The sequence below is a fragment of the Manis pentadactyla genome, chromosome 6, assembly GCF_030020395.1.
Source record: "Manis pentadactyla isolate mManPen7 chromosome 6, mManPen7.hap1, whole genome shotgun sequence".
Taxonomy (NCBI): Eukaryota; Metazoa; Chordata; class Mammalia; order Pholidota; family Manidae; genus Manis; species Manis pentadactyla.
The window spans coordinates 132325712-132547203 of NC_080024.1; the positions used below are offsets into that span (position 1 = coordinate 132325712).

Genomic DNA, 221492 nt, shown 5'->3' on the forward strand with positions numbered 1-221492 from the left:
GCCAGCAGGAATGCTGCCATGACTCACTTGGGCTCACCGTGGTGTCTCCAAGCAAGACATTGGAATTTGTAAGCTGTTTACCACTCCAGGGCTTGAATTCATCCTTTTTCACCAAGTCTCAAGGACAGGGATGCTTCAGATGGGGGCTTTCCAAACTTTAACATGCATGCAAACCCCCTGGGTATCCCTTGGGGATCTGGTTAAAATGCAGATTCTGATTCCAAAGGTCAGGGTGGCTCTGAGATCTTTCCTTTCTAATTAAGTTCCCAGGATGTCAATGCTGCTTGTCTGTGGAACAGACTTTGTAGACTCAAGAACGTTAACAAGAGTGAATGAAATTAACCTTCCCCTCTCCTTTGTGAGTGAGGATGGGCATATCCACCATCTGTTATTCAGTTAGCAAGCATTTACTGAGCCTATGAACTGGGATAATGAATGGCAGCATTGGCAGAAATAAAGAAGTCAAGGGTAGGAACTATTTTAAAGAAAATATTAATAAAGGTTACCTTTGCTTCAATGCCTATTGTGTGCCAGGATTTTCTTTAATCCTTATATCTGGCAAGGTAGGTATTACTAATCTCCATTAATTTCATAAATGGAATTAAGGCTTGGAAAGGTGAAGTCATTTTCCCCAGGGTATTATAATAGGTAGGAACTTGAACATGGCCTTCCAAACTCCAAAATCCATCTGATTCCTTTATGACACACTTTCTTGTTTTGAAGGGAAAGGAATTAGAGTCCGGTGATCCTCAACATTGCCCGCATGTTGGAAGCATCAAGAGGACTTCTCAAACCAATTACATAAGCCTCTCTGAGAGAAGGAACCACTATCAGCATTTTTAAAAAGCCCTCCAGGTAATACCGAAGTGCAAACAAGGGTCAGAATTGCTAAGTTAGTCCAGCTCCTCTTCTAATTCCGTGAGCCAACTGAGGTGATGGGCGAAGTGCCAGCCTCATCAGAGCTCGTACAGCTCCATTCCTCCTCTGGGACTTCTCCCAGATAAACATAAAATGATATCGTAGGATGGGAGCAGTAACAGGATGGAGGTGCTTGCCAAAGGAAAATAGGTAGAGAAGGGCAGAGACTTTCAGCCACCATTAGAGGTGCTGCACATTGAGGAGCTGAGGGGAAGAATCAGAGAGACAGAAAAGCTCACTGAATTGAAAGCTTTGGAATTAGAACACCTTGTTCATCTATGAACCCTCCTGTACTTAGCATACCTTAGACAACGGGTTAGAGTGAATGGGTGGAAGGAAGATAGTGTGAGCCCAAAGGACAAGAAAGTTTAGAAGCGAGGTTGAATAGAGAAATGGGGAGCCACACTGGGATAGAGGAAAGGGGTGATGATAGGAGGAAGGACTGTGCATAGCAGAAGGCAACCAGCACAAAAGTGCATGGGCGCCATTAGGAAACCATGTTTTATGATGCTATTTTTAAGATTAGGATTGTTATTTTTCTCTTTTGGGGGCTATCATTAATCTACAATTACATGAGCAACATTATGGTTACTAGACTCCCCCCATCATCAAGCCCCCCCACATACCCCATTACAGTCACTGTCCATCAGCATAGTAAGATGCTATAGAATCACTACTTGTCTTTTCTGTGTTGTACAGCCCTCCCCGTGCCCCCCCTTACATTATGTATGCTAATAATGCTCCTTTTCTCCCCTTGTCCTTCCCTTCCCACCCACCCTCCCCAGTCCCTTTCCCTTTGGTAACTGTTAGTTCACTCTTGGGTTCTGTGACTCTGCTGCTGTTTTGTTCCTTCAGTTTTTTTCTTTGTTCTTATACTCCACATATGAGTGAAATCATTTGGTACTTGTCTTTCTCCACCTGGCTTATTTCACTGAGCATTATACCCTCTAGCTCCATCCATGTGGTTGCAAATGGTAGGATTTGTTTTCTTCTCATGGCTGAATAATATTCCATTGTGTATATGTACCACATCTTCTTTATCCATTCATCTACTGATGGACACTTAGGTTGCTTCCATATCTTGGCTATTGTAAATAGTGCTGTGATAAACATAGGGGTGCATATGTCTTTTTCAAACTGGGCTGCTGCATTCTTAGGGTAAATTGGATTAGGATTATTTTTCAATAATAAGATGGAATGCACCAAGTGGAAAAAACAAATGGAGCAATCTGTTTAAAGCAAAACAAAACAAAACAAAACCACCTCAGACTTTTCTAGAGACTTCAGTACATCACCTCTCGCCATAATGGAGATGAAAGTCTGAGGCTGCCCACCAGCAACTCAAATAGAAATCTCAGATGCTGACTGAGCAAAGTCTGGGTCCTCCACTCACCCCTAAAGCTCCCTTTAGGTAACTATTCTCCCTTCAAGGCTGTAATGGATTTTAATTTAAAGCAAGTTTCTCCCTTTAAAATGTTAGGGATAAGAAGCTATTGAGAAATTGGTTGTGAGACTTACATGGCAGCTGACTCTCTCTCTCAAGTTTCCATAAAGCCCAGATTCTGCAACAATGTGCGTCAGGAGGAGCCCAAATTCCCAAGTGGCGTGGGGCATTAAGAGTCCATGTGGGGATATTCTTTGCTCATCACTTCTCAGTGTTGGTTTGCATTTCTTACGGGATTGTTTCCTGCACTCAACAGCATTTAATTCATTGTGAATGTCACATATGGATTTGATTTTGAGCCGACAGACCCTTGTCTTCAAAGATGACACACCCTGAGCTGTGTCCTACGTGTTCTCCTGTAAGGAGGGAGGACTTTCCCTCATCCATCTGCCCTCCCCTGACCCACTTTGTGACCCTCACTGACACTTTGGGTATGGCTGGCATTTGGGGGCTAAAGGGTTAATCGACCTATTCAGGACTCAATTCTGTGACTTCACTCATATCAGCACATCCCAACCAGCACAAGCCCCGTGGTATAACTAAATATCAGCCTTGGTCCAAGTTCTGAGAGAAAATAAACAACAACCTGAGCCAAGAAGGAAAAGGGCCACACAGGTGGGGGAAGGGGACACAGCAAAGGAAAAGCTGTCCTTCCTCATCTCCACCCTACTTCTTCCACATTTCTATTTCACCAAGACCCAGAACTGAAACCTGTTGGGAGAAGGCATTACCATTTTTACATCTTAGTTTTAAATAAGAAATTGGAATATTTTTTTTCAAACAGCTATATAAAGAGAATAATGGGGCTGTAATGCTTAGTTGGTTTTTTTTAAGTTCTAACAAAAGATGCGTCATAAAATATATAATGCCTCCTCCACTGGGTTTAATTTTGGTTTTGAATAAAGCAGGGAATCGGCTTCATTCTTTAACAACAGCAGGCAATGTCAGAGGTACACGGGAATTCTCCTCCATGGCTGTTGTAGCAACCCTACACGACTGCATTTCTTACACCAACACTATTATAGTGAGGATTGCTAAGGCTCTGGTATGAATCTGTGGCCAGATAAATCACAATAGCTCAATTAATAGCTCAAGAAGTTGAGGATGGAATGTGGTCCAGCTTCAAGCCAATTGACCAAACAGGTAGTTGAATAGTTTGGTCTCCAGGTCCCTCTGCTTTTGGCCCTGCCCCCGCCGTGGCAGATGCCACCAGTAGGGAAAGAAGAGGTAAGGAGAACGGGAGGAGGGGTGAGGGCCAGGAGACTGAATTCCTCTCTAACTCTTGGCTGTCAATCGGTGTAAGGCAGGGGGATAGTAATAAGAGCATTTCTGAAAACTACAAAGGGTCCTTTAAATTGGGCTGCAGCTGACAATCCAGTTGGGGCAAGTGCGGAGCCTGGGCCAGCTGCCACCTCCTCAGGTCCAGGGCGCAGCCTCCCTTCGGCACATCACTATGTCCCTTGAAGCTTCTTGGCATATTGGCTCTCTCCATGATGCCCCCTGTGAGTAACCTCCATCCCGGGTGACTGGCTGGGAGTAGCCTCGGTCCATCCCACTCAACCTCTGGTGGCTGATGTCCTTGCCAGGTCCCTTGGCCCAGAGAGCTCTCACCTGCAGTAGGGGTGCCAGGCCATCCCATCTTCTCTTCCCAACCCTGTTATAAAATAAAGCTGGGCCCCCTAAGCTTGTGGCCAGTATCAACATATCTTAACCACAAGGACACAAGCTAACAAGTTGTAACATGCTCTTCAGAGAGGGTCAGGGAAACAGGGTCAAGCCAGTCCCCAACACTCATTTTTTTACAACACTACAATCCCTCCCTCAAGCTGGTCTACAGAGGTTGAAAAGGTTCTCCTTTTCCCCTTATCCTATTGTTCCTCATTGGGATTAAAACAATTGTTTTAATCCTGAAAAAATGAAGACACCAGCAGGACCATTGCTAGCCCATGTGGCCCCTCTGTGCAAAGGCACCCTGCACCCCATTCCTCAAGACATTTTACAGCCATCTGCAAGAATTTGTTGCAATAACTACATAAATGTCTAGGATGTTAATGGTGCCCCCTTAGATATAGTGTGTTTGTGCAGTACACAACCTACACACCCTTACACACTGGCTATGAGCACCAGAGACCTATGTACTGGGCCTTACACTGGCCTGAGTTTAATTTAAAAGCTGGAATGATGATGCATGGAAAGAAGGCATCTGATAAAAATCATAGGTAGGGTTAGACTCCCTTGCCTTTCTGCTGTATACAGGAGGAACAACCAGCTAGTAAATGAAACTGAATAATTGCATGACTGCATTTAAGAGATAAATTGTAGGTGCCTCAGTGCTTCCTGCATCACTCATCCCCATGGTCTCCTGGCAAGTGCAGGGGGTGAAGGTTTGAGAGAGACATTTGTGCTGCGCACCTGCCTGCCTCTTGGCTCCACATCTAGGGAATGCTTACCACAAAGTGTGCCCTCCAAGGGGTGCTCTGGGTCAGTGGGAATTTTGTCTCTCATCTGGTGCCTTTTGTCTGACTGTTTACCAAACCAAAACATGCAACTCAGAACACACTGCAGAGGAACGTTCTGTCCTGGACTTTCCAGCTTTGCTTCTCTCTTTGTGGGGGGTGGAAGGATCAGAAGAGAAGAATGAGACTGTTTTCTCCTTGGCGCTTTCTCTGCCATTTAGAAAAGCTCTGCTTACGATGCAGAAGAGCCTCTGCAGGAGCCCTCTGCAGCAGCCCTTGCCCATAGAATCCCCAAGTGTGGGCACTGCCCCATTACACTTATTGTGCAAATTATTTGTAAAGTTAAACTGCCTATAAGTAAATCAACATCAATGGCAATCAAAAATGAAATAGCATTGGAATAATTTCTGGGTCAAACAATACTTACTTGGAAATACCTGCAAATGCAAGATGTTGCAGAAAAAAATATTTAATAAATCATGTTATTATCCACACTTTTGTTCCCCTCCTTTACCATTTCTTCATCTAGTTCTTATCTCCTCTGACATATACTTTATTAACTTCCTCAAAACCTTTCTGGAAAGAAAGAGATCTGTTATAAACAAAAAGAGCTATTAGATTCCAATCTTGTCGTCCAGTATCTTCCAGGCCAGGTGGGACTATGCAGCATAAAATTTATTTATTTTTTTAATAAAAGACAATTCCAGAGACATTGCAGGGCTGGGGGATATGGTCTCTTGTCCAGTGAGGATTATGGACATAAATTGCTTTACATTCCCAGGAGTATGGACAGAAGTCCACTGGGAAATCCAAATTGAGGAGGAAAGAAACGTGGGTGTGAATGTTTGGGTAGAGTGGGTAAGGAGAGAGGAGAGAATGTTCCAGGGGCAGAAACTCTATGGAGAAACTCAAAAAGGGAAGAAAGTTCTACATATGTTCAGCTGTGATTGAGCCAGACACAGGGGCGACAGATGAGTCAAAGAACCAGGGGAGTAGGACTGGGGAGGACTCAGGGGAGGCGGGGAAAGGAAAACAATGTCAGGGCTGAAGTGCTCAGCAAATGGTACTCTGCAAATGGTACCAGGAAGTGCTGGAGGAAGAACTGAGAAACAGCCATTGAATCATGCAGTAAGCGTTGTTTAAAACAGCTAAGAAGCCATGCATGCGCTTGTCATCAGATGCCTGATTGCACCTATGATCTCCCGTTCAGGGATTCCCTCCAAAGCCACAGCAACTAGGCCAAAGCACCCTGGCATCTTGGGGTCTCACGGTACAAAAACTCGGTGAGCCTCATCAGCCACCCACCCAGCCCAGGGTTCTTGCTGAATAGTTGTTTCCGGGCTCCCAACTACCCCCTCTCTGATGTTGAAGCCAGGAAGAAGCTTTTACCTTGGTTCCAGCTGGAAGGGGGGACCCTTCTGGGAGCCGTCAAGAACCAACCATCCCTGACTGAGAGGGGCAGACAGCCGAATGGTGGCACCTCCACGTGTCAGGTAAAGAGCTTTTCATACGTTATTGCCAGATTTCATCACAACCTTATAATGGAAGTAAACTTACCCCCAATTTACAGGGAGAGATCTGAGGTTCAGAGACGGTAACATCCATAAGGTGAAACAGCCAGCGAAGGACAAAGCAAAGAACAAAACTCAGGTCTGTCTGACTCAGAATCCTACCTGCACCACCTTGTTCATACCACATAGCCAGGCTGTATTTTGTGAGCAAAGCTTCAGGTGTGTCTTTACAAGGATGGGGAGAGGCCAGGGGGTGGTGCAAGGAGGAGGTGGGTCATCCCCTCAGCCCCTGACCAGGCCCACCCACTGAGGCAGGCGGCCGCCTGGGTGCTGTGTGGAGGTGTGTTCAGGATGAAGTCTATAAATATATGTTGACAGTTGAGCTCCCTAAGTTAATCAGTGAATTAATGAAAGGCAAACAATGGGCGTAAGTTGGAAACATTGGATGGTGCTCAAGCACATCAAAGAACCAACTTTAGTGTTAGACATGGGACAAGTTATCTAAATTTTGTGAGCCTTACCTTCCTCATCTGGAAAATAGGGATAATGGCATTTACCTCTGTTAACAAATCTCTCCGTACAACAGGGAAATTGAGAACTTACTGCTAAAAAAATGTTTGCAAACAGGGAGGCACAGCTCTTGGCTATGAACCAAAAACACACCACAAGGAAACAAGGAGAAGGGGTTGTTATTAGAGCAAAAGTTTCTACTCAGATCCCCACACAGGTCCGTTATTTAAATGAGGGACGCAAGCCTGTGTAGTCCTGATTGGCTGATGCAAGCTGAAGCTGATTGGTTGATTTCCCAGCTCGGCAGCCGTGGCAGGACCACCTCAGGGACTGGCACCGCTTCGGAGAATAGACTTCATTTTGTGACTCCTCCAAGGACACAGAATACGTGGGTAGCCTCTGGCCGATATGTGACTGTCCAATTCCATTTCATTTGGGCCTCAGTTAGCCTGACAGCATCCATAGTGTTTTCTGAGACAGCTGGATTTAGGGAAAAGCAGAACTCACTTGTTTTTTTATTTTCACACCTCATAGGATTTTCGTGATGGTTAAATGACTGAAGTATATAAAGTGCTTAGCATAGTGCCCAGCACATAGAGTGAATGCTCAGCTGTTTGTGTAATTCTTATCATTATTATTACTGCGGGGGATTATATCCCATTGGCACAAGGAACTCACGGAAACACGAGTGTGATTCCTTTGATTCCCATACCAGGCGCTCAGTCTGTTCTGTTGTGATTCTTATTTCTCCTTCAAGTTAACCCTAGGAGTTTATTTTCTCCTTATTTTACCAGGAAAAAAAGTGCTGGAGGGAGATTTGCCTGAACTTGAATACTGTAATCATGCACATGGAAATATGGTCGGTCTCTCTCCCAGGCCCCAGACACACACACCCTGAGCTGCAGGGGGCCCCAGAAGGAAGGGGTCGCCAAGAGGACAAGGAGCCCTGTGGTTCGGCGGGTGTCCAGTGGGGGGAGCCAGAGAGTCACCATGCCTTGCTGACCGTGGACAAGAGCTATCAGCTCAGCCAGGCGGGCAGGAGGCCCATCTGAGAGGCCGTGACAATCTGCCCAGCTTTCGGCCGGCTGTGCTTGGTTGTCTGTCTTTCTTTCTTTCTTTCTTTTTTTTAATTCTGTGCTCCTAGAAGTGCACCTGAGTTAGTTAAGATTTCTTCCATCAAAGAACAAGCCACAAAATAGAAATTCAAGAACAAAGGGTTAGAAATGGATCCTTCACTCGAATTTTCTATTCCTTTGTTACGGAATGCTTGCCTCCTGACTTTTAAAGGACGGGCAGAGTTGGTCCTGGGATTCTCATCTGGAAAGAACATTCCAGGGAAACATTTATATTTTGTGTCTTCCTCACTGTGGGGAAAGGGCAGGTTGGTTTCCAGAAAGCAGTCGGTGTGCCCCTGTGCTCCGCACCCTCCACCACGTCCTGCAGCTCCTGGCTGGATTCTCACGCCGGTGCAGAGGCTGTGTGTCAAGGCTAAGAGAAAACCCCGCCCCGTCGCTAGGCACCAGAGGCCACTGTGGAGCAATTTACCCCTTGGCTTTTAGTTTTTAGTGACACTGTGTTGACTCTTTCCAGTTACAAGTCTTCCCCAAAATATTGCAGGGAGAGGGTAGGAGCTAAAGGAAACCCCACGGCGAGGAAAAGCATGACCTCATGTGATGATTGCTGGGCAATACTTCAGGACAGCAGCGTGCAGAGGAGGCAAAGCTGTTGGTACCCTCTCGAGAACAGAGAGGGAGGGAGAAAGGGAGAGAGAGAGGAAGAGGGGAAGGGAGGGAGGGGAAGAGAGACAGACAGACAGACGTGAGGCGCAGGCTGGGGACCAGTTCTTCGCCTGCTTTGGCACTGGGGTCTGGGGTGGGAGGAGAAAGCCAGTGCAGATATGCAGAGTGGGGTTCTGAGTTCGGTGCCTCCCTCCCAGCACTATCTCCTCCTATGCACCCTCCCTTTTAATAGGGCTCAGCAAGGTTTTATCAGCCAGTGCCTTCTGCCACCAGGAGCCAGCAGCAGTGTGAGTACCCTCCTCATTTATATTCATTTCCAACTGCTCGTTGTTAGGGGTTTGTCTTCTTAGTCCTCTCTCATTTTTGCTCCTTTCTCCTTTTCTTTTTTTTAAATGGAGAAATATGGTTCAGCCAGTCAGAACTGAGTAGAAGCAGCAATTCAGAGTTCGTAGACTAAAAAACAATTTACCAGAGCCACAGGCTTCTTCCCGGGAGTTTGAAAGCAATGTCTTTGCTCATGATTTCTGAAACAGGGCTTGAGCAGCATCAGAACTCACTGTGGGTGAGGGGTTGCTCAAGGAGTCCACTTGATGTGCTAAATGCCTCTGAGTTCATCAATGCTGCCTAGGAGTTTCAAGTTATGTTCTTGAAATAAGTAAAGGTGGAGATATATCAATATGACTAAAAAATAAAAAGTGGGGTACTGGGAATGGCCCTTTCCAATTATGAATTATGGTTTTATAGACCTGTCTGCATGTGCTGTGCTGTCATGCCGAAGGGAATGTCTTTGATTTCCATCAGGAGAACCAGTTGGCCACACCGAAGCCACAAATTAGGCAGCTTCCTTTCAGCTCCACGCTCTGGTGTGGAATTCAGACCTCAGGGCTCCTAGGTGTGGTGGGTTCCAAGGAGAGAGTGTTTTAATCAGGAGACAGGAACAGCTGACAACATTTTCTTTGTTTCTGATTACATGTTTAAAGAAAACTGAACACCTTCCACCACTTACAGTCAGAAAAGACCCGAAATAAAGATTTTTGTAAGTACCAAATAAATGTTAATGGTGAAAGTCTGCTTATTATATTTGAGCATGAATGTTTAAGTGCTTTCTTCTATATCTATATCCAAATTTTGTATTACTTTTAAAAGTGATCCTTGAGTCATAAAAACGTGGAGACTTTCAGTGTCTCCAACTGCACAAATTTCTAATAGATGCTGACAGTGGAATGAGTTTTATTTTGTACGATAAAATAGGGAATATTGGTTGAATTGAAATTTTGATATTGCCTTCTGTTAGAAAGATGAGTACTACTTCTCTCTGTTAGTGATCAGGGCTATGAAAAGTGCTTTCTGCCTTTTGCTGGATCTGCTTCCAGAGTATTTTGGGGATGTTAACTTCAGACCAGAAAGGCCTTATGGATGTGTCAGTGATACCAGAGAGGAGGCTCACTTGTGAGGCACAGGTACATGTTTATTTGTCAGAAGAGGCACTGTGCCCAGCCAGAACACGGGGTGAAGCTGGGATGGCAGGGCGCTTTACTGCTGTTCACCTCCAGCCTCAAGGTTATTTCAAGGCAGCCATGAGGACAGGCTGTGTCTACCACATCCCCGAGCCCTAATCCCCGCTGCAGAACCCCAGCATTCCGAGGCTGCTCCTTCACTGTTGCTTGACTTGAATGGAACCTTGGGTGGCATTAATGTGCCTGGTTCCAGACTGAAAGACAAAGAACCAGCAGGGCTTATCGGTTTCATAAGACTGTCTCTGCTGAGTGACCTTGGATGGTCCCCACTCGGGACCTCAGTTTTCTCTTCTATAAAATGGCTTGAACTATGTGCCCTCTAAAACCCCACCTCTCAAATGTTTCTGTCTCTTGGCTCCAGGAAAATGTTGTGTGTGATTTTGTTGGTGGGGGAAAGGCAGGAACCACGCAGGGGCAGAAGGGTAAACGCCCAGGCTAAGGAAATGTGAGAAGCCCTGCTTGTCTCTTTCTTGCTTGCTTTTCTTTTTTTTTTTTTAACAGTGTATAAGATGAGAGTCCTACCACTGACTTTCTTAATTCTGTTCTTTGTCAAACAAAAACATACATAATGCAACCTTCAGGCACATTTGTCTGGTACTTAATTAACCAGGTAGTTTATGGATAAACACACACACACACACACACACATGATTTTTTTCTTAAGACAAGTCAGTAATATTTCTCACAACTGTGGATTTTCAAATCAAGCTAGTAAAAGAAAGTAAAAATTAAATAAAAGGGGGAGAAAAAAAGAAATACCATACATACAATTTATCCGGGACTTCTAAAGAAAAAATGATTTCCTTGGATACAATGAAAGTTTAAATTTTAAAAAAAGTTTACAAAAAGCAGCCACAGGTGTTGAATTCCACTAAGAATTGTTTATTGACAAGGGGATGTCCAATATTTAGCAATTTTCATTCAGACACAAGAAAAAAGTGCTGTTAGCAGTCTCTTAGCCTGGGCTTTTGTTGGGCACTGGAAGTGTGGCTGGTGCCTCATTACAGAACACGGAGCCCACATCGTGCCTCGACTTCTAACTTGTGACGAACAGGATGACGGAAATGGTTGCCTTGGTGTTGGTCCCCAAGAGGACCAGAACATGGAGCCCACATCGTGCCTCGACTTCTAACTTGTGACGAACAGGATGACGGAAATGGTTGCCTTGGTGTTGGTCCCCAAGAGGGCCCTAGCAGTTGGCCCGGCATCCGCCCCAGGCCCTTTGAAACAGGCTCTGCCAGCCTCCTGCTAGTGGAGAAACAGCAGCAGCACAAAGTCCGTGTGGGGGTCTCCACGCAGATGGTCTCCACCACTTTTTCCTCTGCTTTAAAATGAACATTCTCTGTCTGGAGTCAGCTCATTGTCTCCCTTTGCTGATGGAGCTCTGGATGGAGAAGTCTGCCTTCTCCTCTGGAGGTCTCTGTCTGGGGCCACATCTCCCCTCCCCAGGAACCCACTGGATGTGCTCCCCGCCCCCACTTCATCTCGAATTTCACGGGCTCCCCAGAGCCAGGGCTAGTCCTGCTGCTGATTCACGTATTTTTGCCCTTTGTCATGTATGGAGAGAAAGGAAGGATGAATGGACAGACTTTGATTGGAGGCGCTGATGACGCCCGTCCTGGTCCACTTTGGACAGACCCTTTTGGAAATAAAGCTGGTGAGGCAGCGCACAGAGGCGTCCCCCTGCTAACCCTGGCCCTGGCCGGCGGGCCGCCAGAACAGGTATGCCTCCCTCGTGCAGCCTCCGTCTCTGGGAACCTCAGCGCCCGCGCGCCAAGCTCTGCTGTGTCTTTTCTGCACAGAGCCTGGGAAGTAGGGTCCTCACGCTCTGCAGGGCGGTACGGCTTAGGCTGAGCTGGATGCCCGGGTCTGGGTCCAGAAAGTCACACGGCACTCATCTCGGTTTAGACACCAGCCATTGAGCTGCAGAATTTTGATAACCATGGAAAAGCTTGGAAAAAGTAGTCTGGGTTTTTAACTTATCCTGCTTCAATCTTATGAGAGTTTCTTCCTTTTATTTTCTTTTACTGTCTTTTTAGTTGACATTTAACAGCTAACTTAGTAAATTTGAGAAGTTTGAGCAATAGTAGAGGTCCCTGCCCCACAGCCTTGCATCCCCTTCAGGATCAGGATGTATGGATTCTTAAAGTTCCCTTAAGAAATGCAAAGAGTCTGGTGGAATAAAATTCTAGGGCAAACTACAAGTCGCTGGCTTCTCAGAACCAGTTCTCACACCTGAGTTCCAGAGCAAGAAGCCAGGGCTCTCAGGGGCTCCAAAAGTATACAGCAGTTCCCCCCAAAAGGCTCCTGGCTGGTTGGCAATGGCATCAACCGTCTGCTCTGCTCATGAGAAGACCCCTCTCTCTCGGATTTGGTAGCCCTACAAGCCATCCCAGTATGTGGATACTGGAGAAGGCAAATCACAATAAGCTTTCTTTATGTTGGGCTGTTGGTTCAGGAAAAAATAGTTCAGTCTTTATTTAACTTTGGGTGGCTCAGCAGGGAACTCAGGCCATTCAGGTTCTCAGTCATGTTTGGCGCATGATAATATCAGGTTTTCTATCTGTATCTCCAAAATCTCTGAGGTGTTGGTATATTTTTAAAGCCTCTAAAATAAATAAATATAATGCTGGAAATTTTGAGAACATGATTTGTTCACCCTGGAATGTCCCAGATACCTAATGGTTTCTGTAGTTGACGGAAAACACCCCTATAATGTTTTCATTCCATGCTGCCCCTGTGGGACCTCATCTACTCAGTTATAGAAACTCAAGACAGTTGTATTCGAGCTTCATGTTGCCTGAGCTGAAGCTTGATGCCTCTCATAAGTCGGTAGGGCTTTGAAAATGGGTCACCTAGCTGAGGAAGGGGCTTGCTGAGCAATATTTTCAATTATGAGATTTAAAGGAAATATATGAAAATAAATAATAGCCATCACTTAGGTTATGAAATAAAAGGTGATTTTTCATAATCACTTAATAATTTGAACAGTTTTACATGTTTAACTATGGGGCCAGCTGTTCTCCATATAAACTTAGTTTGGGTTCCTGGCCTCCAGCAGTTTTCAATATAAGAATTTCTTAATACAGAGGTTCACTGGCAGTCTCAATAAATGCTAGTGATAACACTATTTTGCCAAGACAAAATGAGCTTGGTCTATCTAGAATTCCTCACATCAATAGCTTCTAATTTTTGTAATGATTAATGGTTGGCCATTGTCTAAAAGCAGGATGGTTAGCTGGGCAGTGAAATAATCCAATCAAAGTGTAACTGTTACTCAATAAAAAAATCAGTCTCCCACATTGATTTCAATACTGGGATTAGTAGAAGGCAAAACTCAAGTTAGGATTGCAAAAAATCAAAACTATAAAGGCATAGCTTTATCATCTGTTAATAGCTTTATTATCTGTTAAAGGTTATGGCAAATGAAACAAGGATGGGGCCCAGAATAGCCGTGAGAACCCCTTAGTCACAGCCCAGCCTCAGGAGAAGACAAGCTGGTTTATCTGTGTGGGTTTTGGGTATTTCCTTGGTCATGTCTTACGTGCCTGTGGTTTCCATGCTCCACATGTATGCCCTCCGGAGTCTGATGGGGTTGTTGCTTCCCGGCTTCACACTTACCTGGCTGTGCCCTCAGCTTTTCTCGCACTGTCAAGGTGTCTTCCTCCCCTTACCTACCTCTGGGCTTACATCACTGATATTCTTCTTTGGTATCTACCATCAGCACCAGGAAACCTTCATTTGTGTCTGCAGGATGCCATTTGGGTAATGTTGGTGCCTTCCTCTTACACATCTGCCATGAGAAGTGAAGGGTCTCATAGTGAACACAAGTCACGGTTATATTGTTAGTAGTTTCCCGAGGCGTACTTACTATACTCATGCCCTGTACATCCTTATGTGTGCAATTCTTAGATTACAACTCTGGCTTTCAAAAGCTTGGTCCACTTCCATCTTTCCCAGTTGCTATACCTTTGTGGAATATTATTCTTGCCTGTTTTTAAACATTTAAAAAACAAATTCCAAAAATAAAGAAAATCTGAGGCCATTGCTTGATGTGAGGACATAGTCAAACCATCTCTGACTTAGAGAGTGTGTATGAGGAAGTTTTCTTAGACTGTGTCAAAACAGAAGCTTTTAAAAACAAAACCATTTTTTGTAAGGTAAAAATTTAATAAAAAACACTGCTTGTCTTAGAAAGTAGCTGATTGGTCAGCATTAGTGCATCCATTTTGTGACCTAATGTCTGTCTCCTTTAATTGGAAGCATGAAGTTTAAGTACTTGATCTTAGCTCTTTCTATATTATTGTTTAATTTGTTATCTTATAATTAACAATTTTTCAGTCTTTTCCACTAGACTTTTTGAATGCAAAATGTAGGTGCTCAACAAATATTTGTTGAACTAGAAACTGAGCCTTATGAAATTAAAGACCAGAACCTTCTCATGGTAGCATTAGACACAGTGATGACAAAGTTCGTATAGGATTTGGGTTTGGGTAATAATCTCTGTGACAATATTTCAAGAGGGAAATGGTGCTTTCTTAGTCCTGTGGGTCCAGAGGAAGCGCTTTTAAACTCTTCCTCTATGGCTACTGTGACCAAACCCAGTCTGAAGCTCTCTGCACTAGGATATTCATGAGCTCTGTTCTTTCCGCAAGGAGTCAGAGGAAGAGACAGCCATGGAGGACAGCCCCACTATGGTTAAGCTGGACCAGGGTGAGAATCAGGTTTCACCATGTCGAGGGAGAAGGTGCTTCCCCAAGGCACTCGGCTATGTGACCGGGGATATGAGAGAATTTGCCAACTGGATTAAAGGTATTTATGTTTCCATCCCTTGGAGGGATGGGAGAAGTGGCTTTGGGGAAAAGGGCTTGCTGGTTCTGCTCATTTCTTTAGTTATATTCTTCTACCATCAATCTATCTCTTTACTCTCTGTTTTTTAACTTCTTATCTCCTAACCTGCAAAGCTCTTCAAATTTCTTTTATGGAGATAGTGGTCATGACCTGGGCCCTGCTTATATTAAAGGAAGGCACCTGAGTCTGTCTTGTAATTTCAGTACTTAAAAGCTGAAATTTTACTATTGGAAATTCATTCCTTTGGCTTAAAAGTATATTCCTCTGAACATTGTGAATAAGTGCATTGGATGCTTTCTGAAGCTGAGGTTCTGGGAAGGACAGTGTGGGTTGAGCATAAAGAGAAACTGGGTGCTTTCAAGGATCTGGGTGCCACTGAAGGGGAAAGGGTTCAGTGGGTAAAAGCTCCAAGGAGTATCAAAAATTAGTTTCCCCTTCATCAGAAGGTGAGCCTTGGACTTGGAAAGGAGCACCATTTGCCTGGCTGCCTCCTTAGCCCAGCAAATCTCATCTCTTCCAGACAAACCACAGGTGCTCCAGTTCGTCGACTGGGTTCTTCGTGGCCTATCCCAAGTGGTGTTCGTCAGCAACCCTATCAGCGGAATCCTGATTCTGGTGGGACTCCTGGTCCAGAACCCCTGGTGGGCTCTCAGTGGCTGTGTGGGAACAGTGGTGTCCACCCTGACGGCTCTGTTGCTCAGTCAGGACAGGTAGGCACAGCTGTCCGGGCCTGCTCTAGGCGCTTCTGAGAACATGGGAGCCAGCCGGTGACTTTGGGCCGCACTGATAAAGCCCCTCCCTTGCCAAAAGAAACCACCTTTACTCCGCAGTACTCTGTATTTGCCTTTAGTCAGAGGTCAGGGAATCATTTATAGCCTTTATCTCTTCTTTAATCGTTCATTTAATCATTCTTCTTTAATGATTGATCAAGTATTTATCCACAGCATTTTGTTGGGGCAAAAATAGGTATGAGTTCATGACTAGGTCTTAGTGGCTTAAAAACCCCACTGATCCTATTATATCTGGTTTCCAGGCTTAGTTTAGCAAATGTATTCTTCATAGACAGTGCAACGGTTAGCTGAGCTTCTAGAATGATGAACAGCCATAAATTCCAAGTTATCAAGTTATGACTTAGGAAGTGTTAGTATGTCGTCTGAACTATGTGTTAGATTAAAAACAGTGTGTACTTTAGAAATTGACCTGTCATTGAAGAAGTGATGAGCTGACTCCCAGCAGAGGACTGGACGGCTCCTGACTAGTCATTCCTTTAGGAGCGATGCATAATCACCAGTAGATGGCCATTATGCAGCTAAGCTCATGTAACACTGTAAATTGCCCTAAGGAGCTTCTCAAGAAAGAGTCAGAAAATTCTCCACTTTCCCAACAGGTCTGAGGAGTTTGAGTTCTCTGTAGAGGGTGATTTTGTTTCTTAGGTTAAATCCTATTCCAATACACATCAAGAAACAGTCTGTCCAGTTTGGAGGTATGGTCCAATGTGTGCCATGTCAAATATTCCTTCACTGTTTTGCTCCCATGAAAGTTGATCCATTTTCCTTATCAGGTATTATTTAGAAAACAAGTCATGCTTACATGTGATAGTTTTTTCAAATCTCTTTTACTTTCCTCAGTCCTAAAGGACCATATTAAAATGGCAATCCTCTGTTTTAAGTGAATACATCTTCCTGTTGCTTTAACATTGGCATTCCACAGCTTGTAGACATTGCCATTAATTTTTTGTTGACCAAACTCAGGCTTTAAATTCAAAGTCAGTTGTAGAGAAGACAAGTTTTTGCATAGCTCTCCACTGTCATGTATAGTCCCAGTTTTGGAGGGCAGTATCACTTCCTGGACGAACCCAGTATAAATCACATCCTCTTCCACATGTCCCAGAGGATTAGTTAAGGGAAACAAAGCACTTTGGAGCAGGCAGACCCCCCCTCCAATGCTCTCACCCAGGTGAATGTCACGTGACATCGCCTTGCTGTTGCCCTGGTGACTCCTGCACCAGTTAAGGCTCTCCCACCACTCGGTGCCCCCTGCAGTGTGGCTTACTGCCTGCATCGCCTCCCACTCAGCCCTGCACTCAACCTCACCCACTCACTTCACCATCTTCACACCCCAGACCCCCTCAGACTTCATCCTTGAATGTTGGCCCTTCGTGGTACCAGATGTTGCCACCTCTCAGAGCCCTGGAGGGTTGGGCTTGTCAGCCTTGGGGCTTATTCTGTGGAAATCATTCTGCTGCTCACATGGGGCTATGGTTCCCAATAATGAAATGAGAACCATTTTGGCCAGGAGTAGAACCCTACCCATAAGACAAACTTCAGAATTAAGGTTAAGTGTTGAGAAGCTAAAAGGGATGCAAGAAAGAATTAGATACAAAATATGCACATAATTAAATGCAAAGTAAAACAAAAGTAATTGTTTTACTTTGCAATAACTTGAAGTGTGCATTTGGAGACAACAAAATGGAACTCCAGGAAGATTAAAATGTATGCTGTGTTGGAAGATTAATGTTCATAAGGTCACAGACACTATGAAAGTGAATTTACATTTCAATAGTCTTACATCTCTCACCAAGACAATCGCACTTAGGAAATAGTTTCATGTAAAAGTTCTGTTCAAGTCAGAGGACTTTAATGATTTAAAAGAAATAACAACTTTCAAAGGAAAGGCCTAAAGGAAGCAGAACGGGTAGCCTTGCTGATTTCCCCTTTCCTGCCCTAGATGCTGGAATTCTACCATAAACTATGATGCCTCTGCCGGGCGTTGTCCCATATGCACATCTGTATTTTGCCTCTGTATATCTTATTCTTTCATGTTTTTACTAGTATTTGGTGTCTATAGACTTTGAATTAAATTTCTCAGAATAATCTCATTCTTTAATGTAAGTAAGATCTGTAAGTTACAAGTCTCATTTATGTGCAAATCCGTGCTGTGCCTCTTGCCCACAGGTCCGCGATCGCAGCGGGGCTCCAGGGCTACAATGCCACCCTGGTGGGTATACTCATGGCTGTGCTTTCAGACAAGGGAAACTACTTCTGGTGGCTGCTACTCCCTGTATCTGCTATGTCCATGACTTGGTGAGTCGTATCTGGTTTTCAAAATGCCTTTAAAAAAAATTATTGCAGGAGGAGGGAATGGGGAGTTATGTTTTAATGGGTATAGAGTTCCAGTTTTTGCAAGACGAAAAATATTCTGTGAACAGATGGCCGTGATGGTTGTACAATAATGTCAGTGTACTTAATGACACTGAACCACACACTTTAAAATGGTTAAAATTGTAAGTTTTATGTTATGTAATGCAGTTTTTAGAAAAATAATTTTTTTAAATTTAGATTCAAGTTATGTCTATTGGAAACAGAAAGCATTAAAATACATGGATGCATAGGGCCCTCCACACACACCTCACCACTCCCTGCCACAAGATTCTGCGGCAATTGAAATGGGGTGTTGCCTGAGAATTTGCAGTTTGAAAGGCTCCCAGGGGGTTCTAAATTACAATCAAAGTGCTTTGAGAACCACTCCCTGCAACAGCAGGTCCGCAAGCCTGCACATTCACCGAATTACCTGTGGTTGCCTCTCGTGGGGAGGGAGGAGCGTACGCTCACATAGTGTGCACAGGGAGCTGTAACCATGTAGACAGTGTTATATTTCGTATGTCTTACATACTTCACAACTATCTTTAAAACCTGGATTTTATAACTCACTGTGAGAAACCCCAGAGTATAGTTTTCCCAAAGCCAAATAAGCTAAGAATTGATTGTGGACTTTATGCAAGCATTATTCTTGAACAGGATTTATCCCAGGTGTGCTTGGGGTTTTTATCCTGGGAGAAGTTTGCCAGCCCAGCACCTCAGGAACATACCTGCCGATGAGCAAAGCAATTCGGCCTGTCAGCCTGGCTCTTCACACCATATTCTTCATTATGTTCTGTTGTTGTTTCTAGTCCAGTTTTCTCAAGCGCATTGAACTCCATCTTCCACAAATGGGACCTCCCTGTCTTCACTCTGCCCTTCAACATGGCACTGTCAATGTACATTTCGGCCACAGGGCATTACAATCCGTTCTTTCCAGCCAAATTGTTCACACCTGTAACGTCGGGTCCCAATGTCACCTGGACTGACCTCAACGCTCTACAGGTGAGATACACTGTCTTCTCACATCTGCACCCACCTGGCTCTGGAAGATGCCCAGGGTCCTTGTGGGTAATTGTTCATGGCATCAGAACCTTCTAGAGACTCCAACTTCTGCTTTCATCTTGCCATCTAATGCATATGTTCTACTACAAAGTTTTGGGCTCTAAGGGCTTTTTAAAGTCACTATTTGGTCAAAGCTAACTTTTCCCCTCTTTTCTTAAAATCTGCAGTGCTAAATCTACAGTCCAGATCCATTAGAAATCAGACACCCTGTTTCCAACTTGGTCCTTGGGTGGGTGGGTATGATGGGGGCCAGCCTCCAGCCCAGGGTTAAGCCCTCCATGACCTGCCTCCTCCAATCAAATGAACTTACTGTTAGATACCATTACAGAACCTCTTTATTCTGTTTTTCTCATGGTAGATCTCAGAATACATACAATAATTCAAGTTTCTCACGTTTTGGTAGGCATCAGAATCATTGTTTTTTAGATACCAAAAGCTCCATCTTACACTCCCTAAATCATAATCTCTGGGGGTTTAGCCTAGGAAACTGTATTAACAAGCTCCTCAAATAATAGTGATGTGGGCCAGTTTGAGGACTGTCATAGGACATATGCTATGTACCTCTTTACAGATGCGCATAAAGAAAGCACCATTTTTTAAAACCTGGCTAAACCAAGTCAAATTCCAACTCTTCCTGTTTGTGTTTATTTAATAAATCTTTTTAAGGTTTCTTGATTATTCAAAATAAGAGAACATTTGAAATCAGAAGAACACCAAAGAAGCCTTACCTCTTTTTGATGTGCAGAAGACTGGCTTCCCCACCGTCAGGCTGTGGACCCCCTTTTGTGATCCTCTTTGCTGAGTGAGCAAAACATGAGGAGCTCAAAGAAACTCTTCTTCAGCTACTTGACCAGAAAATGAATGGGAGCACTTGGAAGGAACTCAGATGGAAAACCAAAAATGTATTACAACTACCCATGAAAAATAATGTTGTAAAATAATATTAATTGATCTACCTAAAACCTCACTGACCAGTTTAGCTATTAGCCCCTGTAGCTATTTCAATTTAAATGCAAAATTAATTACAATTAAATTAATTTAAAATTTAGTTCCTTACCTCCCTAGCCACATTTCAGGTGCTCAATAGCCACCTGTATTGGACAGCGCAGATACAGAATATTCCATCATCATGGAAAGGTTTACTGGGTGGTGCTGAGCTGGGAGAGTGGGGTCTCATTCTTCTCACCCTGAACTACTACCCCAGCATCGGCACATTTATCCCCGATCTCATGCCCCTGTCGTTGGCTACCTGGGGGATAGCTCTGCTGTCCTGTTCTAACATAAAATCCTAAGCAGTCTTTGCCTGTGTCAAGTTCCCTGTTCTAGAAGAAACAGGAAATGCTCTTGTGTAGACGTGAAGATCCAGCAGGGCTGGAAGAATTGAGGGCCCATCTTAGAATATAATCAAACCCACAGTACGGTCCTGTGCCCTGAGCAGACACCAAACCAATGTTTGCAGCCAGCATTAGACACAGCCTAATGCATGAAGGGGAAGGACATCTCCTCCTGCCAAAACGGGGCCTCCCTGTATCAGAGGCACTGCCTCCCTTGCCAAAAGGTACACCTATGACCTAGAGAAGCAGGGAGTGGGGGAGACGGGAGGTGGGGAAGGCATCTTTCCGTAAATGGCTTGGTCAAAAGGGAACACAGCTAATGCCATCCTGGCCACACCAATGGTGTTGTTATGAAAGAATTATCATTTGCTGGCATGAATCAAACCCTGTACCTTTCTGAGAACTGCCATTCTGTGAACACATTAGCTGAATTCAAGCTTCAGCCAGAAAGTAGAATTCTGATGTTTACATGCATTCTTGTGTTTTGAGAACTGACAGTTGTTGATAATTGGAATAAGCTAAGGGTATCTTGGCTTAAATTGATAATGTTTTTGTTAACAACAGAAGTGTAAGTATGGTCTTGGTTCATGAGCTTACTGATAATTGCTTCTGATTTGTGGGTAACATAACTCGATTTCAGGTCTCTGGCCTTAGCATTAACCACCAAGTTGTGTGGGAATAATGATATTTCTGCTGACCCTAGGGAGGCATTGATGTACTAGCCTCAGAGCTGATGGACAGTTGAAAGCCACAGAAGTGTGAGCTGTGGTCTCTGCCATCCTCACCAGGCGGTGCAGCCAACCTCACCGTGAGGGTAGTGACACCGCCCTGTGCTTATCAGCAACCAAAGCTGAGTGTCGGGGCAAAGGCAGCGCCCGGGGGTGAAGGGGTCTCGAGAAGGCTCAGCCTGCACCAGAGAAGGGCTGGGTGCCTCTGAGGATAAAGCAGAAGAACAAAGGAGATTTATCTGTAAAGAGAAGATTTTAAAAATTAGTAACACTGACCATGAAGATAAGATACGCTCAATCTAACATGACTTTGTGGGTGTCCTGTGCGTTTCTGGTCAGTTCTTTCAACAGCCTCATTTTCTAAATCATTTTTGCAGTTACTGAAATCCCTACCTGTGGGTATTGGTCAGATGTTTGGCTGTGACAATCCATGGACAGGGGGCATCTTCCTCTGTGCCATCCTACTCTTCTCCCCACTCATGTGCCTTCATGCTGCCATCGGGTCCTTGCTGGGCATAGCAGCTGGTAAGCAAAACCCTCATCTCCAAAGACAGAGCACTCCTCTGCCCCCGGCATGGTCTCAGGCATCTTCTGTACTCCAGGCCTTTCTGCTTCCAGGGGACCAGCGGGAGCTGCTTCCCCCATCCCCAGACTCCTTCCAGAGCATCTGGACTTCAGTCCACAGCCCTGACCCATCCTGTCTTACCTAATAGGACTCAGTCTTTCAGCTCCGTTTGAGGACATCTACTCTGGACTCTGGGGTTTCAACAGCTCTCTGGCCTGTATTGCCATTGGGGGAATGTTCATGGCGCTCACCTGGCAAACCCACCTCCTGGCTCTCGCCTGCTGTGAGTATCCCGGGCCTCTGGGGGAAAGGTTGCTTGAGATCGAAGACAAACTGTAAAAAAGGACTGTGTGAGAAACTAGGACTGGGGCTCCAGTCAGGACCTCTGCCCTCTGAGTGTGTGACATCCCCTCCTGGGAAAAGTAGAGTCTCCCTGGTGCTTGTGCGAACCAGGTCTCACTGGTCACCGAGTGAAGTCTCATTAGTTATTGTGAAGACAGCACATCCAGTTGAGTCATAGTAACCATTTTACAGATATGTTGGGGCATAGAACCTGGACTTGTCCTGTGTTTTCATGCTAATCGTTTGACCCAAGAAACTAATAGGAAATAATTCAGGCTAAATAGAGAGCCATTCCCCTTGGCAAATCAGTAGGATTACACGTGAACCTTTGAGAAGCAAATTAACCCAGCTGTTCTCAAACCTGGGTGTGCATCGGCCTCACCTGGAAGACTTATTAAGACAAAGAAATCGCTGGGCCCCACCTCTGGCCCCTGATTCATCCCTAGAGGTAGGGGAGGGTCTGCCCAGGTCTGGATGGCACTGACGCTCTCGGTCTGTGGACCACATTTTGAGAGCTGCTGTGCTAACCCTTTCTGACCCCCATGCTCTAGCCAGACTCAGCCTCTCACAGCTAAAAGGGGTTCTAGGCATCTCCACACCATCAACTCGTGGGGTTCTGAGGCCGGAGAGATAAAGTGATGTGCTGAAGGGCATCCAGTTAGGGCTGAATGCAGACCCAGAACCCGCATTTGCTGACAGCTCCATAGTTACACCCACTGTACTACTCTGCTTCCCTTTAGCAGCCTTCAGGCCTTTGGGTAAAAACAGATCTTAATGTGATTTGGATTTGAAAAGCTAATGGGTTTCTCAGGCCATTGTAAGGGGAGGCTTTTTCACCCAGAGCCTGTGGTGTCTAATTCAATACAAGTAAAAGTATCTAAGAGCATGTGCTAGAGTGAAGGGGATGACTCTCCCTGGAGACAAAGGGGTGGTGGAATAATGGAATGGGCAGAATTATTTCTAATCTTATGGAAATATTTGTCTAGAGTCAGTTTATCACCAGAATAATCAATCCAGGGTATCCAGGCTGCTATTAAATGGTGGACCATATAAATATATACACACGTATATACACAGTGGAATACTTCTCAGCCATAGAAATGAAGAATATTCTGCCATATGCAACAACATGAATGGACCTGGGGGTATCATGCTAACTGAAATAAGTGATACAGAGAAAGACAAATACTATATGATCTCACATGTATAATCTAAAAAGCAAACAGAAAAACCCAGACTCATAGATACAGAGAACACATTGGTGTTTGCCAGAGAGGAAGAAGGTTGAGGAAATGCGGAGTAAAATGGGTGAAGGGGATCAAGAAACACAAGCTTCCACTTATAAAATGAAGACATCATAAGGATGTGATGCACAGCACGGTCACTATAGTCAGCAGTGTGTTGACCTTGTGTGGAAACAAATGGTAACCAGACTTACCAAGGTGAGCATTTCAAAATGTATGCAAAGGTTGAATTACTATGTTATACAAATGAAACTAATATAATATTGTGTGTCAATTATACTTCCAGTAAAACCAAAAAAAAATTTTTTTAATAAAATAAAACAGCAGGTCACGGGTCAGACAGAATTTAGAATGGATTCCTGCACTGGGCAGGAGGTGGAGTAGGACCAAGAATTTCTAAGGCCTCATTCAGTGGTCATTTTCTGATCCTGTAGCAAGGTTAACAAAACTCTGCTTGCTGTAGTATTGCCATTCACAAGCCATTTTGTCAATTTCTTTATAAGCTGCACAGCTATTTCACCTAATAGCCCTGTCAAAACTTTTTGCTCATTTTCCCATATGTGTTCACAAACTTCAGGCAAAGAAAACTACAGACAGATTGTGTGGCCACCTGGGCTCAGTGAGGTTAGTATCTTTATTCTGAGATGAGTCTGAGGTTTCAGACCTTTATTTGGGGTGAATACCTTTATTTTTCTGTATTGGTAGTAGGAGAAGATACATATTAAACACTCATGATACAACACAGACAACACAAGGAAGAGCTAGGGTATTAAAAGCATCAGGTCAGAGGTGGTTCCTGAGCAAAGAGTGTTACAGGCGAGGGCAGAAGCCAGTGAGTGAGGGAGAGCCCATGGGAGTCCAGGGGGTGGTTGGAGCGGAACAAGGAGACACCCATGGCACAGCACCCCCTGTGGAGATGGCACAGCTCAGGGTCATTGGGAAGCACCTCCTGGAGAAGACTTTTCTACAAGTCCTAAAAATTGAGAAGAGATATTCTAGCTGGCAGAGAGGGAGTTCCGGGCCAGCACAAGGACACCTGAACATGTCCTACAGCTCAAACAAGAGCTGTTTCCAGTCCAAGAACTGTTGATGAGGCTTGGCAGACCACGGAAAGGGATGAAGCCAAAGATGTGTGCACGTGAGCCTCTCCAAAACAGGGATACCTTCCTTACTTTCTCTCTTACAGGCTCATTGCTCAAGATGAAACACAAAAGTTCCACCCATATCGGGGAGTATGAAGCAGAAGGTGAAAATACTCCATTCTACTCCCTAGATATAACTTTTTTGCCTCCTCTTTTGAGGACCCTGTGACTACATTGGGTCCACATAAATAATCCAGGATAATTTCAAGATCTTTAATTTAATCACAGCTGCAAGTCCCTTGAGACATCTTCACAGGTTCTGGGAATGAGGATGTGGATGTCTTTGGGGCCGTTTTTCTGCCTATCTCTCCTACCTTCCTGTAGCTAGATCAGATTTTCTTTCCTGGTGTAGCATAACAGTTAAGGCAGTATATATTGAACTACTCAAAAGTCCAGACTCTGATACCAAAATCCCAGCTCTGGCAATTTGAATTTCAAAAGATGCCAAGTTCACTTCCACAAAGGCCAAACCAATTTCCCCAGCCCTCACCGGTGGGTGAGAGTGCCTGTTCCATCCACACTGGGTACCATCTGTCTTTTTCCTCTCTAGACATAGCTTTGAGACAGACTCCCAGCCCCCCTTATAAAGCAAACCTCCCATGTAAAACACCAAAGCAAATTTTAACTTCCCACATCACCCTGCCACTGCCAAACAAAAGACTAACCTTATCAGCCAATGTAAATAAATAACAGACATTTATCACAGAGCTGCTCTTTTATTAGTTCAACGGCTTTATCAGGAAGAGGACTCGAGAAAATCTGGCAGAGCCAGGCAATGCTGCCTGCCCCGCCTCTAAACCGGAAACTGCGTGGCCCGGGGATTCCTCTGCTGCGTTGTTTTATGAATGCAAACTGTAGGCACATTTGTATTTCTTTTTCATGGCTGGGTGGTCATAGGAGGACAGGGTGGTCTGTTGGGATGCACATTGTCTATGAAGAGCTGAAATCCATGCAGCCTTCCCTTCTGCACTCAAGGGCCTTTTCTCTCCCTCGGCTCCCCAGAACCCTGCCACTTACCAAGCGTTGTTCTCTGCTCTTTCTCTGCAGCCCTGTTCACTGCCTACCTCGCGGTCAGCATGTCCAACCTGATGGCTGTGGTGAGTTTGCTGTCATCTCACTTTCTCATCAGCATGTTCGGTCAGTTTTCAGTGATAAGGAAACCCCCCTGAAGTCCACGTGGGGAGTGCCCTGGGGCAGGTTCATGACTGTGAGAGCCACCACTCTCCCATCTCCTGGACCTGCCCATCCTCACTCAACTTCCTGCATCACAGTAAATTTTAGTCCAAACTACAACCTACAACTGCCAGGCTTGCTAAAAATATCAGATTGCTTGATTTAAAGAAGTGGAACTTAGGCTGTATAACATATTATCAAGTTCATACTCTGAGTGTCAAGTTGACTTTCCCCCTTAAGGATATCGTGTCTTCCGAAGGACCTTTTCTTTCACTCAAACAGAAAGCCAGGACTATGTAGTAGTTGAGAAGTCAGGAAATGGAGGAAAGGATAATTGGCCAAAGACCCAGATGGTTATTTTTCTTTTTTTTAATCAAGTCAATAACATCTCATATACCTTGTCTTTTTTTAAATCCCCACTGATTAATCAGAATATTCAGACCCATGTCCTGACTGAATATTTAACAGGCAAAATCCTTGCCCAAAAGTGCCTCCTGCTACTCTTTCTCCTTCCTTTTAGCACTGCCCTGCCCATTGACCTTCTCCTTCCCATCCCCTCAGGACTCAGTATCCCCAACTGTTTGAGGGTCCTCCATTTCCCCCTGTCCTGAATTTTTTTCTCTCTTCTTCACCCTCCATGGCAGATGATACAGGGCTAGTTTCTGACACCTCATTCCATGCTGATGTGGTCATGGCTGCTAATGGGTCATACAATCAAAAGCACATAGAGTTTATCTCGGAAGGTTTCCTCTGAAAACATAATATCTTTATGGCAGAAGGCCAGAGCCCCACTACAGGCATCATGGGGAGAACATTAGAACAGGTAGGGCCCTTCCCATCCCAACAAAGGTTCACAGACATTGGTCCATGGGCCAGGATTGGGCAGGCTACAAAACAGCATCAGTGAGGGAGATTTTGAAAAATACGGATCCTGAAGCCCTGTGCCTAGGATGTTGTATGATGCTTACGCATGTACATTTGTTTCAACTCTTCCAGAGGATTCTGATGTGCAGTCGGTTTTGAGCACCATTGCACCCCAGGGGTCCATGCACAGGGCCAGGCCTAACCAAGTACATGGTGTGTGCTCAGAATTGCACAAGTTGCCATGGACAGCACAGAGGGACTTACCCTCAAGAAGCTTAGAGTCTGTTTGAGAGATGGAATGAAAAGAAGTAAAGCAAATAGAGTCCACTACCTAGTCTGGGTGGAAGTCAAGAGGAGAGAGGTCGCCATGGGCTGAGCTAATCAAAAAATGCGTATGTGATGAATGGTCAGGAGCCATTGGTGGTTTGCTAAGTGTCATTTCTATGTGCCAGGCATCATCTTTGCACAGATGGTGTAGGAAGTCTGAATGTAGGACAGGAAAGGAAAGATATATAAGACAGAGATATAACTGACCATTAGGGATCTCACTGCTAAATGGCCTGAGATCTTAGACTTTGCCTCTGTGGGCATAAGCAGAGTCCAGAGCAATGCCCTAGTGATGTGTCCCCCTGGGCTGAGTAAGAACAGAGTGAAGGGTGGTATGCTGTGCAAGCAGCTCCGCGACAGGATCTCCAGTGAGTGTGTGGCTTCTCTCTTCTTCCTCAGGCCGGGTTGCCGTCTTGCACATGGCCCTTCTGCTTGGCCACACTGCTGTTCCTCTTGCTGGCCACGAATAACCCCAATATCTACCGGATGCCCCTCAGTAAAGTCACTTATCCTGAAGAAAACCGCATCTTCCACCTGCAAGCCAAGAAAAAAGGAATGGTGGAAAGCCCTTTGTGAGAGCAGCTCCCGTCCACAGCCATGGTCGCGAGTCATTTCTGACTGACTGCCAGGGTCTCAGCAAACTATTATTTTTCACTAGTAACAACTTTTGTACTAACCCCTCAGCGATCTGTCCTTATGCTCATTTTGTATTTTTCTTTTAGATTCCAGAAACGTCCTCAAACATGTGAGTGACATGTCCAGATGACATGCTCCATCTATGAACTGTAATCTCTAATGGGGCCTTGGCACTAAGACTGTGATATATTGTAAAGCCAAAAATGCTCCAATAGAAGAGGCAGTCAGACCAGAACAAACTATTGATACTTACTGATATTCCTGGTGTTTAGTTGGCTACATGATGTTAACAATATTAAAAATTAAGCTCTGTAAACCAACTAAGCCTTAAGTGAATGGAATTCACAGTCACAGAATCAAAATCAATGCAGAATTCTCAGATAAGCAGTTTGACTTGTTTAAAATCAATGCAAGTTACACACAACAGGCACAGCCAGCACTGTAAGGGTGCCACTGATCACAGCACCGGCTCACGGGCTCCTCAGCAGGCCTGCCTCAGTGCCGTCCATGTCTGTGCCATTCTCTTACAGATGGTAGTGTTTTTTTCAGGCTGACGGAGATTCAGGAGAAAAGGATTCTATCAAGCCAAATTATTCCATAGTGTCACTTTTCTTGGATGTTACAAAGAATTTGTTAATGTAGAGTTTATTATCTCTTATGAATGGATTTGTTTTCAGTGAGGTAAAATAAGGGGAAGCTCCTGGCTTAACCAATTCCTAGATATTAAAGAAAAGTTATATTTTTATAAAATACTCAGCATAGTTATTTTTACTTGAATCCTCAAATTAATTCTGTAAATGCCACAAATGCACAGAATCAAACCATTAACACCTGAGGGTCCTAGAAAGCCATGTCTTCAGTTCATTAGAGGATGTCTTAGATGTTATAAAGACTAACAGTTAAGGTCAGATTGCTTCTAGGTATTAAGAAGTTGTTGAATTTCTTACTTTAAGAACAAATTCGTTATTTTCTGAACACTCACAATATTCTCACTCAGAAACCAACGATATTTGAACTACCAAAAGGAAATACAGGTAAAGGATTCTCCTGGGGTTTCTATTTGTTTGTTGTTAATTAACAAGTTACCAGTCCTACAAAGATCCTGTAACCAAACATGCTGAAGATGGTGATGGAAAGTTATGTTCATGACCTTCCACTTCAGAATGTCTCCATTCAGGATTTTTGCAGTTTCAGGAAGTGACACTGTGGGACCCTAAAGCCTAAAGGTTTTCTCCTCTTGGGTTTGTGGTGCTCTGTGTAAAATACATAGTCTTATGAATGAATAAATAGAAGAAGGGAAGTAAGCCTACAAATATTTTAGGGAGCAGTTCACATCTTCCTTTACTCAGGAAAACGTTGTTCCAATTTTGAAAACCCTGTGACTAAAGCCTTTTGAAACCATGAATTTGCAGCTGTCATAGAGTCGTGTGTATTCCTGTGGAAAAACTAAAACTTCAGTGTTTGAACTGAAATCTCCCTCATTAGGGAATTTGTGAAATAAGAGTTGAGTGCGGGTAGAGAGGGAGACAGAACAGCAAGACAACTCAAGGCTTACCAGGCGGAAAGAGCCTGGGCCGGCTGAACCCGGGGCCTCCAAATGGCTCTTCAGAATGGAGCCTAGGGGGCTAATTACACCTGCTCTCCTGCACTCACACAGACTTGTAAATAGGAACATTTAAAAGCCTTTGTACGTTGTCTAATTTAAATGGCATTAGTTTTCTCAAGCTATTTTTGTTACTAAGTATTATTCTAAAATTGAGTATTTTATTTGTTTTCTTAGCAAGCACTGGTATTCTTTCCTATTGTCTGTATAACAAATCTCCATGTAAGAATACAAATAAATTATACTCACAGCTCAGTTTTGTGTAAATTTTGTTTAGAAGTCATATATGCCTTATAACTGCTTATATTTTGAAGAGCTAAAATCCTTATTCCTTTCTTGGTAATAGCACCAGATGTAGTTAGGCAAACTGTGTTCAGTTTCAGTTTATGAGCCCATCCCCTTGGGTATCCTCTCAGCTACCCGTTGTTCTCCCCCGTCAGGAACGAGAATGGATTACTGACTGTTACAGATGTTCAGGTCATGCTCCTAACACTCTGAGGCGAATACCCCAAGAGCAGCTCCCTGCATTCCCAGACGGCCCTGGGCCACGGCCTGCCCAAGGGATCAGCCTTCTAGCACAGCTACTTCTCTGAACGCCATCTCCTGTGGGTGCAGCTCCCCTGCTGGTCTCTGCCATCTGAAGCACTTCTCTTCCACCTCCTCTCATCCACAGTTAGCATATTTGAAAGGAAACATGAAATTTATTCCAAGTTTCAAAAACAACCCAAACAGGAAAAAAAAGAGGCCACAATGGACTGGCCCCACTGGAGCACCTTCTGTCAAAACAAAATCACTTCTACTTATTGTTTCAAGATAATAAATTTATAAGAGTGATCTGGTCATTAAATGTCCCCTGTGGTCTTCTGAGGTAGAAAACAGAGAAAAGGTTTTAAGGCTCTTCTGCTAAAGACCCCAAACACTATATACCTTTAGGAGTTACAGGTTCCAATATCCTTGTTACCCATGTCACCTGATTAGCGTGAAATATGTTGAAATGGAAGGTTAAAGTTCTATGGCAGATCAGGAACTTCCAAAGGGGGCTTTTCTTACAGACAGCTTTGCAATATTATTTTTGAGGTTGTTAAGTTACAGAACAAGGTTTTATGCGTATGAATGTTGTCAGCCTTCCCTCTTATCTAACAACTTCCTTCCAAAAGGCTTTAGTCTTTAGAGTTAAATCTCCTTCCTGAACCTGCCTCCACAACTCCCCAGATCATTAGAAAGCTTGTAGCTTCAAGATTACAGTTCCATTTGCTAAAACAATCAACAGTGCAGATCCTGAAAGAATGTGAACAAACAAGTCTAAAGAAAAGACTTTTAAAGAAGTGAATGTAAGTCCTGTAATAGTCTGCTTTCACACCTCTTAAAATTGAATTATAAAATACATGTAATAGATTAGAGCAGACATCTGTAACGTTATCTAAAAGAAAAGAGAGCTCCCAGGTCTGACCTTAACCTTACTAAGTATTAACCAAGTAGGTGTTAGCATAGCTAAAGCAAGCTTACACCTGATGGGGTAACAAGTCAACCACTCCAGCTCAGGAGATGGAGGCAAACATAGGCAGAGGGTCTTCAGCACTGGGGATGGCGGCCCAGGAATAGGTGTCAACAGAGATCTCTGTGGTGGAAATAGGTGCACTGGGGTATCATGGTTTAGCAAATTTGATCATTAAGCTCAATCAAATAATGCCCCTCGCGTAATCCTGTTCTCACATGCTATTTGGCATTCCCGTGTATATTTGCCTTCTAGGGGAAAAACGTGCTTGTCCACACTCATGAGTTTTTGATCCTTGAGTTTTCTCATTTTAATTAATAATTTAATTTTGATACACAGACTTTTAAAGTTTTACTTGCCTGCGTATTTCACCATAAGCCAGTCACCCCATGGTGTTCCAACAGAGTTAAATTTCCGAGGCTACCAAGGCTGGGGAGTGGGGTAGTCAGAGAAGGCCTCCCTGATGTTGTGATGTTTAGGCTGAGGGAACCTTGTGGATAAAGCCCTTGGGACAAGAAGGAGATTGGTGCTTTCAAAGAGAGAAGATAGATGTGGCTGGAATATAGTGAGTGAAAAGGCACGGGAGTGGATTCAGGAAATAAAAGGCCACTCCAGTAGTGCAGGACAGATGGAGAGAAGTTTATGGGCGTGAGAAAGGAGGTGGAGTCCACAGCACTTGGTGATGGGTTGATGTGGGAGGTGAGGGAGAGGAGGTGTCAAGGATGACTTCTTGGTTTCTAGCTTGGGCAACAAGCTGGACAGTGGTGCCCCACAGTGAGACAAGAGCACTGAAAAGTCACGTCTCTTCTCATGCTACACATTCTTCCCGGCCAGTTTTCTGGAGCTTCGATCCAGACCCTATGTGCAACTGTCTATAGGGACTGTTCCAAAAGCACCTCCTCAATTTCAACACATCCAGGACAAAACTCATTTTCTTCAACTATTCTGCTCGCACTCTGGTGTTGACTCATGGGGAAAGGTGGCACCCTTGAGCCAACCTACAAGCCAGAAACAGTGAGCCATCCTTGACTTCATTCTCTCATCTCTAGGCAATAACTGAGTTCTAGAGATTCCACCTCGATAGCTCCCCAGTCATTCAGTAATTGGTGAATATTTATTGAATGACAATTTATTACATAACGGGAATGGGGACTGTGGTAATGAACCAGAGGTCATGAACTCTGACCTCACAAGAACTTTATGAGATGAACTGACAAATAAATATGTAGATGGAGTAGTGTGGTAACAAGGATGAGCAAGAGGTAGCCAGGCAACAGGGTAGAAGAAGTATTCCAGTAACTTCTTCCTTCTTAGAAACAGAAGACAAACATATATTGTTAAATACCAAGTATCTATACCAGTTAATGCTTTTGGCAGCAAGTAACAGAATACCTGTCTAAAAGGGGTTTAAGCAACAGTAGTTTCATTCCTAAAAGTAGGAAGTTCTGCTCCAGGTTTGGTGCAGCTGCTCAACAACGTTGTCAAGGATGCAGTTTCTTTCCATCCCCCTCCTAATTCTCAGCATCCTCAGAAGACTCCAATTTATCCTCAAGCTTGCTTCATGGTCCCAAAAGTGCCGCCTTGGTGACAAACATCACAACCACATCAGGAAAAAAGGGATAATCAGAGTGCAAGAGAGTATCTCTCTTGTGTCTCTCTTTTTATCAGGGAGGAAAATCCTTCTTAGAAGTTCTCCCAAAATACTTTCACTTGTGACTTTTTGGAAGAACTGGGTCACATGCAAAGGAGTTTGGGTATTCCTAGATGCAAAGGAGTCTGGGAAAGCATTTATCTGGCATTGTCATCTACTGTAGCAAGTGAGCTCTGCCATACTGCAGCAAAAGCAGGAAGAATCACTATTGGACGGCAGCCAACAGTGCCTGTGGTGTTATACACATATATCTGCCACAGTGGTATATGGGAACTGCGTACCCACAGTGCACTGGAGGAAGCCATGTGGTGGTGGACAAGACTGTCTACTGTGAGATTCACAAAGAGGTTTGGGGCAGAGACCTAGAACAAAACCTTTTACACAGAGTTATGTTGTGGAATACTCACTGGAATATTCCCAGAGTACTTTAGGATACCCCAGCTGCGCACAAGGTTTTGTAGCCTCTGACTAACAAGATGCTAAGCAAAGGGTGACACAGCCAATGATAATGATCAGAGCAAGGAGAGATTAGGGTCAATTCATGTTCTAATTAGCTTTCTTGACCTACCAGTTAAAGCCTCTAAATCATTCCATGGTAGAAGGCCCCACTGGAAACAGTTGAGTTTCAATCCATTTGCAGCTTAATGAAGCACTGAAAACAAGTGTCTGACATTTGCTACTTCGCGGTTCCCAATAAGCAATGAGGAAGTGAGTTTCCTGTTTGGGCTGGGTCCACTGGATCCTAGCCCATAGAAGCTTTGAATTATATCGCAGTGACATGCAAGGACTTGAAAGGGAAGAAATGACACACAGAGGAAAATTGGCACAATGCCAGGAGACCTGGCTACAATGGGGCTGGGATATGAGTCAGTGGCTCAAGAGCAGGTGCACGCTGGGGCCCAAGAGCACACACGGGCTGGCCATAGGAGTGACCAATCCAACCAGGAGGTCTTTCGACGCTCTGAGACCCTATGTTGGCATCTCAACAAGAGGCCTGATCTGTGGTAACAACTGATCATATGCAGCACTCGAAAAAAAGCTAGCCCAGCTTGACGTGTGCTCTATGCATAAAGCATACCCTAGATTTCAAACTTATAAGACCAAAAAAATGTTAGATATATCAACAATTTTTATATTGATTAAATGTTAAGATTACAACACTTTGTATACATTGGGTTAAATAAAATGTTATGAAATTAATTTCACCTTTAAAATACCATTTTGAATGTGGCCACCAGAGAATTTAAAGTCACATATATGACTTACATTTGTGGCTCACATCGTATTTCCACTGGACAGTGCCAGACTAGACACAGGGCTCCTCATGGTTTACAAAGACTCATGGCAGCTCTGACGGCCCTAAGCTGTTGGAACTCAAACCTCTGGAGAATTCATTCTTCCCTTAGAAAGAATGAATGGGAAGAAGCCTTTCTTCTGTTGCATTGTGGAAACAGAGCTAGCTAATCTTGGGGTCTTTATCTCAAACCCGTGAGTTCAAAGATTGCAAATGTCAATTTCCGGTAAAACTTTAAACCTTTCCAAGAATACCCTCTACACCTTGGGAGGTATCTTCTTTTTTTTTTTAATAATCATAACATGGCTAGAGAGAGAGAAGACTGATATTCTTGTGTGTGGTATAAAGTTATTCTGAAGGCAGTACCTGAAGAGGAGCCTCAGAACACTCAGAGCTAGGGCAGCACCATTGGAATAAATGGGTTGCCTCCCAATTTGCCCAAGTGAAGGTTGCAGTTACCAGTTGTACAAGTACTCATCAGTCACAAGCAGTGAAAAAAGCAAAGTACCTGGTTATAAGGCAATAGGGAATAGTGAGGACTGTGGTAAATCAAAGATTGCACTGCCACCAAAGCATTCACATTCAGATATTTTTTAACACTATGCTAAGCAAATAAGGCTCATTTAGGTTTCTTCCATGGGCTCCATTTTGCAAATTCTATTCCCAGGCATCTCTTATAAATGCTCCATAATTTCTCAACCAAAGGCATTTATCAGATGCATAAGAGTCTTTGAAAAACTACCATTCTTCCTATGCCTTCCTGGACCTGCTGAGTCTTTAAAGGCTCTACAGATGATTCTAATGTGCTCTCCTACATAAAAGCAACTACAGGTTCAGAAAACTCAGAGACTCAAGGAAGTTGGAGTAATTGAGGATGGCTTCTTGGAAGAGGTGCTATTCACACATTCCCTCCCTGGCTCTCCTGGATTTGGTTTTGGAAGCTCACTTGGATCCCCTGACTACCACCCTTTCCGGTACCACTACTAGGTCCAAACAAATGATGCTCTCACCAGGACACCATATTTTTACTACATGTTCACAGTGTAGACACTGTATCCTGAAGGTGGTTAGGGAGACAAGGAAGTGCCTGTGGCAGAGAATCTATTTTTTTTAATACCCAAAACTTATCTATGTTGTCCAGTCAGCCTATAATAGCCATTATTTCCCATCTCACTCCACCCTGTGCCGTGGTCAAGGCGATGGCACCTTACCCACCCTCACGTGTCATCACTCCTTTCACCTGTAAGGATGACCTAGAAATAGCTAACCAGATTTTATACAAAAAAAGCTAAAAGAAGAAGGCTGACATTGTGGTGCCCCAGGCCCTGCTCCTTCCATTCTCCCTGCCTCCACCTTCCCCCATGTGAGGAAGGCTTAAGCTTCTCTTCTCCTGGGAACCTCCTTCAATGTCCACACTTGTCCTACTTATCTTGCCTCTGACCTTCATGCTCCTCATGGGAAGTATCCTGCAACCCACAGTCCTGCTCCTCACTGTGCAGTGCAGGGCCCTCAAAGGCTCCCCGACACAGGTACCCTGCAGCATCCTTGGATCTGATTGCTCAGTACCCTTGCCAGACCAGTTAAAGTTTTTGAATGTCAGCCTGGTATATATTTGGTCAAACAATCCAATGTAGACAGACTTTGTACGCCTAATGCTGATTGTAATTTAATGCAAAGCATTATTTCGGGACTCGGTGTTAGGTACATGAGGAGTGTGCCTGTGCCTGTGATCAGAATCAGCACAGTCACACCTGGACCAGATCAGGCCAACACTTGTACGATCTGAGAGCTACCAAGGCCTTAAGATGCCTTTACCAGCAGCCCCCAATGCAGCCTAAAATTTATCCTTTGAATTCTCAGTAAAAAAGCCTTATACTGTGACAGGAGCAACTCATTAAGATCTCAGGTATTAAAAACCTGGTGGAATTAGTTTATCTGGCCTCTTCCCACCTGATAGTCAGCAAGAGAAAATCCTATAGAAAAGGGATTCTAGGATGATTAGTGTTGATGGGCAAATCCCAGGAGGGCAGTCATCCAGAACAGGGCAGTAGTCATGCAAAGGGAAGGAAAAAGGAGGAGGAGGGGCATAGAGAGGAAATCAAAGACAATGATGTGTGATTAAAACAAGTTCCCTGCCAAGCATCACAGTGAAGAGAGAAGCCAGTAGGCACAGACCAGGGAGTCCAGGCACCGGGTGCTGTGCCATCAGGGCAGTCTGTGGTCCGTGTGGACTAAGAAGCAGTTTCCTCTTCCGTGCCATTTAGAATGTGGTTACTTCCTCTTCCCATAAGCTTGCCTACCCTAATTGTTATTGTTTTTATCTTCCCAACAAACTTCCCACCATCTTCTGGGAACAGCACCTCCCTTTCCTTAAGGGATCTGCTTCTTTCCCATCCATGGGGTTCTCTTGGGGCTGCCAGCCTCAATACCCTACTCCCAGGCATAATGGAGTCAAGTGGCTCAGACCTGGCTAATCATAGTACTCCAATCCCCTGGCCAGTGGGATTGGTGCAGGAGACAGCCACTTGACCCAAACTGAACCAATTAGATCCTGCCCTGCAGGAATTTGAAATCTGTGCAAACATCCCAAGATAGAAGGAAATTGGAGCTGGAATTGACAACAGTGGTTTGAAGAAAGGCCGCAAAACACTCAGAGCCATCCTGGTTTCTTCTCCGACCCCACCCCTCAAGGCCAGGTTACCATCACTTTCACATCGTGAATCATCCCTCTATTTTTCCAGTAAACTCAGTTGGCACTTAAATGAGTCAGACTCTATTCCTGCAACCAACAACCAAAACTGATCCAGAATATTGCAAGTGACACACATGGCAGGTGGAACAGGCTGAGTCAAGATAGGGTGGCGAGCTAGCAAAGGACCTCCCCACTCCATCCCTGAGAATCTGATAGCCTTTGCTACAAGGGGTAAAACAATTAGCTGGTGTATATTGTGATCCAAACCGTGGCCCCATGGCTAAAGCTTTAGAAAAGGCTTAGCAGGCAAACATCAGGATATTGGAGTGCCCTGGCTACTTTCTTGGGCTTACATTAAAGCAGGACACATGGGCACATTGAGATTCTTGTCCTGCCTTTAGCAAATGCAACAAAGCCCTCGGAGTTGAAAAACTGTGCACTCTGTCTGTGCAGGTTATTAAGCTATGGTCTCCCAGCTCCAAATGCACCCTTCTATACTCTGTGATGCCAGGATTCTGCAACCCACATTCCTTGTCTGCCTGTTGGCTTCTGCTAATAGGGTGAACTGGAGAGATACTAGGAGGCAGGATAAGGGAAAGGATTTGCTGCTTTCAGCAGTAGTTTCCAGTGTCTTGTCTCTCTCTCTTGTAACCTGACTCACCATGCCCCCTCGGAGGTCCCAGCCCCTCCATGGTACCAGCGTGGAGGCCCCTTCTCAGCTGAGTCTGTCCTTGCACTAAAATTAACATCCCAACTAGGAAGCAGCTACCTGGGAGGAGGAAGGGAAATAGGGACATCTGATCCCCAGGCCCTTCCCAAATACATTACATTATAAATTCACTCCTTGCCAAAATATATTAGCAATCCCGGGCCATGGTTAAGCGTTACTTACTAAGAGCAGCCTGGGGACAGAAGAAGTGCTGGGTTTCAACCCAGGTAAGAAAGGCCCCATCCTGATCCCCTATGCTTTAAAGTGTCCCAATCTGACCTTCCTCTGGCCATTCTCTTCCCTAAAGGACAAGGCCCGTGGGTTCCAGGGGACATGTCCCCCTGGAGCCTGGGACGCCCTTCTAGACCATGTCAGGCACCTAAGATCACAAAGTATCCCACCCAAATAGCCCAGAACCTGCTTCCTGGGCTCATGAATGGTCCCTTCCTTGAGCCATTCTTCTGACTGGCCCCTGTGCCTCCAGGTTACATATCCCCTGGCACATACTGCTACTAAGAAACAGTTCACAGAGGTCAGGGAGAGCAGAGCTTGGAGGTGCGCACTGAGTGGCCCCTATACGTGCATGAGGCCCTGTTGTGCAGGACCAGGCCGAAGGGGAAGAAAAGGTGGGTTAGGTGGGTGGGCCATGGAACTCTTTTTGTGCTCTTGCCCCAGCCCCATAAATATTAGGGGAGAGCCTGGCAGGAAGCAAATCATCTCTGGTCCAAGGATCTGAGGCAAAACCAGACAAAGCCATTAAACTGAGGTCTGGAGAGATGAGCTAAGGGACAAAACAGCAAGGCAGGGTCCAGAAGAGAACATGGTTTAGCAATCAGTCACACGCCCCCAGGGATTACCAGTGAGAGTTTTAGTGCCAGAGACACTCTAGGCTGGACAAGGAGGAGCTTATGATGGGAACCCTAAGGTGAACCCAGGCCCCAAAGCCCAGGCCAGGAGGGAGTGGGCCTCAAGGCCCAGCCCCAGCAGGAAAATCCTGCCCAGTGCCCCTCAGGTGGGGCCAACGTGATCTCTGGTATTGGCTCCAGTGAGCAGAGCACAGGGAAGCCACAGTGGCTGACCAAGGACTCACCCATGGTCAGAGCAGTGTGACAACAATGTGTCTGCCCACTTACTCACTGCTTCGGACCCGCCAGGACACTCCACCCTCTGGGCCATGGCTGTCATCTCCTGTCCTCCTTCCCCCTTTCTCAATGGAGGTTTTTATTGCTACCCTTTCCTTCCCCCATTATAGTTACATACTGGGTGTGCTGGGGATCACTTTTTTATCCCTTTGCGAGGTTGGGAGGAGCACTTACAGATCTGAGGGGGAAAGGGTACTCAGCACACTTCGGTTGTCTCCTAGGGGATAGAAGGTACGAGCAACATGCTGTTTTCTTAACCAGGGACATTTTTGAAATTGTGTATATGGGAAGACAGTGGGGTGTGATCTGGGCAGCAAAATAACTGTTGCCTTTGTCTAGCTATGTGTACCTCCCACCCCTGACACATCTGGTCACAAACCTTGAACTCCTGACTGTAGAGGGAGGCCCATAAGCCAGGTAAAAACACTCACCATACGGCACCAGCTCAAGATGGTTGTATGAAGCAGCTGCCTATCTCAATTCTTCTGGCTGGAACTGATGGGAAATAACTCTTTTCTTTCTTAGTAACACAAGAAAATGTGAGCCCAAGGCTAATAATGGTCATGTTCCCCACTGTGTGGAGAAAGACCATCTGGAGTAGGAGAGAACAGGGAAGCAGGCAGAAAGAGAGAGACTGTGTGTTCTAGAAGGCTGGAGTCTCTGGTTCCAGTCCCTGAAGTCCCCATAATACTCCCTGATTCCTGGGCATCTTCCTTACCTTTTGATTCTGTGAGCTTCCTCATCTTTGCTGCTTAAGCTAGTATAAAAAGTGTAACTGTCTCTTTCACCTAAGAGTCCCAACTAATCTACCAACCCTGAACATTTAAGTTGAACTTTCTTAAACCATGGCCCTTTATAGTACTTTTTCATTCTGTTTGTGTATCCTTATGAACCAAATAAATTTTATTGAGCTTTATTTTCAATAGTTTGTATTTCAAAAGAAAAACAGGCAACTGAATCAATTAGAATTAAGTTTGACATAGACTTAACTTGCATAGAGTTAAGTTGCAAGTGACATGGACTCAAAATAACAGTAACTTAATCTAGGGGGATATTTTTCTCTCCTGTATGGAAAAGATGGGATGTAAGCTGTCCATGGCTGTGCTCCACCAAGTACTCAGGGATCCAGGCTCCTTCTATCATTCCCAAGGGTACCTCCTGGTCTCAGATAACTGTTCTAGATAAGTGGTTCTTAATGAAGGGCATTTTTTCCCTCAGAGAGCAATAGGCAATGTCTGGAGACATTTTCGATTGTCATAACCCAGGGTGGGGGAGAGGTGCCAGTGGCATCTATAGAGTAGAGTCCAGAGATGCTGCTAAATGTCCTTACAGCAGCATGTCTTATAATATTATCTAAGCCCAAAATATCCCAAAGAAATAATGAAACCATAAGTGTGTTGAGATTGAGAAACCCTGCTCTAAATCCAGCCATCACACCTGTGATTCAAGCAGTAAGCAGACAGAAGCAGCAGGAAAAAGGCAAGTACCAATTATGTTTATAGTAAAGTTTCTAGAAGCTGCCACACAATACCACTTAGATCGCATTCACCAGAACTTATCACATGGCCACACATAGCTGCAAGAGGAGCTCGAAAATGTAGTCTTTATTCTTATCACCATGTGCTCATTAAAAATTGGGGGCCAACTGGGATTAAAGATGGCAGCGTGAGAGGTGAGGCAGGGGCTTCCTCCTAGAACCACTTACAGTACAAAAATATAATTAATGCAACTAGTCCTGAAGGAGCAATGGGAAGAAGGGCTACGCCAGACTGCATACACCTGGGGAAAAAAACAAATCTCATGGAACAGGGTAACATACCAAAGCCGTGGTCTGGCAGAATGCAAGCCCTTCCCCAACCCCAGCTCATGGGCAGGAGGAAGAGAAATGGAGCGGGAAGGGAGTGGAGGCCTGGGACTGCTGAACACCTAGCTCTGGAGATCTGCTCTGGGAACATGAACCTACATTTCATCATGCTCTCGTGATTAGTGGTGTAGGAAAGATAAGACAGGCAGAATACCTGGAGACACTGAGATTCAGGCTGCTTGTGGAAAGATGGGATCAATATCCGGCTGCTCTGGGACAAAGGAAGGGCGGGCAGTCTGAGAGACTTCCTAACAGCGAGAAGACTATAAAGGAGCAAGGATTGCAAAGAGCTTACTGATCAGGAGAAAGGACAGGTAGACAAAATTATCCAGGTGCACTCTGCCCAGCAGGTTGGAAGCTTTCAAGATCTTCAGGTGCTCCAGCCGCCTGGTTGGCTATGCAGCTCCATGATACAAAGGCTGCTGGGCTGTCCTCCCGGCAAGCCCCATCTGGCTCGCAAAACAGTGAGCCCTATCCTGGCATTGGGCCAGCCAGAGGGAGGCACTGCCTGCAGCAACTTAAAACACAAAGCATAGAGGCTTATACCTGTGAGCTCAGCCCACTGGTTCAGGCAGTGGAGACAGGCATAGCAGCTGGGAAGCAGAAAACAGCTCTTTCCCCGCTCCAGGCACCAACACTACTCCCCTGAGAATCCCAATATCTCTCCAGGGGCTGAGCAGCTCCAGGGAGTAGAGCTTCTGGGCACCAGAGGGCGCCACACACAAAGAAGAAATGTCAAAGGAACCAGGTTCAAAGAAAAATTATGAATACACCAGAGAAAGATTCAAATGAAATTGACCTCATGAATCTTCCTGAAAGAGATTCCGAAATAAAAATCATTAACATGCACATGGAGGTACAGAAAAATATTCAAGAACTCAGGAATGAATTCGGGTTGGAGATCCAATCATTATGGAACACAGTATCAGAAATGAAACATACAATGGAAGTTTTTAAAGCAGACTAGATATGGTGGAGGAGATGTTAAATGAAATAGAAATTAGAGAAGAGCAAGACAAAGAGGCTGAGGCACAGACAGAAAAAAGGATCTCTAAGAATGAAAGAATATTGGGAGAACTGTGTGACCACTTAAAATGGAACAATATTTGCATTATAGGACTACCAGAAGAAGAAGAGAGAGAAAAAGGGACAGAAAGTGTCTTTGAGGAGGTAATTGCTGAAAACTTCCCCAGTCTGGGTAAGGAGATAGTATCTCAGGCCATGGAGATCCACAGATCTCCCAACACAAGGGACCCAAGGAGGACAACACCAAGACGTATAGTAATTTAAATGGCAAAGATCAAGGATAAGGACAGACTATTAAAAGCAGCCAGAGAGAGAAATAAGATCACATACAAAGGAAAGCCCATTAGGCTATCATCAGACTTCTCAACAGAAACCTTATGGGCCAGACAGGAGTGGCATGATGTATTTAATGCAATGAGGCAGAAGGGCCTTGAACCAAGATTACTTTATCCAGCAAGATTATCATTTAAATTTGAAGGAGGGATTAAACAATTCCCAGATAAGCAAAAGCTGAGAGAATTTACCTCCCACAAACCATCTCTATAGTGTATTTTGGAGGGACTGCTATAGATGGAAGTGTTCCTAAGGTTTAATAGCTGTCACCAGAGATAATAAAATCACAGTAAAGAAAGTAGAACAGCTAATTACTAAGCAAATGCCAAATAAAATTAACTATACCCAAAGTCAATCAAGGGATAGACAAAAAGTACAGAATATGATACCTAATATATAAAGAATGGAGGAGGAAGAAAAAGGAGGAGAAAAGAAAAGAACCTTTAGATTGTGTTTGTAATAGCATATTAAGTGAGTTAAGTTAGACTCTTAGATGGTAAGGAAGTTAACCTTGAACCTTTGGTAACCATGAATCTAAAGTCTGTGACGGCAACAAGTCCATACCTATCGATAATCACCTTAAAATGCAAATGGACTGAATGCACCAATCAAAAGACATAGAGTCACTGAATGGATAAAAAAAAAAACAAGACCCATCTATATGCTGCCTACAAGAGACTCACTTTAAACCCAAAGACATACACAGACTAAAAGTGAAGGGATGGAAAAAAGATATTTCATGCAACTAACAGAGAGAAAAAAGCAGGAGTTGCAATACTTGTATCAGTCAAAATAGACTTCAAAACAAAGAAAGTAACAAGAGACAAAGAAGGACATTACATAATGATAAAAGGGTCAATCCAACAAGAAGATATGACCATTATAAATATCTATACTCCCAACACAGATCACCTACATATGTGAAACAAATACTAACTGAATTAAAAGGGGAAATAGAATGCAATGCACTCATTCTAGGAAACTTCAACACTCCACTCACTCCAAAGGACAGATCACCCAGATAGAAAATAAGTAAGGAGACAGAGGCACTGAATGACACATTAGAACAGATGGACCTAACAGACATCTACAGAACTCTACACCCAAAAGCAGCAGAATACACATTCTTTTCAAGTGCACATGGAACATTTTCAAGAATAGATCATATACTAGGCCACAAAAAGAGCCTCTGTAAATTCAAAAAGATTGAAATTGTACCAATCAGTATCTCAGTCCACAAAGGTATGAAACTAAAAATAAATTACACAAAGAAAACAAAAAATCCCACAAACACATGGAGACTTCACAACATGCTTCTAAATGACCAATGGACCAATGACCAAATACAAACAGAGATCAAGCAATATATGGAGACAAATGACAACAATAATTTAACACCACAAAATCTGTGGGATACAGCCAAGGCCATGCTAAGAGGAAAGTATATTGTAATACAGGCCTACCTCAGGAAAGAAGAACAATCCCATATAAGCAGTCTAAACTCACAATTATCGAAACTAGAAAAAGAAGAATAAAGGAGGCCCAAAGTCAGTAGAAGGATGGACATAATAAAGATTAGAGCAGAAATAAATAAAATTGAGAAGAATAAAACAATAGAAACAGTCAAAGAAAGCAAGAGCTGGTTCTTTGAGAAGATAAACAGAATAGATAAACCCCTAGCCAGACATATCAAGAAAAAAGAGAGTCTACACATATAAATAGAATCAGAAATGAGAACAGAAAAATCACTACAGACACCACAGAAATAAAAAGAATTATTAGAGAATACTATGAAAAATTATATGCTAACAAACTGGATAACCTAGAAGAAATGGACAACATTCTAGAAAAATACAACCTTGCAAAGCTGACCCAGAAAGAAACAGAAAATCCGAACAGACCAATTACAGGCAATGAAATTGAATTGGTAATCAAAAAACTACCTAAGAACAAAACACCTGGACCAGATGGCTTCACCGCTGAATTTTATCAAACATTTAGTGAAGACCTAATACCCATTCTCCTTAAAGTTTTCCAAAAAGTAGAAAAAGAGGGAATACTCCCAAACTCATTCTATGAGGCCAGTATCACTCCAAAACCAAAAGCAGGCAAAGATACCACCAAAAAAGAAAATTACAGACCAATATCCCTGATGAACATAGATGCAAAAATACTCAACAAAATATTAGCAGACCGAATTCAAAAATACACCAAAAAGATCATCCATCATGATCAAGTAGGATTTATTCCAGGGATGCAAGGATAGTACAACATTTGAAAATCCATTAGCATCATCCGCCACATCAACAAAAAGAAGGACAAAAACCACACGATCATCTCTATAGATGCTGAAAAGCATTTGACAAAATTCAATATCCATTCATGATAAAAAATCTCAACAAAATGGGTGTAGAGGGCAAGTACCTCAACATAACAAAGGCCATATATGACAAATCCACAGCCAACATTATACTTAACAGAGAGAAGCTGAATGCTTTTCCCCTAAGATCAGGAACAAGAGAAGGATGCCCACTCTCCCGTTTCATTCAACATAGTACTGGAGGTCCTAGCCACAGCAACCAAACAACCTAAAGAAATAAAAGGCATCCAGATAGGTAAGGAAGAAGTCAAACTGTCACTGCTTGCAGATGACATGACATTGTACATAAAAAACCCTAAAGAATCCATTCCAAAACTTCTAGAACTAATATCTCAATTCAGCAAAGTTGCAGGATACAAAATTAATACATAGAAATCTGTTGCATTTCTATACACTAACAATGAACTAGCAGAGAGAGAAATCAGGAAAACAATTCCATTCACAATTGCATCAAAAAGAATAAAATACCTAGGAATAAACCTAACCAAGGAAGTGAAAGACCTATACTCTGAAAACTACAAGACACTCATGAGAGAAATTAAAGAAGATATGAATAAATGGAAACACATCCCATGCTCATGGATAGGAAGAATTAATATTGTCAAAATAGCATCCTGCCTAAAGCAATCTATAGATTCAATGCAATTCCTATCAAAATACCAGCATCATTGTTCAACGAACTAGAGAAAATCATTCTAAAATTCATATAGAACCACAAAAGACCTCCAATAGCCAAAGCAATCCTGAGAAGGAAGAATAAAGCTGGGGGGATTACGCTCCCCAACTTCAAGCTCTACTACAAAGCCACAGTAATCAAGACAATTTGGTACTGGCACAAGAACAGAGCCACAGACCAGTGGAACAGACTAGAGAGCCCTGATATAAACCCAACCATATATGGTCAATTAATATACGATAAAGGAGCCATGGACATACAATGGGGAAATGACAGCCTCTTCAACAACTGGTGTTGGCAAAACCGGACAGCTACATGCAAGAGAATGAAACTGGATTATTGTTTAACCCCATACACAAAAGTAAACTCAAAATGGATCAAAGACCTGAATGTAAGTCATGAAACCATAAAACTCTTAGAAGAAAACATAGGCAAAAATCTCCTGAATATAAGCATGAGCAACTTCTCCCTGAACCCATCTCCTCGAGCAAGGGAAACAAAAGCAAAAATGAACATATGGGACTACATCAAACTAAAAAGCTTCTGTACGGCAAAGGACACCATCAACAGAACAAAAAGGCATCCAACGGTATGGGAGAATATATTTGTAAATGACATATCTGACAAGGGGTTAACATCCAAAGTATATAAAGAACTTACAGGCCTCAACACTCAAAAACCAAATAACCCGATTAAAAAATGGGCAGAGGATATGAAGAGACAGTTCTCCAAAGAAGAAATTCAGATGACCAACAGACATATGAAAAGATGCTCTACATCATTAATCATCAGGGAAATGCAAATTGAAACCACAATGAGATATCACCTCACACCAGTAAGGATGGCCAGCATCAAAAAAACTAAGAACAACAAATCTTGACGAGGATGCGGAGAAAGGGGAACCCTCCTACACTGCTGGTGGGAATGTAAGCTAGTTCAACCATTGTGGAAAACAATATGGAGGTTCCTCAAAAAACTGAAAATAGAAATACCATTTGACCTGGGAATCCCACTCCTAGGAATTTACCCAAAGAATACAACTTCTCAGATTCAAAAAGACATATGCACCCCTATGTTTATCACTGTACTATTTACAACAGCCAAGATATGGAAGCAACCTAAGTGTCCATCAGTCGATGAATGGATAAAGAAGAGGTGGTACATATACACAATGGAATACTATTCAGCCATAAGAAAGAAACAAATCCTACCATTTGCAACAACATGGATGGAGCTAGAGGATATTATGCTCAGTAAAATAAGCCAGGTGGAGAAAGACAAGTGCTAAATGATTTTCCTCATTTGTGGAGTATAACAACAAAGCAAAACTGAAGGAACAAAACAGCAGCAGACTCACAGACTCCAAGAAGGAACTAGTGGTTACCAAAGGGGAGGGGTGTGGGAGGGCGGGTGGGGAGGGAGGGAGATAGGGATTGAGGGGTATTATGATCAGCACACATGGTGTGTGGGGGGTCATTGGGAAGACAGTGAGGCACAGAGAAGACAAATAGTGACTCTGTAGCACCTTACTACACTGATGGACAGTGACTACAACAGGGTATGGGGAGGTTCTTAATAATATGGGTGAATGTAGTAACCACATTGTTTTTTCATGTGAAATCCTCATAAGAGTGTATATCAATAATACCTTAAAAAAATTTTTTTTTTAATTGGGGGCCAACTATCAGCCTTTAACAGTAATTATATTGGACGATTTTTTTCAAATCACATTTTCCTCCCTCCCTCTTGCGGACTTTCCCATGAATGGCCTACAGAAAACTATCATCCATTCATCCTCTGCTGAGGAATGGGTATTTTCCTCACCCCTACTTTGAGAATTGCTGTCAAATAAAGAAAGAATGTCACGTTGGACCATTAACTCAAAACCAGTTGAAATTTCCTTGTGCTTCACTGATTTCACTCAATAAACATTTACTGAGGGCCTGTGATGTGCTATGCACTTTGCTGGAGGCAGGCTGGCTCCATTGATAGGACCCCTATCATACACAGGCATGGGGCCAAATAGGCCTCCGTTTGCTAGAACAATCACCCTCAGAGGATTGGCGACAGAGTATAGAGAAGCCCTCTCTGCATCTTCCCCCATCACCAAGCAAACTATGCCAGCTCTGTGGCCCAGGATAGCATGGTTCATTGAAGAATCATACCTACAAAGGCTTAGAAACAATGCACCTAATATTCTGAGTGGTGTCTACTTAAATAGACAGCAAATAAAGAGCAAATTAAAGACCTACAGGTTTCTGCCTCTTGAGTTCCTGCATTCTCATATCTCATTGCCATCTGAACAATCAAAGTACCACAAGGTCCCAAGTTTGACAGACCAAGAACTTAAAGATACTTACAGAGTATAGTAAGAGTACAGTTTCAGAGAAGGCTTATCAAAGAAGACAAAACAAGTCTATGTCCCAAAGGCTTATGAGCTTTTTGTCACCGAAGAGCTGGAGGAGTTGGCAGGTTCTAGTCAGGAGAACCAACACACAACAAGGCCTAGAAGTAAGATGTCCAACCAACGGCATGAACTGCAAGCACTTCAGTGTATCTGGAGCCTAGTGGGAAGTAGTGAGAGTAAGTCCAATTGTGTGTAGACAGTGGGCTGGAGCAGAGCCGTACTCCAGCTAGGGAGACCAGTTAGAAAGCTAGTGATCCAGTAAAAGCAATCCGGTAATGCGGTAATCCAGGAAAGAGATGATGGAGGTCTACCCGAGAGAATGGCATTGGAGTGGATAGGATTCTGAAACACTCTGGGAGACAGAATTAGGACGTGGTGATTCATGTCACATGGAGAGTAAGACAAAGGGCCTAGTCAAGGATGATCATATTGGGCAACAGAGATGGTGATGACAGTCACTGAAAGGTGCAACACAGGTTGCAAAGGCTGAGGCAGGGGAAGCCAAGGAGAGGCTCCCAGGAGGCAGTGGGCCGCAGTGGTCTGGGACTTTGGAAAACGAATTGCACTGCAGATGAAAACTCAAACCCTGAGTCAATGGAATGACCTGGGAGAGCACTGGGCGTGAGTAGATGAACACGGGACCCCAGAGAAAATCAGCCTCTAATCTGCAACAGAAGAAAGAGCATGAGAGAGGCTGGGAAGGAGTAGCATGAGAGGCAGGAGGAAAACCAGGAGAGTGGGTACTGCAGAATCCAAAGGAAGAAAAGATTTCAAGAAACATGGAGTACTAATAGCGGCTAAGGCTTCCAAAACGTTGTCTGTGAGATTCCAGAACAAGGAGACCCCTGATGACCTCAGGAGGCCGAGCTTGGCTTGATGGGAGCAAAGGCTGGGAAGTCTTGGATTTAGAAGAAAATAGCAAGTAGGATGTGGAGATAGTCAGTTGGAGAACCTTTGCTAATCTGTAAAGAGTTTAAAAAGAGGACAGCAACCAGAAAGGGATGGAGGATGGGGTGAGAGGGGGGTTATCTTAAATGTGGAGGACACTAGGGATAATTTAAATGACTTTAATTCTGTTGAGTACTAATACATGACTCATTTGAACCTCAAAATAACCCCATGCAGATGTTTCCCCACTCTACAGATGTGAAAACTGAAACATAGGATAAACGACTATTAGCAGTACAAGGGAAATCAGTGGGAGGGTTTGGAAGAGGAGACACAGTCATTCCTTCTCTCCCTGCACTCCATCCTACTGGAGAAAGGGAGGAAAGGAGAGAACGAAGGAAAAGAGGATCAGCAAGGAAGACTTACACTCCCTAAGTCTCTGTTAAGTGCAGGAACTGTTACACATTTTATGTATTTTATCTCCTTTAATCAAATCTCACCAACCCTCTAAGGTGGGCAGTTATAGTTTCATTGTACCAATAATGAGGGCCCTGAGGTTGAAGACGATTACACCTTTGCCAGGTCATACAGCCAGTAAGTGACAGCATCTGGACTTGAACTCGGGTCTGCAGATAGTGGGGTGTTGTTCGCCCTCACCTCAGGCCCTGGAGCCCTCTCCTCCAGCAGCTGCTACCTGGCCTCCACGCCCCACATTGGGCTGCCCCTGAGCATTGCTCTCATTCCAGCCTGCGCTTCACAAGCCCCACATAGCCCCATGTCTCACACCAGGCTGAGCAACCCCACAGCAGGGCAAGGCAACATGCCCAGAGGAAGAGAAGCTGGAGAAAAACATGCCAGGTCCTTCCTTTTTATTCAATAAGTAATTTAAAGGATGACTTTTATATTAAAAACAAACATGGAGACATTGTTAAGTAGAACACAAAAATCACATGAATCTCTGAAATAAACCATGAGACTTCCATGAAATGCCTTGCTTACAATTGCTGCTTTTGGCTCCAACCAGCTCCTGTTTAGAATATTTCAGAGGAAAACTATGAGAAGCAACTGACAAACAGGATAAAGGGCTTAGGGTGGAATTTCAGAACTTGCAGTTTGCTGCACTCACCTTCCAGGCTTAACTAACCCACTGCTCCCCAGAGAACCTTATTTGTTACCCCTTCCCAGTCCCTTCAGCTTTCCTCGTCTCCCTCCCCTCCCTTGCAGCCTGCAATGCCTGACTTCTATTCATTCATGTGAACCACACTATCTATGAAGTCCTCTAAAGATCACAGTATCTCCCCTCTGCTAAACTCCTAGGTTAAGCCAGCACTTGCCACAGCTACCGTGTACTATTATATTATCCCTCTGTGGTGCAGGGCTTGTCTCACTAATCTGCTTAAGAATATGGACTGCACCTGCTACGTCTTTGTGCCCCCACACATGGAGCAAGGTATTATTCCCAGAGAAATAAAAACCATGGCAAAACCAACAGATTTAACGAGCACTCATATGCACAATCTCATCTGAACCACATAATAAACCCATAAGGAAGTTTTCCTATTCTACCAATGTGACAACTGACATTTAGAGAAGCCATGTGATTCTTGCAAGGCCATGCAGGTGGGAAGAGACGGTGCCATCCTCATTCCAGAGTCTGAGCTCTCTACCACCTTAAGTAGGTGCTCAACAAATGTTTATTGGTCTTTTCTTTTTCTTTTAAAATGGTATCAGAGGACCACTGCATGATCTTCACAGACTCCATGTGGAGCGGAAGATCGTCCAGCAGAGCCCCACCCTCATCTCTGATCCATAGAATCATTAGATACAGTAAAATGGTCATTGATTTAAGTCACAAAGTTTTGGAGTAGTTTGTTAGGTGGCAACAGAAAGCTGGGACACCCTCACTAGGTCTGAAACAGACTCCTCATTGGCACTTAGCAATTTTTATATTCTTATCAGTGCACATCAGGCAGTTTATGGTGAATGCCCTTTCCCAACATCCAGTGCTCTTCAAGGTCCTCTGCCACACCCAAAGGGCCCCTGCAGATCTCCCCCAGACCTCCCACCTCCAAGATGCCCCAAACCCCAGAGTGCTTCTGTTCCATCCTCTGATCTCCCTTCCCCACCCTCCCATCATTCTTCCCCTCTTCCCATTAAGATGTGCACATATGTGTTTGTATTTTTTTTTTAAATTTAGTAACCGCATAGAAACTCCAGGGTGAAGACTAGAAAGAGACAGATTAGACACAACATCTTTCGGGGAGGCTTGGGAATAGGGAACCTGAACATTCAGCAGTCTCCTTGGTGTTTCTTCTCCATCTTAAGCCCACAGCCTCCTACATGAACCAGGAGAAGACCACTGATTATATGCCAGATTTAAGAAGATGCCTACTCCCATGCCTCTCCCCCAGCAGTAGGTTCTCATTAGTACTTGCTACCTTGTAAATCTAAAAATGAGTTGACATTTCATTTCCTTTGGAGCTATGGTATTACATATTTCCTTGTCTTTTCAGGGTAAATAAAACATTAGTAAATGTATTTTCCATAGCCTCTCATAAACATCAGTCCCCTGCTGGGAATCCTCTCTTTTGCTCACCACATCCCACACTTCTCTTACAGCCTTCCTCTGATTATTAACTAAAAACCCATTGAAACAGAGATTTCCTTCAGCTTTGACTAACTGGGATTTCAATAAGCCATTAACCATGTCTAAACAGGCCTTCTTAGCAAAAAAGATCACCCTGGAAGATAAATGTCACTCTCCTATTTTGTGGCTGCCCATAGAACCCTGGATAGCTTCCTGTTTCCCACAAGATTTGGACTTCATGGACCCACCCAGGGCATGCACCATTTCCCTGATGGCTCTGAGGGAGGCCGAAAAGCCAGGGTCCACAGATTTGCATTTCTCAGTCTTTGTCCCACATCTCAGGCGTCACATCCTGCAGCCTCCCCAGGGTGGCTGGTCTACACATAAAGGTAAGACTGTATCTGCTAGAGGAGAGGAAGTTTCACATGCCAATGTACACCTGCCACCCACGTGAACCGCCCCCCTCCACCTTCCTCATGCCATTCCTCATCTCTTCCCTCCTACTCCACTGCCACCTGGAAAGGCCTATCTCCTGTCCACCCGGCAAGGCTACCTACCCCTCCAAAGTCCTCCCAAGCTCCATCCCCTCTCTGAGGTCTCTGCTGACTACTTAAGTGACCTTTTCCAACACTCACACTGCAGTGGCAGCATGTGTTCAGTTCGTGTCATCCCTGGAGCCACCTCCAAACCGGGGGAGGAGAATGGTTTGTGAACTCTGCCTGTGGGATTGGTCTCCCCAGCGTGATCTTTTAAGTTCAGGGAGGGCAGAAAGTGAAATTTCCCACAATGCCTAGCAAAAGGCAATGTAAATGACAGACCCATGCTAACTACTTACTAAACAAAGAGTAAGAACGGGACCTCCTTCAGTCATTTGTCATTTACATAGTTACTATCGTTAAGCCTGTAAGAGACTGCAGAGAACAGGACAGACCCAGGAGTTGCAAGACTGGATGAACTCACCAAGCATAAGGAACCCCGCCTGGGAAGGCAAATGTACTTGTCTGAGGGACCCCCAGCTTGAGACCCCCCCGCCGGGAGAGCGGAACTCTGGGCTGCGGGCAGCAGGGAAGGGTTCGCCCGGCGCCCTGGGCTGGGGGGCAGGAAACGGGGAAAGGAGGGCGGCACCGGGCTGCAGGAAGCCCCCTGCCCAGGAGGCGACGTCCCGCTTCCGTCTCCAGCACATCTTACCCGCTGCAAGGTCGCTTGTGCGATAGACTCAAGTTCCCCAGGGCTTGCGGTCGACGCTTCTCTGCGCGGAACCGGCGCAGGCCCGACGGCGCCAGGAAGCAGCGCGAGGCCGGGGCGGGAGGGGGCGGCGGCCCGGCCGCCGGGGGCCACGTCACTCGGGCGGCGAGGAGCGCGGACCCCGCGCTCCCTGGCCAGGTGCTCACCGTCTGCAAAGTGGGGTGTTCTGGCTGAGATGGGCCGTGCCCACTGGAGTATCGGGAGCCTCCCGCCTTGGTACTTAGCTGAAAACCCGCTGTTAAAGATGCGCTCCCTAGGTTAAACCGTTACCTTCTTTAGGGACTTTCTTTAAAAGGGAATTTTAGTGAAATTGGAACTACCAATTTCTTTCCATTACAGATGGCTGAAAGCGGAGCATTGGGAGGAAAGGGCAGAGAAGGAAGAAGGGAGGTAAGGCCGTTTCAGATCTAGGAAAGGGGGAACTCCGCTGGGAGAGGGTGGGGCAGAACAAATAAGGTCGCCAGGCCAGTTTCCTTACTTGACTGTGTGACCTTGTTTAATGCACTTCCCTTTAGGTCTCAGCTTATTCATCTAGAAGAAAAAAGTCTGGACTGGACACTGGTTCACAAAGTGTCCCCAGACCAGCACCATCAGCACCACCAGGGAACCTACCAGAAATGCAATTCTGAGCCCTCCTAGACCTGCTACATCAGAATCCCAGTGGTGAGCCTAGCCATCTGTGTTTTAACAAGCTCAAGTTTGAGAACTGCTGGACAAGATGGTCTGGAGAGTCCCTTGAAAAGAAGAAAGTTTTACTTCGTAGAGTGGTGTGTAAAGGCCTCACAAGGCCCTCCCACATCTCGCCCTCAGTGCCCATCTCCTGAGACAACAAGGCCTTCTCATATGAATAAACTGCTAGAAATGTTCTCAAGGAAACTTGCTCTTTAAAACTCTGTGCCTTTACATATGCTGTTCCTTTTCCTGAAATTGCCTTTTTCCTCCATTACCTCTCTAGCTCCTTTTTGTCCTTCAAGACCTCTTTTGGTTGTCAGCTCTTCAAGGAAGACCTCCTAATACCTCCCTTCTCCCATCCGGTGTCTCCCCTCTGTGCTTTTTTAGCACGTTATAAATATCTGCTATATCACTTGCCACCTTTGTCTGGTCCCCCAACAGACTGAGCTAGGTGTGGGCAGAAACTGTTTTATTTCTGCACACTTAGTGCCTGACACAATGCCAGTCACACAGTATCTCCTCAGTAAACCTCTTTGTGCATGAGCAAGTGAATGGATGACTTGAATCCTGGTGTCAGCTAAGTGAGGACTCAGATAATGACTTTCTTTTTTATTAATCCCTAATCATTGATAGTTTAATGTTCTACATGTTATAAATACCCAATGGTGGGTTGATATCAATGTTTACTACCATTAGTAATTCTTTATAGCATATTACAAAATCCAAGTGATTTCAGACCTCCTAGCCTGTTTGAGCCTCCCAGCAATCTTGTGAATTAGGTTAGAGCAGATGTTGTTTTAATCATTTTAATAGCTGAGGAAACAACTCAGATATGAAACGGCTTTACATGGTTGCCTCTTTTTGTACAAATTATTTATTTAGTGATTCCTCTGTGCAGGGCATTGTGATAGACACAAAGACATGATCCTTGTCCTCCAGAAACTTATATTCTAGGAAAAATAAAACTTACCCTCCAAATAAGCCACAATAGAAACAGTGTGTAATAAATCCAATCTTCAGCGAGCCAGTCCATTAAGGTTCTCGGCGTTCGGTGGACAGAGGAGTCCTGAGTCAGGAACTAGGGGAGACGTCACTGTGCAGACATCGCATGAAAAGTGCTCTGAAGAGGATTTGAATATATGTGAGAAGAGGACTTTCCAGGAGAAGGGACTAAGGCAATAGGTGGGGACAGGGGCCCTCAGCATCGTCAGGAGCAGTGAACAGATGGGGTAGCTGTAGCTATAGCCACAATCTTATGAAGTAGAACCATGGAAGTCAAAGATCTAACTGGTGGGACCACCATGTGTGCCACTGAAGGAGAACTTGATGGCATCTGTCATTTGCTTGGTTACTTTTCATTATGTCTTGGACATTACGTTGGAAAAATTACCTGCAGAAATAATTTGAGACCAGGGATGATACCTTCCAGACAAGATTCTTACTTGCTCTTCCAGGCCCCTAGGGACACTGGCAATCCAAGATCAGTTTAACCCAAATTCAAGAATTCAGATTCTTTAGGCCACCCATATGATTCAGCTAGGCTGCACTCTGTGAGAGGAAGGTTTGCTTCTGGCTTACCTGAGTCTATGGTACAGCCCTTTGGACGCCCAAATCTAAGTGCCAAGAAGTTTGCAAGGACCTCTGCCCTGGCAAAGAAAGTAACCAATAGAGTCCAATTTTTTTATCCCTAGCCACTTGGGATTTTCAAAAGAAAGCTCATTTCTCATCCCCCTCTCTCTCTATCAGCTAATGCACCCTGGTCAGAAGTAGCCCTAAAGGCCAAGCTCACCTCTCTGGAAGATCCTCTTCCAAATTTTGGCTAGATAATTTCTCACTATCATATTAGCTATTGGATGTTTTTTGGGGAAAAAATGTAAATGTTTTCTTCAGATTGTTTTAGTTGTTTTCAGAAGGAAGGTAGGTCTGGATTACCTGTTCTGCCTCAATGAGAAGCAGAAGTCTGATACAGGGTCTGGATAAAGATATGAGGATCAGAATATTTGAACAGTGGACGGACATGAACAGAGAAATCAATCAAAGAGTGGGGCATAGGATTGTTTAAGGGGGTTGTTGCAGGGGTCAGCAGAGAGGGAAGAACAGAAGAAAAAGATTATTTTGATTGGTTAATTTCTTCCCCTTGCACCAGCCAGCATAAAGAATCAAAGGATTTATTGGGTTAATGCTCAAATAGGTACTTCTAATCCTAGTTAAACCCATTGGATTTTTAAAACAGGCAGCATTATCTAACTTATTTAATTGCTTCCTTGTTGGGAAGCCTTCAATTCCAACTGCCAACTCTGTCAAGAAGAAAGGGAAACCTGAGCCACGGATGGATTAACCCCACTCCAGGAGCATTGTTGGGGTTCCTGCTCTCAGAGAGCCACGTGTGCCATGCTAGGGCAGGGGCTCAGCATAGGGAATCAAGGCTGCACTGCTGAAGCAGAGCGCCATCGAGGTGTGGGGCCTGGGGGGTGGCCCTCTGGCGGCCTGCCTTCCAGGTTAGAGGTGCTAGAACGTTTGCTGGGGAGAGGGGTACCATGCTGCTTGGCCAGCAAGGTACCTCCTTTCCCCTTGCTCTTTCCTATGTGGAGGCTAGAGTAGCTAAATACTCACTTGCCCAGTCTGCCTGCAGCTTAGCGGGGTCCTGTGATACAGTTCTGGCCACTGAGGTGTAATCAGAAGTTTGGTGAGAGGGTTCTGGGAAAGCTTTAGCGTCCCTGATAAAAGAGACAGATGGGGCTGGCACTGATTCCAGACTTGAACGTGGGTGTGTTGCCTGGAGCTAGAGCAGCCATCTTGTGAGAAGACGCACAGCAAGGGGAGAACCAGAAACTAAGGCCCAGCCTTGACATTTCTTACATTAGAAAAAGAAACCACTATTCATTCAAGCTGTTGTGATTAGGTTTTCTATAATTTGCAAATGAAGCACTCTTAATTGATCTAGGGAGATTTCCAAACCCAAGATTCAATATCAGAAAGAAATCATCTCATTTTAGAATGAAAACATCAAACAAGGCACATGTTAATTGGATCTTCTATGAGTCTAGCACTGAGCTAGTTGGCATTGTAGAAATCACCAAGGTAGCAGACATTGAAGGAATTCACACCTCATTGGAGATATAGTTAATGCAAATGAAATTTCATTATCAAATCTTAGAAAATCGAGGAGGAGCCAAGATGGCAGCGTGAGTAGAGCAGCGGAAATCTCCTCCCAAAACCACATATATCTATGAAAATATAACAAAGACAACTCTTCCTAGAATAAAGACCAGAGGACACAAGACAACATCCAGACCACATCCACACCTGCGAGAACCCAGCACCTGGCAAAGGGGCTAAGATACAAGCCCCAGCCCGGCGGGACCCGAGCGCCCCTCCCCCCAGATCCCGGCAGAAGGAGAGGAGGCAGAGCGGGAGGGAGAGGGAGCCCAGGACTGCTGAACACCCAGCCCCAGCCATCCGGGCCAGAGCGCAGACACAGTGCGTGCACAGGGCCCTGGATACTAGGGAAACAGGGCAGCAAGAACGGTGAGCGGGTACTGGAGGCCAGTGCCGGAGGACAGAAGAAAAATGAGTGGCCATTTTTGTTGTTGTTGTTGTTGTTGTTTTATTTTGGCAAGTGCTTTTTGGAAGTCTTAAAAGGACAGAGACCCCAATACTAGGGAAACAGGGCAGCAAGACCGGCAAGCGGGTAGCGGAGGCCGGCGATGGAGAACAAAAGAAAAGCAAGTGGCCTTTTTTTTTTTTTTTTTTGTGGTTGTTGTTTTGTTTTGGCAGGTGCTTTTTGGAAGTCTTAAAGGGGCAGGGCAGGACACTTAGTCCAGAGGTAGGGAATCCAGGGATCTCTCGGCACCCTAACCCATGGGCTGCAGGGAGGCCCCTTACGGAGATAAATAGCCTCCCGGCCGCTTCCCCTCAAACGGGACTCCACCATTTTGGAGCAGCAGCCCGAGCCAGGCCACGCCAACAGCAACAGCAGAGATAAACTCCATAGCAGCCAGGCAGGAAGCAGAAGCCCTGTCTGCGCACAGACACCCAGCACAAGCCACTAGAGGTCGCTGTTCTCCCAGGAGAGGAAGGCCACAAACCAACAAGAAGGGAAGTTCTTCCAGCCATCACTCGTCCCAGCTCTGCAAACTATTCCTATCACCGTGAAAAGGCAAAGCTACAGGCAGACAAAGATCACAGAGACAACACCGGAGAAGGAGACAGACCTAACCAGTCTTCCTGAGAAAGAATTCAAAATAAAAATCATAAACATGCTGACAGAGATGCAGAGAAATATGCAAGAGAAATGGGATGAAGTCCGGAGGGAGATCACAGATGCCAGAAAGGAGATTATAGAAATGAAACAAACTCTGGAAGGATTTATAAGCAGAATGGATAAGATGCAAGAGGCCATTGATGGAATAGAAACCAGAGAACAGGAACGCATAGAAGCTGACATACAGAGAGAGAAAAGGATCTCCAGGAATGAAACAATATTAAGAGAATTGTGTGACCAATCCAAAAGAAACAATATCCATATTATAGGGGTACCAGAAGAAGAAGAGAGAGGAAAATGGATGGAAAGTATCTTGGAAGAAATAATTGTTGAAAACTTCCCCAAACTGGGGGAGGAAATAATCGGACAGACCACGGAAATACACAGAACCCCCAACACAAAGGATCCAATGAGGACAACACCAAGACACATAATAATTAAAATGGCAAAGATCAAGGACAAAGAAAGAGCTTTAAAGGCAGCTAGAGAGAAAAAGGTCACCTATAAAGGAAAACCCATCAGGCTAACATCAGACTTCTCAACAGAAACCCTACAGGCCAGAAGAGAATGGCATGATATATTTAATGCAATGAAACAGAAGGGCCTTGAACCAAGGATACTGTATCCAGCACGACTATCATTTAAATATGATGGCGGGATTAAACAATTCCCAGACAAGCAAAAGCTGAGGGAATTTGCTTCCCACAAACCACCTCTACAGGGCATCTTACAGGGACTGCTCTAGATGGGAGCACTCCTAGAAAGAGCACAGCACAAAACACCCAATGTATGAAGAATCAAGGAGGAGGAATAAGAAGGGAGAGAAGAAAAGACTCTCCAGACAGTGTATATAACAGCTCAATAAGTGAGCTAAGTTAGGCAGTAAGATACTAAAGAGGCTAACATTGAACCTTTGGTAATCACGAATTTAAAGCCTGCAATGGCAATAAGTACGTATCTTTCAATAGTCACCCTAAATGTAAATGGACTTAGTGCACCAATCAAAAGACACAGAGTAATAGAATGGATAAAAAAGCAAGAACCATCTATATGCTGCTTACAAGAAACTCACCTCAAACCCAAAGACATGTACAACTAAAAGTCAAGGGATGGAAAAACATATTTCAGGCAAACAACAGTGAGAAGAAAGCAGGGGTTGCAATACTAATCTCAGACAAAATAGACTTCAAAACAAAGAAAGTAACAAGAGATAAAGAAGGACACTACATAATGATAAAGGGCTCAGTCCAACAAGAGGATATAACCATTCTAAATATATATACACCCAACACAGGAGCACCAGCATATGTGAAACAAATACTAACAGAACTACAAAAGGAAATAGACTGCAATGCATTCATTTTAGGAGACTTCAACACACCACTCACCCCAAAGGATAGATCCACCGGGCAGAAAATAAGTAAGGACACGGAAGAACTGAACAACACAGTAGAACAGATGGACCTAATAGACATCTATAGAACTCTACATCCAAAAGCAACAGGATATACATGCTTCTCAAGTGCACATGGAACATTTTCCAGAATAGACCACATACTAGCCCACAAAAAGAGCCTCAGCAAAATCCAAAATATTGAAATTCTGCCAACCAATTTTTCAGACCACAAAGGAATAAAACTAGAAATAAATTCTACAAAGAAAACAAAAAGGCTCACAAAGACATGAGGCTTAACAACATGCTCCTAAATAATCAATGGATCAACGAACAAATTAAAATAGAGATCAAGGAATATATAGAAACAAATGACAACAACAACACAAAGCCCCAACTTCTGTGGGACGCAGCAAAAGCAGACTTAAGAGGAAAACATATAGCGATCCAGGCACACTTGAAGAAGCAAGAACAATCCCAAATGAATAGTCTAACATCACAATTATCAAAATTGGTAAAAGAAGAACAAATGAGGCCTAAAGTCAGCAGAAGGAGGGACATAATAAAGATCAGAGAAGAAATAAACAAAATTGAGAAGAATAAAACAAAAGCAAAAATCAATGAAACCAAGAGCTGGTTCTTTGAGAAAATAAACAAAATAGATAAGCCTCTAGCTAAACTTATTAAGAGAAAAAGAGAATCAACACAAATCAACAGAATCAGAAATGAGAATGGAAAAATCACGACAGACTCCACAGAAATACAAAGAATTATTAAAGACTACTATGAAAACCTATATGCCAACAAGCTGGAAAACCTAGAAGAAATGGACAACTTCCTAGAAAAATACAACCTTCTAAGACTGACCAAGGAAGAAACACAAAAGTTAAACAAACAATTACGAGCAAAGAAATTGAAACAGTAATCAAAAAACTACCCAAGAACAAAACCCCCGGGCCAGACGGATTTACCTCAGAATTTTATCAGACACACAGAGAAGACATAATACCCATTCTCCTTAAAGTTTTCCAAAAAATAGAAGAGGAGGGAGAACGGTGAGAAGCTGAAAGCTTTTCCTCTGAGATCAGGAACTAGACAGGGATGCCCACTCTCCCCACTGTTATTTAACATAGTACTGGAGGTCCTAGCCACGGCAATCAGACAAAACAAAGAAATACAAGGAATCCAGATTGGTAAAGAAGAAGTCAAACTGTCACTATTTGCAGATGACATGATATTGTACATAAAAAACCCTAAAGACTCCACCCCAAAACTACTAGAACTGATATCGGAATACAGCAAAGTTGCAGGATACAAAATTAACACACAGAAATCTGTAGCTTTCCTATACACTAACAATGAACCAATAGAAAGAGAAATCAGGAAAACAATTCCATTCACAATTGCATCAAAAAGAATAAAATACCTAGGTATAAATCTAATCAAAGAAGTAGAAGTAAATGACCTATACTCTGAAAACTACAAGTCACTCTTAAGAGAAATTAAAGGGGACACTAACAAATGGAAACTCATCCCATGCTTGTGGCTAGGAAGAATTAATATCGTCAAAATGGCCATCCTGCCCAAAGCAATATACAGATTTGATGCAATCCCTATGAAACTACCAGCAACATTCTTCAATGAACTGGAACAAATAATTCAAAAATTCATATGGAAACACCAAAGACCCCGAATAGCCAAAGCAATCCTGAGAAAGAAGAATAAAGTAGGGGGGATCTCACTCCCCAACTTCAAGCTCTACTATAAAGCCATAGTAATCAAGACAATTTGGTACTGGCACAAGAACAGAGCCACAGACCAGTGGAACAGACTAGAGACTCCAGACATTAACCCAAACATAAATGGTCAATTAATATTTGACAAAGGAGCCATGGACATACAATGGCGAAATGACAGTCTCTTCAACAGATGGTGCTGGCAAAACTGGACAGCTACATGTAGGAGAATGAAACTGGACCATTGTCTAACCCCATATACAAAAGTAAAATCAAAATGGATCAAAGACCTGAATGTAAGTCATGAAACCATTAAACTCATGGAAAAAAAATATAGTCAAAAACCTCTTAGACATAAACATGAGTGACCTCTTCTTGAACATATCTCCCCAGGCAAGGAAAACAACAGCAAAAATGAACAAGTGGGACTATATTAAGCTGAAAAGCTTCTGTACAGCAAAAGACACCATCAATAGAACAAAAAAGAACCCTACAGTATGGGAGAATATATTTGTAAATGACAGATCCGATAAAGGCTTGACATCCAAAATATATAAAGAGCTCACACGCCTCAACAAACAAAAAACAAATAATCCAATTAAAAAATGGGCAGAGGAACTGAACAGACAGTTCTCCAAAACAGAAATACAGATGGCCAACAGACACATGAAAAGATGCTCCACATCACTAATTATCAGAGAAATGCAAATTAAAACTACAATGAGGTATCACCTCACACCAGTAAGGATGGCTGCCATCCAAAAGACAAACAACAACAAATGTTGGCGAGGCTGTGGAGAAAGGGGAACCCTCCTACACTGCTGGTGGGAATGTAAATTAGTTCAACCATTGTGGAAAACAGTATGGAGGTTCATCAAAATGCTCAAAACAGACCTACCATTTGACCCAGGAATTCCACTTCTAGGAATTTACCCTAAGAACACAGCAATCAAGTTTGAGAAAGACAGATGCACCCCTATGTTTATCGCAGCAGTATTTACAATAGCCAAGAATTGGAAGCAACCTAAATGTCCTTCAGTAGATGAATGGATAAAGAAGATGTGGTACATATACACAATGGAATACTACTCAGCCATAAGAAGAGGGCAAATCCTACCATTTGCAGCAACATAGATGGAGCTGGAGGGTATTATGCTCAGTGAAATAAACCAAGCGGAGAAAGAGAAATACCAAATGATTTCACTCATCTGTGGAGTATAAGAACTAAGGAAAAACTGAAGGAACAAAACAGCAGTGCCATTACAGAACCCAAGAATGGACTAACAGGTACCAAAGGGAAAGGAACTGGGGAGGATGGGTGGGTAGGGAGGGATAATGGGAGGGGAAGAAGAAGGGGGGTATTAAGATCAGCATGCATGGGGGGGTGGGAGAAAGGGGAGGGCTGTACAACACAGAGAAGACAAGTAGTGATTCTACAACATTTTGCTATGCTTATGGACAGTGACTGTAAAGGGGTTTATTGGGGGGACCTGGTATAGGGGAGAGCCTAGTAAACAATATTCTTCATGTAAGTATAGATTAAAGATAACAAAAAAAAAAAAGAAAGAAAGAAAAGGGGGATTACTCCCTGATAGGATAAAACTAACTGTAAATCAACGATTAATGCATGCTGTAAATATCCTTAATTTTTATCACTTAAAGGGTGTCAGATGATCAGCTATGGAGGTACATTTTTCTGATAATATTCCTTTCTCTTAAAAAAAAAAAAAGCAGTTCCTGTGTGGTGACCTCCAATGAGTTCTACACAATGGTATAAAGGGCAGATCAAAGTGTGGGCAAAGGGTCTGTTTGTGTTTATACAGAGGATCAAAGCCTAATTTGGCTACCCCGAAAATGAACTAAGATACGATATGAAGAAGAACTTCCAACATCAGCACTCTCTGGAAGAGTCATACCAGAAGATGATCATCAAAAAACCTCAACAAAGATCCAGGCGATGCTGCAGTTGTAGCTGCATTCATCCCACCGGTTCCTCGACTTGCCATGGGAATGAAGAAGGAGATATCTAAGCTGGCCTGTGCATACAGTAAAACAACAAATTTGACTGGATCTAAACTGTTGGAACTCAACCAAGAATTAGGAGAAGTGCAAGTTGTAGCACTCCAAAATCTTACGACTACAGACTATCTACTGTTAAAAGAACTTATGGGATGTGAACAGTCCCCAAGAGTGGGTTGTTTTAATTTGTCTGATTTCTCTCAGACTGTTCAAGTACAGTTGGACAATATCCATCATATTATAGATAAGTTTTCACAAATGCCTAGGGTGCCTAACTGGTTTTCTTGGTTTCACTGGAGATGGCTGGTAATTATAGGTCTGCTTTGGTTATGTAACTGTATTCCTATTATGTTAATGTGTGTATGCAATTTAATTAGTAGTTTAAAACCTATACATGCTGAAGTTACTCTACAAGAAGATATGTCAAAGAAATAATCAATCTTCCCATGTTTTCTTCCGCCTGCTACTTCTATAGCTTTTCTTCTTCCTTCCTAATTACAACCCTTAAATAGAATTCATGCCTCAAATCGAATTTACCGAGTATTATAATTCTTCCAAGTGGTAAAGTTACCTCAAGACAAATGCTGGGCATAGAAGCTACAGGGCATAAATATGCAAAGAAATAAAAAGCTAACCATTTCAAACAATAAGGCTTCTCTCTCACTTACCAACTTTACATTTCCCTGTATGGCCCCGGAAGATGACTGGTTAGCCAGAGACGGGTAAGATTCCTCAAGGGAGGAACAACCTAAGACAGGCACAGTCACAGGGGGCCATCAGGTGAGAAATTGGGGATCAACAGAGGTGAGGCTTAGAACCTCACCCCCCCTGTTTTGAGAGAAATCTTCCTCATCAGTAGATGTTTTATTGCCCTTGTCTAGCTTGGATTAACACTTAGTCTACAGGCACACACCTGATCATCTACATTTGCTCTCTTACGGCACTAAACTATGTTTTCTACCTTTATCTTGCATCTACCTACCACTTCAGTATTTTATTAAAAATAATAATAATAATAAGGGAGAAATGTGGGATTCACATATAAATCAAGTATAAAAATCAAACGAATATTCATATTTGACCTGATTGTTTATAGTTCATAATGCATGATCAAAACCGAAAGTTTCTGTGATGACTGCCCTTGTACTGTTCACCATGTAAGAACTTATTCACTATGTAAGAATTTGTTCACCATGTAAGAACTTGTTCGTTTTGCTTCAGAAGATTGGAGACTGACGAGAATTAGGCTTGGGGTGGGTTAATGATTGTGCATTGAGCATTGAGTCCCCTATACAGAATTTTATTGTTGTTAACAACCATTTGATCAATAAATATGAGAGATGCCCTCTCAAAAAAAAACTCTGGAATTAGAAAAAAAAAATCTTAGAAAATCCTTCAAGATAATATAATCATTTCTGACTTTTTTTTTTTTCTCCTTGGCTCCCTCCTAACAAAACACCATATAAGACTTCAATGTATAAAACATAAAATCTGCTTGGCCTTAAGGAGAATTGGTATCTAGAAACCTCCCTATTGGCCCCTCCATACCTTTTATGATACATGGTTGAAAATGTCTGATCCAGTACTACATTTAATTTGACTGTAGAGTAAACTGGGGTCTCCCTGGCAGGATGAAAGCAACCTGTTCTTGGAGATGGAGTAGGTTTGCCACGTGCCAGTGAATGAAATTATATCTTCAGGACTGCCTTCTCACAGAGATCAAAAGTGGGAAGTAGAAGATTACATGTTAAATTGCATTGCAGCAGCAATGATGGGTACAAGATACCAAAGAAAGGAGAAATCTACATGTGCATAAGTAGCCAAAGCAAGCTTCATGGAGGAGGTAGGACTCAAGCGAGGTGGTAAAACACGGATAAACTCAAAATGGATCAATGGTTCCATTGCCTCCCAGAGTTATTCAGCAATGTCTAGAGACATTAGCCCCATTGCTCAGATGAGCAATATCATGTCTAAAAGGTAAAGTAGCTTGTTCAGAGTCATATACCTAAGTGCCAGAAATAGTATTTAAATCCAGATCTGTTCCACCCCAAGGACTGTGGCCATAACACTCCTAAGCAAGAGGAATGACCAGAGAGTATAAACATATGCACACCTCTCGAAATCTGTTCACCTGAGTAGGCCAGGACTTTCAGTGAGGGTAAATAGACAGAAGTGCACTCACACTAGAAATACACACAAATTCCAGTTGGAAGGCCTGGAATTTCCCCCCTAAATAGACATCATAAACCCAGAGGCAGTAAACTGGATGATGGATAAGGCACAGGCCTGTACAAGAAGTCATGTTCTGCTAAAGTCATCATACCTGCTAAGGCATTGACTTGCCTTTCCGACAATTTTAAGTTAGAAAGAGAGACAATAACAAGAGGAAGTGGTATGGATTCTCAGTACTTACGTCTGGGCAAAGAGGACTAGCCAAGGCCGTGAAACTGGCAGGATCTCTGGGGGACAGTGACTTTTTGCCTACTGTGGAAAGTAGATTTTAAAATGCCATGGGAACATAGATATGTGTAGAAAAAAAGAAGACCACATACAAAAATATTAACAATATTTTTCTTTGGATGCAGGGCTTACATTATTTTATTATTTTGCATTATGTTGCTTTTCTCTTTTGGCCATTTCTGGATTTTCAGATTCTTTATACTAAACATATGCTACTTTTATAATTTGATACATAGTATATATAATACATCTTTTTTATACATACATATATATATATATGTTTTTGAATCAGTAACAAATCCAGAAATGGAAGGAGGAGCTTTAACAGTTTGGACTGAAACTCTGTGAGTAGTGTAGAAATATCCGAAGTCCAGATGAACGGGATATATGAAAACTGCTAAGGACTCCAGATAATCCAGTAAAGTGGCTCAGAGGAAGCAGAAAGCAGAGGAAGACCACAGCCTGGAGAGTTAGGGAATAATGTTAAGGAATAACAAGGAGAAAGCAGAATCCATCAGCACCTCTTACTGCACACATCTTCTCTACCAAAGAAAATGGTCTTTGAGTTGGAAAAGGCCAAATAGACGCCACAAAGAGAGAATCAGTCACACTCCCCTCCCCCCTCAGGAAAGAGAAGATCTCCTCCCCACCCCCACCCCGTGTCTACAGACCACCCCAGGCTCTGAACACACTTCAGTCCTCAGAGCCCAAATCAATCACCGTTTCCAGGAATGTGGGTTCCAACAGTTAGCCAGGTGCAAGTCAGGAGACCACGCCTGTGGTCAAGTACTGGGGCTGATATCCCCAGGCAGACACACTGCCTAGGCCCATATACTCATAATAGAAGAGTAACAGAAAGCTCCCGCATACTCTACCTGAATTCCAGGCTCAAATATTTTGCACACTATTATTTTTAAATAAACGTCCAAAGTGTCATCAAAGCCACCAACAATATTTGATAAATTATAGAAACAGATCACATACTAAAAGGAGACATGTGTTTCCTTAAGGAGAAAAAGTAACCCTCCAGCAAATACCCAACATAGAGCCTAAGTGCCCCCCCACACTTTCATGCAAAGCTCTTCCTTTCCAGGGAAGCAAATTCGGATTAATGGCTGTCATCGTTTAGTGCTCTTCATTAAGACCCACCAAGGCCATTGTGCCGCTTCCAAGCAATCGGTTGCACATGTTTAGTTAGGGAGGATAGCGTGAAGCTTCTGCAAATCTACTGCTCAATATTCCTTTTGTTTAGAAACCACACTGGCTTCATTTCTACAAATAAATTGAGGAAAAACTTGTCCATTAGTGTTCCAAATAAAAGTAAAAGAAGGCTGTGTTTAGATGTCATCTTTGGACCTTTATTTCTGCCCTAAGGGACATCATAAAAAAAATTCAAAACATTCTCACCCCGCCCCCAGGAAGGGTTAGTCCAGGGGCAATGCTGGCTTCAGGTCAGTCCCTGGACAAGCCATTGCCCTCTCCGTCGCTGTAGAGTGAGCTCTTTTCATACCCAAGAGCATTCTGATTGCTTGCAACACCCCTGGAAGGGGGGCGGGCAGGGCTGCAGCATCAGGCATTATAACAGGGACTAAAGCCTTGTTGTAAGTGAAATGCCTTGACCAGCCTGATTCCTGGCTTCCCAAAATTCCTATTCATAACAAGCAAAGAATGAAAAAAAGGACTTGCCCAGAAGTGTGGATATAGAGAAACTATTCTCCTCCATTGCTGGCAGAAATGTAAAGTATAACTATTTTAGATAGCCATCTAGTGCTATCACTAAAATTAAAAAAGCATATGCCGTTTGACCTGACAATCCCACTTCTGGAAACCCACTCTATAGAAATAAAATCACTAGAACATATGTAGGAGCATTGTTATTGCAATATTGTTCATACTGGGGAAAAAATGGAAACAAATGAAATTGCCATTTATAGGGGAATAGCTTAATAAATTTTGGTGCAACCATACCATGGAATACTATGCCATTATTTAAAAGAATGAATTAGACATATGAGAGGTGGTTTAAAGGGATCTCAAGGAAGCATGTCTGAGAAAGAAAAGCAAGCACAATTGATGCCGGGGTTCTTGTTCATGAAGCCAAAGAATGAGCTTCACAAACACTCAAGGTAGGAAAGCAAGGTGCAGGCTTTTATTTAGAGAGAAAGTGGAAGGACAGAGCTCCTGGAGGGGCCAAGAGAGTCCGGGGTGGTGCATTGTCTAGGAGGTTTTAAAGGGAGATGAGGATTTTTCAAGAACATGAAAAAAAGTTTAGGGGTGTGGACTTATTAAATGGTCCCAGAATATTTAGAATTAACTTAACACAAGCAACTTCCTGCTCTGATGATTTCTCCCTGGGATACCAGCATCTTGGTCTGGAGGTCATATGAAACAAGGCCACCTGCTCAGCCCCCAAGGTGGGCTGGGGCATTGTTTGCTAAGGAGTAAATTAAGAATTTCTAACGTCTTAACTTCTTGGGTATTAAAATGCAATCTTATCTTTAAGGTGGAATCCTTCTTGCCTTTTACTGTGTTGTTTATGGCTGGGCCTGCATGCTAAATTAGTTGCCCAGTTTGCAAAATCACTTCATCAGATCTGAAGGAGGAAAGACAGCACATAGGCCTGGGCCTTTTAGTATGTTAAAGTGAATCCCACACATGATTATAAATGATTAGCGTAATAAAAACATGTGCTACTCTTCTTTATCTGGGGTATATTAACTGATCTCACTGAACAATGACTCTAGAGCTTACTGTTTAACACGGAGTTTTGGTAGGGGGTTTCCTTGCATGTAGTTACATTGCTCTGACTGCAAATATCCTGCCTTGATTTTTCTGGAGGCCCTCTACTCTGACTACACCCACGGTCCCTGTCTCACAATCATGTGGTAATAACTTGATCCCTTTTAGTAAATTAATCACCAAAAAAAGCCCTCTATATAAACGTTTGTGTTCATATGTGTATCTATGTGCATATATATATACATGTACATATTCACTTATACATACATTATATATATGCACACATGTATATGGCATTCCATAACATGAAGAAATATGACAGGGTAAACTGTAACCCTTGTATTAAATTGAATGGGGTTTTTTCATTTTTGAAGCAGGAGAGCAGCTGCACTGCCTCCTTTCAGAGAAGTCCAGTCCTAGGGCCCTGCAGCCTGGATCTTAGAATTGGGACAGAAGTAACAGTTTTGGAAAGACTTCACCTGCATGAAAATTATGACAAGATCTGGCAAATTAACAGGTGTGAGATATCCCCTCAAACCTGTTAAAATGATTATCAAAAAGACAAGAGATAGCCAGGGTTGGTGAGGATGTGGAGAAAAGAGAGCCTTCAGCACTGGTGGTGGGAACGTGAACTGGTGCAGCCACTGTGTGAAACATCATGCAGGTTCCTCAAAAAGTTAAAAATAGAATTACCATATGATCTAGCAATTCCACTTCTGAGTATTTATCCAAAGCAAATGAAACCACTGTCTCATAGAGATATCTGCACCCCCATGTTCATTGCAGCATTATTTCCAATAGCCAAGACATGGAAACAACCTAACTGTCCACTGACAGATGAATGGACAAATAAAATGTGAAAATACATATCCAGTATATTGGCAAATGTGACATAAAGATATAGACATGATGGAATATCATTCAGCCACAAAAAAAGGAAATCCTGCCATTTGCGACAAGATGGATGAAACTTGAAGGCATTATGTTAAGTGAAATAAGTCAGACAGAAAGACGAATGCGTATGATCTCACTTACATGTGGAATCTAAAAAAAGCCAAACTAATAGAAACAGAGAGTAGACTGGTAGTTGCCAGAGGTGGTGGGCAGACAAAATGGGTGAAGGTGGTCGAAGGGTAGAAATCCAGTCATTAAGATAAGTAAGTTCTGAGGATGTAATGGACAGCATGGTGACTATTGTGAACAATATCTATGTGTTATATAATCACAAATTGCTAAGAGAGTGGATTTGAAAAGTTCTCATCACACACACACAAAAAAGATAACTATGTCAGGTGATGGATGTGTTATCATTTTGCATACACACATATGTAAAATCACTACATTGTACACCTTAAACTTACACAATGTTATATGTCAAATATATCTCAAAGTTGGAAAATAAAAAGAATTACGACAAGATCTGTCCTTCCAGGGACACAGCCTTTAGCAGACACCCCTCAGCCACCTGCTGGCCTAGATCCCAGTGACAGGGGACCCTGGTGGCCCAAACCAAGAGCAAACCCAAAATCAAAGCAACTCCAGCCAGGCTCACCCCTAACTCCCAAGCCCTTAGAAAGCCTGGCCTAGCTCTAGCCACAAGTTCTCCCCTTTTCTTTGAGCCCCCTGGTGTAGGGTAAGAGTGTGGGTGCTCATGGCTACACAATCTAGGCCAACACCTCCCTCTGCCTCTCACCACCTGTGCCCTTAGGAAAATTCCTTACCTTCTCTGAGCCTCTGCTCTTCATCCACGAAAAGGGAGTGTCACTATCCCTCAGGGGTGTTGTGGGGACTCTATTATGTACACAAAACAATCAGAGCAAAATCAGCATACTAAGGAGTTGTTGATTCTCTAGTGACAGTTAATATTGTCATTATTTGGGGGACAGGCTTAGGGGACTAGCCAGGAGAGGTAGATGAGGATGTGTAACTTCCTTGTGATCAAAACAACATGAGGGTTTTTCTAACTTGCAAATTATGTCTCAAAATAACCGGAATGTCTCTTAAGTGCTGGTGGAACTGTGAACAGATACAAATGCCAGGACAATAATGAGGTGGAGTATAGTGACTGAGTTCAAATAGGCCTGAAGCTCTAAAGGTTCACAGAAGGAATGGAAGGTGGGAAAGGCTCAGCCTGCCCTGGGTGAAGGGAAACTGGTCCTTCTGGTCGTCCTACTCCTGGAAATCTGTCCCAAAGTCTTGTATACCTACATGTGCATTTCAGATTTATTTATAATAACTTAAAAGTGGAAACACATTGCATATTCCAAAAATAGGCCAGTTATATTAAGCAAAATAGGCATATACTTTCAACAGGATGTTTGCAGTGACTTTAAATGACGCTTAGAATACTAATGTCATAGGAAGATCCTATTGGCACATATAGGGTTACATTTTAAAGGCAGTATAGAAAAAAGAGTATACACTATTGGATCTCAACTATTTTAAAAAATGGCTGTAAAAAGAAAGGACTGAAAGGGAATATGCTAAACTGTTACCAGTGGGTAGTGAGTTTAGGGACAAGATCCTTCAATGTCTTATCATTTTCTCTATTTTTCTGTTTCTACAATCAGCTTGCAGCATGTGCCGGCTGGGGAGGAATACTCAAAATTAAAAAGGAAAAACAAAGCTGGTAAGACATTTCATTGAGCACTAGTTGCACGTTTGCTGTTGGTAGGCCTGTCTCTTGACAAACGGCTTGCCGCACCCTGGCACCAATGTTGGGTTTTGGCCTCCTGCGCTGCCTTTTTCTTCCTGGGGGAAAGATGTGTTGCTCACGCCTGGGATCAGTAGTGACTTCTGACTTCCAGAGTAGGGAGGTCTCAGGGCTGTGGACAGGTGCAACTGCCAGCTGAGGCCAGACAGAGAACGCTCCGAGCTCCCGGCTGCGATCAGGGAAGAGGGGAGGGCTGACAGTTCTTTGGAAGTGGGGGGAATCAGTGGTGGGGAATCAGGTGAAAACTTTAAAAACAGGGAGTGAATGGACTCCAAAGCATTGTCCTCCTACTTTTGAGGGAGGGTGCTCTTGAACACAATCTTGACAGTTAATAAATGGAAGACTGCAAGCAAAGGGCCTATCCAACTGTGGGCGGCACAGTGTAGGGTAAAGGGGTCACTGCTGAGCTGAGCAGAATCTGCAGCATAGAATGGGTAACATTTGCCCTACACACCCTCCACCATCCCTTTCAACTTTCTTCCCTTCCTTTAACTGTCCCCCACCACCTCCCACTTAGAACCCCACCTCCAGGAGGCAAGAAGCAGGGTGAAGGACCCACTGCTTCCCCTCCCAAGGCTGCTGCAGCTGAAGTGGGGCTCAGCCCAGTGAGAAGAAGCTCAGGGGATGGTTTTTCAGGTACCACCCCCAGTGAGGACTTTGCTGTGTGTTGTTTTTTTTTCACTGTAATATAGTTGATACAATATTATGTTAGTTTCAAATGTACAACAATGATTTGATGATTATATCATTACTAAATGCCCGTTACAGGAAGTGTAGTTACCATCTGTCACCATACAAAGGTACTGCAATACGACGGGCTATACTTCTGCCCCCAGGGAGGACTTTGGTACCCATGCCCTCTGAGCACTCCTGGGAGATGAGGACAGTGCCCACTGCAGGGAGAACTGAGCCTTATCACCCTCACTGCGGGGTTCTCTGGGTCCTGCCTGCTCCCTCCCACGCTGTGGTGGACCTGGTGGACAGGTTATCAGGGAGAGTGAGGATGCCTTCGGCCTCTGGCACTTCACCCTCCAGTGTCCATGCCTCCTGTCCCCAACCACTCCTGTTTTGGTTCCCTTTTCCATAATCTCCCTCTGATGAGTGTTGATAAGGTGAAGATTCCCTGAGATTTGTAGCACCAGAAGCATCCTTCAGGCACATCTAATCCACCGCCATAGTTTTATAGAGGAGAAAAGGGAAATTATTTTATGAATCCCTTCCAGCTGCCCCGAAGCTCTTAAACCACGGCAGCCCAAAGTATAATAAGTGCTGCCACTAATCTGTGAGGCTCAGGTCATCCCCAACTACCCCCAACTATCCGAGCCCCACCCTGGTGCCCATGGAAAGGAGGGGGTGACTAAGCAGGGCCCAGTGTGTTTGCTGTCTCTAACCTCTCCCTGTGCTCCCAGTGCCTCCCCTGACCTTCCACCCCAGCTCTACTCTGCATGACAGAATGACTTATACAAATTGCATTTATTTGCTCATTTCTAATCACATCCTAGGATCTCATGCCCTCTTGATGGTAAATAAAAGGGAACAGAAGATGCCTCTAGTCACCTGGAAAATCAAGTTCAGACTTTCACAATTCATACCAATTAGCTCTAAATCTAGTCAAGTCAGAACCAAGCCTTAGCAGATGGCCTGCCCGCTTGGCCATTTCCCCTAGTGTTTTCAGGCCCAGTGAGTCACTCTTAAAGTCTGGCTTAGCCCATGATGAGTCAGTATCTCCTGTCTGCATACATGGTCATTACTTTCTCTTCAAAAAAAAAAAGACCCTTGTCCATAAGCGGACTGGGCATTGCAATTTGTAAAGCATTGACAAAAACTCTCCTCCAAAAGATATCATCAGCCTTACATAGTGTCCGAAAACTCACCATTCAAGACATTTCTCAGAGCCATGAGCCTTTATAGAATATGTGATGAGGCCAGAATAGCATCTTACTAAGTGACAGACTATTTCGGTGGTTAAGAATCCAGTTTCTGGACTGAGTTCCCCTTCTGGTATGGATGAGTAAGCGCATACTGTACCACCTTCCTGAAGGTAAGGTGACAACTATAAATTCTGGACCGAAAAAAAACAACCTACCTGTAGGCCCTGGGGAATATAGAAAAGCTACAGATTCTAGAAGGAAGTTGATACTTGGAAAAAGGAAATAGTCTTGTTTTTATGACTCTCAGTCTGGGGACAAGCTGCAGTCAGTATCCTGAGCAGTGGCTAAAACTAATAGAAAACCCAGTCTTTCTGTCCTGAAGAACCAAGGAACAGAGTTTGGGGCAACCACAGCTTCTGGAAAGTGGGGAAAATCCTGGAAAGGAGAGAGACAGAGACAAGAAGTCTTCTTAACTTTCATGTGTAAACTATGCCCAACCTCCTCCCTGACTCCAGATCACCCATATATAGGAGAGATTTTTGAACAGCCCACCTAAGGATAAAACAATTGAACTGAGGTTTGAGATATCACTCCAAAAATGAAGTGTGCAGTTTGAGCCAAGTTAGTTACTTGCCAAACCAAAAAGTCAAACTCTTAAAAGGAATACAACAGGTCCAATCTCTGTAATATAACAATCACAATACCTGGGGAACAATCCAGAATCTCTAGACATACAAGGAATGAAGAAAATGTGACCTATTCTCAAGAGAAAAGACAACCGATAAAACCAAGCTCAAGGTGATACATATGTTAAATGAGCAGAAAATGAAATTAAGCCAGCAATTTTGATATGCTAAATGATGTAAAGGAAAGCAATGACAATATAGTACATCTAAGCAGATAAATAAAAACTACTTTAAAAAATAATTGAACCAAATTCTGTAACTGAAAAATGCAACATCTAAAATTTAAAAATTAATTGGATGGGCTTAACAGCAAAATGGGGAAAATAGAAGAAACAGTCAGTGAATCTAAAGAGAGAGCAACAAAAATATCCAATCTGAAGAAAAGAGAGAAAAATGACAGAGCCTATAAGATAATATCAGAAGGGCTAATATACATGCAATTGGAGTTCTAGAAGAAGAGAGATGAAATGGGGTAGAAAAATTATATGAAGAAATAATGGCAAAAAAAAATCACCAAATTTGGTCAAAGACATAAATTTACACATCCACCAAGCTTTTTCCATTCAATAATATACTTAAAGAATCTTCCTTAATTACCACATATAGACCTACCTACTCTGTTTAATAGATTCAAAGCATCCAATTATATAAATACCTAAATATTCAAATAGCCTCTGCTGATGGCTATATAGGTTGTTTACTACAATAAAATAAAGCTGTAAGAAAGATTCTAGTATGTATATTTTTCCCAGTTTATGTAAGAATGTCTAGAAAAATTGGAGTAGAATTGCTGGATGAGAGGATTATACACATTTGCAATCTTAATTATATCAATTGTCTTTCAAAAGGATGACTGGTTGATCTATCTGTATTACTGAGAGCCCATTTCTCTTCCCTCAGCAATGCAAAATTTTAACCTACTTTAAAAAGTTTGCTAGTCTGCCAACAGGCACATGAAATGATGCTCTACATTGCTAATCATCAGGGAAATGCTAATTAAAACCACAATGAGATATCACTTCACACCAGTTAGGATAGCCAACACCCAAAAGACGAGAAACAATGAATTCTGGTGAGGATGAGGAGAAAGGGGAACCCTCCTACACTATTGGTGGGAATGTAAATTAGTTCAGCCATTGTGAAAAGCAATATGGAGGTTCCTCAAAAAACTAAAAGTAGAAATTCCATTTGACCCAGGAATTCCACTCCTAGAAATTTACCCAAAGAAAACCAGATCACAAATTCAAAGACATATGCACCCCTAGGTTTTTTGCAGCACTATTTATAATAGCTAAGATATGGAAGCAATCTAAGTGTCCATCGGTAGATGAATGGATAAAGAAGATGTGGTACATATGCACAGTGGAATATTATTCAGCCATAAGAAGAAAACAAATCCTACCATTTGCAACAACATGGATGGAGCTAGAGGGTATTACGCTCAGTGAAATAAGCCAGGCAAAGAAAGACAAGTACTGAATGATTTCATACTCATTTGTGGAGTATAACAACAAAGCAAAACTGAAGGAACAAAACAGCAGCAGACTCACAGACTCCAAGAAGGGACTGGCGGTTACCAAAGGTAAGGGGTTGGAAGGATGGATGGATGGGGAGGGAGAAGGGTATTAAGGGGCATTATAATTAACACTCACAATATAGGTAGGTCACCGGGAATGCAGTATAGCACAGAAAAGACAGGTAATGACTGTATAGCATCTTACTATGCTGATGGACAGTGATTGCAGTGGGGTGGGGGGGGGACTTGATAATATGGGTGAGTGTTGAAACCACAATATTGCTCATGTGAAACCTTTGTAAGATTGTATATCAATGATACCTTAATAAAAAAAGTTTGCCAATCTGATAGGTGAAACATGGTATTTCACTGTTGACTTAATTTGCTATTATTAAATTACCATTAAGTTTGTCAGCCATTTTTATTTCTTTTCTAGGAACTATCTTATATCTTATTAATGTATGAGACAAAAGAAACTAGTCTTTATGATATGTGCTACAAATGTTTTCCCTCACTTTGTCATTTGCCTTTTGACTTTAATTTTTTTCATAAAAATTTTTTCCATTTTTAATAGTCAACTTTAAAGTAAAATTCTTAAGAGGTCAAATTTATCAAAATTTCATTTTCTGGTCTCTGGGTTTTTACCAAACTTAGATCTCCACTTCATGATCCATTTTGAAACCCATGCTTGCTTCTAGCATTCTTATGATTTCAATTTTTACCTGTAAGTATTTGTGCTATTTATAATATAGATTAAGTAATAAGGGTGATAACCAACTTATTTTTTATCCAAATGACTAACTGGTTTTCCCATCATCAATTATTAAAGAATCCATTTCTCTCCAATGATTTGAAATGCCATTGTATTATATATGCTATGTTCCTTCTGCTTTACAAACTGTTTATGAACTCTGCTTTGTTTCATTGATCTGCAACTTTTCTCCAAGGCAGGGCAGTTTTTGAAAAACAGAGGAGGAGAAATGTCTGGAGCTTTGAGTTCAAAGGCAGGGAGAAAACACAGCTGTGGGGAGCACAGGGTGCTATCCAAGCAGCTGGGAATGGAGACCAGAAGGAGGGGTGAAGATCTGGGGAGCACTGAGCATGCAGAAAAGAGAGAGATGTCTAAACCACATAATGGTATTTTTAAAGGCAATTGTGTTGCTTCCAGAAACAACTAAAACCAATAATGAACACTTGTCCAGGTCCTCAGAGGACCTGCTTTAATTAACAGAAGATGAATTTGTTAAGTAGTTCACCAAATGTTTCAAAAGTGCTTGAAATCATTTTGACCTCTCATAGGTAACTATATTTCGATACGATCTTCCATCTAACTCTTGACCTCACATTGGTTTTTTATCAGAACCTGAATCTGTGCAGACTCCAGATATTCCACACCAGTGGAACCCCCAAATAAAAAAATGGTATTGTTCCCTTTGGAAGACTGAGTTCTTAACTATAAGCCAGGTACTAGTGGTCATCCCTGCTAAACCTCGCCCATTGACCTGGCAGCAAGAGCACAAGGAGGACGTATTATCCACATTTTATGTAGAAAATAAGTGTTTGCCCCAAATCACACTGTAGTTAGTGACCAAGCTGAGACTCCTCTGCAGCACCATCTGGCGCAGAAGCAGTGCCCTTACCAGGACACACCACCACCTTCCCCAGGTGATTGAAAAGGTAGTGGGGAAGATGACAAAAACTTGGTTTTCCAGAGAAGAGGAAATGGAAAGAAGGCTTGGAAAGGAATGACCAGTCTCCATCTTCATTCAGAACTAGCAAGAAGACGTGGCCTCATTTTCCCTAAGAGAGAATGACAGGAAATCCTGGGCTTTCTTTCCCTCTTCCCAGCCTAAGTGTGCTGGAGCTAGTAGCCCACTGGCCAGCGCCCCTGCTCAAACTCCTCCTGTCACGTCTCAGAGATTGCCCTCCTCTCTGGAAGCCTCTGGTCAGAGACGTGATTTGACCTCCTCAGCTTCCTGGCCACCCAAGCCTTGAGCTGGCCCTGACCCTGGGGCCTCCTGAGCTGAAGTATCATCTAATCCAGCTGGGGGTGGGCATGGAATCAGCAGGTGAAAGGGATGAGAAATTAATATCAGCCTGTAACCCTGCACCCTCCAGCTGGACATTCCTGCAGCTTCCTTCCACCTGATTAAACCTGAGTAAGAGTATCAGGTGGCAGAGAGGGGCCCTAAAGCACCCCAGAAATAATCCTGGTTTCATGTTCCAACCATTTCCTGCATTCTCCCAGATATTCACACAATGTGACCTCATAGGCTTGTGCAGGTTGGCCACTTCACAACCTTGTGGGGCATATAAATCACAATGAGCCTGACTCACATACTTTCACTGTTTCCTCAACTATGAAGACTCTCCGAGGCCTGTACACCCACATCCCAATCCTCTCAGATGGTGACTCCCAGGAAAACTGAGGCAAAGGAATTTAGAAGGACAGGGCAAAATTCTGCCTTAACTACCTGGGGATAACAACACCTTCCCTGCCTTCACTTTCCACCCCCACCTCCCCCAGATTCATAAGTAGATCCTAAAGCCTTTGAGACATTCTGCAACAAAGTTCATAGTGCAGCATGTTTCTGAAGGAGTGACTGAATGTCTGGTTTTATCAGGTTGGTCTCAATTTATGACTATTGTACCGGAGGTCCCAACAGTTTAGCATTGTCCCATTTTGAAAAGTAATTTATATTGCCATCCTACTTATAAGCCACAAATGGGCCAGCCCACAGAGACTGGAAGACGGCAGCATCAGCTTATTATCCAACAACACAAACAGGAACACGAAGAACCATCTGAGCAGCCACTATGTTATATCTATCTATCTATATATATATATGCATGCATTTGTGTGTTATTTTTATATATGTATCCATATCTATATAATATATAGGTATTGTGTGTATATATATCCATATTCATATACCTGCCAGCCTCTACACTAAGAGCTCTATGGACTCTGTATCTATTTTTCTATATTTGTGAGCCCTTATTTCATACGGATACCTTCCATTCCAATCCAGTGTTGCAAGGTCTGTTCTAGCCCTGCCATTTTCTTAATTGTAACTTTTCCTCAGCAGAGAGTAGTCTGGCTCTCATTATCTACATCATATCTACATGCTTGCTCAATTCATGTGTATAGGTAGTTTCAGAATCGCTAACTCATATCCTTACGAGAAAGAAATTTACTAACTGGAGTCCTGTACCTATATAGGGACAATTCTTTGTCTTTAGCCCAAGTGCTCATTTAAAACACTGTTTTCCAAAGCTGCTTAGGCCAGTTCTGTATTCTCACTAATGGACTCAGTTATTCTTTCGTGATACATTTAGATGTTTTATTACCATTTGTATTTCATTGTGGGTTCTCCTAGTTAATCATTTGCTTAATAATGCTGGTATTTCCTATTTATGCTGCTTGGTAATAAAAGTATTGTCAGCAATGACTACACCTCAGAGATGACTGTTCTTCCATCAATAATCACCACTTTAAATCTGTATGGCTGCTGTAAATTAGCTTCATCAGAATGAAATCCCATCCTGGCACACTGAAAATGTGGGGAGGGAAGCAGGGATGGAGGACAGACACGAGGAGGGAGGAGGATGAGAGCCGAGGAGGGAGGAATGGAGGGTGGGAAACGAGGAGGGAGGGGGGAAGAGAGACTAGGAGGGAGGAAGGTTACAGAAAAGCAGCAGTTCTGTCCAAGGGACCAGTGCCACAGGGAGGGTCCTGCATCTTCTCCATCCACTTCTCTGTTTCCTGTCCTGGAAAATTATCCAAGCAGTTCCCCTCTTGGTGTTCCACATGACTAAACCCCACGGGTCTCATCTAATCATACTTGGGGCTGCCTGGCTGCCTCTCCCCAGTTCCTCCAGCAGCTACAGAGCCCAGCAGGGGTGTAGAACTGGACACATCGCCCACCCCTTTCTCCTTCCTTCCCCCACACCCACACCAAGGACGGTTCTCCCTAGCGGCCTGACCGACTGTGGGGCTGGCCTGGGGTCTCCAGACGCTCACCACATGGAAGGGCCCATCCGACTCGTGGCCTGCTTAGTGTGCACCATCCTGATGGGTGAGTTCCCACTGTTCTCTCTGGCCTGTGCTCAGAACAGAATAGATGCTCACGAAATCTTAGGTGCAGCCTTCTCTCCTTGAACTTGGGGCAGCTGGGTTTACCCAGAGCTCCAGGCATGTGGAGGAGCAAAACCTGCACTCTGGGAGGCTGTGGTCCCGTTTGGGTCTGGTTCTGATGGTAACAGCAAGTGCCTACAGAGCTCTTACTAAGTGCTAGGCATTTTAACTAGTAACTCATATAAACCTCATAACTTTATGAGACAGGAATTATTTGTCCCTTTTCACAGATGAGAGGACTTAGGCACAGAGAGGTTCTGTGAGGGGGTTGGGGGGAGGAAATGGATGCTTGGCTCTAGACTGGACCACCCCCACCCCAACCCCATGCTATCCATTGTCCCCAGCACAGAGCTCTGTGGTGGGGGCTAATAGGGAAGGGGCTTTCTTTTCTCAGATTGACCTAACTCAACCATCTTTCTGGGGTGATTTAGGATTGGGTCCCACTTTCAGGGTGGGGGCTGGAGAAGGTAACCCTGCCCAGACCTGGGGCAGATAGGAAAGCTGTTCAGAACATGAGTGTTGACATCAGGTGAGGCTTTGAATCCTGGCTGTGCTACTTACTAGCTGTGTGGCCCTGGGTGGGTTGCCAACCTCTCTGAGCCTTGGTGAAGTGGTGTCCTTGCCACCTCAGGAGGTGTTGTGAAGGATAAATTAGATCATGGATGAGCGACCCCAGCTCCGTCCTGGTGCTCAGTGTCTGTGCAACAAATGGCAGTGGAACATTGCTGAAGTCACATAGCTTTGAGGGAGGTTGGGTTTGGGGTTTTTTGTTTGTTTTGGCTGGGTTTATTTCCTCCTGCTAAGGGTCAGCTGCTATGAATCTGTAAAAGACAAAAAGATAGAGGAAGCATGAGCAGTCACATGTTCAAGAACAGAGCCCAGACCACACAAGTGCTCCAGCCATGCGCTGAGATTACCCAGGGAGGCTAAGCCACACATGTGCGCCGTCTCAGGGAGAAGACAGCTTTGCTTCTCATACCAGCAGTTGCTTCACTGCTACAACCAAAAGGGCCATCAACTAGAGTGAGCAGGTCCCGATTTCTGACACCCTCTGCTGTGAGCCTCTCAGCTCTTCTCCTGCGAGCCTGGCCATGTGGCAGCGGCCCCAGGCAAGAGGCCAGAAGACCAGGCTGGGCTCAGCGGCGATGAAGGGGCACCAGGGGCTTCGTGAGCAGGGTGTCCACAGATCACAGTCCTGTCCCCGACCACGTCTCTGAGTGTGTGGCCTGGGCAGGCCCTTGGCAAAAGGGAAGCAGGAGGAATTTGTCCCAGGAAACCCCCCCTTTCACTTTCTGCAGCCTGCTGCCTGGTGCTGGTGCCCCCCACCAATTGCCTCCCCAGCGGTCTCCTCACATTCTCCCATGTCTTTCTTTTCTGTTTCCCCCAGGTCTGCTTTTTGAGAGCTGGAGATGCCAGGGAACAAGGGCAGGGGGAGAACAGGTGTCTGGGAGCTCTGACCACCTGGGTGACCTTGGACAAGTCTTCCGTTGGTCCACAACTGTCTGATAAGACATGTAGCAAGCGCAGTAGCCGTCAGCCTCAAGGACTTTGGTGCACTTTGACAGGCAGTTCATTTACTCTTCACCACAACCTTGCTGTTTTAAGGAGAATTGGGAGGTCAGGTGACTTTCCTGGGGTGTCACAGTCTGGAAGTGAGCTTAAGTCTTCTGAGGGCACCCTTTACACCACCCACCTGCAGTAGATGCTGGGCCTTGGGCAAAGCTTGGTGCTCAGAGGAATTTACTTTACTCTGAACCGATCGGTTTGCAGAAAAGCAGGTCCAGGAGGAAACGAGAGGGTTTAATGCACAGGATGCTTCCTCTGCCCCTGGGGGCACCGCGGTCAGCAGCTCAGATTGAGAAGTCGTCCCCAGGGAGGAGGGGAGTGGAGAGGGGCAGAGTCCGCTGAGGAGGCCGGGGGAGCACGGGCCGAGGCAGGCTAAATCTGAAGTCTGAACAGCAGTACCCTTGGCAGGCACTAGCCCCAGGGAGGGTCAGCCTGTGGCTCTGCACTATCAGTTCAGGAGATGGGGGGCAGGTCCAGTTCCACAACCAAGTGGCCTGAGAGGCAAAGGTTAAAGAGGAAGTGAGGAAACCCTGAGGGCAGAAGAACGGCCAGGCCTTTCACTCCCAGCACCCTGCCCTTCATCCCTTCTTTAGAACCTTCTGGGTCTGGGTCACACTGAAGGACAGAATTCCTGTGTCCTCCCCCTCCTCTCCTCTGCACCCCTTTTACACTTTTTCTCCACTGATAACCTATCTGGACAACATGCAGGCACAGAGAGCTGGTGGGAGCAACCTCGGGGGCGGGAGGGAATTGGCGGAAAGGCATGTGTCCACACACCCAACTGATGAGGTTTGCTGGCCAAGGGAATGTCTCTCCTCACTCCCAAAGTGCTTTCTCCTGACCCTCCAGTGCCACCATGTCTGAGAGGCCACCACTGGAGTTACTGCCTGAGAATACCGTTGTTAACACGCCCTTGCCCCAAGGAGGTAGTCCCCTTACAGACAGCTGCGCTCATCAGCTTGGCCGCCTGTCGACTGGTAATGTGGGCCGTCACGGTGTGGGGGCGCAGCTGTCCCTCTGGGTGGCACAGTCTATCTGTGGTGACTGCCCACCTGGCACCTTCCTTCCCATCCTCAATGTCCACAACTTGGTTCCTCCAGAAAACTCCCATAAAGCCCCCGCTGCCAGCAGACCTAATTCTCATTAAAGTGCCATTCTGGGAGGCCACCCCCACTGGCCATTACCCCACCACGGCCACCGCTGGCTCACTTTCCTGTCTATGAACCACAGAACCACAGTCTGGGATAAAACCAGTAAACATTTTTATCTACGGTTAACATGAGCGCAATTGCACAGAACACACTGCTTATGACTCCCCGAGAGGCCCCTGCTTCTCTCCTCACTGGGGAACCTGGGACATCTTTGGTCAGCTGTGCCCAAAACCAAGGTTTCTTTTTCTGATCCCTCCCAGATGCTGCTTCTGCCATGCAGGTCCCGCAGATGTGCTTCTGTCTCCTGCGAGTTCTCTTCCCACTATCGCACCACGGGCACAGGGCTTCAGGAAAGGGGGTCCAGGGTAAATCAACTACCCCTTAGCTGAGACATGATTATGGTGACACGGGAGCTGGTTGCCCAGTGCCACAGCGCCAGCCCTTCCCTGCTGCACACCAGTCATCACGAGGAGGCCTCAGCAATGTGAAGAATTTACTGAACGGCTGCAGGGGACCATCAAGGCTTACAGGCATCTTCCCAAGTAGCTGCGCGTGCTGGATAGCTAGTGGCTTATTTTTAAGTACCTAAAAATCTTTTCATTTATTTTAGATAGATATATTTCTAAAGTGCTTTATAGACTTGTCATTTTTATCTAATTTTCAGACATAGACTTCTAGATTTAAAAGTCATCTTAACAAAGATCTAGAGACCTCATTTCATAGATGAACCCACTGAGGCCAGAGAGCTATGGGAACTTGCCTTAGGTCACAAAGTCAGCGATACCCACTCTGAGGGGTGCACCTCTCATGGCAATGGAGCTTCCCAAGGTGACTCAGGTCACTGCTGTGAACTCCTAGTCTGCTGCAGTGCGGTGATGCCTCAAGGCCCACTGGGCTTACTCCTTCTCTAAACGGTCCCATGGTGCCGTACTTTTATAACCTCTGACCTGAGCCAACTCTTCCTTATTTCTCCTGAGCCCTTCCTCCCTGGCTGATGTCAGCCATCATTACTTGCTGCTTTCAGTGGGCCTACAAACAGAAAACACTTTCCAGCCTTTTAGTTTGTATTTCACTAGGCTGGAAAACTAATCAAACTTGTTAGGATTGTGCATAAACAAAAAGTAAACAGTGGCTGAGCAATGGCCAGACTGTAAACACACTGAGAAGGGCTACTAACAGTCGCTGTGACTGCATCCCCTCACCCTGCACAGTGTCAAGTTCATGATAGACCCTCAATAAATACCTACTGACTGAATAAATACATGATTAAATGACTAGGTATCAGGTGAGTTAAGGGTGAGGACTGAGCTTTTATATTTCATGTGGTTTAAGATGTAATGGGGCCGTTCAGGGTACTGCCACATCACATCAACTTACATGCCCAGAGCACCACCACACCATTGGTTAGCCCTCTCCACCCTACTTCCTTCTATTCACACTCCCCCTGCAGGGATGGGGAAACAAGGAAATCAACATGCATTGAACATTTGCTATGTCAAGCACTGTGCTGGGTGATCTACATATGTGACTTCATGCAATCCTGGGCCCCATTTTGCAGCAGAGGAGCCTGAGACCTGGGACGTTAAGCAACTCGCCCAAAGATCACCTGTAGGTAAAGGAGCCTAACAGCACCAGGCACAGACTGAATGCGCTATGAGTTTGATGAAAGAATGACCACAAGGGAGAGTGTCACCCAGGCCCAGCTGTGCCAAAGCTGGAACCCTTTCCACCATGGCCTGTGGCCCACCGTTGAGAGGAGGTATTATGAACAACAGGAAGAATGTGGGTCTTCTCTTGACCCCTGGATGATGACAGATTCAAGGCAGAGAGATGAAAAACTCTACAATAAAGGGCCATGGCTCCAGTGCAGGAGCTGTCCCTCCCCAAGAGACAAGCGTGGGTCGCCAAAGGGAATGGTAAATGTCACAGGACGCTGGGGAACTGGGTGGCTGCCAGAGCCAGGGCATTTGCTCCCACAGCAGTTCCTGGTGGGCCTTCCCACCCTCACCTGGAGCCCTGGGTACACTCACCCAAAGGTCTCTGTGTGAGAGCCTGGCCACTGGCTGCCTCGTGAAATGCCCCCCAGCAGGTAAACAGGAAACACAGACCTCCCCCTAAAGGGAGCCAAGATCGCAGTGCTTGGTGAAAGGGCCTCTGCGTTCCCTGTCTGCTGCAAGAACAAACCCCCCAGAAAGTGGGGGCGGGGCAGGGAGGTCTGGCCTGCCATTTGCAGCATACTTCAGAATGTTTCCAAACCTGGCTGTGGCACCCTCAAGCAACACAGTGTACAGGACAAAGAAGAACCTGAGTCAAGGGAAGCCGAGGCTCTGCTTCTGGTTAGTCAGATGACCTGCCAAGTCCCTCGGCCCCCAGACTCCCGGGTCCCCCTTCTCTAGAAAGGGGCTATTGACAGTACCTCATGGGATTGTAGTGCCCATGAAATAAGGTGCTCCCACTGAGTCCCCAGAGTACTGGCCTCCTTATCCTATCATGCCCTGCGACCTCAATGCTGATATCATACCTCCGTGGTTTTGCCCTCCTCTCTCCTTTGCCTAGAATGCCTTCAGCCTACACAAAGACCTGGTAAAATCCCACTCCTTTCTCAAGGCTCTGCTGCAAGGGCATCTTCTCACTCCTGGGTCCTCCAATCAATCCCTTCCTGCCTACTGTCTCCACACCGCTTCCTCCAGCCCACACCCCCTCCCCTGCCACCTGAAGACATTCCCTCTGCCCTCTCATAGCAATTCAATCCAACATCAATTACTCTGTGGCAGGCATCATGCTGGCCGATAACAACACAAATGGGACCACACACAAGTGATCCCTGACCTCCCAGAGCACCTGGGTGCTCAGGCAAGACCCAGTTAAACGGTCAGTGCTCACAGAGGAAGTACCTTTCTGCCAGCCTTGGCACCAGACCCAGGCTTGGGGCTCAAGAAAGGCCTCCCACTATAGGACAACTCAGTGGAGACCCAGGGATGACTAGGAGGGAGCTGGTGAGTGAAATGTGCCAAGGATCATGTTCAAACAGAGGGAACACTGTTCGTGTCCTTCACTGGAGCACCTGGCAGGCTGTGGAGTAATTATGTGTTCACAGATGTGTCTGCCTTTCAGAGCTGTGAGCTCCAGCAGGCCGATAAGGTATCCTATTGATCTTTGTGACCCTGGCTCCTCTCCCAGTGCCTGGCTCAGAGTGGGGACATGTCTGATGCATGTTTACTAACTGATGAATGCACAATAGCAAAAGTTTCTGGGCAATCAGTGCCCATCCCTGTGGTGCCCACGAGGTGCAGAGGTCAGAGGAGCTGAGGTTGCAGAGGGTGCAAAGTGCAAGAAGACTGAGTCAGGGATAGAGCCTCAAGAGTGGGGAGGCACTTTCTGCAGTTAGAAGTACTGACTGAACCAGTAAAACCTTCAGAAAGGGTTTCTGAAATTTGGAGCTAGGCCCTTTGATGATTAACAACTGAGCAAACAAGCTCTTACTAGGGATCAATGTCAGGTCCTCCACTTGGGTTCAAAAGTGTAATTGCATTGTCAAGAAGAAAATAGATTTGGTTTAGAAGCAGATTGTGTGAAAAGTGGTTTTACTTGACTGCAAGTTCAACACAAATCCAAAGTGTGGTTTTGTACAAGGCACAGCTCACACAACCCATTCGTACCCAGCTCCACCAGTCCAGCACACCTAGAGGCCTCCCTCAGGATACAGCTACAGGGAGCATGCCAAGCAGGTGGTGAGCACGCAGAGGGGCAGGTGGGGGACTGGATCTCCCACCAGAGAAGAGAAGACTTAATGGGGCCAGGATAGCCACGACAGGATCCTGGCAGGGCCACCATGGGGAGGGGCTGGCATGTTCCAAAGAGCAAGGGCAGTCACGTGGCTGGTGCCTGACATTGGTTCTGTGCTTGAGGGATATCCTGACATGTCAATTATTCACAGATGAAATGGGCTTTCTGGAGGATGATCTGCCAGCTGCGGGCTGGGGGGATTCCTGCCCAGTGATGAGTCAGGTTACCCTATAAAGCAAAGAGCACTAGACCTGAAGTCAGCAAGGCTGGGTTTCTCCCTCCTTCTGCCTGTGTGACTCCATGCCTTCATTTTCTCGTCTGTAACAGTATCTGCCCTGCCTTTATCCCCACTGTTTTGAGGGTCATGTGATACAATACATGTGGAAACTATGTCAATTGCAAAGTTCTTCCGAAATACAAGGGCTGCTCTATTATTCCCTTTAAAGATCCCTTTTGTGAACTGCCACCAGGGCACTAGCTGGGCAGACCTAAGAGCCTGTACCCCCTCTTTGGGTAGGCACCACCCCTCACTGATCCTCTGAGGCCCAGCTCTGACACCCATCCACCACCCCTTCCCCAGAGCAACACAAATATGCAACAGTAAGGGCTGTGGTTATCCAGCCGTCTTCGCGCGGGAGGCAGAGCACAGCTTCCAGACCTTAGCTCTACCGTACTTCAGAGGCTCACAGCATAGGAGGGAGGAAACCGAGTCCAAGGGCTTGCACAGAACAACGCAGGCATGTCCGCCCACCGCTCCTGCTCTCAGCTCCCTGTCTGGACACTTTGGGAGGCCTTTGGCAAGCCCACACTTGGGTTGACCTGGATTTTAGAGGAATCTTATCTGCCAGCTCAACGCATTAAGTTCAAAACACACCATTCCTTGGCAAGGCCTCAGTTTCCCCTGTAAATGGCAGCATTGGTCTCCTTGGATGAGGCCCAGGGTTCTAAACCTTTGGTGCACTAACGTTCTGGCTGTGAAATCAGGCAGTCCTGAGTGTGAACACTGCCTCATCCTCGCTCTGTGAACTCCAGCAATTACTCAATTTCTCTGGGCCTCAGTTTATTAACATGTAACCTGGGGATAACTGTGCTTACCTCTAGGATCATCTGTGAGAACTAAAAGGGACACTACCGGGAGCTTGCTCAACACAGAGGTGCACAGTAAGTGCTTTTGCTATTACCACCATTGTGGGGGTCTTGGGACTGTACTGTAACCACAGGATCCCGGGGCTTTTCTGCAGCAGGGCAGGTTGCTGAGAGGAATATGGGGTCAGCGGGCCCGTCGGTGAGGTGGGACCTCCACACGTCAGGCAAATGTTCCCAGGGAAGTGGGGAGAGGGTCCAGCACCTCGGGAGTCATGGGAGTCAGGTCTTAGGAGATGCCCCCGTTGTCGTGGGGTGAGTTTCCCTAACGGGCGCTTCCTGAGTCCGGGGGCTTCCCGGATCCCAGGGCAGGTCCTCCGAAGACGCGGGCATGGGTGCCCGCGGCCCCCTGGGCGCGGCGTTGCTCACTTGCTCGGCCGCCGCCCGCAGGTGAGCCGGCGCAGCGCTGGTCCATGCACGTGCCGGCCGAGGTGAGCGCGGCGGCGGGCGAGGCGGCCGTGCTGCCCTGCACCTTCACGCACCCGCACCGCCACTACGACGGGCCGCTCACGGCCATCTGGCGCGCGGGCGAGCCGTACGCGGGCCCGCAGGTGTTCCGGTGCGCGGCGGCGCGGGGCAGCGAGCTCTGCCAGACGGCGCTCAGTCTGCACGGCCGCTTCCGGCTGCTGGGCAACCCGCGCCGCAACGACCTCTCGCTGCGCGTGGAGCGCCTCGCCCTGGCCGACGACGGCCGCTACTTCTGCCGTGTCGAGTTCGCCGGCAACGTCCACGACCGCTACGAGAGCCGCCACGGTGTCCGGCTCCGCGTGACCGGTGAGCGCGGCGCAGGGGCTCCGGCTACGGGGCGCGGGCGGCCGGGGCGGGCGCAGTGCCTTCGTCCCTCCCCACTTCCTGCCCCTGTCCCGAGGGCTCACGAAGTGCCGGCTCTGTGCCCTCCGCTGAGATAGGGAAGGGGACAATCCACAAGCCCTCCCACCTGGCGATGGCTAAGAACCACCTGGGAACTTATTAAAAATGCAGAATCCTGTGCCCAGGAAGGGCTGGGCGGGGCCCGCGAATGGGCATTGTAATGAAGCTCCTAGAGAGTCAACGTCCCCAGCGGCTCGCAGTCCAGAGGGAGAGAAATACAAGTAAACGATAATTCTAAATAAGCCGAGGGCTGCAATGGATTGTGGGCGACGTTGACTGAAGGGGACCCACAGCACGCTGGGGGGTGCCCAGGGGGCCCACCAAGTGCCCAGTACTTTGCTAGACCCTGAGGAATAAAGATGTGGGAGCCACGGTCTCGGTCCCTAGTGGTTCTCAACACTGGCTGCACAACCCAGTCACCTGGGGAGCTTTTAAAAATCCTGGACTCTCTGCTGTGGGGATCGTGGAGTTCTGGGTTCGAGTGTGACTCTGCCAAGAACTTCTCTGAGTGCATTTCAGTGTCTTCCCAGGGTCCCCACCTCCTTGCCACAGTCCTAGCATTCAGTGATTCAGTCTCAACTCTAGATCTGGGGGAGATTGTCTGGGAGCGGAAGGCACCCTTAAAATCACACTAGCACGGTCCTCAATGATACAGCATTAATACCGAACTTGTAGTAAGCACTTGCTATGGGCCAAACCATAGTCCAACACTCCACATGTATTATCAACTTGCCAAATTTTCTCATCAGCCCCACAGGTAAGTGATCCACATTTTACGCATGGAGAAAGTGAGGCACAGCGCTGCAGAATAACTTGCGCAAGACACACTTGTATCAGGACCCAGTGCCTGCTAGCCTGGTGCCCGAGTGGTACTCCCTGGGAGGGTAACTCTTTGCCCACCGCTGCTCTGATCACAATTTGCTTTCTCTCTTGCCCCCTTGGTCACGGCGCGCAGCCGCCCCGAGAATCATCAATATCTCGGTGCTGCCGGGTCCTGCGCACGCCTTCCGCGCGCTCTGCACCGCCGAAGGGGAGCCACCGCCCACCCTCGGCTGGTCCGGCCCTCTGGGCAACCAATCAGCTACCCTGTCGGGCCTGGGTCAGGGTCACAGCCATCAGGTAACCGCAGAGCTGCCAGCTCTGGTCCACGACGGCCGCTACACGTGCACTGCTTCCAACAGCCTGGGCCACGCAGAGGCCAGCGTCTACTTGTTCCGTTTTCACGGCGCGTCTGGGGCTCCAGCGATCGCCTTGCTGCTCAGCGCACTCGGCCTCAAGGCGCTGCTGCTGCTCTGCGTTCTGGCCGCCCACGCCGCAGCCCACCGCCGCCTAGGTGGGTGCAATTCAGGTCAGGGTGGGCACGAGGGTCAGGCAGGGGGCTCTCCTCTTAGGTAACCAGACTAATCACCTGGAGGTGGGAACCAGTGTGAGCCCATTTTACATTAAGGAAGCCGAGGCCAGAGAAGTTAAAGAACTTGCCTCTGGCCTAGCCTAGAGTCACAGCGATAGTGACCCCAACTCAGGAGTCGGGTCCTTTACCGGCACCCTAGAAATGACTCCTCCCTAATGACTCTGACGACTCTGACCACCCGCAGGCTTTCCCATATAGCACCATTCCCGTATGTTACAACAAGCATCTTGAAGACCTACTATGTGCTGTGCTAGGAATACAAAGGTGTGTAAGCCATGGTTCCGTGCCCTTGAGTGGGTGCTAAGGAGTAAGCAAGTGGTTGCAGTCCTCAGTGAGAAATGCTGTCCCTGCCAAAGCCCAGAGTATGGTCAGCCTTGTGCTGGTGGCTCAGCTGGATGGGGGCCAGGAGGGAAGGCTTCACACAAGTGAGGGCTAAATCCCAAACTATAAGCAGGCGTGAGCTAGGAAAACAAGGAGCTAATGGTATTCCTAGCAGAGGAATGACATCTAAAAGGTGCAAGCATGAAGTAGGAGGGTGTCTTGGGAGAACAGCAGGCCCCAGCACACTGCTCCTGTTGAGCTGATGGGAAATTTGCTCTGGGCCCGAAAAGGGCTTCCCGGAGCCTCTCGGACCCCCCAGGGCAGTGGGACCAGCCTCAGACTCTCCTGGGGTGAAATCCCAATCTGTCACTTGTTTTGCTATGGCCACTGTGTTTGCTATGGCCATGCTGACTTCCTTGCAAGTTTTCCAAATGTGAGCATTCTGGGCCTCAGCGTCCTCAGAAAGACGTGTTTTTCTGTGGACTGCTTCTCACTTCACCTTCTCATGAACTCCCAGTCATCTTCTGGGTCACTCCCCCACCTGCTAGCATGCTGTCTGTTGCATGTATCCCTCAGACCACTTCCACAGTGGGGGCGCGTGAGGGGCGGGGCCTGTACCCGGAGGCTACCATGGAGATTTCATGCCTCCTCTCTCTCTGTTCTTCACACAGAGAGCCCAATCACCCAGGACACCGCACCACGGTAAGTGAACTACTCTGCCCCCACCCCACCCCACCTGCTGTAGTCCCCATTGGCCAAGGGGTGCAGGCCTCTGAGGGCTGCTGGCATGAGGAGAAAAACAGGCAAAGGGTCAGGGCTGGGGGCGTGGCCCAGACGAACTTCTAGGCCTGCCCAAAGCCCTCCCTCCTTCAGTCCACCAAGCCTGTTTAGGGCCGGATCAGGCCATGCTGACCTGCTCTCCCCACCCTTACCCCACCCTACTCCAGCATGTACCGTCTGGGCCTCTCACTGGCATCCCTCCCAGACCAGCCTGGTGTCACGGTGTGAGAGGGTCATTTTTCGGTCTTACCTGCACCCCTAGCTGTGGTTCCTCTAGGCTGTGTTCCCTCTTGCAGAGCCCAGCACTCCACACAGGCAGACCCTCACAGAAGCCACCTGGGGTATTCGTTCTCCCAGGCACTCTGCTGAAGGCTTTACAAACAAAACGTGCTCAGAGGTCCTGAGGGTTTAGGTGAGGGGCTCAGGGCCCAGCTAGGAAGTGCTGACCCTCCTGGCCATGTTCCCCTCCTCTCAGTATGTCTGTCCAAGTGAAGGTCTGTGTTGAAGAAGAAAGAATTCAATTCATAGACCCTGGGTGGCCTGCTGGGATGCTGGGTGAGGGTGGTGGTTGGGGCAGCAGAGTCATTCAGGACCCATTAGACAAACCCAGACACTCCCATAATTCCACTTGCCTGTGCCCTGAGGGCTGGACCAGCCCCTCTCTCCAGCTGCCTGCTCATCTAACCCCCACATTCTGGGAAACATGTGCAATGTGCCTTTTCTTGCTAATTTACTACCCCACTAAGGCATCTCAATCAGAAAGCTGTCATTCAAACCTACTGTGTACCAGACACTGTTGTAGGTGCTAAAGAAACAACAAGAATCTTTGGCCTCAAAGAACTCACATTGTAATGTGGAGAATTTTAATAAACACATAAACAAGATCAGCTTAGATTTTAAAATAAGAGCTGTGGAGGAAGCGGCCACGGCAATGAAGTAGCACCGTCGGGGAGGAAGGTGGCCATGGGCTGCGGCTACTTTAGATGAGGATGTTGTCTCTAAGGACACAACGTGGAGGGGACCTGAGACCAGAGCCCAAAGGGGCGGGCTGGAGTGGTGGGGCAATTCAGAAGGAAAAGGGAAGTCAGAAGGTTCAAGGGAGACCTGGGAAGGAGATGGAGAGGACAGGGAGGCTGTGGGACTCATTTGAAAGCAATGGGAAGTCACTGAATCGTTACAAGCAGACAAGTGACCCCACTCAAACGTGAGCAGGAGCCAGGAATCTCGTGAGGCTTTCCACCACAGCTGAGGCCGCTTGGGTGCTCAGGCAGCAGTGGTGGAGGTGGGGAATGGGGAAGGCAGAAGGCAGGCCTGACCAGGGGGCTGGCTGCACACGACATATGAAGAGGAAGCTAGGATGGCCAGGTTTGGAGCCATCACCTTGGGCGCCACTTACTGAGATGAAGATGGGATGGGATAGGGGGCTACTGGTCAGGATCATGTAAACACTGTGGACAGTAACTTTGAGATGCCCGTTAAGACATCCCAGCGGAGAAGTCAGAGCAGTTGGAGCTCAGGAAGACAGGCCTGGGCATATCCCTGCTCTGGAGGGCAGGGACGTGGAGATGGTTTTTGAAGGCAGAGAGGAGAAATACTCTGGAGCCCCCTCCCTGTTCCACAGATCCTGCAGCTGCCCTGCCTCCAACCTCCCAGCTAATGTCCAAGCCCTGTTGGCTGCAGGCCCCACCTCCCCTCTCGTCTCTCCTTCCTACCCACTGCTGGGGTATGGTTTGGGCAGTCAGGGTCCCCCTTTCTGTATTGGGTGGTCAGCCAACTTTCTTATGTCTGCAGGCCCCAGGCTCAGGAGTCCAATTATGAAAATTTGAGCCAGATGAGCCCCCGGGGCCCAGCAGCACCCATGTGCTCACCACGAGGAAGTACTCGGCTACCGGCATCCACTTGTGCACCATGAGGAGCGAAGAACAGCATCAGGATTGGCTGGGACAGCCCTTCCTGGCTCCTGGACACCTTGGCAGCCCCCAACTAGGCAAATCCCATAAGGAGGCCAGGACTCTACTCACAGTGGTCTCCTCCATGGACATCTGTCTCAGAGCCCCCATATTTATGTCAATGGGGCCAACATTTTTAAAGTGTGTGTGTGTACACATGCACACATAAGCTCCAACGTGAGACTTCCAGAAAAACTCCTCTCACCCTTTCTTGCTGAGACCACCATAGTGATGCAGGCAGGAGGCTCTGGAGGCCCGGGCTCCATCGCAGCTATCACCCACGTGCTGTGTTGACCAGGGCACTTTTTTCACCTCTTTGGGACTCAGCTCATCCACTGTTGAACACAGACAGTAATATTCTTCCATCCTTGCTGGTAGGGCCATCAAAATCAGAGAAATTATGAATATGAAGGGACTTTGGGAAGTACAAAGCCATCTACAGACATGAGGGGTGTTACCGGCTCCTCCTTGCAAGGCAGCCTTGGGATATGCAAATGGCTCTTGGAAACTGTGGTGGCCACACAGGCCTTGCTGAGAATGAGGATTCTAGACAGCAAGTCTGGGTGTGCAAACCTGTGGTCCCAGGAACCTCCAATTGGCAGTGAGGAGTCTAGTGTCCCTATTCCTGGGGCCCCTCTGTGTTGTCCAATACTTTTTGCCCACCTCTCACTCCATCAGCTGCTCTGCATTACCTTTGCTGGGACCCCTGGGAAAAGAAAACAAAACACCCATCATCTCAAAGCATCTGGAATCCATTGTTGCCAAGGACTGAAAGCTGGGAGGCCTGAGGGGCACTCTCGGTTGCAGGGTCCCATGGATAGAGCAGCTGCAGCACTGACCTCTGTCTGGGACCTGCATCCTCCCAGGATGTGCAAAGTCCAAAAGCGCCAATAATTTCATCCCATTTGCCTGAGTTCTGCATTCATCGGGTGCTGCTTTCCCTATTCACGCATCAGTGCAAACATGTTTTAGCCCCTGCAGTCTCTGGGGTCAGGGAGAGGAGGAGGGGGTGTGTCTGACACCCAGAAAAGCTGGCAGAGAAAAGGGCAACCGATATCAGGGACTGAAGAGGCCAGGGGAACAAACTCTTTCCTTCAGAACTTTCCCCAGAGCTGGAGTGGTAACCTACAGTAAGTTCAGGGTCCTCTCTGATGCTTTTCTACAGAGATGGCCTGAAGGTTGAGGAATCTTCACAAGTTAGTAAGTAGGGCACTGGGTTCTGTGAGGTTCCCCTCCTCACCAGAGCAAGGGGGTGATGGATCCATCCAGAAGACTGATCTGTCAAAGATCACAGAGGAGTTGGTATTTGTAACTCCATATATGGGGATACTTCGGGGCACCTCCACAGAGTCCTGTTCACCAGGGCAGAAGTGAAGGGCACAGGAGTGGTATGTCTTGGAACATCTGCCTGGTCTTTGAGGCCAGTTCCTCAGCCAAGAATACAGTGATAGGAATTACTAATTTGTTTGTTTTGTGCTGGGAATTGGGCCCGGTGTTTGGGGATACAGAAATGACCGAGGCATGTGTTTCAGTCAGGCTGTGCTAGGTTGTGCTGTAGTAACAAACAAATCCTAAATTCACAGTGGCTGAAGACAAGCAGGGTTTATTCTCACGAAAGCTACATGCCCATCACATACTGGCAGGGGAGCTTTGCACATTGTTTTTACTCAGGGACTCAGGCTCCCAGGGATCCACCATCCCTCATGTTGTGCATTGCTGGGTTGGAGATAAAAATAAAGCTCTAGCCCTCCCAATTGTGGTCATAGTTCACTGGCCAGAATTAGCCACATGTCCAACCACCCTTAAGGGCCTGGGCAGTGCAACCTTATGCTGTACCTGGGAGGAAGAAATCAAGAAGCATTTGGGAACAGCCCTGATAACTCCACTGTAGAACTCTCCCAGAATTCTCACGCTAGTGCGCCCACAGCCCAGTAAGTGGAATAAGATGTGAAAGTAACAGTAGGAAGTGCTGTGGGAAAACACAAAAAAGAATGGGCAGCCCAGTTTTGGGAAGGGTTTCTGGAGGAGAGGACATAGAAATGGTGCACACTGGCCATGCAAATGGGGAAGAATGTTAGTTGGAGATATGAAAGTATGTCATTCTAAACAGAAGGGACAGTCTTAAAAAGGCCAGGTCGGACACAGGGTGATGTCCAAGCAGTTCAAAGTTGCTGGAGTTAGGGGGCAGCAGTAGGCTTCCACCTGGTGAAGAACTGCTGCCTCCAACAGGTATGCGAGTAGCAGAGGGAGGCAGGGTGCCCAAGGGGCCAAGCCCAGGGTTGGCTCTGGTACTGTTTCCCATGGCTGCTGCACCTACTCCAGACCTGGGGCTAGGGTTTCCCCCATAGCACCTTGGGCTCTCAGAGCAGGGTTTCCCCAGAGGGTGCTGAGGGTTGCCTGCATCAAGAACACATGGGGACCTTGCTCAGATCCCATCCTGAGCACCACCTGGACCTCCTGAATCACAGGCTGTGAGTGCAGGGATGGAATTTTAAACTAACTCTCCAGATGATTTTGCCCCTAACTTTGTATTATAGTCGTTTTCAAACACACAAGCACAAAACTGAAAAAAATTAAGATGATCAACAAGATACCCACCACCCACATTCAACAGTTACTAACATTTTGCCATATTTGCTTCATGTGTGTGTGTTTGGCTGAACTATTTGAGAGTAAACTGCAGGAACCAGTCCTTCACTCCTGAATACCTCAGCTGTGTCTACTAAGAGCAAAGCCTTCTCCTCCACAACCTCAATGCCATCATCACGTTTGAGAAAAATGTGAACAATTATTCAATAATACCATCTTACAGCCCACATTCATATTTCCCCAACTGTTCTCAAATGCCTTTTCTGGCTTGTTTTTAATCAGGCTCCAGTTTACTCCAGGTGATTCTTAAGCAAGCTGAAGTTTGAGACCCCTGTGGGATGCCCAGCTCATAAGGTGCCAGAGTACAACCCCTGGCCCTTTCAAGGTGTGTCTTACAAATGTTAATGCAATCAAACGCTAAGGCAGGGCTCCTGGGCATTTCAGTGCTGTGACCAAGTTAGGGTTACACTGTCACCCTCAACCCCCGCCATCTGGGCCCTCCCAGAGGCACTCCCACCCCAACCCTGGAATTCAGGCCTTGGAAACTTGGTGCAGCTTCCTGTCCCTCCTCCTACCAAGGTCACAACTGCGTTATAGACCCACAGGGATCTCCTAGGTTCTCCTGCACTCCCTGGGGCCACCAGTGGCCTCCTGTCTATGCCGATTCTTAAACCAAGCTTTACATTCTCTTTGAAACTAGACACCTTGGCTATTGTGTTGAAGTGTAACAGAATATAGGTTCTATCCATTACAAGCCTTCTAATGTCACAGTTTTCTTAGTGTAATTTCTGCATGAAAAGACCTGCCAACCAGTCTGCCCAAAGCGGGACGTGTCCACCGTGTGTAAACTGAACTTGAGTCCAGTTTATTTGCAGAATTTTACTTAGCAAATTCTCATTTCTCCCTTTTTCTCATCACATAAAAACTTGTCTTCTGTATAAGCAAGTAAAATGCTAAACCTCCAACCCCTGAACAAGTGAATATTGCACATTTAATGACCCAACTAGGCTGTGGTTATAAGGCCGCTCAAGATGTGGAAAGGAAAACAGTTGAACACAAGCAGCACTTGTCACATAGGTGATTTTAAGCCACTGAAAGGAAAATAAATTCCAACCTTCAATACTCAGTGAGAGATACTATATTTGTATATCAACAAAGAAAAGTTATAATACACAACATTTCTTAGTGATTTTATTATCCCAAAGTAAGGTCAGTAGTTTATTTTTTTCAAGTAATTGTCATCAGAGTATGACAACAATGTCCAGATTGAAGGAAACTTCAACAGTATCTTCCCAGGACACACGATGCCTCTATTAAGTGTGAGGATCATCAGGGACCAGAACAAGGGCAGTAATAGCACCTGGCTGCCAGCCAAGAATTTTATCCAGTATGACTCAGAGGCAAACAGAAGATCACAGCAAAGGATTCTTTTTTTAAAAGCAACATTTTCCCAACATTATACTCTATTTTCCTTAATAAGACAAGTTAGCTGAGCAGAAAAAAAATTCAGCTACCACCTCAAAGTAAGCTGTAAGGTTGGTCCAAAATGAAGAGCAGTTTTGGAAAGTACAAAGCACCCTCCGTAGACCTCTCATGCTGACAGGTGATGCGAACAGCCTTTGGCAGCAACCGATGTTAAGTCGCCAAGGTGTGGAGTTTGAACTTGTCACTAATTGAACGTGCCAGCCATAGGGCACAGCTGCTGAGAGCTGGTACTGCCCAAGTGCCCAGGGGAAGTGAACTTAGCTGTTTGGCCCAGCCTCGTGTGACCAAGCCCCAGGGCAGGGGACCAGACCAGGGGACATGACGTGAGGTGGCACGTTCTTGGTGTCTGCAGGTGAGGGCCACCTGAAGGCTGTGCCCTTGCTGAGTCCTGGCCCTGCTAAATCTGGCCACAGCCTTTTTAGAATAACACGGGCTTGTTGGGGCACTTTTCCTGAAGGGCAGCCCTGGTAGATATCATCGGGGAAGAGGACCAGTTAAAAAAGCACTGGGCAGTTAGCTTGTAGCGGACTGGGGGAGGGCAGAGATGTGACGAGGTGTGACAATGTCCAAAAGTCTGTTGCAAGGGACAGGTGAGCAGCACCAGCCCGGGCTGTCCCAGCAGAACTGTGACAAGTGTTACCAAGAGGCCAGTTTTGGCTCAGTATAAAGCGGAACTACAAGCAGAGCCCCCCAGCGGTTCTGGTGAAGGGTAGTGGCCATGGGCAGAAGGCAAAGGAGAGGCAGGGGAGCAGGGCTGGGGATCCCTGCAGGTGAGAGATGGGACTCCATGAGCTTTAATGTCCCTGCTGACCTTAATGCAGTGACCTACATTTGTTTCATGCTCGAGAAAAATCACTAATTTTAGGATTAAAAATCCAATAGAAAACTGTGCATCACCTTCATTCAAAAAGAAGAGGCATGAACACTTGCCAGCCGTTGACTGGTACAACGTGGACTGATTTTGCTGCTTGATCAAAATTATCAGTGGCGTTGGCACTTGGTTAAAGTGAGGTTAAGCTGCTCTGGGGGTTTTCATTTTCTGGACTAGGCTTCCCCACTTCAAAGAACTGAGAGACTCAGGCCATCAGAGAAGCAGACGTGAAGCCATGAGATGGTCGTGCCTGGGGGCCCAGGCCCTGGGCATGCCCTGGAGCTTTGGGAACGTGCAGGGCGGGGTCCTGGCTCCTCTGTCAGAGTGAGCAGACACATGAGCACGACCGACCTCCCTCAGCGCCGTGACTCCCAGCTTTCCGCCATGCTCACCTGAAGGGTTAGGCGGAAGAGCCAGAAAGCAGGAGGATCTCGTGTGCCTCTTGATCGGTCCTTGCGTGCTGTGGGAGATGAGTACAGAAAAGGTGCTTTTCATAGAGACCAGGATGCTGCTAGCCATCACTCTGTGAACCAGGTGCCATGGGCAGCCCTGTGCAGAGGGTCTGCACTAGTTCGCCTTCAACACTGCTCTGCACAGACAAGGCCTGGGTCTTGCTTGATCCAGAGACCTACACACAGCACAGGGGCTGTTCCTGGAACTGGCCCTGTGCTCTCCGGAGATCACCTGTTTCTGCCAGCAAAGGCTTGTCATTCCTGAAAGCCAGCAGGCTGGTCTACTCGTTCCCAAGGGCTATAGCAGTGCTGTCATCTTCTAAACTATTCTCAGTGTCTTCAAAGCACTTTTTTGTTAATCACAAAAGACTTAAAGAGGAAGCAGTTTCACTGACCATCTCTAATAATCAAGTTACAGTGTCAAATAATACAACGACATCAGGCATAAAAATCTTCATCAATTTTAACTGGAAGACTTTACAAGCTAGTGTGAAAGCCCTAAAAATGGGATTCTTACCAACTGCAACTAAAGATTGATTTTATTTTTTATAATTTGTACAGACCAGGTACATTATAAATATTATAAACTTTTAAAAGTGAACAGGTCATAATGTTCTTTAAAATGTACATACTCTCACTCAAAAATTTCACATTCTAGGACATCAATAATTACCCTCCTCAAACAAAACAGCACACAAGCCATTTCCTGTCATAAAATCTTTTTGCCAAGCCAGCCATTACACTATCCATAGCTTCCAAACTTTTCTTTTACACAGCATGGGGAAGATGAATGATTTTGAAAAGAGAAGCAAAAACAAAGCCAGCTCTGAGATGTCCCCTCAGAGATGGACACTCTGTGGCCCACAAAACTTGGAGGCTGAACAGCGATGACCTTTATCAGAGCATGTCTATGAGGCAGCAATGTTCCATCCATCCAAAGAAGTTCAAAATCAAAACAGCTCCTACATATTTCCAGATGGGGGGAAGTACTCCAAAAGGATATTCAAAAAGAGATTAGCACTGTGATAACCTATATCCTCATCCCCGATAAACGCTCTGGTGACTGTTCAGACATTTTTAGGCAAATATCCTCGGGCTATAGGAAAGCCATACAAAAGCAATACACAAGCTGGACAAACAAAATCAATTTTGAGTCAAGAGAGTTGTGACTATGATGATGAAAGTCAAACTGCTCTCTCTGCAGGGAAGTGACAGGAGCAAGAAGACGGCAGGAGAGCAGGGCAACGTCAGACAGGCTCTGGTAACGAAGGAGCTGTCAGCACCAGAAGGCACGTGGCTACTGAAAAAAGCCAAATGTTGTTTAGTCTCCTGACCCGACCCAGTTTCCACAGACAAGTATTTCAGCAGGTTTGCACCTTCATTTGAATTTAAATATGGAGTAAAGCCAGAAGGAAACAGAGAATCAGGCTCTTGGTCTCTGTCTCTCAATTTTTCCCTCAAGCCCTCCCTTCCTCTCTCTCCCCAACTCAACAGCAGGGCCTTGGACATTAAACCTGGTGTTTCTCAAGAGTTGCAATTGTGGGAGTCTACAGGGGCTCAGTAAGGGCTGTTAATGGTGAAATGGACTGGGGTAGATATAACAGAAACGTGTGTCAACAGTGAACAGGAGAGTAACCCTGACTACACTGCACATGTGGGCCAACAAACCCATCTGTGCACAGTATGCTCACACAGACCACCAGCATGCGCTCAAGGCCACCAGAGTGTGCTCAGACGACCAGCATGCGCTCACAGACCACCAGCGTGTGCTCACACAGACCACCAGTGTGCGCTCAAGGCCACCAGCGTGCGCTCAGACGACCAGCATGCGCTCACAGACCACGAGCGTGCACTCACACAGATCACCAGCATGTGCTCACACAGATCACCAGCATGCCACCCGATTTAGATGGATGGCTCCTCCGTGAGCACACACAGCTGGATGGATGGAAATGGACTTGTCATCACACCATCTCTGCTGTCCACTGTCATCAGGATTAGGTGATCACATTTTAGTCAATGAATCACTTTAATTCAGCATTCTTATCTCCCTTCTAAAAGAAGTAAGACAATATTTTTAAGCTGGTCTATTTCCTCACATTTAGGAAACGCAATTATCAAAGTGTGTTTTACTTTGAAGGAACACAAATGGTGTTCAACAGTGAGGGTTCTACATGATTCCCAAAGTATTTAGATCTGACACAGGAGTCTTGACATTTAAAAAAACAGAAGACAGAATTGGAGGCATACAAAAGAACCCCATCTAGAGTCTTGTGAGACATTCAGCAGCTTTGAGTGGCTCTGAAACCAAATGAGGGTAAGTTTCTCCTGTTGGATGAACATAAAAACTAGTATGTCCCCAGAAGTTTTAAGAGCTAAGAAAACACACACGTACACACACATACACATGTGCACATGAACGACAGAATTATCTAGTGCTCCTCAACCTGCATCTCAGTCAACTAATTCATTGGCTAAACTGAGCTCTGCAGTGAAACTGAATAAAGTTACTTGTGCAAAAGCAAAGTTAAAATGTAAACATAAACAGCAACAGGGTTTTTCAAGAGCCTTAGTGTTACTATCGTATGTTGTCCAAATAATGCACTTCTGGATAGAGACAGTTAACAAGAAGAGCCAGGAAGCTTTTCCCATCTTGCAGGCAATGGCCAGGATGCTTTATAAACTGTGTGGCTTGCGATATCTGATCCTGGTATTCAACATACTGTTTACTTGATGTCAAGGATTCAAGAGCATTCAGAGCCTAAAACACATGGAAGACAAAAGGGTTATCCATCCAGATACATATAACACGACTGCCAGAGGTATAGCAAACCTGCCATTATCATCTGATATAACCGTGAGCCTCTGGGGAAGCCTACAGAACTGGAACTAGATGTCCCAAAGGCAGGTACTGATTAACCACAAGCAGAAGGCAGCCAGCAACCTGAGATTTTCCAGCTCTTGCTGCCTTCCACATCCAGCCTTCCCGCTCCCGGCCAGTGCTATTTCCCAACCCTCCCCTGCAGAGCCGCTACTGTGGCCTGGCTGCTCTTCCGGCCTTGTCCTCCTTCCCCCAGTGCCAGCAGGGAGCCCTCCCCACCACATCATCTGCTGCCTTTTCCTGGGTCCCCTACTGGAAATCACAGGCACAAGCAAACCTAACTTGCTATTAGCTTTGTTCTTAGGTTACAAAATAATGTCATATTAAACTGTCTAACTGTATGAAATTCAAAAGAAACCGGTGACTAAGTGCTGCTGAAGATAAGCAATAAGGTCATTCAGTCAGTCAGCAAGCATGAAGTACAGATCAGGTTCTTCTGGTTTCTGCCCAACAGAAACAATAATGTTCCTATGCCTCTCCTCAGTAGTAAATAAAGAAAAACATGCTTAAATGACATAATGTTAATTTCTCCTTCCTTCATAGTGGGAGAAGAGAAAAAGACTATATTTGGAGAAAACAAAAATGAGAACAATGGTTCTTGGATGTGGGGAGTCTTGTTTCCCAAGTATACATGCTCACCACTCTCAGGGTCTGAAAGTGAACTGTGAAGCCCTGAATCCTTCCCCTTAATGGGGACCACCACACAGAGAAAATAACAAGAATCAATGGGGACAGGCAGGGAGCCATCACTTTCACTCAGGAATGCTTGATCCTTGCTCTTACAGACCCAGAAAGCACCCTGCGTACGGCTGGTAGACATTACAAAGCTCAACAGAAGAGCCAATGGGTCTAAGCATTCACCATTTCCAGGGACAGCACTGCAGAGCGGCAAGTATGGATCCTGGCCCCAGCACTTACAAGGCTCGCTCCCTCTCTGTCTCTCTCTCTCTCTCGGTCTCTCTCTCTCTCTCTCTCTGTCTCTCTCTGTCTATCTCTCTCTCTCTCCATTTCCTCATCCACAAAACCAGGATGATAAAAAGCTCCTGTGACATGGTTGTTATGAGGATTACATGAGTTAAAACTTTAACTCATCAACAGCGTGAGTTGAAACAGAACAGTGCCTGGCCTGTAGTAAGCACTGAAGGATGCTGGCCATCATTTTATATTTATTATATGCCTTTATACCAGGCCAGCCTGTTTACAAGTGAAAATAGTTATTGGAATGGGACCACTGCCATGTGGCCTTCCACATTTTTAGAATAAACTATAATTTTCCACAGCTGTCAACCTCCAGACTCACAAAACAGGAGCTATGTTTTTGGCTCCAAGTTAAGGCTCAGCTAACCTCCAGCATTCTCCACTGCGTCCATATCTTCTGTGCCCAGCCCCCAGCACGTGGCAGTCATGATGAAGTCATGTTCATCAGAGCCAAATCTGATCCCAGACTGGCTCCCTATGGTCCTGCTGCTTCTACAATGGTGGCAGTAGGGCTCTAGACAAGTGCCTACAAAAATACGTTTAAAATCTAAGGCAGGCACATGCAGCAACCATTTTCCAGCAAGCAGAACACACTGAAGGGTATACTGTGCTACTGTAGATCCTTATGTATAAAGACTACAGCTGCCATCTCCTGATCTCCTGGGGAAGGAGGCCAGGTGGAAAACTTCTACCCCTTAACTATAAAGCTGTTTTCACTGACCTGCTGAGCTTTTGGAGTCAGATATAATTCAGCGCCAGGCTTCAAACGGATCTGATCCTCGGTAGGAACCTGAATGGAAAGGAAGGCAGCCATTCCTCGAGCAACCACTCGGAACCTTACACATGAGGGAGACAAGTAAATGACTATTAAAATAAGCATTTTAAAATACCACCAGATTCTCTACTACGAAACAAGATAAACACATCTCTGGACCTAATGTTGTTAGTCTCTTCAGGAAAATCTTAAAAGATAATCAAGAAGGAACCTTAATCTTCCCTTCCATTATCACTGCCCAAACAATGAAAGCATAATTCAGACTCAAGAATGAAAATGTTAGCAAAGATGTAGAATAACTGGAACTCTAAGGCACTGTGGTGGGAATGTAAAAAATGGTGTGGGCACTTTGGAAAATAGTGTGGCAGTTCCTCAGTAAGTTAAACAGAGTAACCACATGACCCAGCAATTCTACTTCTGGGTACTCAAAAGAACTGAAAACAGGTGTTCTAACAAATCTTGTAAACATATTTTATAGCAGCTGTTCACAATAACTAAAAAGTGGAAACAACCAAATATTGACCAACTGATGAATGAATAAACAAAGAATGGTATAGCTATACAATGGAATATTATTTAGCCATAAAAAGGAATGAACTATTGATACCTGCTGCAACGTGGATAAACCCTGAAACTTCATGCCAAGTGAAAGAAGCCAGACACAAGAGGCCACATATTATATATTCCACTTACATGCAGTGTTCACAACAGATAAAACACATAAAGTCAGAAAGTCAATCAGTGGTTACCAGACACTTAGGGGAGAGAGGAATAGGGACTGACTACTTATTGAGTATAGGATTTCCTTTTGGGGTGATGGAAATGTTCTGCAACTAGACAGTAGTGATGGTTACAACATCATGAATGTACTAAATGCCACTGAATCGTACATTTTAAAGGGACTACCATGACAAATTTTATGTTATGCATATTTTGCCACAATTTAAGTGAATCAAAATCACATGGTCCTGCCAGTCTACCATCAACAAAGAAGCATGACATCTAACTAGTTTGGATTGGATGGTTCCCTAACCTGCAACAACAGAACAGGCTGTTCCACAAGAATGCCAAGTCAGAATGGTATAAGGACTCTTCTTCAACACTGAGAAGGGCTTTAAAAGAAATCCATTATGCAAATAAGTATTATGAAATAAAATGGAAGGCTAGTGGCACATTCTTTCATGCCTTGGAATTTTTAGCCACAAAAACCTAGTCTTGCTTCTCATTATCTTTCCTTCTTATCAGTTAATTAAACTAATCTTGACTTCACAGCTCTAGTAGGCTGAGTCCCTCATGGGCCCTGGACTGCCCTGATAAACTGGGGCATTTGACCTGACCTTGCACACCATCCTTTGCTCAAAGCTAAAACAAAATCAGTAATGTGGTCAGGTTACACGGTCAAAATACAAGAGATTCAACTAAGAAAACGTTCTTTGAACATAAAAACAAAGTTGTTTTAATAGGAGAAGGAATAAATATGTTTTTAAATAAATAAAAAATAAAGAGGCACTGATTAATTTTTTTCTCTTAGCCTTTGGGGAAACCTAGCCCCTAAGTCAAAAAACCTACTAAAGTATCACAATAGCTACGGAGGTACAGACACTGAGGCCGATTTATAGGAGCAGCAGCAGGTGCTTCCTTACCTGTTAGATAAGGGCGACTTCCGGCCCAACCCAATTGCTCCCAGAATCCCAGAGCTGAGTCTCTCCTCGGCCAGCAGGCTCTGCCTGCTCTGAAGCATGAGCAGAATTCGAATGACAGACTCCATCAAGACAGAGTCATTCTGCTCCGTCTGAATCAGGGACAGCTGCAAGGCCTGGTGCCACCACACAAACAGCTTTGCCTCTTCCTGCACAGAGCTAGGGGGCAGCCCAGGAAGAAAAGACAATCAGAAGTGTCTTCTTTCCACTGCCATTTAACTGAAAGCCCACATTTGACTTTTAAGTATAGAGGGCATTTACTACTTTAAAAGCTTAGGCTGATGTGTACTAATGTTAATAAAGCCATGAGACTGTGTAAGCTGCCCATTCACTGAGCACTACTCATGCTGGGCACGATGGTATGGGCTTCACTTCTTTCACCTAATCCTCCTAACAACCCCATAAGGTACACACTGTTACCCCTACTCTAACTGATAAGAAACCAAAGGTTGCTGCTTCAAAATGGCTGCTTTAAGAAATAAAAACACTGTTCAGATAATTAGCCCAGGCAAGTAAAAATCTTTCTGAAACAAGTGTCACTGTATCTCATAACCTTGTTTATTACTCATGTATCAGTTGGTTCTGTGCACTTAAAAGAACACTTACTTAAAACCCTAAATTCCAAGTTATCCAAATACAAGTGAGTTTGACACAGCAGCTGGAGGGCCAACTCACCTTGGATACGCCTGTTCCAACCACTTGCTCAAGATGAGCAACACTTTCATTTCGTTCCTAAGAGTCTGTTCACTATTTAAACACTGAAGCAAGTAGACATGAAGAGTCAAGTAACTGCCCAGGGACAGGCACTCCTGCAGAAACTCTTCTATGGTGAGCTCAGGAACTTGAAGGGACACCAGAATGGGGCCCCATCCTGAATTCTGGCTGAGGGAGCCTAAGAAATGAGCAACAAGAGGAGACAGCAAAATAAAAGCAAGAATCAAATTATTTAAGTACTTTAATGAATCTTTTCAAGCTTCATGTCAAGAAAACATTGCCCAGATTGACCCTAGAAGCCACAAAAGTGAAACGTGCCTTGCAGTTTAAGACTGGGAAGTCCACATGTTAAATGCCTGCCCTCTGTTTAGCCACTGTGGAAAGTTAAGAAGTCAGAATTCAGGGCAGCACTTTTATAAATCATCTTACTCCTCATAACAATCACATGTAGGCAGACATTGCCTGTCCCAGTCATCTAACAGTTTTAACTTCATCTAAATATCGTTTTTAAGTATGTTATGAATACTGATGCTTTTTCAAGAAAATTATTATTATTCTCTCCATCTGAAGTATTTTTGCTTATCAAAGCTTAGTTTGACTCATCTGGGTGGAAATCCTTGAAAATGTTTCACAACCTACAAAGAGCACTTTAATTTTAGTAACAGAATGATTTTTGAAGCAGGAATGTTACCCTAGCAGTTCTCAATTCTTTGTGGGGAAATAAGGGTGAGGTAACATGGTGACATGCACAGCAACTTCCATGGGGGACATGGGGACATGGGGACATGGGTTGTTCCCAGGGTATCAAGAAGGGGCACAGGGAGGTTTTGGGCACTTCCTGGCATTCTCAGTCCAATACCCTTTGCTCCTTCCCACTGCATGCACTATGATGTGCATCCAGGTATCAGAATTAAAAGTGCTGTTCTGAGCAACTCTTAGTCAAACCAGGTGGTTTCCATCATGAGAGATTAGAGGTAGGGAATAAGAAACATTACAGAAGGTGAGGGTGGAGGGAGTTACCTCTTAATAAAAGTTTAAAAGATGTGACAGGAAGCCATAGAAGGACTCCTATGAAAGATCATTTTAAGTGCCAAATTAGGGAAAATTAATTAGAAGGTCTTACTAGATTCTAGTTTATAGCATTTGTTTGAGGACCATAACTAGGCCTGTAACATATACAATTTGTCTCATAAAAGTTTGGTCTCATACTCATACTCCAGAACTAATGTAAAATGAATAGAGGTTTCTGACACTGAAACATGACTATAGTAAAGACATGGGCCATCGGTTCCGGTGCTAAACTGAAGATCTTTATGAGAAAAACAAAAGATATTGTGAAACATCAACACCTCTTACAAATAAATTAGGGTGGTATAATGCCTCACTGGAAGGGTCTGGAAAGCTCTCCCTTCTGACAAAGCTTTAACGTACCCTGGAAAGGACAGACCTAATGAGAGCCTTTTACCTTCTTTGAAGTAGGCAGTGATGCAGGCTTCTGTAGTCTCGGCCATGTGTCGGACAGAAGCCAGGCTCCGGCAGGCTGCTGTTAAAAGGGGCAGCACCACCAGCCCGTGCACTTTCTGCCCAATCCAGGCCCGGATACTGCCCTGGAGGAACTCTGCCGTTGGAATAGTTGCATTGTTCATCATCATTAGGACTTCCCTAAAGAGACTGCTGAGGGCCATGTGGCGGGTCTGGCTGTCCACATCTAAAGAGGAACACAGACACATGCCAGTGAAAGGTGGAAGAATGGCAGCATGAATACAATCAATGGAACAATAGTGCTTCAATCTTTAGCTGCTTTAAGGGCAAATTTTACAAGTCTAAGGACTGATCTCAGGGACCAGAAAGAAGATTCTGGATGGTGGTTAGCTTTCAAGGATAGGATGTTGCACATCAGTACTTAGTAAGAGCAAAGGAGGAAACTACTGCAGGATCTTAGGTTACAGCAGTGTGGCCGAGCAGCACTTGCCCAAGTGGACGTACCAAGCTGGTGTGAAAGAGTAACTTATTTATCAGAACATGCTTAACTAGTCTTTATTTTCCAAACTTTTCTCATGCAGGAAACCAAAAACATAGATCTCAGGTGTCATTTGATAAACAGATTAGAAACAGTTCCTCCACCCCCACCACTGCCAAAGCTATTGATATTCTAGAGGTATTTGAAAGGAATAAAGGCTAATACTTAAAACGAAATACAAAAGTAAGGAAAGGAAAAACCTTTTAAAGGATTTTTAAAAGGGCTCTTAACAGTAGCTCTTTTGTTTCTTTGCTTTTTAAATAAGAAAAGAACAGACTAGTAATATACATGGGTCTTGCCAACAAATTAAGAGATGAAAAGAGCAGAGAATGCAAGACAAAGAGCAAATTCATGTTAAAAGAGAACCACAAATGAGTTGGTTACTGAGGTAGATTCCTTCTTCATATCCAAAAATAGAAAATATATTTCACTGAGATTTTGTGGAGAAAACTATTCAACAGGCACAGTTTTTGCCAACTACTCACTGTTCTTAAGTTAGATTTTAAAAATATATTTTTAATGGAATAGAATTGGGACTTCTAACACAAGGCTCCAGTATCTATGTCAGTGGGAGCAAGGAAGTCTTACTCAATTTTACTCATCACAGCAATCAAACCAAACTCACCCACTTGCACAATGTCAGACACACCCTAACAATGTTACTGTAAGACCTATTTATTATCGAGCAAGGACTTGTTTTTAAAAATTTAAGAAAAATATTAACAGTATATGTTACACGTGAATTTTTTTCATGTATTTTTTTGTGTGTGTGTGTGAGGGCATCTCTCATATTTATTGATCAAATGGTTGTTAACAACAATAACATTCTGTATAGGGGAGTCAATGCTCAATGCACAATCATTAATCCAACCCACGCCTAATTTTCATCAGTCTCCAATCTTCTGAAGCATAACGAACAAGTTCTTACATGGAGAACAAATTCTTACATAGTGAATAAGTTACATGGTGAACAGTACAAGGGCTGTCATCACAGAAACCTTCGGTTTTGCTCATGCATTATGAACTACAAACAGTCAGTTCAAATATGAATACTCATTTGACCTTTATACTTGATTTATATGTGAATACCACATTTCTCTATTCTTATTTTTAATAAAATGCTGAAGTGGCAGGTAGATACAAGATAAAGGTAGAAAACATAGTTTAGTGTTGTAAGAGAGCAAATGTAGATGATCAGGTGTGTGCCTGTAGACTATGTGTTAATCCAAGCTAGACAAGGGCAATAAAACATCCACGGATGCAGAAGATTTCTCTCAGAACAGGGGGGGTGAGGTTCTAAGCCTCACCTCTGTTGATCCCCAATTTCTCACCTGATGACCCCTTGCAACTGTGCCTGTCTTAGGTTGTTCCTCCCTTGAGGAATCTTACCCGTCTCTGGCTAACCAGTCATCTTCCGGGGCCATACAGGGAAATGTAAAGTTGGTAAGTGAGAGAGAAGCCTTATTGTTAGAAATGGTTAGCTTTTTATTTCTTTGCATATTTATGCCCTGTAGCTTCCATGCCCAGCATTTGTCTTGAGGTATCTTTACCACTTGGAAGAATTATGATACTCGGTAAATTTGATATGAGGCACGAATTCTATTTAAGGGTTGTAATTAGGAAGGAAGAAGAAAAGCTATAGAAGTAGCAGGCGGAAGAAAACATGGGAAGATTGATTATTTCTTTGACATATCTTCTTGTAGAGCAACTTCAGCATGTATAGGTTTTAAGCTACTACTTAAATTGCGCACACACATTAACATAATAGGAGTATAGTTACATAACCAAAGCATACCTGTAATTACCAGCCATCTCCAGTGAAACCAAGAAAACCAGTTAGGCACCTTAGGCATTTGTGAAAACTTATCTATGATATGGTGGATATTGTCCAACTGAACTTGAACAGTCTGAGAGAAATCAGACAAATTAAAACAACCCATTCCTGGGGAATGTTCACATCCCTTATGTTCTTTTAACAGTAAATAGTCTGTAGTTGTAAGATTTTGGAGCGCTACAATTTGCACTTCTCCTAATTCTTGATTGAGTTCCAACAGTATAGATCCAGTCAAATTTGTTGTTTTACTGTATGCACAGGCCAGCTTAGATATCTCCTTCCTCATTCCCATGGCAAGTCCAGGAGCTGGTGGGATGAGTGCATCTACAGCTGTAGCAGTGCATGGATCTTTGTTGGGGCTTTTTGGTGATCATCTTCTGGCATGAGTCTTCCAGAGAGTACAGATGTTGGAAGTTCTTTTTCATATCGTATCTTAGTTCATTTTCGGGGTAGCCCAATTAGGCTTTGATCCTCTGTATAAACACAAACAGACCCTTTGCCTACACTTTTATATGCCCTTTATACCCTTGTGTAGAACTCATTGGAGGTTACCACGCAGGAACTGCCTTTTTTTTTTTTTTTTGGTATCACTAATCTACACTTACATGACGAATATTATGTTTACTAGGCTCTCCCCTATACCACGTCCCCCCTATAAACCCCTTTACAGTCACTGTCCATCAGCATAGCAAAATGTTGTAGAATCACTACTTGCCTTCTCTGTGTTGTACAGCCCTCCTTTTTCTCCCACACCCCCATGCATGCTAATCTTAATACCCCCCTACTTCTCCCCCCCCTTATCCCTCCCTACCCACCCATCCTCCCCAGTCCCTTTCCCTTTGGTACCTGTTAGTCCATTCTTGAGTTCTGTGATTCTGCTGCTTTTTTGTTCCTTCAGTTTTTCCTTTGTTCTTATATTCCACAGATGAGTGAAATCATTTGGTATTTCTCTTTCTCCGCTTGGCTTGTTTCACTGAGCATAATACCCTCCAGCTCTATCCATGTTGCTGCAAATGGTAGGATTTGCCCTTTTCTTATGGCTGAGTAGTATTCCATTGTGTATATGTACCACACCTTCTTTATTCACTCATCTACTGATGGACACTTAGGTTGCTTCCATTTCTTGGCTATTGTAAATAGGGGTGCACTGATCTTTCTCATACTTGATTGCTGCATTCTTAGGGTAAATTCCTAGGAGTGCAATTCCTGGGTCAAATGGTAGGTCTGTTTTGAGCATTTTGATGTACCTCCATACTGCTTTCCACAATGGTTGAACTAACTTACATTCCCACCAGCAGTGTAGGAGGGTTCCCCTTTCTCCACAGCCTCGCCAACATTTGTTGTTCTCTGTCTTTTGGATGGCAGCCATCCTTACTGGTGTGAGGTGAAACCACATTGTAGTTTTAATTTGCATTTCTCTGATAATTAGCGATGTGGAGCATCTTTTCATGTATCTGTTGGCCATCTGTATTTCTTTTTTGGAGAACTGTCTGTTCAGTTCCTCTGCCCATTTTTTAATTGGGTTATTTGTTTTTTGTTTGTTGAGGCGTGTGAGCTCTTTATATATTCTGGACGTCAAGCCTTTATCGGATGTGTCATTTTCAAATATATTCTCCCATACTCTAGGGTTCCTTTTTGTTCTATTGATGGTGTCTTTTGTTGTACAGAAGCTTTTCAGCTTAATATAGTCCCACTTATTCATTTTTGCTGTTGTTTTCCTTGCCCGGGGAGATATGTTCAAGAAGAGGTCATTCATGTTTATGTCTAAGAGGTTTTTGCCTACGTTTTCTTCCAAGAGTTTAATGGTTTCATGACTTACATTCAGGTCTTTGATCCATTTTGAGTTTACTTTTGTATATGGGGTTAGACAATGGTCCAGTTTCATTCTCCTACATGTAGCTGTCCAGTTTTGCCAGCACCATCTGTTGAAGAGACTGTCATTTCGCCATTGTATGTCCATGGCTCCTTTATCAAATATTAATTGACCATATATGTCTGGGTTAATGTCTGGATTCTCTAGTCTGTTCCATTGGTCTGTGGCTCTGTTCTTGTGCCAGTACCAAACTGTCTTGATTACTATGGCTTTATAGTAGAGCTTGAAGTTGGCGAGTGAGATCCCCCCTACTTTATTCTTCTTTCTCAGGATTGCTTTGGCTATTCGGGGTCTTTGGTGTTTCCATATGAATTTTTGTTTTCATGTATTTTTATAGGTATAAATATTTTTGGTAATAAAGGTCTTAACCTCTGAATTTCAGGTGAATAGCAATTTTAATTTTAATTTATCTTTTAATTATGACTCACAGAAACAGAAAACTACTACAATAAACCTCCTAATAGATCCCAGCCTCTCCCCTCCCTATTCATCGTAAACACAGCCAACAAATATTTTCTTAAAACCCAGATTGATCCCATCACTCCCCTTAATCATAAGATTCAGATCTTTTGAGAACGCCCTCCTCTCCTTTGCCTGGCCAGCTATTATTCACCCTTCCTGGTCTAATCACATGTAACCAACTCTAAAACAATTTCCCCCATATTCCTGCTAATTTTTCTTTTTTTCTTTTCACATTTACTGAGGATTTGTTGACTTGCCAGCCTGGTGTTAAAATTTTAAGTGCATTATCTCCTTCCATACTTACAAGATCTTTATGAAACAGGTACGATTATTATCCCCATTTTGCAAATGAGGTTATACAACTTTTTTTAAGGTCACACAGCTACTAAGTAGTAAAGCCAGGAAGTCTGGTTCCAGAATCTGTATTTTTAACTACCATATTATATACTCACTCTGATAAATCTATGTTGTAGATAGATTCAAGAAATTTCAACTTTTTTTTGTTCATCAATACTAACCAACTTGAACAGCCACACCAGCTTACTTTCTATTACTATGCTCTCTAAATACTATTCACAAACAATATTTAAACATAAAGTGTTTGTGAGATTCATTCATGTTGTTACAGATTTTCACTGCTGTAGTTTATTTTCACTACTTTTTCCATTCTATTCTATAAATATATAACAATTCACCCCTTATACTGAACATACAGGCTGTTTCTAGTTTGGGACACCCTCAGATGATAGCTATGGACATCACTCATGTTTCTCAGAGCATAGCTATATACATTTCTTTTATATCACAGGGTCATAGGATAGATGATGCCAAACTTTTAAAAATGGTTCTATCAATTTACTGATCAGCAGTATATGAGTTACACTGATCTACATCCTTGCTAATACTTAATATTGAAGAAGTCTTTTTAATTTTAGACATTTTGGTAGATATGTCATTGTAAGTCACTAAAATAAAGATCTTAATTTGCATTTCCCTAATTGTTAGTAAGGTTTTGCACCTTTCTGTATATATATTGGTCATTTAGATATTCTGTTTTATAGAATGTCAATTCAAGGATCTTGTTCGTTTTGCTCTACTGGGTTGTTTCTTCCTTATCCAGTGTGACAATTATAGGCATTCATATTTAATATAATTACTGATAAAATTGGCTCAAAATCTACTATCTTACTATATGCCTTCTAGTTGTTCCTCCCATTCTACATTCTTTCTCTTTTCCTTCTTTTATAATGTTTCCTACTATTCTACCTTTTTTCTCTTTTAGTTTGAAAGTTAGAAACTCCTAACATTTGTATAGTGGATGACTTACAAATTACATCACGCCTCCTTGATTTTTCAGACTGATATTAACTAGTTCCCAGACAAGGTAAAGGCTTTGTAACATTCTAACTCCTGTCACCCTCCCTTCTGTTGCCATAACCCAGTAAGATGTCACTATTATTACTGTTTTATACAGATTTCATTTAGATTTACCTACACATTTACCAGTTTCATTGCTCTTCACCCTTAGTCTCCTCCTATTTATTTTCTCTATGATTTCCTTCCTTCTATAGTCTTTGGTTGTATTTTGCTGTTCTTTTTATAAACTTAACTGGATTCTTATTAATTTTCAGCTTTTAAAATTTTAATATAAGCATTAAAGGCCATGAAATTAAGTCCCATATTAGCTGTATTCCACACATTCTGATGCATTCAATCATTTCATTTAGTTCTAAATGTTTTAAATTCCTATTATGTTGTTCCTTTGGTCATTAGTTATTTAAAAGTTTGTTTCTTAATTTCCAATGTTTAGTTCCTTCCCACCCCACCACCATTATATTTTGTTACTGACATCTAAGTTCACTGTCCTGTGTTAATGTTCAATACCCATCCTTTGGGATTGGTTAAGACTTGCGTTAAGCCTAGTTAAGGGGTCAAGTTCCTTAACTGTCCCTTGTGAGCCAGCTACAGTGTGTACTCTGCATTTTCAGGACACATCATTCTCCGCTTACCCATTACATCCAGCTGGACTGTTCAGACTTCCTACAGCCTTCCTGATTTCCTGTCTACTTCACCTATTGTGAGACATACATCAAAATCTCTCATTGTGAGTGACATTGATATTTCTCTAGTTTTGTCAATTTTCACTTTATGTATTTGCATTTGCATTTCCTATTATTAGGTACAAGTAAGTTTATAATTATTATATCCTCCTGGTGAATTAAACCTTTTATCAATTTCCAGTGACTCTCCTTATCTTTACTAAAGCTTATTTCTTATTTTTTTCTCATGCAACTTTAAGGCAGGAAAACACACTAGAGTTCATCTAGTTCTTAATGGTTTCTGCCTTATAGTTCTCTCTGCCTAATGTTAACAAAGCTATGCCAGTTTTCTATTTTAATATTTGCCTGACAGGGCTGCCTTATTGAAAGTTTTCTATAGCCTATGCTCTAGATGTACTTCTAATACAGCTTAAAGCTAGACACCATTGAGTATTTAATCCAATCCAACAATCTTTGTCTTTTAACCTGAGTATAGGTCCATTTACATTTACTGATATGTTTTAATTTTACTGTCTTATTTTTGGTCATTTTTCTCACCTTCTCCATGCTTCTTTCTTGCCTTCTTTGGATTGCACATATTTTGGGAATTCCTTTTTATCTTCCTCTACTAACCTGGAGATTATACATTTTATTTCTATTCTTTTGGTGAATTTCTTAGAATTTTCAACACTCATATTTTACAAGATGTAAATTTAGTCAATTTACCTCCTCAAACATTAATAAACTTTAGAATTCTTGTAATTTAACCTCCTTCCTAACTTTAATATACTTGTGATAATGTAATTTCATTTTAGCTCTTGCTTTTTAAACCCCTAAATGCATTATTATAGTTTTACATAGGCAGTTCTATTTTTATATATTTGCATAGATAGTCACATTTTAGCACTGTCTCTGCTTATTTTTCCTTTGTGCAACTCAAACCTTTTACGAGTGACCACTTTATTTCTACTTAGAGAACACACATTAGTATTTCCTTTAGTGATGCCTACTGGGAAGAACATTCTCAGTGTTCTATGAAAATATCTTTATTTCATCTTCATTCTTGAAAGACGGCTTTTCTTAGTTTACAATTCCAGGTTATAAGTCATTTCCTCACAGCAAATTGAAGTTGTTGATCCATGCCTTACAGCTTCCTTTGTTGCAGCTCCGAGTTGGCTGTCAGTAAGTGTAAGTATTGTTCCACTGTAGGTACTCTGTCTTCCCTTCCTGGATGTGGAGTTTTTTTCTTTGTTACCAGTACTTCTGAAGTTTCCCTATGGTGTGTCCAGGCTGAATTTCTATTTATGCTGCATGGGTTTTCTGGCTTTACTGAATCTAAGGATTGCTGTCTTCAGCAGCGCTGGAAAATTCTCAGCCTTGTGTCTCTTCTGCTATTGCTTCTCCCCAATTCTGCATGTCCTCTCTTTCTGGCATTCTAACTGGATGACTGGATAGATGTTGATCTTCTCAGCTTACCCCCTATGCCCTTTAACCTCACCTTCCAATTCTTTCTGTTGGTTCTACACTCTGGGTATGTTCTTCATAATTATATTTTCAGTTTCCTAATGTTCCCTTCAGATGGGTTGGATCTGCTGCTAAATGTACTCATTAACTTTTCAGTAGAATTTTTGTGTTTTTCATTGCAGGAATATCAGATTCTCTCTCAAAACTGAATATTTCTACAATGCCTTGCTCCTTACTGGTATTTTCAAATCTCTCTTATTTTTAAAAATGTTTTAAATTAAAATTAATTACTATGCTAATTATTTCAACATCTTAAGTCTTTATATGTCTGACTATGCTGACTTGCATGTGGTGCCTTGTTTCCTTGTGTTTTATGACTTTTTAAAAATGTGACATTCCAAGGCCTGAGTTGAAGGTGGGTTCCTTCAAAAAGATCCTGTGGTTACTTTCTGCTAGGCGCCTGGCTGCACTGCCAACACAAAACTACTTTAACTCAATTCCCAGGTTGAGGGATTTTTTTGGACAACCTAGGTAGTTATGAATTCATGCTTTAAACCCACAAGAGGGTTACATGTACTTACTAATTTTCAAAAGAGGTAGCTTTCCCTCCACACACACTTAGACATTAGACTCAACTCCAAGGTAAACAAGAATTGTCTTTGCTTTCCTCTCCTGGGGGCAGTTTTATTTCTGGCTCACCCTTCACACTGAGAATGCCATCCTGGGGAATTATGCACAGGAACTCTTTATAGATGCCCATCTTCAGCTCCCACCAGGGCTTTATCACCTCCTCCTAATCAAAGAAGGTTCAGCAAAAGCTTGCGAGATGAAAGCTCAGCCTAGATGATTCCTCTTGCCACTTAGCTTCTGACCTCTGAGATTTTCAGGCACCTTGTTAAGTAATTTTTGATTTCTTAAAAACATTTTAGCCAGCATTCTTTGTTGTTTTCAGCAAGAGAGGCAGTCAGGATGTCCAGTCCCCCAGCTGCTTGGAGCACAAGTTCTCCACACGCAGTTATTTCACAAGCCTACAGGTGACTCTGAAGTGCCCTCCCAGGGAAGAGCCCAAACGCCTAGGAATGCTGCTCTAGGTACCTCCCAATAATGAAATCCAATCATATAACTTAACCCCCAGCCCGGTTAACCTCACATCAGCATCTGACAGTGTCGGCCCTCCTCACGTTCTTAATGTTCATGCCTTGCCCAGTGTTGAGATGACACAAAATCTCAGCAATCCAGTCATGTTTCTGACCCTGCTTCTCTGAAAACAGAAATGAGAGTGTCCTGACCATCTTCCTGATCTCATAATGACTTATACACCAGCAGAAGTTCATTTACTGAATACATGCATGACTTCGCTGTGGTCACTTACCAGGCGGGTTAAAGACAAGTATATCATCCAAGAGTTTAAACAGTTCCTGTTCTAGGACTGCTAAGGTGATTTTTCCATTTTGTTCCAGGTTGCTGAGGAATTGAACCATCTGATGAATAAAGGCTTGGCATTTTGGAACTGCATCCTGACAAACAGAAAAAGGATTGCTCAAATGAATCCATGCAAGCAGTGTTAACTGAGTATTCCCCAGGAACACAGCAGCACACTGACCGCCTTGGTAGGGAGTGAAGAGCACAGAGCGGGAAGCCACAAGCAGACAGGTGTGTAAAGGGCCCTGTGTCCAAGGATATGCAAACCCGGGGGGAACACTTAGACTGGAACCCACGTTCTCCCAGATTCCAGTAGAAGATGCTTCCTTTTTTACTACATTAATAACAACATTACCTACACACTTGCCAGGTACTTTTCCAGAAACTTTTATGTTCATTATCTAACTTAATCCTCACAACAATACTTTCGGGCAAGGTAATATTATTTCCAATTCAGATGAGAAAATTAAGGGCAGAATGGTAGTGAGCTGGGCCCTGAGTTTGTCAGACTTCAAACTAATGCTCCTAACTTCCCTGCCATTCTGCTGCCAATAACATTCAGATCACTGAACCAACTGCCAGCCCTCAATCCTTCTGACCTCTTGTTAGCATATGACACTGCTAACAAGTAAAAGCTTATCAGAAGAGATAATTAAAACTAAAAGATCTAAAAGCCAAAATACGAGTACACAATGATACCCATCCTCCAACTTTTTCTGCTGAGCCATCACAAGGTTTGAGACTGCCCTTAGCAGCTCTTATGTTCTTACAGCTACTGCCAGTCCTGAAGAATACTCTGCCTTTCACAGCACCCACTCAACTTACAAGATGCTTCTGGCCATCAGTAGGAACACAAAAGCCTGCAGAAACTTTCAGGAGCTTCACAATTAATTCAGCAGAAGATTCCTTTGCCAGGATGATGGATGACTGGTAATGGCTGCTGAAATAACCTAGCACACTCTGGTATGACACAATATCCACAAGATGCCACGACAGTGAGCTTGTCTGTCCAAGGAGACAAAGTAGAGATGAATCCTAAAAATGAAACACATATTCTGTTAGCTCTAGAGCTCCCGATTTCCCAGAAATGTGTCCTTAACTAGTCTGTGCAGTGACTACTATGATGGCCTATGATAAGCCTACAACACTTAAGATGTCAAGTAAGTCTCTACTCAAGTTAGGAGTCCTAGTGAAAGTAATAACAAAAGTCTTGGCAAAAACACATTAACGTTAAGATTTCTAAGTATTCAGAACCCAGTTTTCAAAGAACTCTCTGATCTGGTGGTAGAACTAGCAGTTAATGAGAATTGATTTTTATATTCTAACTCAGGGTTCCCTTCATAATCTAGAATTGGATGATAACTATCTAAGAAAATCAGGCGCCTAGTTGAAGGCACATCTCCTATGCCAAGCATATACCCACACTGACAGAGGCATCAGGGAAACAACTGAGAAACTACAACTTCACAGACAATGAGGATCTAGGAGGCCTTGCCATGCCCTCACACAGGCCTTCCAGACTTACTGTTTGGTCTACAAGTTGATCTTCCTTTGCCAGTAAAATCATCATGAAAAGGAGGCAGACGATCATGCTCCGGGTCTCTGGGTGGGGACTGGGACTCCAGGCATCAGAGAGTGCACTGACCCAGTTGACTTCACAAAGGAGAGAACCCAGAAATAGGAAGCAGCTCTTGGGGCTTCCTCGTTCCACCTAAATGGAAATATATTAAAATCAATGCTATACTTTAAACTGTCTATGGATCTTGAAACTGTGTATAAATCAATTGGTATTTTTTAAAATAACTTTTTCCCAGATTATAAAAATCATCATAATCCTATCCCCAGAGATTTACACTTAACATTTATTAATATCTGTCCTTCCACATTAGTAGTACATGTGTACATTTTTCAGTTTGTTTAGGGTTCATTATTCATTCCACTAATTCTTAACAGGAGAGAAATGACCTTTTCTAGCTCCAACCAGAGTGGATTTGCCACAGTTAGTCACTGGTGTTCAGGGAGTCTACACAGTCCTCAGGTGTGCTGGGACAGGGCAATGGTTGAGATCTACTAGCCAGCAGTTCCCAAAGTTGACAGTGCGTCAGAACCACCTGGAGGATTCACTAAAACACAGATTGCCAGGTCCCACTCTAGAAATTTTAATTCTACTCCCTACTTCTGGATGGGAGCAGGAATTTGCATTTTGAGCAAGTTCCCAAGTGCTGATCCTAGAACCATACCCTGAGACTCACTATAGTGTATACATAATTTTTATATTGCCACTTTAGTAATGTTATGTTATTAAAATGCCTCCATATTATTAGTCATTATAATTTTTTATGACTGTGTAACATTTAATTAAATCCTATTTAAAATATATCTGGGTAGGGCAGATGTATTATAAAGTATATAATCAATGTCAAAGGTATCTCTTATAAGCCTATTTCAAGTCTGTTTAAAATAAAACATGGCCAGCTACAAATTTTTCCTTTTAAAATGAAGATTAAAAAGCTGTACTCCATTTATAAAGTCACAATCAATGGAATTTGGTGATGATTCACATTCTCCTATTATTAACATCATTGTATTATGCTAACTACTTATTCTTTTCCCTTGTAGAAAATCGTATTTCATCCTCCTTTATAATCTATTCTTTATCCTCACCCTCAACCCCTCAGAAAACATCATACTTTATTATGCCAAGAAAACGCACAGACCCAAAAGGTTCTCAGCTTCAGGGCAGGCCAAGGCCAGCTATCATTAGACTAAAACTCCTAGAGAAAGAGTCTCCAGGATCCCTTTGCAGACTCTCCTACTAGCTAATCCGTCTTACAGCTAAGGCTGCCTGCTTACTTAAATGCTGTCTTACAGCTCTTTAAACACACGCTCTTCCATGTTCACAATGGTGGTGAATATCTATGTAGTGCCTGTTCCATACACTAAGCCTAGCTATAAAACCATTCTTGGCCTAGACAACTGTCCTCCACTTTCTTTTGGGCTCAGCTGCAAGAGCAGCTCTGGGTGGGGTCTCCAATTACAGCAGCAGAAGACTGCAGTACAGTTCACTAACTGTCGTAAGTAACTGTGGACCTGCAGTGATGAAAGCACTTAAGATGTCCCAATAAGAAATATGACATTGTTAGGTGTACACCCAAATGAACTGGCAACTATAAACAAATTAAAAAATGATCATAAAAAGCTAAGACAAGATTATAAAGGGTTTTTTTTAATAGAAACTTAATAAGAACAACAAAAATGCCTGACTGGTTTTGACACTGCTGTGCCTATTTTCTGTAACTACTGCCTCTTCTACAAACACCCAGGCACAAACTTACTGGCACTTTCCCAGGTTATTTCAGATCTTTATATGATGATGATGCATCACTGGTTGTTACAGTGCACTTCTAACTCCTACAACCTAATTATTCCCTCACATAACTGCTTAAAGAAACTAATGGCTTGTGTACCAACTTACATTTTGCTTTAATAGAACTTTTAAGAATAGGTAGTTCTAATGATACTATCCTAGAAAAACACGCATACACTGAAACACCAAGACTGTGTGTGACAAAGTCATTAAAACGCACTCATACAGCAATCACTAAAATCTAGGGGACAGCTGCCATATTACAGACAAAAATCTTTCTCTGGGTTTTAAAAATAGTCCTGTCTTTGACTCATCTACTAACACAATGAAATGGTTTCCACGGGATGCTTGTTTTATACAAACACAACTTGGGTGACACGGAATGTGGGCACGGTCTGTTCTGGCACACACTGCAACTGTGCCTAGAGACCACAGTGAACCTGCCATTCCTGGAGGCCAGGCTGTGCCACGCAGAGCAAAGGGCTTACTTTAAAGAAGGCCTCCATGAGCATATGGTCAGGGTGCAGGTCCCTCCATGGGAGCTTCCGGTAGGCGCTATGAAAAGCATACAGAATGAACTCTGGCATTCTGGGGGCTGTACACGTTTCACAGTAATGCATAAGGTGTAACCGAAGGGCTCCATCATCACCTGGCAACAGCTTATCTAAAAAGAAAAAAGAAAATACAGCTGAAGACAATTGGTTTGTCTTCTAAAAACAAACTAATGCAAAATACAAATTTGAATTATAAGTTTAAAACCTAAGGTTCTTAATACTTATCCAATTTCAAAGATTTTCATGTGACAGGGAAAAAAAACCTGATGGCACAGCTATAATTATATCATTATGACACTGTAATGAAGAATGGTACTCTAGTCACTTACTTGGGTAATGGCAATGGGTAAGTAGTATGTGGAAGATAGCAGGAGTGATCAATTTATCTTCAAAACTTTTAAATGTATACCTTTTTAACTCAAATACACATGCATAACCCAACCAATTCGAGGTATCCCTTCAGTCTGTTGCCTTCAGCATATGTTCAGTCTCCTGTTTAGCACTTTATCCATTTGGTACCTTGGAGGAATCCAGTATTTCTCAAAAGGAAAGGTTCCAAATGACTATAGCTTCATCCCTGGTGAAAACTAGACTACTAACTGTCATTCAAGAAAGTCATCCTAAAATGAATCTCATGCTCTTCCGTGACTTGGATCATTCAGTGCTGTCCTCACAAGTATCAATTACCTTAGTGTCCTCAAGAGCTAATGATGATAGAGGGATATTTAGTCTAAAACAGATTTTTTTCAGAATGTGTGGTTCTATGCAAAGGAATGGAATTCAGTCAAAGAAGAGAGAACCACTCACAATAAGAACAGAAACCTGATGGTGTTTTTCAACACTGACTTTTGAAAAATGACCTTGAGCACCAACACAGGGAACCAGTTCACTTATCATTTCTAACATTCCTGTGCTCTCGATTCCCAGTCCTTACTTTGTTCTACAACATGAAACATTAACATGTTTTTAACAACCTTTTAACACAGGGGTGAAGGGTAGCATTTAAATATGGATTAAAAAATTGTTTTGTTTAAATAAGGATTGTACATAGGTAAGAGATGTCTAGGAAGTCATCTCTTAGGACAAGACTGAGCTTCTAGTCCCAGCCCAGACACAAATAAGTTCTGTGACCTCAGATAAATTCATTTTGCATTTCAAATCCTCGTTTTCTCATCTTTCGGTGAGCTGGATCAGATGAGCTCACTAAAAGGCCACCATGGAGCCCTTCCTCCTGCTTTGCACAGTCCTTCTACCTCCTCGCTCAGCTCAGTTACCAATCCTCAATGTCATCCATGCACCCTCCTGTTCCTAAGCAATTTCAAACTTCAGAATCACAGGAAGGAGCCTGTGAGAGTGCCTGCCCCTACACTAAGAAAGCAAACACAGAGCATTTGGGACAATAATTTGATGCTCAAGTATTCTTACCACTAATAAACATATTCTGGGTGGGAAAAAGCAGCTAGAAGTCTGCCTTTCCAAAAAAAAAAAAGAGTAATATTAAGATTTCATGTGTTGCTCACTGAGCCAATACTCAGCAAATAGACACTAAGAATATGGCATCACCTAAGTCTTGGGAGGGATAAAAAGAAGAATGTTTCTGCGCCTAAAATTCACATTATACTGGGTACGCGCAACACACACACACACACACACACATAGGCAGACATGTAAAAAGTCAATCAAAGATGCTGGATGAGGGGGAGAAAAAAACATACTGGATGAGGTACATCCAAACAACGGAATATTATTTAACATTAGAAAGAAATGAACTATCAAGCCATGAAAAGACATGGAGGAACCTTAAGTACACATCACTAAATGAAAGAAGCCAATCTGAAAAGTTTACATACTGTATGATTCCAACTGTATGACATTCTGGAAAAGCTAAAACTAAGGAGACAGCAAAAAAATCAATGGCTGCCAAGGATTAGCAAGGAGGGATAAATAAATAGGCAGAGGCCTTTTAGGGCAGGGAAACTATTCTGTATGCTACTATAATGGATACATATGATTATGCATTTGTCCAAACCCACAGAATGGAAAACACCAAGAGCAGAAACCTAATGTAAACTATGCACTTTGGGAGACTATGTCGTATCAATGCAGGTTCACTGACTATAACAAATGTTCTACCGTGGTGGGGGATGTTAAGGGTGGGACAGGCTATGAATATGGTGAGTGGGAGGAAGGAGGGCAAAGGATATATAGGAAATCTCTGTGTTTTCTGATCAATTTTTCTATGAACCTACAACCGCTCTAAAAAAAAGTAAAGTCTATTATTAATATTTTATATAAGAAATCCCAGTTTTGGGAGCCAAGATGGCGGCGTGAGTAGAGCAGCGGACATCTCCTCCCAAAACCACATATATCTATGAAAATATAACAATGACAACCCTTCCTAGAATAAAGACCAGAGGACACAGGACAATATTCAGACCACATCCGCACCTGCGAGAACCCAGCGCCTCGCGAAGGGGGTAAGATACAAGCCCCGGCCCCGCGGGAGCCGAGCGCCCCTCCCCCCCAGCTCCCGGCGGGAGAAGAATAGGCAGAGCGGGAGGGAGACGGAGCCCAGGACTGCCGAACACCCAGCCCCAGCCATCCGGGCCAGAGTGCAGACACAGTAAGTGCCCAGGGGACCCTGGATGCTAGGGAAACAGGGCAGCAAGAACAGTGAGCGGGCAGCAAGAACAGTGAGCGGGCACCGGAGGCCAGGTGCCGGAGGACATAAAAAAAGCACGCGACCATTTTTCTTTCTTTTTTTTTTTGCTGTTTTGTTTTGGCGAGCGCTTTTTGGAAGCCTTAAAGGGATAGGGCCCCCAATACTAGGGAAACAGGGTAGCAAGAACAGTGAGCGGGCACTGGTGGCCTGGCGCCGGAGGACACCAGAAAAGCGCACGACCATTTTTTTTTTTTTTGCTCTTTTGTTCTGGCAAGCGCTTTTTGGAAGTCTTAAAGGGATAGGGCCCCCAATACTAGGGAAACAGGGCAGCAAGACCGGTGAGCAAATGCCTGAGGCTGGCACCGGAGAATAAAGAAAAACGAGCGGCCACTTTTTTTTTTTAATTAAAAAAAAATTTTTTTTTTTATTTAAATTTCCTTTTTTTTTTTTTTTTTTTTTGTGGTCGTTGTTTTGTTTTGGCAGGTGCTTTTTGGAAGTCTTAAAGGGGCAGGGTGGGACACTTTATCCAGAGGTAGGGAATCTGGGGATCTCTGGGCACCCTAACCCCTGGGCTGCAGGGAGCAGGGAGGCCCCTTACGGAAATAAATAGCCTCCAGGCCGCTCCCCCTCCAATGCAACTCCACCACTTTGGAGCATCGGCCCGAACCAGGCCACACATACACCAACAGCGGAGATAAACTCCATAGCAGCCGGGCAGGAAGCAGAAACCCTGTCTGCGCGCAGCTGCCCAGCACAAGCCACTAGAGGTCGCTGTTCTCCCAGGAGAGGAGGGCCACAAACCAACAAGAAGGGAAGTCCTTCCAGCCATCACTCGTCCCAGCTCTGCAAACTATTCCTATCACCATGAAAAGGCAAAGCTACAGGCAGACAAAGATCACAGAGACAACACCAGAGAAGGAGACAGACCTAACCAGTCTTCCTGACAAAGAAGTCAAAATAAGAATCATAAACATGCTGACAGAGATGCAGAGAAATACGCAAGAGAAATGGGATGAAGTCCGGAGGGAGATCACAGATGCCAGAAAGGAGATCGCAGAAACGAAACATACTCTGGAAGGGTTTATAAGCAGAATGGATAGGATGCAAGAGGCCATTGATGGAATTGAAACCAGAGAACAGGAACGCATAGAAGCTGACATAGAGAGAGATAAAAGGATCTCCAGGAGTGAAACCATGCTAAGAGAACTGTGACCAATCCAAAAGGAACAATATCCGTATCATAGGGGTTCCAGAAGAAGAAGAGAGAGGAAAAGAGATGGAAAGTATCTTAGAAGAAATAATTGCTGAAAACTTCCCCAAACTGGGGGAGGAAATAATCAAACAGACCACGGAAATACACAGAACCCCCAACACAAAGGATCCAAGGAGGACAACACCAAGACACATAATAATTAAAATGGCAAAGATCAAGGACAAGGAAAGAGTGTTAAAGGCAGCTAGAGAGAAAAAGGTCACCTATAAAGGGAAACCAATCAGGCTAACATCAGATTTCTCAACAGAAACCCTACAGGCCAGAAGAGAATGGCATGATATATTTAATACAATGAAACAGAAGGGCCTTGAACCAAGGATACTATATCCAGCACGACTATCATTCAAATATGACGGTGGGATTAAACAATTCCCAGACAAACAAAAGCTGAGGGAATTTGCTTTCCACAAACCAACTCTACAGAACATCTTACAGGGACTGCTCTAGATGGGAGCACTCCAAGAAAGAGCACAGCACAAAACACCCAAAATATGAAGAATCGAGGAGGAGGAACAAGAAGGGAGAGAAGAAAAGAGTCTCCAGACAGTGTATATAACAGCTCAATAAGCGAGCTAAGTTAGGCAGTAAGATACTAAAGAGGCTAACCTTGAACCTTTGGTAACCACGAATTTAAAGCCTGCAATGGCAATAAGTACATATTTTTCAATAGTCACCCTAAATGTTAATGGGTTGAATGCACCAATCAAAAGACACAGAGTAACAGAATGGATAAAAAAGCAAGACCCATCTATATGCTGCTTACAAGAAACTCACCTCAAACCCAAAGACATGTACAGACTAAAAGTCAAGGGATGGAAAAACATATTTCAAGCAAACAACAGTGAGAAGAAAGCAGGGGTTGCAGTACTAATATCAGACAAAATAGACTTCAAAACAAAGAAAGTAACAAGAGATAAAGAAGGACACTACATAATGATAAAGGGCTCAGTCAAACAAGAGGATATAACCATTCTAAATATATATGCACCCAACACAGGAGCACCAGCATATGTGAAACAAATACTAACAGAACTAAAGGGGGATATAGACTGCAATGCATTCATTCTAGGAGACTTCAACACACCACTCACCCCAAAGGATAGATCCACTGGGCAGAAAATAAGTAAGGACACGGAAGCACTGAACAACACAGTAGAGCAGATGGACCTAATAGACATCTATAGAACTCTACATCCAAAAGCAGCGGGATATACATTCTTCTCAAGTGCACATGGAACATTCTCCAGAATAGACCACATACTAGCCCACAAAAAGAGCCTCAGAAAATTCCAAAAGATTGAAATCCTACCAACCAACTTTTCAGACCACAAAGGCATAAAACTAGAAATAAACTGTACAAAGAAAGCAAAGAGGCTCACAAACACATGGAGGCTTAACAACACGCTCCTAAATAATCAATGGATCAACGACCAAATCAAAATGGAGATCCAGCAATATATGGAAACAAATGACAACAACAACACTAAGCCCCAACTTCTGTGGGACACAGAAAAAGCAGTCTTAAGAGGAAAGTATATAGCAATCCAAGCATATTTAAAAAAGGAAGAGCAATCCCAAATGAACGGTCTAATGTCACAATTATCGAAATTGGAAAAAGAAGAACAGATGAGGCCTAAGGTCAGCAGAAGGAGGGACATAATAAAGATCAGAGAAGAAATAAATAAAATTGAGAAGAATAAAACAATAGCAAAAATCAATGAAACCAAGAGCTGGTTCTTCGAGAAAATAAACAAAATAGATAAGCCGCTAGCCAGACTTATTAAGAAGAAAAGAGAGTCAACACAAATCAACAGTATCAGAAACGAGAAAGGAAAAATCACGACGGACCCCACGGAAATGCAAAGAATTATTGGAGAATACTATGAAAACCTATATGCTAACAAGCTGGGAAACCTAGGAGAAATGGACAACTTCCTAGAAAAATACAACCTTCCAAGATTGACCCACGAAGAAACAGAAAATCTAAACAGACTAATTACCAGCAACGAAATTGAAGCGGTAATCAAAAAACTACCAAAGAACAAAACCCCCGGGCCAGATGGATTTACCTCAGAATTTTACCAGACATACAGGGAAGACATAATACCCATTCTCCTTAAATTTTTCCAAAAAATAGAGGAGGAGGGGATACTCCCAAACTCATTCTATGAAGCTAACATCACCCTAATACCAAAACCAGGCAAAGACCCCACCAAAAAAGAAAACTACAGACCAATATCCCTGATGAACGTAGATGCAAAAATACTCAACAAAATATTAACAAACCGAATTCAAAAATACATCAAAAGGATCATACACCATGAAGAAGTGGGATTCACCCCAGGGATGCAAGGATGGTACAACATTCGAAAGTCCATCAACATCATCCACCACATCAACAAAAAGAAAGACAAAAACCACATGATCATCTCCATAGATGCTGAAAAAGCATTTGACAAGATTCAACATCCATTCATGTTAAAAACTCTCAGCAAAATGGGAATAGAGGGCAAGTACCTCAACATAATAAAGGCCATCTATGATAAACCCACAGCCAACATTATATTGAACAGCGAGAAGCTGAAAGCATTTCCTCTGAGATCGGGAACTAGACAGGGATGCCCACTCTCTCCACTGTTATTTAACATAGTACTGGAGGTCCTAGCCACGGCAATCAGACAAAACAAAGAAATACAAGGAATCCAGATTGGTAAAGAACAAGTGAAACTGTCACTATTTGCAGATGACATGATACTGTACATAAAAAACCCTAAAGACTCCACCCCAAAACTACTAGAACTGATATCGGAATACAGCAAAGTTGCAGGATACAAAATCAGCACACAGAAATCTGTGGCTTTATCAGCACACAGAAATCTGTGGCTTTCCTATATACTAACAATGAACCAACAGAAAGAGAAATCAGGAAAACAACTCCATTCACAATTGCATCAAAAAAAATAAAATACCTAGGAATAAACCTAACCAAAGAAGTGAAAGACTTATACTCTGAAAACTACAAGTCGCTCTTAAGAGAAATTAAAGGGGACACTAACAGATGGAAACTCATCGCATGCTTGTGGCTAGGAAGAATTAATATCGTCAAAATGGCCATCCTGCCCAAAGCAACATACAGATTTGATGCAATCCCTATGAAACTACCAGCAACATTCTTCAATGAACTGGGACAAATAATTCAAAAATTCATATGGAAACACCAAAGACCCCGAATAGCCAAAGCAATCCTGAGAAAGAAGAATAAAGTAGAGGGGATCTCACTCCCCAACTTCAAGCTCTACTATAAAGCCATAGTAATCAAGACAATTTGGTACTGGCACAAGAGCAGAGCCACAGACCAATGGAACAGACTAGAGAATCCAGACATTAACCCAGACATATATGGTCAATTAATATTTGATAAAGGAGCCATGGACATACAATGGCGAAATGACAGTCTCTTCAACAGGTGGTGCTGGCAAAACTGGACAGCTACATGTAGGAGAATGAAACTGGACCATTGTCTAACCCCATATACAAAAGTAAACTCAAAATGGATCAAAGACCTGAATGTAAGTCATGAAACCATTAAACTCTTGGAAGAAAACATAGGCAAAAACCTCTTAGACATAAACATGAGTGACCTCTTCTTGAACATATCTCCCCGGGCAAGGAAAACAACAGCAAAAATGAATAAGTGGGACTATATTAAGCTGAAAAGCTTCTGTACAACAAAAGACACCATCAATAGAACAAAAAGGAACCCTAGAGTATGGGAGAATATATTTGAAAATGACACATCTGATAAAGGCTTGACGTCCAGAATATATAAAGAGCTCACACGCCTCAACAAACAAAAAACAAATAACCCAATTAAAAAATGGGCAGAGGAACTGAACAGACAGTTCTCCAAAAAAGAAATACAGATGGCCAACAGATACATGAAAAGATGCTCCACATCGCTAATTATCAGAGAAATGCAAATTAAAACTACAATGTGGTTTCACCTCACACCAGTAAGGATGGCTGCCATCCAAAAGACAGAGAACAACAAATGTTGGCGAGGCTGTGGAGAAAGGGGAACCCTCCTACACTGCTGGTGGGAATGTAAGTTAGTTCAACCATTGTGGAAAGCAGTATGGAGGTACATCAAAATGCTCAAAACAGACCTACCATTTGACCCAGGAATTGCACTCCTAGGAATTTACCCTAAGAATGCAGCAATCAAGTATGAGAAAGATCAGTGCACCCCTATTTACAATAGCCAAGAAATGGAAGCAACCTAAGTGTCCATCAGTAGATGAGTGAATAAAGAAGGTGTGGTACATATACACAATGGAATACTACTCAGCCATAAGAAAAGGGCAAATCCAATCATTTGCAGCAACATGGATGGAGCTGGAGGGTATTATGCTCAGTGAAACAAGCCAAGCGGAGAAAGAGAAATACCAAATGATTTCACTTATCTGTGGAGTATAAGAACAAAGGAAAAACTGAAGGAACAAAAAAGCAGCAGAATCACAGATCTCAAGAATGGACTAACAGGTACCAAAGGGAAAGGGACAGGGGAGGATGGGTGGGTGGGGATGGATAAGGGGGGGAGAAGTGGGGGGTATTAAGATTAACATGCATGGGGGGGTAGGAGAAAAGGGAGGGCTGTACAATACAGAGAAGGCAAGTAGTGATTCTACAACATTTCGCTATGCTGATGGACAGTGACTGTACAGGGGTTTATGGGGGAGACCTGGTATAGGGGAGAGCCTAGTAAACATAATATTCGTCATGTAAATGTAGATTAGTGATACCAAAAACAAAACAAAACAAAACAAAACAAAAAGGGCAGTTCCTGTGTGGTAACCTCCAATGAGTTCTACACAAGGGTATAAAGGGCATATAAAAGTGTAGGCAAAGGGTCTGTTTGCATTTATACAGAAGATCAAAGCCTAATTGGGCTACCCCAAAAATGAACTAAGATACGATATGAAAGAGAACTTCCAACATCAGCACTCTCTGGAAGACTCATGCCAGAAGATGATCACCAAAAAACCCCAACAAAGATCCGCGCACTGCTACAGCTGTAGATGCACTCATCCCACCAGCTCCTGGACTTGCCATGGGAATGAGGACGGAGATATCTAAGCTGGCCTGTGCATACAGTAAAACAACAAATTTGACTGGATCTATACTGTTGGAACTCAACCAAGAATTAGGAAAAGTGCAAATTGTAGCGCTCCAAAATCTTACAACTACAGACTATTACTGTTAAAAGAACATAAGGGATGTGAACATTCCCCAGGAATGGGTTGTTTTAATTTGTCTGATTTCTCTCAGACTGTTCAAGTTCAGTTGGACAATATCCACCATATCATAGATAAGTTTTCACAAATGCCTAAGGTGCCTAACTGGTTTTCTTGGTTTCACTGGAGATGGCTGGTAATTACAGATATGCTTTGGTTATGTAACTATAGTCCTATTATGTTAATGTGTGTGCGCAATTTAAGTAGTAGCTTAAAACCTATACATGCTGAAGTACTCTACAAGAAGATATGTCAAAGAAATAATCAATCTTCCCATGTTTTCTTCCGCCTGCTACTTCTATAGCTTTTCTTCTTCCTTCCTAATTACAACCCTTAAATAGAATTCGTGCCTCATATCAAATTTACCGAGTATCATAATTCTTCCAAGTGGTAAAGATACCTCAAGACAAATGCTGGGCATAGAAGCTACAGGGCATAAATATGCAAAGAAATAAAAAGCTAACCTTTTCAAACAATAAGGCTTCCCTCTCACTTACCAACTTTACATTTCCCTGTATGGCCCCGGAAGATGACTGGTTAGCCAGAGACGGGTAAGATTCCTCAAGGGAGGAACAACCTAAGACAGGCACAGTCGCAGGGGGGCCATCAGGTGAGAAATTGGGGATCAACAGAGGTGAGGCTTAGAACCTCACCCCCCCTGTTCTGAGAGAAATCTTCTGCATCCGTGGATGTTTTATTGCCCTTGTCTAGCTTGGATTAACACATAGTCTACAGGCACACACCTGATCATCTACATTTGCTCTCTTACAACACTAAATTATGTTTTCTACCTTTATCTTGTATCTACCTACCACTTCAGCATTTTATTAAAAATAATAATAATAAAGAGAGAAATGTGGTATCCACATATAAATCAAGTATAAAAACCAAATGAGTATTCATAGTTGAACTGACTGTTTATAGTTCATAATGCATGAGCAAAACCAAAAGTTTCTGTGATGACTGCCCTTGTACTGTTCACTATGTAACTTATTCATTGTGTAAGAATTTGTTCTACATGTAAGAACTTGTTTGTTATGCCTCAGAAGATTGGAGACTGACGAAAATTAGGCTTGGGGTGGATTAATGATTGTGCATTGAGCATTGACTCCCCTATACAGAATTTTATTGTCGTTAACAACCATTTGATCAATAAATATGAGAGATGCCCTCACAAAAAAAAAAAACAAAAAAAAAAAACGGGACAGACTTCCAATGGTAAAATAAATAAGTAACCGGGATGTAATGTATAGCATAAGGAATATAGTCAAGATATTGTAACAGCTTGGTAGCGTGATAGGTGGAACCTAGAATTATATATATAAATGTTTTATCACTGTGTTGTACACTTGAAACTAATGTAATGTAATACTGTGCATCAACTACCCTTCAATAAAAAATAATTATTTAAAAAAAAAAGAATAAAAACTAGAATTTTCAATAAAAGAAAGAAGATGCTATCAAAAAAGGATCAGGGTAAAACTGAAAAACAAACATTATTTTTAGAAGTTAAAATGCAAAATTCAATGGCCATTTTTTAAGCATATTAGACATAGCTGGAGAGACTGAGTAAACTGGAAGTGAGATCTCAAGACTTTGCCCAGAGTGAAGCAGAAAAAGATAGAAAACACAAAAAAGAGTGGTCAAGGAAGCAATGAGGCTCCCCATCGTGGATAGGCAGCAGGTGAAGAGGAGGGATGCATACTGTCCATGACTGATGAAGTCAGAGCTTTCTCACAGACAAGATAGGAAATTACAAGCTTTACACTAAATATTCACATCTGTGACCTTTCTTTGGTCAAAGATGACTGCCTACCAACCAAAATTAAATTAAATAAAGGAGGAAAGCCAAGGCACAAGATTAGATGAATGACTTACAGAAAAGCGAAAACGAACCAGAGATGTAACAGAACATCTTCGTACCTTTAAACCTCTCATGCAATGAATCAACACAGTCAGTGAACAACTGCACAAAGCTTGCGGCCACCACAGCATCACTCTCCAGCCAGGGGTAGTATCGTTGGCTGCTTTAAATAAAAGAAACACACACTTAGAAATGAAAGTCCCAGGGTGAAATTATTCTAGGTCCCAGAGTCTAGAGCTTGTCTAAGTCCTAGAAAACTGTATTATGCAATCCTAAGATAGATTTAGACCACTTGCAAGGCTGTGCATTCTTGGAGGTGAACTGTAGCTTATAATATCAACCATATAATTTTATTTGCTTTCCTTCCTTACCTTTATTCCAACACAATTAAGTTTCAGAAGTGTGCTCTAAATATCTATCAAATTAGCATTTTTTTTTTACATTCAGTCTATACCCTTGAGCCCATCTCTTGTGTATCCTAGTTCTATTTCAAGTGCCTTAGAAATACACCATAAAGTGCTTTATCAGTTTTCACTACCAAAAAGCATGGGGGAAAAAAATAACCTATCAAAAAAATGGCCAAAAATGAACAGACAGTAAATAACCAAAGAACAAACTCTTGGTAAAAACAAATTGCATTAATTCTTCTTGGAGATAAACAGGAGCCTCATAGTCACCACAAACTCCTGAAGCTTGCAGACTGTTTAAGGACAGCCTTCTAGCAAAAGCAAAGAATCCAGAGTTTCTATTTTCCTCAACAGGCTCCTGAAGAAGCATGGTTTATTGCAAACACGGGCTTCAAAGGCCCTGAGCTATGGTCCCCGTTCTGTTCACTGGCTGTGGGACTCAAGCAAGACATTTAGTTTTCTGAGTCTTAAGATCAGATTTATTAGTATTTGTGAAAATACCTTAAGTACTATAATATCTACCACTCTTGAATTTTTACAAAACCCCTGACAAGTTCACCTAGCTTTTGTGTGCATACTTTTTAGGGGAGTAAAAGCCTCAGGAGGCAACTCACTGCATTTGGACAGCTCTCTACCTCTGTTTTAAATGCTTGTGAAATAATGATTTCATTTAATTGCAGAATTCATGTTAAAAGGGTTGAAGCTCACCCAGTAATTTGAAAGCCAACTTAATTCCAAAAAATAACTGAGATACTGGAAAAAATCAAGTTAGTCTCATATCTTGCTATGTTATATTATCAAAACCTAATTCAGGAGAGCAACATCGTTTTTCTAAAGCTAAAAGTACCAAAACTCATTCAACTTCTTCATTGTGGAAAACTGGAAATGAGTATCCAGTTTTGCCTCAAAACTAATTATCAAAATATTAGTCACCAGACTAACAATTTCACAGACAAAATGTCTTAAGTTTGTTTTGTAAAGAAGCATTTCCTAAATTTAAATATGGCCCTACATTAAAAATTAAAACTGTGAATACATCACTTATACCAAAACATCATTAGACCTTTAAGTCTATAAATTTCAAAGGAACCAAATATCTGAAAAACTACTTACCTGTCACTGTCCTCTAAAACTAGGATCCATGGCTTAAAGAGCTGGATGACTATTGAATGTAGGGATCTCAGTACTAAAAGCAAAATTTTTAAAGACAAGAAATAAGTTCATCCTTTTTTAATATATTGATAACACCAAGTAGAAAAATCTACTTATTTTCTATATACTCATAAACCTATATTGCTATACAAACAACATGTTTAGAGTAACTTTATTTGTGTTTTCTTTATTGCAGTGGAATTTCTTGAAGAATTTTTATTACAACACAATGTCATGGATAATTTTATACAGTACCTTTTTTCAAGAAAAATGATTAAATATTCAGAAACCTTTCCTCAGTGAGATAATAAGAAGAGCTGGAGACAGAAACCTACCTCTTTGTACTCTGCCCTGTGCAGGAGGGGCAGAGACAAGATGAAGCAAGTACTCACTGTGTGAGTGAATACAGGTATAATACATACAAGGGATTGTACCTATACCATATATATTCTATTTCTTCTTCTTGATACTTAGATATGTAGTTTTACCACAAAGATTTAAATCTCTAAATGTCTATTCAAGTCTCTCCAATGGAAGGTCAGGAGACCCAGCTCCCTGCTGCACTAAAGGCATATTACCTGTTTTGCTGCTGGCAGATGGGTCTTGGGCCAAGCAGGCCATTTCTGAGTCAAGCAGCCTTTTTACAAGATAGCCCAAGAACATCTTCATATCAGCCACATAAGGACTCCATTTTGAGAACAAGCCAAAGCTTTTAAAGTCTAACGTGGATAACCGAAGCTTATAAAAAAAGTTTGAGAGCCACTGTATAGTCTCCATTACCTGGAAGAGAAGGACCAGCCAAAAGGTACTTATTACATGTCTGCTTTCAGTGAAGTACTTCAGGAGATTGTGGTAAGAGACTTTGACTTTGCAATAAAGTTGCAAAGGTATGTAACATATGGAAAGTAAATCAGCAGATTTCAAACTCTTTCTAAAGCAGAAGAACTATTCTTTCCTATACAGTCTCATATGTATATCCCCACATTACCACTGATGAAACCAAGAGCTCTGTGGACACTGCATGGAAACCTGACTGAAGGAGTCAGTGGTATAAGGTTAGGAACCATGTGGGCTAAAGTGGGAAGGGAAGATATCTATGAGGGGAGGGCCGGGGCTGCTCTTGAAGAGATGAGCAAAAATCAGACTCCAAGGTGTGACAGAAAGGCAATCCAGGCAAAGAGCGCGTGGGGTGGGAAAGCAAGTGCCTGACAAAACATGGGGCTCTTAAAGATGATGCACAAAAAGCAGCATTTTAGGTATAAATTTTGAATGTGTTACAATAGTTTAAAAAATAAATAGCAAAGGAAATAAAAAAAGAAATGCACAGCCATAAATTTTAGACACCAAAAAGCTACACACCTGCTTGTCTGACAAGAGAACATCAGGAGAGCTTTGAAGCACTGCGCTCTCTGCAGCTGCTGCCCCCTGCTGGCAGTTCGGGGCGCCGCAGCCCAGAGCTCTCAGAGTGGCTTTCCAACACTCAGGACTCAGCAGCTGCTCGGCAGAGCCTTAGCGGGCAAGGACAGAGGACAAGTCAGCGTCTTTCACAGATTAACTTTTTCAACTTGAATCAAAGAACACATGTACTTTACGAAGGAATGAAAACTAAATAAAATCCGAAACAAATTCATAAAGATCTGGGGAAATAGACCAAAATAAAGAGAACGTATTACAAGAATCTAACTGGACACTTGACTTCCCTAGTTCCTGGTAACCCTGCCGGCAGTGAGACGGGAAATCCCATCCACCAGACCCGGACTGAGGAATCCTAAGGGACCATTTTCCTGGCTGGATCATGTGAGAATCAGCAGTGACAGGGCAAGGCACACTGGGAAGGATGTAGCTGCAGGGTCCAGGAACCCTTCAGAAGGAGCCTCACACTTCGCTCTACAACACAACTCCTACCCGCGGCAAAGCCTAGAGCAATGCAGATACAGCATCCAAGGATAGACTACCAGCCAGGACCCTACTACCTGCAAACCTCACAGCCCAGAGGATAGAAAAATATGCCTCCTCAGGTCCTTTCCACCCAGAGGTGTCACTTGGACCAAACAGAATAACAGGCTCACAGGAGAAGCTCTGAGAGGAAGGACAATGAGGTCAGCTAAAAATACATTGAATGTGAGGTATCTAGGGTCAGTGAAGGGTCTGTGCCCAATGGCTACTGTGGTCTGGATCTTAGGGCAGAGAGGCCTGGAATCAAGCTATAGGTGTGAGGGTCCTGCATACCTAGAAGATAGCAGTGAAGCCAGGGAAAACAACAGGCTCACCCAGGGAGAATGAATAGAGAAGATGAGCCAAGGATGGAACCCTGGGAACTCAAACATGGTGGCCAGTGAGAGATGGGAGGCCAAGAGGCTGGAGGTCATGGAATCTGACAGAGGTAGTGCTGCTAACCTTAAGCCTTTAACTGAATTATTTTTCCCGGAAGCATAAATTTCCTACTAAATGCAAGTCAACAGCTGTCTATATAAATAGTTTATAATCCCTTAAAAGTTTTCAGGGAAAAAAGCCACAATATATGCTTGATCAAATTTTTAAAATGCACAACAAAATTAGCTATGCGTATCTACATCAAAATTTGTACAAATGCATTTTCCTACACTTTCTCCACCCACCCTGCAACTTGCCTCTATAGGAAACAATGAAAGCATGCAGTGCTTTGACAATGAGACCACACATTTAAAAATTCTTCAGGTGGTCACAGATTTTTACCTTATTCATCACAGCTTCCAAAAGTAGTACAATATTTGGCATAAAGCAAAATTTAGTTTCTCATTGTATCTATAAACAGTATGAAGTTTCTATGAAAGAAGTAAATACTATCTGATTTATCAAATTTCAATAAAATTCCTACCTAGTCAATTCCAAAAATAAAAAGGCCTATATCCTTTATTCCACCTATATCCTTTATTCCTCCTCTAATCTCCAACACTCCAATGGAAAATTGCAGTGGGGGACAAATGGTGGGAATATGGAAATTTTAACACTGCTCCTTCCCTTGGCAAATATAAATACAATCTATTGTTGCATACAGATAAAATCCATTTGCAGAAAACAAGAGTCCAAACTTCAGGGGGGTCCCCAGTCACTGAGCTACCATCCAAGACTCAGCAGCCTCCCCACTGAGTCCCCTCACTTCCTGACACTCCGTCCCTCCCTGCCCTCACCTGCCCACCTTCTCCAGGGCATTTCCAACTGAGGAAAAGGAATTGTACTACAGGCCTGCTATCCAGAACCTCCACTCTTGTGATCCCTTTGATGATGCAAGTAATGGTGATGATCTGCTTCCTGCAGGCACTAAGGATCATATCCATATAAGAATTCAACAGAGAAATGGCAGCAAGACCCTTACTGCTGTCCAAGGGATCGCTGATGATTATGGTAAAAAGAAACTAGTGAAGGTGTTTAAGAAGAAATCTGCCTGCAATGGTACTGTAATTGAGCATCCAGAATATGGAGAAGTAATTCAGCTGCAGGGTGACCAGTGCATATGCCAGCTCCTGGTAGAGGCTGGACTGGCTGAGTGACCAGCTGGATATTCACTGGTTTTAAGTGCTTTGGCTCATTGAAGCCTAACTGAGGATTTCCTTGCAATGAGTTAGAATTTCCCTTCTGCCCCTTATCACAAGTTTAAAATAACTCACAGCCTGTATAATGTAACCATTTGGGGTCTGCTTTTAACTTGGACTAATATAACTCCTTCACACAATAAACTGAAAAGAGCCATAAAAAAAAAAAAAACTTTAGGGGGAGAAACCCCCCAAAATGTATCCACTATTTGGATCTACAGAGAAACCAACTGACACATTAAACATTGCTAGAAAGGAGCTATTTCCTTCCCTTATCAAATCTGTACTTAGCAGAGCAAGCAGATCCGCTTCCACCCCACCCCACTCAGGACAAGCTGCAAAGTCAAGGTAAAGGGGTGGCTGTACACCTGTGGACTCCAGCACCAAATACTAAGAGCTCCCTTGCCCAATCAGAGCCAATTCTAAAATTTAGGATAATAACTGACCGGTTTTACAGAGAGCAACCTTTTGGGCATTGTTCACCAAGCATTGTAGGTGATAATCAGTGATTCCAAACCCTGCATACTTGCATTATCTTTATATTTTGGGTTACATCTGTAAAATGGCAACATTAAATATTCACTGTGATCTAATCCGTCACAATTAAAAGGCACTTACTTTGCATCAGCAGCCTGAGAATGTCACTGTACTGGTCAGGGAACTGGTAGAGAAGAAGGTAAGTCCAGTGCTTACAGAAAAGATTAAACGGCATCAAAATATCTTCATCTGGTTCAAGGCCCCAGGCAGTAAGTGCCAAATGAATTGACTCCAGAAGCCTGGTACGATCAGACAGAGGAGGTTTAGTGCCGTTTAACCATTGCTTAAGATCAAACTAAAAGGAAAAGAAACAAGAAGCAGTTTTATACACTAGAAAATTAACTGAAGTAGAGCAAAATATGTGCAAATTTTGTTTTACAAGTCAAAGATTACCTAGCATTTAGCTATACAGATTGAAACTGAAATTCATATACAAGTACTTAAAAGAATCTAGGCAGTTCAATGACTGATGGGTGCCAGTATGCCTCCACCTCTGTCACTCAGGAATTGCAGAGCCAGTTTTCTCAACTCTGCATGTTTTTTCATAATGCAAAAATCTTAAGTTATCCCTCAGAGGATCAGCACTTTGCAAATTACCTTCGCTGATCACAGAGCCACAGTGAAGCAGCCACTTTACAGAACTGTCTCCACCTAAGAGCTATGTTTCTGGGTCTGCATCAGTTACCTATCTCAGTTAATGAGAATTCAGGGTGTTTGATATCACATTTCCAAACTATAAAACATATTGTCCACCACTAGAGACTAAGATCAGTCTCCAGGCCCTGGTTTTATGACTTGTTGATATCAGAGAAATACAATTGAAGGCAAAATAGCTAAGGCTCTGAAATTCTCAACTGGTGAAGGAAATTCATTGCCTTGGTCTGAGTTAATATTCTTCTCAGAATACAGACAAAGGCAATTTGTTTAGATCTGGCATATTCTAAATGTGAAAGACTATGACATATTACAACTCATTTATCAAATAATTTAGGCATAAATTCATGATACATTCAAAAGAAGGATGTAATAAATTATTATTATGAATACTTCAAAACTGTACTAAGTCCTTAAAGAGGGTTTGGAACCACATCCTTGGTATACCATGGGGAATAAACTGTCCTACACGGCACAACCAATGCCCCCACAGGAGGAAGCTGTGGTAGCACAGCTTGAAGATGATGCAAAAGGGCCCAGCTACCTGTGCTGTACCTGGAAACAACACTCCAGAGGGCCTTTCATTTCTACGGTGTGGGAAACAACTAAAGTTTCTACTTTTCAGAGACAACATCAGGATTGAATCACATCTCACCTTGGTTAACAGCATGAAAATCACATCACTGTTGTCCTCACTTAGAAACTTCATCACTTTCTCATAGAGCTGTATGAACTCTGCAGGGGCGGCATTGGGCGTGAAGAAAGGAGACAAGAGAGAGCAGAGCCTTCTATTCTTCAGAATGGTCTGCAGAACTTTTCTGCATTCTGACTTAGTGCCACTGATAAATACCTTGAAAGACAGAAAAAGAAATGTCACCAAATTCTTGCCTTCTAACTTTCATTTAAGCAACTGAGTTCTAAGGGATCGCATATAATGCACACGGAATTTTTTTCTAAATGAAAATGTGAAACAATCAGAAGAAATCTAAAATCAACATAGATATTAAACCTGTCACTTTTTGATGTACATGACATTAAAAATTTGGATAATCCATTAATTTGGTTTGGATTATCCACAGATAATTTTTAAAAGATTAAATTTTGGGGTAATTTGAAGCCAGAAATTTGCCATGTATCTACCATAATTACTAATCTAAAATGCCTCTCCATTATGCCAAGAAAACAGAACTTCTCAATTATAAATTTTATTGAGATGTGCTTCTAATACTTTAAAAAAGCTAACTTTCACAATTAATACATAATTGAGATGACTTCACTTTATTTTAATGTGATTCTAATGTTTAAAAGTACCAGAATGTAAGTGAATATTTAAATAATCTCAGGATTAGGAAAGCGTTGATAAGCTTGACCACAGGCAGAAATTACGAATTTGAATATATAAAAATGTTAACTTCTACAAGGCAAAAAGACCATAAAATTCAAGAAAAATGATGAAGTAGGAAAATTAATTATTGACACATTCCAGATGCCAGGTTACAATAGTCTGAGGAGTTCTTTCAAAGCAATTAAGAAACAAGAAACTCTCCAAAAGAAATTGTGCAAAGGACAATAACCAGTAAATTACAAAAAACAGTCAAATGGCCAATAAGCAGATAGGAAGTCATGCAACTTAATAAGTACATATAGAAATATAACTTAAAATAATAATGAAGTACCAGTTCCTCTATTAGATTATAAAGGCTTAAAAAGGATGCTCATTCCTAATTAATGTTGATTATGATACGAGAATGATAAACTCGATCCTGCTCCGTTTAAGAGTAAACAGGTACACACTTCCCAGGAGGGCAGGGTGAAAATACACATCAAATGCTAGTCCCTTTGACACAGTAATCCTACTTCTAGGAAATCTTCTTGGAAAAAGTAGTCAAACAAGTTCCCAAAGACATGTGAGAATACTCATCTCAGGCTTACTGTAGCAAAACAAACTACCTAAATATCTATCCAGAGGGTACTGGCTCAATATATTACAATATATCTGTACTGTGGAAGACTATACATTAAATACCATTATATTAGTCTGTATTTATTAGCATGGAATAATTCTAAAAGATGTGTTCGAATCAAAAAAGCAGGTTACAAAATAGCATGGCCTGTTTTTGAGTACATGTCTGTATTTCTGTCATCTATCTACAATGTAGGAATAATACATCATCTTTACATATACACACACATATATTAATATGTATACACATACAAGATAAACTATAATGAAGTGTTAGTTCTGCAACCAGTATCTCCAGGATTATGAGGAATTTTTCTTCTTTATACTTTTTATACTGTCTTCATTGCTAATAATGAGTACACATCAATTTTATCAGGAAAAAAACTAAAAAAATCTTTTTCCTATGTGCTCAGTATTACCTCTTTATAGGTATCCAATGACTAAGCCCTCATTCAGTTGGATTTGGGTTACAGAACACGGTTAGTTAAGTGTTTATATATTTTCCAATGAGTGACTTTCTTTCTTTTATGGTGTAGTTCATAAATCTGCATGGATACATTGCCCTTGCTCTTATTAAACAGCCATATATTTAATAGTAAGTCAAATAAATAAATGGCAACCAAGAATAGCAACTGGGAAACAGCAGTGGGAAGGTGGAGTCGGAGGACCTGGGGTCCAGTCTCAGCTCCAGCACTCACCAGCTGTATTCTTCAGGCAAGTCACTTAATCTTTCAGAGACCAATTTTCTTACCTTTAAGATGGGAATGGCATCAATCATACAGAGTCTCTATGAGGATGCAGTGGGAAGCCTTTTATAAATGATAAAGAGCTTCAGTAATATTATTGCTAACACCAATAGCACATGATAGAATCTGATGTCGCCCCAGAGATTTTCAAATATGAATAAGTTATCTCTTCTATGAGAAGCAAAATTCTATACCAATAATCTAATCACACCTTGAGGAGTCAACAATTCAAAGGCGCTTCTGACCCAGGTTAAGACTCAGAACCTACATACAATGTAAGCCTGAAATCAACCCTGACTATATCTAATGAGGACCCTGTAGGGACTTATTCTATGTGAACAAGGCTAAAACCAGAGAACAACCTTACCTGTCCCAAGATCTCAATGCATGAAGTAAAAAACTGCCTTGTGGGGGGATGGCGCTGTGTCTCATCACTGATGTAATCCACAACAGTAAAGAAGAGGCTAATGCCAACCTTCTGGGCCCCAGGAGCAGGCTGTAACTTGTAGGCATTCACTAAGGCCCTGTGGGAAAATGGAAGTAACACTACGGGTCTACAATAAGAGAATTTGGACTCACAAATATTTCTTTGATAGTTTACATTTCTCAGGCAACATGCTTAAGCGTCCTCAGAGCCCCATACAAATGTCACTTCAGAAAATTTCATGGGGTATCTTCCAACTTGACCCAACAAGTTATTTTCAATACACAGGAATGATTTCATACCCTCCTGGGGGGAAAGATCAGCTGTGCTATAAAGGCTAATTAACATTCTTACCCTTACTGAAATTTTTAACATTTTGTATGTAATTGGCAATTTATTATTTAACTTAGTGTATTCTTTAGGTAATACATATTTTTAAAAATAAGAATCCTGATTTGTCTAAATTATAAATCCAGAAACTAACATAGGTTGGAGAAGATTTTTATATAGAAAAAGATCCTAGACTAAAGATGTCACTTCTAATTACCACAGTTTTTTGAGTTCCTTTCCAAGTAAAAGAAACATGAACCTTTTGTTCACCTCATCTCCTCCTTCCCAGGGCTCCCAACTCCAACCCACGAAAGGACTCAATGCTCCCCTGCACACCACCATCCTGATGTATGAGGGGATTAGCTGATGGTGCTAGAATGTGGAGTCACCTTAAAGCAAAAGGCAGTCACCCTCCCCTCTCTCAAGGCATGCCCTGATGGCTTTGAGAATAAAGAGGATGTCATGAGTAAGCCAGGAGCTCCAAGAGGAACTCCACAATGGCCAGATACAAGTTGGCAACTACACTTGAGAGCCCTAGTTCCTGAGTAATTCCAATGCAAACTTTGCTCAATAATCTGAGTTGACAATGACAACTGCCTGGGTAAATGGCAAGTGACCTTGATATAAAAACCAAGCACTAAATCTGTGGTTGAATTTCAATGCATTATATCATGTTGTAATTCAGGGGTCAGCAAATTTATTCTATTAAGGGCCAGATAGTAAATATTTCATGCTTCATGGGCCATAAATTGTCACAACTACTCAATTCTGCTATTATAGCACAAAAGCCATACACATTAAATAAATAAATAGGCATGGCTGTGTTCCAATAAACTTCTTTATAAAAACAGGTGGCAGGAACCTCAAGAAGAGAGGAATTCACCCAAATCTACAGGTACTACAGGCAAAACCTGACGGCAAGTCTGGCTTGGATTTCTGGCCTTGAGAGGCCTTTAAAAGTCCAATCTGAAATTCCTTATAAAAAGTTCCAGCAAAGCACATTTAAAAGATCAATTGCTCTTCTTGCTGCACTTATGCAAATGATAAAGCCAAGTGTTAATTATTTTCTGAATCTAGTTACTTCTAATAAAAATTAGGGTGATTTTAGAGAAAAATATTGTTTCAATAATGCAGCCTTATCTATACTAAATCCTAATACTAGTCATTGTGATGTAGACTAGATCCAGAATTCTAGTTTCCCCATGATATCTGGCTATGATTCTCAATTAGATCTTACTATTTCTAGTTCTCATATTCAGCCATACATTCTTAATCTTGTCAAGTTTGTCCTTCCAGAATGGGAAATCCAACTCCAGATGTTGTTACTTAACCTAATCACATGATTTCTTCTATCTTGCCTAGAAACCATAAAACTGCAAATAGTAATAGAAATGGAACCCAAGAATACAAGTGCCCATCTTCCGAGGCCTTCTCAACTGACCAGTGATGGAGACCTAACTGCATCCCTTACTGCGCCCCCTTCTCAGCATGAAGCAGCCAGAGTGGTCATCGCCCCTTTTCCCTGGCAGCAGCTAGGGTCTCTATCTGTAGAGGGGGGAATGAGACAGGGACCATGAGCTTAGACAGAATAGGATGAAGTCCTCCAGAAAAAGCAAGGCAGGATATTTACAGTCAGAGCAATATAACTACATGCAAGGAAACTTCCTACCAAAACTCTGTGTTGAACATTAAGCTCTAGAGTCATTCTTCAGTGAGATCAGTTAATATTCCCCAGATAAAGAAGGGTAACATATGCTTTTATTTTGCTAATCATTTGTAATCATGTGCAAGATTCACCTTAGTATGCTAAAGGCCCAGGCCTATGTGCTGTCTTTCCTCCTTCAGATTTGATGAGGTGATTTTGCAAACTGTGCAACTAATTTAGCATGCAGACTCAGCTGTAAACAACATAGTAGAGGGCAGGAAGGATTCTACCTTAAAGACAAGATTGCATTTTAACACCCAGGAAGTTTAAGAAGTAAGATTCTTAACTTACTCTTTAGCAAACAGACAATACCTCAGCCCACCTTGGGAGTTGGGCAGGCAGCCTTTTGATATGCTCCCAGACCAAGACACAGGTATCCGAGAGAGAAATCAAGGCAGGAAATTCCTTATGTTAATTCTAAATATTCAGGGACCACTTAACAAGTCCACACCCCTAAGCTTTTTTTCATGTTCCCAAATCTCCTCAACTGCCTATAAAACCCCTAGGCAACGCACCACTAGGGGCTCTCTTGTCCCCTCCTGGTGTGAGCCAGGAGCTCTGTCTGTCCTCTCACTGTATCAATAAAAGTCTCCCTAGCTCTCCTAAAAAAAAAAAAAAAAAAAAAAAAAAAGGTGGCAGGCAGGCCAGATTTGGTCCAAAGGCCGCAGTTTGCTGATCCCTGTACTCACTTAATTAGCAGGTGTCTGGGAGTATAGTAGCATGTCTGGTTATTGTCAATAATAACAATACTTTAAAACAATACAATAATAATAATAGTGCTTTAAACTATAGTGCTCTCCAAACTTACGTAATCAAGTTTTCTGCATGTACAGCAGCCTCCACAATATTAAGTGATGGTGGTTTAGCAGCTTCTGCTTGCAGCTGCTTCACTTCTTTTCGCAGAACGTGAAGTTGTTGGGTTATTGCTTCATTTTTATGCATACCTTCAAACTAAAAGAAATTGAAGTGATCAACAGACTTTTTGTCCCGACATGTTTCTACAGCAGATATTTTATTACAAATAAATGAGGCATGAGATGAAGATAACATTATCACAATTAATGTTATAACTCAAAACTCAGTTGAATCTAAGAGGGATGTGAAAAATATGTCAAAAAGCTATTTAAGGATCTCAGGTTTTTCATGAATAATCCAACTTGGATTATGTTCAGAGTCTTTTGTAGGACATGTTCTATGTCACCTATGTTTCGACTCCCTAGTTCTCATCAAAAACAGACTCAGCTTCCACCACTGATGTTTTTCTAGAAGCACATCAAGCCCCTCCACCTGTTGATTATCCTCCTAGCCTTAATCCCTCTCCAAATTCCCCCAAATCCAACAGCACATATGATAACACACATAAGCTCAAAACACTCGAGCTGCATCTCTCATGTATGCCAAGCATGAAAAGAGGACAACATAGATGGTATTAATAAAACACCTGCCATTCTGAAAGGAATAAAATACATATACTTATAAAACAAACAACAAAATAAAACATAATTTGGGAAGTGCCCAAATCAACCACCTGCCTAGGAAAGAGCAACTGACTAACTCAGTGGTTTCTGAAAGCTGGTCTCTGATAAAACTTTTATTGGTTCTCTATAAAGATGTGAAAAATAACCATTAATAATTATCAAATATTAATAAATATCAATCATTTATTGAGCTTTAAGAAAAAAACACCTGGATTTATTTCAATTCAAATGACTATCCTTTAAGATGACATCTTTCCAATTTGAGGGGGTTATTAATATCCCTTTCTCTAATGAATTGATAATTTCCTATAAGATAGCTGCTTTGTTTCTAAGTTTTTAATGTCAATTTTTTTCTGGCTATAGATGAAGAGAATATCCTAGACCCAGGCTGCAACACAGAGAGCCAATATGGAGCACAGGAAGACAAGGGGACAGCCAGGGGGAACCCAGCCAGGCAGGGGGTCAGAGCTGAAGAGTAAAGGGCAATCAGACTAGGGAGCAGAAGCTCTGTCCTGGAGAGGCCTTTAAAGTAGGCTGAAGAATGTAGACTTAACCTGCAGGCATGGCAGAGAATGCTGAAGGGACCAGAACATTTAGAAGGCTGAAATTTAAAATCCTACATTATTCTGAAAGAGGATTCCCCAATCACAGGGGTGAGCAGTAGGGTCTCCCTTCTATTTTTTTTATATGCACCTGCCCAAACGTAGTCTTCAGTTACCAACCACAACAATGATTACAGGTATCCTTTCTTTGTAAATAATGTAAGTGCTTCATTCACACACTTAAGTAGCTGAGGCCCTTATAGTCAGGGTTACTATCATAAATCCCAGATCAGATCAAAAGCTCCTGAGGCACAACAGTCCTATTCATTTTGTTTTACACAATGCCTTACACAGCACAACTGTCAGTACTCCAAACACCTACTTTTTATGATCATGATAATAACTTCTATAAAACTAACCAACAGTATATTAATCTTTATGAAAATTCTTGTTTTAAAGAAAAAAAAAGCTGTTAGTATGAATCAAAAGGCACGAAAGTGAATATCCAAGAACATATTAACAATAATTTTTACTACTGGAGAAATGAAGATGAAAAAACAAAATTACTTCCATTAAACCTCAGAATCAATCAATCCAAATACTAAATTTGAAAATTTTCAAATAAAAGCCCCATGTTTAGTGGCCTTAAATGTGATGAGGAATATGTGCAGTCAGCTTTTTTGCTCAGTATGTCACCAACTACAATTAGTCTGGGTCTTTGAGGGGCACAGCCCTTGCTGGCTTGGAAACAAAGCAGTTAAAAGAAAAGAGGAAAAGAGAGACTCTGAGAGGAGGAAGGAACAGAGTGAGAATGAAGGGAAATGGAAAGACAATGGATAAGAGAGCAAGTACAGAAGTTCCCTAGACTGAGAAATGCAGCGAGCTTCAGAACTGCCACCCCTCACTGTAGTAACTACTAATACTGAAGAATAAAAAAATCGACATTAGACATTCTCACAGAAAACATCCCCAAATGATCATTATTCCTAGTCTTCTTATTTTTGTTCATTGTCCCCAGCACTGTTGAAAGCTTCCTAGGACAGAGGTGGGACAAACTGAACAACTGCCAGCTCACAGTCACAAGAAGTTAAAGACAACAGAACAAAGTGGCCTGGTGGAAGCCCCTCCATTTGAGTCATTTTAAGTAGACAAAGAAATGTAAAATTGAGTAAAGCGTGTCCTTCAATAACGTTTTACAATAATGTAAGGCCCTCAGTGGGTCTTTTCCATCTTTTATTTCGAGGAATGATAAATATTTCACATGATAATAAATCAGACCTGGGTCTAGCAAACATGCCCCACAATACCAAAGTACAACAAAAGGAACCCTAGTATAAATCACCCCATTTCCTCAGGGAATACCACTAAATTATTAGAGGCTTTTATTAGCAGAGGCAACCACAGAAGAAGCACGTCTCAGTTCCCATAAAATATATTTGACTTTTGTATACCCCAAACAAGCTATACATAGTTCAAACATTTGTAGATGGCTGGAAATTTCCAAGGTTTTCCTCAGACAAATTCTACTAAGGAATAAAATGTTTTCATGATGTAATTTGAAATCTTCACAAATGAGCCATTAAAAATTATATTTAAAATACCCTTATATATTTTAATTTTATAATTTATATTTAAAATATAAAATCATTGCTTATGAAGTTGTTTTAAAACTTGATCCAATCAATGAATTCTCCAATCACTGAAAAAGAAGACAATCCTACCATACCAACTCAGAGAGAAAATGATACATATATTCATTTAAATGAGATCTGACCATGAGGATAAGCTTACTCAGAATCATACTGTTAGTCTTTCTTCAGAAACTGAAGCTAAGACAGCTAAAGCACCATTTCACAATACTAAATGGGAAGGTATGGGTCTTACACTTAAATAGACATGGACTTGAATTCTCACTAAGCCACTTGTGCATGATGTTGGCAAGTCTCTGAGCCTCTCTAAACCTGTTTCCCATCCTCTTTCCATAAAGATTCAGTGAGACAATGCAAGCAAAGTCCCTAGCATATCACCTGGGATATAAGAGTGCCCAGGCCAGTGTGAGAAGTACTCTGAAAAGGCTGAAAACTAAAACAGTGTGCTAAAGCATGATGATTTTTACTGAAGTAGGGCCATTTTTACAGCTTTCCAAGATGGAATAACTTGGAAACATTTGTAATCGAGTAAAAAGGTAAGCAGAACAGTGAAGTTGCTTGAGTTGAGGTTTTGGATGGAAAGTAAATTGGCCAAAGGCAGCACAGTCAAAGAGCGACTGACTGCTAATTTCTAGCAGGAAAAACTCCAACTTGCACAACCAAACAAATATCTATGAAGTTCTTAAAGGTGGTTGAAACTAGGGAGCTTACTTGTGAAAAACTGTATCTACAGTTACATCTACAGAAAAAAATGTATCTACAGTTGTTTTCATTCCTTCAAACACATCTATTCTGGGGTACTTGACTGTGTGAAGCACTGACAACATACACATCAATAAGAATCTAGTAACAGTGATAACTAGACATAATACAAAACAGGCTGTAACACAACCTAATAAGCGGGGTACTGGTGAGCTTACACTGACTCACTCAAGGGGCGTTAAAAGGTATGTATTATGTGTTAGAAGCCATGCTAGATGGTGCAGACATACAGATGACTAAGGACATACAGATGACTTCACAAGAAGTTCAGTCAGGTAACAAAAACAGCATTTATACACCAGCTGACATGAGAGGAAGGAATATCTCAATCTGGGATCAAGAAAGACCTCAAGAAGAGGTGCTGCCTGAACTAAGGATGATCAGGAGCTCAGAAATGGGTGGGAGAATAACAGCACATGCTTATGAATGAAGGTATGAATGTACATGTCAGGTACGGGGAATGGAAAAAGGCTAAGTGGCTAAAAACAGAATGTTTGGGAAGTGGAAGGGAGGGTAAATGATGCCAGAGATCAAGAAGAGATTACAAAAGGTCCTAAGAGTCCTAACCCTTTTAGATACTGGAGAGTCAATGTACGTTTTTAGCCAGAAATGTAAGCAAAACTGTGTTTAAAAATATGCACGGTGGCAGAATGGAAAATGGACTAAACAGAGGGAGAGTCTATGGACAGGAAGCCTAATGTAATAGTTCAGGGGAGAAGTGATATGGGCCTACAATGGGGCAATGGCAATGGAAATAAAGAGAAAGGAATACATTTAAAGCCATTTCAGAGGCAAAACCAATATGACTTGGAAAGCAACTAGATGAGAAACTTGAGGGTGGGCAGGGTATGTGGAAGAGATGATGCTGGTGCCTTAGTCTCCTTCTTGGAAGCCCAGGTAAGTGGAATTCCAGGAAAAACAGGTAAAGATGAGATTACTTCAGGACCTGCAGAGTTTGAGGTACCTACAGGACAGTCATAGAATGTTAAGTAGACAGAAGAACCCTAGATCTAGAACAAAAGAGGGAATTTCGGACTAGAGAAACAAAACAGGAGGCATCAACATATGGGTTAACTTTTTGGCAGTCTTTTGGATCTTTCTGGAGCTTCCCAAATGGGGTTGAAAGTCAGGGCACTGGGCAAATGAGTACAGCCAGCAGAAAATTAAAATGTGGTTTCAGAAAATTTGGATATTTCTAATGAAGTTATGGACACAAAATACAACTATTTGTTCAAATTCTTTAGGCTTCTATAAAATCTCCTTTTTTCCTCTGTCCTTTCTTTCTTGTTTTTCTTTCTTTAAGCAGTCTTAGCATCTACCAATTTTTCTTTTCAGAAAAGGAAGCATAACTATTTTTGTGTTGCCTGTATAAACAAAACCTAAGCTGTATTCATTTTAATCCTTCTCACTGTAAATCATTTTTCCAATCTTCCTCCAATCAAAATTACTTTGAAGGTATTTTAGAAATTACTTTTAATTTCAGAATTAACAAAGCAAAAGCTCATAAAATAAATGTCAACTCAAGGATTCAGATAAAGCAAGGCCATGATCCCTTTTTCTGAAAAGGAAAAGAGCCAAGTTACTGGTAGGCTTGAAGCTAAAGCTCCCAGGTCTTCCTGGTGGTATTTTCCACCACACGACCCTGTGAGTTAATAGGAGGTTAGACAAAGAGACCTGTTCTTTGGCTGGGGCAGCCAATATTTACAACTCTTCTAAGAGCAAGCTATTAGCCAGAATTGGAAAAACATTTCTTTGTACAGTTCTCTCACTAGTCACTTACAAAAATGCATTTCAATAGAATTCCCGTCTCTCTATAGAATTAACAGCCTAGCAAAGGTATGTAATTCTAAAATATAGAAAAACACTGCATTTGTAAAAACACAGATTGGTAGTAGGACATCCCTTTTTTACTGTAACTGGATACATTTTTCAGGTAGTTTTTTTCCTACCAACTCAAACTCCACCCTAAGTTGGCAAACTTTTCTTCGTGCTTTATTGCTTTTGCAAGTGATCCTTCTTAAATACCCCCACCTTATGTGAATTACTAAAGCATTAGTAATTTATGGGAAAAAAATACAGCACAAGAAAATTAACTTTAAAAGGTACCTGGCCAAAGATATCATCTCAAACGTTGTTAGGAGTCTCACATTCCAGATCAAATTTACAAATTCACAACACTAGATACATACAAATGTGTTACTTTATCAGGAATAGTTTTTGAAGATAACGAAAAACACAAGTATAAGTTTTTTTAGAGAAGACATTTTAGAGAAAAGTCTCCCAAGCAGATGGATGAAGAATATATTAGAACTATTAAAGTGTGGATTAAACAAAATGAACAGAACTTTTTAGAAAATAATCAAGAATCAGTAAAACATATTTTCCTCAATTTCTAAAAGCTAACAAGAAAAGAGGAGCGTTTTTGTGTAAATGTAGGCAGGCAGCAGGTAGTGCCTATCTCTAAGCATTTCTTTCCCCACTCAGGGAACCCTGAGTTCACTTGCAGGTAAAGTAAGGTGCAGTGATTAGAAGCATGCACTCTGTGCCAGAATGCCTGGGCCTGCCTGGTTCTGCCACTCCCTGGCCACGCCCCCTTGGGTATGCCACTTAACTTCTATGTCTTTATTTCCTCATGTGAAAAAAACAGACAATAAAAATACCCACCACACAGGGTTGTTGTAAGGATAAAATAAGTTCTGTAAGTTTTCAGACAGTGCCTGCACAAAGTAAGTACTATGACATGCTGGCTAGAGCTAAATTTCTATTCTGAAGTCCTTAGATGCCAGAAACCCAACTTAAGCCTATTTTTCTAATTCAAGAAGGTGACTCAAAGAGCAGCTGAGTTTTAAATCATACTGTTGCATATGCCTCCTTTTGGCAAGCTCCACCCAACTAATCTGTTTTCCAGCATCCCTCCAAGTTTGTCTTCAGTGGCTCATTTACACAGTAGGAGCTCCCAAGTGACTGTCCTTTCCAATAACAATTCCAACCTTCCCCATGTGAATTCCTACCACCACTCACAAAATAACTCAAAACAGACTGATCTAGCCACTGACCTCTAAGTGACATCACTAGGGCTCCATTCCCACATTCCTTCTAACTGAATCCAAACTATCATCATCAAAAACTTTTAAAGAACAGTTTAAGCCCTCTCTTGAAGAATCTTCTCAATGATTCTGCTTTTCTTTGAATTTCTGTCTTGTAGGACTTATCAGCACTTAGGAAAAGGTGTGATTAGTTCTGTGTATGTCTTCACTCCCCCAGAAACTATTAAGTGTTTTGAGACATGGATAATGTGCTATGTAGTCCTTACAGTCCTTCCCAATGACAGGGACTCAATTAAATTCTCTGAATTACAAAGAAATGTGAACAATCTTACCTGAACTGTTGTAACTGCTGCTCCTTGGCATTTCTTCCCACTACTTCCTCTACACTCCAAATGGAGTGTGGTCTGTTCCTCTCTGTTGACATACTGTTTGGGCATTGTGTCCAACAACTCACCGTCCAGAGCAACCTGCTGGGATTCCCGAAGCGCTGCAGTTCTAAAAAACATCATCAGGAGGTGAAAGAAAAGTCTCAGGAAAGATTTCATGATAAGTGATAAAGGCTTCCAGTTATCCCTAGCCTTCACTGAAGAACAGCAAGACAAAAGTGGTTCATACTAACAAAAGACCAAAGGTGTGTGTGCCAAGACTTACCCAAATCCTTCTCCTTTCCTTAACAACTAAGTTAAGAAAGGAAGGAAAAGTGGGAGTTTTTAGACAGAAACAAAGATCCACTTAGAATCTGTGTTATATCAACAATGTTTTTTAAATGGGCACAATTATAGAAGACAAATGGTAATCCTATTCTAATTTAATCTTTTTAAGCAGGTGCATTGCTTGTAGGTACCAGTGATTTCTTAGTTATTAGCAACTCAAACTGAAATGTCAAAGACAGAGAAAGCTGATTGTTTATACGGGTGTCAATATTGTTCTAATTGTATATATTGTGTTAATGTGCAGGCATGTGCTCACACACGTATGTGCACGCACACACACACACACACACACACACACACACACACACACACACAAATGAATACCTGCACCAAAAGAGCCAAGGAAGAAAAGGCCAGTAAGAGATTGAACCCCATGGTCTTGCAAAGTAAGACAGACTCTTACATTGGACTTAACTCCACACTTGTTCCTTCTCACAAGAGGGCAAACTAGAATAAAAATTTTATTCACTTGCCATGCTGTATCTACCATGAATTAGGAACACTATGACTTTCCTGCACTTCAAGTACCTATGGCAATTTTTAAAAGAATATGGAGAGTTAGAGAACGAAGCAGTGACAAAAGAAAGTAGACTTCATTTCACACCCTTTTACCATCCTCTTTCCAGTATCAGAAAGTCTCCTTAGGAAAAGCTTGTGGAACGCTTAGCTGGCACTGCTAAACTCAGAAATACCACCACAGGAAACATGTTAAATGTATTGTCCATAAAAGTACCATATAATTTCAATGTGAAATTTAAAGGCTTGTCATGACTTGGTTAACTAAAGTAACCATTTGGGTCAGTCTGGTCAAATTATCCTCACGGTGAGAAAGCTGATGAGGAAGCCCTTCTAGGTACTAAATCATCCAGCAGACACAGAAGCATGATCCTGGAGTAGTCGTGGTCTTACCTGGCCTGCTGTTGCAACAGATGCAGGTCTGTGCGCAGCAGCTGCGCAGTGTCCTTCTGACTGAGGAGTGTGGCGGAGGAAATAAGTGGTACCGGAGGCCTCACTGGGTGCAGAACAAGAGGAGGCTGGGGAGCCTCATGCTTCTGCAAGTTACTTAAAACCCTTTCTTTAGCTGTAAGAAAATTAAGTCATATTTACCGCATAGTGGCTACTCCTGGGTAGTAATGTACTAAGAGGGTACAAAGCCCTGGCTTGTTATCTTCATAAAGAATGCTAGAGATCTGCAGAATAGTTACTTAAACCACCAGAGGCCTAAATAAATAAAATCATTGTCTTTTAGTTTGAAGGGAGCACCCAGAGACCTAATAATTACCCTACCAGAAGCTGGGAGCTCAGGAGCACGTGGTATCATTAAATAGAATTCCTACCCTCAAAAAGTCTTCATGGTATTTCAAGAGCTGAAGCTTATGACCCTAAATTATTACCCTAGTGAACTTTGCATGTGACATGCTAAGGTGTTTGGACTTGATACTAGTGTAAATGGGGCCTAGCAAACAGCTCTCTAAACAAGTTTGAGAAAGATGGTAGCTCTCACCAGACAGTGGGCTGGGAGAATGGAGCAGGGAGCCCAGTTAAGAGTTCAGTGCAATGATCCAGATAAACTTCACAAGAATTGGAGAAAAAGGAATGGGCACACAGCTGAGTGAAAAATCTTAAATTAGGCCAAGGTTTGAACAGGAGTGCTAAAAGTAGTACATTAAAATGCATAAAGACATGGGCACAGACTCCTGCAGAACTTATATTTATGTAGCCATATTCATTCATTCATCCACTTATTCATTCAAAACTCAATAAATGATTTATGCAAGTCCAAATAAGAATCAGGTGCCATATAAGAAAAATAAAAGATCAATCTGTAAGACCCAACTTTGTACTAGGTTGTGTGGTCTCATAAGGGTCAATCCAACTTAAATGTTAGTATTTCTACACCTGGTACAGAGCCAAACACACAGTAGGTATCCAGTAAGTCCCTATCCTTCCTCCCTCTCTCTTCACTGCACTGCACACATACCACACAGCAGGGGCAGACTGAAGAACATGAAGAAAAACGCTGTCACATACCCAATTCTTTTTAATACTAAGATAACAATGGACGGGAGAGGTCAAGGGAACTTCAAGTCAATAAGTCAAGTCAACCATTACTTAAGGGATTACTACAAATTTCCGATTTCATTTGCAGCATTTCATTTTTTATTCTTGCTCAGAAAAATTAAAGAAAATTTAATTGCCATGACTTTACTTGGCATAAGAAGACTTGTATTGTTTGCACTCCAAACAGATGGAATTCAACATTCCAAACAGGTCAAGTACAGGATCGTCCCTTATAGCTGGGGTTTTTCCACTGGAACTACCACTCTTTGCACAGCATGAAACAAAGTTGGATAGGACTCCTAACTATATTCTTTTAAGCAATATTTTAGGCCATGACTCTTAAGGAAAACTGGGGGCTCTTTTCAAACCCAATATAACATATCATGAAAGAAAAAAATTACGGATAATATTCTAAATACCAAATAAAAGACCCTAAAAATTAAAATTCAGGGCCTATTTAACTGTAATCACCATTCTGGACCACAACTGACAAAAACTATAAAGCCAACAAACAAATTTAATTCAAGAAAAAGAGGTCTGTGTCACAAATGTGCATCAACTTATGAAGCACTCCTGCAATTTTCCTGCCATCACAACCACACATTCAAACATCTGATATAATCATGATCTAACCTGCTATATCTGAAGAAACCTGAAACTTGTTATTTTAAAATCAAGGCCTTAATTTTATTTAGAACTGCAACATGTACAGATTTCCAGAACATGAGATATAGGATGATAAGTGGTGAAGAACAGGGTCTCTGGAGCCAAACAGCTTTAACATTTATGAGTTTGTGATTTGGGCAAGTTATCTAACCACCTTACACCTCAGGTTCCTTATCCGCTGAATGGGGAGAAGCCTCATAAGGGAAGTTGGGAGGACTGAGTTAATGCAGTATCAAGTACTGGGACACTGCCTGGAACAAACTAAGGGCTTAATAAATTACTGGCTTAACTCCAGAGAAAGCAACCAGCCTTATGTTAAGGTGATATGAAAGCACCACAGATGGGAGGACATGAACAGAGAAGCATTCAATAGTGAACTTCCAGAAAGAGAAAATGAAAATGGATGTGGTTGGGGTAAGGTCTTATACCTTTCCCTATATACCTTTCTATATGTTTAATTTTTTTTCAATATGCACATGTTAACTCTTACAATTGGAAAAACAAAGTAGTATTTCAGGGAAAAAAAGGGAGAAAGGTGTTGGAGGCAAAAGTTTTACAGCCTTTAATGTGACTGTCCAGCACCTTCACTTTACAGATGAGTGGACTAAAGTCAACAGAAGTTCTTATTTTTCTCTAATCATGAGCTAGCTAGTTGGTTAGTGGCAGAGTTAGAATAAGAAGGTATTTTTCCCTTTTTCTGAATCATTTTAATGCTTTATTATACTACATATTAACATTTTCTTCAACAATATATTTAAAGTTTTATTGTCTTACATTTTTTAAATATATTAAGTAATTAAAATTAATCAGTAACTTCAAGTGTTGTTTTCTATTATTTTTTGTTGTACAGCATGTCATCAACCTTCCAGGTTAAATGAGCTTTTGTGGCCTGGCATAGAAAACTAACTGAAACTTTATAAAATTGTTTCTCTAGAAAAATGCATTCTGAGAAATAATCAACTTAGAAACTTTGGGAATATGATCTGTTTATATGGTAAGAGTTTCAGATACAGAGAAAAATAGATTATGAAAGGAAATGACAGACTTTTGAATTTTAAAATGGCAAATCCAAAACAGTTTAATTTAAAATTGCACTTAAATATCGTAAGTCAGCTGAAACGTCTTTTTAAAGCATCATAGAGAAAGAGAAAACGAATGACAGACATAACTTAGTCACTTTACAGCTAGGTAAAGCCATGATTCTTGGTTTGGGCCAAAGAGATGGAACTGGAAAGTCTGTGAGCAGCTTCTTGAAAGAGTCCCTAAAAGAGGGAGACACCCCATCCTCTGAATGGACTGTGAATGTGACCACTTAAACTTAACCAGCCCTCTTGGGCCATTATTGGGACGTGTTAGAATGAAAGGACTGCAAGGTAGGAGGAGCAGGGGTCCTTGAAGGTTTACAGGTCATGAAGCTACTGCTCTGAACTGCCTGCCTCCAGGCTCCTCTAATATGAGAAAAAACAAATCTCTACCTTATTTAAGCCATTACTGTTCTGGAGTTCTCTCACTAATAGCCTAGCCCCTAAGTGGTAGACAAGTTAACAATGAATTTCTAAAAAAATTCATTCTCACTGGTTGTACCCTGTATAAACCTTAACCCTCAGTGGCTCAGATTCTAACACTCACTGATTCACTCATTAATTCAGTCAAAGGGGCTGGTGCTCCTATGACTCACCCAGCAAAGGATCAGAGAAGTCCAGCTGCAGTGACAAACTGCAGGTTGCAGAATGGGACTCAAGCTTGGCCTGTATCCACAGACCAACAGTTTCCTGGAACTCATAATGTATGCGCTCCATGTTCAAATACTCCATCCACAGATCCTAGAAAGGAACCATAGGGCTTTAACTTTCACAGATGAATCACAAAATCACATATAAAACTACATATTCAACTATCAAGTGAACCAGTAAGAATCAATATGAGATCCAATCCAAGTTCTCCAGCATAAGGATGAACCACATTTTAAATGGATACTCAAACAATCTTAGCAGGAGTCTAACTGTGTACCATGATCAGAAAATATAATTTTAACATCCCCACTAAATGTTTGTTTATAAATTATATATATACACTACTGAGCTAAAGTAGGTAAAAAACAGTTAAAGAGATAAAAAATAAATACATTAAAAATAATTGAATCTGGATTAGATCAAGCCCTAGGTCCCAATATAGGGGACAGGAAAATGTATTAAACTGTACCACAAAGACACAGTCAGCAAAATCCAGTAGGTGGGGCAAAATTTATGGACAAACTACCCAGTTTCTTCAACAAATAAACTGCAAGGAATAAAAGGGACAAGGGAAGGAACTACAGATTAAAAAGACTTATAAGAGTCAATCACAAAATGAGGATCCTGATTCAAAGAAACTGTAGAAATAAAAACAAAACTTTTATGGTATTTATGAGACTTGAAATTTGAACACTGCCTAGATATTTGATATTAAGAAGTTACTGTTAATATTTTTCAGAAGTAAATGTTATTAGGTTATGTTACTTTTCTCATCTTCACCTTGTAAAATCTTTTATCAAATGATTAGCTCCAAGATAATATGGTGGAGGCAACAGACGAGCTGTGGATAAAATTAGATACATAGTACTCAAGAAAGGGGCAGGGGAAGAAGGACATGTCCATTATAATATTCTATTTTTCTGTATGATTGAATGTGTTCATTACAAAACATATGATAAATAAGTAAATAGATAAAATGGGAAAAAACAATAGAAGTCCTAGTATTCCCCCCACACTCCAGTGAGCTGTCCTGCATATTCCAAACTACCTGTACTTCACTTTGCTGATCACCATAATTAGAATGGTGGACTGCCTTTAATGAAAAAAAAAAAAAAAAAAGTCAGCTGTCCACGAACATCAAAAGCTATATCAAATAACAGGTTATTGGATATGAACTATAGTTTTGTAGATCATGGCATTCTTTGTTTATGGTTTTAAGTGTTCAGAAGGATTTCTCTAAAGCTAAAGATGTCTCTGGCTTCTTAATGAGCACACTGCGCACTCCAAGTCCTAAATCATTATTTCCCAACCAACCATGGCACAAGGGATTCCAGACTAGAGGAACTCCAAAATCATCCTGATCACAAGCCTGAATCCAGAAGCACCAAACTGTTAGAGGTGCTATACCAGACCCTCCTTGTATGTATGTCTCCTTTAGTGAGGCCACTAATGTCACCTTTTCTGCCTCTGTGCTAAGTAACTGTTGATAGAGGCTAATGATTCAAGAGAATACTGAGAATTAATGATGGGTAAGCAGAGGTGCTTGAAAAACCACAAAAAGAACAACTCTGAACAAGAATTACAGTTCAAAAATAGGAGTTATAAGATCAAATGGCAAAGACTTTTTTAAAAAGGCTATTAATTACACATATGCTAGGAAACTAAGATAAATATCAGATAATGAAGAGGCTATGATTTTTTTTTTTTTTGTAGATAATTATTTTTTTATTGAAGGGTAGTTGACACACGGTATTACATTGCATTAGTTTCAGGTGTACAACATAGTGATTCAACATTTACATACATGACAATTCTGGGTACCAGCTATCACCATACCAAGCTGTTATAATATCTTGACTATATTCATTACATCCCAGTTACTTATTATTTTACCATTGGAAGTGTACACTTTTTTTTTTTTTTGTGAGGGCATCTCTCATATTTATTGATCAAATGGTTGTTAACGACAATAAAATTCTGTATAGGGGAGTCAATGCTCAATGCACAATCATTAATCCACCCCAAGCCTAATTTTCGTCAGTCTCCAATCTTCTGAGGCATAACAAACAGGTTCTTACATGGAGAACAAATTCTTACATAGTGAATAAGTTACATGGTGAACAGTACAAGGGCAGCCATCACAGAAACCTTCGGCTTTGCTCATGCATTATGAACTATAAACAGTCAGTTCAAATATGAATACTCATTTGATTTTTATATTTGATTTATATGTGGATACCACATTTCTCTCTTTATTATTATTATTTTTAATAAAATGCTGAAGTGGTAGGTAGATACAAGATAAGGGTAGAAAACATAGTTTAGTGTTGTAAGAGAGCAAATGTAGATGATCAGGTGTGTGCCTGTAGACTATGTGTTAATCCGAGCTAGACAAGGGCAATAAAACATCCACATATGCAGAAGATTTCTCTCAGAACGGGGGGGTGAGGTTCTAAGCCTCACCTCTGTTGATCCCCAATTTCTCACCTGATGACCCCCCTGCGACTGTGCCTGTCTTAGGTTGTTCCTCCCTTGAGGAATCTTACCCGTCTATGGCTAACCAGTCATCTTCCGGGGAAGAGGCTATGATTAATTTTTAAAACCACTGATGAGTATCTATTACATGCAAATTCTTAGATAAGGCCTTGGGGTGTGACTATACAGGGAGAAGAATATGAAATTGCCCTTAAAAGATCTCAAGATACTATGATCCTCATTTATTTTTCCTATTCCTCTGGCTCTGTAGTCTCAGCCTTATTTTTATGTGCTTTAAATGTTATTTCTCAAGGTTCCATCTTCAGTCCTCTACATAATCTAAATACTCTATTACCATTAAACTCACATTTCCTATGCTGCCCCATTCCTACATTCTAGGCAGTATATCCCCTCCCACCAAATCCTTGACATAGAGCTCTCCCTGGAGGCCCTCAGGCACTTCCTCTCTCAGTATTCTCTATCTCTGTAAGCAGTATCTCTAACCACCCAAGCTAAAAATTTGGGCGTCCTTGTGTATCTAATCAATCCTACTATGTATCTAATCTAAAAATCCTAGTGATTCTTCCTGGATATATTTTTTAGCTCATCCATTTATTTAATCCCTCATGTTATTTCAATAGCTCACCAAATAAAGACTTCAGAGCAGAATCTGCCATCTTGAGAAAAGCGCACATGGTCCTTAGAGATGCAACCCCTCTTCACCTCTCTGGTTAACATCTGCCCTCCTCAGTGGCTCTACCCAAACCTGCACCTTTTGAACATGCCATGCTCTCAGCCATGTCTTTGCACACACTAGTCTTCTCGCCAGTAATACGTTTTCTGCCCCTCCCCATCACCATGTCTTCCCTTCCAACCTGACCAACTCCACTTGTCCTTTGTAGCTCAGCTCAATCTGAATCAGGGGCTCTTCCCTTACATCCCGTCTTTATTCCCAGCTGTCATCACTGTTTAGTCCCCTCTCGGACAGTAAGCACAATAAGCTCCCTGAAGGCAAGGGCTGTGTCAGGTTTCTTTTTGTATCTTTGGCATTACACACCTAACAGCTAAGAAGCACTCAATAAATACTCATGGAAGGAAGGTAAGACAGAAAGACACCAAGAAAGTCAAAGACACCTACTAGAGATGAAATACTCTAAGTAATGTTGACACAGGCAGATTTAAAAACCCAAATTGCCTCAGAAGATTGGAGACTGACGAAAATTAGGCTTGGGGTGGATTAATGATTGTACATTGAGCATTGACTCCCCTATACAGAATTTTATTGATGTTAACAACCATTTGATCAATAAATATGAGAGATGCCCTCACAAAAAAAAAAAAAAAAAAAGTATACACTTCCAATGGTAATATAATAAGTAACCGGGATGTAATGAATATAGTCAAGATATTGTAACAGCTTGGTATGGTGATAGCTGGTACCTAGAATTGTCATGTATATAAATGTTGAATCACTATGTTGTACACCTGAAACTAATGTAATGTAATACTGTGTGTCAACTACCCTTCAATAAAAAAAAAAAAAAAACCCAAATTGAAGACTCTCAAGTCTTAGAGGTTCCTAAATCCCAAATCCCATCCCAGTGTTGGGGATCAATGCCCAGTACAGTTCAGTCCTGAGAAACAAATTTGGTACAGGAGAGATATGTCTATACATACACACATATTATAGAAGCTTAGTGAAAACTTAGAAATTTTGGGTTAAAAAAGGACCACAGGTATCTTTGGGTAAAAGGAAGAGAACAGCTTAGAATATGTTGACTAGAATTTAGTGTTTCCAGAAGGGCAACCAAAAGTCAGTTATCTCCAAAACCAAAAAGGTGGACTCTTTATCTCCTCCATTCAATTAACAATATGTGGATCCTAACAAAGTCTTAACACTGTACTTTTTATGGGAGTAGACGATGCTTAAAAGTGTTCAGCTTCTGACAATTTAAAACAAAGAGTACAAACAGAAAGAGGAATGGTATGTTTATAAGGTTGTACAAAGCCCTAGAACAAGCTTCAAGCCTTCAGATGAGGCCATAGTGGGGCCAGATTCAAAAGAATAACCCTTCAATATAAGTCACTTACACACTGACAAAACCACAAAAACAATGACCATTGAAGTGACCCCATTTCCACATCGATGAGTGGTTTTTACCATTAGATTATGAAAAGGTGACCAATTCAAATCAGTTGATATGCTAAGAAAGACACTGCCATAGTTTTACCTGCTGATTCTGCATCACTTTGGCTAGCCTGTGAACATCATAATGCTTTGGTAGAGAAGGGATATAGGTATCGCCTTTTTGAAAATTCTCATCTTCTAGCCATAATATGTATACATTGAAAAGCCTAAAAAAAAAAACACATAATTACATAAAATATAAAAATATGTGCAGGCAAATGAAGTTTCTTACATCTCTAGGAACACCAGCACTACTACATAACATAAAGAAAGTACATAATAATACAGGAAATTTTTCTAACTACCACCACACACCCAAGAGGCTCAAGGGCCAGCAGCAGTGGGGAAAGACAGGTCACAAATCATTAGAATTTGATGAAATAATTGCTAAAACATAAGCTGTGAAGAAAGGGCCTTGTGAACTCTACTATCAAAGTAAGGTTAGATACAGGTACAGAAAAAAACTGAAAAGGTCGTTGTAATGCAGACCTAGGATCTAAATTTGGAGCTTTTCTTTCCTGGGCAATTCAGTCATGGTGAGCCTTAGAGCTAGGGAAGGTTTAAACAACATTCAAATGAACACATTTTCTGTCTTTCAGAAAAAACATTAAAAGCCTAATTTTAAACTTATGCATGGAAGAACATGCCAGCTTTAGGCTCAATGTCGATCTCCTGCCTCAAGGAATCACAAACACACCTCACAGCATGTGCGCACCCTGTTCCCATTCATAAGGAAGAGAACAAAGCCAGGCTAAAAGAGAAAAGAAAAAAAATCTCCATTATCCAGTAAAAACTTTTTTTAAAATTTCATGATGTTTCCTTTGTTTTTATTTTGTTTGTTTTTACAAGGCACACAGTCCATTTAGCTAAGACCACTGGTATTTTAAGCAGTTGTTTTGCAGCAACAGGTACCAGAGTCTACGGCAGACAAATTACTGGGTGGGGGACCAGGAGGTGGCAGGGCGGGGCTTTGCTCAGTGAAGTGGAAAATTACCTCCTCTACCTCCATGGCCATCTGTGTAGGAAGAGGACATGCACAGGGCTTCAAGGCTCTGAAAGGGAAGGCTGGTACAGAGCTCTCGTCCAGCTTCTGATTCAGTTACTGGCCATTTATCAACACACCAAAGGAAGAGGGATTTAAGAAAGGCAGAAGGGAACATCAAAGACTTTTTTAGCTGATCTAACTGTTCAAAGATAAAGCCTTCCCACTGGTTAAGCCTGCCTAAAAATAAGTCTTCCTTCAAGCAAGCACAATAAGGGGAGAAATCATTCTAGAGGTTGACATAGCCCGAGGGGCTCTGATATTAAGCAAGTCTGAAGCCTCAGTGCTGGATCAGAACCCTGAGTTTTCTCATCAAGACAATTTTTGTATTCAGGGTTAATTATTAAAAGCCATTTTTATTAAGTCTTATTTAGAAGACTAATATCTGGTTTATAGCAAGCTTAGAAATGAAAGGTGAAGGAACAGTGCAAAAGGGACCCAAACTAGCTTCAGAGGTCTTTATTTACCTTCAGAGAGAAGCACATATTATGCCTGATTTTTAGAAGCAGTTTGGGGAGATGACTACATCCCTCCTGACTCCAGGTGGATTCTGGAATCCCTTCAAGGGTCTAGGAACCCCACTTAAATAACCCTGCCTGGGACACTTATTTCCTTTAGAGAAGTATTCTAAGAGGCTTAACTAGTTGTTTACCTGCTATGATCAATTGTTCTGGTTTGTTTCTGTTATCACATAAAGAAACAGAAGAGGACATCAGCTTTAAGATCTTCCAATCAATTCAGGCACTTGGCAGAGCCACCAATTTGCTGAGTCAACTCTCAGGAGGAACATAAAAAGGAACATTGCAAGATGCAAACCTATAGTCAAAACCGCCTTCCAATTCAATCTAACAAGGTCAAGAGAATAGCATCTGGCAGTTCGTTACACAAGTAACTGCTCCACACAGCACCTGTGCTGCAAGCAACGACATAAATGACTGAACAACCATGCCTCACCTCACGAGCTCCGTGTGCAGTTCTGGGGAAGTCAGGTAACCAGGGGTGCCGGCCTGGCTGGCTGGCGGCCCTTCGCTGCCCTCTGCTGGAACACGCAGGGCCTTGCTCGCAGCGTGGTGGAAGTCAGCCACCTCAGTCAGGCGCCTCTTCATTTCTTTCAACAAACTGATGTGAGCAGGGCTTTGAAAAAATCTTCTTCCAATACAACCGTCTATGGGTAACCTTAAAAAACATAAGCACAGACCACAAGATCAACACAAGATGCTCTTTTTATCTGACACAAAATTGCAGTCAACTGACAAGTTAATGGATGTGAATATACTGCATTAAAATAATATCTATTATCTCTACCTCTGTGATTGCTATGAAGATCCAACAAGCCAGGTGTATACAAAATCAGTTTTAAACAGAATGAAATGCTATGCAAATAAAGATACTATTACCACTTGAGGTACAGAATAGATGAAAAATAGTCTGTGCTCCTGAAGAACTTGCAATCTGGAAGAAAACTGAAGTAACAAAGAGCCAACATCTGTATGTTTAAAGGAGTGAGTTAAGGGAGTGAGGGTGAGCTAATAAGAACTGAGTTGGAGCCAGAGAGCACGATCAGTAACAGCAGACAGTTCCAGACAGTGGACTGTTGAGAATCCCTTCATACCCAATGGAAATGTCAGACACCCCAGGACACCCTCACACTCCCATGCATTACCCATCACAAGTTCCCATATACAGCCCTAAGATGGTCACACAAGCAGCCTGTTTGGGGCAGTTTCACTCCCTTTGCATCTCCAGGGGCTCCATGCTACACCTTGCCTGGTTCTAGGGTATTATCTTCACCATGTTGGGTAGAGAGGATGGAAAAGACAGAGATGCCACAAGATACCCTGAACTCAAAACAGGTCTAGGCTAATAAATGTGAAACAGGGAGAAAGGGGGACTCCTAGCCAAAGGTCAAAGAATGATTCTACTCCCAAGCCACAGTGTGAGAACACAGGGCATTAGAGCAGGGCAAAGACAGGAACAGATTCACAGACACTCACAACAACACTGGGCGCCATACCCATATTGCGGTCCAGGGCGGTGAAGATACAGGAGGAAGAACTTCTGCCAAATGAGCGGCAGAAGAGGGTGATCAGAAGGCGTAACGAGAGCCTGGTGGGCCCAGCGGTAAATCAGCAGCCTCTGGAGGGATGGGACGATGGGGAGCTTGAGCTGGGCCTGGGCTTTCTACAAAAGAGGAGGGGCTTTGAGCAACCATGAAATGAACACAACTGCAAACAGTCTGCTCTTTCTAAGTGATTCAAACGAAACACCAAACATTTTGTTTTAAATTCAGTAAGGAACCAACAGTCACATAAAACTTACTTCTCCAGCCCACCACCTACCTCCTTGGTAGCAAAACATGTGGGCCAGCATTTTTCAGTCAAAACTTTTCACAGACCCCTGAATTAGAGTGGGTCTTAAGCGTCACTTAGTCTAATCTCACTTCCAGGCCTTTCCACCCCTTTGCATGTACAAGGCTACAGGGCAAGGGAGTACAATGACATGAAAACCAAAAGTAAATTTTACTGTTACACTTTTATGACTCTCTTGAAAATTTAGATTTTAAAAGGACTTTCAAAAATGATAAATTCTTTAACAGGCTCTGAAACCCAAAAGCAAAGTCTCTATTATGGGACAGTAAAAAAGAGATCTTTAATTCTAAAGCCTTATTCCAGTCTTTTTCTCATTTTAGTGAGCTTAAAGATCAGCTAGGGAGTTTTTAAAAACAAGTTTCTGGTCCTACTCCAGACTGAGAAACTCACAATCTCAGAAGCTGGGTTCCAGCAAACTGATTTTTAACAAGCTCTCCAGGGGATTCCAAGGAAGATGGAACACACTGGGAATTGCTTTAAAACAATGGCAATCCCCTTCACGCATGCAATGACCACAGCCTTCAGTTACCAGGTTGTGACTCTCAATGTTAAATGAACCTTGAGTAGGATGTGTCTGCTTCAATCACACCATTTTAAGCACTGGTTTGGAATTTGTGCTCTCCAAACATCCATAACAAAAGAAAACACAAAAGTTCAAAAGCTATAGGTGATTGCGTCAGCATTAAAGTATAAACCACCTTCTCCCACTCAAATGCAGAACTGCTATTTGCACCTTCAGAGCTTGGTCAGGGGTAAAAGCAGGGTTTATAACCAATTCCCCTTCAACAACTCTTCGGAGCTGGGAATCTTCTTCAAAAATGGATTCCACATTCAACACTGTCCATGCAAACCAGACCTAAAATGACACCAGGTAAAAGCAAGGGAAATGAGTAGCTCACTCAGAAAAAATACATCCTGATATTCCAGATTAACATCTTTCCTATCATAGATCTCAATCAACAAATATTCATAGTTTCTAAAATTAACACATAGTTTTTATGCCTATCCCTATTCTTGTTACAGGTATAAATTTAGATAAAAACAGATGATTGAAAAATGTCAAATTCTTCTGGAAAAGCTAATAGTAAAAGAAGATGTTTATTTTCTCAGTATTTATTGGGCAGGTTCTGTATGCACAAGAGACAGGAAAAAGGGCCAGACACAAGCTCTGCCCTTAAGAAGTTTTCCATCTATTAGAGGAGACGAGACTAATATACAAGTAACCAAAATGTGAAGTAGTAAGTACTTTATCAGGGCTCCAGTGCCACGGGAAGCCAGAGGAGAGAGGGCAGAATCAGAGAAGGTGGGTATATCAGAGGCTCTACACAGGGAACAGAGGGGGAGGCACACCCAGTAAGAAAATCAGTGAGGCAGAGGCGGAGAGGGAACACCAGGGATGTGGGCAGGTGACAGCAAGGAGTCTGTTTTCAGCTAGATCACAAGAGGTGTGAGGAAAAGCAGGAGGTAAGGCTCTGACAGGAGGCTGAAGGTTGTTGGCACTGGTTTAAGTGATGAAATAAAAACATAATTTGACACTCAGTCTGAGGGGTAGTAATAATGATGAATATACTATTACTAATGAGACTGATGACAACAATGGCAACAGCCAATGCCTAGTGAGCACTAAGTGCTAAACACTGTTCTTTATACACAGGTGCAATCACTCCTCCCATCAAATGGGTGAGGAAACGGGGGTCAGAGAGGGAAGCAAGCTGCCCAAGGCACAGCACTCGCTAACAGCAGAACAGAGACTACACCACAGACGGTCAGCCTTGAGCAGCCACTCCTGACCTCTCTGCCACACTGCTGCGCAGGTTGTGTAGTCAAGCAGACTGAGTCTGATCAAGAAATGTCTGATCCTCAGTCAGCCATTTAACTCCGTTAAACCCCAGTTAACCCCTCTGTGAAACTGGAATGGCAACAGTGCAACCTCAGCAGAGGTATATTATAAAGGTTAAATGGGAAGTATTCTTATACATAATAAGTACAAAATTAATGTTTTTTCAGACTGTTAGTAAGGTATTAGTAAAGATGACATTATTAAAGCTCACAAAGACAACAATGGTCCTCAGTGGGTTTCCTACCTGAGTGGACATGGCGATGCCCTCCACGAAGGAAGGCGTGATGTTGCCTGCCACGATCCAGCTCACCAAAGAAGAGAGCAGACTCCGGTCACAGTGGTAGCCCAAAGCATTCTACAAAGGGGAGAGGATGTGCAGCAGAAGGGAGACTTTAAAAAAAAAAAACTTTATCAATGACCTTTACAAGAATATCAGCAATTATCTTACTACAGGGAAGGATTCTGGTAAGATACGGGTTTCAATAATTAGTCCACCAGCAGTGTTAGTCACAGGCAGTGCACTACAGCCAAATGCAATAAACAGAGCTTTTCCTGAGGTGTGCTTGCCTTTGGCTTCCCTGGGATCTCCACCAGCAAACTATGATTACTGAGATGAGACACCATAAGGCAAAGCTGGAAAAAGGCAGTGGCCACATAGCTGTACAGAGCACTGCACCCAGTGGGAAGCTTCTTAGAAAGTTACTATCTAGCCAATGACTAAAGAGCTATTCTCTAATGGCTTTACCTTATGTTGCTGGTAGAGTAATTTCTGCACACAGTCTTCTTGCATCAGCTGAAAAGCTGTTTTACACAAGTGATCCATGAGGAAGAGGATGGGCTGTTCTCGATACCAGAGATGTTGGCTTATTAGAGCCTGAACCCAGAACTCCAATACAGCAACAGGGCCCACTTCATTGGGCTGAGTGCTTACAGATATGTGGGCCTGTGGAGAAAGGACTCAGGAGATGTGAAAGGTAATAACCAGTCTCCCATTTTTGAAAACTACCAAAATAACAACCTCCACTAAAAGGCCTGTATCTGCTCCCCTTGACTAAAAGCACTGTGTCAAATGCTTTGAAACAACCAACACAGACGTACTAGCACTAGGGGTGTTTGATTGGGAAGGTGGGCAAAGGTGTATTTAAGGGCTTACGAGATCCTCACCTGGATCATGCTGTTGAGAAGCTTCACATTGTCCCCATGGCTGGCTCCTGTCAGGTGCTGTGCCACCTTCTGGGTGACCTGCTGCGTGACACCCTGGGGCACGCCACTGTCCAAGTGCAGGAACAGAAGGAGTTGTGACAGAAACCTGCCAAGCACACATGACACACTTTATCTTCCAATCAGAAGTCAACAGAATTTCCAGTGGCTAATTACTTATGAAACAACAGAGTAATATTGAATTGGCCCCATTTTTAGGCCAAAGCTTTATTTAGGGATTCTGATATGTCTCGGGAATTTCAGAAAAATTAAGTTTTCCAATTAATAGGGCTAAAAGGAATTCTATCTACCTGCAGAAATGAACAGACGCAATACACAAAAACACGTGCAAGTTTAAGAACATCAGAGGAAAAAAACCTAGAGCCCATTTAAACCCTCCAGACTCCCTTCTCTCACCAACAAAAGCAGAGATATTAATAAAAGCATCCTGCAATCTCATATTGAGTGCTAACTTCATAGAAGGTACTAGGGGGGATACAGTATCAGTCACAGACACGCCCTCAGTCCCCTGGGTGCACCAGGCTCCCTCCTCTGTCAGGGTGTTTGCTTCTGCTGGGTTTTCCACCTGAAACACTCTCTACACCTAACCTGGCAAACTCCTACTCACCTCTTGAATCCCTTCAACAATGTCCCTACCTCAGAGAACTTCCTGACCTCTCCCCACCATGTTAAACAAATCGAATCCATTGACCTCTCTTATACCATCCTATCAGGCCAAACAGGAATCATTACAAGGAATAATGACAAAGAAAACATTTGCCTTTCCCATGGGAACCTAGGCTGATGGCTATGTCTCTGTAGCCATGAACTTCATTCTCCTAGAAAAAGTACACTTGCAGGGGAAGGTCTGAAAGAGAGGCAGAGCCAAGGGACTTGGGCGGGAGGATAAACAGGAAAAAAAACACTAATCTAGAGTCTCTCAACTCTGGCACTCCTGACATTCGGGGCTGGCTGATCCTTTATCATGAGGGCTTCTCTTAGCACCCTAGGGTGTTCAGCACTATCTCTGGCCTCCACCCACGAGGAGTCAGCTGAGCCTTCACCAACCCCCAACCACCACCCCCTCACCCAACCACCCATCTCCGGCCAGGCTGACACAACCAAAATCATCTCAAGACATTACCAAATGTCCACTAAGGGTCAAAAAGTCACCCCTAGTTAAAAAACACACCTGGTGAATGACCTGATGTTATCATGAACCTTTTCCCCAATCACATGAGTCAATATATTCCCTTCTTGGTGAAACTACTGTGTACTGGGTTTTCACCATGTGCAATTAAGGATCTTGATTAATACCACATCCTTAATTACTTAACTCTCCAAGCAGCTATTTCTTTTACCATAAATTCTACACACTTTTATCATAAAATGCAAATATAATCTATACACCACAGCATGGCCTTACCAGGATCTTGCTTCATAACTTTGTAACTATCTCAAAAGTCTTATTTTCTCATCAAGATTGTGAATATCTCATGTGATGAGCACCTTCCATCTTATCTGTGTGTAATGCTGCAGACAATTAAAAAGCAATGTGTTTACTACTGTTACAATGGCAAAGCCATTTGATGCTTAGTGTCAGAAGCGCTATTTCCAGAGTTACACAGAACAACTGCTCTCTTTCAAATATTAAAAGCTATAAGCAATTCAAAATTAAATGAAAAAGGGAAATAACTTTTATGATCATAAAGGTAATGGAAATTATCATTAGAATCAGAGCTCATCAGCCTGCATTCTAAACTGAGCAGGAAGTTTTTGCCTCATAAAAAATACGCCATTGAAATATTGCCTATTTTACTTGAGAAGCCAAACACAGTTATTGTACTCGCTAAGCTGTTCACTACTTACTGCTCATTCTTCAGAAGGTAATACTGGTAAGGGTAGAATAAAGGTAGAATCTTATCCAGGACGTGGACCACTGTTCTCAAATGCCTTGACTGGACCAGAATTCCCAACAGGGAGATGCCTTCTGCACAGAATTTCTCAATGCTAAGAAAAAAGAAATAGGCAATAAGCAGACAAGGAAACCGGTTCATAAAATGGTGTTCTTACAATAAGCTATCAGCCTATTGCTGCCTGGATTACCTCAGGTCTACAGCACATTTTTGCATACCCAAACATCACATGAAAATTCTAGAATCAGGTCTTGGGACATATAAAGGAACTTAACAGTTCATCTATACTTTCATTTTACATATGAGAAAGGTGAAGCATCATGCCCAAACTCACATAATTTCTTATTGGAGGGTCAAAATGAGAGCCCAGGTTTACAAGGCTCTAGTCCAGAGAGCTTACCACTACCCATTTTGTTTCTCAATGGTGTTTCTTATAAAAGTCATGGGGCTCTCATTGCCTGCATATTTCCACAAGGTATAAAGCACAGAGAAGATTCAAAAGTGAGTTCAATCTATCAGCATGAACTAGCAAAAATTCTGCTGAAACCAATGAGTCATAAAAATTTACTTATCCTCTGACTCAGTTCAAAGAATCTAACCTTAAGAAATAATCCCAAATATGGAGAAAACTATGCATGCTATATGATCCATGTAAATGTGCATTTTTCAGATGTATAATGCAAACTCAGAGGCAGAAATTATTTATGAAATTTTAGAAAAATTCACTCAACAGAAATATTACTATATCATTTCAAAATAATGCATATAATGACTAAGGGCAACATGGAAAAATACTGCTATAATGATATGGGGGAGTGGATTTTATATATATATATTATAGTTCTCATTAGAACTACTAGTAAACTACTAAAGTGATAAAGAGGGGGAAAAACACAGGGATGATGTCACACGAAAATGCTCATCATGCTGGAGTGATAGAAGTGAGTGGCTTTTTCTCCCATTGTCCTAATCCTAGTGTTTGGGTATAATGTTTAAATTTTAGGGTAAAAGTCACTTCAAAAAATAAAAGTAACAGTGCAAAGATTACACCATAGGGAAATGTTTACAATATTAGAAGTAAAAAACAGGGGATATATACAATTAAACATACATTATACCTCTAAAAAAGAACAAAGGCAAAACACTGGAAAAAAATAAACAACCAAAAATAGCAGTGTTTTATTAGGGTGAGAAAGACTCTGGGTGATTTTGACTATTGTTCTCTATACTGTCTATGATGTTATATATTCATGTTCAATTATTATCTCTGCATACTCTGGCCCCAACACCAAGCCCATTCATACGATTGTTTTAAGTTAGTTCTAGCATCAGTACATCCTGCTTACCACAGTGGAGTTCAGCCCTGAAAAGAAACACTTAGTCTCACACTCACTCCCACTCAGGATTCAGTAATCAGCATTGAATATTTATATTTAGAGAAGACCCATAGCAGTACCAGTGATTAAAAAGCTACAGTTTCAGAATGAATATAAGAAATTAGAGAAATCATGAAATAATTAAATACAGAATACTATACCTCAAAGAATCTGCCTTCCTAGATGGATTCTACCCTCTGTAACTGGCTTTCAAATCTGTCTATAATTTGGCCCTACTGACCTGCCTGATCACCCTAGTTCACCAACATGCATCATGGGCTCCAGTCAGGACTGTTTCCTCATCACTTCCCCTTCTCTCCTTTACCCCTTAGACATCCAGTGCTCCCTTCCACATTCCATGCAATGAAATACCTACTAAGTACAGGTGCTGGAGTTACAAAGATCAACAAGGCAATGCCCCTACCTTCAAGGACCATAAAGTCCGCAAGGAGAGGGAGAGAGAAATTATTACACTACAATATAGTAAAAGTGTGCTGCTCAGAATGCAGAGGTGCTGTGGGGCACAAGCAGATGGCCCTAGGCTGAAGCTTCAATGTTATGGGCACTGATCACCTGGAAAAGGTGTCACCACTCTGCTCCTTAGTCTAGGACATCTTCTCAAAGACTTCTCTCCAAAGCTCAGATCCTCCATGAAGGTATCCTACTCTAATCCTCCTTCATTTACATTCTTTCTGCTCCTACCCTCAGTGGTCTTCAATCTTGGCTGTACATTAGAAAATCTGGAACAGTGACCTCAAATACCAATTATATGAGGATCTCACTCTCTTCTCTGTATTGGTACTTTTAGAATCACTCTAAAAGTGACTCTAAAGAGCAACCAGGGTTAAGAACCACTGCTCTATACAAATTATCCAGCCCATGATTATATTCTTCAGTACTGCTAATTGTTTTTACAGCTACTGTGTCCACTAAATTGTCAGCAACCTGAGGCAACTATCTAAACAACTGGTATCTCTCCTACTCACAGCAGAAGGCTGAACACTAACAGCTGGAAAGACAATGGGCATCCCACTAAAATTAGATTTAATGTGGAGCATTATTTTGAAATCAGGATGCTAAAAAGCTGCAACAGTGAGTCTAAAATGCAAGAATCAGATATCATATGTCAAAGGTATAAGAAAAATGGGTAGCTAGAAAAAATCAGTATATCATAGGAAAAGATCTTTAAAGGATTTTTAACCAACTCAGAATTCATTCATGCATTCAGTTCCTTACTGCACCAGTTACAGTCTTCATCACTAGAGATAAAATAAAACACAAGACAAAGATGATTCCTGAGTTCTAACCTCACAGAAGATCCCTGGTGAGATTAAACAGACAACTACAATATAGTGTGATAAGCACTTCTGTGGAAGAAACAGAGCCAGCTATGGCTCACAACAAAGGCACTCAACCTGATCAGGCATTTCATTCCCCTGGGCAGGTGTAGCCCTTTCGCTAGGAAGGCTGAGTTGGGCTGCCATCATTTTAAACACACAATTCAGTGCAGGTGACCAGTTAATTTTATCTAATCATTTTGAGAAAGAGACTACATCTACTGCTGACATAAACATTCCACTTTGGGTGAAAGTTATGACTCTCTTCATAAGGTATCAACGTGATTTTTTTGGCACCAATCTGTCTTATGTGAATTTGGGCAGCATTTCCCCTTGATAAGCTATTAGTCAAGATTTATTATTTAGCTCTGATTGCCCCAAACAGGTTTGATGGGATGTGAAAAGATGAGATTCTAGAATCACTGACTATAAGGTTCAGTGATACCAGAGCTTCCAAACACTGTACCTGTGGCCCACGGCTGTCATAGCTAAGGCCAAATAACAGCCAAAGGGCATGCCTGTCTTAACAGCCTTCAAGAGAGGATGAAACGTGGGTGACTCTGTCATGTCAGGCACAGTGCTGGAGAAGGGAACATTTGGATGATTCTGCTGTATTCCGTAATCATTTTTGTGCAGTTTCAACCTCAAGATCAAATTCCAGGCCCATTGGTTAAATGAGGTCTCAGGTGTCTCTCCATATCGAACGATACTGGCCAAATATGAAACCTAAAATGATTATTTATTTTAAACCATGTTAGTCACATACACATTACATCAATAAGCTTACCCACCCATCTCCTTTTGTGATCAATGACTTCAGAAAAGAGGACATACCAGTTATTCTCAGTGTTTGCAGCATTAAAGTAAAGCAATTTCTCCCTCACAACTCACCAGTTCTTCTTACTAGGGTTTCACAATGTTGGTGGTGGAAAAACTCCACCACCGTCAATTTCAAGGTATCAAAAAGTTAAAAACCTGGCTTGCAAAGTTCCTGAAAACTTAACAATCAGTTTTCCTGAGCCAGTACAAGCCAGGTACAATGCACTACTATAGTTCAACACAAATTCCACAATAATAAAGCAGCCATATGTAGGCTTCTACAATCATAGAACTCAATGTCAGTATCTTAAATTGCCAAAAATGTTCTTAGGAAACCTAAGGGTCAATACTATAACTTTATCCACCTAGGCCATAGATAATAAAAATATATGTGCTCAGTACATAACAGAAAGAATTACCTGCTTCATACTTTCAGAAAGAAGCCCAGCATATGGTTTCTGTGCAAGGTACTTCTGGTATGCTTCAAGAATCATTAACGCCACTTCAGCATGGACAGCTTCATCAAGATGAAGGGTATTCTTCTAAAAAGAAAAATAATCACAAATATACCATCTTGATTTTTAAAATACACTTTTAAACTGAAAGACTGGGCAGGTTAGTGAAAAGAATCACAGATGCAGAAATTAAATTTTCCAAAAATCACATGCCCTAACAATGGAGTTTTTAAGTGACAAGAGAAAAATTTTAATGTAAAGAACCATTATACTGAACAAAGATAGGTTTGAACCTGAGTCATCCCAGACCCCAGCCTTTGAATGTAATCCCCCATGCCATCCTAAAATCTAAACACTTTGAGTTATAAGTTTAAGGGCATTGCCACGAACCACAAAGATGTTTAACTATTCTAATTAAACAGAAAGATATTTAATAAGTTAAGTCTACATTTCCTTTTCTTGTTCTATCATCAGTAAATATAACTTAAGATACTCAACAACACAGACACAGTATTCCATAAGGAGCTTGAAGCTGTCTACCAAATTTCCTACACAATCTGCCTTTGCAAGCTGAAGAAATACATTCCTAATCCTCCCTAGAAAATGACTTTCCTAACTCAGACAAAGGAGCGAGGAGACTCTCACAGAGGAGTCTTCATGAAGCTTTTTGGGAGAGTTCCCAGAAACTGGGAGGTTCCATTCAGAATGTGAAAGTGGAAAACTGCCCCATGCAGCTCTCACCCACCAGCATGTGAGTGAGAGAAGACCCAGATGAATCCAGACAGTTCCAGGATGGCAGTGACACCCCGGGAGACAAGCTCCCTGGCTTCAGTTGTCTCATCTGTACATCAGAGGTCTTGTTCATACAAATCACCTAAGACTGCAGGGACTAAATGACTTGCTCAGAACAAAAGCTGCTGGCAAGCACTGAAGAAGGCTAATCCCTTTAGAATGTTTATGTATTTTCATGAAGGAGCTACTAATGAGGCCTGGGGTAAAGAGGCAGGAAAGGTTTAAGTTAGAATCACTGACATGCATCTTTGGAGACCTGTTACAGGTAGCAAACTCTTAATAAACTATTATTAAGAAAACTACCGCCACTGAGTACTCAGTGTATGCCAAGAACTGTCATGAAATGTTTTACATGTCCTAACTTACTGAATCCTTACAACAATCCTATGTGGTAAGCCTATTAATATCAATGCCTACAGATGAGCAACTGAGGCCCAGAGAGTTCAGGGAGCTTGCTCAGGGTCACACAGCCAGGAGGTGGCAGACCTGGGATCAGAACCCAGGCCTGCAGGCTGCCTCAGAGCTCAGGCTCTTAACCAATGCTCAGTGTTTCAGGAAACAAGCCTGGCAGTGACACGCACAAAATGTACAAGCAAGAGAGACCAGAGGCAGGAGAGATAATTAAGAGGATCTGCAGCAAATAGCCAGAGACAAAATGGTCTAAGGACAAAGGGATACAAATGATCTAAGGAAAAAAGGAAAAATTTTCAACATGGAGCAATTTACCTTCATTTAGAAGATGCTTACTCTGCAAAACAATTAAAGAGAAGATCCTAAACTCTGACACAGCTAAAAGAATTGGCAGACCTTGCAAATATTACTCAGAAATGTTAATGTTTTGAGAAAATGTTTCTTTGAGACTCAAAAGTATAGAACCGACAATCTCTAGGGAACGGTTTTAACACATACCTGTTCACCAAATCCCCAATTCAGTCCTTCTAGAATAACACAGGCCAATTTATTCTTCACTGTTGTCAGGTTATAATTCAACAACCAACACCGAATTACAGCTATCTCAGAGGCAGAAGGTCGCCAAAGATACAAAGGCAGTTCTTTAAACAAGTATAAAGAAACCTTATTAAAAAGAAAATGATAATTAAAATAAAAACTTATGGACAATCCTATATTACTACAATAGTACATTATTAAACTGCTCGCCAAAATCTTTCTCCAAAAGGGCAGAGGGCTTTTGTTTGATTTTTAGACAAGTAAAATGGACAAGACGGACAACTAAATCAAATGACTATTAAAACTAATGATACATCAAAAGCACATTTTGCTATCTTTTGTAAAGGTCAATCTTTTAAAAATAAATTGATAAACTTTCATTTAGTAAAACCACCAGCTCAAGACCCAAATTCATAGTCATGATAAATCAAAAGACAGTTATTCATCTTACAAAAAGATTAAGCACTTTAATAATTACTTCTTCAGTGGCATTTCAAAGGATGTTTCTATTAATTTCAAAAGACAAGGAAAGGAATGAGGTAAAGATGAAATAAGGTCACTCAAGAGTTGATCACTGTTAAAACTGGATGATGGATACACATCTATAATAAAGTTTTTAAAATCCTGTTTACTAAAAGTCTACAGCATCCCTTTTAAAATAACTTACCTATATGTGTGCAAATTAAGATAAATGTGGGTTCACTTAATAAAGTTTGCTTTAAGGGAGACTGATCAGAAAGCCATTCATTTTATAATGTCTGCAACAGTGCTGGATATAATGCAAGCCACACATGCAGTTTTAATTTTCTAATAGGTACATTTTTAATAGTCAAAAGAAACAGGTAAATTTTAGTAATATATTTCATTTAATCCAATATGTCCAAAATAATACCACTTCAACATAAAATCACTGCAAAATATTATTGAGATATGTACAGTCTTTTGTTCATAGTAAGTCTTTGAAACCCAGTGAGCATTTTTACAACATCTTATTTCAATGTGGACTAACCACATTTCAAGAGCTCTACAGTTACATGTGTCTAATGACTACTGAATTGGGCAATACAGGTCTAAAATATATGCACTAACATTTCTCAGGTTCCTACACTATTCTCAATAGAACACAAACAAAATTTGAAAGAACAGTAGAAAGAATGAATTTTAAAGGGACCTTTCCTTTCCTTTGTGTGTGTGTGTACACTTAAATTTTCACAAGGATCTGTTAATAAAGGTCTTGAGTATTCTAAATAAAACAGTAAACTAGCCAACATAAACCTAAAACTAAAACCTAACAAAGACATAACAAGAAGATTAAGTTATAGATCAATATACCTCATAAACCTATATGCAAAAATCCTCAGAAAAACACTATCAAATTGAATCTAGCAATACCTATCAATGGTTGATAACCATCAAGTAGTTTTTATTCCGGAAACAATGACAGTTCAACATCTGAAAACCAGCCAACATAATTCACCATATTAACAGAAAAAAAGTATAAAATCATAAGATCATCTCAGAGAATGCAGAAACAATAACTGAATACCCAGTCATTAAAATACCTCAGCAAAATGAAAACAGAAACTTTCTCAACCTAATATAGAGTACATCTATAAAAAACCTACAGTTATTATTGTACTTAATGGTGAACATCTGAAACCTTTCCACTATGATTGGCAACAAGGCAAGAATGTTCACTCTCACTACTTCTATCCAATATTGTAATGAAGGGCCTACTCAATGCAACAAGACAAGAAAAAAATTAAAGGTATAATGAGTAGAATGGAAGAATCCTAATAAGAATTCTCAACAAAACAGGATTTAGTATATTTTAAAATATATTTATGTTTTTACTTAGAGTCAAAAGATTACTAACTTTACTTGAGGAGTATGTTAGAAAGGTACATGGATTTCACTAACTAAAGTAAAATGTCTTCTCTGAAATGAGCCCATCTTCAAGTCATCATATTCACCTGGAGGTATAGCAGGCATAAACAAGTTCCTCCAAAAGCATTAGCAAGTTCACAGATCACAAAGGAACCACATATATACACAGAGAGTAAAGGCATCTAGCAGAAGATGTGCTTTAAAAAAATTAAGATTCCAATTTTTACACTTAAAGTTGAGCATATCTCTAGGCATAGTTTACTGATGTTTAATGATCAAATTAGAAATGTGTGACCAAAACCCAAAAAACACTTGAGAGAAAAAGGTGGTGAGCTCCATCAAACTGCAAGAGTCCCACAACATGACCCACAACATTTCTCTGGATTTACTCTACAAGATAATCATTCAAAAAGAAACAACCAAAAACTTGTTTCTACATCGCATATGAAGGGCCTTTTATCTCAATATAATCATAATAGGATGCAATGTTTTTCTTAAGAAGAAAGAGGACCATGAACCGCCACTACAGAAAATGGTACAGTGATCCCTCAAAAAAGTTAAAAATACAATTACTATATGATCCAACAGTTCACTTCTGAATACGCACCCAAAAGAACTGAAAGCCAGATCTCAAAAGAGATAGCTGTACACTCATGTACACTGCAGCATTATTCACAACAGCCAAAAGGCAGAAGCAACTCAAGTTGAAAGGATAAACAAAATGCGGCCTATATATACAACTGAGTATTATTCAGGCTTAAGGAAGGAAATTCTGACACGTGCTACAACATGGATGAATCTTGAGGACATTATGCTAAGTAAACTAAGCCACTCACAAAAGGACAAATACTGGATGATTCCATTTATATGTGCTATCTACAGGCATCAAACTCATTGAGACAGAAAGTAACACAGAATGTTGGTTGCCAGGGTCTGGACGGTAGAGGGAGAAGAGAATGGGGAGTTACTGTTTAATAGATACAGTTTCAGTTTTATAATATGAAAGAGTTCTGTGAATAGATGGTAGTAAGGGTAGGTGACAATGTAGATGTACCTACTGCCAGTCAACTTTACACTTAAAAATGGTTAAGATGATATACTTTATGTTGGGTATACTTTCCCACAATTAAAATTTTTTAATGTAAAAAATAGTACCATGTAGATGTTTTATTGCCCTTGTCTAGCTCGGATTAACACATAGTCTACAGGCACACACCTGATATCTACATTTGCTCTCTTACAACACTAAACTATGTTTTCTACCCTTATCTTGTATCTACCTACCACTTCAGCATTTTATTAAAAATAATAATAATAAAGAGAGAAATGTGGTATCCACATATAAATCAAATATAAAAATCAAATGAGTATTCATATTTGAACTGACTGTTTATAGTTCATAATGCATGAGCAAAGCCGAAGGTTTCTGTGATGGCTGCCCTTGCACTGTTCACTATGTAACTTATTCACTATGTAAGAATTTGTTCTCCATGTAAGAACTTGTTCGTTATGCATCAGAAGATTGGAGACTGACGAAAATTAGGCTTGGGGTGGATTAATGATTGTGCATTGAGTATTGACCCCCCTATACAGAATTTTATTGTTGTTAACAACCATTTGATCAATAAATATGAGAGATGCCCTCACACACACACACAAATATATATATATACACATATATATACACATATATATATAAACACACTTCCAATTGTAAAATAAATAAGTAACCAGGATGTAATGTATAGCATAAGGAATATAGTCAAAATATTGTAACAACTTGGTATGGTGATAGCTGGTACCTAGAATTATCATGTATATAAATGTTGAATCACTGTGTTGTACACCTGAAACTAATGTAATACTGTGTGTCAACTACCCTTCAATAAAAAATAATCGAGGAAAAACCAAAAAAACAAAAAAAAAAACAAAAAAAAATAGTACCATGTACTTTTCCAAAGAAAACATAATATTATTTTTTTCTAAATGATGAATAAATGCCTCAGAACCCAAATCTTTCAATGGAATCTGCCCACTCATGAATGTGATGACACAATGATAAGTCATGAGTCATCTATCCTACAGGGATGATAGAGCAACTATAAGATGGAAGGGCCCTTCACAAATATAGACCAACAGAAAAATACTATCACTTTAAATATTCCTGTTGAAGTTATGACACATAACTATCTGCCATTAGAAAAATTCACACATTTAAGGCCTTATTATAGATAATCAAGGAAATCTTTAAGTGTTTTTTAAAAACAGTATATCCATACAATACAATATTATTCAGCCTTAAAAAGGAAGGAAGTATGGATACATGCTACAACATGAATGCACCTGGAAAAGGTTATATTAAATGAAGAAGCCAGACACAAAAGGCCACATCTGATGACCCCATTTTCATGAAATGTCTAGAACAGTCAAATGTATAGGAACAGAAAGTAGATTGGTGGTTACTTAGGGCTGGAGGGGATAGAAGGATAGAGTATGATAGCTAAAAGGGCATAAAAGGTTTCTTTTTGAAATGGTGATAATGTTCTAAAATTGACTGTGGTGATGGTTATACATATCTGTGAATATACTAAATGAATTACTCTAAATAAATGAATTACATGGTATGTGAATTACATTACAATAAAGCTGTTTTTAAAAACTACGTAAAGATTATAAATCCTTTTGTACCCATGACTCCATCATCCTCAACAATCTTACCATTTTTCCCATTGTTCACTACTCCAGGATTTAAAAGAAAAAAAAGCAAATAAATATAATCAGTGTTCTTACCATGCCAACCTGGTCAATGGTGTCTTGAACTCTATCCAAAAGGATAGAAATTACCTCAGGGTGAACGGCTGTGATGGCCCCTAAAAGCTCTCGACCAACCTTTGAAAAAGTCTCTCTGGTGGACAAAGTGACATAAGACACCTAAAAGTGGGAGGAAGTAGAGAGGGCACTTTCAATACCAAGTGTCAACGTACACTGCCACATTTTAGTTAGGATGTTTTCAAGCAAACTAGAAAGAATCTCACACTGAACCTTGGTTCACACCATGTTCAAAAACATGTCAAACTTCAGAGAGCAAACTGTCTATCCTGAGGCTGGAGGGTGGGAGGAGAAGGAATGGAGGAAAGTCAACTATATGACAGTGAGTTCAAGTGCTGGATTCAGAAAGTATATGTTAAAGTGGCAATGAAACAGTCCCTTGGGTGTTAAAAACTTCTCTAAATTTGATGAAATCTTTAAGAGATGAAAATCAAAATGCATTTCACAGAAATATCTATTTTCCCCTAGAAAATAAGATTCCCCAACTACAAAAGCTTCTAAAATATCAATGTTTACAACTCTTCTTGAACAATGTTTTCCAAACTACAGGTTACAATCCATTAATGCCAATGGCCAGCTTTTTTTAATACAAAGGAATAGAAAAGAAAGACAATAGAATAAAACAGAATAGAAAAAGGTGAGTGTGCAACCAGTAAGATTAAGTATTGTTGCAATTTCACACATACACGTACACACACAGCATCAGAAAGTAGAATGAAAATTTTAGAGTACTAGTCAAAACACTTGAAACATTACTCAAGAGCATAAAATATTCCTTTAGCAATGGATCTGGAGAAAGCCATTTAATGCACATGAAAATATACCTTCTTTCCCAACTTTTTCAGACTGTGAAGATAGTCTGGAATTCCATCTAGGTCTTAACCCCATGCATGTCCACAAAGCAGAAGTATGGGAATACCTTAATAGAGTATCTGATCCTGAAAAAGAACTTTAGATTGTCCAGTTCTGTCATTCTCAAACTGGTATGTTGGGGAGTAGATCAGAAACTCAGAGAATCTTCTTTGAACACAATTTTACTTGAGTTACTTGGATAGTTTGGTGGAAATATTTTTTATGAATATTAACAGATAAATGATAACCTCAACTGAAAATGTACATAAGAATCCAATGGAAGTTTTGATAACTATTTTCGACTACATCCCTAGACACTCGGGAGGCCAAAGTTCACTCTCTACCATCAGGGATGGCTCAGTGACAAAGTGAAGAAAGCGAGGACCTCATCCAAGCCTGTCATTTAACAGATGAAGCTGAAGCCCAGAGTGGTAATGTATTTTTTTCTGATGGGAGATGGGCAATAGCAGAGTTAAAACAAACCCAGGTCTTCTAACTCTAGGTTCAGCATTCATTCCATCATCTATTTAAATTGGCTGGAAACCAGGTTTCCCTGTTACTGGCAGGGTCAGAGGAGTTGGGTGGCAAGTAGGGAGAAAGACAGCATAAAACTACCATAGTCAGGCTGTGCCAGAATATCTATTCCATGCCAAAACTCATGCATGCAATGTCAGTAAATAGTAGGGGGAAGTGGAATGGGCATGTTTCATATTTTCAATACTCTGTATACCAAAGTGATTCTTTATATACTTCCACTAGTGTAGACAGTACAAGAGAGTCACTTTTTTTTTTTAAAGCAATCCCAGAAGAATCAATGGATAGACAATTCAAAAGAAAACATTTTTTACCTAATCTCTAAAACTTAATATTCTAACCTCATATATCTCCAGAACAATTATTTTTATGAAGTCGTCATCCACATTAGTTCTTCTGGCTTGAGCCATCTGAGCAAATGTAGTCAGAAGGCAAATCTCTTCCGAGCTATTCATGGAGGAAAGACACTTCTCAAAGTTCACAAAATGTTCTGGGTCTGCAAGTTCACATCAAAAAAATTAAAATGGGGGAACAATAAATATATGTCACTTTAACTACTCTTCTAGAGAGAAAAGAATACATAAAAGACATTTAGAAATACTTAAAGATACAAAAGGTCTTTCTTGGTCCCAGAATGGATTTCCACGGGCACCAGGAAGAAGCCTGGGCCAGATGAAATTCCAACTCTAAATAAATATAATGTAGCCTCAGAGGCAACACTTCACATCTATCTCCATGCCTCAATTTCCTCATATGTCTTAAAAGGTGATTTAAGATTCAATGACATGTCACTGGTGAAGTGTTTTGTCAACAGCAAAACACTACCACTGCCACTAGGTCAGAAACTTCTAAGCCACACTTGAAGCTACTTGGTCACTGTCAGCCAAACAAATGAAGGCCCTGCTAATGAAAACTCTTAAGTCCAGCAAACTACTCAGCATAAACACTGTATTCCAAAGAAAAGATATTTGCTTATAAACAGAAAGAGGAATGAAATCCATTATAACCATTACTGAAATACCAATGAATGTGATAAACAGTATTTTACCTATTTCTCAAAGATGCCATGAAAGCACTATCACATTGTCACTATGAGGCAGTACTGACAAATAGCTGTGCGGTGCATGACAGAACACTAAATGCTGCAAAGGCAAAGTTATGCAGAGGGAATGAAAAAGAAGTCTGTTTAAAAAACATATTCCCCGATGGAACTTTTCTCAATAAGAAGGCAACGAGCCAACAATTCTTTCCATATGTTTACACAGTAGAGAAATAAAAGATAGTCCATCAACATTCCTTTATTTTCAAAATAACTCTATGGGGCATTTACCAACCCAGTTTTTATTTCCCGTGTCCAAATTGGGCTTATGATAGACATTACCATCCAGAGAACTTCTGAAATAATGAAAATTGGACTTACTTTTCTAAAAAGTCAAAACAACAGTCTCTCAGATTTATAATTATTACACAAATACACAGAGTAAAATGTTCTTAGTCCTTCTAAAAGTTTAATAAAGCAATGAAGAGAAAAGGCACAGACAGGTGGGAAGTGATGGGTGTTGCACATTCTGGTGAGTCTGTACCTTGGAGCTGCCTCTTGCACTCGGAGGGTTGGAGGGTGGTGCAGAGCCCCTCCAGATCCCCACTCTCTACCTGGTGCATGAGGTAGAAGAGCTTCCAGAGCATCTGGACTGACAGCGTCCCAAAGGGCATTTCTGACATAAACAGCCAAATGCCAAGTCTGCAGGTTTGACAAAGAATAGGAATAATTTTAAGGATCAGTCAACTTCACCACACTGCAAGTTAGATAAACCTTCAGCTCTGACAAAAAAAATTCTTACATCACACTACAGCAATTTTCTAACATGCTTCGGTCACAAGCATCTCCAGAATGAGTAACAACAGCAGCAGACACTCACAAGCACTCGGAGCTGGCACTGCTCTGATCACCCCATTGTACACATATTACCTCATTCCACCCTCACTAAACCCAAGGCGAGTACTATTACTGGTATTAGCCCCAATCTACACAGGGGGCTACTGAGGCACAGAAAGGGTAGTAAGAGGCAGTGCTGCATTTTGAACCAAGGACCCTTTTAAGACGTGAACAACAGAGAGACCCCTTAAATATTATGCATCTGAGCACACATACAGATACATGGACATGCGTGCACCAGGTGGGAGGTCAATCAAAAACTCTCCGGTGACTTCTCAATCATCACCAAAGGAAGCTCAGGCTTTTATTCAAAGGCATCCACAATATATCTCAGACCCATATTTCCAACCACAGCCATCTCTGTATTCCCAATATTAGTCCATTCCTGGGCAAGCCTCGAGAGAGCCCCCTCCTGCCAAGCCACCGTCCCTCTGTTTGTGAAGCCCTCCTCTATTTCCTCTTCAGCACTATTACAGAATTCCATCCGTACCTCACCTTGGCATTACTGTACCTTTTATCAGTGGTTCCAGTAGAAGGTGGCTCACATTGTAGTGGGCAGAAAAATTACCCCAAAACTCAGTGGACAATGCAGATTCCCAAGGCCCACCTGCAGAGATCCTGATTTTATAGATCATGGCTGGGGCCCAAGAATTTGCACTATGGGCAGTCACCCCAGGTGACTTAGACTCAAGTGGTCAGTCCTTAACCAACCTCAAGCTACTGTGCTTTATGTAAACATAAAAGCCACAGCAATTTAAGAGCAGAAACTAGGTTTTGTTCATCCTTGTATAAGTAAGTATGCAACCTGGAGTCTTATATTTTAATTATCCAGTACCTAAACCAGTGTCTCAAATGCAATCAACACTCAATAAATGCTGATTAAAATTTTACGCTATGTGAATTTATCTCAAAAATCGTCTTTAAAAAATAGAGGCACTCAAAACTGTTGCTATATTTTGGGCAAAACTACAAACTGACCAATTATAAATAAACAAGGCTTATTATGAGAAAAAGAAAAACAAACTAAATGGTACAGGTCTAACCTACTTCTACAAGTCCCAAACCACGACTGACCTAGACTCTGGAAAACAACCACTACACTCCTGAGCAGCTGCAGAAGAAACTTCCCTTAAGTTCAGGTGGGCCAAGCTTCTGTCTTATTAAATAATTATTCTAACACCTCACATGGGACCTGATGTTATACAACAGATCCCAAAACAATGAAGGGAAATTGTAAAGGCCTTAGAAGCAATGTCACAGGACAGTGCATATTTCAGAGTATGAAATTCCATATAAGACAGACATGGGCTAAATCTGGCTTAGAGTTTTGCTGTTTCAGTTTTGGTTTGTTTTAGGCTGGGGGATAGCTAATGTCAGAAACTTCCACTGGAGTGCCAAAGAACGTCAAATTTCATGGCTTCAAATATCTGATTCTCATATAACTTCTTTCCTATAATAAACTACACTCAACAATAGTTCTCAATATTTAAAGTTTAAAATAGCTGCTATCAGTATGAATTACATATATAATGTCACAGGAGGGTTCATAGCTCAGTATATACAGCTAGTAAGTAACTATGGTCTCAGCTCAGCAAGCACAAGAACAAGTGACAGATCAGAGATGGAGGACTCTTCCCAAGCACCAGGCCAGCTTCAGGGGTACGGTCTATGCACTGGCCACCCACCCACCTCTGCCACGGTTCTGCACAAGACTTGGTTCAATGTCTAAGAATATGTAACAAAGTAATCTGTATTTCTAAGCCCAAGTTCTATTTATCTCAGAGCCATGCCTTCTGAGTGCCCAAAAGTGGTTAAGACTTAGTCAAGGATCTTTCTCTAAGCGAGCAGTTACTCTGTTCTTCATCTGAAGCCACAGAAGAACTATCACCACGTACATGTGAAAAGTCCTTTATGGTTTAAAAAGTGTTTCCACATACTACTGCACTTCATCCTTGCAACACAGCCATGAAGTCGATAAAAGAGGTAGTATCACCATCTCCATTTTATAAATGAAGAAAGTGAGACCACAAATAGTAACTTACCCAAGACTAATAGATGTAAATGGCATGACAAGACTCAATCCAACTACACAACACACAATAAATAAAAAGCTGAGGCTAAGAAACCCATGGACAAGAGGGAGTGAAGCAAGGTCAGAAGGCGGCAAAGGTCGGGGAGAGCTGGCAGTTCATAAGCAGAGCTGCATGCGGCTGGGGGCCGGCCAATCTCTCCTAGAGGAAGGCACTATGCTATGGCAGAACTCGCTCCAATGCTTAGCCAGAAGCACAGGGAAGACAGTGCAGGATGCATGGCTGTGCTCCTGCCTCTGCCTCAAAAGTACCCTACATTGTACAAAGCAGCACAGACAGTGTGATCAGCAGACGACATTTACAGGGCCAAGACAGGGGACCAGGGCCCACGACAGTCCTAGAAATTAAAACCCTCACAGTAAGACAACTTAAGCAGTAAAATCAGCAAATCGTTTGCTGGTCTCAGAGATGGGTGTGAAATAGAATTCACAGTGCTCAAGGCTAATCTAAAAGTTCAACAGTGGCAAAACTGAGGTATCAGAATTGGGTTATTTTAACACTGAAAGAAACCTGAAAGAGAAGGCATTTCAGTCAACACTACAGATAAGCAAACTACAGCACAGAATTTGCCCGAGATGAAAAAGAGATAAAATACACAAAGACATTATAGGTAGAAAATCACTTCAGTCAACTTTCATGCCGATCTTCCCCATGTGGCTGGGGAACCATTCCTCAGCAATCATCACTGCACGTCTTACCTTTTGGCTTTCAGCACGTGGAGGACGGCTCTCAAAAATAGCTCATCAAATTCAACCTGTAGTTTCTCTGTGGAGTAGGGCTGCTGGGCCAATCCCAAACCTCGGTTGTGGCTCACATACTGTGCCCAGTGGTCACTTACATAACCAAGGGTTATCCTGAGCATGAGGGTGATAGAACAGCACTTTTCATTAGCACATTCAATATTGGCACCTCTGTTCCATTTGAAGCATTAATTATTCAACTTACTGAACACTATCTTTTAGGTTCTAAAGGGAACTCGATGGGGGTAAACTCTACCCTCATGGAGCATATGTCGGGTGGGGTGCAAACAGACAATAAGCAAAATAAGGTAAAATGTATCATCTGGCACATGGTTGTAAGTCACATTGAGAAAAATAAGTAGAAGTGGAAAATAAAGATTTTCTGGAGTTGGTAGGAGGGGAGGCTGGCCTAAAGGGGTGGGTTGGGAGTAGGAAAGGCCCACTGAAGAGGGACCTGTGAGGAAGATGGGAAGAAGGCCCAGGGCTGTCTAAGGGAAGAGCATCCAGGTAGAAGAAACAACCAGGCTCCGACGTGTTCCATATGTTGGAGCAAGAGCAAGGCAGCCAGTGTGCGGGCAGAAGTCAGCTGGAGAGGAAATCAGAAAAGTTTCAGGAAACCAGACCATCGAGGGTCCTGTAGGTCACTGTGAGGGCTGCCTTTTACTCTGAATGAGACTGGCAGCAGTAGGGTCTTGAGCAGAAGAGTGAGGAGCTTACTCAATATTTACAGGGAACCCTGGGTACCATGAGAATAAGCTGGGGGGTGGGGAGGAGCAAGGGCAAAAGCAGGAGAGTAAGTCAGGAGGCTTGTGATGATCAGGGAGAAGCAACCAGGACTGAACTGGGGTGGCAGCAGCAACAATATGGGTGAGAAGTTGGCATCTGGAAATAATAGCATGCTTCATTGATTCAAAAGCATGCATTCTTCCACACTTTATTCTCTGCAATTGGAATGTTAAAATCGATATGCCACAATTTGGCTGTCTCTTTTCTGTCTTGATGGCACTCAAAATACATCTTCAGAATTGCTGGCATCTTAGATTTGATGAAAGATGGTATTTAAAGGTAGAGATGACAGAACTGGCTGTTAGATTGGGTGAGGAGTGTAACAGAGAAAAGTCATGAATGACACTACATGTTTTGGCCCAAGCAACCAGACGACTTAAGTTGCCACTTACTGAAATCGGGAAGACAATGGAAGGGGCAGTTTGGGAGGTGGGAACAGTAAGTTCACTTGGGGAATATTACCGAAAATGTTCATGAGTCACCCAAGTGGAGCTGCTAGGTTGGCAGCTGGATATACAAGTTCATCAGACAGGTAAGGGCTAGACTAGAATTCTGAAAATTGAAACAGTATTTGGGTATTTAAAGACAGGAGAATGGATGAGATCCCCCGAAGCAAGTCCGGATAAAGCAGAGAGGTCGAGGGACTGGGCTCTGAGGCAGTCTGACATAAATTTGGGAGGGGAGAATGAAACCAAGGAGATAGGAAATGGAGAATTCAGGAGAGCATGGTATTCTGGAAACCAAGCAGAGAAAATGTTTTAAGGAGAAGGTGATCAGCTCCAAGCAGGTTGCTCTGTGAACAACATGAGCATGTAAAGAAGGATGAAGACAGAACTTCCCAGTGGGTCAGCAGCACAAAGTTTATTAGTGACCCTCATTCTTGACAGCAGTTTGGGTAGTTTTGGGGAGAAAAGTCTAATTGTGGAGAGAGTACAAGGGAGAATGGAGGGAAAAAACTGGAACCAATAATTGGCCTGAGGAGAGGGACCCTGTGGCAAATTGTTCTACAGCTGGAAGGTATGAGAAAACTCTGTGATAGATACAAACAAAAGTAAGCAGATGGACCACAAAGAAAGAACAATCATAATATACAATTATCAGCTGCAAATACTTACATAGAAATAATAATGTGAAGAGTGAATACTGGTCTTAAAACAATAGTAATAACAATACTTTTCATTATAGTAGTAACAATGCCTGCAGCTATTCAGAGAAGAAAATGAGAAAGCATAGTCCTAATACATAGTTAAGCACTCAATCCTATACCACAATGTGATCCCAAGTATGAATTTTACCTTATTTACCAAGCAGAGTCAGAAAATGAATGTCTGGACTTTTGGTAACACGTAGATAGGCTTTTAGCTTTTAAGAAACTACTCCAAGTCACCAGCCATCCCTCTTTCCACCATCTCATTTTTATTACCCTTTACAAAGGCTCTCTCTCAACCTTAAAAGTGACCCCCAGCCTTCCATCATTTATCTGGCTTATAAAACTGATGGATATACATCTAAAATAAATTAATTAAAATAGATTTTTTGGGGGGAAGAAAGGTGGGGAGGGGGAGAAGTTTTGCAGATTGTAGAGCTTTTTTGAGAGGGAAGGAAGGGAGGTTGGAAGAAATAACAGCATATTTACATGCTGTAGGGAATGACTCAGTAAAGATAGAAAAACTGATGATGCAGAAAAGTAGGTACAAGATTAATTTAATGAAAAACAGTAAATATTCTTGAAATTTATTCATACTTGATAATAAAAACATAAACCCACCTTTCACTCAAATTATACAGTGGCCACTGATGAAGTCTTTGCAAGTTTCTCTCAATGGCATTTAAGAGAAATTAGAATAAGAATAAATTAAGAGAGAAAACAGGGAGACAATGAGGCAAAGAGCTGTTGCCAACTCTCCGTAACTAAGTGACAATTTCCAGGCAACAGCTAGGAGGCAGAAGAAAACACACAGCAAAGGAAGGGGAAAGAGCCTGCATTTTCCTTGACCAAGTTGTTTCTCTGGCCAACTTCAACCTGGCAGCTGCTTTGAGGATCTTGACTCCAAGAACAAATATCTAGCAAACCAGTTAAGTTTGAAATAATTAACCAAATATCTGACTGGAAGCAATTAAAGAATTCCCATCTATAGATGGTAAAAAAAAAAAAAGTTGTTACTTTGTGAAAAATAAGACTTGAAGTATACACTAAAACGTCCATCCTCATCTGTCCAACCAGGATGAAAGTGAATAGGAAGGGATGTGTCAACAGCTGCATTACCTGATCATGTAACCAACTCGCTTCACAAACTGCCTGTAGCGCGCTCTATTAAAGGTTTCCAACCCCACAGCCAAAAGTTCCACTAGTGAGTTAGCAAAGGCAAAAATTTTCATCATCTCTTGAGGTCTTGTTGTTTCAGGTAAATAATCACCTAGAAGTTAATCAGAGAAAAGGAAAAAGTTATAATTACTATAGAAAAACACTGAAGGATATAGGTGTCAATACCTCAGTGAGGAAACCAAGCCAAGACTAAGAAGAATTAACAATCCTCATTGCTTTGGCTCTTAGGTCAATGTGAAATGGGAAACTTGAGGCAAAGTACAAAACTAAAACAATTTATTAAAGCTGGGCAGTGTGCAAGCTGGTTGGCCTTTTTGCAGTTAAGCACTACATAGGAAACAACGAGCCCAAGAGAGGGGAAGCCACCTCAGCAAGGTGTGATGTCATCATCTCCATATAGTATGGCCAGGCACAGGGGAACCTGAATCAGGAGGCTGCATGAGATGTTAAGACTTGATGCTGACTTCCGGACTGAGCTTGCCACTACCATATTTGATGTATGACAAAATTAGACTACCTTTTGCTTTAACCCCAAGCAGATGTTGAAAGAATTCATGAAATGGAAACTGTGATAAAAGGACAACCAAGTCATCTTCATCAAGGAGAATCCAACTGGTCTCAGGGTCTTCATCCTAAGAGAAAAGATGCAAAATCATGTCTTCTGATTTGATCAGATCACACTATGGTCTAGAGTTACAGAAGCCAGATTATCACAGGTCTCAGTGATATGTGTGAGGTACTCTCATGAGTTTTCATGGAGTTCTCCTCCAGGACAGAGATTCATAGTATCAGTTCCATAGATGAGCTATAAATCCCCTGAAATTGCAATCACAATTTTACATGTGTCTGGGTTACATCCATTCATTAGTGGTTGAAACTGTTCTCATTGAATTTCCATCCCAAAAAAAGATTTAAAAAAAAATCCTTTAGAGTGGGGATCTTACTATAAAGCTCAGTGCTTTGACAACATCAATTAAAGAACCATGTACTAAAGTCCAAGTTATTTTAGGTACAAATCAAAATCACTTGCCCAAAAATCAACGTCTACTGTAAGACTCAACAGACTTACCAAGAAGCAATTAGCATTTGCTATGGATAACTGAAGTTCTGTTGTCAATGAGTGCTGCTGAAAGCAGGATAACAATAACAATGGTCATACACAGGGATTATACAGGGGAAATCCTTCAGTTTTTTTGTTTACTACAGGGCAAAATCATCACCTTACAAGCCAAATTGATTTGTTTCCCAAGATATGCTACATTCAAAAGAAAATGCTGTAAAGAGATCCAGAAATATTGAAGAATATCTCACCCCAATTTCAAAAAGGGAATAATGTAACCCATTCGTATTTCCTTAAGCCACTCATTTTTACTCTCTACATGTCCTAAATGGCTAACAAGAGCCTCAAAAACTCAGAGCAGTAGTTCTCAACTCTGGCTATACATCATCAGGGAGGCTTTTAAACACATGGATGTCTGGGTATGGGCCTGGGAGAGATTAAGTTGCCCATGTTGCTCTAATATACAGCTAGTGTCAAGAAACCACTGATGTGGAGAATCCAGAGTGCCTTGCTAGCACTCTGACACTGTCATCTACTCCCCAAGTTCTGAAGTCACCCAACATTTAGTGAGTGCTAGCTAGGAGCCAGGAACCATTGCAGGATCCTTAATCATTATCTACCTCTGGAATTAAATGTAGGAAACCTACCAGAAAAAAAAGATTTCTCTCTCAGGAGAGACTACTCTTGGAAACAAAACAAAACAAACGAACAAAAACCCCTGCCCCATCACAATCTTGTAAGACCAATTTGCATGAGCTCCTGAGAATCTCTCTTCAGGATGACTGTTGATCTCTAGCAAAGATGTCTGCATGTCTACATCATTTACCACCATTTCACCACCACCTACAAATCCCAGGAAAAGTAAAATGAGTATGAAGGGCTCTCCATTCCTGAATGAGCCCCACAGCAGCAATTGCTATTATTCTGAGAACTGTCTGCTACACTTTCAACTCCTTTTAAAGAGAAGGAGTTTTAGTAAATCCAGTCCCTAGCCATCCTGGACAAGTACATCATATCAGGGTCTGGACCAAAAAAAGCACTGGACCAAAAAATATATAAATTTTATACAATGTGAAAATATTTCCAGGCTCCAAATGCTCCCAGCTGAACAGGAAGATATTCTAGAGAAGGACATGGCATAGCACACTGGCTTAGGGCACAATCTCTGATAACTAGCTGGATTCCTCACAAATACACTAACCACAGGTACAGTAGAAAGAAAAAGTAACAAGTGTTATCCTGAGAAACTGGATTTTGATCATTAAATTATCACAAGAAACAGAGAACCAGCTTCTACCTTTCAAATGAGAAGATCTGGGCTAGATAGTTTGTATGAGTTAAGGTAGAACCTTGGTAAGTTCTGACTTTTTATTATACACACTCAGATTACCTGGAGATGGTATCTCAAACCCAGAGACAGACAAAAACATAAAATATGGAACAAATATAAAAGCATAAAACAAAATCCTAATATAAATTTTATACAATGTGAAAATATTTTCAGGCTCCAAATGCTCCCAGCTGAACAGGAAGATATTCTAGAGAAGGACATGGCATAGCATGCTGGCTTAGGGCACAAGCTCTGCCATTTAATGACTAAATGATTTGGGACAAATTCCTTCCCTGAGCTGTACCTGCTTCCTCATCAGTAAAACGGGATCACATCAGTACTTGCCCCATGGGACTGTTGAAAGGATTAAATGAGATAATATGTGAAAACTTCTTAGAACAATACTTGGCACATAAGAAGAGCACAAAAGTGATTAATCAAAACAATGCAGACATACAGATTACCTCTTCTCCTCCCTCGTCTACAAGTGTCCACGTCCCAGATGCAGGCCCAGAGGAAGATGGCTTCTGCTCACTGGGCTTCATGTGGCATAGGAACTCTGCTCGATTTCTAAAGGACAAGGGAAATCATTCCAATCACATGAACACAGAAAGCCCACGTGCATGCATTCTGGGTCTTCCACTCACCCTGAAGAAGAGTCAGCCATGGACCTATCTTCAAGTGGCTCAAACTAGTGAACAAGCAATAAGAACTGGCTGGAACTCAAGGAGACTAAAACCTTACTCACTTTGGAATAGACCCCAAGCGTTCTGAATTAGTAAGGAGGAGTAAAGCTGCAGACAAGCGGTTGTATTGGCCCAGCTCCCACACACAGGAATCCTCCATATATACAGATTGCTGCAGAACCCTCACTCTAACCAGGCTTACAAAGTATGGCCAGGTAGGTGACTTTAGGGAACATGCTTTATTGAGTAAAAAAAAAAAAAGAATTTATAAGGTGCAGAAGCTTATTTTTAGGGCAAAACAGTACATCTAATCACAAAAACATTTTTAAGTCAAAACATCTACCATGTGTAGGGGCAGGCCCCTGGATCCAGACAGTGGGAGAGAGGAACTGGGGAGAACTGCCGCTACCAGGCTTCACAGGTGTTGGCTGGATCTGATGAACAGGTGTAACCAGAGAAGTTTCTTCTCTTGGACCAAAATCCAGTTCTCAGTCCCCTGTTCCTTCCTTGCTGACCTGACCCTGAAAATTCATCCATTCCTTCCTTTAACCAGGAACTTTCCTCCTTGACTTTCAGCTCTGTAGCCCTCCTGCTGCCCTTTCAACCTAGTGAGCTCCAATCCTGAAGCTCCAAATGTCCACTGCTATCTTTAAGTATGTCCACTTGTATGCCTTAATGGCTTTAATCTTAGCTCCTTATGAAAGAGCTCTCCTTTCTGTCTTTTCAATCTGTTAGGGCTGCCAATGCCCTCATGGTAACTCAGACTCAGTAGTCTACAGGACTATGTCTGAACCACTCCTTTCCCCATTTTCCTTATTTGGTTACCTTCTTAATCGTTTTCTGAGAAGATGACATGTTGGCTCCCCTTTGTCTCTTCCCCACCACGATTCCCCCAATTCAGGCTTCAAGGCAGATAGGCTTTCAGGACCGAGAACCAGTAGAAGTGACATTGTTCTAGGTCACCTAGGCACAGCCTCTGCCTTCTGCCCCAGTTAAAGATGGGCCCCCTTGATGATGAGTTGGGTTCCAGAGCCCATGCAGCCAGACATCTGTAACTCTAATTCAACTAAGCAGAAGCACATCTTCTGCCTCAAGTCCTTCTTAATCTTCCTTAAATACAACTTTTACCCTTGTTCAAAAACCTTAAATTGGTACAAAGGCCAGAAAATATCAAACCTAGATCACTCTGTCTTAATGTCAAGGCCTTCTATAATCCATCTTATCCTAGTCAGGCATCTTTATCACTGTCTCCCATGCTCCCCTTCACTCCAGCCAAGCTGCTCTCCTACCCATCCATCCTCCACACCGCTTCCCTCACTGGTAATCTGGTCCACTGCTCACTATTCCCACCTACAGTGCCCTCCCTACACCTCTCCTACTAAAACCTGTTCCATTCTTCAAGTCCAGCTCATCCACTTGGAACCCAGACTGACTCCTCTACTCTACTCTCTTTATTCTCTTCATTTCTATTGCATCAACCAAAGCTTCACGATTGAGCACTTCAATCTCTATGATTTTGTTTTCCTCTGCTACTAGAATCTCTTTTTCTAAGCAACAGATGGTTTTTGTCTCCCCACAGCGCCTATGATGACATATGACAGGAAAAGCAAACCCACTAAAATGGGAGACCCCCAAAAAAGGTTAATCATTTATACACAAGCAGTTAATTGGGTCACTTAGAAACAAAGTATCAAACCCAAAGAAAACCTGCACTGTTAACTTCTGGGATGCTGACACTTCCCTTAGCAGTTCTTTGGACCTGGGCAGCTTAGGAAGCCTTTGGTAAAAAAGAAGCATTTCAGTTTCTACTTCCCAAGGCTCTTCCACACTTACTTGACCGGAGACATTAGCAGGGCAAGGGACTGCATAAAATGAAAGACCCCTGATGGGTTATTCAACACCTTGATCTGAAATCAGAAAGGAAAAGGCATACTGTAGACAACCAGCAACCCAAGCACCCACCATCTTGGTTCCCCAGCACTCGGGAAAAGGGAGCTGTTAGGAGGCAAAGATGGGCCTGGCACGGTACCCACAAGCGTGAGAGCACAGCTCTGGGTCACCCGGCAGCACCGGTGCGGCTGTACTCGGACAGCAGAGGGAGCTGCGCAGTTATGTCAGTTCCTTGAGACAGGATGGGACGAAGGACACGGTGGCTATTTCAATCCAAAGATAAGCAAAACAAAACAAAACAAAAATCCTCCTTCTACCTAAAAAGAGTCAAACTTCTTGCCACCAGAAATACTAAAGAAAAGGTAATGTGGAGAAGTTGAACCTGGCTTCTATCCATCTAAATGGCTACTATGAGGAACCAAACCCAAATGCAGGCAGCAGAGAGACCTGTAAACCATGTCATCACTGCCTAAGCCGGCTACGTGAGAGACGGTCGATCGCACAGGCCTGGATCTCCGCTAGTATGAAAGAACTTCGAGATGCTGGTGGTTTCTGTTTTACCTACACCAACCGTGGTGTGACATAGATTAACTTAGGAAGCCATGTTGAATATTACAGAAAAACGTCCTAGCAAAACTTTCTGCACAGAAATTTTACAGAATTAAATGACCTACAACTGAACTTTGCAAATCTATCTTAATTTCATCAATTATGGGTGGCCCAAGAAGTTCCAGCATAAAAACTCCTACAAATATACACTGGGATATATTTTAAGAATCTCATTTTAAATAACACTATTTTTTAAGTAGCCCTTTTTTAAAAAAAAGCAATTTCTTCTAGCAAAATGTTTAGCAAAATCTTTCTTAACCCCCTCAGAATCAGGTCATTCACCATACCTGGATGAAAGGAACAGCCCATTTACTAACACCAGCAGGGCATCGAAGAATATGGTTTAAGAGGAAGAAGTGATGTCCAGGACAACCAGCTCTTTGTAACACTGATACCTGAGCAGCGAAGGACATACAGTTTCACTATTTAAAAAGAAAAAAATCTGTATCTAGGGGAACTAGTAAAGTCACTTAGCCAATGTTTAAATACATGGAACTTTCAAAAGAATAACCAGACATAAGATTAGTCCTATTGATGGGTTGAGTTCCTACGACAGAGGCTATAAGTCTATGAACACTGGGATAAAAATCATAAGCAATTTCTCTGCAGATCTAATTTTTATTATCTAGCAAATTACAAATCACTAACATTCCTGGCTATATGTGAATAGATGTAAGTCAAGTAGTTTAACCTATTCCCAGTTTGTAAGTTTTCTCAAATCCATGTAAGTATGCTTGGGACCTCACCCCATATTTAAGAATTTTAGAATGAACCTAAAAAAAAGCATCCAAGGCTGCTCATTGTGAAACACAACCAATAAACACCCCCCACTCTGGGACACACCTAACAGCTCTTTCCTAAGTTTCCCAAATCCTGGTATCTTACTTTTTTCCCTTCAAAAATGTTTTAAAGTATGATTAAGTGCAACATGAAGCAAAAAATGACAAAAATAAATGATTTGGTAAATTTTTAGATCAAGATACCTATATTCTGAATAAGCATCTAGTCTTAAATTTAGCATGCTTCCCACATTTCCAATTCTTCCTAAGACGAAGACCCAAGATTTTTTTGCTTAAGGTTTATCAGAGAGAAAAAGCACTTTGTGTTTAATAATGTACCAGATAACTTATTTCCATGTGTCATGATCAAAGAAAATGTCCCTAAGTAATACATTAAATGAATTAGCTGAGAAGGCTATTGGGAAAAAACCCATAATGAAATAAGAGACAATTCTTAAATTATCAAGGAAATAAAAGACTACTATGTCTATGTCTGTTCCCTTACCAATTTCTGCAGCCAGAGAAGAATATTGTCATGGAACTGAGTGTCTTCATGAACTCTCCTGGTGAACATGAATAAGACACTAACGCACTCCTTTAGCTGACACAGATCAGAGGGAACGCTGTCTGTCTGCTCAGAAGCTATAAAAAAAGACAGGATTTAGTGAGTCCACATAAATGGGGTTTGGGGGAGAATTTGTAATGTCTCCACTTAAAAAACAAAAACACCTATTCAAAATATTTAGTTCAGATAAAAATCTAAGGAGAAAAGTTGCCTCTAAATATCTGAATGCCTACTAAACACGTAAACCAAAAAAATTTTTAACTTTGTGACATACTTCAAAAGCAAGGGAAAATTAACTTCACCAAAATTTATTTTTTATTTAAAAAATCAGCTCTCTGGCCTAGCCCCAGCTGTTTGGTTAGTTATAAAAACAATGAAGGAGAAGGATTTTTGCCTTTAAATGATCTTAAATATATCTCCCAGAAATAAAAATTGCACAATTAACCATAATTAATAAGCACATCATACAGTAAAGGCTAATTTCTTAAAATCCAAAATAAAATGAAAAATTCAGAACATTATATAAATCCTGGACAAGCAAAAATAAAGTACAAGAGACTGAGGATGAAAAAGTATTGGTATCAGTTTTATACTCAAAAACTGTACTTGGACTTTGCTTGGTAACAAACATGTAAATTAGAGGACAGTAAGGGTCACTGATGATAAAAGCAAGCTCTTTGGCTTCCTAAAGAAGCAAAGAATGATAGCTACAGTGCCCTGATCCCAAGAAATGTTATTAGGGCAGATCTCGATCCTCTATTGGGGAAGACGAGGTAAAACAGCAAGCACAAATGGTCTCTTATATAATACCAATTAGTTTACAATCAATTCAACCCGATTGTACCCCTCCATTCTTCTTCATTTCACACCACAAGAGGGAGATTTTCATTTCCTACACACCTTGGCCTTGCTGATGAATTGCTAAAGTTCTCAGGACAGCGGAACTATTGAGTAATGCATAGATGTAAGACTCCACTTGCAACCTTGAGAGCACAGAAGTGTAAGAATGCAGAGCCAGGGTCTGGTGGAGGTGCTCAGATTTGGCATCAAATAGCTTCTTTAGCTCCCCCAGTGCATTTTCATTCATCTCTACTCTTTGGTAGCGATGATAACCTGAAACTTTCACTTGATCTGCACAGATACCCTAGTGGTGGACAAAAGAATAAAATATGAAACCAGTTACTTTTTGCACTTGAAATAATCAGGCAGTAAGTATACAATGCATAGGATTCAGTACCATTTTCAAAGACCTTACAAATCAGAGTGAAGGGTCAATACTACCATGTAAATAATACTGTTCACATAGAACAATAAATCAAGCATATAATTAGGTGCCAAGGAGTATGCCATCACAAATGCATCACAAGTTCAGGGAAGAGAAACCCTAAGAAGAAATATATGGAGAAACATACAAGAACATAACAGGACTTGTCCCTATGACTCTGATGACTGATATCTTACTTTCTATCCTATAAACACTGAAGTCAATGCAATATCCCCACAACTTCAAGGGACCTCAAAATACTGCTGTACCTTCTCTTATCATTCTTTGTGATTCTGCCCAAAAGAAACCCCTCTCCTTTACAATACTGACACCTCCAACTGTGCTCGATTCTACCCTCTTTTTGTGCTCTTGATTCTACCCTCTTTTTTCAATAGTTTCAAATGCTGCCCTCTCCAGACTCTTTTTTGTCTACAAAGAGAAACAGGTCCCCCAATGAACAAGGACTAAGGAGGAGGGAAATCATGTTTTGCCTTGATATCTCGTCCAGCTTCCCTTCACTGCCAAATTGTTAAGAGTGGTCTTTTCCTTCTTGTCATCTCCTCCAGGACACTCTGAAATGGCTTTCCTGGTGGTCACCTTGGCTTACCTAGGATCACATCTCATTGCCTACCCTCTTTCCTCACCATCTCTCATCCTTGTTCTATGGATCATCCTGTCCTTGATACTCGCTACCCATTGGATGTTCCTAGCTTTATATGCAAGGTCACAAATGAAAATGATCCACAGGCTGAATGTGATCTGGAAATATGACTTGCTTGGCCTCTACTGTGTACGTGTGTGTGTGTGTGTGTGTGTGTGTGTGTGTGTGTGTGTGTGTGTGTGTGTGTGTGTGTGTGTGTGTGTGTGTGTGTGTGTGTGTATGTGTATATTTAGTTCTACATTTACAATTCAGGATCCCTCACATAAAAATTCAGACTTCTTCTAGTTCCAACATCAACATACTCTGGAAGAGTCATTCCAGAAGATGATCATCAAAAAACTTCAACAAAGATACTGGCGCTGTTGCAGTTGTAGCTGCATTCATCCCACTGGTTCCTGGAATAGCCATTGGAATGAAGAAGGAGATATCTAAGCTGGCCTGTGCATACAGTAAAACAACAAATTTGACTGGATCTACACTGTTGGAACTCAACCAAGAATTAGGAGAAGTGCAAGTCGCAGTGCTCCAAAATCTTGAGACTACAGACTATCTACTGTTAAAAGAACATATGGGATGTGAACAGTTCCCAGGAATGTGTTGTTTTAATTTGTCTGATTTTTTTCAAACTATTCAAATTCAGTTAGACAATATCCATCATATCATAGATAAGTTTTCACAAATGCTTAGGGTGCCTAACTGGTTTTCTTGGTTTCACTGGAGATGGCTAGTAATTGTAGGTCTGCTTTGGTTATGTAACTGTATTCCTATTATGTTAATGTGTGTGCGCAATTTAATTAGTAGTTTAAAACCTATACATGCTTAAGTTACTCTACAAGAAGATATGTCAAAGAAATAATCAATCTTCCCATGTTTTCTTCCGTCTGCTACTTCTATAGCTTTTCTTCTTCCTTCCTAATTACAACCCTTAAATAGAATTCGTGCCTCAGATTGAATTTACCAAGTATCATAATTCTTCCAAGTGGTAAAGATACCTCAAGACAAATGCTGGGCATAAAAGCCACAGGGCATAAATCTGCAAAGAAGTAAAAAGCTAACCTTTTCAAACAATAAGGCTTCTCTCTCACTTACCAACTTTACATTTCCCTGTATGGCCCCGGAAGATGGCTGGTTAGCCAGAGACGGGTAAGATTCCTCAAGGGAGGAACAACCTAAGACAGGCACAGTCGCAGGGGGGCCATCAGGTGAGAAATCGGGGATCAACAGAGGTGAGGCTTAGAACCTCACACCCCCTGTTTTGAGAGAAATCTTCTGCATCCGTGGATGTTTTGTTGCCCTTGTCTACCTTGGACTAATACTTAGTCTATAGGCACACACTTGATCATCTACATTTGCTTTCTTATAGCACTAAACTATGTTTTCTACCTTTATCTTGTATCTACCTACCACTTCAGCATTTTATTAAAAAATAATAATAATAATAATAATAAGGGAGAAATGTGGGATTCACATATAAATCGAGTATAAAATCAAACAAATATTCATATTTGACCTGATTGTTTAGAGTTCATAATGCGTGATCAAAACCGAAAGTTTCTGTGATGACTGCCCTTGTACTGTTCACCATGTAAGAACTTATTCACTATGTAAGAATTTGTTCACCATGTAAGAACTTGTTTGTTATGCTTCAGAAGATCAGAGACTGATGAGAATTAGGCTTGGGGTGGATTAATGATTGTGCATTGAGTCCCCTATACAGAATTTTATTGTTGTTAACAACCATTTGATCAATAAATATGAGAGATGCCCTCTCAAAAACAAAAAAACAAACAAAAAAGTTCTTCAAAAGAAAAAAAAAATATTCAGACTTCTGTTGCTTTCCTATACACTAATGATGAACTAGCAGAAAGAGAAATCAAGAAAACAATTCCATTCACAATTGCATCAAAAAGAATAAAATACCTAGGAATAAACCTAACCAAGGAAGTGAAAGACCTATACCCTGAAAACTACAAGACACTCTTAAGAGAAATTAAAGAGGACACTAACAAATGGAAACTCATCCCATGCTCTTGGCTAGGAAAATTAGTATTGCCAAAATGGCCATCCTGCCTAAAGCAATCTACAGATTCAATGAAATCCCTACCAATATACTGATAGAATTCTTCAATGAACTAGAGCAAATTGTTCTAAAATTCGTATGGAACCACAAAAGACCCTGAAGAGGCAAAGCAATCTTGAGAAGGAAGAATAAAGCAGGGGGATCTCGCTTCCCAACTTCAAGCTCTACTACAAAGCCACAGTAATCAAGACAATTTGGTACTGGCACAAGAGCAGACCCACAGACCAGTGGAACAGAACAGACAGTCCAGATATTAACCCAAACACACACAGTCAATTAATACACAATAAAGGAGCCATGGATATACAATAGGGAAATGAGAGCCTCTTCAACAACTGGTGTTGGCAAAACTGGACAGCTACATGTAAGAGAATGAAACTGGATTATTGTCTAACCCCATACACAAAAGTAAACTCAAAATCGATCAAAAACCTGTGAATGTAAGTCATGAAACTATGTGCAACACAGAGAAGACAAGTAGTGATTTTACAGCATCTCACTACACTGATGGACAGTGACTAATGGGGTATGTGGGGGGGACTTGGTGAAGGGGGGTGTCTAGTAAACATAATGTTCCTCATGTAATTATAGATTAATGATATCAAAATTAAAAATATTTAAAAAATTAAAAAGACATATGCACCCCTATGTTTATCGCAGCACTATTTACAATAGCCAAGAAATGGAAGCAACCTAAGTGTCCATCAGTAGATGAATGGATAAAGAAGATGTGGTACATATACACAATGGAATATTACTCAGCCATAAGAAGAAAACAAATCCTACCATTTGCAACAACAAGGTTGGAGCTAGAGTGTATTATGCTCAGTGAAATAAGCCAGGCAGAGAAAGACAAGTATCAAATGATTTCACTCATCTGTGGAGTATAAGAACAAAGAAAAAACTGAAGGAACAAAACAGCAGCAGACTCACAGAACCTAAGAATGGACTAAAAGTTACCAAAGGGAAAGGGACTGGGGAGGATGGGTGGGAAGGGAGGGATAAGGGGGAAAAGGGGGCATTATGATTAGCACACATAATGTAGGGTGGGGGCACGGGGAAGGCAGTATAGCACAGAGGAGACAAGTAGTGACTCTATAGCATCCTACTATGCTGATGGACAGTGACTGTAATGGGGTAAATGGTGGGGACTTCATAATGGGGGGAGTCTAGTAACCATAATGTTGCTCATGTACTGTACATTAATGATACCAAAATTAAAAAAAAAATTTTTAATTCAGATTTCTAACTTCTCTGGAAAAAATCAAAACATGTGTCAATGCTGGACCAACACAACCTCACAGCAAGAATCAGCTGGAACTCGAGAGCAGCTGCCCCTACTGGATAAGGAGGAGCTTACCCAGTGACCACCATCCCACTTAGCCTACTTCACTTATTCTGGTTACCTGCTTGGCCCCAAATTTGACTGCTGATTCCTGTACTGGTTTATTCTGGGCTAACAGGCTTGGTGTGGTTATAAGAAGCAGATTCCAGACCTGGGAGGCATCATGGGGAACAGCTGCTCAACTGCAAATCCCCCAGGTTCCTGAAAGCTTTACAGAACACTAATCAAAAATACCTGTACAGATAACTGTTCTTCCTTAAAGTGCCAGAGTCGACTTTTAGCATTTTGGCAATCAGATGCCAGAGCAAACAGCTCGGCTTCGGCAAGCAGCAGTTGCTGCCTACATCGTGAGTAGTTCAAAAGCAACTCATAAAATTCATGCCTGTCCTGATGAGCCATGCTATCAAATTCTTCTAAATATGACTCAACATTTTCCAGCCATGAACCAGGCTCAAAGATTTTTAGCTGTTCTTTTGTAAATGCTACTAGCTCTGGTTGAGATGGGAGCTCCGGGTAGAGTCGCTCATTATGAAGCAAAGGTCTCACTGCCACCAAAGCTGGTACTTCTCCAGCAATTTCAGCTGGCAACTGGGGATACAGTTTTTTCACTCTAGGTAGCTGAAAAATGTCTTTGGCTTCACAAGAACTCTGCAAGCCCACATTTTGTAGCACCTCTGAAGAAAGGTCCAAGGCTTGTTTGCCTTCTTTCCTATCCTGAGTTTCTATGACCTGCAAATTTTCCATTTCTTGCTGAGTATAAGAAAAATTCAATTTCAGTGAGCTTTCAGAAAGTCCACATTTTGCCAATTTATCTTCCTCAACTTCTGTAAAGTTCTTGAGGGTTTCTACTTGGGTTCCAACACTGTCTCCAGGGCCGGCCTTGGGCTTGAATGCATTGTTCCCAGCACAGGCTCTGACCTCCTCTCCTTCCTTTAGGGTCTCTGGGGCACTTGTCAGAGACTCTTCTTTGCTTATAGTTAAGGAGGTGAGTAGTACATCAAACATTTCATGCTCATTTGGTCCACTGGCATCATTCTGTAGCTGGGAGTCAGTTAACACCTTCAGACTGTCTCTTTTGAATTCACATGCCAGAGGAGGGAATTCCAGCTCTCTGGAGGTTTCTGGAAGGGAGCCTTCAATGGACTCTTCCCTCTGAAGGGTTTCATATTTCTTCTTTTCCTAAAAACAAGATTTATAATGTGAAATAATTTACAATATCGTAACTGATGTTTTCAACATGAGAAATTTTTTAATTGTACACACAATCTAAATTTTGTCATTTGACAAATGGAATCCAAATTCACTTCACAAGCAATGTTTCATATTTCATATTACTCAATTTTGAGTATGTTGAATTTGAGTAATTCACAAGTCTCGTCCCAACAAAGGAAGACATCAGAAGAAGCAGCAAATTGTTACTGAAAAACAGAGGAGGTAAGTCTCACCTCCTGCTAGAGGTCCATTTTGCTAGAGGTCAAGTGAAACAGAGCAATCTTCAGCTATCAGAAGCCTCAACAGTTCTCTCTTCATTTACACAAACATACGCAAAACTCAGGCAGAAAAAATCAGAACTCTTCCCTACAGAAGAATTCCAATTAATAAATGTAGATGGAATGAGAAACAGAAAATCACCTTTAAAACACCATGGTAATAACTGCCACAGGCAAGATCTACTGCTGGGTGCTAAACCGAGTGAAAATGTAAGCAGAAACAGAGTATTCACATAGTCTCAAAGCATCTCCTAAATATTTAATAATTACAAAGAGAAGTTTCAGGGGAGAATCCTAGAAGACAACACCTTAATCAGGTGATCAAGGTTAATGTCACCAGTAACAAGGACATCTCCATTCGATGTTCTGAGATGTTCACCACCTACTTTGGTATCCTTTGCAATAATGTATAATCTCCCTCTCATCATAAGAAAACACCAGGCAAAAATCCAAGTAAGGGACAGTCTACAAAATACCTGAAGTGCCACGGTCCCCAAAGAAAAGACAGACAAAGGGGCTATCAAGAGATTGTAGGAAACTCTGCAGACATGACAACTAAATGCAATGTAGGATCCTGGGTTGGCTCCTGGAACAGAAGGACATGGGAAAACTGCTGAAATCCAAGTAGGTTCTCTCTTTTAGTTAACAGCATTATACCAACATTAATCTCTTGGTTGTGATAAATGTTCTACACCATAAAATTTATGGTTTTATAAGATAAGATAAGAGGATGTTGGATGAAGGGTACATGGAATTCTCTGTGTATTAGTAACTTTTCGGTAGTCCAAAATAATCTTTAAAAAAAGACCAAAAAAAAGGTTGACTCTTAAAAAAATTAAGTAAAATGAAAATGTCTATTTAAAAAAAAAATCTCAGGCACTAACACAAACTAGAAACATAGGAAAACAGAATGATGAAGAAAAAACTTACAGAACAATAATTTAAATAAAATTGTTACATTCAAACAACTAAAAAAAAAATGACTGAATCACTCAAATACTTCCCTTCCACTATGAAATTTTCAGGAAGGCAAACATGAGTTACACAAGTTATCAGTGATTTTGGATTACGCTATCCAGCAAATGTCCAGCCAAAGGAAAGCTGACGACCGAAAAAGTAAGATATTTATTTGTATGTACTTAATGTTAGTTAAGAAAAGACGAATATTTTTGAAATGGCATTTAAAGTCAGCTTGCTGGTAATGAATATGGCTACCAAACATTTACAAATGGTAGTGATTTAAGAAGCAATGTACCTTTCCAAAATTACCTTTATCCATACTGTGGACTATGGAAATTAAACTCGGAGTTTAGCTACACAGCTCATATCAACGAGTGTGCTAAACTGCCTAAAATCATGAATAACAAGAAAGCATTACATGAGTATTTATAAGAAAATGAGAAAGTAGGTCCAACTGCACTGCAATGATGTTCAGCACACTTGATATAATAGATTTGTTGGACTGGGAGGTCAACAAGAAAATTAGAAGAGGGAAGCCAACAGTTACCAAGTAAGAGAAAAACTGATGTACTGGTCAGGGCAGGGGCCAAATTTGAGTAAGCTGAACAATCAAAAATGAAACTAAGAGAACAATTTCATTTACAAAGAACAAAGAACAAAATACTTAGGAATATCTACATCATGCTAAAAAGCTTCTCTATAGCAAAGGGCACCATCAATAGAACAAAAAGGCATCCTACAGTATGGGAGAATATATTTGTAAATGACATATCTGACAAGGGGTTAACATCCAAAATATATTAAGAACTCACATGCCTCAACACCCAAAAAGCAAATAACCCTATTAAAAAATGGGTGGAGGATAAGAACAGACACTTCTCCAAAGAAGAAATTCAGATAGCTAACAGGCACATGAAAAGATGCTCTACATTGCTAATTATCAGGGAAATACAAATTAAAACCACAATGAGATATCACCTCGCACCAGTTAGGATGGCCATCATAGAAAAGACTAGGAACAACAAATGCTGGCAAAGATGCGGAGAAATGGGAACCATCCTACACTGTTAGTGGGATGTAAAATAGTTCAACCATTGTGGAAAGCACTATGGAGGTTCCTCAAAAAACTAAAAAATAGAAATACCATTTGACTCAGGATTTCCACTCCTAGGAATTTACCCAAAGAATGCAGGAACCCAGTTTCAAAAAGACATATGCACCCCTATGTTTATCGCAGCACTATTTACAATAGCCAAGAAATGGAAGCAACCTAAGAGTCCATCAGTAGATGAGTGGATAAAGAAAGAAGATGTGGTACATATACACAATGGAATATTATTCAGCCATAAGAAGAAAACGAATCCTATCATTTGCAACAACATGGATAGAGCTAGAGGGTATTATGCTCAGTGAAATAAGCCAGGCGGAGAAAGACAAGTACCAAATGATTTCACTCATCTGTGGAGCATAAGAACAAAGCAATAATTGAAGGAACAAAACAGCAGCAGACTCACAGAACCCGAGAATTAACTAACAGTTGCCAAAGGGAAAGGGACTGGGGAGGGTGGGTAGGGAAGGAGGGAGAAAAGGAAGAAGGGACATTACGATAGCACACATAACGTTGGGGGGGAGGGGGCACGGGGAAGGCAGTATAGCACAGAGAAGACAAGTAGTGACTCTATAGCATCTTATTACCCTGATGTGACTGTAATGGGGTATGTGGTGGGGACTTGATAATGGGAGGAATCTAGTAACCACAATGTTGCTCATGTGAATGTATATTAATGATACCAAAAAAAATACTTAGGAATAAATTTAACAAAAGAAATGTAAAACTTATACTGGAAGTTACAAAATATTATTAAAAGAATTTAAAGGCTTACTAAATAGAAACACGTCCCATATGCATGAATCAGATCACAATACTGTTAAGATGGCACTACTCCTCAAATTGATACACAGATTCAACAGTCTCATCAAAATCCCAGCTGCCTTTTTTGTAGAAAGTGACAAGCTCAACCTTAAACTCATACAGAAATGCAAGAGACACAGAAAAGACAAAACAATCCTGAACAAGAACAAAGTTGGAGATCTCACACTCGGCAATTCCAAAACCTATTACAAAAATACAGTTATAAAGGCAGTTTGGTGCTAGCATAGGGATAGACAGATCAATGGAACAGAATTGATAATCCAAAAATACCCTTAAAATTACAGTTAACTGATTTTCGACAAGGGTGCCAAGAAAATACATGGGAAAAGAATAGTCTTCAACAAATGATGATGAACTGGATATCCAAAGAATGAAATTCGATCCTTAAATATCACATGCAAAAATTAACCCAAAAAGGATCACAGACGTAATGTTAAGAGCTAAAACTTTAAAACTCTTAGAAGAAAGCATAGCAGTAAATCTTAACAACTTTGTGTTAGGCAAAGCCTTCTTAGACATGACACCAAAAGTTCAAACAACAAACAGATAAACTGGACTTCATAAAAATTAAAAATTTTTGTGCCGACAATGAAACCATTATGAAAGTGAAAAGACAACCCCACAGAATATTTGCAAATAAGTTATAAGGGGCTTATCCAGAATTAAAGAACTCTTCTAACTCAATGATAAAATGAATAACCCAGTTTAAAAATGGCAAAAGATCTGAGTAGACATTTCTCCAAAGATATACAAATGGCACATAGAAAGATGCACATCATCATTAACCACTAGAGAAATGCAAATCAAAATCACAATGAGATACCATGTCACATCCACCAGCAGGACCATTGAAAAAAAGGTAATAAGCGATTTCAAGGATGTAGAGAAATCAGAACCTCCGTACAATGCTGGTGGCAATGTGCTATGATGCAGCCACGACGGGAAGCAGTTTGGCAGTTCCTAACTGTGATGATGGTTGCAGGACCCAGTGATCACACTAAAAACCAACAAATTACACACTCTAAACAGGTGGATTGTACAGTATGAGAATTGTATCTCAATAAGATGTTAAAAATAAAGAGATTCTTAGAATTTAATGAGTTGAATAAAAAAATTAAGTAAGTAGAGACTGGAATATGAAATAGAGGAAGAAGATTTTTATTTCTCTTTTCTTAAGCTGTAAGATCTCTGGGGTTGTTAAATACTAACTGGCAGACAAGACAGGAAGTTGGAAGCAAGCACAAGCTGGGCTCACATGACCATGGCCACCGCGAACCACCACACTCCCCCGGCCACAGGCTACCCAGAGCCTGCCTCTCCATTCAGTCCCCCAAGCAGGTGTAACCTTCTTTTGTCCCATCTTATCCCACTCCAACCTCACTTCACCACTTCCTCTCTGACTACCAGGCATGCTCCTTGCAATTTCAAATTTTTCCCCTCCACTAAACAGAACGAAGTCTCCAGCTGCTAATCCCAATTTGCCTGCCCACTTTCGGCAGATTTACCCTCCTGGGAATAACCATAGCTGTAATAAAAGGAACAGATGTGGTTAGGTAATCAATCAGTTTTTTAAAACTTCCTAGCCCTTCCCAAAACACTTAAGCCTTTCTTTAGGTTTTTATTTCCCCTGGGGGCTGAACTCAGTGCTTCTCAGGGTTTCAAAGGTGGAAACAAAAGAGACTCTATCTGTGCCTGTTAGGGAAGTTAGGTCCAAAGAGGAATGAAGTTAGGTCCAAAGAGGAATTAAGCTGGAGTTGCCCAGAGAAGGAGGTCAGAGGAGGAGAGAGAAGCCAGTGCTTTGATTCAAATGAACTAGCCTGACCAGGGAAGGCATGCTGGAGCATACTATGGACAACTGTGGGATGCACAACTGAGCTGACGGCGAAGGCCTGACCCTGCTCCGTCACAGATCCAGGGATAGGGCAGTACCTCTGGGTGCCTATATGGAAGGAGAGGGGATTTGCTGAGATCAGCACCAGTGCCACAGCCTCAGGCGCAGTGATGAGCTCCCTGTGGCTCACTTCATTTCTCCAAACAACAGAATAGGCGAGCAGGTCCTAAACGGTCCCCCAGCCTCTGCCCCACCACCAGTTCATCCCACCTTAAAACACTGCACTGCATAACACAAAACAGTCACAGCTCTTCACTCAATGACAGACTGACTCTTCACTCTAGCATCCAGTGCCTCTGATGACTCAGGGACTATCCCGCCCCAAGACAGAGCACCCCAACACTTCTGCATAGGCTTTACTCATCAGTGGGCCCTGGTCACAGGCTGCCATATATGGTTATTTGTCTTTATGTTCTGTCTCCTCCCAAATAGACCACAAGTGAACTGAAGCGAAGAACTATTATGTCTTTGGATCTAACCTGCCTCTGATTTTTGACACTGTGCTCAATAATTTCCTGAGACAATAGTGATGGCCTATAATTCACAAGAATTTGTGAGTTATCAACTATGCACTGAGCCACGTACTACTATTCTAAGATGAAGAGATTATTGAATTATCCAACAAATATTTACACTTACCATGAATGTGCCCTGGCACATTCAGAAGTTTATTTTTATATGCCTCTCGGAAAGAAGTGGGAATATCCAAAGAATTGAGAGGAAACTGAAAATCTGAATCTGTTCTTACAGTTAACATAGAAAACTTCATTTAAACATAAAGCCAGCTTTCAATTACTTTGCCTACTTTAGTTAAAATATATAGAACATACTGTGCATATAATCATTACAGCTCAGAAAATAAAATTCAAACAAAACTCCATATGTATCAAGTCATGTGTGCGAAAATTAGTATTTACATAATTTCATTTGAAGCAAAAGGCATGCTTCTTACAACTGAAAATAACCAAGAAATTAAGAAAAATCTGTATTTATTTATTATTGATCCCTATGTAAGTTACACACAGAGAACCAATTTAAAAATAATCACGAGAAAAAATAATCAAGAAATCTTACAAAAATGGAAGAATTGTAAATAACATTAGAAGAACAAACATACTTAACTGTACATTAAATATGCCCTGGAGTGTCAGTGTATGCATGGAGGGAAAACTGAAGAACATGCAACAGACTGCTCCTAACTGTTATCTCCAGGAAATGAAGTGGGGTTTCATTTCATTTCTGAGCCCTATTTATTTGTGTGTGTGAGTGTACACTCATAAGCACTTTTTGTAAGCAATGAGCTCTTTTGTAATCAGAAAAAAACTAAGTTTTTTTTTCTTTTAAGAACACTTTTATGGGATTATTTGAAAGGCAGGGTCTGTTTATCATTAAGTCTGTATCCACAGCACCGAGCACAATGCCTGGCACAGAAAAGATAAGAAGGCACTAGACACGTGGGTCCAATATCAGCTCCAGAGCTCTTGGGGCAATTTTATCAGTTCTCCTTGGGATATATAAGAGTGCTCTGCAAGTGAAAAAGCTTCGGAAGAAGGCTGGGATTGTACATTTTGCTATGAATACATCTCCTCTTGGCTGCCATTTCTTTTGTGTTGCTCTTAATCTTACTTCACATATCAGCAACATTTTGTATGTTTGATATCTTCCTTCCCTCATACACTTTTTTCGCTCAGCTTCCAGGACCCTCCACTCACAGTTAAGAGCGCTGCTGGCACCTCAAAATCCAAATCATCTTCATTAAGGATGACCTTGACTGCTTATTTAAAAGTGTTACCCTTCCCAATCTCTCACCAGTACTCCCTAACTCCTCATCCTGTTCTTGTTCTTTTTTCCAAAGCATTTATCATACTCTAACATAAAATTATATTTACTTTTATGGGGTTTTGTCTTCTCCCTCTAGAATGTAAGCTCCATTAAGACCAGGTTCTCTGTGACTGGTGAGTGTACATTCAACAAATAAATGGACTTTAGGTGACACACAGAAGATAAACACTAACAGACAGCATCTCCCAAGTTCACTTCTGTAACTACACATGGGAGGGAGGGAGGGGCTCAGTCATCTAGGGTGAGGAGCAAGATGGGATGGGGATTTAAATGTCTTCCTATCATCAGCTTCACACTTTAGGTTATCAGGTTCTGTTACCAGCTTTCTGGGCCACATCTCAGTCTGTCCTTAGCAACTATCCTACCCTCTTTCTCTAAGTAAGTTACTGGCATTCTGAATTAAGAACTTCTGAACATTCTGACTTAGAAATACTTTTCATGACTGTAAAATACACTGCTTCTGCAGACTAAATCCAAATCTAAAAATCAACTACTCTTAATCCAGAATCTATCAACAAAGCCAAGGTCTTCTGAGGTTGGGATATTTTAGCAGAAGATGATACTAAAAGAATGAAAACATTATTAGGACTATCTCTTAGGAATCAGGTGATAACTACAACCTAATAATGTGAGGTCATCTACCAGATGATTAACACTGAAGAATGTAGGTCAGCTACTGGGTAAAATCCAGAAGCCACTTAAACAATCTGAAGGCAACAGCACATGACATTCCTCACTTTCTGAACTGAGCCTTAGAACTACTTTATGGCTCCGTAAACAGGTGCCAAATTATTCCACAGATGGTAAAGGTTTCATTAATGTAGGACTTCATCATCATGGCCAAACCACAGCCAGTACTAATAAACAAATCTATTTACTCTAAAAGAATAAGTAATTTTTCTACATTGACAAATAAGAGGTGCTGTGAACTTTTTCATTTGTTTTCTCATACTAGTTGGAGGAAATTTACTAGAGTAAATTCTTTGGAGTGACAAAGCTTGGAAATTCTTCAATACTGGCATCTACTCCTTCATTCAACAAACGCTATCAAGTGTCTACAGTGGTTACTGTAGGTAACTGGGAACTGGAATACTGGGAACAAGACAGGTCCCTCCCTCCCTGAGTACAGCTAAAGGGAGAAGAGAGATATTGATAAAGTAACAAGTTAGGTGAGTGACACAAAGGGGTGCAGAGGGCCACAGAGGAGTCAGGAACATGGGGGTGCCAGGTTGGAGACAATGATGAAAGAAAGTTTCTCTAAGCAAGTATTGTTTAAGGAGATAAATCATGAATGAGCAGCGGCTAGTGAGGTGAAAAGAGGCAAGAAGTGGTGACAGGGCAGAGGAACCAACATGTGCAAAGGCCCTGAAGCAGGAAAGGACTTACATGGCTGAGAATCAGAAAAAGATGGTAGGGCAAACCCGAGACTGAGGAGAAAGACACAAGCCAGATTGTTTAGGACCCAGAGTCATGCTAAGAACTTTGGACTCCAGTTTCTGGGCAACAGGAAACCTTTGAAAGGTTTTAAGGAGAGGAGCTGACAGGTTGTTTTCTGTTTTTAAAATATCAACCCAGGTTTAATTTAGAGAAATGGGCAAGAATGAACTGAGGGGCCAGTTTAATAGAAATCCAAGAACTCTTCCTTGGAGGATCGTAGTGGTGCTTAGGATGGACAGAAACGGGCATAATCAAAAGAATATTGAGAAAATACAACTAGTAAGACTTCGTGACTTATTCGATTTGGAGAGTGAAAAAAAAGTATGTGTCAAGGATTTCCATTTTGACCAAACAGCTCTAGAATGAAGGCCTCTGCACAAATTTTAACAAATTAACAGGTTTGTGCAGGAAAGTCACCCAAAATGTGTCAACAAAATTAGTAATTAGTTTTTCATGATGGATTTTAAATCTTAAAGCTTTTTAGTTTACTCTAGAAACCCTGTTGTAAACAAAATAACTTACAGAGAATCCTTTTAACTGAATGATTTTAAGTACTTTAAAATAATTTTCTATCACTAGATAGGGACATACAGACATGAGAAATAATTATTAAGCTATCGCATTGACATTTTTGGATTTAACTTGAGTTGTCTAACTGCATGACTTTGAGCTTATCATTTAACTTCTCTAAGCCTTACCTCTATGAACTGATTTAAATTTTTAAAAACTGGAAATTAAGACTTAAGATTCTGCTCTCTACATATGACTGATGTTTACATGTCAGGCACTGCTATATCCTAGGTTCAAGGAATGTATGCATGGTTGACCAATGCCTTTTTTTTTCCTCCCTTGTCTGGACAGTTCTTTACCAACCACTACAATTCAAAATTTCTTCTCTTAAAAATGTTCATGAAATTAGGTAGCAAACTGATTTTCTCCCCAGAGTAACTCCTCACATACCTGGGTATGCTGATATGCAGAACTCCATTAAAGCCTTCTTTTAAAAAAGCGTAATGAGAGAGAGCCATGTAAATCATTTACAGTTCATTAAGTACCCTACCTTGGAATACTACTCTCCTGTCAAAACCTCGTTCCCATCAGAAAATCGTATTTGGGTGCCATTTTTGAGTTACACCTGCTCTGGAATATCACCCACTTATAGGAAAAGAAATTTCCAGTAACTGTAGTATTATCGTCCTTAATTCCCTAATGTTAAGTCCAGTTTCGGGTAAGCCAAAATTACCTAGGTCCAGCCATCCAAGGGCACCATTAAATCAGTTCACTGTAAAATGAATGTCATTTCAAAAAAAATGTAGGAGAGCAAAGAAAAAAAAAACCGTACCCAAAAATAAAACAAACCGACAAAAGAAACCCAGAAAATTCAAATCCATCCCTACTGTGTGCTTCCCGCCCTGTTTCAATCTCTGGACATTCGTGCCACATCAGAAAAGACCAGAATAATGACAAATAAACAACAGCAGCACCATTATCACTGAATTTTAAAAGCAAAAAGGCACATCACTATAGTCTGCTTTCTCGCTATCCAAAAAGCTCTGCCCAAGGACACATTCTCCGCCTGGAGGAGAGGTCTCCTCTCTTCTGACGCACGAGAGGGACTGAAATGTTCCCAGGTTATAAAAGAGAAAAAGGGCCGAAGCAAAGACGAAGCTGGGAAGGGCAAGGCTTCACGGCGGGAATCCAGACCCAGGGGGGTAAAGTCCAGAAGAAAAGGAAGAGCCCGGAAAGATCTGAGGAGGAAAAAGAAAATACGGGCTCCTGACAAAGTCTGGCAGGGGGGAGAGGAGAATAGAGAAACAGTTCTGGTGTCAAGGGACGGTGGAATCAAATCCTGGGCGGTGTGGGCAGAATATGCGGAGGACTCAGGGGATGCGTAGAGCTGCTGCTGAGGTCCAAGAGAGGAAAGGGGAGACAGCACAGTCTCCTGGGTCTTTGGAGGGTGGCAGGGGATCCTCACCTTAGTTTTGGTCCGGGAGGCCTTTGCCTTGGCCCGGCGCTGGGGTCTCACCGCCTCGGCCATAGCGCCTGCAGCGGCGCCGTCGCGGTTTGTTTATGTCAAACCCCTGCGCCTCCCACAACCTGCCTGGTACCGAACTCGTCACATGACGGGCGCTCCACCACTCCCCGGGAAGGGGCAGCAACTCCGAGCCTCTACGGGCTGCAACGTAGGACAAAGCACTCTAGGAGGCCGTTCACTGGAGGATGGTGGTCCTGCCCCCTTCGCCCAGCCCCGCCCCTGGCCTGAGGATTGACCCTCCAGGCCCCGCCCTGCGTGCCGGTTGCCTGAGGTTGTTCCGGTTACAGCTACTGCTCTAGGCCAGCAGGTCCCTTACCTCTCCCCCGTTCGGCTGAGCCGCCTGCGGACACCTCACCTTCCGTTTGCTTAAAAGAGTCTAGAGAGAGATGCTTGTCAATCTTGTTTTGAACTTTAGTTAGGCAAATCTAGTCAGTTAGCTGAACTCTGCTTTGGGCATTAGGGAAGAACCTTGATACCGATGGAGATAGGCATTTCAGTTTCCTTTTTTGTAAAGGGGAATGTAGGGACCGAGGCCAAGCTGCCCCAAGATGTACCACTGTGACCTGCAGATTATTTTGAGTTGAAAAGCCAGCAAGGCCCAAAAGACTCAGGAGGATCCTTTGACCTTCCCCCACCTCCCACCCCCACTGCGTAAAAATAATTTAGACAGGAACTACTCCAGGAGAAGAGCTGTCACCACAAACAGCTATACTATAATGTGAACTAGGTGTGGTGGACAGGGAATCGGTTAAAGTTTCTGTGCTCCCTAGTTTCTGTGCTGCCCCACCAAGTGTTTTATCACACATTTTTACTCTTCACATTCCTGTGAATCACTTCCCTTTTTCTTTGAAGTCTCAGACCCCTAGCCTTTCTCCTTAATTCAGGATGATACGCATACCTCATTCTCCTCGACCGTCTTTGGAACCCATGTCTAGGCTTCCCCATAGGTAGGTAATTACATTTTGTTTTTTTCTCCTGTTAATCTGTCTTATGTCAATTTGATTCTTAAGCCAGCTAGAAGAACCTCCAAGGGTAGAGGAAATATCTTCCTCCCCAGCAGGAATGATGATATTGCCTTATCCAGTGTAGTAAAGATTAGATAAGCCAATCATGAAAAGTACTTCATAGTGTTGTCAACAATCCAAACCGTGGAGATCTCCCTGCGCACTAGGTGAGACCACAACCAGTGGGAGGGTTCTTGACTGATCAAAAAAGAATTCATGACCAGGTACAAGAAAAGAGCAGTTCAAAAAAGCAGAGTACACACTAGAAGGGAGTACAGGCATCCTCCAGAGATGAACAGCATGGTGGGTATTGGGTTGGGTGGTCTTATAGCTGGAGTTTAAGATGGGATGGAATATTGATCAGGTTAGGTGGGGTTTTCTCAGAGTAGAGAGGGGATTACTGGGAAAACAGGGTGACACCCTCTTTTTTTCCTTAGATGGTCTTCCTCAGAACTGTCATGCTGCCAAGGGGCATGACTTTTAGTAAGCTAATGAGTATATAATGTACTTAGAAGTGAAGTCGGGGGCAATTACTCCTCCATGTTGGAATTAGTTTTGGCAGGCCTGATATCTATACCTATATATCTATATATATCATCTTTACATCCCACAACAACAGTTCAGACAGGATGTTTAGAATATAAACAAGCATCTAATTGAATGTAAATACTGGCAAAATTCCCCAACCCTCTCCCTGCTCATGGCTGGCTATCCACCTACTGTAACAGTAGTGACAAGCATGTTAGTAAATGGTAGTTTTTGTCATTGCTATACATATCCCAGGCAGGAAAGAGATGTCTGAGTTGAAATGGACAGACAAAAAAGAAATGACATGTAAGACCCATAAAAGTATTCTTAGTATAGATTTTATATACCTTGCTTCATTTAAAAATTCCAGATGTGAAAAACTTGGCCCAACAACCTTTCCCAGCTCTTCAGTTTCTTTTACCCAAAGCCTTTAGTGCCTCTTAAAATATCATTTCTTTTTATGTCTGGCATCTCACCTAGAATGTAAGATCCTCAAGGGCAGGGTTCCTTGTATTGTTCCCTTATGTATCCCAAGGGCCTCTAGAAAACTGGCCAGCGCATAGTAGATGCTCAATAGATAAGAGGTGAATGGAACAAATGAATATGAGTGGTTTTGTCTGCTTATGGGTGTAACCCAGGGGTGGGGTGGGGGACATGGGGGTGGATATTTTCCCAGCCCAGGGAAAAATACCTTTGAAATTGAAATCAGTCAAAGGGAGAAATAAAGTGGGAGAAAACCATTTATTGCTTACAAATAGTCATCCACTTCTGCTCACCTGTGTCTCTCATGACCCAGTTGCAAAAGGGGACCCCACCCAACCTCTCTGGTCCAGATATGCCCTTGCTCTTCCTTGTAATTAGCTATTGATATGAAGATGGCCTACTTTTCTCCACCTCTTGGAAATACCTATTGATGTGGAGATGCACTAAGCCCAGGTGAAAGATTCTGGAAATATTTCAATTTTACCCACAGTGGGTTAAGATAGTTGAGATGGCTTGTATGGGGGGGAATAAAACAACCCATCCACTGGTAGCATACACTAGAAAGCAAAACCCAGGAATATGGCATGAGAAATGGAAAGGATTTCAGATGTGCAGTCTGCACAGTGTCTTGTTTATGAGTTAGTTGATCATATAAAATACAGTCCTGTTAGGCAGAAAGACAGACATGAGCAGGATGAAAAGATGGGGGACCCACCAAGACCTCAGGTAGTTAATCAGATAAAGCCAGAGAGCCAGAGATAAGTCAGAGAGTTAATTAAATGAAGCCACAGGGACCAAGAGTGAATTGAAGGACACAGACACTCTCCAGATAAAAAAAACCTCAGAGTACAGGCACTCCTCAGATCAAAATGTCAGAGTGCAGCCCATGTCTTCAATCCTCCAATCAGATAAAGCCCCCAAGGCCAAAAAACATCAATCAAGGACTTCTTTGCTCTGTCAAAAACCCCATAAAAGAAGCTTTGCAGTAAGCAGCCTGCCTTTGTCTACCTTGATTCTGGCCCACTCCTCTCTTGGAATGTATTCAAATAAAACTTTCATTCTGCTTCACTACTGTGTCTCTGCCTTTCAATTCTTTGTTGTGGCATGGATAAGAACCAAGGAGAATGAGCTCAACCTATAACCATTTCATGTACTTTGATCTCAAATCCTCAAGAAAAAACATTTTCAAGCTACTCAAATGTTCATGCAAACTGTAAATGAAGCAAGCAAGAAGACAACAGCATTTCTGAGAGAGAAAGAATTAATTATCAATTAATCTGGATTTGGGAAGGAGGAGATAGTATTAAATTTTATATTCCTCTCTCAATGGGCAATACTGACAGATATGTAGGAGAGCAGATTCTGATAAGAATTTTCACCCTTTGCTGACTTCTGCCAGTTTTTCCAGGATCCCCTATGCAGGCTCTGGTATCTACCAGCATTTTCCCTTGACTGTTTAAGGAAATAAATAGCAATTTACCAGAAACTCCCTCAGTTTCATCAACTCTGGGAGCGGCTCACATGGGGATGTTTGTAAGGCCATTAACTTGGCAGACTTCTGTTTAGTTAGGGTCATGGTTGGGAAAACAATTCACTGAGGATCACTAGAATGAGTTCTCAAAGGAGGACAGAGAAGCAGTAGGAATTTAAATGTCTGTCTTATAGTCTTGTTTTAGGAACCTTTTTTCTCTTTAATTTTTCAGTAGCCTTTTGCAACGAATCAATGAAACACAGAAGTTTGAAGCTTTTGGACATTTCTGCATGATGATTAAATAGGTGTCTGTGGATAAAATGAGAGTTCCTGTGGCCAGGATTCTCACCTGGCCATGGTTGACTAGCTCACTGCACACCTGTGGGCAGTACATGGCTATTGACTATATATAAAGAGCTCCGCCCAGTGCTCTGGGTGCAACACAGTGTTAGGGCTGCAAGGCTGCAGGAGAGCAGAGCAGAGGCTGGAGTGGTGGCAGCGCTGAGGACAGAGGCCCAGAGGATGGCTGTGTGGGACAACTGTGCAGAGAGGCCCAGAGGACGGCTGTGCAGGACAGCTGTGCAGACAGCAGGGCCCAGAGGACGGCTGTGAGGACAGAGGGGCCCAGAAGCAGAGACCAGCTTGCTGCATGCAGACTTGCTCTGAGTGAATGGGGTTCTAGTGACTGACCTGCCACCTGGAAATAAAGTTGGGCATAACCCTTTCACCCCAAGAACGTTTTGCTGTCAATTTCTTTGGTCACACTGAATCCATAGCAAACTTGCCTGGAGCTGAAACTCATTGGCAAGACAATTGGCGTAGTTGGTAGGATTCATTGTTGACCAAGGAAAAAGACAAGCTGCCCTTATGGGAGGGGTGCTTTAGCGGGCTGCCCCTGTGAATGGGGAAACAGTGGATTGTCCCTATGGATAAAATGAGAATTCCTGTGGCCAGGATTCTCACCTGGCCATGGTTGACTAACTCACTGCACACCTGAGGGCAATACATGGCTGTTGACTCTATAAAAAGAGCTCCACCCAGTGCTCTGGGCACGACACCGTGGCAGGGCTGCAAGGCTGCAGGAAAGCAGAGCAGAGGCTGGAGTGGTGGCAGTGCCAAGGACAGAGGCCCAGGGACAGCTGTGCAGGATGACTGTTCAGAGAGGCTCAGAGGATGGCTGTGCAGACAGAGGGGCCCAGAGGCAGAGACCGGCTTGCTGACTGCAGACTCACTCTGAGTGAATGGGATTCTAGTGATTGATCTGCCACCTGGAAATAAAGTTGGGTTTAACCCTTTCACCCCAAGAACGTTTCGCTGTTATTTTCTTTGGTCACACTGAATCCATAGTGAACTTGCCCCGGGGTTGAAACCCATTGGCAAGACAGTCCCCCAGTGGGTATGTGGTCTGAGGTGGCTTGCCTCCTAGAGGACTGGGCCCCACCCCAGGACTGGAGGCAAGTGGAGGTGACACCTGAGGCAGTAGGGGTGGCTCTTGGTATAGTAAGCAGATCCTTTGAGAAGCAGAGTGCCCGGGAGGCAGCAGGGACTGTGGGTTGGCTACTTCTCACAGTATTAAAAAAGTCTACAGAGGAGACCCAAGAAATGGCAGCATGAGAACGTGAGCTGCAAACTTCTGTGGATTCCCTGAGGAAGGAGATGGCATTGATGCAGAAGGAGGCAGCACGGGAGCGCCGGCAGCAAGGTGCCATTGGAGACGAGATGGCAGCGCTGCCAGGTGTTCTAAAGGAGGAAGAGGCCATCAAGGAAAAAGATGACCTCCTGAGGGAAGCACAGGCAGAGGTAGCATGAGAACGTCAGCTGAGAAGCATTGAGCTTCAGAAGGTAAGAGACCTTCTGAAGACTGAGCTGGCATTGTTGTGAGGCACTGTAGCAGAGGAGGCGCTTGGGGGAGTGGAGAGAAAGGTGCCATCAGCCCCAGAAATGGAGGAGCTGGAGAAAGACGAAGGGGTGGTGCCTGAGGCACTGGCCCCTCCTATATTGAAAGCATGCCCAGTGGTTGTAAAGAAAACAAAGACCCAGCAGCTGAAAGTTCCCCAAGGAGAGGAGCAGCCCCCTCCCCAGGTCGGGGAGCACTCTATGGTCCACCTCTATACTCAGGCTGAGCCAGTGGCTGTGGGACTTAGGGGGTGGATGGAATTGTTCTGTCAGGATCAGAGATGGGAAAGCTGGCTTCCCTGACAGTGCAGCCCGCCTTGAGGCAGTGATTACAAAATGCAAGGTGGCACATACAGTAGCTGAAGCAATGAGAACCTGGAAAGAAATAAGACTTGTTACTCACAGGAGGAATTTGAGGGGCCTCATGAGGGTTATGAGGACCCAGATGTGGGTTGATTTGATATGGGCTGGAGTAGATGGAAGGAAATTAGACGGGAAGCTAAACAGGATCTTACTGGAGCTATGGCAACAACTGGAACCAGACCAGCAGTTCCAGCCATTAAGACCAAAGAGGCAGAGGTCAGAGACAGAGCCACGAGTCTGGCCTGTGTGTCTGCAAGACTTTTTGTTGGAGAGGCTGGAGAACAATGTTCGAGCTTCCCTGCACAGGAAGGGGAGGAGTTTGGAAGGGAGGGTGGGGCGGGAGAAGGGGATTAAGGGGGCCTATAATTCGCAGTCACAACATAGACATCACTGGGACAGTGATACACCATGGAGAATACAATTAACGATTATAATACCTTACTTCGTTGAAAGACAGTGACTGCAATGGAGGGGGTGATGACTTGGTAATATGGGTGAATGTTTAACCACTGTTTTGTGTATGTGAAACCATCATAAGATCGTATATCAATGATACTTTAATTTAAAAAAAAGGTGCCTCAGTCTGAAATTTCTGATCAGATAGTTTCATTTTTAATTTAAAAAATATATGTATCAAATTTCCCTCCAATGGATAATATTAATTTTCACTGCAGCTTTCAGAATTAAAAAATTTTTAATCTCATGAGAAAAATTCCAATCAATTAAAAAACAGGAAACGGACATTCATAAAAGGAGCATAATTCGCATTTGATGGCATTCCAAGTTTTGGTATGACCATGATTCCTAAGTCATTCAGCATCTACAATAGCTTGTCATGAACAGGGGTTCAGAGACAGTGGCTGCACTCAGGAATGTAAACCTTTCTTTACACCTTTCCAGATTAGATTTGAGTCTTTGTTGCCATCTGGTGGTGAGACCTCCTCCTACAACAATTTCTGAGAAGTCATTCATTCTACAATTAATCACTTCCTGTACATCACTCTGTACAAGGCATTAATGATTTCATCATGCATGATAACTAAATGTGTTTTTTAAATTATAAAGATAAAGAAATGTTACCTCTAAATTATTTCAGTTTCTTGATACAATTAGCAGGAAGTGCAAGTACATACCAAAAATACCCAGCCTACATTTTTTTTTAACTCTTGTATAGATGAGGTCTCTTCTATTAACAAACTTTTGTTTCCAAGGAAAGCAAAACATATAAAACTTGCCTTTTTTCTATTTCCCCTCTTAAACTTCCCCACTTAAAACAATTATACTGGTCATAGAAACAGTTCGTTAATGCACCCCCAAAGCATCAGGTGCTGCTGCTGTCACACTCATACCCTCTCGGCACCTATCATTTCTGACTATGCAGACCCAAATTCCAATTATCAGCTCCTTGCCTCAGGGCTCCCTCAGCCACATGTATGACAGGCTGAAGGTGCCAGGGAAATAATATACCCAACCAGTGACAGAAGTTGGCATAAAAATACAGTTATGGGTTGAATTGTGTCCCCCCCAAATTCATATATTGGAGTCCTAACCCCAAGTACTTCAGAATGACCTTTTTTGAAGATAGGATCTTTACAGAGAAAAATCAAGTTAAAATTAGGTCATAAGGGTGGGCCCTATTCCAATATGTCTGGATCCTTATTAAAAAAGGGGGAATTTGGAGACAGAGACACCATGGAAGGAAGACGGCCATCTACAAGGTAAGGAGAAAGGCCTGGAACAGATCCTTCCAACACAAAAGGAATCAACCCTGCCAACATCTTGATTTGGGACTTTGGGCCATCACAATTGTGAAACAAGAAATCTTTTGTTTAAGCTACTCAATTTGTAATACCTTATCACAGTCACGCTAGCAAATTAATACAATAAAAGCACCCTCAGCCCCTGGGTGAAATAACTCTGAGGTATGTGCTCTGTGCTGTTTCCCAGGGTCACCAGAGGGATTCAGTCACAGTTGCCCACAGTGGCAGCATCCTTGATAACACACTCTATTCACTTCCTTCTCTTTCCTCTTTCAGTTCCTATTTTACTACTGGTGTTTTCTGGGTTCATCTTGTAAATAAACTATTGAACTTAAAGCTTTGCCTCCAGGCCTCCTTCTGGAGGAACCCAAACTAAGACAGTATCAGAAATGGTAGTCAGATGTCAGGATGGAATTCTGGAATTAAATCTCCTCCCAGCCAGATGGCAACAAGGATCTCACTGCTCACAGAAATGGAATGGTGATACCTCTGAAGCATCACAGCTCTCAGAGGCCTCTTCTGTGGTGAAGTAAGTGATTCAAGGGGAAGGGCTTATGCAACATTGCTGGCATTTTAGAGACATGGGTTCAAAATAGTTACAAGAACCATAGGACAGGTCAGTTGTTGGCTTTTGGGGTACCAAGGAAAATAACAAGCTCAGCTCACTGGGGACTAGCAAGAAGGCCAGAAAGCCTTTATGGTAGCATTTAAAGGCATGCATTTTTTTTTTGGTATCATTAATCTACAATTACATGAAGAACATTATGTTTACTAGGCTCCCCCTTTAGCCAAGTCCCCCCCACATACCCCTTCACAGTCACTGTCCATCAAGGTAGTAAGATGCTGTAAAATCATTACTTGTCTTCTCTGTGTTGTAGAGCCCGCCCCGTACCCCCTCCACATTATACAAAAAGGCATGCATTTTGTAAAATTATATAAAACTACTGAACTCTTTTAGCTTTTTTCAGACCCCAGAGTCAGGCAGGCACATCATCAATCCATCCTACAGTGAAAAGATGTGTTCTGGAACAGGCAGTACAAATCCAGAAAACGGAATGCAGCACACAAACAGCAGTGTGGATGCTGCCAGCACCTTCCTCTGCTGTACCTGTGCCTCCCCTTCAGCTTCTCCCTGTGGCATCATAGGAGGTTTCCTTCAACCCAGTCAATGGAGAAGAGCAACACAAGTCATGCCTGGTTCCAGAATAGGTCAGCTCTGCCTGTCAACAGTAGTTAGTCTGTATGTGGACTGCTGTCATGCTATGCCCCACCCAGGAGTGCCTGAAGAATAGTGGTGAGGAGAAGTACTCCCTATGGCAGAGCATCAGGTCACACAGCTGGCCATTAACCTGGTGTAAGGGCACATAAGTATATACATAGATCCTGGGACATGGCGTATGACATGACTGGCTGATCAGGGAACAAGATTAGAAGACTGAAGACAAAGGAATGGTGGACAGCAAAATGTGCAATCTTTATGTCTCACTTCAGTACCTACAGGAGAGTATCCATCAAAGGCAGTGCAGGACAACTGAGTGCCAAAGGTGACTCACCTAATGGCGTCCAGCCAGCCTCTGTCCTTGGCCACCCTAGGGCTTCCTCAGTGGACTCATGAACAGAAGCTGTGGTGGCAGAGGGATACTCCACTGGGGCCTCCACTCACCAGGCCTGATCTTGCGGCTGCTGCTACATGTCTGACCAATGAGTCCCTGAGGCAGAAGCTGAGCCCTAAAAATGTCATCATCCCCCAAGGAGACCAACCAGCCACTTCGTGACAAAGTGATTCCATCTAACCCCTTCCACTCTGGAAAAAGCAGATTCATCTCTGCTGGGACTGACTCAATAGATTCTCCTTTTCTGCCAGCAGTGCCCTGGCCAGCAACACTAACAAAGACTAACAGAGTACCTGATGTATCACAAAGAAATTCCATATAACATTATCTTAGACCAGTGTTTATCCAATTGTTTTTCACTGCCACTTCCCTTAGGAGACTTTTTAGACATTGTCTAATTGCCACTCCACTGAAATTTTCATATCACATATATACTGTATCTCTGTTTATGCTATGTGTATATCCGCAATTTATACATAAGAAGAGTTAAGATTTGTTTTGCCCATCAAGAGCCAATTTCACCCCCTTGGGAGCAATACTGTCCTAATTGAGAATGCATGACTTATAGACACCAAGAGCTTCACTTCTCAGCGAAGGTGGTAGAAGAATGGGCTGATGTCCATGGGCCCCAATGTCTACTATAGGCCACATCTCCTAGAAGCTGCTGTCCCAATAGAATGTTGCAATGGCCTTGTATATGTGCAGAAGCTTGAGAATGAATACCTTGCAGCATTGGGGTGCTGCCCTTAAAGATGAGATATTATATGGTGCATCTATGGCCACAATGTGGTAGTGTGTGCTCGGACTCCCATAGGTAGAAAACTCAGGTCTGGAGTCTAGAGGTAAGAGTGGTCTCTGTCACTGAGCTTGAACTGACCCACTTGGGGAATTTGTGCTTCCCATCTCTTCAACTTTAGGCTCTGCTGAACTAGAGTGCACATAGAAAGGGTTTCACTAAAACTATGGCAGATGCCTGCTCATTTGGGGTCCTGATGGCAGTAGACCAGTAAAAAAGGAGAGGAGCAACTATCCTGGCAGGAGTAGGTGATTATCATACAGAAATGGGGGCAGGGAGGAATATACCTGGAACTCGGGGGTTTCACTGGGGTGCCTCTTGGTGTTGCCATGCCTGGTGATAAATGTAAATTGGCTTAAGCAAACAGGGTCTGACAAGAGCCTGCTAACCAGGGACTAAGGCCTTCTAGGGCTGAGAATCTGAGTTACCCCACCAGTCAGGCAACTGAGACAAGCTGAAGACGAGCCAAGTGTGAAGAGAATCTAGAATGCATGTGTATTAGTTTGCCACCAGGGCAAAACACCACAGACTGGGGGACTTAAAATAGAAATTAGCTTTCTCACAGTTCTAGAGGCTGGAAGTCCAAGGTTAAGGTGCTGGCAGGGTTGTTCTCCTCTGAGGCTTTCTCCTTGGCTTGCAGATGAGCCCCTCATGTTGCCTCTTCACCTGGTTGGCCCTTTGTGCACATTCTCTTCTTAGAAGGACATCAAATTGAGTAGGGCCCCACTCCAAAGGCCTGACATCACCTCAATCACCTCTTCAAAGGCCCCATCATTCTGAGGTACTGTGGGTTGACTTTTCAATATATGAATTTGAGGGGGGGCTACAATTTACTCGTTAACAGGCTGATAGAGGAAGATGATGACTGCCAATTATGGACTCAGGACCATCTGTAACAACTCCCTGGTGTGTGTGTTTCAGAAACTGACTCTTGAAATAATGACAGGATGGAGTGCAATTCACTTGGGGAGTATAAGTGGATCTAAGCCACGCGGGGGTCAGACACTGCTGGCAGGCCTCTGTCCACGTCCCTTCAGCACCTACCATTTCTTTAAACATCAGCTGAAACTCCATCTGCCAGGAACTGCATCCCTCCTGACAGCTCTCAGGCTCCCAGTGTTTGTGGCAGGCCAAAATGCCAGGGAATTTTTGCCTCCTGGGAGCAGCCCTCAACCAGTGGCTGATGGGAGTTGGGGAGTGAAAATCCCAGCACCACCCCCACAGGTGAGCTTCCTCCCATCCCACGCTGTTCCCCAGGAGTCCCCACCAGCCTGAGGCTCCAGCCACCCACAGAGGCAACTTGCTTGATAACACACTTTTTGGCTATCCTCTCCTTCCTTTTTTCTTTACTTCCCCACTTCCACACTGGTGCTTTCTGGGATCACACACAGACACACCAGAAAAAGTACCTGCACTCAAATCCTTATTACAGGGTCAGCTTCTGGTGGAACCCAAATTAAGATACCAGCTTCTGTACAGTGGCTCATATTTAAATTTACATGTATACTTATTTCACTGGGTTCCCTCCCTTAACATGTCTTTTGTGTCTCTCAGCTGGTTGTTTTTCTAGGTATGTTCTCCTCTAGGCCAC

The 221492-nt window shown here is 42.2% G+C and overlaps 3 protein-coding genes and 1 long non-coding RNA gene across 15 annotated transcripts; 3 read left to right on the plus strand and 1 right to left on the minus strand.

Annotated features, from left to right (window-relative positions):
* The first annotated feature begins 6189 nt into the window (after positions 1–6189).
* LOC118928983 (urea transporter 1) lies at positions 6190–29361 on the plus strand. 6 transcript variants are annotated; one of them, XM_036918699.2, is made up of 11 exons: positions 6190–6311; positions 9559–9614; positions 11660–11817; positions 14751–14907; positions 15467–15656; positions 17901–18029; positions 18896–19088; positions 21588–21735; positions 21924–22058; positions 25551–25600; positions 27267–29361. In XM_036918699.2, exons 3-11 carry the CDS (start codon positions 11671–11673, stop codon positions 27441–27443), a joined length of 1326 nt encoding a protein of 441 aa, XP_036774594.2. In that variant the 5' UTR covers positions 6190–6311; positions 9559–9614; positions 11660–11670; the 3' UTR covers positions 27444–29361. The 6 variants fall into 6 exon arrangements, with proteins under 6 accessions (XP_036774594.2, XP_036774596.2, XP_036774595.2 ...); XM_036918698.2 differs by lacking the exon at positions 6190–6311 and adding an exon at positions 8732–8865; XM_057504144.1 differs by lacking the exon at positions 6190–6311 and adding an exon at positions 9901–10038 and having other exon boundaries at positions 9560–9614.
* A 21333-nt stretch (positions 29362–50694) lies between these two features.
* LOC118928884 (uncharacterized) lies at positions 50695–52361 on the plus strand. 2 transcript variants are annotated; one of them, XR_005031388.2, is made up of 3 exons: positions 50695–51243; positions 51835–51885; positions 52011–52361. It is a non-coding gene; the product is annotated as an uncharacterized LOC118928884 (long non-coding RNA). The 2 variants fall into 2 exon arrangements; XR_005031389.2 differs by lacking the exon at positions 50695–51243 and adding an exon at positions 51576–51711.
* Positions 52362–77376: 25015 nt separating this feature from the next.
* Positions 77377–94307, plus strand: SIGLEC15 (sialic acid binding Ig like lectin 15). Its single transcript, XM_057504148.1, is given in 7 exon segments — positions 77377–77643; positions 85307–85366; positions 85739–86122; positions 87174–87551; positions 88622–88652; positions 90522–90576; positions 90578–94307. Coding segments are annotated over 7 exon segments (1113 nt in total). The 5' UTR covers positions 77377–77591; the 3' UTR covers positions 90731–94307.
* A 137-nt stretch (positions 94308–94444) lies between these two features.
* Positions 94445–210074, minus strand: EPG5 (ectopic P-granules 5 autophagy tethering factor). 6 transcript variants are annotated; one of them, XM_057504146.1, is made up of 44 exons: positions 209928–210074; positions 199459–199578; positions 193950–194193; positions 192990–193126; positions 191993–192100; positions 191040–191113; positions 188985–189090; positions 186648–186762; positions 186071–186221; positions 182977–183132; positions 179836–179993; positions 178594–178748; positions 176828–176968; positions 172112–172276; positions 170375–170497; positions 169603–169862; positions 166377–166517; positions 164472–164616; positions 164053–164250; positions 163552–163662; positions 162201–162323; positions 161113–161279; positions 160053–160274; positions 158100–158223; positions 153339–153483; positions 149843–150014; positions 148553–148715; positions 141551–141693; positions 138651–138807; positions 136230–136424; positions 135002–135215; positions 132171–132319; positions 131390–131591; positions 130773–130845; positions 129312–129415; positions 118094–118269; positions 115764–115949; positions 115064–115273; positions 114189–114333; positions 104590–104832; positions 103086–103302; positions 102354–102569; positions 100657–100771; positions 94445–98837 (listed from the first exon to the last, which is right to left on the minus strand). In XM_057504146.1, exons 1-44 carry the CDS (start codon positions 209988–209990, stop codon positions 98655–98657), a joined length of 6915 nt encoding a protein of 2304 aa, XP_057360129.1. In that variant the 5' UTR covers positions 209991–210074; the 3' UTR covers positions 94445–98654. The 6 variants fall into 6 exon arrangements, with proteins under 6 accessions (XP_057360129.1, XP_036774590.2, XP_036774589.2 ...); XM_036918695.2 differs by having other exon boundaries at positions 129312–129412; positions 198634–199578; XM_036918694.2 differs by having other exon boundaries at positions 198634–199578.
* Between the last annotated feature and the right edge of the window lie 11418 nt (positions 210075–221492).

Coding starts and splice junctions, on each gene's coding strand:
- LOC118928983 (XM_036918699.2), top strand. CDS start 11,671: ATGAATGGACAGACTTTGATTGGAGGCGCTGATGACGCCCGTCCTGGT. Junction 15,657..17,900: donor CTGTTGCTCAGTCAGGACAG/GTAGGCACAGCT, acceptor TCTTGCCCACAG/GTCCGCGATCGCAGCGGGGC. Junction 22,059..25,550: donor CCTCCTGGCTCTCGCCTGCT/GTGAGTATCCCG, acceptor CTTTCTCTGCAG/CCCTGTTCACTGCCTACCTC.
- EPG5 (XM_036918694.2), bottom strand. CDS start 209,990: ATGGCCGAGGCGGTGAGACCCCAGCGCCGGGCCAAGGCAAAGGCCTCC. Junction 172,277..176,827: donor CCATTGACCAGGTTGGCATG/GTAAGAACACTG, acceptor CTTTTTAATAAG/GTTTCTTTATACTTGTTTAA. Junction 115,274..115,763: donor ATCAACTTGTAGACCAAACA/GTAAGTCTGGAA, acceptor TTTCATTTTTAG/GATTCATCTCTACTTTGTCT.